Below are 240,622 nucleotides of genomic sequence, written 5' to 3'. Positions count from 1 at the left end.
GATTTGATTTCACTGCCTTTAAAAAACAGATAGACGATGAAACATAATTTCAGAAGTTTATTTTTTTGAGAACATCTTATTCTTTAAAAAGTATACCATGTGACAAAAATCAGCACCAAATTTATGCCAAACATCCCTTTAAATTCAATCAGCTAGCATTTACATAAAATGAATTGTCAAGTTCGTCACAACGTTTAGATTACTGTCATGCAAGGCTGAAATGAATCAGGCTTTTGTTTCGGAAGTTATATTATTTGCCTTCACTCATGGTTGGCCGGATGTGCCTCCGTTCACCCTTTTTGTGTTAAATGTTCATCAGGAGTTAAAGGCAGTGGACACTATTGGTAATTACTCAAAATAATTATCAGCAAAAAAACCTCACTTGGTAACGAGTAATGGGGAGAGGTTGATAGTATAAAACATTGTGAGAAATGGCTCCCTCTGAAGTGACGTAGTTTTCGAGAAAGAAAGAATTTTCCACGAATTTGATTTCGAGACCTCAAGTTTAGAATTTGAGGTCTCGAAATCAAGCATCTGAAAGCACACAACATCGTGTGACGAGGGTATTTTTAATTTCATTCATATCTCGCAACTTCGACGACCAATTGAGCTCAAATTTTCACAGGTTTGTTATTTTATGCATATGTTGAGATACACCAAGTGAGAAGACTGTCTTTTGACCAATAGTGTCCACTGTCTTTAACAATTACCCATATATTGTCTTGCCTCACAGTGGGCCAGTTTCACAGAGCTATACTTTTATAGCTCAACAAACAGTTGAGCATAGGAGTATGCCTATACAAGAATAAAATTACAAGCCAAAACGCTATGTCACATGTTAAGCAGACAAAAATAATTAAGCAGTATTTTCAGTTTTAAGACACTGGACACCTTTTGCAAAGACCGTCTTCTCACTTGGTGTATCTCAACAGATGAGCTCAATCGGTCGTCGAAGTTGCAGGATAATAATGAAAGAAAAAACACCCGTGTCACATAAAGTTGTGAACTTTCAGATGCTTGATTTCGGGACCTCAAAATCTAATTCTGAGGTCTCGAAATCAAATTCAATTATTTTAATGGAGAATTACTTCTTTAAAGGGAGCCGTTTTTTTAAATTTTGTATACTATCATCAGCTCTCCATTGCTGGTTACAAAAGTAAGTTTTTATGATAACAATTATTTTGAGTAATTACCAATAGTGTCCACTGCCTCTATGAGCAGCCCTGTGAAACTGGGCCCTGAAATTACATGCCCTATGTTGACCTCGGTCTTTGCCTTTGTGCTCTTTGCAACATGAAACTTGTTTCGCCCTCAAGGATGAACAAACAAACAAAACAAGAACTCGAAACCGAGACGTATAACTTCTTCGGAAGAGATGTTTCCTGTTTTTATTTTAGGTTCAAGAACACAGTTATAAAACAATTATCGCGCGGCGCTCTCATAGATCAATTAAAAAAACAGAAGGGCTGTTTTTGTTGATGTAATTCAGAAAGTGAAAATGAAAGCGTAGAGAATGCAATACAATCAAAAGCTCGTGACAAAAGGTGCTCATATAACTGTAATACATTCATCAATTTAAATGTATTGTTGGCCTATAAGCATTGGCCTCGATGGATAACCCATATGCATAGAATAACAGACCTGCGACAATTTGGACTCAATAGTTGGTCATCGAAGAATATGAAAGAAAAAACATCCCTGATTGTCACAATGTATTACTGTAATTATTGCGTTCAGATGCCTGAATAACAGACTTCATGTCTGAAGTTCTCACTTTTGCAGCCCCCCCCCCCCACACACACACCCACACCCACACATCACTTGTTGTATATATTGACTAATGACTATATACTTTGGACAGGCCTCGGAGACATACGCCTTTTGGCGACAGTTATTTTTTTAACTTTTATGCTCTCCTGGGCACCCCACTGTTGTTTTTCTTTGTTTTCTTAAATATTTTTAATGTATGTATATGTGCTTGTAAATGTGATTGCCCGAATAAATATTATTAGGATTTTCGTTGAGTGAAACCTTTCCAGTGTCTTTGGGAGTTTTGGGTAACAAACTTGGGCCAAATTTCATAAAACACAAAAAGTAGCTAAGCCCAACAAAGATATGCATACCAGAGTAAGGTTACCAGCCAATTTACCATGAAACATATACAACTTGGGACTGGTATCATGCCCATTTCTGCTTCCCTGATGATTCACGTTGTCAGGGGCGGGGGGGGGTATACATCTGGGTCAAGTTCACTATGGTCCATTAATTGATTGAATATAAGAATAATTATAATAAATATCTGGTTAATGAAATCATAAAGCTTTGGTTATTATGCAACACAATGGACTATTGATTTTGTTTGTAACATTTTAATTTACACTTTAAATAACCAACACGGATTTTTTTAAAAAGTATTTAACAAGCTCGAAGTAAATGACTGGAAATCATCCCTGTTTTAGTATACAAAATAATGACTATATACTTTGGACATGGCAAGAGTATTGTCATTACAATAAAGGAACTTTCTATCAAATAATAATTATCCACTCTATATATAAGGAACTGTAAAACACTGTAAACAGTGGAAAGTTTTGGAAGCGCTATTACGAAAGCTTCCTTTGATAAACTATCGTGCGTACATAGCTTTCAATTTACGAACCCCAGCACCATAATACAATAGTAATTTTGTATGCCTTAAAGGCCATGTACACGTTTGGTAATATTGTCAAAGACCAGTGTTCTCACTTGGTGTATCCCATCATAACCATAAAATAACTTAACAAGCCAGTGAAAATTTGGGCTCGATTGGTCGTCGGAGTTGCGAGATAACTATGAAAGAAAAACAACACCCTTGTCACACGAAGTTGTGTGCTTTCAGATGCTTGATTTCGAGACCTCGAATTCTAAACTTGAGGTCTCGAAATCTCGTTGAAAATTACTTCTTTCTTCTCGCAAACTACTTCACTTCAGAGGGAGCCGTTTCAGTGTTTTATACTACCAATCTCTCCCCATTCCTCGTTACCAAGTACGATTTTATGCTGATAATTATTTTGAGTAATTACCAATAGTGTCCACTGCCTTTAAGAGGAGAGTGGTGTTCAAAACATTAGCGTTGTTTTCCGCATTAGACACCCCAAGCATTCTGTTTTTAAAATGATAAGTAAATGTTTTGTTTGAACTGATGAAGTTTGACCTCACCACACTGTGTGAACGTCGGGTATACACCCCAGAGGCACCTCAACATGTTTTAACCCGTCATGACAACTTGCTCAAAACCATGGAGAGAGATGCCCAAACTGGGGTTTCAGAACTTCACTGTGAACCTCACTATAAAGCTCGAAAGCATGCGGTGAGGCACCTCAACCTGATAGTATTTGTTTTAATAAAGTTAGATGACAAGTTATGTTTGTTGTATGAAGATGTCCATACTGAAGTTTGAGATCACCTTGTCTGGACCTCACTAAGTGACGGTACGGGGTTCAACTGCGAGGGTTTACCTCAAGGGGCACCTCGACCTAATTGTTCTAAGTGTACAGTTTTACCACAAACCATGGACTCAGGAAGATGCCCAAACTGAGGTTTCAAACAACCTCACGGTGAACCCCACTAGAAAGCAGTGTGAATGATTAGGTATCCCGCACATGTACCTCAGCAGTCAGCTTCAATCGGATTTTGTTTTTATATAAAGTTAACGTGTGCCTCAAGGTGAGGTTCGTTCACGTTCGCCTCACCGTAGACCTCACTGAGCGGAGGAAGTTTGACTGCTCGGGTATCTTACCACATTGGCACCCCAGCATGAGCCTGAAGACCTGCTTGAAGTACGGGTGTTTCGTGGCGTAGATGATGGGGTTGATACAGCTGTTAATCACAAGTAAAGCTCCCGTCCACGGAATGACCGGGTCGCTTGGAGGTATCAAGAGGGCCACTCCGTACGGCACGATGCAGATGGTGAACGCGCACACGACATAGAAAAGGTTCTTGGTTATCTCGACCTGACGTCTACTGAGGCGTTTCTTGATGACGCTCGCGTCTCGGGACCGCCTGGGAGACAGGTCTGTCTTTGAGGTACCACGGATGGCGCTGTCCCGTGTGTTCACTGACTCGTGGGTGGAGTCGCGGTTGTTTGAAGTCTCAACAGACATCTCAGACTGGTCCTTCATCACTTTGGTGTGCTGCTTCACGTGCTTGAAGATCTTCACGTAGCTGACGATGATGATGACGAAGGGGACTGGGAATAAGACCACAGATTGGAGAAGACTGTAGTACATCGCTAAAGGATGCGCGTTCTTATGCGTACAGGTGCTGTATTTCTCCGTGTAGCCCAGCGCACCCAGCCCAAACATAGGCGGGACGAAGGCTACCAAGAACGGCACCAGCCAGACGATGACGATCATTGCCGCGAGATAGACTGGAGTGTAACAAGTCCTGTATGTCCTAGAAGGCCGTGTTATTAACATCCACCTGTTGATGGCGATGGTGGCTAGGGTGTATAAACTACACCCTACGCAGGTGAAGCTAAGCAATGCCACAGCTACGCAGAGTTGATCCGGCAGTGGCCACCCGTCTCCCGGTTTGGTCAGTAGTCCCACGGCGTTCCAAGGCAGCACGAAGCACACCAGGAGATCAGCTGCTGCAAGGTTGACCACGAAGACATTGGTGACCGTCCGCAGTTTTCTGGACAGCAAGACGGCAAGGATGACCAATCCATTGCCGAAAGTCCCTACGATACAGACGACGATGAAAATGCCCGACACAATGCACCTTTGAGTGTAGTCGTCAAATTTAAACTCCCCTTCATAGTCGTCGTTCGTCCCCGGGGATGTGGACTCGTAGAAGGGGGTGCTTTCGTACCCCGTGTTCCCGGTGTCATTATAAGTGACGAGATACGATGAGCTTGAAGTCAGGTCTTGACCTGTTGCGGTCGCTGCCATTCTGTATCACAGTCAATCAAAAAGTCAGATTTGCAACCTCGTCAAATAGTGAGTTTGGAAACCACACGAAAAACTGCAGACACCAAGTCACCTAAAATCACTGTTTTTAATGTGACATACATGAGATCGTACACTAGTGACCCTTAGAGTTTGAACCGGCATGAATCATGTTCGTGTATAAAGTTCTCCCTCAATATATGTTCAAACCACGATAGTTCAAACATAGAGCATCACAAGCCCTTGCTTCCAGCTTCAACAGTCCAATGAAGTGCACGGAATGTTGACGACGATAGCACCAAAGCTGGGACTAAAATGTTGAATCAAGGAAGCATAACACCCAAAAGGCTCATGTCCGGGGTATAGAAGTTCAACCAGAGAGAAGGGACTGCAAACAATCCAACACTAACCCGTCTTGTCGAATGACGCCTTAACTGGAAAGGGTCCCCCGCCGGCTAACCGCGACGAGTGTATCTGTCAAACTGACTGACAACTTTTTCGCGATCATCATTTTAACGTAGCATGAAGATTATGCAGTGCTAACACGCAGCGGAAACGAGGCATGAGTTGGCAACTCGCTGTTCGTCACCACACCGTCACTGTACAGCACTGATGATCAGTTCAGTGCACAAAATGAAGAGGGTCCCTCCCACTCAGCTGGCGATTTGTTCATTCAGGGTCATTATTGACTGAATGTATTAACTTCATAACAAAATCTGTACAACTCTCCTACTGCTTAAAGCCACAGTCCAGTGATTTCACCAAACTCTTCCTAACTTATATATAGATTATTAAGTATTAATTATTAGTATTAGTATTGGAGTATCATATGATACTAAGTATAAGTATTAGTATTGGAGTATCATATGATACTCCAATACTAACACTAATACTTAATACTTAATAATCTACCTAATATTGTTACTAATACTTAAAGCCATTGGACCCTTTCGGTACAGAAAAAAAAAGTTCACAGATTTACAAATAACTTTCAGGGTTTACAAAAGGTAGTGGTGAAATACTTCTCTTGAAAGATTATTCCATGAAATGCTTTACTTTTTGAGGAAACAGTAAAACAATATCAATTCTCGTTAACGAGAACTACGGGTTTATTTTAAACACATGTCATGACACGGCAAAACGCGCGGATACAAGGGTGGGTTTTCCCGTTATTTTCTCCCGACTCCGATGACCGATTAAGCCCAAATTTGCACAGGTTTGTTATTTGATATAGAAGTTGTGATACACGAAGTGTGGGCCTTGGACAATATTGTTTACCGAAAGGGTCCAATGGATTTAAAGGCAGTGGACACCATTGGTAATTACTCAAAATAATTATTGGCATACAACCTTACTTGGCGACAAGTAATGGGGAGAGGTTGATGGTATAAAACATTGTGAGAAACGGCTCCCTCTGAAGTGCCATAGTTTTAGAGAAAGACGTAATTGTCCACGAATTTGGTTTCGAGACCTCAGATTTAGAACTTGGAGGTCTCGAAATCAACCATCTAAACGCACACAACTTCGTGTGACAAGGGTGTTTTCTTCTTTTATTATTATCTCGCAAGTTCGATGACCGATTGAGCTCAAATTTTCACAGGTTTGTTATTTTATGCATAAATATACACCAACTGTGAAGGCTGTGAAACAAAAAAACAAGCACTCTCACTATTAATTGATATGTGTTTACGTTGTGACAGCATGGATTAGGTGTCGTTTATAAACGAAATATTTAACTTGCATCTATTTGTGAAACTTAACTGCAATGAAAAAAAAAACATCAACGTGACATTGAACTTCTTCTGATGACTGTGCTCATTTTGGAAACACGCTTTATGACCGCAAACAATTAGTAATAGGCACGGGCAAGCGTATGACCGTGTTCGTAGTTTGTATTTCTTTCTATAAATTCTATTGCGCGTGAAAGTCATAACAATAGCAAAGAGCAATGGTAATACCATGGAGCTATTCAAAAAATATAACGACCTGTTTTATTGTGCATTCTGACGAAACGAGTTACATTATATGGAAAAGCCCCGTGTTTTTTGGAATGGAATACTTATATGGGGTTATAGTTTGAGGCTATACACATTATATTTGAACCAAACCCCTACCCGCATAAACAAATTCGCATTTCCAATAAACCTTATTTTCAGGAATGGCAATTTAATTTCCTTGAAATTGCCCTTTAAAGGGAAGGTACACTATTGGTAATTGTCAAAGACCAGTGTTCTCACTTGGTGTATCTCAACATATACAAAAAATAACAAACCTGTGAAAATTTGAGCTCAATTGGTCATCGGAGTTGAGAGAAAATGATGAAAGTAAAAACACCCTTGTGCTTTCAGATATCTTTTATTATAAAAGACTTCTAGCAGAAGACTTTTATTATTTTAGTGAGAAATCACCTCTATTTCAAAATTTATGCTACTTCAGAGGGAGCCGTTTCTCACAATGTTTTATACTATCAACAGCTCTCAAATGCTCGTTACCAAGTCAGTTTTTAAGTTATATTTGTTTTGAGTAAATACCAAACGTGTGCCTTCCCTTTAAATGGGGCTGCGAATTCAAATTCATTTTGTTATCTTGAAAAAAAGAATGATGTTAAAGTACAGTGACAATACACCGTTTAATGTGGGATTAGAGATATGCATTTGTGTCCATTTTCCACTCCACTAAAACTAGAATTGATTTTGAATTCGACCTTATAGAGAGAGACCCTTTTTAGTTAAGAGCGGAAAACCTCTTTACATTTATCTAATTTCACGGCCGGGTTCACGCTGTTAGAAGAGGCACTGAGCTGGCCTGAGCCGAATCTGAAGCCGAAGCCATGGTTTCGAGAAGGCAGTTGAAATTTGAAATTGCCCTTAAAATGGGGCTGCGAGTTCAAATTCATTTTGTTTTTTTCTTGAAAAAAAAAGAATGATGTTAAAGTACATTTTTTTCTAATGTCACGGCCGGGTTCACGCTGTTAGTACAATACACTGAGCTGAATCTGGAGCCGAAGCCGTGGTTTCGAAAAGGCAGTTGTATTTTGGGTTCTTCCGTGATGGCACGTAAACACTTGGTGTATGACGTTCTGCTTTGGAATTCAAAATTAATAATAATATTGTGAAAATTACTCATCACAGCATACCATCGAAGTCAGATTCAGCCAAGTGTGCAATGGTTTGCTCGAACCACCCGTGCGGAAAAAAAACTCTTGTCTGCTTCCATAACTGTTTATGATTCAGAAATACATTTTAGTGTATTGTGACGTTACGTATATAGGGTACAGCTGTGCAACAGCCTTGGTGTATTTTGTTACCAGCCATCGATTAAACTGCTTCTGTTTTGACAAAAACGCTTACTGATCATGGCGTCACGCATGAGACTATAGATTTGCATATTGAACAATTGAATAGCTAATGAGTAATCACTACACGCGTGGGTTATTGTTGTATTATTCATTTTTTGGACAAACTATCAATTGTTTTTTTGTTTTTGTTTTTTTGGGGGGGGACAAAGTCGTATCTTGATAGTAGCCTGGCACTTCGTTCTTGGAAGGGCGGGGTTGTTTGTTTTGGGGTTTTCTCGGTAAAGGGAAACTTTAACTGTAAAAAGGGAAAGTGTAATTTCCATTGAAATACCAACAGGCATAAACTCAGTGGCGAGCATGGATACGATGGCCTCTTAGCAGGAGTGTGTTCACAGCTCATTTCAATATCCATGAAACCATTTTGACTAAGTGAACCTTTACAATCTTGCAGTTTGGGTCACCCTGCCTTTCACCTCTGTGGACCAGAGGTTCGGATCCCACCCTAGACCGGAGTTTTGTCACGTGGATTGGGTTTTCAGTTCCCATTGCGATGGGTTTTCCCCTGGAGGAGTTTTACTCCCACTATAAAACTGAAACTTTCTGCTCGTTTCCGATCCATCCTGTTGTTGGCGCTACTGGTTTTTGATGTGCTACAAATAAATAAAATCATAAAGGTTGATCGAGAGCATTTTTTTTTTGACGTCCATTGTACAGTAAGTATGCAGTCTACAAGGTAAAATAATCAACCATGAAGCGAAGTCTAGGTTGTAAACAGAACATAATACTATCGGAGGCCAGCGCTGGCTCCAGATTATACACCTGGGTGGAGAGAAGCAATAATCGTTTTTTGATTGTGGGTCCCTACCAAATGCCTGTTTTCCAGTTCACTACTTATCTTGAATTATATATTTTAAAGGGCAATGCCGTTTTCATTTTACACTGGGGCACTTCCTTGTAAAACTATTAAGCTATGGAGATCTTTTGAAGAAGAATGAAGGGCAAGACAAGCAGCCGATTTCACAATACGCTAAGGGGATTAATCCTATTTCGAGTAAGGACAAGTAACCCGTCCTTAGTTAGGATGGGTTTAGTGCGTCCTCACATCAATGGATCCGGAACTTAACTCGTCCTAAAGTCCTAAGTTGGGAAGAGTTTGGTGTGAAATCGACGGCTGGACAACACGGCCACGACCTCCGTTGCCCTCCGTGTAATTCAAGACATGTCACTAAATTCACAATGTCATTGACTTCACTCTGCCGATTTATGGTTATTTTTTTTTATGAGCTCAGATATAACTGTTTTAAATTGTTGAATGACTAATCAAGTGGTTCACCTCAGGAAGTACAAACTATTGAGAGAGAATGTTCAGTTCCATTTATCAATGAATGACCGGTAGTTTGAAGGCTGGAAACGGAAGGTCATTGCTTGGTTTAAATGTTGACGTTGAGGGTGCATGAGGTCAAATTAGTGAACGTGTTTATTTTTATCTCAATTGCCTAAAACAATCGAAGGATGGGGCATGGAAGTTCGTGATAACGACAGGAAATATTAAATGACCACAAGAATCCTTTTCTTTCTTTCTCTTCGCTTGTAGTAGTTTATTTCCACATTGATTAAAACACAATTATTACAAAATACTGACAACAAAACTTTCGTTTCGTACAAAGTAATACATCAGCACATGTTCACGGTTTAAAGGGTCTACATACGTTTGGTAATGACTCTGCTTTAAAGACAGTGGACACTATTGGTAATTGTCAAAGACCTGTCTTCACAGTTGGTGTTTCTCAACATATGCATAAAATAACAAACCTGTGAAAATTTGAGCTCAATCGGTCGTCGATGTTGCGAGATAATAATGAAAGAAAAAACACCCTTGTCACACGGAGTTGTGTGCTTTCAGATGCTTGATTTCGAGACCTCAAATTCTAAGCTTGAGGTTTCGAAATCAAATTCGTTGAAAAATACTTCTTTCGCGAAAACTACTCCACTTCAGAGGGAGCCATTTCTCACAATGTTTTATACTACCAACCTCTCTCTATTACTCGATGCCAAGTAAGGTTTTATGCTAATAATTATTTTGAGTAATTACCAATAGTGTCCACTGCCTTTAATGGCAATACAAACTTACGTGGTAAGAAATATAGCAGCTTTGGGTAGAATGCATTTTGAGAAACTTTTCACTGAAACGAAGTACTACAGTTATGGGGAAAATATACCACTCTTGATTCCCAAAAATTTGAATCTGAGAATCATTTACTGACAGTAATGTTCCGCAAATTGTGTATTCCAATTGCAGACATTCTTTCTGTGTGGACATAACCGCTCAAGACGTTCGGCAATAGAGCATATCTCAAAAACGCTACCACCATTTTAAATGAAATGTCCACAAGTTAGTTTTATGGTAAATCTACCACTATAATATGCTATATGATTGAAACAAACAGGGGTTCCAACTACAAAACGTATACAACCCTTTAAATGTGAAAGAGAAAAACATTTATCTACATCCACTGGCAATTCATTTCAAAGTGAAATTTGTACAAGGTTTTAATACACAATGTATAGTTGTTATAATCAAGGAATTTATTTAGCTTACATTTCAAATAGAGCCCTGTCATTCCGCATAATGGTAACCCGACTATTATACTTTACTTGTTAGACTTTACTAGTAAGGATTAAAGACCTTTTTATAGTAATACTTTACTGGTAAGACGTTAACTGTTAGACAATATATCCGACTTCTTACTTCTGATAAAAGTCTGACATTTCCCATCTCTGGCAGTACCAACCCACCAGTATCCACATTAGACCAAATAAATCACAAGTGAAAAAAAAGGGGGTGGGGGGGGGGGGGGGTCAGTCATAACTTTAATACTTCAGTCTCTACACGAGGCACGTTTATAAAATAAAGTTCTTTTTGTTCTAACCGAACATAAATTAGCAACGATTGAACAGATGGACTTGAAGCCCTGGAAGGGTCATAAAGGGCAGACAGTGCAAGCTGAACAGCCGGTTATTTATGCTGCATCCTGCCCATGAACATCCTCTTTTGGATGGGACTCTAAACAAATTGGCACTTTGAAGATGAGTGACAGTCCAGCACAGAACAAAATCCTTGGGAGAAAAGTTCAGCCTGGATTAGTCTTGATTAACCTTGACGTTTAGGCTGAACTATCCAGTCTGGAAACGTCAAGGGCACCTATGCGTTTTCTCCATGGGTTAAGGGCACCTCTGTAACGCAAATTGTCCAAAATTTCATTGGCAAATTTCAAGGGGCACCAAGGCAATGACTAGGGGGTAATGGAGGCAACAGCCTATGTTTCTTCCGAGAGAAGCATCAAGCTTGACATCCAAATTACTCTGAAAGGGGACAGAACAAGGGGTCAATTTCGAATGCATACTAATTTGCTAAGCAGATTCTGGATAGGGCTTAATTAGCAGGGAACCAGTCTCAACCAGTATACACGCCTATGGCATGTTGGCTGGTGACCATTATCTGGTAAGCAGTACTTTGTGCGATGCCAACATCTTTGGTATGAAATTCGGACCCAGTGGTCTGGAGGTATCATGATAGTTGCCTTTGCTGTCCACAAAGCATCATAGTTGATATAATAAAATTGGTAACTCAATAATGCTCTGTAGTACAGTAAATTAAATGGCATCTCCTGACACCCTGAAACCGGTAACATCAAAGTAAAATAAAATAATAGGAAATTAAAACAAAACAAAATGATGAATAAACCAAATATTAAAATACCAATAAAAACTAAAACTAAAAAAAAAAATCTGTTAAACAAAATTAAATAATGTCTGACTTGAAAAATAAACGGCGGTGTTTCATCACATAATTATAATTTTCAACAATAAAAATCACACATTAATCAAAATCATGGACGAAATCAACAATGATCATCTATTCATGAACAGTTATGACAAATCAAAACAGAACAAAACAAAACCACAGTCACATTTCCGATCAACAGGAAGCATTACACGTTTTCCCTCAACGGTTTCACCAGACCTTATTTCCATTTTGGTTCCAACACACGTACACAAAAAAACTTTTAAAATATTGCACTTGTATTTTAACGAAAGGAAACTTCCAAAATATAAAACCTTTGGAAGTTCCTGTTAGAGGGATGTACAGTTTTCCTTTGAAAAATGTATGGTGCCAGCTCGTGGTTCATTTAAAGTTTCCGCTGTTAAGAAACCGAAACTGAGTTCGCTGGGCGTGACTTGAACAGAGAGTCTTCTGTGTAGAAAATTAACCCACTTTCATGTATGGATGATAACCCGTGAGCCAATGTGTACCATTCTGTACCATTTGAACTAAGACCCTGCTAAGGTCGAAATGTCAGGCCATTAAAGACACTGGACACCATTGGTTATTGTTAAGTCTTCTCCCTTGGTGTATCTCAACATGTGCATAAAATAACAAACCTGTAAAGATTTGAGATCAATCAGTAGTCAAAGTTACGAGATAATAATGAAAGAAAAAAACACCCTTGTCACACGAGGCTGTGTACTTTCAGATGCTTGATTTCGAGACCTCGGGTCTCGAAATCAAATTCGTGGAAAATTACTTTCTGAAAAATTACATCACTTCAGAGGGAGCTACTCACCATTACCTGTTACCAAGTAAGGTTTTATGTCAATAATTATTAATTTGAGAAATTACGAATAGTGTCCACTGTCTTTAATTATCTGTTGGCATTTATATCATAGGTCCTATTGGTTGGTAAGCAGTTTGCAAAAGCTAACTGTATTTTCAGATTTGAACTAACTAAACCATTTTAACTGATACGGATATGTGCTACTTGATATTCCCCCATTGGTAGATAGACTAGAAAAAATATAAGCCTGTCTAAAAAAAATTACCCATTTCAAGTTTGGATGACACCCTGGTATAAATCAATCCGGCAAAACAAAAATGGTATCCCCTCTATTAAAAATTACCAACTGCGGTGTCTTTTTGTGCACAATCTAGGCATTGAAGACACCGCATCAAATGGTGCGCGATGCTCAACACTTGCACACCCGGTGCGCGTCGGATTAGTCTATAAGCATGTCTTGAATTTCATCTTTGAGAGGGCATGGCCATTTTGATATCGCAAAGGGCACTTCCATTGGAAACTCTGAAAATCAATGGAAAACTTGGCATCAAGGCGGAGACCATGGTCTTTAACTCTTGAATTTACCCTCCACTCCAACTTGAGTTTTTTGAAGACACAAATCTTTCTCACATCAGAACAACTTAGTGCATGTTACCATCAGCCACAAATGTGCACTGACCTAGTGTTTGCATTCCTGAAGGGACCTAAAGAGCAATTCCGTTACTTTATCCCATTTTATCTGGTGTAGTTGAAACATTCTTTTCAAAAGTGCTTATCGTTTTGTACCCATCTGTTCCGTTGAAACCCTAAACTTCTGTTTTTGAAACCAAAAATAGTTTGGACTCTTTATCTAGAAATATTATAAGACAGTGAAATTTTGTTATAGGATAATATTTCACAAACTGAGATGTTGTGAAATTCCAACAGAAGTTTTTTTGTCAACAGTTTGTCTATTGTGTTAAAATAGTGAATTAGAAACAGACAACACCTATGGCTCTGCCGAATTTACAACTTTGGCCATACTAGTCCATGAATTTCATTGGTTAAACTCTGAAGGTAGCTGGTGCCCACTTAGAACAAATTATATGCATAAAATGGAAGGTTACCAATCAAGGTCGTAGGTGAAAAACCCTAAAACTAATGGCTGGTATTCAGTGTCTTGTTCAAAAGCAAGCTTACTAGTAGCACATGACAATGGTGCTACATATTTTAGAAAGGGACAAAAATAGATGAATATCTAAAAATGTTATAGTAAATGTTTACATCTTTACAACTTTACAAGTGTATACTGGAAAACATCACTTTTTACAGCTTTTCTACTGCATTTGGCAATGATAGTCAATAGCACACAAGTTAAACAAATTGCTGTCCAAGTCTTCATCTTGCAAACTTTAAGTCCAAACCTGTTGACTCCTGTGAAATTTGTACACATCGCTTAGAGCAAAGTTTGGTAGATATTTTAATTATTCAAACCTTACCCCTTGGTTGTGCTTAAAGAAAAAATTGTAACTCCATTGGAATTTAAGAGCCAGCCGTCGATTTCACAAATCTCTTCCTAACTTAAGACTAATCTTAGGACTTAGGACGAGTCCCAGCCCTACACTATAATAGCACTAAGACCTTAAGATTAATTCTAAGTTAGGAAGAGTTACTCGTCCTAACTCGAGATAAGACGAGTCCTAACTCTTTTTGAAATCGACGGCTGGATCAGATTTGACGTATGTGAAAATTATAGAAAAAAAAAAGGCTTCTGAGCCTAGGTTCCCCCTTATTCTAGACTCAGAACCTCCCAGATGTTACAATTCAGGTGGTTTATAGTCTCTGTGGTGCATCACCCGAAATACAAAACTACAACATCGACTATACTTTCTCCCTTCCGGTGGCTGCTTAACCCTTTTCAAGAAAATCTGAAGGTTCCAAGAAATTTTAAGAAAATCCTGAAATCAAGAAAAATTCTGAGAAAGCTTATAAATGCCTGCAACAGTGTTGGGTAACACAACTGGTACTATGTTTGCAGGACTAATACTCCATTCTTCACAGGGCAAGACAGTTTTGATGGAACTTCCATGAGTGAAAATTATATTTTGTACTGGAAAATTTCCATTGGGGCACCCAGGGAATGCCAAGTGGCATTGAAGCCTTTGTTGCCTCCATTAAGTACTCATCCTACATGTATGTTTGGGTCAATACCTGAAACAGTTACGCAGTAAAGCATCCAATAAAACCCGCGCTTAGATTTTAGAGGTGGTTATTAGGGTATAAACACTTTTCATAGTTTTTTTGTTTGTTTTTTACATTGCCTTTAGAGCTGGGTTGAGATCTCCAAAGTAGCTGTGTATGAGACCTTCCTCGGCCGACATGCGCAGGGAGGGGTTACAGATGAGCAGACGCTGTAGGAGGTCACGACCCTTGGCTGAGAGTCCGGGGACCACTGATGAGAGAGGGGTACTGACATGGTAGATCGGGTAAGGCTGCAATTCAAATAAAAGATCGATGTTACTAACCGAGAAACTCTTTCCTACTGTTCTACAGTTGTATTTTTAAAAGGCAGGGTATACTTTGTGTACATTTTAAAGACCAGTATCCTCACCTGTATGAAACAACAAATCTGTGACAAATTTTGCTCAGTTATTCATCAAAGTTGCATGGAAACAGGGGGGGGAACACCCTGTTACATAGATGTGTGTGCTCTCCGATGTACGAGAAAGGGCTTCAGGTCCAAAGTCTTACTTGGATTCAAATATTTTAGTGAGAAATTACCCCTTTCTAAAAAACTCTGTTACTTCAGAGCGTGTCGTTTCTCACAAAGTTTCATAGCACCTAGCCTCTGGAACTCACTTACGGAAAACCTCAGACAAATGCACAACATCACTCTCTTCCAGCAGAAACTCAAAACACATTTTTGTTCTTGCTTGCTTTCCAACATCTTGACAAAACTTGACCGACGCTTTTGATTGTTTTTTTTTTTAAGTAAAGTGTGCCTTATAAATGCTGTAGTTTATTATTATTATTATATTACTATTCAAAACAACCATAGAGGGATTGGCCTTTGTTGCCCCTGGTCATGGCATTGCTACCCCTTCAAAAGTTTCCCTTACATTGTAAGATTTTCCCATGGAATTGCCCTTCGCAAAATGAAAATGGCCTAGCCCTCTCCGAGATGAAATTTCAGGCCCGGTGTACACTTACCTTAAAGTCTGGTAGCTTTGAGATACCTGGCCAGGTATCCTCGGTGGGTGTGCCTAACAACTTAAAGATCCTCTTCAGCTGATCTTCAACATCATTCCCTGGGAACAGAGGGCGTCCTGCATTGGCCATCTCTAAAAAGATACACAAATTTCAACGACTATAAGAACCAAGACCAAACATAAACTGAGTTTGGAGTTGAAGCCAAAAGCCTTCTTGAGTTATCGCTCAGACAATAAAGGACAAGGCAAGAACTATATGCCCCTTCGGAGCGCAAAAAATAACAATGGAACTATCAAAATGATATTGACAAAGTAGGGACCTTCACCACTCCTATGAAGCTCAGTGCTCTATCAAGTTTGAAGTACCTGCAAGCCATTATGATGGCGTTCCAATAATTGTCAACATCTAAACTAGTTACCCACCTGCAAATATACATCCCGCTGACCACATGTCAATGGACGTTGTGTAAATTCTGGCCCCGAACAGCACATCAGGTGGTCTGTACCACAGGGTCACTACCTCCGCTGAAAAACACCTCACTGGAATGCCAAACGCCCTCGCCAGGCCAAAATCAGCCAGTTTCAATTCACCATTCTGAAATGTAAGAAGCAAAATACAACTTAATGTGACTACCCTTTTAAAGTATTCCTGACGTGTAAGGTTGGCATAGTGGTGCCTGCCTTCCGAACCCAGGTTCGAATGATGCAGGGGGGACTATGTGAATTGGATTTTCAGTCCCTACTGCACTGCGTGGGTTTTCCCAGGAATAACTCTCTGGGACTTTCCTCCCGCATCTAAAACTTAACCGCTTCATTTTCTTCTCACCTAGTCCAGAAGCTAAACAGTCTTTTCAGGAATTATCATAGATGTAGAATTAAAAAGAGAAAGATGATTTCATGTTCAGTGATTGTTTTCTTGGATCGTAACTACTTTGAACCAGTTTGTTTTATTTTTATATAGCGCTTAATACACCATGTCTCAAAGCGCTTCCAACATTATTACCCTGATCACTAGGCCATTTCATTCCTTAAACAATCTCAGCTCCCTGGGGAGTATATACTGCCTGTGCTGCCAAATATGTAGCGCACTAAGCTAAACCAACCACAATAACCATCGCTGCCCTCACAGGCACCCATTTAAACCTAGTTTGTATCTTGTGGCCATTTTGTTGCAATATCAGAATTCAGTATTTTATTACTTACCTTGTTGATGAGAAGGTTTTGTGGCTTAAGATCCCTGTGGAGTATATTCTGACTATGACAGAATGCAAGGCCTCGCAACAACTGAAACATGAAAGACTGAAGACACAAACAATAAATCAGAGATTGTAAAACAGTTATCTTCAACAGTGGATCTTTTCAAAGGCTAAGCTTGGTCTGTTCTTTAACCAGTTCCAGTGAACTACATGTATGTAACTGTGCCCATTGTGATGTTGTTAAGTCACTGTTAATAAGGCACAGGGAAAACTGGATTTGCAGATCTCTTGAATAGTTTATTGTCGGAATCTGTAAATTGGGTGAACAGAGATGTTGATGATGATAGTTCGGCCAACTTCAGAATTAGACATGAGTTAGAAATTGTAACACGGACCATTCTTAAGAAATTAATCTTCACAAAATAACACCCTGTTGACTGTAAACCAAGCCAATCCAGTTGTATTCACCTTTACAACATCAGGATCGATCTCCCCGTTGCAAGCATCAAAATACTTCTTGAGGTCCTGATCACAGCACTCAAATACCAACGTCAGCCGTCGGTTACAGTGCAATACATCATGAAGGTGGACAATATTCCTGTGTTTTAGTTCCTTCAGCAGGCAGATTTCTCTCAGAGCTGAGCTTGGGACACCCTGGAATTGAATATTAAAATAAAACAATGATTACTATCTGAAACTGTAAATAAGGGTTAGATTGGACCAGTGAGTCACGACAATACTCATTAGTTGATTGAGTTGGGTCATGCCATTCTTTAGTGGAGCTACAATGTACATAAAGTTGAAACTGGTTCAAAAGTTTGTGATCAGTGTGACAGTAGAGTCAAATGTAATGGAGCTATTAAGCAGAAGTAGGCCTGCTTAAACTTCACATAAGCATGGGAATGGGAACAAGTATCTTTCTTTTTTTGTACTGTATTTTTTTTAACTCTCTCCTATTTTAGCCGATAATCATTACTTTGTTAGAGATTAGTTGCGATAACTGTAACCCTCCATACTCTGCGACGGACAAATGGAAGGGTTACAAATATGATTATCACAACTTAATGTAGTTAGAGATCTATTTAGTTGGTGATTGTAAATGTAATTATTTTAGTATAAAATTACAAATAATGTAATTCTTTCAGTATAAATCGCTCAAATCTCTCATTAAATTTGTTAAAGATTTGGTGATACTGAATGTAAATGTAATTTTATTGTACATACCTCGTCGTCATCATCAAGCCTCACTCTCTTCAGAGCAACTATTTCTTGAGTTTCCTTATTTTTAGCTTTGAAAACAGTTCCGTAAGTACCTGAAATAACACACAAAAATAGGGCTTATTTGGGACTGCACAAAGTCAGGCCCTGAGGGTAAATGTTTGTCAACATATTTATATTATTAATTATCACTTAGGACTAGGTTGTAGTTACTTTTACAATTGTATTAAGTTGCAACTTGCAACATGAAAAACACAATTATTTTATAATTAAAAACATTGTCCACAATCACCAATCAAGGCTCCACACTAAACTGAATCAAATTTATATTATATATAGAAATATAGGCTATGTCATTATCAAGGCTCAACACTTAATTTTAGTGTTGAGCCTTGATATTTTAATTGGTGAAATGTTTTTTTAAATTTAATGTTATTACTTTAAATTATTAATTAAATATTGATTGACGAGATGACTTTTTTAATAACATTTTCTGTTTATGTTAAACATTTAAAGGTTTGACTTTTTGAGTGAAAATCAAAAAGTAGGCCCTACAATTTTTTACATTCATTTAATTTGAATTATAAATAATTATTCAAACATTCACGAAATCGCAAATGTCAGAACGAACATAAAGCCGGTCCACATATCCAGCCATACAGTGAGAAGTGCGTGTGTATGTGAATGTGTGTGTGTGACCATAGATTTGAGAAAGAACTTTCATTTCTCATTTCTCTACTCTACTCTAGTTTATATATGATGGTGTGACGCATCCATTCATCAATTTGTACAGCACTGCAGTGCAGCAGCCGGGAAGTGAAGTTGTCCGTAAACTGGACACCAAATTAAATCACGGCTGTTCACCGTTTTCTCGAGAAAATAATCAACCCAAAATGACCCATAGTAAATCTACACAATGTTCGTGTTTTAATTTTCCGATGATCAGTTTTTATGAGTGTTTAATTCCTACCTTCGCCGATTTTCTCCAGTCTCTCGAATTTCTGCATTTTTTTCTCGTTTTGACGGATTCGCCGCCACTACCGGTTTAGCAGTAGAAAGGATGCAGTCTTGGGTGTTTGGGCGGAGCTTACCTCTCTAAATAGTTTGTTTGTCCCAGCAATTAATCTTGGATTTTACATAAACCGTAATTGAGATTATTATTCGCAAATTATTAACTTTGAGGGGCTGTTAACTCAAAATCGTGGGTTAGTGGAGGTATACCTCCTTGTATCACCACCCCCACACCAATTTGTTATCTGTGACCTCACAATCCATGCACTAAAAGAATAATGCTAGGGTTGTAGTCTTGTGTTTATTTTACAACCAGTGAGGCTGAAATCGTACTGCGTTAACAGGCAGGCACCTTGTTCCTCGGTGATGTACAAATACGATTTTGAGAAGCTGTATGTTTACGCGTCACCCATTCGGTAAAGTATATAAGACGTTTACACGGGTACGGCTTGACAGTCTGACACTGACAGCGTGAGAAAAGTCACGGCACAAGCGATTACATAATCGTGCGCTATTTTTAGCACAACCCTGGAATGAATAATCAATACATATCAAATTAGTTCTATCTCGGTAACAATCAGAAAAGAATCTGACGTAAAACATAAGGGATTACTTTTGTGTTTTATTCACGTTTAATGTGTAAGATTCAGAGCCAAAATTATGCCTAATAGTACCTCATGATCGAACAACAATGAAATTCCTCGTGGCAAGTTCCTCCATAAATGATCCAATTATTGCTAGAACTTTGGAAGTAGTATGGGATTGCGATGACACATTATGGAAGGAATAAATTTAATATTGTTGTGACACCATAATCTGTCACAATGACAGATTCCGAATTTTGCACCCTTTACAAGCTATACTGGCCCAGCCCCTTTCAGTCGTCGTTTCGAATAATTGTCTGATGAACAGTGGGAGGGAGCTGTGTTATCCACATCATCACACATCACACAACATATAAATTTACCCAGTCAAATATATTCAAATTAGTTTTATTTCAATTAATCTTCATTTTGATCCCCAAAAGGGTAATTCCAATGCTTGCATACAATTTAAACTCATGGATGGTGGTTAATGTAGAATATAAATCACTTGTAATTTTGGCCCCGAAAGGATTGAGCCGTCTCGTGGAAGGCTTATTGGTTCTTAATTTTTTAGGCGTGACTTTGCAGAACATTTAGATTCAAAAGCCGAAATCGAAACAGTTAATTTGTTTAATTACGTTTATAATCCTAAAACACGTGGCTTAATTATAAACACGCTGAAATAATGACACGTTTCAAATGTCGATTTGTTTCGCTTGAATCGGCCTGAATTTGCCTGGACGTAGGTAACTTAGTAATCAAGTAACAGTTTAAAGGCACCAGACTTTACAGCCATAAAATAGTCCCGGCACTTCTGTAGCAGACGACAGTGGTCTTTAACAAGACATGGCAAAAGCTGATTGGCTGAGTGTACAACAAGTGTCATTAATCCGCCAGTAAGTAAATCAATTTTCCACCTGTTAATAACTTATTACATGTATTTTATTAGGTAGAGAATACCTTAAATTAGTGTTGTCAACATAACTGCTGTATAAATATCTTGATATAAAGTGCAATTTTCAACCAAAATACAGATTTATTTTCTTGCGCGTATATATTTTGGAAATAATAACTTGATGTTATGAGGACAGTAATCCATCTGCAAAAAGTACACACGAGAGTTCGGAAGTGTGGTGGTTTTGTCATTCTTTTTGACGATGGCGCCCCAAAATGTCTGGGTTTTGGCAGCCCTTCTTGGGCTGGTAGTTGTCTTTTCTCCGTCTGTTTTATCTGAAGGGGAGGACGTGAAGACAGAAGCAGGTAAATTTATACTTTTTGAATTGTTTGTGGTGACGTGTGTTTTGATTATGGTATTTGATGTTGCATCTATTTCGGGATAAAATGTGGGATGCTCCTTTCTTTATCTATCTATTTATATTTATAATTTATAATTAATGATACATGTAGATTAGAAGGTTCATATTTGATGAGAAATAAATAATCTAACTTCGCGTTTGTAGTTTTATCGCTCAGTGAGCGTTTTATTCATTTTTGTTTTGGCATCGATGCAAAGCAAAATTTGTACTGTAGAGTAGGCATGTAGCCTTTTTGTAGGCCCCTAGGCCTAAAAAACTAAGGCTAAATAATCGGTTTTTGCACTGTTTTATCGTGACCCAGCCAGATGTCAGTTTATTACACTGCCAGCAACTTTTTGCTAGCAAAACCAATTCTGTAATGTTCCTTTAAATATTAATTATTTAAAATTAATATTAATTTAATAATTAACATTTAACTAAATTGAAAAAGATTAAAAAACACTAATAAAATAAAATTAATTAACAAATATTAATATGGTATTAATAATAATAGGCTAAATAAACAATTAATTTTTCAGGGTTATTTATCTACACAACAATGCATGTAATGTTTTACTTGTAGTATTTGACTCTTTATTAATATGAGCACGTTTGTATTAAAAATGAAGTTGAATTTGTCAGTTTAATGACTCATGTCTGCTACATTTGCATTTTGGTATACTTTTGTAAATACAATTTTTCAGAGCACTTTATTGGAAACAAACAATTTTTGTGTCTGATGACAGTTATTCTAAATTTATCTGTTTTTCTTGTTATGTGTCTGAAGATGGTGATGATGAGATCTTCACAATAGGCGATGACCTTATACTGGACATGGCTGATGAGGAGGCCCCAAAGGTTGAGGAAGAAGATGGGGTCCTTGTTCTCACTATGGATAACTTTGATAGCGTGGTCATGGAGGCAGACATCATACTGGTGGAATTCTACGCACCATGGTAGGTTGTTTTTGTCTGTTGTTGTTTTTGTTTAGATGATCTTTTCGTCAAGGGAACTTGGCAAACTCCCATAAAGGGATATAAACACCAAGCTGGCAACCGCCAATCTCTCATACATGTACAAACATTGGTTTAACGTCTATGATAATGAATTGCACAAATCAAGCAAATTATGATTCAGTAACTACTTTGTGTAGAAGACATAACCTAATATAGTCATTGTAAAATCAGTGGTTGGCTTGGGGGATTCGAACCCCCAACCTTGTAATTGCAAGTCCTACAGTCTAACCACTGGACCACTATGGCTTTTTGTAGTGTCCATCTCTACATATCCCTTTTTTAAAGCGTTTCTGTGATCAGCTTCAGTGGAAGTAACTAACAAGTTTGGTGTATTTTAGATGTGATTATTGTAACCCTCAATTGTTAATATCCATCAGGAGGATTAAGGGTTGTGACTGTCGGGGGGGGAATCCATTATTACATTTAGCAATGCCTGTCCAGAGGATCAAGCTGTTCAGGGGCGGATTGCAATAAAATGGTCTTAGTCAGCAGTCTAAGACCAGTCAGTTATAGCCGGCTATCTGTCTTAGATGGTCTTAGCTTAGTCAGTCATTAAGCCTGTTGCAATAAGCCGGTCTTAGATAAGTCGGCGAAAAGTAATGCAATACGAACCATCGTCCCATAAGCACTTCTGCAGGCACTGGCGGTATGGCATTGTTCTTATTGCTTTGGTTTGAATCATCGGATATCCAATCTGCGAGTTGTATCATTTTTACTCTTGGGAACATAGTTTTTCAAGCCTGATACTTCACGGAGGCAACGAAGGCGATTGCCTCCGTTGCCCCTTGCCATTGCCTTGGTGCCCTTAAAATGCTACAGTAGAAATTTACAATTTCCTCATAGGGTGCCCTTTGCCTAAGAGAAAATGCCTTGGTGCCCTTGGCCTTTCAAAAACGAAGCATGCAGCCCTGGTTTTTACATTTACGATACAAAGTATTACCACCATTATGCCTCTAATGGGTGTTATCTATTCCTAAAATAAAATCTCAGCGCGTTTCAAGTTAGCCGGCTATTGCGCATAGACCGGCTTAAGACCGCTTGGTGCAATCCGACCTAGGTCCATTAAAAACAGGATCTCTTTTGCAAAGCACTCTTAGCCTTGCTAAGTTTACAAATGTCGGCGCTAAACAAATTCACATTAATGTTGTTATTACTGCTAAATTAGATAAGTATCTCTGTTCATGCTGGATTTAATGTTTGTGTTTACTATTAGGTGCGGCCACTGCAAGAGTCTAGCCCCAGAGTATGCCAAAGCGGCTAAGACTTTGAAAGAAGGCACGCCACCCGTTCCTCTAGCCAAAGTGGACGCTACTGCTCACCCTGACCTCGGTAGCAGGTATGAAGTACAGGGCTACCCAACGCTCAAAGTGTTCAGAAAAGGAGAAGCATTTGATTACGAAGGACCTAGAGAAGAGGGAGGTATGTAACAGGCATGGAATTTCATCCTTCAAAGGGCAAGGGCATTTTCATTTTGCCAAGGACACTTCCATTGGAAAATTTTAAAGTCTCTAGGGAACTTTTGAATGCCACCAAGGCCAAAACCAGGGGCAACAGAGGCCATGTCCTGCGCGGACTGTGTGTAGTACCAGGCCTGATGTAATGTTGATTGCTTGCTTGCCTCGAATCATCCAGTTTAATTTTAACCCTCCTACTCTTGGTGCCATTTTCCTGCAAGTGTGACCATTTATCTGAAGCTGTCAAACTGCCCAGGTTGTGTAAGGTGGCACAAACTATCCATTAAACCAACTGTGTGTACTGCATTCACCACAAGACGTCATATTGCAGGCTGGCATAGTTTATCTATCATTCAAAATAACAGTTGGATGATATTGAATGGTTAGACAGTAGGAGGGTTGACTATGTACTGTGTAGATGCATTTACACCATGATGTCATATTTACAAAGTACAAATTGAATGAAATGTTACATTTTTGTTATGACTTTAAGAATCAAAGATTTAGTGGTTTGGTTGAAATTGTAAACACATTAACTCATAAAACAGCTACATAATTGTTTGAATGTCCATTGAATTACATGTATCAGTCACATTGGTAGCCAACTGTTTCATGTTCGGTATCATTTCCCCAGGTATTGTTCGCTACATGAAAGCACAGTCTGATCCTGACTGGAAACCACCACCAGAGGCTGTCCTGACTCTGACCACAGAGAACTTTGATGAAACGGTGGACAATGCGGACATCATTCTGGTGGAATTCTACGCCCCTTGGTAAGTCAAAGATCCTGTAAAACGCCGTATTTTTGCCCGCGTGAGGGCGCTCTCAATATTATTTTTATAATTTCTGTGTTTTTTTATTGTTAGTTCGGTTTTTTAAGTTTTGACAATTCTGTGTGTCAATGAATGTGGGCTATTGAAAAAGCTGCGGGCAATCCCAAATTTTGGTTAACTTGCCTGGCCGGCGATTGGAATAAAAAGTTAAGGGAAACCCCTGGTTCAGTCACTTTTGTGGAGTCACAGTTTTAAGTTGCTTTAGAGGTGGGTTGTAATGGCCACTTTGATGGTCTTGTTGTCCAGAATGGATATGATGTCTGTGGTGGTCACGTGTTGCAGTCTTTGGTAACTTTTTTGAGTATGAATGAATTTACCCTCGGAAGTGATACAAATATGTTTGGGAGCGCCTTCATGCGGTAAAAAATATGGCCGGTCAGGAAATTTTTGCGAACAAATTAACAAAGCGGGTTTCTGAAATTCAACTGACATCATCATTAATCGTTGTTCTAACCCTACCTCTAGGTGTGGCCACTGCAAGAAGATGGCTCCAGAGCTTGAGGCAGCGGCTGGTGTCTTGAAAGACGACACACCACCAATTCAGATCGCCAAAGTAGACGCTACTGAGGAGAAAGACTTGGGATCACGATTTGGCGTGAGCGGTTACCCAACGCTCTTCATCTTCAGGAAGGGAGAAAAGTTTGAATATAATGGTCCACGAGAAAAGAGAGGTAGGATTACTTAATTCTTAATCTTAATCTCTTAATTCCCGATGGGGCATAATAGGAAATTTTTTTTTAGTAATCTCAATCCTAATCTTGTATTGCATTATGCCTGTCTCCCTCTAAGATTCGTCTTAGAAAGATCTACCAAAATCTTTGGTCTCGTAAACTTATTTTATTTTCGTCCCAGTTGGTTTCTAACGCAAGGCTACATTTTTTAATACTATCCTGACCAATCCTGAGCAGCGGCAATTTTCACAAAACATAACGCAATTGCAGAAGTCCACTCGTGTGCAAGATTACTGAAGCACAAATTGTGCAACAAGTGCTGCGCAAGATGACGTACCCAGTTGGGTAAAGTTTTGTGAAATCAGCGACTGGATTGGTAGTTGGTTCGTGTAGTGTTTGTACAAACTTCAAATGAATTTAATTACAAAATTAACAGACTTTCTTTTTCGTGTCAAAACCGGGAAAAAATGACACCAATTTCTGTTAATTTGTTTCTTAAATCACAGGAATTGTTGACTTCATGAGGAAGCAGGCAGGAGACAGCTCAAAGCTTCTCGGCTCTCCAAAAGATCTTAAAAATTTCCTGCAAGAGGGCCAAGATGATGTTCGTATCGTCGGCTTCTTTAAGACAGAAGAGGAAGGCATGTACAAGACGTACCTCAATGCAGGTGAGATGGGAGAAAAGTTTTTTGGGGCGGTACATTTGTCCCTTTGCCTAATGTTGCTGATAGGGGATTGGCAAGCCTAGAAACTTCTTTCTGGCAATTGCCTTGGTGCCCCTGGTTGATGCCCCAATGCCCCCTGAAATGATCTTGTAGAAATTTATATTTCTCCTCATTTTCAAGTGTACTGTGTCACTTTACTTTCAATTTGAATTGTTATTATTGCTGCTACATTTAAAATGTGTTGATGTATTTGTTTGTATAACTATTTTTAAGTGTGCTGACAGTTGAAATTTTGTGTTATTTAAATTGTCTTCAACTTGTTTGTTGTAATTTTGATTATTTTTTCTTTTTTTCTGTGCTTTTAATTGGTCAATTAATATTATTATTATTTTTTTTTTTTTTAATATGTTTTGTATTAACTAATGGTTGCACTTACACGTTTTAATTTTTTGTTGTACATTGAAACAGTTTTTTCCTTCTGATTAATTGTTTTAATTTGTCTTTTAATTAATTGTTAAACCAGAATAGTATTAATGAAAAAAAAAATTGAATTTTTATGCTTTTTCAAGTTGAATAAAAACCTGAAAATATGCACTAGTTTAAAAGCTGCCTTTCCAGTGGAATGACTGTTAACTTAACTGGTGATGCTGTCTTTTCCTCACACAACCTACATGTAGAATCTGGCTTAGTTTAAATTTAGTTTAACATAGTTATATCTAGATGATTTCTGTGAATCGATTTTGTTATGTGCCTACATTTCTCCATCTGTTCTTGTCGTCTTACAAGTTATAACAAGTATTTAAGATGAATTACACACCTGTTGCAATCCATTAACAATACATCATTTAATTATCTTTAAGGCAATGATCTAAGAGAGGACTACAGCTTCGGTCACACTTTTGACCACCAGTTGATGAACAAGTACAAGGTCAACCCTAACACCATCGTCCTTTTCATCCCGGAACGATTCCAGTCAAAGTTTGAACCCAAGAAACACGTCCTCACCAAGGTAACTGAAAGTTTCGATATGTAACTTAGCATCCTCCAAGGACTCCACTACGCGTCTTCAGCTATTTTTGTTTTGCTTCTAGCTGGTCCTGATTTTGTCATTATTTCTTGGGCATTATCTCTATAATTAGCTCATAACCGGTGCATTTGGCATGTTGTCTTTGCTTTCCACCACTAAAATACTTCACATTTTCCAAAGTTGTTGTGGGTGTTTACTACTCCTAGAACTATTTCGGTTTCGTCCGGCTATCGTCTCCCGTAACCTCATAGGTTTATATCTCTCACGCGTTAAACGACCCATGGTTCAATGAATTTTGGAATCAGAAATCTCTCTTTTTTTCTTTTTTAATCTCGCCAAAATTAGGCTCTATGTGTCCTTTGATATATCAATGTGTATGCTTGCGACCAGAGAATCCACTCCGCAATCTCAAAAATTGTTAAAAATGATAAATTCTTACCGTAATTTCAGATTCCCTATCTACTGTACGTGTTACTCCTCTGCCAACAATAATTGAAAATTACCCGACCTCGTTTTGCGAAAATGCGTCACGAGAGGGCGGGTACGATCCGTGATTTGTGTACAAAAACAACACGGAACCACGAAGCTCGCACAGGGTACCAGTATGTACAGTTTTTGCACACAGCCGTTTACATACTGGTACCCTGTGCGAGCTTCGTGGTTCCGTGTATGTTTTGTACACAAATCACGGATCGTACCCGCCCTCTCGTGACGCATTTTCGCAAAACGAGGTCGGGTAATTTTCAATTATTGTTGGCAGAGGAGTAACACGCACAGTAGATAGGGAATCTGAAATTACGGTAAGAATTTATCATTTTTAACAATTTTTGAGATTGCGGAGTGAATTCTCTGGTCGCAAGCATACACATTGATATATCAAAGGACACATAGAGCCTAATTTTGGCGAGATTAAAAAAAAAAAAAAGAGAGATTTCTGATTCCAAAATTCATTGAACCATGGGTCGTTTAACGCGTGAGAGATATAAACCTATGAGGTTACGGGAGACGATAGCCGAAAACGAAAAAGTTCTAGGAGTAGGTGTTTACATGTTGTTTCTTAATAATTATTTGATATTTCATCATATTTATGTGATATATTGCCGGTGCCGTTATTATATTTTTGCTGACTGTTTTTTGTGAGGCCACATAAAAAAAATGTTTTTGATCGTCCCCGCCCGACCGTTCAAAACCCCCTGACCCCATTTTTTTTTAAAACATAAAAAATGTGTACGGATATCTCTTTATAATACAATACAATTGGTTTTTATATAGCGCCATTTCATTTAGACCACAGCGCTTTAGACAAACAATAGCAATGCAGATAATACAACAAATGAACAATAAAGCAATATTGATACTTTTACTGCTCAGATTTTTCAGCTGAAAATTTTTGTCAAAATGTACAGGTTTGAAAAGATGTTTAAAGAAGGTTTTTATTCATGTTGGCAAAGCAAGAACAATTCTTCAAATATTTACTTGGGCTACACTGTGCTTAGTTTTGTCAAACAAATTTAACTAAATTTGTTTGACAAAACTATTGAAAACATCAACAACATAAAACACCTGTTTTATAGTGATTGTGATGATTTCTTTATTCTTTATTTCATATTTGGCATGTCAACAAAACTTTAAAAAAAACTCCCTCCCTCCCCCAACCGCAAAAAAAGGACGATCAACAACTTTGTTTTTTATGTGGCCTGAACTGTACATTTCGGCTTTTAGCTGCTGAATTGCAGTATTTTAATGAACCATTAATAATAATAATATCTTTGCCACCCTCTCCCATCCAGGAAGATGCAACTGCTGCTGATATCCAGAGCTTTTATTCTGCTCACAACATTCCCCTTGTGGGTCAGATGACTAAGGGCAATATGCAAAAACGCTACAAGGGTAGACCACTTCTGGTGGCTTACTACGATGTGGACTGGAGTTTTGATAATAGAATCGGTTAGTACAACTTTAAGGATTTCTTTTATAAACGGGTATTCCTTTGACCTGCTCTTTCAGTGCCTGCTTTTTGAGGGGTTTTCAGAAATCTATATATTAAGAAATAAGTCCTCACCAACATGACCAAACAAAGTGCATGTTAATGGTTTGTGTTGCTTAACCGAAGCCAATAATATTTCCAGAGTGATAATGCCCTCTCTTGATAACATGTAGATTATTGGTCCTACATGTATGATTTATCTTTTGAGAACATAATATATAGATTGGACATGTAGGACCTTGGCACCCAGAGGTTGAATGGTCCATAAAATTATTATAATTTTTATTTTTTTATTGTACTACTCATTTTCCAGGGAGTTAACCAACCATCTGAAACTATCCAACTACAGACGTGGACTTTTTTTAATCATTCACCACATGAAATCATATTGCAGACTTACACCACTTATCTAGCAGTCAAAACCACAGTGGACGATTTTAAAATCATAATTTACTTTCTGCATTACAGCCACTGAACGCTGGCGTCAGATAATCCTTGCCGTAGCCAAAGACAAGGAGTTCAAGGACGTTACTTTCGCCGTGGCTCAGGAAGAGGAGTTCACCGATCAGATGAAGGAGCTCGGGCTGGACGACAGCGGAGAAGAAATCAACATCGGATTGTTTGATTCCAACGGCAGGAAATATAGGATGGATCCTGAAGATGAGTTTGATGAAGATGTACTCAGGGATTTCTTGAAGGCGTGGAGGAAAGGTGAGTGGATGGTTGAGATGGGTAGGGTGATCGGAGAAGGGGACCATGGAGGGGATGTTTTTGGGTCTTGACATGTGGTATGTGGTAGAAAACCCTTTGAATATGTCTTCATGTGCTTTTGTTATCTCAGGAATTCTAACTTTAGGGGGACTTCAGTACAAGAAGAAAAGAGTACTTGTACGTTGTTGAAGATGATATTCCTGTCAAGGTTTTAGCCAGGATTGGTAAAAGGGTGTCCAAATTATTTCATGACAGATGAAACAGGGTGTCCAAATTAAAAACAGGGTGTCCAAAAGACACCCAGACACCCCTCTGGCTAACACTATGATTCCTGTCAAGGGAACTCGGCAAACTCCCACAAGGGGATATACACACCAAGCTGGCAACATCCAATCTCTCTCATAAAAACATCCATGATTATGATTTGCACAAATCAAGAAATGGTGATTTAGTAGCTGGGTGATAATGTGTGTTAAAGGCAGTGGACACTATTGGTAATTGTCAAAGACTAGCCTTCACAATTTGTGTATCTCACCATGCATAAAATAACAAACCAAAAGTCAATGGGAAACTACACAACCATACACAAGTCAATGGAAAACTACACAACCATACACATGTCAATGGGAAGCTACACAAACACACACCAGTCAATGGGAAACTACACAACCATACACAAGTCAATGGGAAACTACACAACCATACACAAGTCAATGGGAAACTACACAACCATACACAAGTCAATGGGAAACTACACAAACACACACCAGTCAATGGGAAACTACACAACCATACACAAGTCAATGGGAATTGACACAACCATACACCAGTCAATGGGAAACTATACAACCATACACAAGTCAATGGGAAACTACACAACCATACACAAGTCATTGGGAATATGAACAACCATAACCAATTCAAATGAGACACTACACAACCACGCACACGGACGTGGCATGATTGCTAGCAGTAATACATCATTCTCCATCGGGCCTGTGATTGGCCAATGTTTAGAATGACATGCCCAGTTCATGCCTGCCCTTTTATCGGAATTCCGATAAAGCTGTTACAGACCCATCAAGGCTGTTGTTTGAGCCACGTGTGAGAGGTTGAAAGTAGAAAGACACGACCGTACTCACGACTTCGCTATACTGTTCTCGCTGTACAATTTACTGTACATTGTACTGTATACATGTACGTTGTTCGTGTATGTACAGCGTGCAGACTGCCAAATTGTGCCGCGCCGGGCACACTACGCCAACAGCCTTGAGTCAAGGCTACATTTTCTAGGGTATCATTGTGGGTGTCATGTCCCGTGGCTGCCTCGCTCCGCACTTGCGTTGTGCCTTTGAAAATGTTCCTATTTTGTTTTCAACGGGCAGTTGCATGTCTGTTGTATACAGATTGAATTATTCTCAAGTAAGAGTTCTAAATAATTTTTTTGTTTAATTCCTTTTCTCAGATAAAATCAAGCCGGTCATTAAATCACAGCCTATCCCGAAAAAACAAGGGCCAGTCACTGTTGTTGTCGGCAAAACCTTCGATAAAATTGTCCTCGATAAGAAAAAGGACGTCATGATCGAGCTGTACGCCCCATGGTGCGGCCACTGCAAGAAACTCGAGCCTATCTACAAAAAACTTGCCAAGAAGTTCAAAAACAACAAAAATATTGTCATCGCCAAGATGGACGCCACAGCGAACGACACTCCAAGCAATTTCAGCAGTACGGGCTTCCCAACCATCTATTTTGCAAAAGCCGACGATAAAAAGAACCCTATGAAGTTTGAGGGTGGTGATCGATCACTGGAAACCTTGAGTAAATTTATTGAGGACAACGCTTCCACACTGAAATCAGCAAAAGCTAAGGAAGAACTTTAATGATCAGAGTAATACATAATTTGTATTTTCTTTATCTCCCCCATTCCTTTTTTTGTTGTTTATTAGACCGGTCTGGTGTCAATTTCTTTTGAAAGTACTAAAAATTTGTCAAAACCTTTCCTGTCCCATTTTCACCAAGTTTTCTTTAAAAGACTTAGTGATATTCTTGTGTCCAACAGTTTGTGGAACTGCCTGCTTATGTTGCATAAATGTATTGGGATGCTCCTTTTAAAACAAAGACCTGGGACAAGGCTGGCTAAAGATACTGGCACTATCCAAAATATTTGGATATGGGGGAAGGATGATTAAATTAATTTATCATTTTTAATGCTACACACTTTCCAAAATATTTGGATATGGGGGAAGGATGATTAAATTAATTTATCATTTTTAATGCTACACATTCTTCAGCACCATAAAAGTGACTGTATAATCTAAGTTATATAATATTTTTCTGTCCAAACCGTTTTTTACTATTTTCCACTCTAACTATTTTCCACTTTCATACCATTTTATTTTGTAACGGTTACAGAACTTGCATTGTGATGTAGGTTTCATGACCAAGTTTTCCAACTTAAAAAATTTCAGCTTTTGACTGAAAACATTAAATGCATGATTTATTATGGATACTCAAAGTTACTTGATTTAAAAATTCCTTCCAAACACATCTGGTGACTGGTGAAAAAAAAAGTTCTCACAGGTAGCAGGTTTACATCGTTCCTTTTTTTGTTAACTCGCCAGCCAAAGATTCAAAATTTGCTATTTTTTCCCCTTTTCTGTTTGTACATTTACTTTAGGGAAGGACAAACAATTTTGCACTTTTATGCAAGCCACTTACATTGATATTATATTGATTTTAATTTAGATCTTGATCAGCCTTATTAAATCAGTGTACTTAAAAAAAAATTCAAACTGTTATCAGACTTTGTGCTACAGCGTCGTCATTTGAATGTGAGTCAGTCTTTGTTACCTCAAAAGAAAAGGACAAATGCAACCAGCGATTTAAAAAAAATTACATTTATTCCACATATACGCAGAATACAGTATACAAATGAATGAATTGATACAATGCATTTTATATAGTTGTTTAAACACGGGAAGTTATAAGTGGTATACATGGTATGTATGATTTCAATTGGTTGCTCTCGGTAATCCAATTCTTGGATTAGGTAATCCAAGAATTGGAATAGGAGCCATAGTTTCTTCCATTTTTTTGCCCTTATAAGAAAAATCACAATCTTAAACAATCAGATTATCTGATACTGACCGAAAGTCTTCTCACTGGGAAAAAATTGCCGTGCCTCTTTTAATCTGAACGCTAAATGTACTTTAACATCAACTCAATTTTGTGCAAAGAGTGATATTTACAAGCCCAGTGCCCTCACTGAAGTTAATGAAGACTTATCATCAACTGAGAATTGTGAGTGCACGCAAATTATTTCCATTTTTTCACCTCGGTGATGGCGGTCGATTGAAGGGCTCTATTCAATCTGAAATTGAGGACCTTCCCAATGTGAGGGATAAACACTCCAATTTCATTGCACTAGTTGTGTAAGCGAAGAATGCCTAGTTACCTAGAGCGCGTTTTGGCAACCCTAACCAGAAACATGTTTGAGCTTTGGTCATTGGTCGAGCGTTTTCGCGTGTTTGGTTGAATCGCTGTTCTGACCAAACTGTAACCGACTTGTTGGCTCAGTTAGGCTTGGTTTTAAGATGGCGGACTCTAAAAACTAACGGAAAACGTACTGGAATTCTTTTAAAAAATGAAATACTTTGAAGCATATCAATTAAATAATGTTGATAAAATTAAAAAGACCAAGTTCAATTCCTTGCGTAGCTCTCTGAAATTGTTCCGGTTAGTGAATTTGACGTCAGAAACTTGTTTCTGGTCATGGTCGCAAAAACCTGCTCCTAGTGTACGCACTAGCCAAACCGTGAAATGCGCTTGATGTAAGCGTGGAATTCCCTGCTAAGCATAGATTCTTTGCTTACGGTAAGCAGAGCCATAAAATTGGGCCCTAGCACATGTAACATGATGTTGTGAATGGTATCTCAGTTGAGACTGCCAATACAAATGATGATGATGATTGGTTCATCCTTGTTAATAGTGAGGCAGTTCTGGAGGGAAATTTTAATTTTTATCAGACCATTTTGTAGGGCAACAAGGCGTTAACAAGAGGCATGGAGGCAGTTGTATCAGGCAGACTGCCTTTGGATGAAATAACCCGTGCTCACAACCGTTACAATGAAACTTGATAATCAAAAAAATTTACTTTTTACTGTACAAGGTACATTTTTATGCGTATTCTAGAAAAAATCGTATACACCTTGAGAAATTAAATAACCACAAAAATCATATCTTTTGCAAATCAATTATAAAATAAATTACACATTAAAGGCATCTAATCAAAATGATTGCTATAGAAAGGAAAGCTTTTTGGGCAAGTCTGAGGTGACACTAAACATCACATAGTTATTCACCATTTTTATTTGGAAGGGAACCGTAATACTTATTTAATCGATTAATAGTGTCAAAATGTGCACAAAAATGCATTGAAGACGTATTTCTCGTGCTAATAATTTAAGTAGTATGTCTGTGTATATGGTTTAGTGAAATCCAACACCTTAATATCATCAGCCTAACTAACATTTGCAAGGGTTTAATTTTTCAGTGACTTGCCAGCAGGGCAGCTTCAATTGTCATAAAGATTGTATAAAAAAAAAGGAGACACCCAACATAACGGCTACTAGACAAGTCGGTTGGTACGTGTACAGTTGAGCACTGACACCTTAGTCCAGAGGTCAAAGATTCAAATCCCACTCTAGTCAAAACATTATCCCACTTGGTTTCCCTTGTGGTTTATTACTTGATAAAAAAATGAATAAGTAGTGGATTATTCAATGTGTTGTAGCTTTAGGACTGGACTAGTGTGCTTGGTATCACTTGGAAGTAGACATTTAACAGGTGTTTTTAGCTAGCATTTTGGCTGGTGTACCCATGTTTAGGGAGAATGCTCTGTGTACATTATAGCTACATAATATCGGAAAAGCATGAAGTCTCATTTTATAAAGCCTGTTTAAAACCAGTCCTGCGTTTCAAGCTTTGAGTTTGACTTGGCATTGTTGTTAAACCCTCATCAAAGTTTAAAAGCAATATTATTGACATAATTGGAATTGCTTCATACAAAAATTAACAAGAAAAAAAGCAATAGCAGAATTATTAAGTAGCTTTATATTTATTATTATACATTGATCAACACATAGAAAAGGGCAGCACAGGATTTGAGTGAAATGGAAAAGTGATTGCCAGGCCTTCCTTTTGTAGATTGAGCAATAAGAGACTAGACAGACAGGCAAACAGACATTCTTAGAGAGACATACAGACAGACAGACAAAACTTATCCCACCAGGGGAGTGAGTTGCCATTATATAAAAACAACTTAACATTCTAAAAAGCGAACTCTCACAAGATACAGATAGAAATTGCTGTATAATATCCATACAGGGAGTGTAGACCGTTCGTTATATTGATCTTCATCGCTGAATAGCAGCAAGGGAGTTGTGTAAAAGGTCTGTAAGTCTTATGCGTAGATGTAAAAAGGACCCTTGTGGCTAACAGATGGGGTTTGCCCCCAGTGTTTCTGGCAGTGGCTGCTGAATGCACCACTACCGCAAAACTTTGTAAATACTTTAAAATCCCAGTACATAATATGCCATTGGTGGTATGTACTAACCAAGGAAGAAGAAGAAATAAGGTGCCACAAAAACGGGTCTCATAGTTCAAAAACCTGTCTCAAAAAAAATAATAATAACAGCTTTCAGATACTTGTAGAAAAACTGGTAATTATTAATTTTTTATGAGGGAGAAGAAAAAAGTCATGTTTTTTTCAGCCCTGCTTGTTTTTGCTACGCTTATAATTGATCCAGAAATCAAGTTTTTTTTAATGTATTCAAAGTTTCCCCTTAGCCTGACATGATGCTGTACTTTTTTTAAAGTGATGAACAATTACACTAGAGGAGTAAACCAGGTTATATTTTCACCTCTGATGGCATTGTGAATGTGTAACATATACATGTAGTGCTGCATTAAAGCGCATTGTGACTGTGCGTACTGCTCAGTCACGTACAAGAAAATACAACTTCCGACAACATGGTGCACCCAAAATTTATCAGTGATGGCGACATGTGAATTGGTTGAATGGATAAAATGTCTGTATTTATGTCCAAACTATTACAAGAAGTAAGATTATACTTTGGAGATAGAGCTAAAAGTTTGTAATTTACGATACTATGCTCATGATTTTGAGAAAACAAAAACCGATTGCAGCTTGCGTTTTTTTTCTTCATAGCAGGCACTCGTGAATACGATACGATAAAAAACACACTGATTTTGAGCTTTACTTTAGGGGAAAAACCTTGGTCTGCTCTTGTGTTGAACGGTTTCCGTAGTAACTTAGGACTGTTTTTGACTTTTCTTCTGATCACAAGATGGAACACTTTTGCTGTTTGCTCTTTCGTTTGCTCCGGCGCTTGGCTGCACGGTCAACTGGCTGTCGCCTGTGAAGATAAAATAACAAACCAAAAGTTACTTCTAATCAAGTCAAATTGTTTACTTGTAGTTGTTAATATGATGTACATGTGGCACAACTGTTTTTTGTTTTTGTTTTTTTGCTATTTATCAATTACCTGATGACCCTGACGACTTCATGGAATGCCCTGTCGATATTTTGAGGTGGGTCTTTAGCACTCGTTTCTATGTAGGAAATCTTCTGTAAAAAAGGTCGGAGTGAACGTTTAATAATCATGGTAACATTAGTTTGTCAAAGTAATTCCTCAAATAGTACCAGAAAAAAAGTTGAAAAGAAACAAGTCTCCCGTTGAAAAACACAAGACAGAAAAATTGACACAAGTTACAAATCTTGTTGAATAGGATACACGACTGTAGTGGATGATTCACCAATGCAAGTTTTACGTATATTTGTACTTCAGGAATAATATAGCGCATATCACCATGAGGTCCCTATACACAGTCAGTATTTTCCTAACAGTGGAGCAAGGTGTTGAAGTATGAGACATAATTATTCATTTACTTAGTACCATGTAATAGTTTACAAGCTGCTGTGGCACAATGTGCAGCCAATCAAACCAGTAACACCGGGCAAACCCCTTCTCTTTAAGATAAGTGTGCTGGGTTATTTTATGTGCATTACACAATACACGGGACCAACTGCTTTTACATCCCATCCGCAGGAGGAAGCAATAATGGTTAAAGTGTCTTCAGGCCTGATACTTCACGGAGGCAACAAAGGCGATTGCCTCCGTGTCCCCTGGTCACTGCCTTGGTGTCCTTGAAATGCTCCAGTACAAATTTGCAATTTCATCTTAGGGTGCCCTTTACCAAGAAGAAAATGCCTTGGTGCCCTTGCCCTTTCAAAAACGAAGCATACAGGTCTGCTGTCTTGCTTAAGGACACACACCAGAGCTTAAGTTCGATGCTCTTATCTGCTCGGCCACGACACGCCACAAGTAGTGGCAACCAATCATGTTTATATGAATGACCATTAAATTCAAAACGACATTATGACCTCAAATCAACCTGTGATCTTACCCCGAGCTCGGCAGCTAGAGCCTTGCCGTCCTCCTCGGTTACTTTCCGTTGATGGACCAAGTCTACTTTGTTGGCGACGAGAATCATTGGGTAGGCATCTCTGTAAGAAAGGGGTGGGGATAGAAATATCACTTGTCAATGGGAGTACATGTACAAGAACTAAATGAATTGGCTACAATTTGTCAATTTTACAAAAGATATTAGTTCAATATAAACTTGAACAGCATTAATTACTGTTGTTTTATCATAGAAAGGTAAACTAGTGTAATGATTACACACATCAATTATGACTAAAACTGAAGAGAAAAAAAAACGGAAAAAAACCTGACCCAGGCCGATCCACGTCGATTAATGTCATGCTGAGCAAAATCGCAGATTTCACAAAAAGGCCCCAAGTGCCAACATGTAGGGATCACAAAACAGCACTGTGACGCCCCACACCACAGACTGGACCCAAAAAGAAAAATACAGTCAAGAAGATAAACAACCTTCTATAATATTACCCCATTTTCTCATTTCAAAATACACTTTAAAAACAGAATTCCTACAAAAGCCCCAGTGGGCATCCCATTATAATCCATAAACTACTAGCAAAAGTAAACATCAACCACAAGGTCCACACTTCCCCAAAAACACAACAAGTACACTCAAGCAGCAACCTATGGAGTGATTGTGCATTAACACTCAAGCAGCGACCAATGGAGCGAGTGTGCATTAACATTACAGAGTCCTGAGATGTTTACTCAATCCAGAAGTGGACTGAGATGATTCTGGGACTAAACCAGCGAGTCATTTGAAACTCCCTGAGGAATGTTCCATTCCTTTCAACTAACGGTGAAGGGGTGGGGGATCCCTTGATACCACCCTGACCTTTTAAGCCAAAAATAAAAAAGAAGTTAAGCGTTCCCTCCCGCTTCCTTTATGGAGGCCGCCTTTTTTTTTACGAAAACAAAATTCCAAATTGTTTTTTTGGGTTTTTTTTCTAATGAAGAAACAAAAGTTTACATTTACGATCTCAGACGAAAATAATTTAACTTGAAAAAAAAAAAGCCAAGACGATTGTTTTGAAATATATGTCAGGCGATCATTTTGAAGAAAAAAAAGTCCTCCTTCCTATTTTCAAAAAAGAGAGGATGCTAAACATTTTTTAAATTTTATTTGGCCTTACAAAGTGTACAAGAGACAACTGACCTGGCATTTTGCCGATAATTGACAATTTGACTGCAGGACTTGATTTGTGGAATAGATACACTGAAAGCATTGGATGTAATGACCGGGAGAAAAGCTATTAGTAATTCTCCCCAATCCTAAAAACCAAAAACACAGCACAGACTCCGCAGCTCATTCTGAAATGTTATCAGTTGCAAGGAATGCAGTTCCAAGAAGTCAAACAGACACTTGCAGGCAGAGACAAATTTGTGGTTTTTTTTATTCAGAAATGACGTTTCACGCTCGACAACTATTTAGGGCTGAACCTCTCCAAAACTAAGGAAATTACTCTCCGGAGAGAAGTTGAATGTCCTACCAATAAGACACAACTATCTGACTTCCAAGCCATTGGAAACTTTTGGTAAACAGTATTGTCCAAGGCCCACACTTTGTGTATCACAACTTATATAAAATAACAAACCTGTGAAAATTTAGGCTCAATTGGTCATCGGAGTCGGGAGAAAACAACGAGAAAACCCCCCCTTGTTTCTGCACAATTCGTCGTGTCATGACATGTGTTTAAAATAAATCTCAAAAAGTAAAACATTTTATGGAATAATATTTCAAGATAAGTCTTTCACCATTACCTTCTGTAAACCCTGTAAGTTATTTGTAAATCTGTGAACTTTAAAAACAAAATTTGTTCTGAAAGTGTCCAATGGCTTTAAAGGGTTTTGATACCTTTTGTACATACATGTAATGTAGATCAAATTTGTTTGCCACGCAGACATGAATCCTTGCTCACTGTGAATGAAGATGTATGTAATATAATTTACTTGTAGAAGTTTCATCTTCATTAGTCATCAAGTTTTCAAGAAAAATTTTACATTTTACAGCAATTGTTTCAGGAGCCGCGTAAATCCACTGTGCATGCTAAAATAATTTTTGTAAAATTGTTTTTCTCATTCCTGAAAAAACTACAGCACCTCAGAGAGCAACATTTTAAGGGAAGCTTTCTAACCATCAATATCTACAAACCGTTTAAGTTTAATGTAAATCTGTGGACATTTGTTTTTTTGTGTCGTACAAAAAAAATACCCAAACCCTTTAATTTAGTAAAACATGGACACACATGTACGTGCAGATTACAAGTGAAATGTCTAAAAATGAGAAATGTCAAGAATATCGCTAGAAGATGAGACACCCTTAACATCTGCCAATCAATCGTCGTTGAATCTTGTATTTCCGATGCCACATTTACACTCCGCATTCAAATCTGCTCAGATGTTCCATTAAGAGGCATTTCAAATTACTACATGTAGCCCCCGTTGCCACTGTGTGCCCTCGCTTCGCAAATCCAAACCCTCGTTGTGTGAACATTATTAACAAGTGTGATGTTACAGCTTGAGCTATTACATGAACTTTCCATGTAATGACGAAAGGACACGGCAAGATCCTCGCAGTGTGTCTCAAATTTCAACAGATGAGGAGGATTCTCGGCCTAAAAATGTGGATACAGTCGGAAAGCTCTTGGCTTGCTGTAATCAAATATCATAATCTCTACTGCCCAGAAAAACTTCCAGGCATCGAATTAACCCACGGCACCCACAGCTATTGCCGTGGTGCCCTGCGCTTTTACTGTGGTGCCCTTCGCAAAAAATAAGTTTACATTTTCTTCATACAGATGCACCTTACCAGAGTAATTTTGCCGTGTCCCTTCATAAGCAAAGTACATGAGATTTGAGGCATTGCATGGTGAGGTATCAATATATATTTGGTTTGCGGTAACACCATGTGTGTACCTACTTGCCAGGTAGAGTTTGTTCTTTAAAGAGCTGTCTTGCTTTATTCTACTACCACGGAGTAGAGGTTCCGGGGTCCGAGAGACTTCTCAGTTCTGAAAAGAACTGTCCCGGGCGGATGGTATAGAAAATAGGATGGGACTACTAATTTAGCTTTTAGGAACGTGATTAATTGCACTACCGCGGAGTCAGTTCTTAAATTGGTCTCTGTAAAGGCCTGTGATTGTTGGTACATTGGTATCCAGCAAAACTACAGAATTGTTCCACAACCATCTGAAAACATATCTCATGAAGGAATCCAGCGATTAACTGTCATTTCCATACTTGTCTTCATTCCGCTAATTACTGTTTCTAGTAGTTTTTTTTCTTGTGCACCTTGGGTGCCATTTTAGGCAGATATGTGCGCTTTATAAATCTCTAATTATTATGATTATTATTATATCCAGATTTGAATGGGGATGGGAAGGGGTCATTGCGTGTGTTGTGTACCGGTAACGCTCCTTAAATAACCCCGTGCACCAGGTTAGATTGGCTGCAATGGGCCACAGCTCCTTGTAAACCAGGGAGTACATGTATGTCTCATAAATCAAAGCAGTCTCACACTATGTACATACCTTGCAGGAAAATACTGTATGTTTAAGCGCCTTGAGCGTCGCTGAGTGACGGATACGCGCTATATATATGTAAGAAGCCACTGTTATTATCATTATTATGCGACGTACCTATCTTTAACTCTGAGTATCTGTGTGTAAAAGGACCTAGTGTTTTCATAACTGGCTCTGTCGATGACGGAGTAGACAATCAGAAAGCCATCTCCTTTTCTCATATACTGCTCTCTCATGGCACTGAATTCCTCCTGCCCTGCGGTGTCCAGAACTGAAGAAGAAAAAAGAAAGAAAAAAAAAGAAAGATGATTCAAAAGATTAGAGGGAGTTGCTTTGTCGCAAATCTCAAAAGTCCAGCACCTGCAGATTCAGGGCTTGGCTAAAAGGAAGTAGGCGGGTGCATCTTCCCAAGGGAATGACAGAGAGTAAGATAGCCTATACGGGAGGTGAGGAAACAGACTTGGGTCTGTGTTTTGCTTCCCGCTTCCTGCCCTGGCAAAAGCATCCCCAAGTGAATTCTGTCAAGGGGTGAAGCACCTGCCAGAATTGCCAGTGGGGGTGTTTTATTGTAGTCAATACAGAGGCTGAGAGACAATGATCCATGACCTTTTGTTATATTTCAATAATTGTTACTCCCTAAGGAGATTCAAACTCATATCATCTCTGTACTTGTTACTCCCTAGGAGTATCAAACTCGTATCATCTCCATTGTTACTGCCTAAAACTTCAAACTCACAGTCACAGCATCTCCATAATATGGAGATTAATATTTATATACAAATATTATTTGTTTCGCCTGGGAAGTTCAAACTCATCTTTATAATCTTACTGTTCCTGCCTACATGAACATGTACAGTACATGTAGGAGGTAAAAAAAACTCATATAGGCCTAATTGTTACTGGCCTAGCTGAGGGGGGGGGGGGGGGGGGTCAAAACTCCCTCTATGGTTCTCGGTGGCGTAATCAACCATGTATATGAAATAAAAAAACTGTGAAAATTTGGGCTTAATCAGTTGTGTGGGTCAGGAGAAATGAACAAATTTGCAAATTTGTGCACAAATGTTTAGCACAAAAACACATTTTCCTTAGTGGACTCTGGGTGGGGGGGGGGTGACCATTCAACCTTCACATGGTGGTGTATGACCACCGGCATTTGGCCAGCAGACTACCACTAAGGTTGAACCCTGGCCAGGGTTCATCCCCAAATATGTGATCCGACCTGGGAAGGGGCAGTTACAGGGATCACCTTTAAAGCGGTTCCCAAGCAATATTACATTTTATACATGTTGGCCTATGCTGTGCTTGATCAGTGATCTCCATCAGAACACATTGTCTTTTTAAACCTGGTATCATGTAGTCCCTACATGTACTATAGGGGCCTTGTCTGTGACATTTTGTGACATTTGGAAAGATTTGTACAATGTAAGTTTACACCATTCGCAAACATGTACATTTAACACTATCAAAAACAACTGTGACATTAATATGAATTTGAAATCACCGTCTCCTCTTGCAAATGAGCAGGTGCTCGATTTGGAGATACATCTTTTTCTTAAAGAAAACTCTGGGTGGGGGGGTTTAAGGGGGAAGATCTGAGGCACTGTACACTCAGTAGGTGTCTCATAATAATTTCACTAATGTAACAGCACACATGTAAAGGTCAAATTGCCATCACCATTCGAGCTTGAAATTGGCTGCCTGCTGCAAACACACCATGGACTGTACATAGGTACTAGTACTTGATTGTACCAGAGAAATATTATGTAGGCCTACTGTGTGCACATCATACTTGAGAGAGAATGGGTTGCTCTGTGGTCAAACTGTGTCATCACAAAACCCAGATTTTTTTTTTTTTTTTTTTCAATTTTGAATTTCTGATCCTAACTCCAATTCATTAGATTCTAATTTTGGGTTGGATAAAGAAAGATTGCCTGGAGAATTAAAATGTTATTCCAGTCAGTTTCCTTCTGCCTTCATGTTTGTATGTAGTTTAGATAAAGCCTGCTTGTTTGTGGTTGGTTTTGAATGATTTGGCTATAACTTTACATGTACGAAGATGTCGGTAACCCTTCATAGGCTCTACCAACTGAGCTACTATGAGCCCTATGTTGGCAACTCCCCATTTTGTCGATATCTCTGTTCGTGTTTTATTTCTGATACAACATGTACATGTAGGCCTGTGTACAAATATCCCTACACGTATTGACTTCATTACTGAGTACATTATGGTAATTTTAACCTCTCAAACACACTTCTATACTCTAACAACCTCACCCCCCTTCCCCCCTGAGAGACCTCCTCTCCTGCAGCAGCCAACCCCCCAGATCAATGAAAACAGACCATGCATAACATGTACAACATTCAATTAAAAACCTAATTTAATCAGAATTTTAGACTTTCAAATGAGTTTCAAAACCCTGGTGGCACCTGTGCGGTTGATGATTGCCCCAGGGACGAAGTTTCTACATAAGGTCAAATAAAAAAAAACATGTTTAGTGTCCTTCCTTTAAAAAAAAAAAAGGGGGGGCGCCTTTTCACCGCCTGACACGTTTTTTAATACAAACAGTCGGGCTATTTTTCAAAAAAAATATTTTTTTGCTGAGATGATTAAATTATTTCCTTATTTTTAGTTTTCAGAAAAAAAGAAATATAAAACATGTATTAATTTTTTTTTTTTTTAAGGAGCAGGGACGCTAAACATGTTTTTTGGGGGGGCCTAACAACCACGGACACATACTCAAAAACAACCATCTTAGCCAGCCTGGTGGCCGGCCAGCCGCGCACCGGAAGTTTCACGGCCCAACGCCCCTGGGGGGCTAGCAGCCATGCATGAAACAAATGAGCTGAGAGTGATTTGATGCAGAAGGGGGGGGGGTATTACATGTAACGCTACTAATGACACGTGCAGACACAGCTGATTCATTACACCTACATAATAAACCATTGAGTAATAACAATATAATTTTCTCAGAATTATAAGATTGGTTTGTGATCCTGTATAGGCAAGGTCAGGAGGTGATTTTGTACATGAAAGAGGAAGTAGGCATATTGAGTACACGTTGACAATGTGTACAATAAAACCTAGACTAATTTTCCTCCAAGTATACAAACAGGAGATTACAGTACATGTAGTTCAGACACACAGCTTTATAGTCAATGAAAGCCAATTCACTACAGAGTGAATATTTTTTTTGTGGAATTCTCAGGAAGCCATTTACAGTGTAGTACCTTCCTCTCCATGGTCGATGTAATAGTAATACTTGAAGACACTGGCCACTATTGGTAATTGTCTAAGACCAGTCTTCTCACTTGGTGTATCTCAACATATATGCATACAATAACAAACCTGTGAAAATTTGAGCTCAATCGGTCGTCGAAGTTGCGAGATAATAATGAAAGAAAAAACACCCTTGTCACAAAAAGTTGTGTGCTTTCAGATGCTTGATTTCCAGACCACAAAATCTAAACTTGAGGTCTCAAAATCAAATTTGTGGAAAATTACTTATTTCTCAAAAACTACGCTACTTCAGAGGGAGCCGTTTCTCACAACGTTTTATACTACATGTATTAACAGCTCCCCATACTCGTTACCAAGTAAGGTTTTATGCTAATAATTATTTTGAATAATTACCAATTATGTCCACTGCCTTTAAGAAGGCATGTTAGAATGCTATTCTGACATCCTGATAAAGATCAATGAATTACTGAGGGCGTTCAAAGAATGCTCCTCAATGATAACAAAAGGTGAAAAGGAACAATTTTTCTGAAGTGGTTTCCATTACTACTGAGTACATGGTGACAATGTGTACAATAAAAACTAGATTAATTTCTCCCAATACTAATAACTAAAAGCAAATTATTTCATGCACAGAGCTCTATAGTGGATTACTTCCTGCACAGAGCTGTAACTACGTGAAAGGCAATTTATCATGGAGTGAATATTTCAATACATGTCAAATTCTTTGGAAGCCACTTGCTAGCTCTATGGTCAGTCTTAGGTTAGGATTCTCACATCCTGATAAAGATCAATTCTGTCCTTCAAGGTTTTCAAAGAATGCTGATGCAATGATATAAAAAAAGGAAGACTGGGAAAATAAACCCTCAAGGTTAGGCCAAATATAATATAAAATGTGCTTAGGATACTGCCTTTTTGAAAAAGAGGTTTTTTGGTGTGTTTTTTTGTAATGGCCGCGTGACAAATTTGTAAGATATTTTTCACTTTTTTTTTTTTTTTTTTACTGAGATTGTTAAGATGTATCTTTTTTTTTTCCATTACAAATAGATGATGAAGCTCTGTGTGTAAAATTGTTCATAAAAAAGGAGGCAACATCGAAACGGATGGGGACGCTAAACACGTTTTCTTTTTTTTGGCCTTACTTGATTGATCCTGTCCATCATTTACAGTGTAGGATGTTTTTCTTGTGGCTGTGTAAAAACAGAATTAAGCAACGACCCATTGAATTGAAACAAACCTGTATGGATTTTTAACCTATCATTGATTTATTTTATTAGGAAAGAATTCCAGAGAAAAAGGAAAGCTCTAATCTGAGCTGTTGGGCCATAAATATTGAGGTCTTTTGTTGACAAGCCGTCAAAAGCGAGTTGACTCTTTTGAAACAGGGGGAATGTAGAGTGAAAAGAGATTTTGAAAAAAATTCTAATTTGTTTTTAATGCAAATTTGCTCCAAACAACTCTAAAAGCCACTCTAGGTAAGGGGCTACAGGGAGAAAATGATTAAACACGAAAATAAAGCTGGAGACAGGAATTGATATTCCTCTTCAAACAGTCCAGATAGTAGGATGGGGGGGAACATCCACCAGGCAAGGAGTTCCAAAGAGATGCACAAAAGAAAGAATCCGAGTACATCGACTGCCTTCAGTTGTATCCATTGTATCAGTGAACATCACTTCTTTGACATTTTCAGTGATAATAAATAGATCCCATATGACGTAAATCGGCCATCTTTACGGGCAATTTGGAACACACAGCCATGCGTTTTGCGAGAGTACGGCATGCAGCTCGCGCACATTTCACAAAACCCGTTGCCTGATTGGTTAGTAATAAACTTGAGAGCCAAAAGCCAAAATGCAGTTTGCCCGCAAAGATGGCGTCTATTGTAACTTATCTATTGTTATTACTGTGTGACATTGTACATGTATGACATTCAATGTAGGCCTAGTGTGTGAACAATAAACCTTAGTGTGAACCAGATTTTTGTGATGCACAACAGGTCAAACGTTAATGGGTTAAATCCATTGTCGTTATTTGATTCGGCCATTGCTACAAAGAAAGAACATCTTGATGTTCATCTGCATGTGAAAAATTAGGTCAATTACATAAACATGTATACTTTTACGATGTGGGTCATTGCAAAACTGCAGTGCCTTTTTTTAAGCAATGTACTAGGTTTAGGCACATGTACGCACACGATTCTATGCAAGCAATTTTGCAACCCCCCCCCCCCCCACCCCCCACTAGCAAAATAGCTGAACTGAAATTGTTGTGTAAATGCCTATTACATGAATAGCATGATCTGCAAATAGATGCTAATTGCTATACAAGAAAAAAAATCCTCCTTCACAATGTAAGCCTACATACAGGCATCCCACAAGAGCAGAGATGTTTAGTTATAATCATGGCAGGAATTTAACACACTTTAATATTATAAACTATTTCAAGGTCAATACAAAATTCATGACATATTTCTCTTACAGCGTAATTTATACAGAACTATCGCTGCTCAAAGCGCATGTTGTGTGCATTTATTGTATTGAGTCAATACAAGGCTTTCCACTTGGGTGATTCTAGAGGGGAAGTTGTTCAATTTATTTGTTGAAGTTTCGAATTCGGTCCGAAATAAAACTACAGTGTTTTGATATGACTGACTGGTTTATTGCCTGTTGACAAAACTGTACTATACCTTAAGAAAATAACTTAAATTCTCGTATGTCAAAAGATCAAATGCAGACAATTGAAATGCTACGATTTTTTGGTGTTGTATTCACAATACATGTTATGATTGTGAACTAGTAAAAAGTAGACCCTAACAAGTGCAACAGGCAATTTCTGGTTTTTCCACCTGGAGGCCCCAAAACAAATATAATGGGCACACACATGTACGACCAGCCAAACTTTACCACACTGCGCTATCCTGAATCTAATCATCAGGACCTGGAAGTTGTACAAAGTTGAAAAGAAAAACAAAAATTGCAATGTTCCCCTTTGTCAATATGGAAACTTAGTACCTTAAGTGTCGTTTCAGATACCCATGCTTCCCTGCCTATTATCCTGCTTAGCAGAAATCAGCAGGAAACCAGCCATACATGTACATCGGGAATTCAGGCAGTCCTAAATGCTTATAAAAATTGTCAAGTTAAAAATGTTACAAATTTGTAACCATTTAACTGGTGTCTGCGCAGAATACAAGGACTCGGTTTCCTATCTAGAGCTACTTTCACAGAATGCTCAAGAAAAATGTTCTACCCAGGAAAACAACTAAGCAGGACGCCAACCACAGATGTAATGTAGGTCTGGAATTACACGCAGGCCATAGTGGATGAATGGCCTTTGTTGCCTCTGGTCTTGGCCTTGGTGCCAGTTCGAAAGTTCCCCAAAGACTTTAAGATTTTACAAATGGAAGTGCCCTTTGAAATATGGCCTGGGTATGTGTTACAAATTATACCTTGGGCTGGTAACATTAATCTGGTAAGCAAAATAGTTTGTGATTAGCTACTATTTTGCTTGTGGTTAGAGGCAAATTTCAACTGCATGTATTGTACATTGTAAATAAATTGTATGTTACATAGATGAACATTATACAATCTAGAGAAAGGGTTCAAGGGATGGGACGTAAAGCCGTTGGTCCCATGTGTTGTGTAACGCATGTAAAAGAACCCAGTTCACTTAATATCGAAAAGAGAAGGGGTTCGCCCATGTGTTCCTGGCTGTGGCTGCTAATGTGCTGTAGCACCTTGTACACCCTTATAAGGTGCTAAATAATTGGGTCTCAGAATTAATCACTGTAATAACCTATCTTGCTGAAGTTTGTATACTCAGCGCCTTGAGTACCTTGTTTGATGCGTGCGCTATATATAAGACTTTGATATTATATTATTATATTATAATCACCCCTAAGCCGGAACATGCATCTGGTAGGAAGTAAAACCTAGTTTCTGTTTTTTAAATTCATAGCATCAACAGCCAGAGGGGCGATAACCTCCATTGTGGAAGGTTCCACCATGTCTACTCACCATCCAGGATGCACCATTCCCCGTCGATTTCCGTGTGCTGTATGTAAGAGTCCTCTATGGTGGGGTCGTAATCGACTACAAACATCTTCTGGAAGAACTGAATCGTGATAGCGCTCTTTCCAACGCCGCCATCCCCCACGACGATCAGCTTATACGTCGTCAGATTGTCCCTAGAAATGTCTTGAAGGGGGTTTGACATCTTGGAAGGTTTCCCTGTGTGTCACAGTCAGCAACTTGCTTTAAAAAGAAGACAGAATGTAGCAGAGAGTCCAACGCTGGTGTCTTGTACAGTCGTGATGGAACTAATTAACATATGATGAATTATTCTGTCTTATTTCCCCCTCCTGGGTTGAATTAAGTCGTGTCCTGTGTTCGCAGACGGATATTTACCAGTGTTGATGATTTTGAGTTGTGTTGTGAGGGCCGCTTTAATACACTGAATGATGAAAAGGACATAATCTCCGCAGACGCCTTGTAGTCTAAGCAAACAGCCGACAAATGATGAAAAAAAAAATATATCCTCACGTTCCCAAAAGCATGGATTAGAATGATTGGATGGATTCAAAAAAAATTCAAAAATTGCCCCTGAGAAAAAAGTACAGACTGCGCTCAATAAAATGATTTTTTTATTTTTTTTTAAAAGGTGTAATCACCTTCAGCGAGGAGAAGAAACGGAGTATGAGTTGAAAATTGATCTGTCAGAGTGTTGAGATGTCTGTTTACTGGTCACACTAGGACTTGACGTTTGCATCGGACTCGACGTCGACAACAACAGCTCTCTACAAGTAGTCAGTTTTTGTTTACCTCAATGGAAATTGGGGTAAGAGTAGGGGAGAGCGCGGTGGGGGGCTCGAGCTAGGAAATCTGGATGATTATGCAAGCGTGCAGCAAGGTAGTCGCCGTCGTACAACTACAAGACTCTCCTGTGGATGTGGGATAATTAATTGCATTTTGACGGTGATCCGCCAAACGTCGGGACGGTTGTGCTGTTGCGCCTGGTACACTCCATTCCATTAGGTAAATGAAAAAAGAAACTCTGAAGAAAGTCCGGCTTAACCTTATGCGGCTCAATTCCAAATGAAATTTCCCGGTGTAAGCAGCTTGGTAGACCCTTAAGCCCCCGTCAATCTCTTCAAGTCAATATGGGATGATTTTCAGAAGAAGAGAAAAGCCTTTCTGTGTGTCTTCAAAGACATCCGGTGTTCACAGGTACTGCGCGTGCTCCTGTTACATTTGTCGATGGTCACCACAAGTGACTGTACACGTTCCTCCAAATCAACTGCATACAAAGAAAGGGAACAAAATAATATTCAATTGGCGGTGAACAGAGATGTTTTCATACTCCAACTGTATGAGCCAAGCTCCCACCTATCCGGAAATTAATTTTCTATATCAAAACTCAGTGACAAAGCTCTACGCTGACTACATACAGACATTGCAGTCACTGTGTGGACATTTTTTTGTTCGGTACACTTAAGGGAAATCCTACTTACACAACACCATGTGGATGTGTGTAAGTCCACAATAAGTGTTTCAGGTCCCTACATCATTATGTGGACCTCTTTTTTTCTCATGTCCACACTGTGTTTCCGTATATAGCATTAAAGGCAGTGGACACTATTGGTAATTACTAAAAATAGATATTAGCATCAAACCTTTCTTGGTGACGAGTAATGGGGAGAGGTTGATGGTATAAAATATTGTGAGAAACGGCTCCCTCTGAAGTGCCATTGTTTTCGAGAAATAAGTAATTTTCCACGAATTTGATTTTGAGGTCTAAGATTTAGAACTTGAGGTTTCGAAATCAACCATCTAAATGCACACAACTTTGTGTGACAAGGGTGTTTTTCCTTTCATTATTATCTCGCAACTTCGATGACCGATTGAGCTCAAATTTTCACAGGTTTGTTATTTTATGTTTATGTTGAGATACATCAACTGTGAAGGCTAGTCTTTGAAAATTACCAATAGCATCCACTGCCTTTAAAACACGCACTAGTTCCCTAGACTATTCAAATTAATGATGTGACACCGTTTTTTGTTCACCCACATGAGATTCTTTAAGTGGTACAACTTGGGGACCCACATTTTTTTTTTAACTGGGGTTGAAAAAGCGGAGGGCTTAAATTCCTCATCAATGGGCGAAAAAGAAAAGAATTGTTTTCATACTCCAAATCTACGAGCCAAGCTCCCTCGCATCCGGAAATTAATTTTCTATATCAAAACTCGGTGACAAAGCTTTTTGCCGACTTCATAAACACACATGCAGACACACTAAACCCATCTGCTGAATTACTGAAAGTCCCTTCTTGTGTATTGTACCCATGAGATATCCTTTAAGTGGTACAACTTGGGGACCTCCCTGTTCTTTAAGACTGGGATTGAAAAAGCGGAAGACTCTATTCCTTGATGGGCGACAAAACAGGAAGTCATGGTTGTTTACAAACGGAAAGTGGATCTCATCTGAAGTGGACGGACACGTATTGAAGAAAACAAATAGAAGAGCTTGTAAAGTACATGGTATGCAAATAAATTTAAATGAAATTAGCACAAGTTTGTAGTTGGATCCTTAAATCTGAGATGAATATTCACAATAATAGTTTAAAGTAAAATTTTTCACTTCTAAAAGGAGTTCATATGGAACAAGTACACGGCAGGTACAATTTAGGGTACTTGCTTTTGTTGATCGTTATTCCCTTTTCTTTAAAAAATCCCCTCGTGGGGACCCAGTTTAACCATAGAGCGAAAAAAAGTCCTTTCTCTATGAACACCTTGTTCATTGTGTTAAAGTCCCCAGAGCTGTCTGTCTGCCCACCCAAGCAATCATTTAAACAGGTTATATTTGAATAAATGTTAACAATACAAAAATGAAGTTTGCTGGGCGATACATCATTGTAATATGCAAGGGCAAGGAATTTTTTTCCCTACAATTTTATGTAAAGAACCCCCTTCTACCATCGTACCATGTCTTATATGAATGAAGGAAATGCACATTTCCACCGGAACATCTCAAAGGGCACCAAGGCAAAGACAAGGGTGTCAGGGGCAACTGCCTTCATCGCCTCCATGAAACATCAAGCCCGGGTTTGAGATAGTACATAGTACGTAGTGGCTTCATTTTTGTGCCTGTATTTCAGTTTATGAAATTGATGAATCACTTTGTACTAATAACATGAACATGAATATTGGCAGACCATTTTGATATTTCCATTCTGAATCACACTATACAAATAAAAAACAACCCGACCACAAAACAATACAAATTTGCACAAATGAATGAGCCACCAGACAAATCAACTTCAGTGGTTGATCACTCTGGCAACGTTGCCTAACACTCATTGATTGATGGATTTGTTTTTCTTTGACGGTGTGCTCAAGTCCACACGCACACGGCCAAAGTATAGAGTTCACTGCTCTCCACAATGACGACATTGTACAGGTCCTTCTCTTTCCTTGTCGTTCCTTTTCTGTATTCTTCTCTCTCCGCTACACAATAGAAACAGGAGCCGGATACTCAGGAAAGGTTTCATTGCGAGGAACTAATGTGGTACTTATTGATTACAGGAAACGGTTTCTCTCAGAGGAAGTGAACATTAGAAGGAGTCAATTTGCTCAGCCCTGATTGTATACACGTCGACGGGGTAAACACTTCTCATAACGTGTTGCCTTCACGACCAACTCTGCGCATTTCTTGGAATCCTACACTTGTTTTTCTTCTAATCAGTGATAAATCTTGTCTCATTTAGAAGGAAGTCGAGATCTGGGGAATTTCAAGTGGGATGCGCAAACAAAGTGTCCGATATATGCAACCCCAAGTTTACAAACAAGTAAGGAAACAACTTCCGGATGAAGGCAGGGTCAACAAATCATGATCAACCGTTAAAATGAACAAAAACAGTTGCGTGAGAGATATACCCTGTACTGAAAGAGATATCCATGAAAGTCACACTGAAAATAATGACCTGTTGAAATACATTATGTGTAGCATCAATTGAAACAAAGTAGATAGACTTGTAAGGTATTGGGTTTTGACTTGTTAATATGTACATGTATACTTGTCAACTATTCCTACTGTAAAATGACCTAAATTTGTAAACCTTTGTTAAATTCACCCATTTGATGGTTCATACAGGTACATGTGTGTAATACTCAAGTCGTACTGAAAATAGTGACCTGTTGAAATACATGTGTAGCATCAATTGAAACAAAGTCGATAGACTCGTAAGGTATGGGTTTCGCACATATTAAATATGTATAATGTATACTTGTCAACTACTCCTACTGTCCCCATTGTAAAATGACCTATTTGTAAACCTTTGTTAGATTCACCCATCTGTTGGTTCATACAGGTAATACTGAAAGAGCTCCATTTACCACAGGATCTTTAAAAAAAAATCCAAAAGCCCTTCAGAAAACGTGGGAGTGCTTTTTGTGCAGAGTGTGCACTCAGCTAAATGCGTTTAGTGGAAAACGCTAAGAATTTAGACTTAACTGCAAACAGTGCATTTAGCAATTCTTTCTGCAAGATTTTGGGGTAGGCTTTATTGTATGCACAGTAATTGAAAGCAATTTCATGCAATGGTGATATTCAAGGAGGCTTTTTTTTATACAATGTATGTTTTCTGTAAAAAGAATGGGGAGCACTTCTGCAGGTAAAAGGACTGGCTTTTTTGTATGTGACTTGGTTCTAGATGTCTCAAAATTTTGTATTCTTTTAACACTCCTATCAAATTTAATAGTAAGCATTAGTTTTAACAATTTTATAATATTAATTCACTTTTCTTGTTTGCAAAAACACTAGGCCTACGTGTGTAATGATGCACAAAATGTTTATGTGGCTGTAAATAATGGTGAAAATGTCATCAACAGTCAACAGTAGGCCTACACTATCACACAATCATTCAAAACTAGGAGTATTTTTAATTTGGCTAATTGGTTACGGCTGAGTAAAGATGAGAGCATTTACAAGGTAAAATAATAATGAGTTTAAAACGATCATTAGATTTATGAGCTTCAACTTCAATGCCAATTAACAGGCAATGAAATTACTTGTACAATGTCATTTGTACATGTCTGAAGTTCAATATAGGCTTTCAGTGTTAGTACTAGATTATTGATCACTCAACCATGATGCAAACGTGACAAAACCTAATCAGATTTATTAATTACTGAACTTGACGTTGTTCAGCATGACTGCATTTGATATGTTGAATATTTATTTTCAGGATGATTGGCAGCGACCTTGACCATTCCCCAGTAATGACATTTTCTGCAAAATGCACCTGCTAAGGGTAGCCTTGAGCCCTTATCAAATTTCTTTTGATAAAGTGAGCGTTGTGTGAGGACAGTATTTTCTTACTCTTTACATTCCTTGAGAAACTTTTCCATTATTGTGAAATTTCTAAGCAGGTAATGATGTACAAAATGTACTAATCTACGTGTACAACAAAAACTTACGCTAGCGGAACATTTTGCAACGAACCTTGTGCACTCCTTCATGTGACAACCATTCGCTGTGTTTGTCGGGCGTTCCTTGGGAAAGTAGTCTAACTGCGCATGCGCTCCAAGTAAAGCCCAATACAGTTTTCTATGAAGAGTGATATATGCTGACCCCAGGTTTATCTGACATTTAAAACCCTACTCCCACGGAAGATAACTATTTTCTGGGAAAAGCTTTTCCCCAGGTATTTGCCAGGGTTAGTGATTTGTGAAAAGGTCATACATTGTACAAATTTTCTTAGGAATTTCCTGTGAAACTCATCTAGAAATAGCTTTACATTAGAGTGCCTCCAGTGTTTAAAATTTACACCATTTGGCCAGTTGAAGTCACTGGACACTATTGGTAATTATTAAAGACCAGTCTTCCCACTGGCTGTAATCTCAACATATATGCATAACATATCAAACCTCTGAAAGTTTGAGCTCAATTAGTCATCGAAGTTGCAAGATAATAATGAAGGAAAAAACACCCTTGTCATACGGAGTTGTGTGCTTTCAGATGCTTGATTTCAAGACCTCAAATTCTAAATCTGAGGTATCGAAATCAAACTTGTGGAAAATTACTTCTTTCTCGAAAACTACTCCACTTCAGAGGGAGCCGTTTCTCACAATGTTTTATACTACCAAGCTCGTCCCGTTACTTGTCACCAAGTAAGGTTTTATGCTAATAATTATTTTGAGTAATTACCATTAGTGTCCACTGCCTTTAACTCCTGACTGTTGACCTTCTGTCAGTCTGACAAATATCTTTCAATTCTGTCTGTTGAGTGTTTAAACAATACTTTCCCATAATAAATCTCCCAAGGTTAAGTCTAATTTATGAGGGAGTAAAATGAGCAATCCTGTGCATATTACTGAACATTGTATTAACTTGGGAGAGGCATGTCACAAACCTGGAGCTCTACAGTGGGCTACCGAGAGTTAGCACCAAGATTAGGGCAAGAAGGCTGAGACTAGCAGGTCACTGTCTCAGACATGATGAGCTGGCAGCGAGCAAGCTTGTGCTTTGGGCCCCTACTCAAGGTCACTGTTCCCGAGGTAGACCACAAACCACCTATGTGGACACCTTGTGCCGGGACTCTGGACTGCGTAGGGAAGAGCTACATACAGCAACGGAGGACCAACATGTTTGGAGGGCCATCATCCGATGCTCCGCATCGACTGAATGAATGAATTAACTTCATTAAAGGCAGTGGACACTATTGGTAATTACTAAACATAATTACAACTTCTAAGCATAAAACCTTACTTTGTCATGAGTTATTGGGAGAGGTTGATGGTATAAAACATTGTTAGAAACGGCTCCCTCTAAAGTGCCATAGTTTTCGAAGAAGAAGTAATTTTCCACAAATTTGATTTTGAGACCTCAGATTTAGAATTTGAGGTCTCAAAATCAACCATCTTAACGCACACAGCTTCGTCGACAAGGGTGTTTTTTCTTTCATTATTTTCTCGCAAGTTCGACGACCAAATGAGCTCAAACTTTCACAGGTTTGTTAGTTTGTGCATATAATGTTGAGATACACCAAGTGAGAAGACTGGTCTTTGATAATTACCAATAGTGTCCACTGCCTTTAAAGCAGGCCTGGGAATATACAAGGAGGCAATGGTCCATGTTGCCCTCAAGGTATGCCTTGGTGCCCAGTCAAAAGTTACCCATCCCTGTAAAATTGTCCAATGGAAGTGCACTATGGCCTTGCTTTTCAAAGATGAAAATCTAGACCTGTAATAACCGTGCATCAAGACAGTGAAATTGTAGTTGAGTCTGCGTACATCATGTACATGGTCTATTAAAAAATACAAAGTGAAATTTCAGAATGGGTCCAACATATTCCAAGATTGGTAATAACAATAACAGCTTTGACCTTTCTACCAGTCTTTTACTAGACATTGACGGACCTTGAAACTAATGTTCATGATAACTCTGAGAGCCAACTTGATCTCATGATCCCATTATTTTATACAGGAAATTGTTTGAAGGAAACCGTCTTTATTTATAGCTGGCACCAACATAAGCTTTCATTGCATGACATTTCTCTAAGTTTGAAATAATGCCATCCATTTCTCAGAGCTTGAATATTATCCAATGGCAGGGACTTCACTGCAGCCCTGTATGCTTCGTTTATGAAAGGGCAAGTGCACCGAGGCAATTTTTCGTCTGGTAAAGGGTACCCTATGAGGAAGTTGTTAACTTCTACTGTCGAGCATTTCAAGGGCACCATGGTAAAGACATTGACCAGTCATGCCAGGGGGCATTGAGTCAATCACTTTCATATCAGGTCTGACACTGGTTAGAATCCAGTCATCATTTTAGTGGCCAGGAAGCTTAAAACCCAAACAAGTCTAGGGTGTTTTTAAACATACTTTAGATGGTATAACAAAATCAGCTTAACTATATAATAGATGTTAAATTTGCATCGGGGACAAAGAATATTAATTTTGATTTTTACCCATACACCGATGTGTGTAAGCACTGTATACTCAGTACTTTCCCGAGTCCTGTGAAAAAAATATCACAGGCATGTTACTCGGGTGGGATTGGAACCCACGACCCTTGCATTTCTAGAGCAGTGTCTTACCAACTAGACTACAAAACAGTCCAACAAAATACAGGACTTTATTCATAATTTCGTCATGATGTACTAACAACAAGTTTGTTGTTTGTGTGTCCATTGAATGACACCTGTGTTGTGTGCAAATGTGTGCTTCCAGCAGCCATGCATGACTGCAGTGTAAGTAGCTCGTTCAGGTTTATTCAGCTGTTGAAAGCTATTATGACTTAAAGAAAACCCATTCATTGATGACCAGACTTAGACTAAACTCTAAGTAAACTTCAATCAAATCTTTTTTAGAGTTGAGTACCCACAGGCATGCCAATCACTTCACTTTATTCAGTCTACAGCAAACTCAGTCTGTATCACTTTCTTTATATTCATACTTTAGCTCATTGGGTTTAACAAAGAATGGAATTTAGCGAACATGTGGTATGTGAAGTGAGCATTCAATGCAATGCAACCATAACCACAGAGCAAGAGATATTCAACACAAAAACACGTAACACAATCACCCTCTCGAATGCATCGACATGGATGCTTCATCTTTTCTGCCTTACTGCTGTATAATAATATTGACAGCTGGCGTGTTTATAATTATATGCATTGTTGCTGAAACGAGGAATGCATTATTTTTGTGCAGACCGAGGATTGGGCAACAAACAGCGTCACATTTGGACACTCTGTGGAAGGTGATGGGCGTGTGTGTGTGTTGCTCCCCTTCCCCGGAAACTTAGCGGTGTCACGACCAACATCACACCCGTCCTGCGCGCCATGCGGCCCCACGATTTCACACTCGCACAACTCGCTACTGCAGTGTCAACTGCATGTTCTCGGCAGTCTCATAAAATGACATTTTCCCAGTCTTGTACAAACACAGTAAAGAAGCAAATCTGGTAATTTTTACTCACCACTGAACCAAAGAGATGCCTCTTCCACAGCTCGACCAATTACACTGCGCGCATGTCATTACATGCTGAAATAAGAACTCTTTTTTTGCAAAATAATTTCACATGCAAGAATGAACCTTTTTTGACCAACCCATTAAATTCCTCTATTCATACTGGTACCCACAAAACCACAAAACAGTGTTTATTTCTATGGGTTTTGTACACCAACGAAATTTCAATGGAATTATTATCACAAGAGGGCGCAAGTGATAAAAGTCCTTTTGCTGCTGACAGAAAAAAAAATAATGACCCTAATTTTTTTTTTTATATTATAGCTTTTAATTTTTTGGGGATATAGACATTTTTATCGGACGGTTGATCGGGTAGCAATATGTTTTTTCCATCACATCAGAAGCGTGCTTTTCAATGGAGAATTTTAGTTTCTCTAAATCGATGAAAAAAAGGAATCCTTAAAAAAACATCATTAAAATGTTTGGCATGACATTCCAATGATTTTGTTTTTGCAGGGGAAAAATTAATGCGATCGGGTACTGGGTAACGTAAACCGCAGAGACGGTGCGCGTCATCATATCCAAGAGCAACAACAACAGACAGACAGGCAAGCCCAAAACGGATGACAACATTATGATAAAACTATTGGGAATTTAAGATAAACAGCCCCTTTTATCCCCGCTATGTCGTCAAGTTTAGGATATCCATGGCTGGGTTTCAAATTATCATTAGCTTGTCATGACCCTGATCATATGGCTAAGGAATTCTGAATCACCTTTATTATTGTTTGGGTTTTCACATTGTCGACTCAGCTGGCGCTCGTTTGGAAATAGTCAAATGGCTCACTCGGAGAAAACATGCAAAGCGTCGCATAGACAGATTTTTAAAAAGGGTTCAGCGTAAAATATAATTGTCCAATAATGTGACCTGCACTGACTATGGGGTTGTTGATTTCCAACTTGATGTTATTTGGATAACATAAAAATAGGCCCTTCAAAAAATTGTCCCGCTCACTGAGAGAGGTTTAGTTCAAGATTGATGCTCGCAGCGGGCGTTTGTTGGATGTACATCATAGATGATTAAAAGCTACATTTACTGCACTGACTTGTGTAGCACTACAGGTGTTTTAATTTTGAGGGGAGTAACTCAGGAACCAGGGACTAGTCTCCCCATATTGAGCAGGGGATTAAAGTTCAAGAGTCAATAAAATAATGTTCCCTTCTTATTCACTGCAAAAACACGTGTGACTTCTGAGTAATTTTCGTGTATTAATGAATGTTAGCATCAATTTGCACTGTGAGTACTAGATCCTCCATGGTACTAGTGTGGCGCATCCAGCCTTTACACCTCTTCCATCAGAACATGAAAGAGGGCGCTATTTGTTGGACCGTAAAAAGCCAGTCTACCGAAAAAGTTCGGGGAGAGTGGGAGGGGCGGGGCTAAATATTATCTTTAAGATTATTCAAAGTTTTGTTATTATTATTGGTATTTTATTTTTGAATTTTAATATTTATCAACTTTTTTATGTAAATCATTATTATGTTGGCTAACTTGAGATACTTATTGTGGTCCAGCCGATGTTCACCTTTCTGTCGTCAAATAAAAGCAACTCCCCCGAAATAATATTGTAAATTATTAAAATCAACGAATCGATCATCAAACCTAATGAAACTGAACCACAAAGAAATTTTGATCCGCAATTATCGATTAAAGGAACACGTTGCCTTGGATCGGTCGAGTTGGTCTTTGAAAAGCGTTTGTTATAATATGCATATGGGTAGAAAGATGCTGTAAAAGTAGAATACAATGATCCACACAAACATGCCTCGAAATTGCGTGGTTTTTCTTTTACCTCGTCGACTAACACGGTCGGCCATTAATTTTATGGGAGTCAAATTTTTGACTCCCATAAATGACCGACCGTGTTTGTTCGCACAGTAAAAGGAAAACCACGCAATTTTGAGGCAAACTTGTGTGGATCATTGTATTCTACTTTTAAATTATCTTTCTACCCATATGCATTTCATAACAAACGGTTACAAACGCTTTTGTATAGACCAACTCGTCCGATCCAAGGCAACGTGTTCCTTTAAATAATAGTAAAAGTTAAAGCACAAAGTACAAACACTTAAACTGATAACGATTTCTTATAAACCCGGCATATACAATCACAGAGAAGCAATGAAACTCACTGCAACATCTTAGGGTCGCGAGCTGATTATTATGTTTGCCCCAATAAATTCACAGTTAACCAAACCGTAAATCAATCAATATGGTTATAATGTTAAACATCATGCAACGATGTTAAAATAGCTTGGCCCAATTTCATTACGCCTGTTTAAGCACAAACACTTGCTAAGCACAGAATAGAATTGCTTAGCAGAAACGGAACATTACGTTATGAAGTTGGGCCAAGATGTCTAAGAAACGAAACCTTTTATTTTGCTATACATAAAAAATTACTGAATCGTAGTGCTTTTCAATGTTTTTTTTTCTTCTAATACGATTAAAAAGACATCAGGAATTTTTTTCAGGATGGCATTAATTTCTATAAACATCAGTAACAAAAATTGCGCCTGGGGCTTCTGCCTAGCTGACTCACTTTTGGCTGAGTCAATGACGGTTTTGGCCGTGGTGTAAAAGTAAATGAAATATTTCCGTTGGTATAACCATCATGGTATGACTTAATCGGCTGGCAATAGCCAATAGCATTAGGCATTATAATAGTTTGACAAACTTAAAATGATAGGTTACCCTTGACCGCTGACCCCCCCCCCCCCCCCAGTCGTCACACTTCCGACCGGTATAGTGTAGTAGTAGTCCAGTCAGCCACATAGGTACCGTTTACAAAAGATTACAAAAAGGAGGCAACAACGCGTGCGTGTGACTGACTTTAGCTGGCTATTGTGTGTAGAGTACATCCACCACAAATCTCGTCTGTTGACATAATCATCGAGGTCTCTCTCTCCATCATGGTGGTTGAAAGTCGTCACTTCACAAATTATTGCCATTTCATAGCAATGAGGAGGTAGAACTACTTCATATCTTTTTATAAACTGCGGAAGTTCCACTTACGATACAAAAACCAAGGCCTGTGCAGTTCATGTGTGCATTTTTACGAGTACAGTAACATTTTTAGCTGGAGCAGCAAGCAGCAATCACATTCACAGTACAATGGTGTTTAAATTGACACATGGACACTCCGAGAGAATTAGGCAGTGCGTGGCCTCGACTTGTCCCGGGGCAGAGGACCGCTTGGCCCCACGGAGTACTCGGACAGTCCACGCTGTGTCTCACCGGTGGAGGGTCGCCTTGTTTCTTGGAGTTTGGTGGTGTGTTTTGGGACTGACGAGAGCGTTTAACCTGGACATAGATAGCCCTGTTCAATATCAGGGACCACCGGGGAGCTATTTTGGATATTCTGTAGTGCTGCACGAAAATTTCCAGGGAAAATGGTGAGATTGTTTTCTTTTGAATTTTTAAAGTTTTCCTCCGCCTAGTAGTACGTAGGCCTATAATTTGAAATTTGTGCAAGTATATTACTTTTAAGTTTATTTTATCCCCTTCGTTTGTGCATGTGTGTGCCTTCATTCAGTTTGTATTAATGTTGAAATTGTTATTTATTTATATCATGTTTTTTTATAGAAAATTTGTGTTTCAAGTTTGCAATTGTTTTATTTGAGCTTTTAAATTCTTATGAGAAAATGAAAATTATTAAACAGCCAAAAGACCTATAGATGTATTCCTTTTTCGAAAATGTCAAAATTTCGAAAAAAGAAACACAGCGCCCCAGTTACTTGGTCTACTATAGATGCTTTTATGGTATAAATGCAAACAATACTTTTTGGCCTGATGTTTCGACTCTGTTATTAGAGTTATGTCATTTGTTGTGTTGCTTTCAATTTTTTCAAAGGATTATTTAAAAAGAAAGGAACCCGGCCTAGTTTAGCAAGATTAATAAATATTGAATTTTTTTTTCAATGTTGAGGCACCTTAATTTTTACTGGCTCAACAGTACACTGAAATCACTGACTTCTGGCTGGAGTGGTGGTCCAGTTTTTGAGCCCTGTAGCACTCGCGTATACATCCATACCATTTATTAGGTAGTGCATAAATAGTTGCGATAACATAACCCTCCTCTTCGCCATCAGGAGGAGGGTTACGTTATCGCAACTAGTGCATGTATTGAACCTCTAGTCAATTATGAATTTCAGGAGACCATGGTTGATTGGGTGTGGGGAGGGTTACAATTATATGAGTGAGTAAACTTAAAGAGTACATAATTGACTTAAAGACCCTGGACACTATTGGTAATTGTCAAAGACCAGTCTTCTCACTTGGTGTGTCTCAACATATGCATGAAATAACAAACCTGTGAAAATTTGAGCTCGATCGGTCGTCAGAGTTGTGAGATAACTATGAAAGAAAAAAAACACCCTTGTCACACGAAATTGTGTGCTTTCAGATGCTTGATTTCGAGACCTCAAATTCTAAACTTCAAATTAGCGGAAAATTCTTCTTGCTCGAAAACTAGGTCACTTCAGAGGGAGCCGTTTCTCACAATGTTTTATACTATCAACCTCTCGCCATTGCTCGTTACCAAGTAAGGTTTTATGCTAATTATTTTGAGTAATTACCAAGAGTGTCCACTGCCTTTAACAACGATGAACAAAAAGTTGCTAATACTGTGAGAGGACAGGATTGGGTTGGGGTTGGGGATGGGGTGGGTGGGTGACTTGTATGAAATAAGTAACACCCCTGCAATGACCTTAAACATGTTGAGAACTTTGGGCGACCCCTAGCTAATGCAACACCTCATAGGCATACTACTTGCACAGAGTAACACTTAATGCCTCATGCAGTTGAGTCATCCTATACACTACATCATGCGACTGTGCAGTAACTTCTTCCTCAATGGTCTTTTCAAGTGGCCTTGCCTCCGGGATTTTTGTGCAAGTGACAAAAAGCCTTACTTGGTTGATAAAACACGTACAAAAAAAGACGCAAGCTCACCAGAGGCGTTTAGGTGATTAGAGATAATGATCACTGCACTTTCATAAAAATGCAGTGGTTCTGTGTAAGTTTTGTAGTGGCCCTGTGCATGGAGCTATGCCCTGTGTAACTAAAAAATATTATCAATCAATTTGAAGCGATTAAATGCGAGGTGAGGAAACCTTCACCCCATTATTAGTTTCTTTTTCTGGAGGATCGTTATAAATGAGCAAAATAGTTTTGGTGGTATATCCCTATTTCAGACCTGGATTTGATTGAAAATTTCAAGGCCAACATGACAGCATTTTTTTCTGATGAGTGATGGTTGGTGTACACCAATGGCAAAAACATTTTTCTGTATTTAAAGGCAGTGGACACTATTGGTAATTTCTCAAAATAATTATTAGCATAAAACCTCACTTGGTGACAAGTAATGCGGAGAGGCTGATGGTATAAAACATTGTGAGAATTGGCTCCCTCTGAAGTGACATAAGTTTCGAGAAAGAAGTAATTTTCCACGAATTGGATTTTGAAACCTCAGATTTAGAACTTGAGGTCTCGAAATCAACCATCTAAACGCACACAGCTTCGTGTGACAAGGTTTTTTTTTCCTTCATTCTCGCAACTCCAACGACTAATTGAGCTCAAATTGTCACAGGTTTGTTATTTTATGCATATGTTGAGATACGCCAAGTGAGAGGACTGGTCTTTGACAATTACCAATAGTGTCTAGTGTCTTTAAAGGAACACGTTGCCTTGAATCGGTCGAGTTGGTCTTTGAAAAGCGTTTGTAACCGTTTTTTATAAAATGCATATGGGTAGAAAGATGTTGTAAAAGTAGAATACAATGATCCACACAAACATGCCTCGAAATTGCGTGGTTTTCCTTTTACCTCGTCGACTAACACGTCGGCCATTTATGGGGGTCAAAATTTTGACTCCCATAAATGGCCGACCGTGTTAGTTCTCACAGTAGAAGAAAAACCACGCAATTTCGAGGCAAACTTGTGTGGATCATTGTATTCTCTACTTTTAAAACATCTTTCCAACCATATGCATTATATACAAAACGGTTACAGACGCTTTTGTTTTGACCAACTCGTCCGATCCAAGGCAACGTGTTCCTTTAATCTTATTTCTCCCTTCATCATACTTGCAAAAGTCTACCATAGTCATTATCATCTTAAAAAAAAAGTATTGTACTTTGCAGTACTAAGGCACTGGACACCTTTGGCATTGCCAAAGACCAGTATTCTTACTTGGTGTATCCCAATTATGCGTAACAACCCTGGGGAAATTTGGGCTCAGTTGTGAGAGAATAATGAAAGAAAAAACACCCTTGTTGCCCAAATTTGTGTGCTTTCAGATGCCTAAAAAAGACTTTGAAGGAATGAAGTCTTTTGGGTGAGAAATTACCTCTTTCTTAAAAACTATGTTACTTCAGAGGGTAGGGAGCCGTTTCTCACAATGTTGTGTACTATCAACAGCTCTCCCATTGCTCGTTACCAAGTAAGTTGTTATGCTAACAATTAATTGAGTATTTAGGCCTACCAATATTGTCCAGTGCCTAACCTGAAAAGAAAAGCCACAGGTTGGTAATTCTCAGGTTGGGGGGGGGGGGGGCAGGGGTGAGATGGAAGAAGATGTATCAACAATCCAAAATATTACCACCAGTGAACTCTTATCTTGTTTGACAAATAACAATTTTGCTTCCAAAAGTGCTGTATGTCAAAATCGTTTCCTGTTCCCCCAAATTTTATAGCTTTGTACAAATTGTGCCTGCAGTAAGTCCAGGCTCTGTAGTTCTTTTCGACAAAATTACGGGTGATTCTAATGTCTGCACAATTCACTTTTTGGGGGTTTAAAATAAAAAGTCTCCAATAAATGCAAAATAATATCAGGTGTCCACATGTCAAAATATTGTTGGTTCTTCTTGAGTTGCAAAGGTGACCCTCCTGTTATTCCTTGTCCCTTTGTGGGGGAGTGTAACGAAGTTAAGTGCCAATTACTGGCCAGCAGCTGGCTTTTGACAGGTTATGAGTGACTTTGATCCCTTTTCACTTGGTTATTTTGTGTTTTGATAAAAATAACAAGCTCGGCAAGTTTACTGGGGAAAAAAAAGAAGAAAACAAAACCAAAACCCCAAAATAAAACCCAGAGGAAAATTCTCAGATATCGGTCAAATAAATTTTTGTGAATTTATTTACAGTGTACTTTACAAACAGGGCCTGAAGGCACTGGACACTTTTTGTAATTACTCAAAATAATTGTTAGCAAATAAAAATTTACTTTCGGTAACGAGCAATGGAGAGCTGGTGATATTATACAACATTGTGAGAAACGGTGACCAATTGAGTCCAAGACCAAGTGACTGATCTTTTGACAATTACAAAAGGTGTGGAGTGCCTTTTTAAAAACTTGGGGGCAAAAGTCCACAAGACTTGTATGTATGCTCTTGAAACAGTTGTTGGACGAGAGTTTTTTAAACGGGGGCAGAGGCGATATGAGAGAAAAGTCTTGTTGGTTTAACATTTGAACTGAGCACAAATTGAAGGTTTTTCTCATTATTGTAGAGTTAGGTATTCTTTACAATACCTCACAGAATTGAGATTTATCAGACTGTAATTCAAAATTTGAACAAAAACAGTTTGACTGCCCATGCTAAAATTACTGGCTGCAGTCTGGGGGTAAATTTTGAGCCCTGACACAGTGCATTGCACTTTTTTGTAGGTCTATCTTGTACCTTTTACTAGACTGTAATGTAAGAGTTATTGTTATTTTTTTTAAACACTAAAAAGTAAAAACTCTACAGAACAAAATAATTACTGCCCCTAGTCACTTGCCCTCATGAGGGGCTTGGTACCTGAAGGAGGCGAAAGGCATTGCCTTGGTGCCCCTTGAAATGTAAACCTACAGGCAAGGTGAAGTTTTTGTGTTTCCGCTTCTTCTTGATTCATTAGGAACTAAACGCACACTCAGCAAACATTCTGCCTTGGTCGGTTAAAAAAATGCTGAAAAGCAAAAAGCGGTTTTTGAAGGACAACTTTTGGAATTGTGCTCCTAGGAATTGATTGTGGTCAAGGCCTGAGTTCAGTTCATGTGGTGTGTAAAAGTATGTTGCAGGTTCTTAATGCTAGGCCTAATTGTCCTTGGTTGGTCCTTTTGCTGTTAAAAGCAGGTGTTCTGATCCACAGGTACCAACTAACTGTACACATTTTGTATGGTCCTCCATCAAGTTTTTGAATAAAGTCATGCATGCATTGTCATCATTTGTTTATTGCACATGACAAGCACTTTGGATACTTAAAGACACTGGACACTATTGGTAATTGTCAGAGACCAGTTTTTCTCACTTGGTGTATCTCAACAAATGCATAAAACAATGAACATGTGACAATTTTGACTCAATTGGTTGTTAACGTTGCGAGAGAATAATGGAAGAAAGAACACCATCATCGCACAAGATGCCTTGAATTCGAGACCTCAGCTGAGGTCTCTTACTAAATTCAAATATTTTAGTGAGAAATTTTCTCAAAAACTGTGTACATTGTAACTTCAGAGGGAGCCGTTTCTCACATTGTTTTACACAATCAACAGCCATCCATTGCTTGTTACCAAGTAAGTGTTTACGCTAACAACTATTTTGAGTAATTACCATTAGTGTCCAGTGCCTTTTAAGTGTGTACCCTATGAAGAATGTGTACATCGCTTGGCTGGAAATACAGGGTTTGCACCTTTGTCACTAGTCCGTACTTTAAGTGAAATAGGGATGCTTTTTACCTCCATGCTTTCTGCCACTGAACTAGCCAGCCTGACCACTTAGAGTGAATTTTGTTGTCAGGGCTTCCATTTTTGTGAAAAATGAACACTCAGGCACCGGAGCACCGAGCACCCTCTTCAACTTCCCTAGTTTGACCCGATTCCAATTTCCTTGACCTTTGTTAAACCTTCATGAGGTCCCTGCTGAGTATTGTAATATCTTCCTGCCCGTCCTCCGTTCTTCCGTTCCCTCTAAAACTGCCATGCAGATTTTGTTCATTGATCAAGTGGCTTGCCATTGGCCCTCTAATGTTTCTTGGTGTTGATTTAGATCAATGTTGATTTAACGTTGCAGATATTAGACTTCCGGAGTTCAGCGGGGAAGTTCCTTTCTATTGTTTTACAATTTGTTTTATCTTGTGTGGTTGATGATGTCATTTGGGGGGGGGGGGGGTGGTGCTTGAGGTCGGCGGATTAAGCATAGTCTTTCCTCCATTGTTTGAAATACCAATAGTATATTTAAAATAGTGGTTTGCAAGCCTGGAATTTCATCTTTGAAAGGGGAAGGCCATTTTCATTTGCAAAGGGCACTTCCATTTGAATATCTGAAAGTCTTCATGGGAAACTTTTGAAGGGGCACCAAGGCAAAGTCTAGGGTCAACAGAGGTCATGGGACCGTCGGTGGCCTGCGTGTAATTTCCGGGCCTCGGTTTGCAGTTGTTTTGTCGTAATACTCCAATGTATATAATGTTTTGTTTGCGTTTATGACCAGAAGCTTGTAGAAGACACATCTTTTGATGACAGCTATTTTTTAAAAACTTGTGTACTTCCCGGTACGATTCCTGGTCATGTATTGTCTGAAGATTTAAAAAAAGGGCCTAAAGAGTCAAATTAAATTTTTAAAAAGGAGTTTAAAAGGGTGCTTAATAACAAAAAAAAGGTTGGCATGCATACAAAATTTCAGACTGAAAAAAGATTGTACCATTGTTTAGCTCATCAAGCCCAATGGGTAAGGGAAAGGAAAAGTTGGGCAAGGATGATAGTGAAAAAGTGTCCATGACATGTGGGAGGTGTCATCCCCAGGCCTGATACTTCACGGAGGCAAGCAAGGCGATTGCCTCTGTGCCCCTGGTCATTGCCTTGGTGCCCTTGCAATGCTCTAGTAGAAATTTGAAATGTCCTCTTATGGCGCCCTTTACCAAGGAGAAAATGCCTTGGTGCCCCTTGGTGCCCTTTTAAATACAAAGCATATAGGCCTGCATCCCACTTACACATAATACAGACACATCCCCTTTTTTAAATGATCACCTTCTTTCCTTCTTTTTTTCTAATATTAAAGCAGGAGAGAGTGTTTTTGAAATAATTATAAACTTTGCTGAATTTTTGAGTGTCATTTATTTTTTTTATTTTTTTTTGAAAAAAATCACAAATTCGGATCAACCTCTTTTTGACTCGCCCTGTACACCTATCGTCCCCACTTAGGTAATTGTTCTGTTATTCAACTGTTTCACATGACCACCTGACTTGTCCGCTCCTTTGTCAAATCTTTTGTCACTTTTAAGACCGTCTTAAATTCATTTCCTGTCTTTCCTTCTCCTTTTAGGGTGTTGGCTGGTGCTCCAACGGACTCTTCCAGTTATCAGCCCACCTTAACGAGACCGGGGGCGTTGTACAGGTGCGGCGTATTCCCACAGCCCCAGACATGTCGACAAATCATGATAGATAATAAAGGTAGGTTTTGGGTTTGGGTTGGTCTTTTTTTATGCTGGTAATAAGGGTAGTGTGGCCTCGTGAGAGGAAAATAGTGCTAATGTTGTTTTTGTTGTTTTTGTTGTTTTTGTTGTTGTTGTTGTTGTTGTTTTTGTTGTTTCTATTGCTGTTGCTGTTGCTACTATTGCCTCACTATTTTCCTATTGAGTCGGAGTAAACTTTAACGACCATATTCCAATCTCATCTCAGGCAATGAAAGGAGTGTCACGGGTACGAGGCCACGATTTCTCGACGCTAAAGACAACCAGTGGCTCGGCGTATCTCTTGCGAGACAAAACACAGGGCGGTCCGGTCGAGTTGTCGTGAGTACTGACTTTGCATGCTCTGTTTATAGCTTGGTTTCTCCTGGGTAGTGTCTAACAGGTGCACGGTACCTCTCCCCGCCCACTCCCTAACCTACACCCACCCCCATACATGTAACAAAACTGAAGCATTATCTTCGCTATATCCTTTCCCAAAACATCCTCCAACTCTGATTTTCTCGAGTTAGGAATGCTAATGCGCCGTCCATTGTTGCTGCCTTTTGTTTTACGGTGATAAGAGTCACGGAACAACACAGAAATTACTCAATTTTTTGTTAAAGAAAGATTGTCACGTACATGTATTTGTTTGTATTATGGATTCTACATACGTATCAGTGTACAAAAAGTACCTGGATGGATTTGAGGGGTCAAAACAAAGCTTGATTGTAGGCAAAACAAATAGCAGATATGCGGCCACAGCAGTGCGCCCGTAGCAATCGTGCGCCCATAGCGCACAAAGGGTTATAGGACAATATTCTGGTGTTGGGAGAGGAAGAGTACTGGTAAAGTTATTATTATTTTTAATAGCATTATATTTGAACGTTTAAATACAAACTCCCTTTGTATCATGTACATGTAGCATGATCCTTGGAATTTAGAAAACATTGATGTCATGCCTAGTGCATTGCCAGGGAGGCAATTGCCTCCGTGCTCTTTCAGAAGTATATGGGGCCTTTCAGGTAGGGGAGACAATCGGAGAACACTTGCCCAATTGAAGAAACATGCATCCCATAGAGAACAAACCTAACTCCTCCCTCTACCCACCCCATACCCCTCCCCTACCCTCCCCATACCTCATCCATTCTACCTCTGGGGCTCATTTTAGGGGGCCCTCTGCATGCATTTTACTTTCTTCTTGTAACAATTTCTTCACTATTCTTAAGCCCTTTTCACACTAAGGAGTAAGTGGGAAACCAAACAAATTCCTGGCGGGAATTTTCACATAACACCAAAACATTAACACTGTGTATTTTTGCACACTAGTTGACATCTTTCTTGGGAAAAAATGCACACTTGAAACTCTTCTCCCTTGAGCAAGAAAGAAAATTTTTCTGGCAAGTTTCCCAAAGTTTTCCAAATTCCATAAAGCCTAGAAGCACTCAAACTGGCTAAGCACATAATAGTATTGTTTAGCAGAAATAGGTTACCAGCCCAAATTACATTAAATTTGCATTGTTGTGGCTGGTTCCTGACTCAACTTTTGCTGAGCAAAGAAATTATCAAGCAGTTTTTTCTGCTTTATAAAATTGGACCCTGGTCTTTGCGATTCAAGTGCAAAAAGCTGAATCTCCTGGGAACGTCTTAAATTGTGGAAGGGGCTATTAATTTTTTCACATTGTTAACCATCCCCCTTTTATACCTCCAACTGACGTGTCTCGCATGGGCCCTCCCTCACCCCCAGGTTTGTGCTCACCGATGGGCAAATAGCTATTACGCAGACGCTATCCTGCCAAACGGGGCCTGCTATACAATCAACGCAGAACTTGAGTTTGTGAGTGTCGTAAAAAAACGGCCATGCTTGAATGGTAAGTGAGGAAGCTCGATCATCACGGGCATGCTACCGGAAACTTTTTTATGCTAATGCTGCTAGGCTTTATTTTCACAATTTTTGATGAGGTGTAAAGAGGAGGTATGCTGGCTTTTGTTAGACTTGTCCGAAGACTCTCAGAGTAAGCACCTGCTTTGAATTCACTAGATACATGTACTAGCATGAATCACATGTTGGACGACGAACTGCACACTACTGCATGAATTACTATACAGTATACCCTGGGTTTTCAACCCCGCTTTTGCCTTCGTTGTACGGGGTTGAAAAACCATTCTTCGACCCCACGGTATCAAGTACTGCATTACCGTGCCAGTATCATGCTACCTGGTGAATTTAAAGCAGGACACTTGTGTAGAGAGCCTTGGGACAAGGCTAGGCTTTTGTGTGAATGGAGTGGCTCTGGCTCTGGCTTATGCTGTGGCTTATGGCTGTTGGCTGATGGCCTTAGTCTTCATCCCTGACACCCTTAAACATAGTCAACAGTTGCACTTAATATGCCTTTGCACTTACTGGCTGCCACTGCACGATTTTTATGTTTCTTTAATTTGTACTAATTTCCACAAACCATTTTTGTTTAAAATGAGAGAGGATTAACTGGCTAAGATTGGATTCCTTGGATTAATGACCGTTTCATGTAACAAAAGGTGTAATGACTTGAAGTTTCTATCGGAATGCCCTGATCATCGTCAGGAGAAACATTTTTGCTGTGGTGTTTTCGGAAACCTACATAATTGTTGGTGGGTTAACAACCAAACCTACATGTAGCCTGTAACCTAGCCACATTCATGGAGCTGCTTAAGTACAAAAAAAGGTTTCTAAACACAACAAAATTGTGCTTACCAGAATAAGGTAACCAGCAAAAATGCTATGTCACATGTACCATCTGTGACTGGTATCCTGCTCATTTCTGCTAAGCAGAAAACTCTGAAGCAGTTTTTGTTCTGCCTGGATTGTTCAAGTTCATTTTGCTTTTGCTTCTGGTTAGAAACATCAACAGCAGTATGATGGGACGCTTTTTTAGGAGACAAGGAAGTCCTGGTAAATCCATTGCTCTGGGAATATGTTATAGGTTGGCAAATTGCATTAATTTCGAAACAAACTTGGCATGGCAATGATTTTAAAAAGAGGGGCATCAAGGCCTATTTCTGTTTTCATGATGCACTCATTTTTTTCAATAATTAAACTAACAATTTTCTGGACAAATACATATACAGACCATTATATTTGAAGAGTGACGTCATCAAGCGTTTTTTCGGATTTTGAAAAAAAATTGCACGTGAAGGGTACTAGAAACAATGGCATTTTACACTCTTTCAAAGTGAAGTTAGAGACTTCAAATTGTCCCTAAAGTTTCGTTCCAGACTTTATCCATTGGAAAATAAGTAGATCACAAAACTTAATTTGACCTTGACGTTTAAAATGTCTAAGAATTTCCTGTGCTTAAACATTTCTCGGGAACTGAACCTCTGTGGTATGAGAAGGCCCCAGGGGTGGATTTCACAAAGGTAGTCCTAACTTAGGACTTGTCCGAGGCAATGCTAAGAGATAGGACCAGTCCTAAATTAGGACCAGTAACTCATCCTAATTTAGGACTGGTCCTATCTCTTAGCATTGCCTAGGACTAGTCCTAAGTTAGGACTACCTTTGTGAAATCCACCCCAAGTCTCTCAAAATTACGACTTTTAAATGTTTCTGTGAATGAAAGCATGCCTTTGACACTGAACACCACACAACCCTCTAAGCTTGCTGATTTTTCATTTGCCTTTTGTTGACCCCCCTTCCCCCCTCTGGTCAATCTTTGTGACCCCTGGACCACCGGACAGACATGCGCTCATCGCTGGGCCAATGCGTACTTTGCGGAAAGTCACCAAGTCATTATGCCCAATGGTGCGTGCTTTACTCTGGCAAACGACTTTGAGGTGTTAAACAAGAGCATTCCGTGCATCCACGGTAAGTTTAGTCCCCCAATCGGGAGAGTTGGTTTCTATTAGGCCAATAAAACTAAAAACATGTGAAATGTCTTCCCTTTTTAGAAAAAAAGTCACAGGACCTTTTTTTTATGGTTGTCCGAATAATTTATTAATACAAACGGTTAGGCAATTTTTCTAAATTTTGCTTAGATTGGCTCATAAAAAAAAAAAATAAAATAAATAAAAAAAATGTTATTAAGAAAAAAAACAAATTAAAAAGGGAAGTGGCCACTAAAAGGAAGCAGGCTGGGACGCTAAACATGTCTTTATATTTATTTGGCCTTATACCCTATTTGGGGTAACTGGTTATTATCGGCTGAGGTAAGTTTATCAACACTCTGCTCTCCTCTCCTTGCACTAAACATGCACTGCTGTACAACTTTTTTTTTTTGGGGGGGGGGGTTGATGTGTATAATGAGCATGAGTAGTATGTATGTATTGTAGCACAGCATGAGGTATTTTCACTAATAATGGTTTCCATCTAGGAATCTTCAGTAGTAAGGCCAAAAAAAAAAAAAAATACCAGTTGATCGTCCCCGCCCGCATCCTTTTTTTTTACTATTTACTATTTTTCGACTTTCGTAAAAAAAAACTAAAAAAAACTGAAGAATTGGTGGCCTGTTTGATTTGAAATACTTAGCGGCCAACTTGAAAAAAATAGTAAATAGTAAGGCCCTCATCCTACTCTTTTTTGAAAAATCCGGACGATCAACTGGTATTTTTTATTTGGCCTAATTTGTTCGATGATCTATTGGATTGTACATTGTGTACACAGCATGTCTCTTACATTACTAGACCCTGAAGCGCTTTCTAAATCCCTTAGGATTTTGCAACTCAAGCCTGATACTTCACAGAGGCAATAAAGGCGATTGCCTCCTTGCCCCCTGGTCATTGCCTTGGTGCCCTTGAAATGCTCCTATAGAAGTTTACAATTTATATGGTGCCCTTCACCAAGGAGAAAATGCCTCGATGCCCTTTCATAAACGAAGCATTTTTTGGGTAACCAACGCAATGCTGATGTAGGTGTAATGGAGTAGAACACACACCCATTGAGAATCCTAGTGGTACATGTACGTGCTTCTCCTATTGTGATAACAGAACTGGGTCACATTAATAAATTGTAGATGTCAAGGTTTATGACAGCGGGGACTTTGGAGACTTGCCACAATCTGTCAGACAATTTGACTCAAATTTAAGACATCATCCAACTAGCCAATAAAAAATTCATAAAATATGATGACGATGTTTTATTAAAGATACTAGTTCCAATATTTGACTGACTTGATCCAAACTTTAAACTAAACTTCAAGTAGTTTGGGTTTGAATGAAGCGAAATTAACTGGAGTACGGGCTAAGGTACCGGTATCTTAATCTGGTGGTTGTTGGTTCGAGTCCTGTTCCAGAAAATTTGTCCTTCAATTTAAAACTTACCCAGTCAGTTTCCCTTGTTTTTATTACTTGTTTTTAAAATTCCAAATAGCTATTTTTGTAGATTCAACCATATGATATATTGTTTAAAGTTATCTTGCTCGACTTTAATGTAAACCACTTGGAGAAACAATGCCAATTTGTGATGTGATAGCACCTTAAAATCTGTAATGTCTGCAAAATCGTGGTCTGATGTAAATCTCCCACCATGTTTATAACGAACATTGACTTGGTTCACAGCAGGTTCAGACCTCAGCAGACTAAAAATCACATGAGTATCTAAACTTTGGACTGGGACACGAACAGCCTTTTGTAGTCTTGTGGTGGAACCCCTATTTGGTGGTTTTTAGATTGTTTTCTTTCTTTTGTGGCATACAGTCTGCGTTGTACAACATCCAGGGACCATAACTCAGTTTCATAAAGCTTGTAATCTCAAAAACTTGCTAAGCTAAAATATCTTACCCAGCCATATTACTGTACATTTACCATTGTAGTGACTGGTACCCCCCACTCATATCTTGCTCAGCAACAGATTTTGCTTAGCAGAATTTTCTGATAAAAAGCTTTATATGATAAGGGCTAAGGATCCTAAAAACTTGCTAAGCACAGAGAGCTCTTGCTTAACAAAAATATCATGCCAGCCAAAAGCCCACACATTTACCTTTGCTGTGACTGGCACCCAACTCAAAAGAATTTGTCAAGCAGAACGTTTTGAGCTTACAAGCTTTATGAAACATCATCCAGGGACCATGGCCCAGTTTCATAAAGCTTGTAAGCACAAAAACTTGCTTAGTGCAGATAAATCTTGCTTAGCTAAAACAAGTTACCGGTACAAATTTAAATTTTCGTTTTGAAATGTGTCACCATTGAACATTTTTGGATGGTGACAAAAAAAATCAACTTTAGGTTCGACTAACAACATGAGGGTAGAGACTTGGACATTTTTCCCCATTTTTATAAGGTACTGGAAAATGAGGGCATCACAAAACTGAATTTGACCTTGGGAGCCCCTCTGTAAACTCAGAGCTGTGCGGGAAACACATCAATGTGAGAGAGCTTAAAGCAATAAATCATTACACCATTTATTTATTTGAAGGAAATACATTATTATAAACAAGTTACATGTAATGGTCATTGGAAAGTTAAACTGTGACAGTTTTCAGATAGTTTTCCCACAACTTCATGGGTTGGTATTTTTTCAGAAGGTTGTGTAACCGTGAAATTAAAGTAAAGAAAACTCAGTGAAAGAGCACAGTATTGGCTATAAAAAGTAAACCCCAAGCCAAAAAAAACTGTAGGAAGGAAAGTGTGTTATTGATACATGACATTCATATGCAATATCGGTTGGCGATTTGCCACAAAGTGCTAAATTTAACCGTGATTCAGAAAAAACTTGTTCTGCTCTAGCTTTGTATTTGGTTCCGGAGTGAGCCCCCGGGCAATGAAAATTCTTGTGTGTACAGGTATGAACGCCGACCATGTGTACACAGTGTACAAACTTGTCAGTCTTTCAGCGGACAGTTTTTGTAGTTCTTTGGTGTGCAGTGGAGCGTGATGGCACCCTGGCTTTTCGGTGTCACTCACACTCTCGCGACTGCCAGGGTTTGTTACATGCACCAACAATATACATGTCACTATAAGGTTGTTGTAGTTTCTTATTTCCACGATTCGTTCGTAATCCTACGTTAAAGTGCTTAGTGCTCAAGCGGAGTCGCTCTCATTTTTATTAAAACTATTGTTCGATGTTTTTAAAAGGTGGTTTCATCCCATTTCCAGTGGGAATATAAAATCTGACTTTTGAAATCTTAGATTTATCCGCCCATCTCCTGTAACTTAAAGTAGGACTCGAAACTTTGGACGGTATAATAACAAGTTCTTATAAAACACATTTTACAGTAACCGTACCATGCGCTTTAGTGCCCTAGTCATTGAGCCCAAAACAATCCTTTTTAAATCTTTCTCAGCTCCCTGGGGAGTATACAGGCCTCGGGGCAACCGTAGCGCTCCAAAGGCTTTTTCATTAAAAAAAAATCAATCTCTACCTTAGAAGGTACCCATTTATACTCCTTGGTGAAGAGGACCCAAGCGCTATGACAGGGATTGGAACCCACACTCCGATGACTTAACCACCAGAACTTGAGTTCAATGCTCTAAACTACTCGCCATGACACACCTACAATGATAGGTGCTTGCATGACCTTGTGAGGTGACGGTTACAAGTGACTTGTCGTGTCTGAGCGGTTATAAGAGCACGAGACCCAAACTCCGGTGATTCTGATCAGCAGAGATTGTCTATAAATGTAATACCTTCACAGCATGTGTCATTGCCACATTCATTCCCTGGAAGTTGCCAGGATGAAATGTAATTTAATTATCAATAATTGGGCCGCGATAACTGGATCACTGTCTACAAGCTCTACGCCTGTTTCATCTTTTTGTTTAAGGTCGTTATAAAGGCCTAACGATGTTTGAAGAACAAACAAATCCTCTTTGTTTCTATACAATGTTCAGGGCTCGCCCTTAAAGACACTGGACACTATTGGTAATTGTCAAAGACCAGTCTCATTGGTGTATCTCAACATATACATGCAATAACAAACCTGTTAAAATTTGACCTCAATCAGTCGTCGAAGTTGCGAGATAATAATAAAAGAAAAAACACCCTTGCCACACGAAGTTGCGTGCTTTCAGATGCTTGATTTCGAGACCTCAAATTCTAAATCTGAGGTTTTGAAATCAAATTCAGAGAAAATTACTTCTTTCTCGCAAACTGTATTACTTCAGAGGGAGCCACTTCTCACAGTGTTTTATACTATCAACAGCTCCCCATTACTCGTTACCAAACAAGGTTTTATGCTAATAATTATTTTGAGTAATTACCAATAGTGTCCACTGCCTTTAACATACATGTACATGTAGCCTGTCAAACAAAGAGTAAAACCTGCTGCGGGCTAGTAAACACAACCTTTCAACTTGCCCTGTGGGCTACTTAAAACTGTGCAAACTTTCTTGTTAAAAAATGCTCATATTTCTTCCATTCAGATGTTAATAATACATGTTTTTGAATGTGTTACTTTATTTTTGAGTGTTTGAGTGTTGCTTTTCAATTCAATTCAATTCAATTCAATTCAATACAAAAATGGTTTATTAAATCATGTATCGCAGTTAAAAACTAAATTGCACATGCCAACATCAAATAATTTTTTAAATTTTTTTAAATACATCAAATAGAAATTGACAAATTAAACAAGAAATTATTATTAAATATACATCGCATATTATTTGCATATACTTTTATCTGGTTGTGATTGCTACCATCAATGTATCAGACAGATACATTTATGACAACACATTGTTAAAAATCAGGGCTACTAAAACTTTCAGTGGCAAGTTAAACCCAGAGTTTATTATTAACCCGGTTGGCTAAGAGCGAGGCCTGATGTTCTTTGTAATTTCTGTCATTTTTGTTGTTGTCAAATTACAGTTCATTTTGGCTGTGTGTAACTCTTTTGTAATTACTCAAAATAATTATTAGCATAAAACCTTACTTGGTAACGAGTAATGGGGAGAGGTTTATAGTATAAAACATTGTGAGAAACGGCTCTCTCTGAAGTAACATAGATTTTGAGAAAGAAGCAATTGAGACCTGAAAATTGAGAATTTGAGACCTCAGATTTAGAATTTGAGGTATCAAAATCAAGCATCTGAAAGCACACAACTTTGTGTGACAAGGGTGTTTTTTCTTTAATTATTATCTCGCAACTTCGACGACCAATTGAGCTCAAATTTTCACAGGTTTGTTATTTTAATAGTGTCTAGTGTCTTTAAGTTATGCTGTTGGTTTTAAAAACAGTTTTGAACTGTTTCTTCACACCAACTGTAATCTATAGACGTCAAGAGTCAAAGTTTAGACTTGGAATTTAAACAATTTTAAGAGGATTGAATGACACTGGGAATCTTGTTGCATTGTCAAACAATTGGCTGAGAGCCACCCACAAAACATTCTCAGGTGCTGTGAGTGTGATCCAGCACAGTGATGTTTCTTAAAGGAACACGTTGCCTTGGATCGGACGAGTTGGTCAAAACAAAAGCGTTTGTAACCGTTTTTTATAAAATGCATATGGTTGGAAAGATGTTTTAAAAGTAGAATACAATGATCCACACAAGTTCGCCTCGAATTTGCATGGTTTTCCTTCTACTGTGCGAACTAACATGGTCGGCCATTTATGGGAGTCAAAATTTTGACCCCCATAAATGGCCGACGTGTTAGTCGACGAGGTAAAAGGAAAACCGTGCAATTTCGAGGCATGTTTGTGTGGATCATTGTATTCTACTTTTACAACATCTTTCTACCCATATGCATTTTATAAAAAACGGTTACAAACGCTTTTCAAAGACCAACTCGACCGATCCAAGGCAACGTGTTCCTTTAATAACTTTTTGGAGTGATTGACTCTTTTTTGGGGGGAACATTTTCCCATTTTGTTCTGCATCCATATCGTTGAGCCGTCCTGTGGCTACTTTGTGGTTCACCTCTGTCTGTACAAGTTACAATGTACTTCAAATAAAAGTGGCCGTCTGAGTGACTCTAGTTTATTGCTTTTTGTGCACCACTGCCCGCATATATTACTTTAGATAAAAATGGCCAAGCTGGGGGGTTCGAGTGGCAAGTTCATTGCCAATAGTTTCCCTTACTTTTTTTCAGTGAGTGATCAGCAAGACTAGCTGAATACCAATTTCCTCCAGTTTGGTTACCTGTACGACAAAAAAATCGGAGCACATAACACCCATCATTCACTCTCTTCACTGGCTTCCAATTCACCAACGCATTTACTTAAGAATTCTTCTTCTTTTGTACACAAATGTTCATGACTTGGCCCAAGTATATCTCAAAGACGTCATTCATCTTCACTTTAATCAGCTCTTCTTCCACCGCTCATTTTCAGCTTTCCCCGGGACCCTGCTGTGGCGATTGTGCTATTTAAGATCCTAGCCCCAGCATTTTGGAAAAATTTATGAACCATTGAAAAGGCTTGGGGTGGCACACCGAAAATTAAAATTTGTCTCATCTTTTAGAATTGTTTCCCATGGGTGGTCTACAAAAAATCTTTGAATTATTGAGGGTGTCAAGATTATACCCAGGGGGGTTTCACTGGGGTCTTTATCCCAATCTTTCCCAGTGCCAGGGTGAGACCCATGGAAAAATGGCAGCAAAATATTTTAGTTCCTCCTTGTACGAAGTTTTGTCAAACAACATTTTTGGAAATTTGGTCTACAGCAGCACAGTAAAGCCCGGGGTGTACCCAGTTAGACCTCACAGTGTCCTCTGTAAGTGGCTTCCTGTAGATAGCCAGACACTGTGTGTACATTGTGACCTGACCCAGGTCGTGACCTCGGCAAGGGAAAGTCAAGGGAAATGAGTGGCTGAGTCAGAGGGATGCTGTGATGATAGTGAATCTGGTGTTTAGAGTGAAGGATGCATGAATAACTTCTGATAACAACAACATCAACATTAAACTAATACATGTTAAATTTGCTTTGGGGATAAAGAATACTCATTTTGGTTTTTACCCATTTAGGTTTTAACATCTATTAAATCGTTTGCAGTACCCGCTGCTAAAAACATAGGATTCGAACTGCCTCTAGCCACCGGGCAATCTCGGTGGTCTAGTCGGTATGACACTGCTCTTGAATTGCAAAGGCCGTGGGTTCGAATCCCACCCGAGCAAAATGCCGGTGATTTTGTTTTCACAGAATTTGGGTAAGTACTGAGTACACAGTGCTAACACACATCAGTGTATATGGGTAAAAAAACCAAAGTGAATAAACATAAAATAAAAAATAAAATCTAAATAGAACTCAACAAAGACATCTCAGTATATCTTCCTCTTGCTCCCTTTTTGTTGTGCCAAGAACTCGCCGTTCAACTTTTTCGGAGAGATCATTCTCCTTGTATGGTCCCAAAATGTTGAATATTATAAGCTTCCTACACTCCTGATCAGAAATGCCAACTCACACACCTCATTCAGGACACCCCTAAAGCTCACCTGTTCCAGCAGGCCTACTAACCATTCAACTTTAGCGCCTTTAGAACAAACTTTTGATTTTGGCGCTCTACGAATGACCTTTTGATTGATTGATTGATTGAAATAATGCTCAACAAAGAACAAGAGTACTTGAAATTGTTTAAAGCTTGCTTTCTTTTCAGGAACATAAAAAAATGTTGCATAAAAAAAAAGTTGCAGACATTTGAAAAACTGATGGTAGCAGCAGTAGTCTCATGAGAGCGTCTTCACCAGTGTCTTGAAAATCATGGAGAGAGGTCACTGCGACAAACATTTGAAGACTGCTCAACAAGTCTAGAGACAGTTTGGTCCACTTAGAATATCTCAGATCTCAATCTGTTCTATTACTAGAACTTCCAATTAATACAGCACCTTGTATAGCACTAAGGATATTGTGACTCATTGTTGTACATTCTTCTAAATATAGTAATCTGGCTTTAAACAAGTGCATTATGCCGGAAACAAGTGTGGAAGGAAAAGGTTCGGGGGGGGGGGGGGGGGGGTGCAGGGCTTTGGAAAGTTATGTACCCTCCCCCCCCCCCCCCCCCCCTTATGTAAACCGGGTGTTTTCATTGATAATGGTTGACCATGCAGGAAGGCAATCCTGACCCTTTTTTTGTCTTAGTCTTAGGACTACATACATGTACTGTGTACATATATGTACGTATGTTCAGATTGAACACATTTTTGTTTTCTCTTTTGGCGGGACTTTGTGAGGGCCGGCGTTGGTTTGTTATTTCAAAGACATGATATTCTTCCTATCTTAAGTCTGATTTCGTTTTTTTTTTGCTCTTGGAATAGATCTGAAATTTTTCGATTTATAAATAGCTTGAAGAGTTATTATTTCTTTATGCTTGAAGGATATGGTCGTAACTCACTGGAACTTGAGCAGCAATTGTGAGAGAAGTGATAGGATTATTGGTCATGTTGGTAGGCCTCCACACAGCTCGGTGTGTGGGGTCTTCATGTGTCTGAGTACAAACCCTCTTTAGGGGCCTTCTGTACCATAAATCAAAAGTTGACCCCACTACTACTCGCAGTGCTACCCCATTTTAACTTTTGATCCTCAAAAACTGTTTTACAGTATTGTACTATTAATTGTACAAAATGTGCTAGTTGTGACTCTGTAGTAGCAAGGTAGAAGAGGTGGAACAACTACTTTAGTGTAGTGGATCGTCTTGTAAAGTGTACTCCCCAATTGCTGTGGGTGCAGTTTATTTATTTTTTATTTGTTTTAATTCTTCCGACAAAACAATTAAACAAGCACAGGCTGTCCAGGGAAGGGCAAAAGTAAAAAAAAACTGTCATCAAAAAAGATGTGCCCTCCCAGTTGGTTATTTGGAGGACTGTGCACTTGGAATTAATCCTTCTGACTTTATAAATGGTTTATTTATTTTTAAAAATGTCATCGCAGCATACCGCTAAATTGCGACATAGTTCAAAATCGTTAAAAATATTACTATAATTATTTAAAGCTTTAGGCCTACAATAAAAATTACATAATGAAAATATGATAGAAACAACCTATGCTATCAATGAGCATTTAGAATTGCAACCAGATTTAAAGCCATTGGACACTTTCTGAACAGAACAGAAATTAAAAGTTCACAGATTTACGAAAAACCTACAGGGTTTACAGAAGGTAATGGTGAAAGACTTCCCTTAAAATATTATTCCATGAAATGCTTTATTTTTTGAGAAAACATAAAAACAATTATCAATTCTTGATATCGAGAATAACGGATTTATTTTAAACACATGTCATGACACGCGCGAAACGTGCAGAAACAAGGGTGGGTTTCCCGTTATTTTCCCCCTACTCCGATGACCGATTGAGCCTAAATTTTAACAGGTTTGTTATTTTATATATAAGTTGTGATACACTAAGTGTGGGCCTTTGGACACCTGTTGGACAATAGTGTTTATCGATGTTGTGCGATTGCTTTAAACAAACATGACCACTCTTGTCCTGTTTTGGAGTCTACAAAATTTGTTTTCTTTCTTTTAATTCCTATTGTAAATCGTAACTTTATACAGTTAGTGTTGAGTGGCAAAAAGAACCCAAAAATGAACAGCTTCCATGTGTGTTCTACATCTGTCAAGTAGGATTTTTTTAATCCAACAGTCCGCTTTATTTGGAGGTTGAGCGATTACAATTCACACATTTTACTCAATCCATCTGTTTGTACTTCATAATGTTTTGTGACACGTCAGGTCAGGGGTGAATTGTTTCCAAGACTTGAAGGATTCTGTATACAGGCTTGCTGTCAATTGGAAAGATTATGTTTCTTTTATTTCAATCATTAAAGTATGCTGACAAATGGTACACAATAAAACTGTCAAAGAACAGTATCTTACATGAACCAATATATGTAATAACAAACCTGTGAATGGTTGAGCGAAATTGGTCACCAGAGTCACATGAAAAAAGCACCCCCCCATAAAAAAATAAAATAAAAAATAAAATGTTTGTTTCAGACTTCTGGGATCAAAATCAAGTGTTTTACTAATTTCTCAAAAAGTATAGCATTTTTATGAGAAGTAAGAGAAGTATTCTAGGATGATCATAGTAAAGGCTTGGTCACACGGACCTCGATAACAAAATGAAAACGAGAATGATAACAATGCTTGCCTCGATTGGTTGAATGAGTGTGGGCGTATTCTGCATGGAGCATTTCAACCAATAGACTGCGTTCTCTTTGCGTCATGATCATTATCGTTTTCGTTATCGCTGCAGTGTGACTCTGCCTTTACTCCCCCCTCCTCCCTCCCATTATGTCAACCTGGTTTAGTACTGCTGAAAACTTTATATAACAATTCAGCTTTCAGACTGACGTGTATTTTTTCTTCAAATCACATACATTGTTTTCTCAGTTGCATCCCACTGAATAAACTCCCATAGCATCCACAACAAAATCTATTCACAAAGTCTATGGGATGGACATAAAATGAAGACAATAAAAACCAGAGCAAAAACGAAGGCTTTTGTGTACCAAACGGTGTAGGTGGGGTGGGGGTTGTGGGTGGGAAGAGCAGCTCTAAAAGGTGTTATAGGGTACAATCCTTTAGGGTTTGGAAAACGCATCAACACTTCCAGGTGACATCGAAATCGTGAGTGTGTACTTTGTTATGTGACTTTAACATCCCTATGTATCTGGTTGAATTATTTGGCATGCCAACAGCTGGAGCAGGTGATCAGTGGGGTTAGTGTCAGGAACTTTCTGTTTTTTTTCCAGCTAACTGCAATGATTGATGTCACAGGTTTGTTTAATGTATAATTACACCTGGAGAGTGTGCTAAAATAACAAAAGTTGGGAAAGAAATATTTAAAGGCGTAAAGCCAGGCTCCTATTGGAACAAAAGGTGATTGCCTCCCATGCCCCTGGATTTTTACCTTGGTGCCCTTGAAATGATCCAGTAGAATTTGATAATTTCCTCATAGGGTGCCCTTTACCAAGGAGAAAATGCCTCGGTGCCCTTGCCCTTTTAAAAACAAAGCATATAGGCCTGTCACGCTTTCATCATTGCAGACTGTGAAGTGGGTACCCCTGTGTTGAGCCCCAGGAGTAGGTGGCAACCTGCCCCTGTCGGCAGTTGATTAGCCCAAATCAGTTAATTGTTGCCCTCACCTTACAGTGGCCGTCCCATTCATCCCCATCTGTTAATATTCATTCGTAAATACCTCGGACAGTTTCGCTATTCCTATTGGTGGAGAGCGCGTCACGTGGGTGTGTATAAACCTTTGTTTATGACCAGTAAAAAGTGTTAAAACATGGGCGTGACACGCGAGCTTGCACCTGTTCTTATAAGACAGTTTCTTCATTCCTATTGGTCGAGAGCAACGGCTGATACAGTTGTGCAACATCACGCGATACGCGCGACGCGCACAGCATTCCATTATAAAGAGTTGTTTACCCGAGGGCGGCAGAGGGCTTTACCATTTCAAAGCTTGAGGGGTGTTGTGTTGAAAGAAATCATTGAACAATTATAATTTTTGCATTTTTTTTTACTTTTCGACCAAAATGTGTTGATGTTTTTGACCGAAAAGGTATTTATGAATGGGAATCAAAGTGTGCTGAATCGGTTTTCAACTAGTGGTTTAAACCCGCCGAGGCCTGGTTCTTTATAATTTACCTCGACTTTGTCTCGGTAAAATTATCAAGAACCAGGCCTCGTTGGGATTAAACCACTAGTTGAAAACCGATTCAGCACACTTTGATTTCCTTAGTAAACTGTTAGGCCTAATCTGTGAATTTCTTTTCTTTAGATGGATGATTCCATTTGAGTGAATTAATGACAAAAAATTTATTGTTTCATCAACAAAAAAATTGTCTCTGTTTCTGCCACTTAAACACGACCAGCAAATTTGATGCCATTACAGTCTACATCTGTATAGATTAGTTATTGGAATGTACAGGCTGGGATCCTATCCTCAGCCCCCCCCCCCCCCTCCCACCAACTCGAGGGGAAAAAAGACAAGTTTGCACTTTACCATAAGGTTCGCGAAGCCACCCCACCCCCTCCCTGACATGAATGTCAAGTTAGTTTATCGTCTAGACTGACATGACTCAAACATTTATAAATTTTTTGGAAAGGAGGGGGGGGGGGGGTGGATGTCGGACTCTTCACAGGAACTCTATGACTAATCAACCATTGCCAGATGTTAACATGATGAAAAGTAGGCTAATTTCGTTGACATAAACAGGTTTTCTTTTTGCTCAGTTTGAAACATTGATTTAATTTTTACTGCTCTGCGTCCTTAACAAGTAAACTTTATCAGCACAATAAATCGCTAACCAGAAAAAGCTTCCCAGCCAAAACATGTTGTACTGTATAACATTCATGTATATGACTGATTGTTAACCCTGCTTATTTGTGCTTAGCAGAAAAAAGTTGCTAACCATCACTCTCTAAGTGTAAAAGCTTTATGAAAAACAGCCATTATCAGGCAATGCAACCTGATCAGCTGATTTCCTCTTGTTATTCTTACATGTAGTTTCACCATTAAAAATTGAAAAATACTACATGCGTGCAAAATCACAAAAAATTTGTTAATTGCCTCTTTTTTGTGAAGTTACAGAACTTTTTGCATGTCTGCATACACGTATGAGAAAAAAAAATTGGCGTACATCACAGCGCTGAAAGGAATGTATTGCACTTTGTGCTTAGCAGAAAAAATTAATCATCGCTTTCTGTGTTTTTATGCTTTATGAAAAAAAAAAAAAATTTTCATGAGGACAACAAATCATAGCGCAAGAGGGAATGTGTTGCTTTATGAAGCAGAAATTGGGGAGCAGACTTTGCTGCCGCTGAATTAAACTAAAATAAGCCAGACAAGGAAGCTAGAAGCAATCATGTGTGAAGAGACAATGCTTTTTGAAAATTTATTACGAGATCATAGATGGATGGTAGTCATCCGAAAATTATGATTTCCCGCAGCCTGTCATTTGCCGACTCACTGTCCCTGAAAAATTGTTTGAAATGTAACAAACCTGGAGGGCTTTGTCCTCTAGAACCAGGGGAGACAAGTTAGACTTCCCATATTGTAGGTCTTTTATTTTGGGGTGCTTTCATTCACGGAGAAAGACTGTTAGAACCTCTCAATTGTAACACCCCGTGACCCAGGAGGCAAGGTAGACTTCCCGTAGGTCTATTATTTTTGGGTGCTTTATTCACAGAGAGAGACTGTTACAACCTCTGAATTGTTACACCCAGGAGGCAAGGTAGACTTCCCATAGGTCTTTACTTTGGGGGTACTTTCATTCACGGAGAGAGACTGTTAAAACCTCTGAATTGTAACACCCATGAGGCAAGGTAGACTTCCCATAGGTCTTTTATTTTTGGGTGCTTTATTCACGGAGAGAGACTGTTAAAACCTCTGAATTGTAACACGCAGGAGGCAAGGTAGACGTCCCATACACTGCCATAGGTCTTTTATTTTTGGGTGCTTTATTCACGGAGAGAGACTGTTAAAACCTCCGAATTGTAACACCCAGGAGGCAAGGTAGACTTCCCATAGGTCTTTTATTTTTGGGTGCTTTATTCACGGAGAGAGACTGTTAAAACCTCTGAATTGTAACACGCAGGAGTCAAGGTAGACGTCCCATAGGTCTTTTATTTTTGGGTGCTTTATTCACGGAGAGAGACTGTTAAAACCTCCAAATTGTAACATCCAGGAGGCAAGGTAGACTTCCCATAGGTCTTTTATTTTTGGGTGCTTTATTCACGGAGAGAGACTGTTAAAACCTCTGAATTGTAACACCCAGGAGGCAAGGTAGACTTCCCATAGGTCTTTTATTTTTGGGTGCTTTATTCACGGAGAGAGACTGTTAAAACCTCTGAATTGTAACACCCAGGAGGCAAGGTAGACTTCCCATAGGTCTTTTATTTTTGGGTGCTTTATTCACGGAGAGAGACTGTTAAAACCTCTGAATTGTAACACCCAGGAGGCAAGGTAGACTTCCCATAGGTCTTTTATTTTTGGGTGCTTTATTCACGGAGAGAGACTGTTAAAACCTCTGAATTGTAACACCCAGGAGGCAAGGTAGACTTCCCATAGGTCTTTTATTTTTGGGTGCTTTATTCACGGAGAGAGACTGTTAAAACCTCTGAATTGTAACACCCAGGAGGCAAGGTAGACTTCCCATAGGTCTTTTATTTTTGGGTGCTTTATTCACGGAGAGAGACTGTTAAAACCTCTGAATTGTAACACCCAGGAGGCAAGGTAGACTTCCCATAGGTCTTTACTTTTGGGGTGCTTTCATTCTTGGGGAGAGACTGCTAAAACCTCTGAATTGTAACACCAAGGAGGTTCAGGGGCTCCATTGTGGAAGAGACCCAGACCCACTGCCTTACTGCAGGCATGATACTCTTCGTACTTTAGTCTGTTTTCCGATTTATTTGCCCCTGGAAAAATCTGACAAATTGTGATCAAATAGCCTGAAATGTCTTTTATTGTGGAGCCCACACCATGTGTACATATATGCAGGTCAGCTTTTGTACTCGATAAAATGTTCCTACTTTTTTCCAAGGACTAAAATATCATGCCTGTTACTAGTAGTTTTTTTTTTGTGGTGCTGATGTACATGTAGAGAGAGTTTGTAAAGCTGTTGAAATGTTACAATGTACGTGTGTGACGCCCAGGAGCATCCGGGGGCTTTATACTTTAGACATACACTGTACTTCTTCATTTGTGGTGATGTAGAGAGGCTGGTATTTATAAACCTCTGAATTGTAACACCCAGGAGGTTCATAGGGGGCTACACTGTGGAAGAGCTGCACCCTACCTGATTATGCACAAGTTCCCTGTTCCTATAAACAAATTTGAGAATCTCTCTGATGGAAGCCATTTCTCTATTCTGTTGGATGTTATTCTAAATATCTCCCTATCTTGTTGCAAGATACTAATGTTGGCAGCTCTCTTGTGAAAGAGACCCAGACCTACTGCCTTTACTCGTACTTGAGTAATTTTGTTGTGCTGATTTAGAGAGAGTTTGTTAAAAGCTGGTGAAATGTTACATGTGTGACGGCCAGGAGGTTCCGGGGAGCTTTATCCTTCAGACCAAGGGGAGACCATACCGTAGTTCTTCATTTGTGGTGATGAGAGAGGCTTTTATAAAACCTCTGAATTGTAACACCCAGGAGGTTCAGGGGCTCCATTGTGGAAGAGACCCAGACCCACTGCCTTACTAACAGGCATGATATTCTTCCTACTTTAGTCTGTTTTCCAATTTATTTGCCCTTGGAAAAATCTGAAAAATGTTGATCAAAATAATAGCCTGAAATGTCTTTTATTGTAAAGCCCACACCATGTGTATATGCAGGTCACCCTTTGTACTTGATAAAATATTTCTATTTTATTTTCCAAGGGCTAAATAATAATGCCAGTAACTACATGTACATGTAGTAGTTATTTTTGTGCTGATTGAGAGAGTTTGTAAAGCTGTTGAAATGTTAGAATGTACGTGTGTGACGCCCAGGGGGTTTAGGGGGCTTTATCCTTCAGACATACTTCTTCATTTGTGGTGATGTAGAGAGGCTGGTAAAACCTCTGAATTGTAACACCCAGGAGCTTCAGGGGGCTTCATCCTCTAGAACAACATGGGTAGACCCAGACCCAGAACACTAGTTTGTTTTTCTTCTTTTTGGAGGGGATGGATGATGCATTGACGGGGGTAATCTAGGAAATATAGCCTAGTTGTTTTTTCAACCCTTTTTAGAAAAAAAAAGTCAAAAAAAAGAAGAAAAAAAGTGAGTAAAACATAATTAGTTTGTAGAAGTGTTGATTCTAATGCAACATGAGGGTTGTGAACATTGTTGAATCTGGACACGACTATTACATTTTGGAAGTGGATCAAGTCTTGTGGCCTATTGCGGCCACTTTGGGCCTTTTGTACAAGTTGCCCTAAAACATGTCTTCACATTCAACATCACTTTAGTTGCTTGGATTTGCGTGCATGGCATGTGCCAGAACATACATGGGCGCTAAGCCATACGTCCATATTTTAAAAATGATTTTTTCTTATATAATCCTGGCAATTTTTTGTTTATAATTAAGCAGTTTATCTCTTTTTTTTTCAGAGGTTCAAATTAAGTCCGACGCCAACGGGAGGGGAGTGGCCTGGCATGGGTGGTGCCAGGCGGGCTTCAGTGTGGACTACACTGAAGATGGTCAGACGTTGCTCGTTGGTGCAGTTGGCTCCCTCGCTTGGAGAGGTGAGTACACCCTTCGTCACATCGCAAATTATCAAGCCTGATGTTTCGGTTGTATTTTTTTTACGTGTAACTAAGTATCATTTCATTACTGCCGAGAAATGTCTGATCTTAATATTAATAATAAAGTTTTGTAAAGAGCCTAATGCAAAAGCCTCGGCACATAAAAAGACCAATAAATTATACAATGAGTGGAAGATACAATACAAGTAAGTAGATTGCAAATAATTAAGCAGCTTCAGACAAATGAGTTTTTAACAGAGACTTAGAACAGTGTAAAGAACTAGCCTGGTGAATATGCACAGGAAGACTATTCCAAAGAAATGGTGAAGCGTGAAGAAAATTATCTTTAACCATAAAAAATGGAAGAAGCTCTTGTAGTTGAGGGAAGCAAAGACTGTTGAGATGATCGTAATGTCGGAGTAGGGGAATGTTGGATTTTGGCCTTGTAGTCCTATTTGTACTGTTTATATGCCGCTTGAAAATTACTCAATAAACACAAATAACTTCCCGATTCTGTATTTTTTTAAAAGGGAGTGTTGTGTCAATAGACAGCCTAAACACAATGAAAATGTCTGACGTTACTACATGGTATCCTACTGGTGAAGAGGATGAGAGCTATATAGGTAAGATATGACTAATCTGGGGTGTAGAGTAGAGTCCTGAATTGGGGTAAAAAGGCGTTTCAATCAGTTTCGGTGTTGTCACCCAGTGGTTTCGGATTGGGTACCCATCATGTGTTAAAGTCACTGGACACTATAGACGATGTGACCTCTGTTTACATTCAAACCGCCCTCTGTTGACAAAACACTGTCCAAGTGCAAAAAGACGCGTAGTCATAGTAAGATTGCATGTACTTTCTAGCTGACTGCCAGAACACAAAGGTTTTCGCCCGGCGGCATGCCTTCAAATCATGTTATGGTTTTCAAGTGACGTCAGAGGACACATCGTCTATAATTGGTAATTACTCAAAATGATTGTTAGCATAAAAACTTACTGGGTAACAAGCAATAGAGAGCTGTTGATACGTATAGTATAAAACCAAACCATTGAAAATGAAAAGTATGTCAAAGTTGACTGGTTGAAGTCATTAAACACTGACAGGAAACGGTTGTTCTGAAAGCCTTGAACATTAAACAAACTGACAGGATGCGACATCGTAATCGTAAAAATACATGCCATACTACATTGTCACTAAAAAAATACACAATTATAGTTAAAGCATGATATTTTATGAAAACAGATTAATGGATGTGCTATATAATTTCTTTCCTAAATGAGGAACGGGTACTGTAATAAGCCATTTGCGAGTTAGATTTCAATCACGTCTGGTTCAATGACTCGCTTACATAATACCCCTTACATTTTAATTCCTCAGACTATACACATCGACTGGTTCGGGCAAGCTTTTGTATAGCAACCTCCAGGATGAGCAAATCTTGGAACCATTGTGCCCTAGACACTCATTCAGAAAAATTAATTAAAAAAAATAAAGGAATGATGAAAAAAGTTAGTTGCAAAATCCCCCCCCCCTGAAAAAAAGAAAAGAAAAGTTGTGCAGTTTACTGAAACGTTAACATAAGTTATGCAATGACAAGGACTAGCCTTCAAAGCAAAGATCATCAGCACCCATCACTGTCTAATATTTTTTAACAATGGTTTGTTTCCTTTAACCCCGTAAAGGTTATTCAGTCTCCTCGGGTCATTTCATCTCAAGGATCACGACGCAGGGCGTGACGGGGGCACCCCGGGCATACCAGCGGGGTAGAGTCTACATTTACGACCTGACAGACTTCACCCTGCTCACCCAACTCAATGGAGAATCGGTAAATCATTCTACTCGTTACACAAAATTTGAAGCCTTGCTTTTTTGGTTGAAGAAGAGAGAGAGTTGGTACTGCAGAGACTGCACTTTCCGACGTTTTGTCTTGGTTGCAACCGCTTAAGGCATGGTCCCACTGCAACGATAACGAGAATGATAACCATAACGACGCAAAGAGAACGCATTCTATTGGTTGAATGAGCGGTGCTTATGCTGCGTGGAGCAATTCAACCAATAGAATGTGTTCTCTTTGCGTCATGATCGTTATCGATTTCGTTATCGCTGCAGTGTGACTCGGCATTGAATGATGATAAGAGCTTTTTTTTTTTCGATGTGCAGAGCACACTGATCTGAATGGACAGATTATTTTTCATGAATCCTGTGTGCATGAGACTCAAACTTACAACATTTGTTAGCGGCTGAAATCAGTATTAGAATTGAGTAACTCTCTACTTATTTCTTACAAGTTGTTGTCCAGAAAACGTACAGAGAACCCCATCCAGAATTTGCAAATCTGCAGGCATCCCAACTGGGACTCGAACCCAGAACTCCTTTTTTTGCGGCGGAACACAAAATTAGAATATGGGAATTCAGGAATACACTTGCGTCTATGGTTGGATTCGAACCTCCAATATTCTCTGCATTCCATGTTTCTCAACTTCAAGACCCTGAGATCGCCCTGGATTAACTCTCATTATTAAAGGAACATTACAGAATTGGTTTTTGCTAACAAAACAGTTGCTGACAGTGTTAGCACTTTATGAAATCCATCATATACAAAAACTGACAAACCTGTAGAAGTTTTAGATCAAACGGCCATCGTGGTCATGAGAAAATAGTGAAAAACCGATTATAAATTTGCATTGCGGCATCGATGCCAAAATAAAAATGAATAAAATGCTCACTGAGCGATAAACTCCAAACGCGAAGTCAGATTATTTATTTCTCATCAAATTTGACATTTTAAACAGAAATATTTATATCATCATCATTAGACCGTGTAAGTTTCACGAAACATGTGATCTTCATGATTTATGTTTCTTACCAATTCTGTAACGTTCCTTTAACAGAGGTGCCACAGTTTATCCCCGATGGAATAATTTGATCATTTAAACAAAGTCTGAATGTTATTCATTACTTTTTAGATGGGAACTTACTTTGGTGCGGCAGTCAAAGGTGTTGATCTCAATCACGATGGACTCACAGATTTACTAGTAGGAGCACCTCTCTTTTCTGATGTGGAAGACGAAGGAAGAGTGTACATTTATATAAATGGTGGCAATGTAAGTAGCTACGGCCCAAGACTATCTGGCTACAGATTCATGACTATCTGGCTAAGGCTAGATCACTATCTGGCTACAGCTTCATGACTATCTGGCTACAGCTTCTGACTATCTGGCTACAGCTAGATCACTATCTGGCTACAGCTAGATCACTATCTGGCTACGGCTAGATCACTATCTGGCTACAGCTTCATGACTATCTGGCTACAGCTAGATCACTATCTGGCTAAGGCTAGATCACTATCTGGCTACAGCTTCATGACTATCTGGCTACAGCTTCATGACTATCTGGCTACGGCTAGATCACTATCTGGCTACAGCTAGATCACTATCTGGCTATAGCTAGATCACTATCTGGCTACAGCTTCATGACTATCTGGCTAAGGCTAGATCACTATCTGGCTACAGCTTCATGACTATCTGGCTATCAGCTATGTAGACCACTATCTGGCTACGGTTAGATCACTTTCTGGCTATGTCTAAATCGCTATATTGCTATAGGCTAGAGAATTATGTTATAGTTTGTATGTGATGTCCATTTTAAATGTAATATTTATATAGAATATTTACCCCTCCTACTGTGTGACCATTCAATATCATCCACTGTGATTTTAAGTTTTTTGCTGTGAAAAGTTACATCTTAAGTATGCATCCCCTTAAGAGGATCCCCTGGCTGCCGCTTCCCAGGTTGTATCATAAACTTGGGTGTGATCCCTGGCTATATGGCAGTTACAGTTTGAATGGCTTCTGACTGGCACCCCCGAACAAACATACTGACAAAATAGGGAGACTGTCAACGTAAGGACTAGATAGCTTAGTTGTAATGGTGGAGCATCAGCAGGTTATCCGGAAGGCATTGGTTCAAATCCCACTTTAGTAAATTTGTCTTCGTTCAACCCCAAAGCAAAGTTATATCTCTCTCCTGAAGGCGAGCAGAGTATACTGTTCGAAACGTCGAGACCCAACCTGCTCTTTTCAGAGCCAACACTCACCCTAAGAGATTTACACAAGGTTGTACTCGCAAGTTTACTATTTATTTATAGTTTCTTCTTAAGTTATATCTTGTTTGCTTTTCTCTGCTAGGGCATAATGCGGAAGTTACCAGAAATGCTGATGGGGTCGAACTCTGTGAATGCAAGATTCGGATCGGTCATCGTAGACGCCGGCGATCTCAACATGGACCGATACAATGGTGAGTTGACGTCAATGAAAAACAAAAATACATAGGAACTGACAACTGCATGTTTATGGTTGATATAAAAATTTTTTCTGAAAATTTACTAAATTTTAAGCCCAGGTGGTCGAGTTGACGTGTTCGTATCTTTCCTCGCCTTCCACCTCTTGGACCCCGGTTAGAATCACGCCAGGGCGCTATACATGTATGTGCATTGGGTTTTAAGCCCCTACTTGACGGCATGGGTTTTCCATGGAATGGGGCTTTCCTCCAACATCTTACATGTGTCTAACACTGAAACTTCCTTCCTTGTCTTCTCTCCTTGGGGTTCTTGGCTAGTACAGTGATTAAGTTCGCTTTCTCTAAGAGTCCTTGGCTTCAAAACCAGAATAAATGAAATGAAATGAAATATAAAAGCTTGCGTCTCTTTGGTGACAGATATTGCTGTCGGTGCACCTTATGAAGATGGACTGGCTGGTGCTGTGTACATCTACCATGGATCAATGACAGGACTTAAGACAACACCTGCTCAGGTGAGGTTTTAGCTCTTTTATCCCCCGGTTCACAACCCTCCCCCCCCCCATGTGGATAGCTTGCTCTGTATTCACAGTCTTCCTTTCCCCCGGTACATGTTCCTTCGGACCCTGTATTTCTCCTGTCTAGTCCAGGAAGTCTTCGGCATTCCTCTAAAGTTTCCTTCACTTGACCTTTGATTGACTCTTTTCCCTCTGAGAGCATTTCCAGGGAAGTCCTTTCTCTAAGTTTCCTTTTTTTAACCTTTTTGATTGACCCTTTTTCATGTGAGAGGATTTTCTTTAGCTTCCCTTAAGTTTCCTTCATTGATTATTATTATTATTTATATTTATTTGGCAATTCACATAAAAACACAATATTTTGTTTGTTTGAAATATGATTGATCATTCCTTTTCATTTGAGAGGATTTCCAGGGAAGTCCTTCAGAATTTCTCTAAAGTTTCCTTCATTTGACCTTTGATTGACCCCCTCATTTTCCCACAGAGGATCTCCGGGAAGTCCTTCAGCGTTCCTCTAGCTTCCTTCGGCAGTTCCATATCAGGGGGAATGGACATGGACGGTAACGGCTACCCGGATTTGGTAGTAGGAGCTCATCAGAGTAACAAGGCGTTACTCTTCCTGTGAGTACTAAGTGACATTTTCATTACATTTTTCCCGGTTCATACTTCCTGCAAATGCAACTAATAATGCGAAAGAGTTGAGCTGTGTTCAACTCCTTTGAAATATTTGCAGCGAAAACGGAGCTGTGACCTCAATTTCGTATCGCATACGCATTCGCAGGAATGGAAAACAGCCCAAATCAGCCAGGTATAGCCCTCACCTTGAAGTGGCTGTCCAGCCTTGTGACCGATATAAGTGGTATTTCAAAAATAGAAAAAAAGAGATTTTGTCAAATTGGCAGCTATGACTACGTCCGTTGCTTAGGGACTCTTAGTCTTCAATGCTTGTTGGCTTGATGACCAAGCCATAGCCACTAATTTTGAAATATCCTAAGGCTGGAACAGAAAAATAATCTGGTTCCTTTTCGTGAAATTGATAATCAGCATTCATGATTGAACAATTCAAAGATGGTGGCAGCATGAGAAATGTTTATCGAAAAGGTCATTATTAATGTTTTGCCCGCTTTTTTGTTTTCTATTGTAAACAGGAGTAAGCCTGTAATCCGTATGCTGGCATCGATCGTCGTGCACAGCACACCGATTGACCTGAACCGCACAGAGTGCCTGCACCAAGGTAAACTGGTACCCTGCGTCAGAGTGGAAGCCTGCTTCATATACAATGGGGAGGCGCTCCCACAGAGTATAGGTAAGCCAGTCACGGTTGTAACATTTTGTTTTAAAAGTCTGTCAGATGCAATTAAAAGTCACTTGTGGAAAGCTTCTGCCGAACAGTGTGTCTACCTGCTCAGAATAAAAAAACATGTTAGGTGTTTTCACAAGATTGTCGAAGCCATCCATGTTTAGCGAGACAAAAGCAGGTACCAACCCTATGTATCTCTTGCCACCCGCAGCATAATTAACTCGGAAACCAACCGTCAGAAATCTGGGCGTATGAACCGGGCTTAAGGATTCGTCTGTGTTAAACAAATTTGGCTATTTTTGTTAGCCGCTGAGAGACTGTACTAAAGAAAACACCTTTGCATTGAAGCAGCCATAGCCATAGCTAATGACTTCCATAGCAAGATTCTATAAGCTATCTGGGCCTAATTTTATAAAGCCTGTAAACACAGAATAGTATTGCTTAGCAGAAACAGGTCACCAGCCACAATTACACTTAGTTTGCATTATTATGGCTGGTGCCCCACTCAATTTTTGCCTAGTAAAGATATTTGCCAAGCAGCATTTTCTGCTAAACAGCTTTATTAAATGGGGCCCTTGTCTGGTATCTTGTCTCCTCCAGCCATCAACTACACACTTGAGGTTGATTACTTCAAGACGCAGACTGGACTACCTGGACGTCTCACGTTGGTCGAAAATGGAATCCGTAGAGGTGGAAGAATTGAAAGAATGGCTTCTCTGAAGGTCGGAATACTTTCCTGCAAAGAATACGAGGCACACATCTATGTAAGTGGGAACAAGTAGTTTTTTTAAAGGCCCTGGACACTATTTGTAATTACTCAAAATAATTCTTAGCATAAAAACTTACTTGGTAAACTGCAATGCAGAGCTGTTGATAGTATCAAATCGTGTGAGAAACGACTTCCTTTGAAGTAATTTCTCACTCAAATATCTAAAGGCTTGAGGCCTGAAGCCTGTGATTAGGCCTCTGAAAACATAAAAATTTGTGCACCAAGGATGTTTGTTCTTTCTTTCATTTTCACAGATTTGTTATTTTATGCATATGTTGGGGTACACCAAGCGAGAGTACTCAGTCTTTTACAATTACCAAAGGTGTCCTGTGCCTTTAAACTTTTGGTGATTGTGTATCTCAAACTTGTGAAAATTTGAACTCAATTGGTCGTCGAAGTTGCGAGATAATAATGAAAGAAAAAACACCCGTGGCACACGAAGTTGTGTGCTTTCATATGCTTGATTTCGAGACCTCAAATTCTAAATCTGAGGTCGCAAAATCAAATTCGGGGAAAATAACTTCTTTATCGAAAAACTATGTCACTGCAGAGGGAGTCGTTTCTCACAATGTTTTATACCATCAACAGCTCCCCATTACTTGTTACCCAAAAAAGGTTTTATGCTAATAATTATTTTGAGTAATTGCCAATAGTGTCCAGTGCCTTTACAACATTCGCTTTCATAAACTCAGGTATGATCCTTGTCATTGGTACCATTTGTACATCTCAAAAAATTTGAGTTTTTGGTCCAGGAATTTCATTTATATTATATTTGATTTGATTTTTTTTTTTTCCAATCGTCTAGTCCAACATGAAAGACTTCCTAAGCCCTCTCCCGTTCAGAATGAACTTTGACATCAGAACGACGGAGAACTCTGTCGGTCCGCCGCTCACGTCGTGCACCGGGTTCTGTCCCGTACTGGATATGTATTCACCTAATACTATTGTAGAACAGGTAAAGTTTGAAACACTGTTTGTTTATTTCACATCCAATAGCACAATGAGCCTTATTTTTGACCGCTTGAGGGCGCTCTTAATAGTATTTTTATCACTTCTGGGGTACAATAGGCGTTACTGTCACTTTTGTTGCGCCGTTTTTTTTTAAAGTTGCTTTAATGGCTCCTTTAAAGGTGTTATTTTCTGTGGTGAATATGATGTCCGTGGTGGTGATGTGTTCCATTCTTTAATAACTGTTTTGGGTATGAATGAGTGTACACCCGGAAGTTTTGTAATTTCCTAAATAATGTTCTGTTAATTTTCCTTTTTGTTATCAACTCTCAATATGTATTTATGGCTGCATAGCAAACAAATTTTTTCAAAACAGTTTAATTACAAACAATCATTGTGTTATTTTTGCTGTTTGCACTATACCTTTCACCGTACCTTAATTTCAATAATCAATATTGTTATTGTTATAAACTAAAACCTATTAATTTACATTATAAAGGGTCCAGGCTCTGTACAAGCCTAGGCTTTTTCCTGGTGCCCTCCTCTTATCACTTGTTGTTCTTATTTCTTGTATGTTTCATGATTATTTATTGTGATATTTGGAAATAAAAAAACAAACAAACAAACAAACAAGTGATACAAATACATTTGAGAGCTCCCTCACGCGGTAAAAAATACGGCGCATTAGCGCCAGGAACTGGATGAATAGAAAACGAGAAGAAATTTCAAGTTTTAGATGTGGGATGAAAACTCCAATCAGGTGGGGACTGAAAATCAAATCCAATGTTAGTTTCACTAGCGTTTAATTTTTAAAGGGACAAGAGAAGAAATCTAATCGAGTATACAAATAATACAATTTTTTTGGTGATATTTGAGCTATTAGGGTGTAATAATCCTTTCTGAGGTATGGCAGGTGGATAGGAGTGTACTGTTTGGTTTGAGTGTATACTCATCAATTTACCCAAACCTTATAGTATTGTAGCATTGTGTCCGCCATATCTCAAAGAGGCGTATTGTGCAGGGTTAAGGACAAGGTTAAAGGACAAAATGTTCCCTAACGTTTCAGTTTTGTGTTTCTTTATAAGGTTGGATTTATCTACAACTGTGGTGATGACTCGATCTGTGAGACGGACCTGCAGTTAAAAGGAAGGATAGATCTGGCAAGGTTAGAAACAAAATTGTTTTCTGTAATGCTCCTCGGAAATAATACGATAAGTATAAAGATTCTTCCAGGGTCCTTTGCCAGCACTAAGTGTTCAAATTAATTTGAAAACCTAAAATGACGTTGCCCTACATTACATCAGTAAATTTTCATTTAGACGCACGCCATCAACGGCAGAAGTGGAGCTAGTATTTTTTAAAGCCTAGAGGTTGGAGCCTTATTTTTTGATTGATAAATATGAACAAAATCAAAAGTGTGAAAATATCAATGTTACAACTGAATGATAAACAATTTCATTTGAAACAATACACGTACATAGATGAGACTTCAGGCTATGAATGGTGGAACATGTGAGCAGGGATGAGATTGTTGAGACTTTTGGCTGAATTCAGACTTTTTATGTCGGCCTGGTGAAGAAATTCAGACTATATTTGTTTCCACAAACAAAGAAACCCTGCTCATTGGTCTACTTCTCTGGTGCTTTGGATACTGTTTCCAAAAGCTCCTTGGAATCTATAACCCCAGGGGTTACCAAACGGTAAAAATGGCATCATTTCAACATACCTTTGAATTTGTATCCCAGTTTCAGACTTGTTCAATAGTAATGACTCTCTCTCCCCTGTGTGAGTAAGGTTTGTAGTGACATGTCAAAATCTTGTTGTGAGTAACGGTGGCTCTGATGGATGAGCCGGTTTGTGTTGCTTGATGTTTCGATCTGTGCTTTCTCCAGAAGACGGTCAAAGCACACAGACTGAAATGTTGAGTAGTACATACAGGCTCTTCTCAGAGCCACAACTACTCACACAAAGAGATTTTACATGGTGTCACAGCGAACTTTACTTACTTTAGTGTACATAGTTTCAAGTAGCATGTTAAACCTTAAAGATGCTATGTCAGATTTTTGGCCGATTTGACCCAAAAGTTCTAATTTAAAATTCAATAGGTATTTTGATTGGGGTCGAGAAAGTTACAAGCTTTCATTTGAGCCCTTGCTCGAAAAAGTCCGCCAATTATTACATAGTAGCAGTAAAATAAAGTGCTCAAAATTAGTTTTTGTCGGGATCCCGACAATATATCACGTGACCAATTCTTATGTGTTTTATAAGAAACGTTTTAAATTTTTGACATGGTTCCTGACCATTAAAAGCAAAAAATTAAACTTTTTTTCGTTAGAGCGGGTGCTACTCTTTGAAATACATTTTTTTTTTTTTTTTTTTTTTCCAGGGGGAAATTTATTCAAGTTTCTTCAATGTACAAAGCTACACAAACTACTGGTAAAACCAACTACTCTTTGAAATATACCATTCACTCAAAAAATGTTTGGGCCAAAAAATCTGACATAGCATCTTTAACAAAAAGTAGAAAATTAATTGGATAAATGTTTGTGTATTCTCCTTATATCTTTCCTTGACTTTTACCATTGGTCGATATTCTTGTCTTGTTAGAGGGACTCCGTACATTCCCTACGGTAACGAAGAGAACGTATACATTCACATCGATCTGACCAATCACGGAGAGGAAGCCCATTTGACCCAGGTCATCGTTACGCATCCCATGGACATCACATTCGTCAGAGTTGAAAGTGACCAGGTGGGTTCATTGACCTGTGGGTTCGTTGACCTTATAGTCAGATCCCCCCGCTGATCATAACTGTTTCAGTGCTGTCCCAAAGAAGGACTCCAGACTACTGAGTGTGTCACCTTAAGGAAAATGCAAAATCACTGTTTTTTGGGAAGAGTAAATTGGTTCTTAGTCGATAGTTTTTTGGGGGATTGGTACTGTACTTAAGATTCGGTGAGCTTTCAAACAGAAATATTTCTCCATCTGGATTGGTACTGGTATGAACTTTACAATCATTTAGCTTTTCAGATTCAAACTTACAATCCTAAATAATAATTTAAGAGACTAAGAAGCTAAATGGTGAAGGATGCAGCTTCAACGTGGTCGAGCTACAGGGTTGTTAATTGTAGGCCTGTGAAATCTCCACTTTTAAGCAGATATCCGCTTTTTTATTGATCAGGCCGATTTTTTATTTCCTTTTTTTTTTTTCCCATTATTTATTATTTTTTGTGTCCCTGATACGTATGCTTGGCAATAATAATGTACAACTACAATAATGTGAGATAAGCCTAAGCTACTGGATTAATGGAGTGCCCCAATTCGACCAGGGTTAATGCGTGACAAGTGTTACACGCTCTTTCTTTACATCATGTATTGTTTCAGCTATATTTGTTAAGAGTCCACTCACAGGTCTATTATTGAGGCACCGTTTGGGAGCCAGCCACATCTAAGCCATGTCATGGAGCACAGCCAGAGATTACTTTTTGCGAAGTGTTTCCTTTTTATTCAAGCATTTTTTTATAATCTGCAATCCTGTTCATGTTTTTCCTCACAGAGGAGCGGTGGTGTGGTAGTGTGTCGACCAGAAAAGGGTCTAAACAGAACGTCGACAGTGCTTTGCGACGTTGACAACCCCATGAAGGCATACAGAAAGGTGAGACATGCTATAACGCCCCTCGATTTGTCGGTTCTGTTTTGGTTTTTAGGTTTTTGTCCACTAAAAATCCTTGAAGGATGTGAGATTTTTATTCTAGTTTTTTTTTGGTTTTTTTTTCCCCTCAGAGACATGCAATTAAACCACTCGATATTTCAGTTTTGTTTTGGTTTCGCGATTTTTGTCTTCTAAACATTCTTGGAAGGAGCTTTTTTCTTTTGCTCAGTTTTGTTATGGTGTCGGGATTTTTGTCGTGAGAGTTTTAATCTTGGAGGATTTCTTCATTGTTGTTTGTTTCCGCAGAGATCTTTTATGGTCAAGCTCTTCATTCCCTCCTTGACCCTTGAGATCCAGAATGTGGAGATCGAGGTCATGGCCAAGACGTCTAGTAGTGAGGCAAACAGTACATTAGCGGATAACACTCTTGTGATGAACCTACCGGTGAAGATCGAGGCGGACGTTACAATATCAGGGTGAGTTAAGAACCAATGTTTGAAGTGATGTGCCAGGGCTGAGCGGAAGAGCAAACTGCATTTCGAAGCTGTGGGTCCATTTTCATAAAAAAAAAAAAGCTCACTGATTTTAAAGTTCATACCAGTACCAATCTTCCAGAGAAACATCTCCCATCTGAAAGCTCACTGATTTTAAACTTCATACCAGTTCCAATCCTCCAGAGAAATAATTCTCTCACAAAGCTCACTGATTTTAAAGTTGACACCAGTACCAATCCTCCAGAGAAATATTTTTCCCTCTGGTTGCTCACTGATGTTAAAGTTCATACCAGTATCAATCATCAAGAGAAATATTTCCATATGAAAGCTCACTGATTCTAAAGTTATACCAGTACCAATCCTCCAGAGAAATATTCCCCTCTGAAAGCTCAATGATTCTAAAGTCATACCAGTACCAATCTTTAAGAGAAATATTTCCCTCTGAAAGCTCACTGATTCTAAAGTTCATACCAGTACCAATCCTACAGAGAAATATTTCCATCTGAAAGCTCGCTGATTCTAAAGTCATACCAGTACCAATCCTACAGAGAAATATTTCCATCTGAAAGCTCACTGATTCTAAAGTTGTACCAGTACCAATCCTACAGAGAAATACTTCCATCTGATAGCTCACTGATTCTAAAGTTATACCAGTACCAATCCTCCAGAGAAATATTTCCATTGGAAAGCTCACTGATTCTAAAGTTCATACCAGTACCAATCCACCAGAGAAATATTTCCATCTGAAAGCTCACTGATTCTAAAGTTATACCAGTACCAATCCTCCAGAGAAATATTTCCATCTGAAAGCTCACTGATTCTAAAGTTCCTATCAGCACTAATCCTCCAGAGAAATATTTCCATCTGAAAGCTCACTGATTCAAAAGTTCATACCCAGTACCAATCCTCCAAAAATATATTTCCCTCTGAAAGCTCACTGATTCTAAAGTTCATACCATACAAATTTGTTTGTTTGAAATACTGTTAAAAGTTAGAAAAGTTATAGAAAATAGCGTTTAAATCACTATTGTTAGTTTAGATTGTCGCATTTGATACAAGTGTTTGAGTGATCTATAGCATGACCAAAATTTAACCTTTCTGATAAATTTAGTCATGCAACAATGACTCAAATCTGTGCCGTAGATACCACAAAATCCAATTATTGAAAGATGACCCTCGATTATCCCTGGAGGTCAAAGTCTTCAGATGACCTCACAGGAAGTACTTGATCTCTTCCTTCCCGCCACAAACTTCCGAATGTATTTATTTTTACAAAGAACTTCAACTTTATTGGACAATGGGTATTGCTTCATTGTGGTGGGTAAAGCCACAATGCCAAGATCATATTTCGGAGGTCCGTGTATTGTTGTTTGGTAGCATTCATCAAGTTGAACGGATGGATCAGTTTTATCTGTGACCGTGAGAGATCAACATAGGTAGCATCCTGTATGACCGCAGTTAGTTTTGGTGTGATCCAAGGTTCGTTAATAGAACTTTGTCAACGCGACTATCCATCCATTAAAGGGCGTACAGTGGGTGCGTTCAATTAGCTTCCCTGGGTCGACCCCGATACGTTGATGTCACCACTAGAGGGTGAGTGGTTGTTTGATTAGCTCTTGTCAGGGGGCTCACCCGATGAGCACCGCACGGTTGACACAGGGAAGCTAATCAAACGCACCCAGTGTGTATAACTTTGAAACTATACATGTGAAAACTCCCAAATTGGCACTATTTAAGGTGTTCAGATACAGTTTTCTAAAATACATGTATGACTTCATTTCATAGGGAAATATTTTCATAGAAAAAAAGTCAATAAGCATTCAGACTTAAGTTAAACCAGCATTTTTTGTTGTCCTTACCGATCTTGTTTGAATGCCTTTTCATGTGCTTTCGGCACAAGACAGCTGTTAAAGGGTCTATGTAACTTTTGTGGGACAAAAAACCCAATGTCCACAGATTTACATTAAACTTACACAGTTTGAAGATAATGATAGTAGAAAGCTTCCCTGAAAATATTACGTGCTGAGGTGCTGTAGTTTTTGGGAAATGAGTAGAACAATGTCATGAAAATAATTTTCGTCACATGAGACGAAAATTATTTTAATCCTTTACAAACGCATTTTCATGACATTGTTTTACTCATTTCTCAACAACTACAGCACCTCAGTAAGTAATATTTGAAGGGAAGCTTTCCACTATCATTATCTTCAAACCTTGTAAGTTTAATGTAAATATATGGACATTTTGAAAAGGTACCCAAATCCTTTAAGTAGCTCTATGAAGTCGGGCCCAGCAGCCAAGTTCACGAAAAGTTAGGATTAATCCTATCTAAAATTAGGATGTGTCTAACTTAGGATGGGTTCAATGCGTCCTAATGGATGGATACGGAACTTTACTCGTCCTAAGTCCTAAGATTAATGCTAAGTTAGGAAGAGTTAGTGAAATCGACGACAGGAAGAAAAATTTCACCTCGAACATGAACTTGAGCGTGAGGTTTGTTTGGATTGTTTTGTTCTAATAGGGTCACCCATCCAGAGCAAGTGGTCTTCGATTTCACAACTTAACTAACTTAGGACTAATCTTAGGACTTGGGACGAGTTAAGTTCCGTACCCATAGACGTTAGGACGTATTGATTCCACGCTAGGTTCACCTCAAACATGAACTTGAGCGTGAAATTTGTTTTGTTTGTTTTTTTTACGTAGGGTTACTCATCCAGAGCAAGTGGTCTTCGGTGAGACCAAAAGCAAAAAAAAGATTGACGGGGGGAGTACGTCGTATGAAGCCGGCACAGACGGTATCCCTTTAGTACCTGTAAGAGAGAATCTCACATCGGAGGCAGACAGACAAGAATCCATCGGCCCCAAGTTCAGGCATGTTTATGATGTAAGCTTGTTTTCCCTTTTTAATTTTTTTCTTAATTTTAATTTGTTAAGCAAAGAGTCCAGCCGTCGATTTCACCAAACTCTTCCTAACTTAGGATTAATCTTAGGACTTAGGACGGGTTCAGTTCCGCATCCAAATACGTAGGACGCGTTGAACCCATGCTAAGTTAGGACGTGTTACTCGTTCTAACTCGAGTTAGGATTAATCCTAGTGTTTCGTGAAATCGGCTGCAGCATCCTCCTGAAGACAAGCATACTGATCAAAACTTAGAGTATTCAACCACCAGTTCTTCTTATAACCACCGCTACTCAAAAGAGATCTACACATGGTGCTATCGCAAAACCTCACCATTTTTTTATCTTATTAAAAATGCTATTGTTTTGTCACATTGACGTGCATCTGCTGCACATGCTAGGTTTGTTCTACTTGCAGCTGGCAAAGGTCTGCGTACAATTAACCCTAATCACTCATTTCATCAGTCAAAGGCATTTTTTGTATGACAGAAACTGATAATAATTATGAGAAAAAAAGTTGCCTCCCCTTAAGATGGTTCCCTGGCTGCTGCTTCCCAGGTTGTATCATAAACTTGGGTGTGATCCCTGGCTATATGGCAGCTAACAGTTTTATGGCTTCTGCCTAGCACCCCCCCCCCCCCTAAAAAAAATGGGGCTAGATAGCTCAGTTGGCAGAGCACCGGCATTTTAATCAAGAGGTCATTGGTTCAAATCCCGCTCTCGAATATTTTTTTCGTTGTTCAACCCGTAATTATTTAAAATTTACCCACTTAGTTTTCCTTGTGCTGTATTATAAGCGCATAGGGACTTCTCTGTGATTGTGATATGCGCTCTACAAAAATGGTTCATTATTATTATTATTATTTGAGTCTTTGAAAACTGTAACTCGAATTGCTGACACATTTGTCATTTGTGCGGTCAAATATTTTATTAAAGTTCAAAAAGTTTATAAAATGAAAAGGCGTAAATATATACACTTCCCTAATAACCCTAATATAATTATGAAAATATTTTCTTGATAGGCACGTAATTTAGGACCAAGCACCATCCCCTTCCTGACAACGGTGAATATCAGTCTTCCGTGGAAGACGTTTGATGGAGATTGGTTGCTTTACTTTACGCATATAGAGGTGAGTCATCTTTACAAAAGCTGTTTTTCTTGTACAGTCAAGCATTTACACAAGATTGCAAATAGCTATTTATATGAAGGGATTAAAGAAAAAAACCTTGTCGCTAAATTTGTTGATGTATACCATAGATCCTTTTGCTTGGTAGGTTGTTTCCAACAGCTGTTTTCTATTATCAGATTCAATTTTGGAATTTTAAATTCTGAATTGCTCCTGACAATGTGACTGTTTCTTTTATAGCCATTGTTTTATGGTAATTTAGCTATCGTCAAAGACTCTTCTGGGTGGAAGCTTCAGGTCGTTAACTATTTTTGTTTCGTTTCTAGTTACAAGGCACAGGGAGATGCGAGTACAATCACATCATACAGCATCAACACAAGGAGCTCCCTGAGTACAGAGCCAATACTACCAGCCAGGAAAACATTGCCCCTGCTTTCTACACATCTGGAGAGGTAAGACTAAGTCGAATGTTACAGAATGTAAGTCAGCAGATTTTGTACTCATAGTGGCTGTTTTTCATCAAGCTTTTACACACTCAGTGACGATTAGCAATTGTTTCTGCTTTGTTGTGGAGCATTTTGATCGTTTTAATCCTGTATACATTTAAATGAACATATAATTATATGTACAATAGAACTAGCCTGCGAGTATTTCACGCTCACAGATTTACAGACACATGTAACTGACATGTTGCAAATATTGTGAAGTTGGCCAACATCCCTTGAAATATTGTTTGCTTGAATTTCGATTTTGGAATCCGATGTTTGAAAACACCATTGCCATCCCCCCACACCTGGTCGGAAATCTGGACCTGTGAAAATTGAAATGACACCAACATTTTGGTTGAAGCGTTAACAACAATGACATTTACAAGAAGTGCTCCACCCCCCCCCCCCCCCCAAAACAAAATAAAAATGGTTTACCTACTTGTGCCCTCCTAAAAAGCTACTTTATTTCTCCCCCTAACAACCTCTGCAGGTACTTGATACTTACTTCAGGATGTAGGGACTACTTTTATTACTACTTTTATAACCAAATCGAGACAGTTGATGAAATTTCATGATCTGTATTTTCATCTTTATTTTCAGTCAGCCACGTACAATTGCAACAATGCCCTGTGTGCGACCATCTACTGCGTCATTGACAATCTACGGATGGGCGAGGGCGCTGTGGTGCAGATCCAGGCACGCTTTTTTGAAAAGACACTGGCTGATGTAAGAATTTTTATTATATTATAATTTTTTTAATTAAATACTGATTTTAGGTTTAAAATTAAAATGAAAGAGTTGGTTTGTTTTGGCAGAGTTCATGATAATGTCTTTTAATAGAGTAAAAAAAACAGGCTTCGTGGCCATGCAGTTTAGTGCATTGGAATCAAGTTCAGGGGTCAATTCCACAAAGAGTTAGGACTGGTCCTAACTTGGGACTAGCTCTAGGAGATATTAAAACTTAGGGCTACTTGTAAGTTAGGATGAGTAACTATCCTAACTCGAAAAAAAGACTAGTCTTAACTCTTTGTGAAATCCACTCCTGGTGGCTTAAGTTTGTGTGGTGTTCTACTAGGGTAGGGAGAAGTGATTCAGTGTTGCAAAAAATAAACTTGTTTGTGTTTCATTTTATTTCACAGTTAGGATACAGCACTATAAGACTTCAAGGTCGCGCGATGGTGAAAGTGGAGAACCACGGTAATTTTCATGTTCAACCCAGAAATGGTCGCCCGGACTCCATTGTGGTAAGAACACGGCTTCAAAATTTGATGCATTAAACTCAGTGCTCGACCAATGGCCAACGATGCATTTTGGTACAATAAGATTCATGTGTACATGCAGGTGTTTTTGTTCCAGTGATACACATCTTTTGTTAGGCTATTTTTCAGTCAAGGTTTAAAGTTTATCATTTGTACAAATTTGTATTTCATGTCTATATTATTTTTATCATTTTCCCCCCAATTCATCTCGTCTGGTTGGTGTGTCTGCTTTCATTTGACAGATAGGAGCCTAAAGCCCGGTTCAAACTTCCTACGAATGCGAAGTGAATGTTGACGTCACAAATTCGCAGCGAATAATTCGCAGCAGCTCAACTCTACTCTACTCACTTGTGAATATCGCTGCGAAAAGGAGGGTTGTGACGTCAAATTCACGTAAAACTCGCTTTGCATTCGCATTCGCATGAAGTATGAACTGGGCCTCAGTTGTAATACGGTGGGGTTATATGTATTGTTTGTGTATTGCTTTTACTTTTGCCATCTTTTGTTTTAATGTTCACTACAATTTTAGATTTCTGTGTCATGTACTGTACTGTATAGTATAGAAGTTGGTACCCTTTTATGAGAGTGGTCTGTGAGGAGGGCACATTTTTTTGTATACTTTTGCCCTTCCCTGGACGGCCTCTGCTTGTTTTTTTTTTAAATTATTGTATTGTCCGAAGAATGAAAATAAATAAACTGACAGGGCATTATTATAATACTATTATTTATTGTTTGTATGTTGCAGGTTGAAACAGTGGCGTACACCGAATCTTCAATCACTTCAAAGACAGTCCCAACGTGGGTGATTGCAGTCAGCACGGTAGCGGGAATCTTCTTTTTAATAGTGGTGATCCTATTATTGTGGAAGGTGAGTTAAGATTTATTTTCAGTTCGAATTCACTTTTTTTTCTCTTTCTTAAAGTCCATTAGGGCGTCAGCCGTCCCATGGTGGTCCGAGACGATCTTGCCAATTGATATATGTGACCGGCTACGTGAAAATGAGTCAGATGTTGACATTTTCAAGAATCGAGTTATATGCATGGCTGGAAAGAACACACCAGCAGCAGTGATTTGGTATGTGTCTAAGCTTTGGGGAGTGTCGCGTTGCTGAGTTAGGCCCGTTTGAAAATAGCCAATACATCATTTTTTCTGAAAAACGAATTACAAGTAAAGTGATGTTTTAACCTACGATTGCGTGCGAAAGGATACAAAATAGACATAAAGTATGATAAGAAAATTGTGGTATTTATAGCTTTATAGCCTAAAGGTAAGTGTTCTCAAGGTTAACTATGCAAATAACGATCATTAAACTGCCAATAACTTAATAATGCATTGGGCGACATCCAACTCATTTTCACGTAGCGGGTCACATTTAGCATTCACCTCTAGTACCAAAGCTTTTTATTTTTGCTTACTCATCCTGCATTGTCTATGCCTCCGATCCAATGCGATGCTGAAGACAAGTGCAATCATAAGTCTGATCTTGGTTCGTTCGGCTATGTCATGCGATTTCCACATTTTTGACAGATCTATGAATATTTCTTTTGTGATTGCCAACCTCGTTTCACATTCTAAGAATTGACGAATGTGTTAGTAGGCATTCAATTTCTATATCAGTGGTTCAGTGTTACTGGTAAATTTAGCATGATGGTTGATCTATCTTCCCCGAAGTAATTGTTTGGCAAAGATGAACCTAGCTTTTGTTGCAAGTGATCTGTTGCTGGTGTTTGATATTTCCAATTTAAGAACAGTTTGGAGTTCAGACAATTTTGGTCAATTACAAATGTGAGATTGTAAAATGAGGACCTTGTTAGCGCTGAGCCGACAATTTATATTCAAGATCATTTCGGGCATAGCGTCAACTTCGTTAAAAAAAATTTTTGTCGCCCTCTACAGTGCGGTTTCTTCAGGAGGTCGATGCGAGAAGAAATGCAGAAACTGATCACCGATAACGACGAGACAGAATCGTTGAACCACGAGGTAGACGGAGGAAACTACAAAGAGCCATTCCAAGACGATGAGGACTGACCCAACCTTCCTAGAGGTCACAGATGGGTCATGTCCCCCATGACCTCCACAGGGGTGTCATGACCAATGAACTTTTATCAGCATATGACTGTGACGACAGAACTTTAACTAGTGCAGGTGCATTATCGTTTTTTGTTCTACGATGCAAGTGTTTTATACAAGGCTCACAACGGTTGCAGACCATATGTGGCCTACTTAAAGATTTTATTGCGACGACTCAACATCCGTGATGTCCGCATTGAGAACTTTGTTTTTATGTTGTGGCTGAGCTCGTTGGACTGATGGTGGTGCCGGAGTCATCCTGAAAGAAGAAAATTGGTGAGCGGAAACAAGGAATCCACACAACTGCCATACTTACAGAAACCGTCAGCAAGCTGCTTTTGCTTAGTGTAAGCATCAATGAAACTTCTGCTCAAGGAGACTCCCAAAGCAGAATTTAGGGCCCAATTTCAAAAGCATGTAAGCATAAAAACTTTCTAAGCACAGAAATAAATTGCTCAGAAGAAATAATTTAGCAGCCAAAATACCTTCGCTTGTCCCCAGCGCCTTGCTTTAACCAAAGGCGCTGGGATGGGCAAACGTATCACGCACTGTCATTGGTTTCATAATGCGCAGTCCCATCATGCATCACACTCACACTGCACCATATTTCTATGCACTGCATACCATGACGTACTTCCTGAACAAGAATCTGTTCAAGCGATTAGCCCATCCCAGCGGTCCTGGATAGTCTGGCCGCTGGGGCCGAGCGAACCTAAATACCATACAGTTCACATTGCTGTGACTAAATACCACACTAAAATCTTGCCTACCAAAGATAATTTCCAAGCAGAATTACCTGCTTTCCTAACACTGCTAAGTAGAATTATCTGCTTAACAGCTTTTTGAAATTGGGCCACAGGTGCTGTGAAACTTGTACAGTGTAAAGTGTTTTAATCCGATTGACACCACAAGAGGCTTAACAGATTTATATTTAATCCACTTCTAATCTTAGCCTTTAATTTTATTACAGTTATTAGTATTAACCCAGTTCGCCTGGGCCTCATTTCACGGCTCTGCTTACCATAAACAAACAGTCAGCACTTTTGGAAGCACAGAATGACAATAAGCACAATGGATGTTGCACTCACCCTCTCCAGGACAGCAGCAATGGCCAAGGCTCAGTTAACATTTTAAAGCGTTAACCATGTGGTCTTGTGTATTCCCCCCCCCCCCCCCCCCCCGTCCCCTAGCCCAACCCCTCAAGTTGAGCCATGGGAGTGATCCCTTTTTTTTATAATGTACAATGCTTTGTATTGCTAGAGAAAAACTATACATGTATATTATACAAGTGAAAGATTACCTAAAGTGATTTGGTAATACATGTAACGAGGTCCTTGACATCTACACCATACAAATGTGGGCTGCGTGCTTTAATAAAACAATACAAGCTTTTATTTCATTATATGGTTAATTTACAAACGCGAGGCCATTATGTGCCGCAAGATTTGTATTTAGCAGACTGGCCATACGTACTAGAAAATTTCTTATAAAAATCTCATGAGATACGATATACTTGAGAATAATTTACGTGTGCTAAATTTTAGTCTGCATAAATTTGAATAATTACAAAGTTTTTAAAATGGTGCTGATAAAAATGACCTCTTTGGTATTATAGAAATGTGAAGTTCCATGTCGCAGAAAAAAAGTGTGGCGTTGATACATTCAGGAAGTGGTAAACTTAATGGCTCTGGACACTATTGGTAGTTGCTCAAAATAATTGTTAGCATAAAAACTTACTTGGTAACGAGAAATGGAGAGCTGTTGATAGCATAAGACATTGTGAGAAACAGCCCCCTCTGAAGTAATGTAGTTTTTTAAAAAAGAAGTAATTTCTCACTAAAATATTTAAATTTAATAAGAGACCTCACCCACTTCCATTAATCTCTTGCAACTTCGTCGACCAAATTGAGTCCAAATTTTCACAGGTTTGTTACTTTTAAATTTATGCTAATGTTGAGATACACCCAAGTGAGAAGACTGGTCTTTGACAATTACCAAAGGTGTCCAGTGTCGTTAATGACAAAAAGTTTATTGATTGTATTTAAATGGATTGTACACGTTTGGTAATCGGAAACCCTACTGTTCTTTTCAATCCTATATCATGTATATAGTTGTAGATATATACCATACAACTAACCTGTACAAATATTTCATTTTAAAATGTGGTAAAGTTGTTGAGAAATTGGACAAAAATCTGCAGATTGGAATACAGAATCTGAGAGGCGTTACTTTCTCAAATTCAAAATGTCTCAAAATGCATTATACTTAAAGGAACATTACAGACTTGGTTTTGGCTAACAGAACAGTTGCTGGCAGTGCAAGCACTTTATGTAATCCACCATGTACAAAAACTGACAAACCTGTAGAAGTTTGAGATCGATCGGCCATCTGGGTCACGAGAGAGTAGTGAAAAACCGATTACAACTTTTGCATTGCATCGATGCCAAAATAAAAATAATAAAACGCTCACTGAGCGATAAACTCCAAACGCGAAATGAGATTATTTATTTCTCATCGAATGACATCGCGCGATGTTCTACTATCATCATCATTAGACCGTGTAATTTTTATGTAATTCTGTAATCTTCATGATTTTGTTTCTTACCAATTCTATAACGTTCCTTTAAGCTGCTATACTTCTTACAAAGTAAATTTGCATCGCCATTAATTTTCAGAGTCATAACCAAGCTGTACTGTAAACCAAGTGTACTGGAACTTTAAGAGGAGTTCTGTTGTATGATTACAGGTAAAATCATGTTCATACATTTCATATGAAGTCAACAAAAATATATTTTGCAACATTGAAATTGAATTTTTGTTTTGCGTTGTAACTTGTCAAATTTTGGCTAAAAATAATTACAAGGCTATAGCCTTGTGAACTTGTCAAATTTTGGCTGAAAATAATTACAAGGCTATAGCCTTGTAAACTTCTCAAATTTTGGTTAAAAATGTGTACAAGCCTTGTAAACTGGTCAAATTTTGGCTGAAAAAAGCCTTCTAAACTTGTCAAATTTTGGCTAAAAATAATTACAAGGCTATATATAGCCTTGTGAACTTGTCAAATTTTGGATGGAAAAAGTTTACAAGGCTATAGCCTTGTGAACTTGTCAAATTGTGGCTGAAAATAATTACCTTGTAAACTTGTCAAATTTTGGCTGAAAATAATTACCTTGTGAACTTGTCAAATTTTGGCTGAAAATAATTACCTTGTGAACTTGTCAAATTTTGGCTGAAAATAATTACAAGCCTATAGCCTTGTGAACTTGTCAAATTTTGGCTGAAAATAATTACCTTGTAAACTTGTCAAATTTTGGCAGAAAATAATTACAAGGCCTTGTGAACTTGTCAAATTTTGGCTGAAAATGTTCACAAGGCTATAGCCTTGTAAACTTGTAAAGTTTTGGCTGAAAATAATTACAAGGCTATAGCCTTGTGAACTTGTCAAATTTTGGCTGAAAATAATTACAAGGCTATAGCCTTGTGAACTTGTCAAATTTTGGCTGAAAATAATTACAAGGCTATAGCCTTGTAAACTTCTCAAATTTTGGCTGAAAATAATTACAAGGCTATAGCCTTGTGAACTTGTCAAATTTTGGCTGAAAATAATTACCTTGTAAACTTGTCAAATTTTGGCTGAAAATAAATGCAAGGCTATAGCCTTGTGAACTTGTCAAATTTTGGCTGAAAATAATTACAAGGCTATAGCCTTGTGAACTTGTCAAATTTTGGCTGAAAATAATTACAAGGCTATAGCCTTGTGAACTTGTCAAATTTTAGCTGAAAAAAGCCTTGTGAACTTGTCAAATTTAGGCTGAAAATAATTGCCTTGTAAACTTGTCAAGTTTTGGCTGAAAATAATTACAAGGCTATAGCCTTGTAAACTTCTCAAATTTTGGCTGAAAATAATTACAAGGCTATAGCCTTGTGAACTTGTCAAATTTTGGCTGAAAATAATTACCTTGTAAACTTGTCAAATTTTGGCTGAAAATAATTGCAAGGCTATAGCCTTGTGAACTTGTCAAATTTTGGCTGAAAAAAGTTTACAAGGCTATAGCCTTGTGAACTTGTCAAATTTTGGCTGAAAAAAGTTTACAAGGCTATAGCCTTGTGAACTTGTCAAATTTTGGCTGAAAATATTTACAAGGCTTGTTAACTTGTCAAATTTTGGCTGAAAATATTTACAAGGCTGTAGCCTTGTAAACTTGTCAAATTTTGGCTGAAAATAATTACAAGGCTATAGCCTTGTGAACTTGTCAAGTTTTGGCTGAAAATAATTACAAGGCTATAGCCTTGTGAACTTGTCAAGTTTTGGCTGAAAATAATTACAAGGCTATAGCCTTGTGAACTTGTCAAATTTTGGCTGAAAATAATTACAAGGCTATAGCCTTGTAAACTTCTCAAATTTTGGCTGAAAATAATTACCTTGTAAACTTGTCAAATTTTGGCTGAAAATAATTGCAAGGCTATAGCCTTGTGAACTTGTCAAATTTTGGCTGAAAATATTTACAAGGCTTGTTAACTTGTCAAATTTTGGCTGAAAATATTTACAAGGCTGTAGCCTTGTAAACTTGTCAAATTTTGGCTGAAAATAATTACAAGGCCTTGTGAACTTGTCAAATTTTGGCTGAAAAAAGTTTACAAGGCTATAGCCTTGTGAACTTGTCAAATTTTGGCTGAAAATAATCACAAACTTAAAAAACTTGTCAAGTTTTGGCTGAAAATGTGTACAAGGCTAAAGCCTTGTAAACTTGTCAAATTTTGCCTAAAAATGTTCACAAGGCTTGTAGTCAACTTGCAATCCCTCATAACCCAAATCACACAAAATGGATTCATATTTACCCAGTCAGTTTTCCTTGTGGTTTATTACTCGATAAGTATACTGTATAATTTTATCTCAACGAATCTAAGTTGGAGTAGAAGATCTTGCTAAACAAAGTCTAGAGAAAACAAAATAAAAATAAAGTTTTTAATCAGGCAGTCATAGACTGAAGCACACAATGAAATTATGATACACTCAACTGGTTGTGGTAACCCAGTTTCGCGTAGTAGGATCTTCCTCCCCTCAGCAGATTTGTTGAGCCGAAACAGCCTAATGAAATTTGACCCAGGGCCCAACTTCTGCAAGGTGAAAATGAACAGGAGTACCAGTCCCAGATGGTACTGCAACTGATTTCACGATGCGCTAGGGTTAATCCTTTCGTAAATTCAGACGAGTTACTAGTCCACACTATAGATTCATCTTAAGGTTTTACATGTTACAGTGCAAGGCTGGGACTCGTCCTAAGTCCTAAGAATAATCCTAAGTTAGGAAGAGTTTGGTGAAATCGACGGCAGGGCATTTTGGTCACCTTATTCTTGAAAACATTATTTTGTTAGTACATGTAGCTTTAGTAGCTCTAAGACATTACGCCCAGATGCTTTGTATTAGACTTTACTAAAGGTAAAGGCGAGCTAGCCTCAGGACAATCTTGCGTCAACAAAAAACATAATCGGCGACTGACTTTTTAGGATCACACTGCGCCTGAGCTAAGACCACCGGGAACTTTTCAGTCGCCAATTATTTACGACCTGAGCCTAACTGTGATGGTTTTAAGACAATCTGAAACAGTCGCCGCTCGAAAAAAGTAACAGTTGCAAGAGTAAAACAATTTCAACTTTGGGCACCAAACACAGGCGCACGATTTCTCAGTTGTTGTGACCTGAGCATGTTTTGTCTGCACGTTGCCGACAGTTTGCTGCGGGCGCAAGAAAATCATAGGTCGACCTGAGGCTAGCTTTAGAACCTGCAGAGTGCAAATGTACAGAATGCAAAGCTCTGTATTAAATTCTGTAGCACACTTGTATTGTTATAAGTTCACCATTGTATATTCTTTACACATATCATTAATAATATATTTTTGTGCTTCGACCATTATGCAATCATGTACAGGTAATATGATATTGAACGAAAACAAAATCTTTTTACACATAATCAGGTTCCATTATAAAAAATTAATGTAGAATTGTTATTGTTTTTTAACACGTGCCACAAATGATGGTACAAAAACGCCAAGTGCATGGTGTTCTGTAAATATATAACATGTAAAAAAACTACGCAGAAATATGCAAAAACCAACTCTAGATGAGGGGTTGAGGATGAGGTCCTACGGCCAATTTCATGAAGTTGCTAAGCAAGGAATATATACTTAACGCCTTTCTTGTTAGCAAATATGCAGGATACCTGTTACAACAATAATAACTTTATTACAGTTTGGCAATGTAAGCAAAGGGTTATCTGTGCTAAGCGCAGTATTGTGCTAACAAGCTTTATGGAATTGGGCCTCGTGGCCTTCTTTAGATTTGAAATACAGTTGTTGTTATTGTTGTTGTTGTTGTTTTCTTGGGGTCCTTCTCAAAAGTAATATTGTAAACAAAATAACTATTAAAAAAAAATTAAACAAAAACAAAGTGCTGTACATATTTAGTTTTCTCCTGGTAATATATGATGGAAATGGATTTGCAGCACATTTGCATAGCTCATGAATAAAGATTTGGCTGATTTGTAAATCGTGAATTTGCTGATTTTTGAATCTGTTAACCTATCAATCTACAGTACACAGCTTTGGAAAGAATAACTCACTATGAAAAACATTTTACTTACTGAAATTTGAATCTGAGATGTGTTACTGCACAAACACTTCCCAGATTACATGTATATAGTCCTACTAAAAGAGATAACGTTTTCTGCTTGGCGGTATTCTCTCCGGATTTGCAGCGATATCTCAAAAACACAATTGTTTCAACAAATGACTTATTAGTTACATGCCTTGGCAACAGTTTGCATCGTGAAATATTGAAAAAGTCTTTTCTTGCGCTACTATAAGGCATCTGTTTTAAGTTACAAAAAAATTTGTGCATACTTGGTTTTCAAAAAATGTGACCTTTGTTACAAGAATAGCTTTTTTACATAAACACAAATTTACGCTTTCTATAAGCTGCAAATCTTAGTAAATTTGAGCAACCACTCTAACACTAAGAAAAAACGAAATACAATAAAATGTTGACCGAAGAAAAGTGTGACTGTACATTTAATACTTTTTTAAAAATATCACAATATGCGAAGAGGAAAACAAAAACTCTCCCGTTTACTGTTACAACAAAGGCAAGTTTGAAAATGTTCTCAACGTGTATTTTTTTACCTCCACTGGAAATGGAGAAAGGTTGGATTGCACAAAGCATCATCGACGGCCGTATCTGATGATTAACAATGGGAAAGTGCATGCGTGTATGCGCGACTCTCAGCCAATGCACGCATGCAAGTTTCATCAACGGTTGTGGTCAATGACGTCATTGTGCAATCCATCATTAAGTTACCGGATGTTCAGACGTCTTCAAACAGTACTGACGGATCCTCCTGCCTGGTGCCCGACACCCGATGAGCCCGAATAGCAGTAAAACAGTGTAAGTTGTATTGAGCCGAGCAGAGCACCGATGATGTTTGGTACCTGTTGGGAAATAAAGTTCAGAGTTGAGGTCATGGGGCCAATTTCAATAGAGCTGCTTTTTACAAAAATATCGCTTGACACGTTTCCGCTTAGCAACAATAAGCAGGATAGCAGTTAGTCCAGTCACAGATGCTCTTTGTGAATTTCATGGTATTTTAAAAAGAAGTAACAATAGTACACGGTTCTTATACAGCACTTCATCATGGGCTAATCAAAGTGCTTCAGCAGAGCTCATTTGAAGATTGAGACTTTTTTTTACTTGGAGTGCACCGGGTAACGGTTTAGAAAGTGATGGGTGCAGTTACTGCCAAACTGGGTCTCAGAATTCATCACTGCAATAACCTATGTATCTTTCAACCTGAAAGTTTGTATATAAACTCAGCGCCTTGAGTACCTTGTTTGGTAGATACGTGCTCTATCATAAGACTTCGATATTATATTATTAATCAAACCAGGAAGACCTAGACGAACCCCTAATTTTTTTGTGCACTGTTGTTTTTTACGTGCAGCACACAACACCTGGGACAAATGCCCTTACATGTTCATCAGCAAGTGTCTTGCTTAAGGACACCAGAATTAGCTGTTCAGTTCAGAAACACCAGAGCTTGAGTTTAGTGTTCTTGTCCATGCGGCTACGACACGCCACCAAAGGCATGCAACTCGAGTGGGATTTGAACCCACCTTTCTAGAAGGAATGAGACCCACCTTGATGAAGCTATCCATGACAATGTAACCATAGAACGCCCACTCCAACGACACCAAGAAGTTAGCTAAGCAGAGCATGAAGGCCATGGAGGCTGTACTCTTGGTTCTTATTACCTCCGCCTGAAAAAAAAAAACACAGAACAAAAATCTGTCTTTGAGATGATCTTTAAAGGCAGTGGACACTATTGATAATTACTCAAAATAATTGTTGGCATAAAAACTTACTTGGTAATGGAGAGCTGTTGACGGTAAAAACATTGTGAGAAACAATGAAGTACATGTAAGGTAGTTTTTGAGAAAGAGGTAATTTCTCACTCAAATGTGGCAAGACTTCAGGCCTGATGCTTTTTATTAGGCATCTGAAAGCATGCATGTGCAACAAGGTTTTTTCCCATTCAATATTTTCTTTCAACTTTAATGACCAATTGAGTAAAAGTTTTCACAGGTTTGTAATTTTATGCATATATATGTTGGGACACATCAAGTGAGAATACTGGTCTTTGACAACTACCAAAGGTGTCCAATGCCTTGAAAGGATCAGGGAACTTTTTCAAAATGTCCACAGATTTACATCAAACTTACAGGGTTTGAAGATAATGATAGTGGAAAGCTTTCCTTCAAATATTACTAACTGAAGTTGTGTAGTTTTTGAGAAAAGAGTAAAACAAGTCACAAAATAATTTTTGTCTCAAAAGACCCAAATTATTTTTGCTTGTAAAATCCCCTTATGGTATAAAGCATTGTGAGAAACAGCTCCCTCTGAAGTGACGTAGTTTTTGAGAAAGAAGTAATTCTCCACGAATTCGATTTCGAGACGTCAAGTTTAGAATTTGAGGTCTCGAAATCAAGCATCAGAAAGCACACAACTTCGTGTGACAAGGTAGTTTTTTCTGTCATCATTATCTTGCAACTTCGACGACCGATTGAGCTAAAATTTTCACAGGTTTGTTGTTTTTTGCATATGTTGAGATACACAAACTGTGAAGACTAGTCTTTGACGATTACCAATAGTGTCCACTGTCTTTAAGGGCTAAACCAAAAATAAAGCAAAGACTCACCACTGTACTTAAAGGAGATCCGTACATGACGACGGAACAACATGAGCAGATGAGACCGAGCTGAAACAACGCCGTGTCCAACTCATCGACATAGAACTTGATGTAGGCAAGCACAGGGAAGACTAGTAAACTACTGTACAGCATCTTCCTATGGAGGCTGTCCTAAAAGGGGAGAGGAGGGGAAAAACAAAAACCAAGAATTTAAAACAAAAATCACTGAATGAATTTGTCATGAGTTTTTAGTATGTACTATGTAGTTTGTGATGGACACTAAATAATTGCAAAATAGTTTTTTTTTTTAAACTCAAAAACAACTCTTCTGGCGTTGACCACGGGTGTGTTCGTTTAAAGGAACATGTTGCCTTGGATCGGACGAGTTGGTCTTTGAAAAACATTTGTAACTGTTTGTTATAAAATGCATATGGGTAGGGAGATGTTTTAAAAGTAGAATACAATGATCTACACACACACGCCTCGAAATTGCGTGGTTTTCCTTTTACCTCGTCGACTAACACGGTCGGCCATTTATGAAAGTCAAATTTTTGACTCCCATAAATGGCCGACCATGGAAAACCATGCAATTTCGAGGCAAATTTGTGTGGATCATTGTATTCTACTTTTAAAACATCTTCCCAACCATATGCATTTTTTTTAAAACGGTTACAAACGCTTTTTATAGACCAACTTGTTCGATCCAAGGCAACGTGTTCCTTTAAAAAAGAAAAATCCTAACAGTCAGTCAAAGTATACCTCTGTGACCGCCCTTTGGTGGAGGCTTTCCCCAGCCTATATCATGTCTACACGCCAGTCCATGCTTAGAAATCGCAAATGTCGCCCGGCCTCCCATTTAATAGACAAATTACGCTACCAACATTTACATGTGATCACCTGACCTATAGTCGGTATAGAAAAACACCGCTAGACTGCTACGCAGCGAGCTTACTCCACGCGCCGTGGATTTTGCGTTGTGCACGGCGTGGAGACGGGCTATGCCAAGGGGGACCCTAAGTTGTTCGACTCTAGCTGACAGCTACCCCCTCTAATTAAATAATTTGAGGGTGAAAATAAAGGAATTTGCAGCTTCTTCAGGAGATTTTTATTGAAAATATTGGCAGCAAAATCATCAGGATGAGGGCAATATACACATGACATCGTGTGAACATTCTCGTGGATTTTCCTACATGTAGTTGATGGACCTGTGTTTTCCCATTACTGGCATTGTTCAGCCACCGTTAAGGTCTCATGTTACAAACTACGCAATATTCTTCCATGATTTTGAGAATTTAGTCTATACGGGTAACTATATTGAACACAAAATTGCAACATTCATCTTTCTTTTTTTTCACACAAAATTGCAACATTAATCTTATTTTTTATGCATGTTGATATGCAGTCACCATGATTGTTTCCATTTAATACCCACTATAGGTCACGTGACGCACGACGCGCAATCTGTTTATTGTTGCTTGGGTCAACATGCAGGTTCTAGTTTGACGATTTGCTCAATAGACAAGTCACATGTTGAAAAGTGGAACCCAGCTTACCTTTTCGTATGAGTTGAGGTAGAATATAAGAATGTAAATTGATTGTAGTATCACTCCGACTGTGTTGACGACAATCAACGTCCCATCCTGTCGTAGAATCCCATATTTCAACCACAGAATACAACTGCAAAAATAAAAAGGTCAATTATAGTCATTAAAGACACTGGACACTATTGGTAATTGTCAAAGACCAGTCTTCTCACTTGGTGTATCTCAACATACATGTATGCATAAAATAACAAACCTGTGGAAAATTTGAACTCAATTGGTCGTCGAAGATGCGAGATAAACATGAAAGAAAACACACCCTTGTGTGCTTTCAGATGCTTGATTTCGAGATCTCAAATTCTAATTCTGAGGTCTCGAAATCAAATTCGTGGAAATTTACTTCTTTCTCAAAAACTTCATTACTTCAGAGGGAGCCGTTTCTCACAATGTTTTATACTATCAACAGCTCCCCCATTCCTCGGTACCATGTAAGGTTTTATGCTAATAACTATTTTGAGTAATTACCAATAGTGCCACTGCCTTTAAATAATCAGGGCCAAATTTCATGGCTCTGCTTACCGCCAAATTCCGCACTTACGATCACCATTCTTGGCTTACAGGGCAAGCGCCAAATTTCTGCGCTAGCTGTGTAAGCGTAGAATGCATAGTAACAAGGAGTTCCATTGCAGATTTGTTCGCTGTAAAACATTTATAGGTAGAATAATAAAAGCAACGGCAGTGGTTTGGAAAAATTTGCCTGCTCCACGTTTTTTCTTCTTCAAAATAGGTAGACCAGATTGCTCAGTTGGTAGAGCGCAAGTACATGTACGTTCATCCGGAGGTCACAGGTTCAAGCCTCTCTTTTGTAAATTTGACAGCCTTACCTGACATCACTGGCTACGAATGGGAAGACAGAGACGTTGTTGGTGTTACCCTGTCGTCGAATCTTCATACAAATTTGTCTGAAATTCAAATTGGGATACAATGTCAGACTATAAGCACTGATAACATTTTGGTTACTGGCTACCGAGGTAAATGATACAGGATTGGTTGGCTACAAATTGGAACAGATTATTGCTTTTTAAGTATGAAAGCTTACTATTTTATGAAGTTCAAACTTCAAAATAGAAACTAAAACGTTATTAAAAATCAAATTTAGGAAAACTTGATATGAAAGCCTAAGAAATAAAAAGAAAAAAATTAAAAAAATCAAATGTTCAGTTGATTTCATTTTTCATCCATCTGTTTGTCCATTCAATATCAATGTGCTTCTGAATGATAAAATAATGCACTTTATGAACGCCTTCAGTATGATATCACCAGGCCTGATACTTCCAGGAGGCAACAAAGGTGATTGCCTCCGTTGCCCCTGGTCATTGCCTTGGTGCCCTTGAAATGCTACAGTAGAAATGTACAATCCCCTCATAGGGTTCCCTTTACCTAGGAGAAAATGCCTTGGTGCCCTTGCCCTTTCATAAATGAAGCATACAGGCCTGTATCATGTTGTGAATGCATCCAAACAGTGCACAGTCAACACTCTACTGTCCGACCGATTAATATCATCCACTGTGGCTTGGAACATTGCATTATGTCAGCCTGCAGTATAATATAGTGGAGTGAATACAGCTCCAAAAAGCACAGTCAACCCTCCTACTGTCTCGACCATTCAATATCAACCAGTGTAGTGTTGAATGATAAATGTATTTCAATATGATGCAGTACCGGCTAGTACACAACCAGTGCAATTTAATTGTTTCAAACCCACTGGAAAATGGAAACAATAGTAGGAGGGTTGAGCTAATCAAATACTTACATTCCTGTCAAGAACAGAGCTAGAGTTGAAATGGTCGCCACCATAGACACCACATCCCTGGATTCCAGTGGCATAGTGAACAATATTGACTGCTACAGCTGGGTATAATATGGACTGCTATACTAAAAGACCTCCTGATAGACTTGCAGCACTAACAACCACTGCTAACAACCCTAGAGCCTCATGACTGCCAGTTGACGTCAGACTGCTCACTTGACAAGCAATAGTGGTTAGGGCACTTCGCTCCTTCTTTGGAGTCTCAATCACAGTCAAGTTTTAATAAACAACCTGTGAGAAAGAGAAAGAGAAATTGATGTTAGGCCAAAAAAAAAACGAACACCAGTTGATCGTCCCCGCCCGCGTCCTTTTTTGTCATTTTTCTTCAAAAATATTTTCTCAATGGTGTTTTGAGTGTTCATTAGACATTGAGGATTAAGTTCGTGCCCTTAGAATTTGTCATTTTGTGTCATGATTTTTGAAAGTGGTACATATATGGGGTAAATCTGGTGACTAGCTGTCGAAATTATATACGTGTTGGACCAGATGGTCATTAATTGACGATCAAAAGAATCTCGTAACCCTCCGGCCTGGCAGCCGTCGGGAGGAGGGTTACGTTATCGCAATTACCATCCAGCTACTCCCGTAGAACTATTTTGGTTTGTCCGGCTATCGTCTCCCGTAATAAATAAGGAGACAATAGCCGGACGAAACCGAAATAGTTCTAGCACTCAGGAGCACCATCCAGCTAGCTGTTTCTTATTGATATTATTGTCACCATCCTCCATGCGTGCAGTGCAGCGCATGCTTCTGACCATGTTCTTCTGACACACTGTACTGACAGCACCATGGTCTGTACTGCAGTACAAGCCATACCCATATGGTTAGGTAGGTAGTGACTGCTCTGGCTCTGCTGAGTCTGCTGCAGCTGTGGTGAGCTGTGCACTGCCCGACTTGATGACCGATCACTTCACTGCACTTGCAGGCAGCAGTTTAGTTCTGGAAATTCGAGGTGGAAAATGTATATCAAAGCCACAATATCACTGGAAATTTAATGGAAACATACTCACCTCTTTGATAAAGAATTTACCTTGCTGATTTTTTTAACACGTAAGCAATATTGTTGTGCGACATGTCATCTCAAACAAAAAACTAATGTGCAACATGCGCCCTCAATAATCAAACTTAAGCCAATTTTTGTTATTAGGTTGAAGAGCGCCCTCTCGTGTGACTACGCGTAATGTTATTCGGAGCAAAAACATACAATACAAGCAACACCGACCTTTCTCTAAGACATACACACATTATTAACGGATAATGTAGATAAACAAATAAATAACGGGTATAAAAAATGAATAAATAGGTTACAATTCATCTGTAAGAGGGCAAGGCCATTTTTCATTTTGCAAAGGGCACTTCCATAATCTCAAAGTGGGACCCTTTTTGAAGGGGTGTCGCATGCAATTATGTCCTCTATGCAATACTATCCGGAGGACATTATTGCATATGCAATAATGTCTGCCCGGACGCTGCTCATAATGCAATTGTGTCCGCCCGGACACATTTGCATATGCAGTTGTGTCCGCCCTCGTGCAAAACCGTCCTTGTAGTAAATTAAACGCCCCTGGTCGACGGAACACGTTTTTGTGTGCATGTCATGAATAGCATGGGAAATGTTCGGCCGTTGGGTATTCGCTGCAATCATGATACGTGAATAGTCATGCTGCATTGTACATAGGTTCAGTGCATGCACGCTCGCTTACGCGCGCACATACAGTCATGTACATGTCCACCGGACGGTTTCTGCATAGTATAGCCCCACACGCGATTTTTTTCCCCCTGAACCTTCCTTTCGGGCAGTTTACGTGGAGTTTAGTCAATCAGAGCGCAAGGCTGTGTTGATGACGTCACTGAACCACTCGGTAAAGATGATTGGCTAAACTACACGTAGGCCTACATTTCCCGAAAGGCTCAGGAAAAAAGATTCGCGCCCCGGACACGATTGCATGCAAAATATACGGAGCGGACAGTATTGCATGGCGGACACAATTGCATCTGACAGGGGCACTAAGAAGGCCAAGACCAGTGACAACGGTAGATGGCCTTCGTATTATTCCAGACCTGATGAAACATAATGCTGCCATTTTTTTCTTCTCCCATTCCTATCCGGATTGCAAACAGTGGTTGCAAATATTCTTCTGCATACGGCTCATCTGACTAATACATTTTAATAAACTAATGTTTTTATGGCAGTACTTTTTCCATAACTTTTCAAATTTCGCGGTTTGTGGTTTTAATTATTGGCTGGTCCATTTTTTTAGTTTATATTTTTATAATTTGTTTGCGCTCTTCGGTTATTTCTGCCTCTTGTTTGCAGCTATTTTTAATGTGTAAAGCGCCTCGTGGTCCAGTCATGGATGTAAGTCGCTTTATAAGCGTTGTTGATTATTATTATTATTATTAAACTGCCTTCCTCCATCCTCGCATTTTCATCATCGTAAAAAATAATCTCGAAAAGGAAACAGTTAAATATCTGTACTATAAGCTCCTTGATATTATTTGAAAAGAAAGTAAGATCTACACTTGACATACTACACTCACTCACGGCAAACGACTTGGAAGCATTATTAACGGGGATAAAGAGACGGCCTTGGCCTCGCATCAGGACGCTTGTACGACTGATACAAAAAACAAATCTACAAATCAACTCTTTTTTACGAGAGGCGGATTGTGTCAGGTAGTAGCAGATCAGAGGTTTGTGATGCAGTAATAACCCTCTGAGTAGTGTAAGGTATAGGAGGGGTTGGTTGTTTTAAGTGTCATTCACACGACAGCATTTTAACTGGGGTCCCATGCTAAATTTGAGCATGGTTGTAAAATCATAGAGTAAACTGTCCTTACTCTATGGTAAAATGTTGCAATGTTTGACAAAATTTTGCAAAAGAGCTTGGACAGTAGAAACAAATGTTGTCCTTTCATAAATTTCGCATCTATGCTACACTTTTAGCAAGGGACCCTTGCTAATAGCTCTCATGTGAGAGGGCCTAATTACTCGACGTTTCGACATGTGCGTGTTCAGATTGTCTTGACGGAGAAGACTAAAAGGATAAGCATCCTCGGCTCAAGCTTGATTAATGTTTCATTAAAAACGATTTTCTTATTATTTCAATTAAGCTTTTCAAAACACAGGTATACAAAGAATAAACGAAGAAAGAAAGAGTTGACTTCGCAGATAAACAATAGTCTTCGCTCAAGCTGTTTTCTCTTTTTCTGAATACGGTGCGAGACGAGGCCTGGCAACGAGAGCCGAGCTCCAACCGGGCCGAAACCAAATTGTCTCCAGGCAACATGTAATGAGGCTATGCACGTTTACTAAAGTCGATAATTAACCTAGTATCCTCTGAATAAACTCAGACGGTAAACAAAAACAGATCATTAATAGCGGTCTTATTAGCTTACCGAATCAATCTTTTAAAGGCACTGGACAATATTTGTAAATTACTCAAAATAATTGTTAGCGTAATTCTTACTTGGTAAACGAGCATTGATGGAGAGCTGTTGATAGAATACAGCATTGTGAGTAATGACTGTCTCTGAATTAACGTAGCTTTTGAGAAAGAGGTAATTTCAATCAATATTAAAGGACTTCAGGCCTGAAGCCTTGTATTATTCATAATGAAAGCACACACATTTGGGCAACAAAGTTTTCGTTCAGGTCTCTTGCTGCTTGCAACTTCGATGACCAAATTGAGTCAAAAATTTTTACAGAATTATTACTTTATGCATGTGTTGGGATACACTAAGTGAGAATACTGGTCTTTGACTTTAGCAAAGATGTCCAGTGCCTTTGATACACAGAATGCAATCTCTCTATAGAGCAATTCAAGCTGCCATAAGTGCCGAGAACAAATAATTATTACTTTATTAAAGAGGCGAGTAGAACACTATTCTTGGAACAAGATACAATACTTCAGCATCATGATGGACAAGACAAACGGCTGCGAGTTATTAACTCGCCCAAAGTCCATATCAATACAAAATTACAAAGGGATTTTTCCCGCATCTGAAATTGTGTCAATAAGTCTAGAGGCAACTACAGCATTTTGCAAACTAAGCAAACCACTCTTGATAAAACATATAATAGTCTAGGACTATTAAACAACAACGACACCAGCGACGAAATCATCACAAGATCAACAGCAAGAACAACAACAGCGACAAGAGCAAGAACAAGAAAAAGCAACAAGAACAAAACAGCATGAACGACAACAATAAGAACACCAACAGCAACAACAACGGCAAGAAGAAAAACAACAACCACAACCACAACAACAACAACAACAACAACAACAACAACAACAACAACAACAACAACAACAACAACAACAACAACAACAACAACAACAACAACAACAACAACAACAACAACAACAACAACAACAACAACAACAACAACAACAACAACAACAGCATGAACGACAACAATAAGAACACCAACAGCAACAACAACGGCAAGAAGAAAAACAACAACCACAACCACAACAACAACAACAACAACAACAACAACAACAACAACAACAACAACAACAACAACAACAACAACAACAACAACAACAACAACAACAACAACAACAACAACAACAACAACAACAACAACAACAACAACAACAACAACAACAACAACAACAACAACAACAACAACAACAACAACAACAACAACAACAACAACAACAACAACAACAACAACAACAACAACAACAACAACAACAACAACAACAACAACAACAACAACAACAACAACAACAACAACAACAACAACAACAACAACAACAACAACAACAACAACAACAACAACAACAACAACAACAACAACAACAACAACAACAACAACAACAACAACAACAACAACAACAACAACAACAACAACAACAACAACAACAACAACAACAACAACAACAACAACAACAACAACAACAACAACAACAGCAACAATACACATGTACAACCACACACAAACCGTTACGTCCTCCGCCCCCCCCCACTCATTTAGTCACCCTCCACTTCTTTTTTCTTCCACCTTTAAACTTTTAAATTGTCACTATAAGGAGGACAGAGACCTCTTCATTTTTGTGCTAACAAGTCAATAGCTTATTATTGCCCTTTTTCGAATCCACGGCCTCTCGGCTTTGGATTCGGCTTCAGGCACCGTCATCTCGTCTGAAGCCCTGAGCACGTACGCAAAGCACGTGCAAACTCACACTCAGTCAATAAAAACCGGGGCCAAGTTAGACTGGAACGAATCTGGAGCCGAAGCCGTGGTTTCGAAAAGGGGCCAATATTGGCCACATTAACTCCAGCCGTTTCAAGCCCTACCTTTAAATTATAATCAACAAATACTCTAAATTCCATGATTTATTACAAAGTTTAACAAGCGTCCTCCAATGAGTTCAGCACGATGGTGCATTATAGGCCCTGCTCTTATTGTAAATATTTTGTTCCAGTCCGAAAGCTAAGAGTGAATAAATAGACCTAGGAAATCTAGAATATTTGCTGCAATCTGCAAGAGCTTTGGTGTTTGCACTGCACTTATTATTTCAAGGAGTACAAAGAGTGGCACTGGCTACTGAGTTCAGAAAATATAACGAGCCTTTAGTTTGTGTAGGCGTTTCATTTTATTTTAGCGGCATGCCTTTTGTTATAACCCGTTATGGATCATACAAAACCACTCAAAAGAAAATAATATATTTAGGATGTACTTGGTTAAAAATTAAACCACAAGTTGTTAATCTTCTACAAAGCCAGATCGTTAATGAAATGACCCCCTCTATATACTGATCGCAATGGGTTTTTTCTGCAATACGAATTTGCCATGTCGTAGTGCTTTTCAATTGGGATTTTTGTTCTTCTTCTAAATCGATTCAAAACAGAGGATGACTTGTAGGTACACATGCTGCCACCGTTTTGGTCATGTTCCCTGACGGCAACTAAAGATACGACTATACTGATTCACATTATGGCAAAAGTGGGGATCAGACTATTTTGAACATAAAAATATGACTCGGTTTGGTCCGACGGAATTGAGAGCATGGAATGAATTTCTACAAATCAATACATTCCTCTCAAAATAAAACAGGTCAAATAAATTTGCAGGGAAACAAAATTACATCAGAGTTGCATAGAAAGTCCAGGCGGTTCTTGATTTGTCTGCCTCTGATTAATGAAAAAAAAAGCTTACAAAGCTGCTGAATTACAGATGGAAAAATATTCCTCAACCTTCCAGATATTTTCTTTTCAACTTGCGGGAAGGGGGGCGGGGGGCGGAGGCAGTTCCATGACATTTCTGAGAGCAATCCGAAGGGTTTTGGCGTCTCAGTTGCTGACGACAGAAGTCATCGCCATTTTTCTCATTTTATTCACCCCGTCAGAAATGTGTGATGAATTTCTTTAACGGGGGGAAAAGATAAAAAAGGAAAAAATAGGACCCCCTATGGGCTGCGGTTGTGAATAACTTGACTTTTCCTCCGCATCTCCTCAACGTTTTACCGTTTTCTACCCACCACAAAGCAATCTGTCAAACCTCTTTCATGCTCTGTAGAGGAGCACGTGCACGAACCCCTCAGAATGAGCAACATACCCCTGGGCGGCCAAGAACGCGTGTAATCTCAAAAGCTTCATTTTGAGCGAGAGGTAGAACTTGACTTGACTCAAGTCCTTTTACTTTCAGTCCATCGCCTAAACGTCAGAAAACTTTTGCACAGCCGATGTCCCAGGGACTTCTGCCCACCGGAGAGTTCGGTGCCCAGACGTGGGCTAACCTGACGCTGAATCCGAAGTTAGAACCCCGGTTTAGTGTTTAATTATTTTAAACCAACGCAACTCAATAAATGTATTTAATATTCATGCACGTAGGCCTATATAGAAATAGGCCTAGGAATGAGGTCGGAATCAACAAACAATGAACAGCGCTAAATTTAAGGTTATGCCTATAACCAGGGCCCAATTTCATAGAGCTGCTTAAGCACAAAATTTTGCTTAAGCAACAAATTAATTGCTTAGCAAAATCAGATTACCGGCCAAGACTCCAGTGGTTATGCTAAGTAAACAACAGCTAAATACTAGTCATAAGCAATGTATATGGCATGAAATTTTGGCCAGTAACATGTGTAAAATAAGCGAGCTATTTTCGTGCTTAAGCAAATTTTTTGCTTAAGCAGCTCTATGAAATTGGCCCCTGTTTAATGACCGAAATTATGGTACTTCAATTTTGGTTTGATTTAACAAGCCATTGTTTGGCTTAATAATTCCAAGCTCTTCAGCTGTCACACACACGCATTCTATATAACCCTACGGACACATCTTTTGTTCTTGCCTTTGTCCCTGTAGTTAAAGGCAGTGGACACTATTGGTAATTGTCAAAGACTAGCCTTCACATTTGGTGTATCTCAACATATGCATAAAATAACAAACCTGTGAAAATTTGAGCTCAATCGGTCATCGAAGTTGCGAGATAATAATGAAAGAAAAACAACCCTTGCAACACGAAGTTGTGTGCGTTTAGATGGTTGATTTCGAGACCTCAAGTTCTAAACTTGAGGTCTCGAAATCAAATTCGTAGAAAATTACTTCTTTCTCGAAAACTATGGCACTTCAAAGGGAGCCGTTTATCACAACGTTGTATACCATCAACCTCCCCCCATTACTCGTCATCAAGCAAGGTTATATGCCAATAATTATTTTGAGTAATTACCAATAGTGTCCACTGCCTTTAACAGCCTCCCCTAATATAGACTTTGTACACATAATTCTTGTGGAGCATCCAGTCTTTAGAAGTCCCCTATGGGGAGACCTTTTGTTTTTCATTTTCTGTTTTGTCCTCGGTCTCCATAAAGGTAGTGAATGTCAAACCACACGCACACGTAGCTCTGTGATGCAGTCACTGTGTGGACATTCAGTCACTGTGTGGACATTCCTTTTTTTATTATTATAAACTTACGGAAAATCGTATTCTTCAACATTGGCGAAAACGCTGTGTGGACGCGTGTTAAAGTCCGTAAAGTAGGGATGTTTAGTTGCACGTTACCTGATCAAAAACGTGAACGTGAACGCCAGATAATTTTGTTGCAAAAATCTCACGATTTAAGCATACGTGAAGTTTACATTCCTCACGCCAGGCACGTACGTGCAGACGTCATATTATACGCAAAGCCCAAAGTGGTGACGTCATGGCGCGTCATCTTGAATCGACACAATTTTCTGACGTTCACGCTCACGTTTTTGCTCGCGTAACATGCAGCTAAACCTCGCTCTTGTTTCAAAACCCTGCTTCATGTGAACCTCGTTTGTTGTTGTTGTTCTTCTTCTTCTTTTCAAGTGCTGCTTCAATGGGTGTGTTCGTTAAGCTTCCCTGGGTCGACCCCGCAGTGCTCACTGGGGTGAGCCCCTGACAAGAGCTAATCGAACGATCACACTCGCCCTCTCGTGGTGACGGCGTGCACCTCAGGTCACCCCCAAGTGACCCACTCCACAAGCAGGGCACTGGGGGCTGACCCGGGTGAGCCCCGTCAGAGCTATTCGAACGTACTGGGGCAGACCGTGGTCGACCCAGGGAAGCTAAACGAACGCACCAAATAATTGAAGATAACCGCACTGCGGCTGGGCGCACGCGTGAAACCATGAGACCGTAAGTCAAAGCAGGTGCACAATATACATGGTGCAAGTAAAAACTGGCCAGCAAGATTACTGACTATAGGTGAGCCCCTCAATGCGTTCTCAGGTCCACACTTTGCAAGTGGTGTTAACACTCTCGCGTCAGCGTATAATTATTATTTGTCACAGAATCAAACGCTCGCCCGATTTGACCGTCAGTGCTCGCCTGATCGCCTAAATGCTTTTCAAGTAGCTTTAAATGCCATCAATCGATTTGTATCCCTTCAACAAATTGATAATCTGGTGCACTTCATTTGTTTCTTTTGTCTTAAGGGTCTTATAAGAGGGAATTTAGTTTGTCTCAATGATTTTCTTCCCTGCATTTTTAACTCTGTGGCGGTTCGGACTTTTTCCGTACCGGCATCCTGCATGTTAACTTTTGAGTCCCTTGCGTTGGTCTTCGTAGGTGTTTTCCCTCCTGTGTCTAAAAAAGAAAGAAATCGCAAACAATTTCCTCGCATAGGTATATTCAGGCCTTTGGGTCACAGTGCTACATATTTGGTTTCATATTCACAACCTTATGGAAACCGAGAACAAAACAGAAAAGGGAAAACAAAAGGTATCCATAATGGGAATTCTCAAGACTGAGGTGCCAACAAGGAATTCTGTGTACAAAGTCTAACGGGACAAGGGATAAAACAAAATATATCTCAACAGGGATGCAAAACAAACAAAGAATGTGTGTTTCCTAACTCTTTGTTAACATTTTATAATGACTTGTTTGTAAATTTAAGATGACATTGGACTGAAAAGAAAAACTGTTATTAATTTACAATGCTGATGCAAACTTGTCACGCATACTATAGTGTGAACCTACGATCCTGCGATAAGGGCCGTCCATCAGACGTCGTCAGCTCGTGACTGATTTAAAGCCCTCCTCCACGCGAGCATCAATAATGTCGTTTCGCGCCGTAAAATGTCCTGTAACAGTGCGTTACCATGGAAACGCTACTGTTCAACGCAGAGTTTAAGTGATTGTGCCATCCCCACTAGTCGCAATGATGTGCTTATTGTGTTCATTTCCCCCCTCTTTGACGTTTCATATTGCAGAAACGATTACAGTACTGAGTATTAATAGTACAGGGGGGGGAAACCAAGAAAACAAAAAAATATCATTCTGATAAAAGTAGTACTCTTCGGGTCGATTCTAATCGAGTCATTCGTTTCAAACCGTTTTTTAACAAAAATGTTGTTATTTAAAAAAACAACGCTGAGGTAAAACCTGCTTTTCATCTCAACCATTTGCTAGACACGTATAACTTCAGCTATATTTTGCCTACATAATATACTTTGTGTAAATCTGCTATAAGTTAGATATCTACTAAGGTCATCTAAAATATCTGAAAAAAATATAGCAAAATAAAAATCTGCTTTTCATCTCTACGTACAAAGTCTGTTATATTTTGCCTACACCTGTGTATATTATTATTTTTTAAATATCTGCTATAGGGCTGATATCTGCTATATTCATCTAAAACATATTACATGTTAGTACTATTATAAACTATATATTATTAGTACTATTATAAAAATATAAAGTAGTTTTACATTACATAATACCTCGTAATAAAAACCAAATATCTCACCATATCGCCCACTATATAATCTCTTACTACCAAACTATACTTTATGTATATCATCATAATATTAACATCCGCTATATGCATCCGATTTTTTTAATTTATGAAATCAATTACAGCGTGTAAGTGCTCTTAGAATACCGACGATCGTATAAACTAATAATATCCTATACATGTTCGCCCTGAACATTAATAATATGAATGTTCAGGACGGAATAATATTATATAATAATTATTATATACTATTAATCACATTATACAACCCTTAGATATCTCACCTATAGAATTGTCCAATTTCTTGGTTTCCCTTTAGCACTAATTAAAGTATATCATGTAAATCATCTGAATATAAAATTTAGTTTGCACCAGATATCTCAATTTTGTCAACTATTTACTATTTCGTCTTTGGCATCACGTCTATAAGAGCCCAGATATATCAACTTTATGGTACTATTTCCGTTTCCCCTTTATAACACCAAAGTATATTTTATGTAAATCATCCGAATATTAAAAAGCTTTGCACCCGATATCTCAAGTTCAAATTCAAAACTCAAATGACTATTCCGCGTATAAGTGCTCTCTTTGTCTTCGCGAACAATCGCGGCCAACGCTAAGCTTATAAAAATAACCCATAACTATAAACACCTCAAGGCCTTCCATTTTTATATACACAATTCAAAACTCAGAAGGTTGAAAGGACAAAACGAAGCTGATAACCAACTTACTCCATAGCGACCCTGGAAACAAAGTGGGTATTAATGCAAACGCTCTTAAAGGCAGTGGACACTATTGGTAATTACTCAAAATAATTATTAGTATAAAACCTGACTTGATTACAAGAAATGGGGAGAGGTTGATATCAAAAACATTGTGAGAAACGGCTCCCTCTGAAGTGACGATAGTTTTAGAGAAAGAAGTAATTTTCTACGAATTTGATTTCGAGACCTCAGGTTTAGAATTTGAGTTTGAGTTAGAATTTGAATTTGAATTTTTATGTGGGGTACAGTCCACCGGTGTGTGAGCTGACAGGGAAAACTTTATCATCTCTTATAACCCACGGGCCTGCACCCATTGGCGCCCCACCCCTCAAAACACCCTGGGTCCCCAAACTTAAAGGCAGTGGACACTATTAACAATTACTCAAAATAATTATTAGCATAAAACCTCACTTTGAAACGAGTAATGGGGAGCTGTTGAAAGTATAAGCATTGTGAGAAACGGCTCCCTCTGATAATTTTCGAGAAAGAAGTTATTTTCCACGAATTTGACTTCGAGACCTCAGATTTAGAATTTGAGGTCCCGAAATCAAGCATCTGTATGCACACAACTTCGTGTGACAAGTGTGTTTCCTCCCCCCATTATATTATCTCGCATCTTCGACAACCAATATTGGGCTCAAATGTTCACAGCAGGGTTGTTATTTTATGTATATGTTGAGATACACCAAGTAAGAAGACTGGTCTTTGACAATTACCAACAACAGTGTCCAGTGTCTTTAAACGAAATCCATGACCAGCAATTACAGCGGCCGTGGGTTCTGAATCCCACCTGTGTAATTATGCCCGATAGAATATTTTCCACAGATCAGGGGAAGTACTGAGTAATACAACACTTTGCTAAAACCAAATCTAATAAACCCTTGTTCATATAGGCCAGCCTGGCGAGTGACAAACTGTGAGGGGGGGGGGGGGGGTTGGGGTGGTCTTACGTCAGCATTTACATAAGTTATATTTCATCAGATCTAGGTGAGTGTTCATGTTCGCATTACTTCACTCCCTCAGCTTCTCGAGTGATAGCAAGGATGATCGTACGTTTGGCGCCAAAAATCCCTGGCCTCAAAAAAACACACTTAAAGGATTTTATTGCGTTGAGTCTTAAAGTCCTTCAAAATTTGCTGCAGTCGAGCGTGATTTCTGTCTTGGAATATTGAAGACGTGCCGAGAGGCTCGCAATAAATTATGCAGTCGTGTGTAAGAAATGAACCAAAATTAAACAGGGACAATATTTATACATTTATGGCATTGAGAGTATATCTATCTGATTCACGATACAAAGTTTCTAATGGGATCTTAAATTAGGGTTTGCAAAATATGCCGAAGGTTTACAAATTACAACTTAAACAATCCCAAGATAAAACCAACATAGAATAAACTACACCCAACCAACACCCTCGAACCACACCCCAAAACAATAAACAAATACCCCCATCCGCATAACAAAAAAACGAAAAAATAAAAAAATTAAATGTGCAAGCGAACAGACACCCCCACCCCCCCCCAAAAAAAACAACCCCAGAAAAAACCCACAATAAAGGAATAAAAACACACAAACACGCTGATTATAAACAACGAACACCCGTAACTTCCCAACACACCACCAAACAAACAAAACAAAACAAAACAAAAACCCACAAAGTAAAAAAACAAACAACAACTTGTCTTGAAATCAATTCCCGCAAATCATTAATATTAGTGAAAGGACGATTACACAGCGACAACGCAAGCGAGTGTAGATTTAAATTGATATAAATGGCCTTGCTGAGATATGTAAATGCTAATGGCGATGTAGCTAAACTAATAGGCGAGTCTTAGACTTGATTCCAAGTCTGAGACTGCGGTTAATTCTCTGCATCAGCCACACAGAATTCCCCCAATAATGTATCGGCTATCAGGACGACTAAAAACCACGATCACATGACTTGGAACCAAGTCTATGCGACGCTAATACTCAATGCAAAATTGATACCTTCTTAAATTCCCGGGCTCGAGGTTGACAACGTACACACTCGTCGTGCAAACTGAGGCCGTATCCGCATTGGAGGCTACAGCTAAGGCTGTTGCCAAGGGGTTGCTTTGAAAGTGTCCTAACATGGTGACGATGTGATCCAGCAAGCCGAAGCGGTAGCCGGCCGTAGCTGCGAATTTGGACACGGGCTTTAATACTCTGATTCTTTTTTTTAACGACCCTACGTCACTTTCCAATAATGAAGGAACACGTTGCCTTGGATCGGTCGAGTTGGTCTTTGAAAAGCGTTTGTAACCGTTTGTTGTAAAATGCTATGAACAATTGATTAAAAGTAAAATACAATGATCCACACAAGTATCACTCGAAATTGCGTGGTTTTCCTTTCATTTTGCGAACTAACACGGTCGGCCACTTATGGGAGTCAAACATTTGACTCCCATAAATGGCCGACCGTGTTTGTCTACGAGGTAAAAGGAAAACCACGCAATTTTGAGTGATACTTGTGTGGATCATTGTATTCTACTTTTAAAATATCTTTCCAATCATATGCATTTTATAACAAACGGTTACAAACGCTTTTCAAAGACCAACTCGACCGATCCAAGGCAACGTGTTCCCTTATTAAACAGCTACGACTTCGACCGTTGTTAAGGGGGTTGCTATGAGGGCGTCATTTACCTCACGCACAATGACGCGGCGTCACAGTCCTAGACATAGTTTCATTTTTTACACTCTAGTTTTTCCTTTGTAATGATCCTACGTCACTTACTAATGATGCAAGTGACCTTACGTACTGCATGGTTTATAAAAATAAAGAGCGACAATACAGTAATTCAACTTCAGAATAACTACATCAACCTTGAATTGAAATGTTCCCGCCATGCTATTATCAGCAGGCGGTCACAGTGGATTTCCCGCCCTCGTGTATGGAGGTAACCTTTTCCCGCGTTCATGTTTGTGATACGTGACATTTTCCCGCGTTCATGTTCGTGGTCCCCGGAGGCCAGACACGCGAGTCGTTACATTTCCCACGGAGAGGCAAGATTGCGTTTGTGTCTCACGTGTCTGCGAGCAGTTTCGTGCCATTCATTAAAAAGAAAAACAAGCGCGGTAATAAACGAAGTCACCATCTTCGTGACATACACGGAGTTAAGGATCGCAGTGACTCAGTTAATTTGAGCGTGTCTAGAGAGGAAGGTTGATGCAGACAACTGGCTGGTGTAATTACAGTCGGATGGGGAACAACCTATGACTGTATTCTACACATCAACATGAGATGCTTTCGTCATGTGTATTCATTTTGTTTTCCGTGGTTGATCGAGACCTGCCTTCAGGGGGGAAATGTGACTCTAACTCCGATGATGAAATGATGTTTATGGATGTGTTTCTGCAGGGCGAATCTAACTGCTGTGTTAAGAATAATATTAACGTCACTGCAATGATTGAGTTCTCGATAAGGAGCCAACCTTCACCTTTTAGAGAAACTAGCCATATTTTTATTTAAAGTGAAAGCTGTTTTAAAAATTGATCGAGATAAGAAAACGGGATCTGCTGTGGAGCTAGAGGCGCTGATTTTGAAGAGGAGTGACGAAGGAAGTGGAGTCGAGAAAGTTGAGTCGGCTGGCAAAGAAAGGTGTCAACGACAGTCAAGGGAGGTGCAGGGGGTGTGGAGTGTTGTGAGTAACAACATAGAAAGGGCGTCAAAGAGAGACAATTTTATAGGACCGGGGCCGACAGTAACGAGTTTTGATCATCTCAAACGCCGAAACCGATCGCCAAATACACAATCCATCGCAATTATCGATGGATTTTGGATAACAGTTAAAACTATGTGACGAATTTACTCTTTGAAAAAATAAGAAATGAAAGACGACGAAAAGCCAAAATAAGGAGAGACGAAAGTGCAGTATTTCAAAAGAGAAAGCCTTGAGTTCCCGGAAAGTGTCGGCCAATATTGTGTCGAACAAGGCTTCGGAAAGTTTGAAACGTAGTCTACAGAAAGAAGAAGAGAGAGAGGGAGGGAAACACAAAAGCTGTCGACATAAAGGCATCGTAAAGAAGATCGTCACTTTAAAGGCTAAATAGTGTTTAACCATCTTGTGTCGAAGAAGAGCTTCGTCAAATAGAGTGTCGAGGATACTTAAGAAACTAACAGTGAGCAGTCGACAAAAATGCATCGTGTAGTTTAAAAGAGCGCCACTATAGAAGGAACCACAATTTTTTCCAAAACTATCATCATCTTGTGTCGAAGGAGGAGGGGTTCGTCAAACCAAGCGTCGAATATACTCTTTAAAAAACATAGAGAGAGCTGTCGACGGAAAAGCATCGTGAATGCAGGATTTGAGTAAAGAAAGTCATTAAAGGAACCGCAAATTGTTTTTTCCAAGTAGTTACCTCGTCATTTTGTGTCGAAGGAGTAGGGTTTCGTCAAACTGAGTGTCGAAGATATTCTTTAAAAACAAATATTTATTAACGGAAACATAATGTTTGTCCAAGATTAATATATACCTCATCATCTTGTGTCGAAGGAGGGCTTCGTCTATAACCGAGTGTCGAAGAAACAAGCAAAGAGCTCTCGACAGAAAGGTGTTGTTAGGGACGTAAGTGAATCACTGCCATTCACGGCACCCAGGGACATCCTGAAGGCTTCGGGATTCACAACTTCATGGCCAAAGCAGCCTGGACATCTAACCGCGCTGTCCCTACCATGGCTCTGAAAGACTTCCCCTCCTCGCAGAAGAGGAAAGTTGCCTTCAGACTCGACCACCAGGAGGAGGAACAACTGGGTCCGACCACGCCCCTCAAGCTACCATTGAGGGGGATATTCGACATTGGGAGTAAACATTATGACGTCACGCTGGAGAAGGATAGGATCAGTTGGAGTCTTATACAGCCGGCGAGACACGATGGTGAGTCCTCTGGGTTGCATGGCATAATAGTGGGAGGGTTTATTTCTGTCATTACAAAGAAGATATTTAAAAGAAGGTAAGTGGTCTTCAATCTTTCATGCGGCACTCGCTTAGGCCTATACCATTACAGGTACGTGCTTTTGACATTATCCTGTCCCAAACCACGCATGCATCCTACATGTATATGGGCCTGGTGGGGCCTGGTGTTGAAATAAAGGTTTTATACGGTGTAGCAATTTGGCAGAATTACAAATCTTATCATGAAAACCTAGGTTAAGTCACACAAATCAACGCTGCATCTTTGTCTATCTCAACGTCGAAAACTTGACGTCGGGTTTCTAGACTGTGGCATCACGGTGCTTACAGGGAAAGTCAATACATTTGGTAATCATTAATTTATCCCCAAAAAATTAAACCTGAGAAGTGTTACTACAGTAACGCTTCTCAGATTGTGTGTTCCTGTTCAGGGAGTACCCTTCCTGCGTGGACACTTTTTGCTCCGGATTTACATATTTAAAGCTCTGAACGATCTGTCGCCTGTCTAACTGAAAGACTGCATTGCCACTCATGTACCATCTAGGGAAGGCCTGCGATCGAGCCGGGACGTTACTAGTCTTTCCATTCCAAAGAGTAGCAGGCCGATAGGCGATGGATCGTTCAGTGTTTTCGGGCCAACTCTCTGGAACACATTACCACGTGCTCTAAGGTCCTCTCCAACAGTTTCTGCTTTCAAACGCAACCTCAAAACTTATTTATTCTAGTGTATTATAATTATTTGCTTTTTGTTTGTGTGTAAAGCGCAATGATCATTTTTTTGGATTTGCGCTATATAAGAGCTGGTTTTATGGCGATATCTCAAAACGCGAACAATCGAACGGTTAGCCTTGCTCAAGGCAGTCGAATTATTCACTCCGAAAAAAGACCGCCGCTGAATAAACACCCACCCGTATTCACTGTGCGTAAAACCCACCCGTATTCACTGTGCATAACATCGCACGACACGATGCCCCCGTACACTATCCGCATGCGGAGGCCGTCAGGCCGACAGCCTTGTAGGATCTGTGTTGAAGCCACTGACCTCATTACTATAATAAGCGAAGAGTTCCCACGGTCAGCTCATTACTATAATGCCCGCGAAAGACGAGACATGTTTACCTCACACACCACCACCACGGACGCATAATAGGGTCCAAAGGTCGTGATAAGGGAAGTGCGTGACGTCAAAATGAATAATTCATTTGCCTCACATCCTGTGTTGTCTGATAGGTCTGACGAACGATATACATATTCATGAGCTGCATACTAGCATATCCTCGAGCCCCCCCAATTTCGTCCACTATTGGAATTTTTTCAATACAACACATTAAAACGGGAAGATACAGATCCGACAAGGCTGTCGGCCTGACGGCCTCCGCATGCGGTTAATGGTGTACGAGTGCGATGACTTGTGTGAACAGTATTCGTGCGATGTGACAGTGTGTATACGGGTTGGTCATTCGGTGTGATCGCACAGGGTATACGGCGGGTGGGTTTACAGCTGCGTCTTTTCGGAGCGAATAATGCGACTGCCTTGAGCAAGGCTATCGAACGGTTAAAAAAAAACTAAGGGTCAACCTCGTTTTTAAGGAAGCGAAAGGTAAGGCTAAGCTAAATTTAAATTTATCACGAGGTTACAAAATTGGGGACACTTTCTTTTGAAATCTTCATGGTCGTCCGGAAGTGTGATTAATTTAATAACTGATATTATTTGTGTCCCTAAGAATAGACTTCAAATACACCAAGGTTTTCTTAAGACATTTCTCTGCGATTGGAACAGTTTGCTACATAGAAACTAACACGTATCTATTTTAGATTTTTCTAAAACCGGAAAACGAACAAAACAAATATTGAAGGTCTTTATGTTTACGACTTTTCATTTGAGACGTGCATGCTTGTCGTGCTTTGTGTTTGTAGTTCATCAGGATGAACTCGTTCGAAATAAAACAAACTTCATTGTTGCCAAAAATAATACAGAATGCTCCCCAGAACAAGGTTACACTAGTTATGTTGTTGGTGTTGTCGTCACAGAAAGTGTTGAAGAGTCACCAAAATAGCTGCTCGCGTTCCATGTTTTGGTTTGCGTCGTTGTCGTTTGCTTGTCGTCGTTGGTAGTGTTGTTGTTGTTGATGTTGTAATTGTTTGCTAAAAAAGATATTCAAAAGACCAGTCTTCTCACTTGGTGTGTCTCAATATATTTTATGCATTAAATAACAAACATGTGAAATTGGTCGTCGAAGTTGCGACATAATAATGAAAGAAAAAACACCTTGTCACAAGAAGTGTGCTTTCAGATGCTTTATTTCGAGACCTCAAATTCTAATTCTGAGGTCTCTAAATCAAATTCGTGGAAAATTACTTCTTTCTCGAAAACTACGTTACTTCAGTGGGAGCCTTTTCTCACAATGTTTTATACTACCAACAGCTACCCATTACTCTTTACCAAGTAAGGTTGTATGCTAATAATAATTTTGAGTAAATACCAACAGTGTCCACTGCCTTTAAGAAGTTGATTATTGCAATTCATATTTAAATACAAAATACAGGGCAAATTGGAAGCAGAGGCGCCTCGGTCTCCATGCACGACGTGTACGCCGTCAAGATCAAAAGGGTGCAAAAACCGGGCAAGAACCGGGGATACCCGAAGGGCGTGACCCTGTCCGTAGCCACGCCCTGCAAGAAGGATCCGAACATACTGACAGAGGACTGCGTCACACTGCGGTCGACCAATGAGGAGAACTGTCAGACATGGTGCAGCGCTATCGACTCCGTATTGAAAGGTAAACCCCACCCCTTTATATGTAAATTATGTAGATTTTACAGTATGCAAATAGCATTTTCAAAGCTAAGTTTAGTTATGGTTTGAGTGCCGTCTAGTCTTATGCCGTTTCCGATTTAGCGGCTGTGGCTGTTGCTATGGGTGTTACTACATTGGCATCATTTACTTCAATGCATGACAACCTCAGAGACACAGCCAGAGCCGTATATTCGGAAATGACTTTGTCCCTGTGCAGCAGCGTGAATAACGTTTTCATCAGATCAATTCTTTTTTTTTTTACTTTGGTGATTTTCCCCGATGTCTGATACCTTTCTGGGTCAGCTGAACCCATTCCTGGATCAGACTGACCCCGAAAGTCGTTAAAAATGGGCTTTTAACTCGGATTTGCATCAAGTCTGAAATGTGCTTTGTATTAGTGCATGTTTATTATCATTTCGAACATCAAAACAAGGTTTCCGCGCTCGTATTTTGTAGAGGTATCGCTTTTTCTAGACAACACGAATAGACTAACGGCAAATCCTGATTTATGCCCCGCAATGTTAAAGGAACAGTTTGCCTTGGATCGGACGGGTTGGTCTATAAAAAGCTTTTGCAACCGTTTGTTATGAAATGCATACGGTTGGAAAGATGTTTTAAAAGTATAATACAATGATCCACACAAAAATATGCCTCGAAATTGCGTGGTTTTCCTTTCATTTTGCGAACTAACACGGTCGGCCTTATGGGAGTCAGAAATTTGACTCCCATAAATGACCGACCGTGTTAGGCGACGAGTTAAAAGGAAAAACATTCTATTTCGAGGCATGTTTGTGTGAATTATTGTATTCTACTTTTATAACATCTTTCTACCCATACGCATTCTATAACAAACGGTTACAAATGCTTTTTAAAGACCAACTCGACCGATCCAAGGCAACGTGTTCCTTTAAACTTACTCGAGCATTCGTAAAGTACACATTCCTTCAAGGCCACCCTCATTTAAAATGCTTTAATATCTTAGTGACCCAAATACCCAGATATTAACAAGATCCAGGGTTAGGTGGATATTGATTTTCGTTCCTTAAGATGGTGTGAACATCACTCTTATTGAGTCCCAGTCCCAACCTCCTTGGCCTCTTGAAATATTAATCAGCCCCCCCCCCCCCCAAAAAAAAAAAAAGGAAAAAGGAGCAAGATGGAAACCCTAGATTAAGAATGTCAAGCACATCATGCCAGGAGCAGGGTGACCTTTGAATAATCGGTTACACTTTACTTATATAGAAAAAACAGGTTTATATAGGTTGCGTACAGTAACTGAATCATACGAGTGAATTGCCAGTGAATTCTTTTCTTCACAGAACTCGAGAAAGTACTGAGTAAACAATGCTTTAATACATACAGCTGAAAGACATTATCATCCGAGTGACTTGCCTTTGGACCTTTTCCATAGTTCTAGTGAAAGTACCTAGTTGACATTGCTGGACACTGGACGCTATTGGTAATTGTCAAAGACCAGTCTTCTTACTTGGTGTATCTCAACATATACATACAAGAAGGGACACCCTTGTCACACAAAGTTGTGTGCTTTCAGATGCTTGATTTCGAGACCTCAAATTCTAAATCTGAGGTCTCGAAATCAAATTCGTGGAAAATTACTTCTTTCTCGAAAACTACCGCCACTTCAGAGGGAGCCGTTTCTCACAATGTTTTATACTATCAACCTCTCCCCCATTACTCGTTACCAAGTAAGGTTTTATGCTAATAATTATGTTGAGTAATTACCAATAGTGTCCAGTGTCTTTGATATACATCGGTGTGAGAATACATACAAACTACACCTGAAAAAAACGTTATAAACTCTTTTACTGACATATTTATCAACACACAATTGGCATTCTATACTGTTTTTTTTTACTCGACACGCTGAAAGCTTTTGGGCACATCTGGACATTGGAAAGCATGAGCACTTGAACACTCCCCAGACATCTCTTGGTAACCAATCCACTTGTCGATTCTGTACAAATGTACCAGTCAAAAAATGTGACTGATTGTACTAGACCAACTGACGTCATCACACGGGTCTTTTTTTCTGATAGCTAATGTCTATAACGTGTTATACAGCATAGCGCCAATTTTCGGCGATTCGGCGTGTTAAAAGGGAAAACATACCCTGTGTTTTACGTTGCTCGATAAACCGAGTAAGTTTTCATGCTGATCATTATTTTGAGGAACTACAAATGGTGTCCACTGCCTTTAAATGACTCCCATGGCGAACATAACAGTAGATCTGCGTACGGTGTGACGTCACGGAGGTGCACGGGTCTAATCGGTATGACATGACCAATGGGGTCTTGTCTCAAACCATTTGAGACAAGGCAGAACAGCTGATGATGATTTTGATCTGAAAGATCACCAATTCTAATTTACTCTGCGGTTAGTAGAATACAACAGCAAGACAGTTCTCTAAAGAACAATATCCACCAGGCGAGTAGATACACACACCGCAAACAGATATCTCACATCACATACAATGATAATATTCCTGCAAGTATTAATCGTGCAGGAAATTAATGACTGTTTGGAAGGCTGCTGCCAAGGTCGAAAAATAGAGTTTCAAGAAACCTCAAAATTGGTTAATTTCGGTTGCCGGAGTCGGATCCGGCCGATGACGCACGAATACATAAACCCTCCACATGCTTGCTCTCTTAAAACGTGACCAACGAAATTAATGGTTGATTATGTAAACTGCTGGGGGTGCCGTGGCAAGGCGGTCTAGGGCAACATACTCTGCTATCATTGTCCTCGGGCCCAGTGGGTTGGCATGAATCTGTGAGGGTGCACTCTGTGCCAATTTTATTTATTTTTTTTTTTTTCTGAGGTTTTTTTGAGTCCATTCTCTGTTTTTTTAATTTTCAATTGTTGTCCCTTCCTCTTATCGCTGCGGTGTTTTGTTGTGGGTGTAGTTTTTTGTTTCCAATAGTCTGATTTTGCTTGTGTTTTAATGATTTCTATTGTGTGATTCTAAAATGTTTCAGTGCAATCACCTTTCTATATTGTATAATTATATTTTTATCGTTGGCAGGGGTCTGGTTTTACACATCTTTTGATGTCAGTTTTATACTTTTGTTTTAACCTTGACAGCCCCTATACAACTTGTAACTATTGTGTTTGTCTAAAGATTTAAAATAAATAAATAAATAAATCCTTTGTAACCGAGAACGGTACTTTGTCCTCAAATTGCTTCTCTCCACCCAGGAGTACAATTGAGTACCAGTGAGAGCTGCTGGTACATAACATTTGCCTAATTTCATTGAGCTTCCAAATCACTAGAAAAGCTAAACAAAACGAATAAATGATTACCAGCCAAAATACCATGTCACATTAAAATTTTGTGACTGGTATCCTGCCAATTATTGCTAAGCAGGGATATTTCCTTTATGTAAAAATGAAATTGGGCCATGCGATGGACTGGCATTCTGTCCAGGGACAAGGAAACCGGATATAAACACCGGCCTGGTGAACACCTTTAAAGAAAAACGGTAGAAACATTTTACGCATTCATTTGAGGAGCGGTTATCAAACGCTAACCTTCCCTTTAAAGAAAGAAGAGACACATTTACGCGATGTCCCGTTAAGTGCATTATAAATGATACACCCCCGTAGCCTAGTTTCAAGTCGTCACATAGTCCCTCTAGGCGCGTGGCGTGTTTCAACACCAATATATCATGGATCTGTTTGATTAGAACAGACGATCCTGCTGCCAGTGTCTGCAATCATTCATAAAGGAGAATGTGAACGGGGGGGGGGGGGTGGCTGGAAAGCTGTTGATTGATCGATTGTTACATTTCCATATTTTAACCTAGCTGTGTGTGTCTCTATTCATAGTGGAGTCGCATTTGAGCTGAGCACAATCGTTTTTTATTGCTGTGTTGTAACGAATCGGGCGCACCGGCTGTTACAAGGCCATTCAGGACGTTTGGGTTAAAGTTGAACCGTCGCGACGTTTGGTACCAGACTGTTTAGTTTGGGGGTTCAACTCTGACCCGGACGTTAATGGCACTAAGCATATACCGGTTTGGCGTACGACTTGGCTTTTATCCCATGCAATTACATCAAGATGTTAAAGGCACTGGACGCTTAAATATACAATTGAGTGAAATATACAATTACAAGTATATGCAGATTACAAATAAGCAGCTTCAAACAAATGAGGTTTTTAACAGAGACTTAGAACAGTGTAAAGCACTGGCGAGTATGCACAGGAAGACTATTCCAAAGAAATGGAGCAGCGTGAAGAAAATTATCTTTGACCGTAAAAATGGAAGAAGCGCTTGTAGTTGAAAGCAATGACTGTTTAGATGAACATTGCATTTGAAAAGGATCCCGTGCTACCGAATTCACTGTTATTCGATAACCGTTTTATCTACCTCGTTGTTTCTACCGGAGCATGCAAGCACCTGACAATATCATGAACAAAAAGACCTAGATATTTTTTAAACACCCACGAACAAGAAGTAATTTCATGAAATTTGTAGACAAAGTGGACAGTCTGCAACATTGTCACCCCTCACTAAAAGGATTCCTCTTTATTCTAGAATACTGGGCCACCAAATTGGAATCGTGCCCGTAGGTGAAACGGAGCGACAAATGGGTTTGTCGCACGTGAGGAACCTTCAGTTAACAATTTAAAGTCACGTATAGTTTTATGGCGTACCAGTCGTTTTTGGTCTTCCAGACATGAAGATAGTTAAGCATTCGACATGATTCAAGTAACTATGTCGTGTTCCCTATTTGCGATCAGTAATAATGAATACTTGTTCAAACAAATCAACTAGTGGCTCCAACTATTTGGACCCCCATCTGAGGTTTGTACAGTCAATACTCGAAAGTTTTACGTTTGGTTTGTTGAAGCTTTACGTTTGAGCATAACGTTGGCCACACGGATATTACAATTCAAATCAATTCAATTCATCTCACTAATTCCATAATATTTCAAAGTGTACATGTAAACAACCAATATTATAAAGAATGTACTATGACCAAAGTTCGTCCGGTAAATCGTTTTGTCGAACACATTACGTCCGACACACGTAATGTGTTTACGTATTACCTTAGGTAAGACCCTATCGTTCAAAAACCCGTTTCGTCAAACACTACGTTGTCATATTCCGTCGTCAGCCATATTACGTCCGACAAACTGTTAAAGACCAATTACTGCCGACAGACCGTCACTTCCGACAAACCGGTGTTTAAAACCAATAACATCTGACACGTGGTTATAAGTTCAAAGTAATTACGTCTGAAACGGTTACGTCAAATGTGAATTAATGCTCACAAGGTCAAGATGTTGCATCATGCCCTTGAAGTAAAACCTGCAGAACCGGCCGTCAGTTATAAGCTGACGACAGTGAATAATGTTGCTGAGCATTTCAAAATGCTAGCTATTTACATTTTCCCCATAAAGGAATGAAGTGAAATAAATTATCACATTAATGCATTGAGAATAGATTCACTGCAAGACGTTTCAATCCGATACTTCAATAACAAATGAAATCCTGTATATCGTTGGGAAAGTCTTCTTAAAATGGTTTGTACCAAGTCAAAACATTGTGACAGTGAGCTAAGCCAAGGTTATCTGTAAATTCATCTCATTCCTTCTTTCAACTCACAAAAAAAGCTCTCTATACATACTTTTCAACCTTGCATCGTTGTTGACTTGTTATTGTTTCTCCGTTGTCAATGGAAACGAACTACACACGCAAAAACAACCTTCATTAAAATTTGATTCCTCTAAACCGATGGAATTAAGACAGGTAATCGGATTACTTTTGTTTACAAACCTGGGCAAATAATATATCCTTTAGTTTTTTTTACCGTTTGATTTTATTGTTAATCTAGCCTGTATCAATGTAGGTGTACACAATTAAACTACTGTGAATTTTTTTATACAAAAGATGGTCGCCGACAGTCCGTAAAGATTGTCCTTGAAGGAAGAATAATCCCTACACAGGAATACACAATCTGAAAAGCGTTTTAGGAAGTTCTGATTCAATTTTTGGGGCACAAAAACGTTTACCTTTTTATAGAACCACATTACTCCGAAGTCATACCATCCCTTTAAAGCCATTGGACACTTTCGATAAACAGTATTGTCCAAAGCCCACACTTCGTGTATCACAACTTATATATAAAATAAACAAACTGTGAAAATTTAGGCTCAATCAGTCATCGGAGTCGGGAGAAAATAACGGGAAAACCCACCCATGTTTCCGCACGTTTCGCCGTGTCATGACATGCGTTTAAAATAAACCTGTAAATCTCGATATCGAGAATTGATATTGTTTTAATGTTTTCTCAAAAAGTAAAGCATTTCATGGAATAATATTTCAAGAGAAGTCTTTCATCATTACCTTCTGTAAATCCTGTAGGTTATTTGTAAATCTGTGAACCTTTATTTTGTTTTTTTTTGTTCCGAAAGTGTCCATTGGCTTTAAAGCCTATGCGCCACACAATTTTAAAATGAAACTATTGTCAAAAGAAATAAAGAGAGAGAGCAGTCGTATCATATTCTTCGTTACCATGAGAACCTATAGCGTCTTCAAGGAGCCTTGGGAATATATCCACTGAGTTATTTGAAAGACTTATACAATGATAAAACCTCTCTTAATTCTAGAGACGAACACAAATCAGGTCATCTACTTAAAGGCACTTGACCAGTTTGTAATTGGACTCAAAATATTTGATAGCATAAAAAAACTTACTTGGTAACGAGCAATGGAGAGCTGTTGATAGCATAAAACTTTGTGAAAAACGGCTCCCTCTGAATTAGTTTCTGAGAAAGAGGTAATTTCTCACTCAATAAATAAAAAAAAACATTCAGCTGAAACCTTTTACATGCATCTGTAAGCACACAAAGTAATGCAATACGTGTGTTTTTCTTTTATTATTCTCTTGCAACTTCAAAGAGTCAAAATTTTCACAGTTTTGTTATTTTATGCATAATGTTGAGATTTCTACCTCCATGGATATACCAAGTGAGAAGACTGGTCTGTGACTGTTACAAAACGTATACAGTGCCTTTAATTCGAGCAACGAACCAAAATCAGGTCATGAGCTCACTTGTATTTTCCAAAAGCCACGCTGGCTAACTGTCACTCGGTCATGGAATTAGAGCAAAAATAAAAGATCTATTTTTTTTCTTAGTCGTTCTGCATTGCATGCGGCGACGACACAAATGAACAATGACTATATTCTTGTTATAGAGGCGATTATGCTTATTTATTTTCAAAAAAACATATATATATTTAATATTGTATTGAAAATGTGATTATTAAAGTGATATAGTTACAAGATCTGAAGCTTGTTTTGAATAACTGTGACTTCTACCAATCCCAATATCTATTTCGCAGTGGAATTATGTTGTTTTGCTGGGGGGGGGGGGGGGCAATGTTGCTACTTTGTGTCTAATTGTGTTTATTTATTTATTTATTATTATTATGTATTTATTTTTTATTTATTGTTTTATTACTTCGTACGGTCAAATTAAAATGCATAGTATTTGAATTAAACATTAATTATTAAACAGTTAAACATTAAAACAGATATTATGAGGTATGACAAATAACCATGTATGCATATTTTTTGAAGCGGGGTCTCAAGAGATGCTGGCCTTAAGTCAAGGCGCACGCGGCACCACAGATGTCCAGCACGACCCAAGATGAAATCACGCACGAAAAAGGACCACTGGAGCGGCTGGTCTTTTTTCGTGCGTGACATCTGGGCCCAATTTCATAGCGCTGCTTGAACGGTACGCAAATTTGCGTGCTTACTGTAGCAGAAAAAATTGCTTAAGCCTTAACGTATGGCCGTATTTCACAGGTTAGCAGAAAAACTGGGCGGCCATACTGCGTGTTTACCGTGGATTTGCATTGTGACGTCATTTATTTTCGTGCGGTAAGCACCGGAGAGAGTTAGCATGCTTTTTCGTGTGCTTACGGTTAGCAGCGCTATGAAATAGAAATTGCACAGAAAGCACAAAATCGGCCGCTAAGTAGCACTATGATATTGGGGCCCGGGGGTGCCGCCGCCGCGTGCGCCTTGATCAAAGGCTAAAAAGTGCATGATCGACGGACAAACACGAAACGGGAACAAACATGAGAACACACCAACCTTAATCGATTCCGAACCATTCACAAAAACCGACATACGGATATTGTTTATACATGTATACGGGATAACCTTTTTTTTACAATTTTAAAAATAGATTTCTACGTTGTAAAATGGTTGAATGTGCGTATAATTTCCATCTTCAAAATCATTGTTTGGAACACAATTTCATCAACTGATTTGCATCAACTCAACCCTTCATGTAAAGCATAAATTTAATCAAAGAAAAATTCCATTAATTTCATTCCAATTGTACTCGTTCATAATTAAGCTCGGCCGAGCACAATTTCGTCCATGCACATTAAAATTGCCACTGCCGTATAGTGCTTTTCAATGAGGAATGTTTGTCTCTAAATCGATTCAAAAAAGGTTATCCTTTAAACAGATTGGGACATTCTTTGAGGACGGCAATTCTCTACTACAGGAGAAAGCAAATTGCCACTCGAGCCTGATCTTAAAGTTGATTTGCAATCCGAAGCAAACCAAAACCCCACCATTAAAACATGATTAAACTGTGAGTGCGGTCGTTTAGCTCCCCTGGGTCGACCCCGGTATGTGGCGTTTTTTTTACCAGGACGAACGTGGGTAGATATCTGCACACACCTTGTCCTGGGAAAAAAACCGCCACACACCGGGGTCGACCCAGGGAAGCAAAACGAACGCACCCAGTTGTCGAAACGTTGAGACCAATTTTAAGAACTCGCTCCGCGGTATAGTGCAGTTAATAACGTTCCTATACTCTAAAGTAGTATTCCCATCCGATTTTCTAAACCACCCGACCGCCCTTTTCAGAACTGAGAAGTCTCCCGAACAATCCGATAAATCTACTCAGCGGTAGTAGAATATAATTATAAGCAAGACATTTCTTTAAAGGAACACGTTGCCTTGGATCGGTCGAGTTGGTCTTTGAAAATCGTTCTGTAACCGTTTGTTGTAAAATGTATATGGTTAGAAAGATATTGTAATAGTGGAATACAATGATCTCCATCAATATGCCTCGAAATTGCGTGGTTTTCTTTTTACCCTGTCGACTAACACGGTCGGCCATTTATGGGAGTCAAAATTTTGACTCCCATAAATGGCCGACCGGGATAGTTCGCGACGTAAAAGGAAAACCGTGCAGTTTCGAGTGATACGTGTGTGGATCATTGTATTCTATTTTTAAAACATCTTTCTAACCATATGCATTTCATATAACGATTTCAAACGCTTTTAATAGACCAACTCGTCCGATCCAAGGCAACGTGTTTCTTTAAGAACAAACTCTACCTGGCAAGTAGATACACACAACTATGGAGTTCCGCAAACCAAATAATTATATTTTTTTTTTTATTGATACCTCACCATGCAGTGCATCAAATCATATAAAAATATGATTAAACTATCCTCCGAAATTCCCAGAGGACCTTACCACCTTTCACTAAAAAAATTCCTCAGTCAATAATTCCTTTTTGATAGAAAGGATGTCATTGTTGTTACCCAATTTCTCATAGGGCAGAATGACTTATGCGAAATTGAACACGTCATACCTTTTTACTGGCTCTACATGTACATCGCGCGCTTTCCTCCAATGCAATAGATTATACACGTGGGGTGTCTTGCAAACTGAGATTTATTAAAAACCCAAGAATTTCAGACACTTGACGGGGAAAAAACAGGAAATGAATGTTTCATGTTACGGTCTTTAATTTAGGAAGCACGGCTGTCGGCTATTTTGACCTTTAATCACCTCCATTTACTCGGCGATGTGTTTTTCTTCTGTCAAAATAAAAGAGGCCCGTTTCAACATTTTGCCTTGCACAACAAAATGATAATATTATGCTTACAAGATTGATTGTATTGACTAAGCAAAAAAAGAGGAAACAAGAATTAGAATAAAATGTCATTTTGTATATAATTTAAAATATCATGTTGATGCTGCTTTTGTTTGTTTGTTTAAAAATGTTTTACTTTTACTGAATGCGACTAAACTTAAAGATTGTTGGTGCTTAACACGGCCTAATTTCGGCTTCAGCAGACGTAGGTGCTTAACGATTTTACGCTTAGCAAAAATAAACAGGAAACCAGTCTCAATCAGAGGAATTACTTTTCCCCAGCCTGACATTTTGCTTAAAAAGGAAAGAAGAAGAAGAGGAAGAATAAAATGTAAGCCTGGCATTTACTTGTGCAATTAAACGTGACATTTTGGCTGGTAACCATATTCTGGTCAGAACAATATTTTAAGCTGCTTACATTTTTTGCTTAAGAAGCTCTAAAACTTAATTTGGTACAGTTTATACGGAAATTGGAAATTGCGTAATCGAAATAACTGTTTCCAATTTTTGATACAATTACATTAAAACCACGAGCCGACAACTTGTCACAAATCTCCCCAAAATCAAAATCCCAGGTTAGCTTTTACTCAACATTCTCAAAAATGGTGACTTTAAATGTGGGTAAATTTGCCCTGGTCGCCAGAGGCATCAAACCGGGGCGATAAAGCGTAAATTAACGGCATACGGTGCCACGTGCGTCACCACCGAGAACTCAGAGGAATTACTTTTCCCCAGCCTGACATTTTGCTTAAAAAGGAAAGAAGAAGCAGAGGAAGAATAAAATGTAAGCCTGGCATTTACTTGTGTAATTACACGTCAAGCCTGATCTGTGTTGAATGAAATAATACCCACTTTACTTTACTCCGGAAATGAAAATAGTGAAAGCTAAACCCTTGTAGAAAGACTAGTCACCTATAGCCGAAGAATCTGTGTTTATGTTTTTTTTGTACACTGTATTAAACGCGCCCAACCCACGCCTAATCATAATCCCATACCCTATCGCATTGAATTGAAAGGAAGATTAGGTTTGGGAAAGAGCGTCTTAAAGGCAAGGTACACTTCTGCTTTTCGGAACCATTCGATTGTATTAATCCTAGATAAAATTGTAGAATAGATGTAAACAATAAAACTAATACCTGAAAATTTCAATTCTAAAGATAGGCTAGATACGGCCAAACGCCCACACCGTTTGTCGTGATTTTGATAAACAGGTAGCCTATGGCTAATTACACTCCCAAATTTGAATCTCAGATTCAAATTTGGGAGCATAAAAGCTGCTAAAAAGGCGCTAAAATGATAATCGGCGTACGATCTAATTCTACGGAGCCCCTTAAGGGAAAGGTAAAAACATTTGTTTTCGTTCCCTCGAAATCATTTCTTCCCCCCTAAATATTGTTTCGTTTCCTCGAAATAGTACTTCGTTCCCCTTGAAATTGAACATAATAATATTTCGAACGAATTGAATTATTATTTCGAGGAACGAAATAATAGTTCACGGGAATGAAACGACATTTCGAAAGAACGAAATATTTTCAGTATATTTTGTACCTTTTCCCATATATTTCAGATACAATCGGCTTCGCTGTAGTGTTTTGTTATAATTTATTATTCAATGCAAAATTAATGAACAGTGATAATTTATCGGCTTCATTTTCCACTCCATGTGCACGCGTAATCAATCAATGTAGAAGACATGGCAGGTACCCGCAACCATCTTTTTGTAACAATGAATTCACAATTCCTGATTTCATGTAGTATAAAAGAAGCAATTTCTTAAAAGCCTTCTCAAGGGAGTCACGTCACAGAGTTCCTTTGTTTATCTTTGTACGTTTCTTTCTTGTTTGTTTGATGTTAATACGTTTGATAGATGCTAATTTTTGTATATTATGAAAGCATGCAGGGGAATGTAGCAGAGAGGGATGGGTAGAGTAGATGGGATCGCCGGCCGTACACATGACGATAGTTGGCGCACCTAATATTATCTTTGGGGAGCTGAGAAAAGTCTGGGAGAGTGGAGTAGTGGGGCTGATTGGTTGCTGGGGGACTGTGGAGTCTTGGTGGTTGGGTGACTGGGGTTGGGTGACTGGGTACTTGGGAACTGCGTGGCTGAGTGACTGGGAACTGCGGGACTGGGGTTTGGGGGACCGTGGAGCCTGGGTGGCTGGTGTGTGTGTGTGTGTGTGTGGGGGGGGGGGGGGGCAGACTGGGGACTGGATAGGTGACTTTGGGACTGGGTGACTGTGTTATTTTTGTATATTATGTGTGGCTTGGTGACTTGGAACTGTGGGGCTGGGGTTTAGCAGGCTGTGGAGTCCAGGTGGCTGGGTGACTGGGGTTGGGTGACTGTGGGACTGGGGGACTGGGGACTGGATAGGTGACTGTGGGACTAGGTGACAAGGGGAACAATGGACAACTATTTTGCTTATCGGTAAAACTTGTAGGTACGTCACACTTGCTTTCAAAACGTCACAGTATTAAACTCAAAAATCCTCTCAAATCATAATAAAAACAAATAAAAAAAAGTACGTGCAGTAATGTAGTGTACATATAAAATCATTCACGAGCGGTCGATCCCATTATACTAGTTTTTCTGCCCTCTTTCATGAGAGAGAATGGTGTTTTCTTGTTTTAACGAGAAAACACAAACGAGCACCATCGAGCTTAAGACAAACAATCAAGCGAAAAGAGAGAAACTATCCACGGTCATAGTAAACGTTTTTTTTTCTTTTTTTCCCTTTTTTTCACCGGGTTCAGACCGTGTGTCTATAAATTGTTTTGCTTTGGATTTGTTTTTTTACATGATCTGCCCCTCGGCTCGTAATAGCACGATTGCAGCCGTTGTTCAAATCACGACCGCGTCGGTGCGTGATGACATGAAGGGGAGAAACAAAATGCCGTGGCAGTGGGTGAAACTCATTAGACATAATTTCTGTGGATTTTTGCCTCTTTTGCGACAGAGAGCGAGTGTTCATGTCTTGGGATGTTGATGATCTGTGTAGAAGAAATCTTGACAGTTTTGTTATTTTACTCGACGGAGGAGTCAGGCTTGGTTAGACCCGTAACCAGGAATCAATATAATGTTTCATTTGTTTACTTAATATGTATTTGTTCGGGGGGAACGATCTTTTGCCCGCGGTGTGTTATAACGACGCATGAATATGTTTTGAAAATTAATGTAAACATACAAGCAATTTTTGCATTTTTGTTTTGGTTTAGTGCCTACCATTTTTTTATTTTATTTTTTACATTTTTATTTGGGGGTCGACTTTTATGTGTTTTCGTTTTTTATTTTATTTTCGGGACTTTGGTATTTTTGCGGGAGAGGAGGGGGACTTCACTCGGCGTGGTTCGAACCCACGACACTTTCATTGCTAAAGCAGATAGACATATATTGCCGCGAGACCACCGAGCTAGCCCGGTAGCTATAGAGGCAGTTCGAATCTTGTTAGCAGCAGGTGCCGTAACGATTGATGTTATTTAGGTTAATTTTGAAGCTTGGGTCAATTCCAAGCCCAGGTAATCAAGAGCCGAAATACAAAAACCAAAGTCTCGACGATCTCTTCAAAAATGAATTTTGTTTTCAACTTGAAATTGCATATTTGTTGTCTGTATACCTTACCAACAATCCCTCCCCTGCCTCTTCCAAAACTAGAAAAAAACAATTTAATATTGAACTGATTAAACGGAGCAGGAAATTTGTTGGGCACTAATAACAACAATTCTTTCATTTTTGAGTTTCCTTTTGTAAACTGACGCACAATGAAACAAAACAATGACATGAGATTAAACTGTCAAATTTGGAGATATTAAAAGACGAAAACTTTGATTGAGGTTTGACGTTGACAAAATGAGGAGATGTACGGCGTAGCAATATAAATCCATTCTGTCCAATTTTGTTTTGAGTCTTTGGCATTTCCCCCTCTCTATTTGTCATTTAACCACATGGACACAATTAAATGCTTTATAAGTAATGCAGAAAAGCCACCAAAAGCACATATCATTTTATTCTTGTTTTGCTGAGGAAATTTGATACAAAATAAGATACAATTTCCACCGTGTAACTGAATATCTATAAGTGCTGTATCTCGACTTATATAATTCCATTTGGTGAGGTATTGTATGCATAAGACACAAACGTCCACAGATATATATTAAACTTAAACCGTTTACAGATAGCGATAGAAAGCTGCCCTTAAAATTACTTTAGCATGATATGTACAAAGGATAATACGCGACTCTCCTGAAAACATTGCTCTGTTGTTATCCTTTTTTTTACTCTAAAAAACTTGACGACTATTGAAGGAGAAACTCTCACTTGTAAAGTGTACTACATACATCTTCATTCACAGTGAGTTAAGATTCATGTCATGGCCAAAAAATTGATCTACAAAAAGTATCAAAACCCTTTAAGATGTTATCATCCTGCAGCAGTTTATCTCTGGATCTCAAAAAGTTAGAAATAGCAATTCCTGAGCTCCGTATAAGAAGTAGAATTTTTGTTTTTATATTTAAAGGCAGTGGACAACTATTGGTAACTACTCAAAATAATTATGAGCATAAAACATTGCTTGGTAACGAGTAATGGGGAGAGGTTGATAGTATAAAACATTGTGAGAAACGGCTTCCTCTGAAGTTATGTGGTTTTCAAGAGAGGTAATTTTCCACGAATTTGATTTCGATACCTCAGAATTAGATTTTGAGGTCTCAAAATCAAGCATTTGAAAGCTCTCAACTTCGATGACCAACTGGTTTCACAGAAATATTATTTTATGCATATGTTGAGATACACCAAGTGAGAAGACTGGTCTTTGACAATTGCCAATAGTGTCCAGTGTCTTCAATAGATGGACATTTGCATCGGGGATAAAGAATTTTACTTGGTTTTACCCATTTTACCGGTGTCTGTACTGTTAGCACTGTATGCTCAGTACTTTCCCGAGTCATGTGAAAACAAATCACAGGCATATTACTCGGTTGGGATTCGGAGCCAAAACCTTATGTTTTTTTCTTGTAAAGTTTCTTATAATATTATTTTTTCCATAAGCCGATCTCCTTCAGAGATCAATACGTCTGATTTCCAAATGAATTCTTACAGTGCGTCAGAGGGTTACCTTTGAGTTTAACTACAGTACTGCTTTTCAATACTAACAAACGCTATCACAGCGCAAGGTCGACTAAAGACATTTCACATAAAATAAAACAAAATACACAAAGTTGACATTTACAAGAAACTGCCAATACTATTTCCGCACGGTTAGAGTAAAGTTCGTGTGTATATTTAGAGGAAAGCATTGATTAGTTCTCCCCCAGCACAACGCCGTAATTACGTTTATATAATCGGCGGTTCGGTTTATTTGCTCAGTGTGGTCGTGGGGAGAAATTGCCACGATAGACGGCGGGAAAATGTGTCCAGCGCTCGGTGCTCGATCTTCCTTAAGTGTCAGAGAATATCGACTCAACTTCACCTGCGTGCTTCGACTAGGTGACTTTGACCACGTCAAGAGTGCTATTTGATTAAAAAAATGTAATAATAATAATAATTTGATAGACAGTTTCATCCAATGCGTACACGGTCGTGTAAGTGGTATTTCAACCTGTCAGTGTTTGTGGAGTATACAGGGCGATTTCTTACACAGGGGCGATTTCATATTTTGTGGACTTTACTCAATGGGTCCACTTTTATGAAGAGTACATTCTTTGGGAGGGCAGATCATGAAGCAAATTTTTTTCTCAAATTTAAATTTGGTTCTCAAATTTGAGACCCGAAAAGCCTAAACACTTAAAGGCTGGCACTTGAACCTGTTGAAACTAAAGGGGAACGCCAGAGGCTCGAATCCGTTCTAAACTACCGATTAAGGTCCATTCAAAACTTGTTTTGAGTACTAATAACGGGCTACTTTTTAACGGCTCTGAGCATGCGTACACAAATGCTCAGTTTTGCGCGCGTAGGTCTATAAAAATAAGCACGCGCACAACTCTTTGAAAAAGCACCGTGCAAAAGTCTCCCTTTGAGTACTGATAAGTAAAGGGGTGACACATCTCATTCAATTGAACATTGACTAAATTTTATAATTTGGTTCAATCTCTTAAATGAACGATCTCACGATTGATCCGCCGACCAATCGATCAATCGATCGGTACAAAGATTGGCAAACTGTTCGATCAAATCAAAACTAGGGAAAACACTATTCGCGTTAAAGGTGTACTCGAAGGCGACTTTGACACGAGAGCAATTTAGCAAGGGCCTCTTGCTAAATTGTAGCATGGTTGTAAAATGTAACAAAATGTACCTCGTGTGAAAGGAAAACAATTTCTTCTAATGTCCAAGTTCTCTTGCAAAATCTTCTTACACATCGCTGCATTTTACATCCATGCTAAAATAAGCAAGGCACCCTAGTTAATTTGCTGTCGTGTGAATAGCACTTTTATCCACACAACCAATCTATAATATAGCCCCATATCGCACCACCAAAGTAAACGCAAACATGCCATTATCGCCATTACTACAAGAAGCTAGTTGTCATGGAGATAAAGAAAAAGGGGGTTGAATCAAGCGAAGGAGCAATAACATTTCACGAGCACGACGTTTAATCAATTGTATAACCACTATTTAAAAGTGGATTGGGTGACGCAAATTGACGCCATTTGTCACTAATGCACCCGCGTTAATGGGTGAGCGTGACAACGGGTTAGTGCACACTCTTACTTAACTTATTGCCAGCCAAACTTGATTATATCCCCCTTAAAATGTGAGTCTAACGAAATTAAACTGTAATTGCTGGGTCCGTCCAGGTGGGATATTGTTTATGGCTCTTAGAGCATCTCTCATATAATTAAGTGTGGGGAGAGACAGGAGGGGTGGGGGATGGGGGGGGGGGTGGCTGTAGAAAAGAAAAGTATTTTTTTAGTGCGTATTTTTGGCTGTTTGCAGAGATTTTATTGTGCAATGCGTTTTCCTTGTGTACTTGCTTTGTGATGCCAGACAATCGCGTTTTCATTCACACAGAACCCAATAGTGAGTGAGAGCCACACAACAACAACGTAGTATTTGAACTTGTACCTAAAGCACTGGACACTATTGGTAATTACTCAAAACAAATGTTAGCATAAAAACTGGTAACTAGCAAAGGAGAGCTGTTGATAGTGTAAAACATTGTGAGAAACTGCTCCCTCTGAAGTAATGTATTTTACTTTGAGAAAGAGGTAATTTGATTTGGTAGGAAGTCTACAACAGCTTTCGAGGCTTCTTGAGGAACATTTCACTTCGAAGTAATGTGGTTATGTACTAAGGTACAAGTTTGTATGCCTCAATAGTTGAATCTGATAGAGTTTACTGCTAACGGTGGGGCTTTTCAGATTGCGTAGATAGGTATTATAATTCTTCCTGCTTTATAGAAGTACATAATTTATTCGCTCCTGATTTTCAGCGATATATCAAACCCGTGACCTTCTGAAATGAATTTGTTTACATGTTAGTTTACTGTATATCTACATAAAAAATATTGAACATTTCAAAAAAACGAAGGTGTTCTTTCCCTTAAAGGCAGTGGACACTTTTGGTAATTACTCAAAATACTTAATAGCATAAAACCTTTCTTGGTAACGAGTAATGGGGAGAGGTTGATGGTATAAAACATTGTAAGAAATGGCTCCTTCTGGAAGTAACGTAGTTTTCGAGAAAGATGTAATTTTCCACGAATTTGATTTCGAGACCTCAGGTTTAAATTTTTACAGGTTTGTTATTTGATGCATATGTTGAGATACACCAAGTGAGAAGACTGGTCTTTGTCAATTACCAATAGTGTCCAGAGTCTTTAAAGGCAGGAATGAAATCGTCAGTGAAAAGTGCGTAAAAATTAACAGCTTTGCACTTGTCTGACAGTCAAAAGCAATTATATAGAAAACACTTGCTCGCTATAGATTTTTTCTCAAACTTGATTAGTAAATAATTATTGAGCCTTCATGATTCTTAAAAGGGTCTTCAACTCTTCAACTAGAAGACTCGTGCGTCGCGGGGCGGAGTGGGGGTCGATGTAACACGGGTAATGACCTCGGCTATCAGAGTTCAGATGAACTTGTTTAGAAGAAGGAACAAAATGCTTTAAAAAGCTGTCTTACAAAGATGCTTGCTCCCTGGAAGCATTTTTTTGTTGCACTTTATCCTCAAGAATGTTCCTGATTTTTGTTTAGGATTCCCTTTTTTGAATCGATTTAGAGAAATATTTATAAATTATAAGTTATAAATTGTGAGACCCAATTATGTAACACCTTATAATGGTTTACAAGGTGCTGCAGCGCATTAAGCAACCACTGCCAGGAACACAGGGCGATAAGTGTTAATGGGAGTTTTTACGTGCATTACACAACGCACGGGACCAACGGCTTTACGTCCCATCCGAAGGACGACAAATCGCAAAGTAAAAGTAAATGAAAGCACTTTGATATTGTCTGTTGTATTTTCTCACCAGGGATCCCAGAACGACCAAGGCGCCTACGTGTGTTTGTTAATGGTTGGCTAAACGATGGTGCCGCAACACGCGTCTTCTACTCTAAGGTGGTACCGGTCTTCCAGGCGGCAGGAACCAGACTTGACGTCATAGGTGATTAAAATTAATATGAAATGACGGCCATTGCTACAGCTATAGACCTTTCTTTGCAACATCACAGGCCGAGTCTGTGCCAACTTAGAATGGAAAACTACGGAAAGCAATAATGTACGGCAGAAACAGTTTTACGGCTTTGGCAATGACCATACTATATGGTTATGACAAAGGCCTGCTGGCTGTATGTTACAGCAAAACACATAAAACAAAAAGCCGGTTGCAGTCCTAGACACACTTATTTTAGTGTTCAAAATGATTGTCTTCACTTAGTGTACATTAATTTCGCCAATCTACCTATTACCCGCAAGTACACTTCAACTTTAATTACCGGTTTAACAGACGAACAGCGTATAACAAAAAACGCGTATGACGCCACAACGAAGCAGAACCGTATATAAAGCCTTTGAAATGTTGTTTGTCTTCTTACCATTAAAATAAATTGGTTCCTAAATGAAGATAATGTCTTTTTGCAACAAATTTTTAACCACTGCTTTCCCAGACAGCTCCGTGTACTTTCAAGGCAGACTCTGCTGACATTCTAATAAAAATGTAAATTTTACCCTTTTGCATGGTGCCTAGAATGTATACACTGCAAATTAAACCCAATTATATCCTTTGGATTATTGAAATGAGCAGACCATGGGGAGGGCTGTTTCATAATTCCTGGTTGGCTTTGTTTGGTTCAATGTCCTGGCTACGTAACTCTATGTATGCACTAACAATTTATTCAGTTACTGATGCTATTGGTAAGGTGCAGTAATATTAAAGATGCTATGTCAGATTTTTGGCCGATTTGACCCCCAAATTTTGATTTAAAATTCAATAGGTATTTTGATGGGGGTCGAGAAAGTTACAAGCTTTCATTTGAGCCATTGCTCGAAAAAGCCCGCCAATTATTATTAGTAGCAGTGAAATAAAGTGCTCACAATTAGTTTTTGTCGGGATCCCGACAATATATCACGTGACCAATTCCTATGTGTTTTATAAGAAACGTTTTAAATTTTTTGTCATGGTTCCTGACCATTAAAAGTAAAAGTTGCGGGTGATACTCTTTGAAATACCATTCACTCAAAAAAACATTTTTTTTTTATGTCTGTGACCCAAAAACTAACATAGCATCTTCAAAGACAGGCTGTACTTTTAGTATTATTGTCAAAGATCAGTCTTCAAATTATCTCAACATATTTTGTTTATATTTTATAATTTTATTTTGTTATGCACAAAAAACAATATACCTTTGAAGGTTTGGGCTTACTTGGCCTTTGTAGTTGCATGAGAACAATGAAGCAAAAACACACTCCTTTTTGCATACAGCATTGCGCTATCAGGATTTATATTTTTGTTTTGAAATGTCAAAGACGAGTATTCCCATTTTGGTGTATCCCAAAACATGCAAACAAAACAAAACTGTGGAAGTTTGGCCTTAAAGGGTCTTTGTACTTTTTGTAGGACAAAAAGCACAATGTCCACATACTTACACAGTTTGAAGATAACGATAGTAGAAAGCTTCCCTGAAAATATTACGTGCTGAGGTGCTGTAGTTTTTGAGAAATGAGTAAAACAATGTGATGAAAATACGTTTTTACATGACGAAAAAAATTATTTGCATGACATTGTTTTACACATTTCTCAAAAACTACAGCACCTCAGCAAGTAATATTTTCAGGGAAGCTTGCTACTATCATTATCTTCAAACTGTGTAAGTTTAATGTTAATCTGTGGACATTGTGTTTTATGTTACAAAAAGTACCAAAATCCTTTAATTAGTAAAGAAATAATAAACGACAAATTACCCTGTTGCATATAGAATTGTGTGATTTCAGATGCCTGAGAAAGAATTCATGCCTAAAGTTTTTCTCAGATTGAAATGTTGGGTGAAAACAAATATTTATTTAAAACAACTACTTAAAGGAACGTTACAGAATTGGTAAGAAACAAAGATCACACTCTACATAAAACTTACACGGTCTCATGATGATGATAGTTGAAAACATCCCTTGAAATATTTCTGTCTGAAATATCATATTTGATGAGAAATAAATAATCTAACTTCGCGTTTGGAGTTTATCGCTGAGTGAGAGTTTTATGCATGTTTATTTTGGCATCGATGCAATGCAAAATTTGGAATCGGTTTTTCACTATTCTCTCGTGAACAAGATGGCCGATCGATCTCAAACTTCTACAGGTTTATCGGTTTATGTATATGATGGATTGCATAAAATAGTGCTTACACTGTCAGCAACTGTTTGGTTAGCAAAAACCAATTCTGTAATGTTCCTTTAAAAAATGGGTCGGTTCGAACAAGCATCAACAGCTCTCCAGTGCTCTTTACAGAGTAAGTTTTTATGGTCATTCATTTATGGAGTAATTACCAAAGGTGTACCCACCCTTGACAATAAGAGAACAGTAAAGTACGTATGCAATTGTTTTTAGAAATATAAGTTAGACCGATCATGATGACAAATACAGAAAATTTAACATTATTTTTTTTCTACCAACATTTCCCCCCTAACTCTCATTTCTAAGTTACAACAAGAGAGGGCAGTGCCCACCAGATTCTTCAAACCGTTGATTTCGACAGTTACGATGGGTGAGTGTTAATGATGGCTGATTTGAATATTCATGATTGAAATTTAATATCTATTAAATATTCATGATCTTGTTGAATACCATATGAATGAGCTTTCCCTCAAGAAGATATATACACAACAATGAACTCACTCTACCGCAAAAACCCACTGACAGTAGAAAGGGTAAGGGGTAGGGTGACCCTCCCACACTCTCGCTCAAAACAGCGGCTCTCCTCTTGGCTCCTACCCCGCCCCAATTTATGTATTTGCACCATTTGACCCCGCCCCAATTTGTGGTTACGCAACTGAAAAATATAAGATCACAACAAAGCACACATTATAATATATATAGGAAGCTTTTCCTTACCCATCTTTAAGAGTGGATATGTTTAAATGTTGAGTTGAAACCTACAGTTCTTTTCAGAACCACCCCAACTAATTTAGAGATTATCATTACACCGCAAGCCTTAGTATATCGTATTTCAACCATGCAAAGTTTCGAATCCTACTTAAAGGCACTGGATACTATTGGTTATTACTCAAGATAATTGTTAACATAAAATCTGCCTTGAAAATGAGTAATGGAGAGCTGTTGGTAGTACAAAACATTGGGAGAAACGGCTCCCTCTGAAGTAACGCAGTGTTTGTGGAAGAAGTAATTTCTCACTAAAATAATTTTTTGAATTGAATTCGGGACCTAAGCTGAGGTCTCGAATTCAAGGCATCAGAAAGCACACAACTTGTGGGTGTTTTTTTTCTTTCATTATTCTCTCGCAACTTTGACGGCCAATTGAGCTCAAATTTTCAATTTTTTTTAATTTTGTGCTTATGTTGAGATACATCAACTGAGAAGACCGGTCTTTGACAATTACTAATAGTTTCCAGTGTCGTTAAGTCATGAACAATTAATAGCATCAATAGTTTCAAGCTGCCTCTAGCATAGAGCTATAAAAGCTCCATGGTAAGACACTCACTCTAGAATTGTAAAGGTCGATGGTCCCAATCCCACTTGAGTGATATGTCTGTCTGTTTTTTCCCACAAAACTCGGGAAAGTACTGAGTTTACCTTGCTAACACACATCGGTGTATAATATGGGTAAAACAAAAAAAAATAATATTCTTTATCCCCTATGCAAACTTAACATCTAGTAACACCTATAATATTTAAAATACTTAAACAATCCTTATATGTCCTGTATTTAGGGTTGTTTGTGTTGGCGGTGAGGACACAGTGAACGAGGTGGTACACGGCCTGTTGGAACGGACTCAGGTGGATTCGGACCTTGTGGACATTGATCCGGATACCAAGCTTATTAAGTGTGATATACCGCTTGGTATCGTCCCAGTTGGTGATTATCTAATTTTGATCAATTTTTAAATTCTTGTATCCAGCTTTATTTTCTTCAAAAATGTGTACTGTGACGTAAACTTTTTGTGTCAAGAAATCAAAATAACTGACTTTAAGTTCGTTTTTCAGGAATGTTTAACACCGTTGCTCATTCGTCGCAGGGTACCAGCGATGCCTTCACAGCAGCTCTCAACATCGTTCTTGGTAAATTTGAAATTTAAAATACGGATTTCCAAAACAGTAGGTGCATTTTGTGCTTTTCAACAACCAGCCCGAGCATTGTTTGATATTAATTTGAGTTGAAGCACCCATTAACTCATAGTTTGGTCGAATAAATGACTAACAGAAAAAATGTAACGTAGCATTACGTAACGATACGCTACGTTATGTTCGTAACGTTACGTACTAAACGTCTCGTTAAACATAACGTAAAATACTTAGAACGTTACAGTACGTTTCTTTACACAACGCTATGTTACATTTCGTTGCGTGCAAAGTGACGTTACGTTAAATGTATTTAACAGTTGTAACGTTTTATGTAACGCAACGTAAAACTTCAAATTCAATGTACAATGTGAGACAGTCGGGCACGCTTTGCCTGGTTTTAAGAACTATTGTTGTTCTTTTTTTCTTGACAGGTCACCGACACCCATTGGACGTAAGTGCAATCTTCCACAACCGAGCTTTTATTCGGTTTGGTTTTTCCCTGATGTACGGCTTCGGTGGCGACTGTCTCCGGAGGGCTGAGAGGAGAAGAACCAAGGGCGTGGTCGGGTCAAGAGCAGCAGAGTACGCAACAGTCCGAAGTGTCTTTAAATTGAGGTAATTCCGAAACAATGTTTTCTATTATCATCTTCATTAGACTGTGTAAGTTTTATGTAAATCTGTGATCTTCATGATTTTTGTTTTTACCAATTCTGAAACGTTCCTTTAAAGACACTGGTCACCTTTGGTAATTGTCAAAGACCAATCTTCTTACTTGGTGCATCTCAACATATGCACAAAATAACGAACCTGTAAAAACTTGAGCTCATTGGTCTTCGAAGTTGCGAGATATTAACGGAAGAAAAAACACACTTGTCACCCGCCGTTTTGTGCTTTTAGATGCTGAATTTCGACTGAGAAATTACTTCTTTCTCAAAAACTACGCTACTTTAGAGGGAATTATTTTTTACTATCAACAGCTCTCCATTGCTCGTTACCAAGTAAGTTTTTATGCCAACAATTATTTTGCGTAATTACCAATAGTGTCCAGTTCCTTTAACCTTACACTGACATCGTTTACAACATACGTCATTTGTTTTCGCGTGAACATTATTTTCATTGATGCTTGTTTTCTTTTTATAGACCGTATCGTTGTTCTGTTGAGTATCTACCGTCCGAGTCAAGCCTGGTGATAACCGACAGATTGCCTTGTAGAACGGGGTAAGTGAAATGGCCCACACGGTAAACGTTTTCGTGGGTGAAATTCTATGACATAAAAATGGTGTGTCGTGGTCTAGCGGCTATTAAGAGCACCGGACTCAAACTCTGGTGTTTCTGATCAGCAGAGTGTGGGCAAGCAAGATACTTAACCATGATGCGTTGTCCTTCGGATGGGACATAAAGCCTTTGGTTCCGTGTGTTGTGTAACGCACGTAAATATTACATTGCACTTATCGAAAAAGATAAGGGTTTGCCCCAGTGTTCTTGTTGTAATTGGCAGCATATAGCGCCACAGCACCTTGTTTTGGCAGCATATTGCGCCACAACACCTTGTTTTGACAGCATATTGCGCCACAGCATGCCCTTGTTTAAACAATAACATTGTGTCGAGGAATATGTCTCGTAACTAAAAAACGTTGCTCCACATGAAAAAGACAGTGAGCACTTTGACACGCCCCTTAGGGTGTGATAAAGCGATATAAGAACCTAGTAGGCCTATTATTTGACTACAATTTCACTTTAAATGGTCTATTGGGTACTTTTTGCAGGACAAAAATCACAAAAACACAATTTCCACATATTAACATTAAACTTACACAGTCTGAAGATAGTTATGGTAGAAAGCTTTACTGAGGTGCGTTAGTTTTTGAGACAATGAGTAAAACAAGTCACTTCGTCTCAGGAGACGAAAACTATAAGCATGTAAAACGTATTTTCGTGCACTGTTTTACACATTTCTCAAAAACCTCATCGAGTATTATTTTAAGGGGAAGCTTTTTATTATAATCATCTTCAAACTATTAAACGTAAATCTGTTGACATTGGAAAACGATGCTAAATTGTAGAATAAAGAAGATAGAACCTGTCACGGTAAATATTATGTGTGCACAGTTTTAAAACAGTAGACATGAGGCAGGCTCTAATGTTCTAATTGAGAAATAATGGCAATAATTAGCCTAAATAAATTGGCAATGTGATGCAGTAAAACTGGAGATAGCCTGTGATATATAGAGCTTCGCTCATGAAAACCCGTTGACCTCAAATTGTAATACAATCCACTAGAAACTCCAGCTAATTATATCTTAATTTGCTCTAAATGTAATCAGCACATCGCTCAATCTATCGATCGACAGGTGTGCGACATGCAAGACCGAGCACCCGAAGGATGGGACACAGGGTGTAGACACTCCCGGGGAACCAGGAGCGAAAGACGGCACTAGCGAAGTGCCCGAAGTCGGTGGTGATGGAGGGACCGGACACGGCAGAAATGGGAGAGCTAATGGGAAGTGTGTTCGTGTTGTAGAGGGCAGTAATGAAGAGCAGCCGGATAGGGGAACGACAGGTTTGTCTATGATGATCGGTGTGTGCTCATTTTGGTACCATGGTTCCGAAAGGTTTCGGGTTCGAATCCTACCAATGAGTATATACGTTATTTGGTTTGTTCTAATCATAGTTATAAACGTACAACCAATGTTTGTATGAGAGGGATTGGCTGTTGCCAGCCCGGTATGTTTTTATCCCCTTTTTGGAGTTTGCCGAGCTCCATTGACGGGAACATCATCTAAGAAAAAAAGAAGGAAACAAAATGAACAAACAAAACAACAGCTCTGGTCTCAACCGACCGAGTTCCACGTTGTCGTCAAAGCAATCCCAAAGCAGGTCATACCGTCAAAGTAACTAACTTGAGGTCAAACTGCTAAAAATATTTTAAAATAAGCCACTCACTACACCAGCCCTGTCAGCGCTAACTCAAGGCCAAAGACTCCCAAATTTGTTGAAGATTCTTAATACTTTCCCCTTGTCCAATTATCAGACTCTCACCTACCCGACGGTGAATGGATCAGCCTGACGGGTAACTTTCTTAGCATCAGTGCGATGACCCTTCCTAACCTCTGCAGCTGGTGCCCCCGTGGCCTTTCACCTTTGACCCACCTAGCGGATGGTCGGCTTGACCTGGTGCTGGTACGGGACACGGCCAGGGGGGAGTTTGTGCAGCATCTAAGGCGGCACGCAACCACCAAAGACCAGGCAAGATTCCATAACTTTTTCATAATCTATACTATTAAAAGCGTAACCTGCGCCATCTTGGATCGAAAATTAGAAGGTCCAGTGGTATGGCATCCTTGTGGAATCCAACACGGTTGTTTGTGTGGAATTCAATACGTTTGTGTGGTCTTAGACGTCGGGTTGCAAGTCTGCAAAACCCGGATCCAAACTCGCACTTACAAGTCATGTGATTGGAGGAAGTTTGGGCGGCGACCGTGCGTCAACCACTGGTCGATGTTGTTACCAGACTTCCTAGAAATCTTTCTGACAGGTGACTCATTGGACAGTGTTTCGCAGATGGTGCTCCGGATTGGTTCATTCATTGCCCCTTGCCCGCCCACCCACCATTCGATCCGCCCTTTTTGGTCAGGTTACTTTCGTGTTGTACTAAGCATGGTTCTCCGGATTGGTTCATTCATTGTCGCGCAGGGTCGAAAGGGTCGAAGAGGCTGGGTGCCAGGACAAACCCGAAACAATCTCACGAATTTGACCGAATTTGCATTGAATGGATGAAGTACCGTAGATTGATGTTTCGCAGGCGACCATGTGTCAACCACTGGTCGACGTTGTTATCAGACTTCCTAGAAATCCTTCTGCGGGTGACTCATTTGTTGAAAAGATTAAATGGATAATATTTATAAAAAAGCATTCACTTCCAAACGGCGTGAGAATTATCATGATGAACAAGGTTGGGATCAAACGGAAGCTTAATAATTTGGAAACATTGGGTAGGGCCGGCTATAGGTTGGAAGGTGTCTAAGGGAACTTTACAATTAATAACATTTTGGGGTTGGAGGGGGGGGGGGCCTTACACAAAGAGCCATTCTGGTCAGTGTATTGTGAGTGGTGTGTTGTCTGGTTTGAGACAGGCCACCTGTTGCTTGGTGAAGAAGGTCGCCGTGGGACCACTTTAGGTTGACAGTGGGTGGCGACCTTGGACCTTTTGCCAGTAAACTCAAATGGGTACATGAATTACGTTTTAGAATACGGTCTGTTCATGGAGGTATAATGTTGCAGTTTCAGAGTTTAACCATGGAGGTAGAATTGTGAAACCATTCCTTACTCTATGGTGAAACTTATACACGTACGTCAAAGGCATGTTTTGAAGCTGTAAAAAAAGAACTTTGCTTTGCATTTGGTCAAAGTTGTTAAGCAAAACGACATTAAGTTTCCTTTTGAATAAGTCCATTCACAAAATTGGTTAGAGCAGTGTGTCGGTCAGGTCTCAGAATGTACATTTTGCCAAATCCATTTTGAAGCCTAATTTAGCCATCGGCCCGTCGGGTTGGTTACTCATGGAGATAATATTAACAAAAGAGACCTCGTGCGGCTGAATGGGGTACATTTTTAGGAGTTTGTCTATTGACCCAAACTGGACGTAACAAACCTTAAACATGACTTGACATGCTTTCTGAAAGTGAAATAAGTTAGAGAAAATGGAGTGGGGACGAGTTTATCGTTTTTATTTAGTTTGTACGATATAGGGTTCCAGAGATATGGGATGTATGGAGGTTTGTTCCTAGAGCAGCGTGAACATGAACGCGGTCAGAAATTGTGTCGTTTGTCTTTCAAATTTCGCGAGATGCAATAAGCCCAAAGTGACAATAAAAAAATAAAAAAAAAACCAGACCTCCCAAGTCTCACGCATTAGGAGTGAGACTCACGCATTTGGGCTCTGTCTCACGCTCACACGCACATCAACCATTATTGGGGCGAGATCGGGGAAAAAAAATTAACGACATTTTTTGTACAAAATTTGTACAAACAGAGCGCAAATATGCAGATTGCGCACGCTTTTGCTCATCCAGTAGGTTCAGCTCAAATTCGGCAGAGCGCAAAACGCTTATTGCGCACAAGTTTGTTCCGATTCTTTTAGCAAATTCGTTGAAATGCGCTCCACTAGCGAAGACACAACAGGCAGAAGAAGTGAGCGATTGATTTTGGACATCATTTTTAGTCTATTTTTTTCAAGTTTGGAAGGATATAATCTGACACAATCGAACCTCCACATTAACCATTAACATCTCCTGTGTACCTCAAGTGAGTTTTAATTATTCTGAGGAGGTTTTTGATGCATTTTGAAACACCTTTTGTCCACATTCACATTGTTTTATTTATTGATAAAAAAAAAAAGTTGGGCGGCGATTTAAAAAGGCCTTCTTAAACTGGCAATTTTTTTTCCGGGGGGATGGGGGTTGAGCTTTGAAAAATCTCACACATAGCTGGCCTCTGGACTTGGCATCTCTGCCTGCAAAACACTTTTTTGACGTTCACGTTAAGTGCTCCCGTTATACATGCAGCCTATTGACCAGAAAGTTTACAAGACCAATTCAGATGAGAATAAACTAAAAAGAGGCCTACGCTCTTACCGCCCCCGCCCCCCCCCCCGAAAAAAAAGAAAAAAAAAACAGTAGATAAATTAGATTTGTGGCACACAGCATGTTCCAAAAACTCGCTTTACTTATAGTGCTGTAGCAACGCTATGTATCGTGGGACGTAAAAATGTCATTTTTGACGAAATTTTTAAAAAGGAAATCAAGCATTATGAATGTATATTGAGTGTGTGGAGAAAGTTTTGGTAGTGTAGTACAAAAGAAACTTTAGTTATTGCTGGCTAACGGTCAGTTTCACCTATCAACGCTGATTTGAAAAACGTGTAACGTTAGGGAGGCCCAACTTATTAGACCCCTATAAGGCTCACGGGGGAGCCTTATAGTTTCTAGATGCATAAGGTACGTGACACGAGGTGGGTACAGCCACTGCAAGTAGTGGTGGACGTGCGAAATAGCTTCATTTTGGGTTAGAATTATGACGCCATGCATAAATATTGAGAGAGGCGTATAACACCCTCACCCACATTTCGAAATATTTGTGTAAAGGATTTTTATATCCTAGCGGGGTGCCGCGCGAAGCGCGGCATCCCGCTAGTCAATATTAATGGGAAAGGTTTAAATATTGGGATGGGTGAAATGCCAACTTTGTAAAAAGTACCATCGCCTTTTTCTCTTACTGAACGCACTTGGACAGTAGAGTTGTTACCAAGCGTAAATCATACACACACTTTTTGCATTAAGTCAGTGGACAAGGCAACAATTTTGATTTTGCACATGGTTGATGACGATGGACGAATATTTCATTATCTATAACTTATTATATAGTGGTTTATTTCGCTTACGTGCACTCTAAGCTGCTAACCTTCCTGAACCCGTCAACCACCGGTTCTTTTCACAACCAACACTACCCAAAAGAGAATGTCACTCTCTTCTTGCATAATTATGGTGCTACCGCACACCTCACCTGACTTCAGTTAATTGTTGTGTCAAAACAGCCAGAAATAGGACCTACTTATAATCGGAAGCAGCCTGCCACACTATAATTAGGCCAAACTTCTCTTTTTGTTTATGCATATAATTATCGTCTGTTGTTTATTTCAGTTCGACTTCCCATTCATATCCGTCCACTGCGCAAGAGCCGTGCGCATCCTACCCCTTGGCTGGGATGACAAACCATGTACGTCACTCACCGAAGACAGTCAGAGTGACGTAGGAGATTTCAACAGCGAAGAAGCCTCTCTCAAAACAGACATTGGGGGCGCTGTAACGGCGACCACGAAGAAGGAGTTCTCCATGTGGAACGTCGACATGGAACTCATGGCACCCGTTGCCATGGAGATGAGGTAAAGACCTGGGACGCGATGGGTCCAGCTAGGACTGAGACACTTTATAAGGTGCAAGTGATGACACGTTAGTTGTCACTCAGTGTCACAAAATAATCACAAGTAAGTGATGACACGTTAGGTGTCACTCGGTGTCACAAAAAAATCACAAGGAAGTGATGACACGTTAGGTGTCACTCAGTGTCACAAAATAATCACAAGGAAGTGATGACACGTTAGGTGTCACTCAGTGTCACAAAATAATCACAAGGAAGTGATGACACGTTAGGTGTCACTCAGTGTCACAAAATAATCACAAGGAAGTAATGACACGTTAGGTGTCACTCGGTGTCACAAAACAATCACAAGGAAGTGATGACACGGTAGGTGTCACTCAGTGTCACAAAATAATCACAAGGAAGTAATGACACGTAAGGTGTCACTCGGTGTCACAAAAAATCACAAGGAAGTACTGATACGTTAGGTGTCACTCAGTGTCACAAAATAATCACAATGAAGTGATGACACGTTAGCTGTCACTCAGTGTCACAAAACCAAAATCACACTGAGTAAGTGATTGCATTATCATTATTACTGTGGTCACATAAAGAAATGCTACTGATTGTAAACGCCATTTTCATTCACTAAGTAATTTTCATTAGTATTATAGTCTTATGATCAATACTGAAGAAAAAGTTTTTTACAATTCTTGACAAGGGAAATTCTGAAACCCGTGTTTGATTTATTTCTGTTTTTTCCCCAAAGGGTACACAAACAACTGATGACCCTATTCGCATCAGGCATTCAAGAAGCGGAACCCGCGCATGTCAGCTGCGGATGCCTCTGACGTCACAAGGCTCTGCGTCCGTGGACCGCCATTAACAAAAAAAACAAAGCCACGATCAACAGACCTTGGGTCACTACCGGATTACAAATATTACTTCCTGTACATATTGCAGTCGTTACTGGAACCAGTACCAAGGAACCAACTCGTCCGAAACCAACTCGTCCAGAACCAACTCGACTCTCGTTGGATGACTTCCCTGATGGGTTGAACAAGCCACATCAACCCCTTGCCATTGTTTAATAAAGTCCGTCTTCCTATTTTTCTATGACACGTTATAATGAAATGAAACCACTAACTTGATTCATCAACACCTTGACTTGTGGACAAGTCGTTAAAATGTCTGTCGTGGTGATACCGAGACGGCTCTCTCGCAATTATCTCACAAGAGGGCTGCTCTCTGCACGAGAGGGCTGCTCCCTGCGTGAGCGACTACTGCTGAGAGCTAGAGTAGTATAGTGTCTCACTCAGATATCGGCCCTCTCGTGAGATAGTTTTTCGAAAGCCGTTTCGCCAACACCGCGGCAGACATTTAACGACTTGTCCACAAGTCTAATCAGCAGCCAAAGGTGAATGCCACATGGCAACAGAGAGATTGGCCCTGAAACATGAGAAGTTCTTCCGAAATACAAGTGTTACTGGCTATTCATGAGCTACTTCTATGTACAGTGACTATAGAGCTGTTCGGGCTTCAAGTATTAAGAGTATTATTTTAGTGGACGCTATAGGTAGCAGCAGACATGCGTTTAGACATGTCAATGTCCCCATGCACGAGTAAGAGCACCACGTAGAGTGTGATAGAGTGTTGAGGGTGCACTTAACACAATAAACCACTAGAGGGCTCCCTTTGTAATAAATGCGACTGTTACTAAAACAACATCATTGGTGTGAATACCATCTTTCAAATTGACTTCGATAAAGGAGACCTGGTGCAGTTCCACCAGTAGAGGGCTGTCACCACAGGAGCAACACAATCTTCACGCGACAACTCGTCTTGCAGACACGTAGCATTAGACTATGTGCGCAACTGCACTTCCATTTTATAGTTTTAGTTAAAGGCAGTGTACACTATTGGTACCACCTCTGAAGTGACGTAGTTTTCGAGAAAGGAGTAATTTTCCACGAATTTGATTTCGAGACCTCAAGTTTAGAATTTGAGGTCTTGAAATCAAGCATCAGAAAGCACACAACTTCGTGTGACAAGGTTTTTGCTTTCATTATTACCTCGCAACTTCGACGACCGATTGAGCTCAAATTTTCACAGGTTTGTTATTTTATGCATATTATGTTGAGATACACCAACTGTGAAGTCTAATCTTTGACAATTACCAATAGTGTCCACTGTCTTTAAACATTTTGATACAAATACTTTGAACAAAATGTTATTACTTTATCTTATAATTTAGTGTAAAATACGAAAAAACGCTACGGTGAAGTTATCTTGAGTGAACACAAACTCAAAACTACGGGAACAATGAACTATTATCTAGCCAACGTCCCTAAATTCCCGATTGTGGAACCACAAAAAACACAAATCATTCCATTAATACAACGTGATAATAAACAATAACTGATCTAACCATGTAGCTATAGACAGAGTGATCACATGGTGTTTATTTAAATTCAATTAAATTCAATTTTTATTGGTCCTACCATGGAGGAAATTCATTTTGAATACATGCAATACAGACAAAATTAATAAAGCACAAATAAACAAACTACTGGAAATACATTATACTAATTAACCAGGAAACTACATAATAAACCACAATGGAATCATACTGAAAACAACATCTAAGCAGAAAGTAAACAAAGTAGTTAAACACTGAGGTTGAGTAGACGGACAGAGTATGGTATGGAGGAGTTGAGGTACCTGTTTGTTTTGCATCGAAGTGACTGCCATCTCCTACCACTTCTTAGTTCTATGAAGAATTTGTTCAATGCATGGTTAGTGTTACATTCGATTGCCTCTGCTTTAGATCGAACCTTATCTTTGCAAGTTTCATCAAGATCGATGTCTATCCCTAGGATTTTGGATGCTTGTTTCACAACCCGTGCTTTCACTTCGTGTCTGAGAACAATGAACTTTCGATGCTGCAGGCTAAGTCTAAAGTGAGCTTTCATAGCAGGCCTACATCTAAAAACGGGTTTATATTGTAATGATTTCCCAAACAAAATCACCTGCCAATCTCTCCTAATTCTAAACGAAGTAGGATAATATTTCTCTGATTCCCAACCAAATCGCTATTTGAGACGATACGGAAGGGACGGACGTCCTTTCGTGTGAAATAACACTCACCCAATGACATTATAGCAACACGCAAGCCCGAGTCATTGTTCCGATCGAAACGAACATCACCAGACAACATGGATTGAATGTTAATAGGTTTTGTATCAAGTTCCATTTTGCTTTTGGGTTTATACAGACATTGTCATCGAGATCAGTTTCAATATTGCATTTTTAGCCTGAAGCGATGCAAAATTTAAAGGCACTGGACAATATACTGGTAATTATACTCAAAATAATTGTTAGCATAAAAACGTTAATACTTGATAACAAGCAATGGAGAGCTGTTGATAGTAAATTTAAAGGCACTGGACACTATTGGTAATTACTCAAAATAATTATTAGCATAAAAACTTACTTGGTAACAAGCTATGGAGAGCTGTTGGTAGTATTAAACATTGTGAGAAATGTAGTTTTGAGGTAATTTCCCACTCAATTATCAGAAGACTTCAGGCCTGAAGCCTTTTATTATGCATCTGAAAGCACACAAATTGTGCAACAAGGGTGATTTTTAATGGGTGGTCATTCTCTTGTAAATTCGACGACCAATTTGCGTCAAAAATTTGACAGAATTGTTGTTTTACAAAAACTATGGGATACACTAGTGAGAATACTGGTCTTGACAATTACCAAAGGTATCCAGTGCCTGTAGGTTGACCAAAACATCGTGTTTTTGTTTATTATTCTCTTGCAACTTTGATGACCAATTGAGTTCGAATTTTCACAGGTTTGTTATTTCATGTATATGTTGAGATACACCAATTGAGAAGACTGGTCTTAGAGATTGTACCAAGGTGCGCCTTTAGAAAATCAAGACGTTGCACATTCAAATGTTGTTGCTGCAAGTTTGCGGTATGTCTGATATGAACAAAGTCCCTCCAGGGGCCAATTTCATAGAGCTGCTTAAGCAAAAAATCTGCTTAAGCACGAAAATAGCTGTTTTTTTTTACACATGTTACTGGCCAAAATTTCATGCCATGTACATTGATTGAGACTGGTATTTAGCTGTTGTTTACTTAGCATAACAATTGAGTGGGGTCTTGGCCGATAATCTGATTTTACTAAGCAAGGAATTTTTTGCTTATAAGCAAAGATTTTTGCTTAAGCAGCTCTATGAAATTGGGCCCAAGAAATACGATTTGGAACTGGGTGTGTGCCAATATATTGTTGGCTGTACTGTTCCCATAATCACAAGTTTGTCTGTTCTGCCAAGCCAGCAACACCACAATATTTGGATGCCTATTTTGGACACGGAAACACTTAAAATATCATCCCAACAAACAAGCAAACAAACAAAAACACCCCAACCAACAACACCCCTAACAAAAACAACAAAACAAACAACAAAACAAAAATAACCAATTTACATACAATACACTGATCTCACACATGATCGATTGACCGAAATGCATGATATTGATCAATAGCTTGGCCGTGAAACTCAAGGGCGAACAAAACATCCTTGGTCACCTAGAATCGATTTATTGATTAGTTTGATCGCCTTCGTGATCTAATAAAAGAATTGTATTAGACAAAGCAAGCTTTACAATGATGACATTCCACACACGATCATTCTATAGAGAAAGTGCTTTGCGATTGTCCCGCTCAAGGGCATGTCGTAATGTTGAAATGGAAGGGACATGTCACACAAGGCAATTTACAGGCAACCAGTTCCAGGCAATCTCCAAGTAGAAAATCCATTCACATTTCAATGTTTAGGTATTTTTCTTGTTGATCATAAGATATTGTTTGAAAATCAACTCATGAGCCACCGAAGTGGTCCTGTAGCATGCACTGAATTTGGTTGCCTCCAAGCTGGCTGTAAAAGTTGCCTCGTGTAACAAGGCCCTTATGTTGTGGCAATAATATTAAAGGAACACGTTGCCTTGGATCGGACGAGTTGGTCTATAAAAAGCGTTTGTAACCATTTTTTTTTAAATGCATATAGTTAGAAAGCTGTTTTAAAAGTAGAATACTATGATCCACACAAGTTTGCCTCGAAATTGCGAGGTTTGCTCTTTACTGTGCGAACTAACACGGTCGGCCATTTATGGGAGTCAAAAATTTGACTCCCATAATTGGCCGACCGTGTTAGTCGACGAGGTAAAAGGAAAACCGTGCAATTTTGAGGCATGTTTGTGTGGATCATTGTGTTCTACTTTTACAACATCTTTTTACCCATGTGCATTTCATAACAAACGGTTACACACGCTTTTCAAAGACCAACTCGACTGATCCAAGGCAACGTGTTCCTTTAATGGCTTTACACATCAAACGGCATAGTTGGTTTATATTTCAACTCAATTAAGGTACACATTATTTTGTTTTCATACTTTTAACGACAGTTACATGTAATTATGGAGTAAAACTAACATTAAAGGGAAGGTACACGTTTGGTAATTACTCAAAACAAAATATTAACTTAAAAACTGACTTGGTAACGAGCATTGGAGAGCTGTTGATAGTATAAAACATTGTGGGAAACGACTCTGAAGTCATGTAGTTTTTGGGAAAGAGGTGATTTCTCACTAGAATATTAAAAGACTTCTAGCTAGAAGTTTTTTATTCCTATCTGAAAGCACACAAATTCGTCCAACAAGGGTGTTTTTTCTTTCATCATTTTATAATAGATGTTAAATTTTATCATCATTTTCTCGCAACTTTGATGACCAATTGAGCCCAAATTTTCACAGGCTTGCTATTTTATGCTTTAAGTTTGAATACACCAAGTGAGAGCACTGGTCTTTGACAATTACCAAACGTGTACAGTGCCTCTTAAGTAGCAGGATAAGTTTTTTGATGAGCAGAAGCTTGTAAAAAACAGGCCAGGCCTACAGAAAAACGAACTTAAGAAATATACAGACAAGCAAACAAAAGGACAGACCAACAGAAGACATGACGGCTACTCTGATACAAGTAATGTGTAGATCAGAGCGTACGACAGCGAATTCAAAAATGCGAAAAGAAAGATTGCAGAACAGTGACACAAGACATTGGCAACCCTGCAGTGTCCATTTTGCAATAATAATAAGTTTTGGATTCTTTTCAAGTCTGAGCATGACTGACGCCCGCTAGAGAAAAATGTGCGGGAAGTGATTAACACAATTCGAATGTAAGGACAATGCAATAAATCCCAAGTCACTGTCAATACTGGCTCTGCTTGGTGGCAAGGGAGGAAGTTAAACAAAATTGTTGCTACAACACAGGGAAAAATTTCATAAAGCCTACATGTTAGCACAACAACTTGCTAAGCACGGAATACTTGCTGAGCAGAAACAGGTCACCAGCCAAAAAATATCATAAAGTTTGTTGCTCATGGCTTGTGTCCCATCCAATTTTTTCTTGGCAAAGAAATTTGTCAAGCAGTGTTTTCTGCTTATAACACTAACAGCTTTATGAAACTGGGCCCACGGCCCAAGATTCATAAAGCCTGTAAACACACAAAAAAGCAAAAACTGCTAAGCCAAGGGAAATCTTGCTTATCAAAAACAGGTTACCAGCCAACATTCCATAAAGTTTACATTGTCTCGACTGATGCTCAACAAATGTTTTGCTTAGCAAATAATTTCGCTGAATAGTATTTCCTGCTTAACAGCTTTATGAAAAATTTGACACTGGTAGTTTGCCAAGGTTCTTGAACCGATTTGTATTGTGGTTTCTATCAGGAACAACATCCTGAGCCAATTACATGTCACTTTTTCCTGTTTTCAAAGTTTATGAAACTGCCAACCGCCACAAGGGTTGCACCACTCTAAATAGATTTCCTTGGCAAACAATGCTAACTTTTAAGTTTTCAAAAATTCTAAATTTTGTGAAAAAGTTTCCCAGCCCCTTGAAAACCAATCGAATAATTATGTTATTTTCAGACCACTTTTGAATTTTTGCTCCTCTCCCATGAAAAAAAAAAAACCACCCCCGAAAATGCTTGGTTTTTTTTCAAAACCGAACTGCCACAAGTTTTCATGAGCAATGCTCAAAATCTAATTTTGTGCAACGGTGTTTTTGCTTTCATGATTCTCTTGTGACTTCGATGACGAACTGAGTTAAAAATTTCACAAGTTTGTTACTTTTTGCATAATATTATGTTAGGATACTTCAAGTATGAGTGCTGGTCTTGTAGAGGTTTATCAATTTTTTTTTCTTCTTGAGGAATCGCTATCGGTTTTGGGTTTGCGGTTAATTAAGTGTCATTGTAAGCAGGACAAATCCGCCAACTATCACTTTAAAGTGTGATGTACGGAAAGAAAAGAAATGTTTTCCTCACCACCAGTGCTGGTTTTGGCTTTCCAACACTATATCCACACACCACGGAAACAACAACAAAAACCATTGGTTGGAGGAATTTAACTGTGTGTTATAAGGGGGAATTCCCATCAATACCCTTATGCGAATTGGTTCACGATTTATTTGTTCAAGTCAGAAATAATTTCTGTAGTGATTACCCTACGTGCAATAGCATAAAACAACTTTGTTAAAGGAACGCGTTGCCTTGGATCGGTCGAGTTGGTCTATAAAAAGCAATTGTAACCATTTGTTATAAAATGCGTATGATTAGAAAGATATTTTAAAAGTAGAATAAAATTATCCACTCAAAGTATCACTCAAAGTTGCGTGGTTTTCCTTTTACCTCGTCGACAAACACGGTCGGCCATTAAATGGGAGTCAAATTTTTGACTCCCATAAATGGCCGACCGTGTTAGTTTGCAAAGTAAAAGGAAAACCACGCAATTTCGAGGCAAATTTGTGTGGATCATTGTATTCTACTTTTAAAACATCTTTCTAACCAAATGCATTTTATAAAAAACCCGGTTACAAAATGCTTTTTATAGACCAACTCGTCCGATCCGAGGCAACGTGTTCCTTTAAAGGTGAACAGCACCTAGAACGACTTCAATGCAATGTCATGTCTGAAGGTTAAAGGTACACTTCAATTCAATTCAATTCAATTGTTTATTGTCACACATATAACATATACAGTGAAATTCACTTCGGCTTGCGAGTCTAAAAATGATCCATGATTGATGTTTTAGATGAGTATTGGTTTCATCTGGTTTTCAGGAAACGAATTTCCTCAAAGAAATGCGGTTATCAACAAATCAAGCTATCAATGCCTCGTCTTGGATTTTGTCTACCCCTGAAACCGGAACATAGACCTGTAAAGGGGTATTACAGAACTAGGGAAAAAAAATCATCTAAGATCACAGATATACAAAAAACTTATTCGGTCAAATGGTGATAATAGAAAACACCCTTGAAATATTTCTGTCTAAAATGTCCTTAAAATGTTTTTTTTTTTTTTTTTTCGATTTCGTGCAAAATGCCTAATCGGTTTTTACTATTTTCTCGTTACCCGGATGGCTCATCGATACAAGTTTCTCTTTTTGTGTTGTTCTGAAAAGATATATAATATAATGTTGGCTATTATTTGGTTTTGATCAAACGGCCTACTTGATTGAGTGTGAGACAAAATCCTAACTATTTACTTTTGGTTAAAGTTTACTTTTGGTTTTGTTTGTACATAAAAAGTATCGACATTTCAATACGTATATGCTACTGAATGCTACTTGGGCGTTGTCAAACGTCATTTGTCTGAGTGGGCATGCTCTACTAATTTTTAGTTGAGTCACATTTGGTTAAAACGGAAACAAAATGTCTTGCGAGTTACATCATTTCGGATTCCGCGAAATTCAAGTCATCGTTTTTGAGAAACCCTCAAGATAACTATGACTCGACCATTTTGAAACGGGGGATCCCATGCATTTAACCCGACAACAATTAGAATCGGCCAACGACCGGCCTATTCCTTTGCTTTAATAAATCTGATGAAACAAAACAATTAATGGTACTGTAGCTTTTGTTATTGACAGTCATTAGGGTGAAACTGTTTTTCATGCGAATGAGCGCAGCGAAGAAGCATGAAAGTATGAATCATTGTAATGCGTGGTTTTGATGAAAGTGAAACTTTAGGACATACAAACGAGGAAGTTTCCTGAATTATAAAGTTCAGTCAATTAAACATCCCAATTTATAGTTGTTATATTATAAACTTCATCTATAATCTAATACTCTCTTTTCGTTGACACTAATGACCGACCAAGCACCACCACACGCCCCCACATCAACTAAAACCCACTTCATCCATACTTCAACTAGCATCTAAAAAAGTTCACATGACGTCATGACAAGCTATGGTGGTTTTTCTGGCGGCCGTGTGACGTCAAGGACGCCAAGCCAGAAGTTGATCTCCCCATTTTGAGGTCAAATAGTTGACATGCCTGGCTGGATAGGCCGGCTGTGCATGGCCCTATATGACAATCAATGTAAATTTGCTGGTAGGTACATGTACATGTGTACTGTTTGCACAGACACCACACAGGTTTGTGTGTAGCCCTAAACACTTCAACAGCTGCAGTAGCTAGTTGAGTTAGGTGTCTATAACGAGTGTTGATTTCAGTAGAGTAGTCATCAACAGTTGACTATCTAAAAAGTGATCGTCCCTTCCATGGTTCATTGAATCTGATCCAAAGTTATAACCAGCCAACAAGAGTACTAGTTTTCACAATGTTCATCCAAGGACACCGTTGATTCTTCACTACAGTGACAAACCATCGAGGCGTGGCACACAGCTGCACAGCAGCGGTACCCCGTTTCTTCCTGACTGAATTGAAGAAGAAGAAAAAAAAACGCCACTAAACCAAACCCGGAAGAGGATGTTATGACCACCACGTAGTACAATAGTCGTCTGAAAGGAGGAATGCCAACACTACTCTGGGTCACCACCATTAGGAATACATAGATAACCACCTACTAACCGGAGGCTGAAGAAGTGGTCGCTATTTGGTTTGGTGATGTACTTTATTGATTTTGGATCAGACGGTGACACTATTTATTTTGTGTAGAGGTAGGATATCTGCGATTAAAACATCCGTTTGAAAAAACCACTGTGACAGTTTGTGTTCTACACTAAATAGCATAGAGCATATTGATTTTGGTTTCGGTGTATATTATCCATGCATGGTTTGTATTCATCTGCCACATCATATTAGAGCTAAACTGTATGACACCAGGTTTTAAAAAAAAGCTTGCATTATCTTGATCAGCCCATGATCAGCCACATTCCTGTTGGGATCAACGTACTTCTAATCTTCACCGGCGAAGTGGTAGTGCAGCGTGTAGCAACGCATTCACTCGGGGGCTAAACCGCCCATACACCCCCACCGGGACCTTAACAACACACGTCACCCAACTTTAGTGTCGTCGGACTTTTACCATCATGAGAACTCGGCTAAGAAATTCGATGGGATCGCATGGTGGATCACTGTTCCGGCTACTAGCCATTGTAGTGGCTGTCTTCTTGTGTTGTTGTGTGTGTCTTGTAGCTGCTTGTAATATAGACGATAAGACGGACAAGCTGATTACTTTCACAAGAGATCCAGGTAGCTACTTCGGTTACACCACGGTGCAACATCAAAACACACGGGACAGCACGCCATGGTGAGTGTTTTCTTTTGGTAGCCTATCATAATAGTATGTTATAATTTGGTATGTGTAGCATGGAGTGAAATAGCCTAAACTAATAATGCATATTTCCTGCACGGTTGTGTTAAGGTATCCCACACTTTCTCAATCTAGGTCCTAGTTTTCATTACAATTTACGTCAATTACGTTACTAACTATTATATTATTTCTGGTAATTAAACCGATGACGCTTCAGACGTGACTTTTATCACTGTAAATCACTTGCCTGAAAAAAAATGTAAACAAGGCTGCTTGCTTTTTGTACCCCCAAAACACAGCGGTTAATCCCTATTCTTCCTCAACAAGTGATCAGGGGTCGATTTCACAAAAAATTAGGACTTGTCCTTACTTAGAACTAGTCATAGGAGAAATTAAAAATTGTGTGGCTAGTCCTAAGTTTGGACAAGTAACTCGTCCTAACTCAAGATAAGACTAGTCTTAACTCTTTGTGAAATACACCCTGGTTTCCTTTACCCGCACTGGCAATCCCAGTACACGGGACCTTTGGCCCCATGTCCCACCCGAAGGTCAAAGCAACTTTTTTAAAGTATCTTGCTCAAGGACACAACCAAGACGGGGACTCGAACCCACACTCTGCTGTCAGAAACCAGAGTTTGAGTAAATATCATGTATAACTCCATAAAAGAAAGCATGACCCAACCCCACTGACAAAAACTAGTTCACCCTCACCGAAAAGTCTTTGTACCCTCATGCCCCTCCCCTCACCTCCAACTGGAAATTCCTTCCATGCCCCCCCCCCTCCTCTCTCAATGAAAATAATCATGTCTAAACGCGGCTGTTTTCTTTCAACAAATAAAAACTAAGTGGTCTGAAGATGTTTCATTGACGAATCACTCCCACTCTGTTCATGTTTGGTTTATAACCAAGGGCAAAGTGATAACAATAGAGGCCTTCGACCACTCTCGAGCTGACCACGTCCGGAGTGAGGTACTCCAACTTCCCTTCATCTGTGACCATCTTCCGGCGGAATGTTAAGCTTGAAAATGTCCCCAAATATAAAACTCATTCGAATACAGAACTATAGTTAGAGTGGTGGTTATTTAAATGTACAGACAACCCGCAAAAAACACACACAAAGAAACAACAAACTAACAGATTGGTTTTGTTCCGGAGCTTTTAGCTTGAAAATATCTCAAATCAAACACTAATTCGAAAACAGAACCAGTCAGACTCTCCTTACTCAAAGGTAAGATGTGCAGAAAACCCGCACAAAAACACACAACGAAACAACAAACTAACTGATTGAGTTTGTCCCGGAGTTTTGTTTGGTCATTTCTCCATGGTTAGATGTGCCATGGAGGTCTATTTTCTTCCTCCATGGATGTGCGAACACCAAACACACACACACACGAAAACAACAAACTGACTCCGGAGTTTTTCGCTTGAAATTGTCCCCGAATCGCATTCGAAATACAGAAGCAGTAAGATGATACAGACAAACCGCAAACACACAAACAAAAACTAAGCGCACGGAATGAGTTGGTACCAGTTCCCAGTTTTTAGATAGCTCGCAAAACACACCCATAAATAATAAAGTACACATTACATGAGTTTGTTCCAGCCCTCCGTTTTTGTAGCAAATAATCTCCAATTACAAAAACCACAACCTAATTTGTTTGATCTTCAATTATCAACTTAAATTACACCCGCCAGAGTTTATATGGTCAGGTTGCCATAAAAAAACCCGATTAAATACAAGTGAAATTACAGCTTTAAAGGTTTTGGTTCCGGAGCTTTTAGCTTGAAAATATCTCAAACCAAAAAGTATCCTTTAGTTTCTGGAACCATTCGATTGTGTTAATCATAATTATTTCTATAATTAAAGGGACACGTTGCCTTGGATCGGGCGAGTTGGTCTATGAAAAGCGTTTGAAACCGTTTGTTATGAAATGCATATGGTTAGAAAGATGTTTTAAAAGTAAAATATTAACGGTCGTTTTGTGAAGTAAAAAATTTGACTCTACAAACTGGCGTGCCGGGTTAGTTCACGACGTATAGGGAAAACCGTGCAATTTCGAGGCATTTTTGTGTGGACCATTATATTATACTTTTACAAAATCTTTCCAACCATATGCATTTCATAGCAAACGGTTTCAAACATTTTTCATAGACCAACTCGCCCGATCCAAGACAACGTGTACCTTTAATATAATATAGAGAATAACACTTTCAGACGATTTATTTTAAGGTCTGGGTAGCGTTTATGAGTTAACGCTGACAATCCGGAGCAGTTTTGTCCATGAACATTATGCATGAAACAGTATAACGTCTGACAGTAACAATTCTCAAAGCCAAATTGTTGAGGATACAAACTGATTTTTTTTTTCATAATCACATTAATACTTCAAAGTGAAATCATTTCCGAACTGTTTATACTTTCGAAAGCTGCTGTACTTCTTACCAAGTACGTTTTCATTGTCATTCGTTTTAAAGACAGTGGACACTATTGGTTATATCAAAGAAAAGTCTTCTCACTTGGTGTATCTCAACATATGCATAAAATAACAAACCGGTGAAAAATTGAGCTCAATCGGTCATCGAACTTGCGAGATAATAATGAAAGAAAAAACACCCCTTGTCACACGAAGTTGTGTGCGTTTAGATGATTTATTTCGTGACCTCAAGTTCTAAATCTGAGGTCTCGAAATCAAATTCGTGGAAATTTAATTCTTTCTCGAAAAGTATGTAACTTCAGAGGGAGCCGTTTCTCACAATGTTTTATACTATCAACCTCTCCCCATTACTCGTTACCAAGTGAGGTTTCATGCTGATAATTATTTTAAGTAACTACCAATAGTGCCCACTGCCTTCAAGAGTTACCAAACATATAAATATAAATTCCCTTTATGTTCATTCTCGCTGTTATTTCCCCATGCGAGGCCAATGCTCAATCTCAGCACAGCATGACACCAATTTGCATTCACATAACATAATTTAAGTGTTGTGTAAACATAGGCTTGTCCCAATGTGGGACTTTGAACCCCAGACGTCCTCCATTATTAATAGATATGATTATTATTTTCGCTGCATATTGGTAGAGAAATTTCATGGGTCAGTGCATATTATACGCGAACTCTTTCATTGCAGTAGTTGGCAGTGCGTTTTATATGGAAGTTTGCACAGGATTGGAAAAGAATAAAAAACACCCCAGTTTTATGTTTGTCTGAAAGCTAACTTATATTATGAGGAACTAGAAATTTGTTTCCCTCTGAAATGACTGTATTTTTTTTTTTAGAAAACTCTCTCTGAAAAACGCAATTGCTGATTTTGGTTTAGCGCCAAAATTAAGAGCTATTGTGTTCACATGATACAAATGGTATGGAGGGCCAACGTGATTTGTCACCAGTTTCTCCTGACTCACAGACTCATACAATAGATTCAATCCACATTTCCACATGCTTTATATTTTACATGTATGTTATGGTTGAACACACAATACATGACGCTGTCTGCGATTTGTCAGCAATACTGCATAATAAAATACAATATACTTAAAGCCAGTATACACTTTCGGAACAGAAAAGTAAATAAAAGTTCACGGATTTACAAATAACTTACAGGGTTTACAGAAGGTAATGGTAAAAGACTTCTCTTGACATATTATTCCATGAAATGCTGTACTTTTTGAGAAAACATTAAAACAACTATCAATTCTCGACAACGAGAATTACGGATTTATAGTAAACACATGTCATGACACGGCGAAACGTGCGGAAACAGGGTGGGTTTTCCCGTTATTTTCTCCCGACTCCGATGACCGATTGAGCCTAAATTTTCACAGGTTTGTTATTTTATATATAAGTTGTGATACACGAAGTGTGGGCCATTGGAAAATACTGTTTACCGAAAGGGTCCAATGGCTTTAATAATAATAGTAATGTTTGCGGTAACACCATGAAATGACAATCTTCGGGGTGGTTTTGATCAAACCAAGGCCAAGGTGATAACAATGAGTTAGATAAATACGTATAAAAAAACTTTTTTAATAATACTAATAATAATACGGACATTTGTATTGCGCAGTGACCTATACAAATATACTACACTGCGCATTACAAGAAATACAAAACATGCAGAGAAAAAAAAAAAAAAAAAGCAAAACAAATACACTTACAGAGTAAGAATGAATTAAATGGATAAAGTACACAAATTGAATTTATACATTTAAAGTCACTGGACACTATTTGGAATTCCTAAAAACAATTTTTAGCATACAAACTTTAATTGGCAACGAGCAATGGAGAGCTGTTGATAAAACTTTGTTAGAAACGGCGTGGTCTGAGGTAACGTAGTTTTTGAGAAAGAAGTAATTTCTCGCTCAAATATTTAAAGACCTCAAGCACGAAGCCCCTTTTGAAAGCAGACAAGATTGCGAAAAGGGGTGTTTTTCTTGTATTATTCTCTTGCAACTTAGATGGCCGATTGAGTCCAAACTTTCACAGACATTGTTATTGCATGAATTATGTTTTGATACACCTGTGCCTGCTACTTCAGGGAGGCATCGAATGCGATTGCAAAATTGCATCCGTGCCCCCCCCCCCCCCCCCCCCACACACACACGATCATTGCCTTGGTGCCCTCGAAATACTCCAGTAGACATTTACAATTTCTTTTATGGGAACGATGCAAGCAGACCTTAATGAGTTTTTATCAAAACGTGTCCAGAGCCTTTAAAAATAATTACAGACCTTTAACCAATCCACTGTTTAATTTCTCATTGACCAGGATTTTAATCGGAGCCCCCAGAGGCAAAAGTGAAAATCAGCCTTCGTTGGAACGACCAGGTGCCCTCTACAAATGCCAACCTCAACCCTCTTACAATTGTTTCGAGATACCCCTGGACTCTGTGGGTAAATACCTGATGTAACTGACCTTATATCTGTTTACCGCTTGAGGGCGCTTTTAAGGGTGATAATCGTTGCATCACCATACATTTTAATAGAAGGAAATTTGCATAAAGATTACAGATTTTGTTTTTACCTATATACACCGATATGTATAACCGAGAAACACTTTGTGAATATATCTACTGAAACACATGAAATACAAAGTGATTGTATAAAATGATGACTTTCGTAAACATCATGTAAGTCAAATTAATCCATGTTGAATCTATTTAATGTCCTTTTTATATCTAGGAAATGAGAATTTGCCTGGCGAGAAAATCGTTGATGTTAAAGACAACCAATGGCTTGGTGTGACCCTGACAAGACAAACCAATAGGAAAAAAAATGGTGACTTTACGGTAAGCAGGTTTTCACTGTTATTGTATTGTCCGGACTAGTTCATATTGGACATTGGACATTCATATTGGACATTGGACATTATACATAACATAACAAAACAATTGAAATTTGTAAGGCGCTATTTCCATCAAGATCATAGCGCACTTGAAAGCAATTAAAATGGAAAAAGGTGAGTCTTAAGAACTTTACGAAATGTATATAGAGTAAGAGATTCCCTAATGGAAGTAGGGAGATTGTTCCAAATCATTGGACCAGCTAAACTGGAAGCTTGTTGGCCTGGGAACTGGGTTTGTTCGGGGCGGCAACATTAGAGCGAGTGATGTCGCGTAGGTTGGTGTAGTGAACATTTACTTTTCAATGTGGAGATTGGACATTGCTGTACAAACCTATTTGAATGTCCATTCTCCAATAGCAACATACAAAGCAGACCTTTCGCTGTATCTCTGTATGAATAATATGTTATGGTCAATGTCAAAATAACATTAAACTATAACTTTACTGTCATGGAAAATACAAGTGTCAAAAAAACAATTCGACTGGAATTCACACCTTGAGCCATCATCGCATCATCGTCCCTAAATAAGCCAACCTCAGTACCTCACAGCATTCTGTTCATACGAAACCGAAAAAGAAAAAACCACAAGGAACAAAAACACATCTATTTTAAAGAGTGTTTTTTATGATCAATTTCAGTTCTTCAGGAAACCAAGTCTCTGACCTCATGTTTTAAAATGGTTTCCAAGGTTTGCACTTAACTTTTCTAGGGACTGGCCAGCATGCAGTACCAGTTTAGTTGCCATTTCACTAGTCCATCACCCTTTTCAGGTTTTGCCGAGCATAGACAATATGTTGCAGGAGTAAACTACCAGACAAAAGGCCACATTACAGCTTACAAAGGAATTAGTGAGCGCGGTGCATGAAAATCGTACTTTTAAGACATTATCCCCTCCCCGCACTTTTTTTTCAGGTGTGTGGTCATCTGTGGTCCAATGATTACTATATCAACGAGGATCCCACGTCAGAGAACGAGGGAGTTGACCGATTCCCGAATGGGATATGCTACGTGGCTAACGCCAACTTCGAACAAGTCAAGAAACTACGACCCTGCGTTGATGGTGAGTTTATACAGAACGACTCATCACCGGCCTTCAAAAAATTGTTCAACTTCAATGACTTGTGTCACATTGGTAATTTTCAAAGACCAGTATCCACATTTGTGACCCAACATAACATGAAATAACAAAACTGGGACATTTTTTTAACTTAATCGGTCATTACAGTCACAAGAAACAAAAATGAAAAAACCTTAAATGTTTTCACTGTTTTCAAACATTTTGTCTTGGACTTGCAAGCTCAAATATATATATATATATATTTTGTCATTTCTCAAAAACTATTGCATTTCAAGCAACGGTATTTCTGAGAGAGTTTCCCACCATCACCATCTTTTCAACGCTTTTTGTTTGTGTATAAATCTCTAAATAATTTGTATTACTCTTAACAAAGATATGCACACCCTAATTGGCGAGTGGACAACTAAAGAATAAAGAAAACAACTTGATATCTCGTCTAACACTTAAAAACATTCTCACACCACATGCACAATCATGAGTTAATTTCTTGAAATCTGGCTTTCATCTACCACCAGTTTAGATCTAAAACATTGCGTCACCATTAACTTCCAATAACACGGGCACGTGATTTATAATATGTAAATTAGGTCTCAAACCTATAAGTAACTCCAACATCATGTTTTATCATCTACCATTTTCTTTCTCTCCGCAGAGATACAAACTTTAGAGAATGGGACGTACAGATACCAAGGAAGTTGTCAGGCGGGTATCAGCGCCGCCTACACCCAGGGTGGAGACCTTATGCTAGGGGCTGTTGGCTCCTATGAATGGAATGGTAATGTCAAATAAATTTACTTTTTGTTTACCCTATACAACGAACTGTTCAAAGGTAATGGAAACTATTTGTAATGACTCAAAACAAATTGCTATCATAACTCTGCTGGCATCGGTAATGTTTTGACCTTTTCAGGAGACAGACACCTCTAACCCCAACTATGCTAAAGTTCTAAACTAACTGGCAAGGTGACCATAGAAGAAGACATAAAAAGCTAAAAAGCGGTATTAAAAAGACAGGTTTTTATATTACATTTAAAAGAGATGAGTTTCTGTTCGCTACGTATGTGAAGCGGTAGCGCATTCCAGAGCTTAGGGGCTGCCACAGAAAAAGCCCTATCACCAAATGCAGTCAACAAACTAGACCAAAGAGATAGCCCAGCATAATAAATTATATCTAAATGATTATGTCCGTAGTAGAACTTGTCAGTTTTTAAAGTAAATATTTACTCATCTTTGACCCCAACAGGTACCACGATAAATGCCGACAAGGACGGGAACACATATCGGTACAACTTCGGGAATCTCACGGACTGGAACATGATGGGTGAAAAACACCAAACAGAATACATCGGTAAGTAGACCATTATAATGATTGAAAAATGATGGTGCTGTCCAATTCAGTAAGACTTCAACACTGTTGACTTGCGCTAAACATAAAACCGTAAAAGTGTTTTACATGTTGTATGGGTCGGTGCATGGGAATTATATTCGTATTTTGTCAGGTTGGCTGGGGTGTCTGGTGATCATAGTAACCAGAAGAACCGGTTGACAAATGTGTCAGGAGAATTATTTGTTTATTAAGTTCAACTTGGATGTTAAAAAACAGACACATTTTGCACACAAAAACAGCTGGCGAAATTGGTAGTTCCTGGCCGATTTCCTACCTCAAAGGTCATAGTTAATGACCAAGACAACTTTTCAGAACTAAAGAAGTCTCCTGAATTCAGAATTCTACTCCGCAGCAGTGGAAAGAATAGCCAGACAAATTCTCAAGAACAAAACCACTCAGGAAAGTAGATGATATTATACGAGGTGTTACTGCAAAATCAATACATGTATATACATTGATACCACAGCTACAGTGGCTCAAAATCGTTATACCAACAGAATACGAAACAAGAACGCAAAACTGTTAGTTGTGAATGAAGTAACCCTTTAAAAAGGGTTTGTGTACGGTGTACAACACAAACAAAAACAATCTCCACAGATTTGCGTTAAGCGTTCAAGGTTTAAAGCTTCCCTTAAATTACCACTGGCTGGAGGCGCTGTTGTTTTTGAGAAGTTAGTGAAACAATTCCACAACAATAATTTTCATCTCAGTGAGACTAATGAAATAGAACTTCTACATGTGAATTATGCTACGTTCATCTTCATAGTGAGTAGGGATTCATGTAATGGAATTTTTAAAGAGGAATATCAATTCCTTCTTTTAGCTCCAGTGAGTTTCTGCATGTCTATGTTTTCTTCCTTGTAGCCATTTACCTAGAATGGCTTTTAGCCTTGTTTTGGGGCGACTTGCATAATATTTTGTTTTAAATGGCAAACAAATTCATCTACAAAAGGTAAACCTGATTTTCTATACATCATGAACTCCACAAGCAACTATTCTTCTCCATTCCTGGAAGACCTTTAGAATCTTGTTTAGTGTATTTTGTAGCCTAAATAGCCCAACGACCCGGTGTGTCCCTTTAAGTGAGAATGCCGTTTGATACTCGCTACCTAGGTGTTTGAAGCCGATTACAAAGGATCTCCACGGGGAATTTTTGTTAAGGAAAGAATGTTCCATGATGATTTTGTTTGCACAGAAATTCAACAATGGGAAATGGTTTGGTGAAGTTTTGTTTGTTTTGCTGAAGAGACAAATTTAGCATACTCGAGTACTTATTTCCCTGTACTTTGACGAGGGTTTGTCTCCCCAAAAACTTATTAATGCATTAAAAAACGATCAAGTCTCAAATGTTATAAAACTATAGGAACTGAAGGGTGTTATCATGACCGCTCACTCTATATTCGTAGGTTACTCTGTGTCATCTGGAAACTTCAGATCGGTCAACACGGAGCAGGGCGTCACGGGGGCGCCAAGGTCAGATTCAGTTGGGAAGGTTTTTATATATAATCTGGAAACGTTTGAGATGTATACTCAGCTAAGGGGAGAGCAGGTAAAGTCTTTGCAATTTTTGTTTTACCCCTGTACGATTTTTCCCGAATAAATAAATAATGGCTTTTAGATTTAATACAGCTCTGTTGGAGCTAGATGGAGCCGGGTGTTGCATGACACCGAACTATGCGGCGAACTATGTACACATTTCTTTATTGAATTGACCTTATTCGGCCCTTGATATTTTTTTCCATGGGGATAGCATGCACGTCTGACGACACGCTTCGAGGCCCGCGAATAACCCCAGATACTGGCCTGACCGGAAAGACACCTTTGACCTCGCGCTCATTTCACACGGAGATTCGCAGTCAATCCACACATACGTGTACAGATATATAGTGAATAAAACAACATTCTGTGATGTGCAAACAAAATGTACACACGTTGCCTGCCAGACATTATGTACAAACATTGTTAACACACGTTACATGCAAACGATCAAAAGTCCAAGCTGACAAGTTACATCATCTCGGACCAATCATAATGCATGGAAAGCTTACGTCACTACACGTTTATCCAATGAAATCATATGGTAACCAGTCTATGATGGTGGGGACAGACTCTCCGGGAACACATTTCCCTACACCTGCAGGTATACAAAACACAAGCATTTGACTCGAGGGTTCACTATGATATTTTTTACTTCTAAATACAACACCGTATCGGAACACACGACACACAATAAACTACTTTGCACTTACCTCGTTTATTCTCACATGAACTTTATCCACAGATGGGCTCCTACTACGGTGGTGCCGTTTTAGGTGTAGACTTCAACAGTGATGGATTGTCGGATCTTCTTGTGGGGGCGCCCTTGTATACCTTCAAACAAGACGAGGGGCTTGTCTACGTCTACATAAACAAAGGAGCGGTAAAGACAAACTTTAATATATATTTTGTATTTATTAAATTTTTGTTATGCAAGTTCGCCCCAAACATGCATAAAAACCACTCTTGGTATGGGGCTACAGGAAGAACAAATATTTAAAGTGGAAAGAACTCAGGGGATCTGAAGGTAGGAATTGATATTCCTCTTAAAACAGTCCAAATTGTAGGATGAAGGGAAACATGCACCAGGCAAGAAGTTCCACAGAGATGCATGATGTGGAATAAAACTGTTGGAATGGCTTATTAGTTCTACATCTCAGCAGATCGAGTGTGTATAGATGAGACACGTTTGATTCGTTCGATGCCCTAATCAAAGAGCAATTTGTTGAATCAATATTCAGTAACATTTATTACAATGCTGCCACTCATTACAACAATGCAAAATTATGTATAATTATTATACACAAGCAATGCATCAGAATGATATTAAGTACACAATCATCCAATAACAAGCCGCACATTAAAGACAACATTTTAGGTATAAGGTTATGCAATACCTATATAGATACAGACAATAATGTACAACCATGGTACAACCAATGTACAGTAATATGGACAGACAACAGAGAGGGCGATGAGGGGTGTAGTTCCAGTCTGGATCCTAGACGTATTATTTTATGTTATTATTAATCCACTGTGAAACAGGGAAGGATGGAACTCCAGGATTTTAAACTGGATGGCACCAGGGCCATCGGGGGTCGCTTCGGCTCAGCAATAGCATTCATTGGAGACATTAATCTGGATGGTTTTAATGGTAAGTCAGTCTCGCGTAACAAATAAATAGCCTCCCCCCCCCCTCCCCCCCCAAAAAAAAAAAAAAAAAAAAAACCCAGCGGTATCAGTTGCGATGGGAAACAAAGAACACCAATAAGAGGAAAGACTTCCATATTTCATGGGAAGTTGAACAAGATTTTGTAAGCCCATAGATTGAGTGTAATATCCGTCCAGTAAAATGTCAAAATTGTATAGCAGGATGTCTGTCTAGCAAAGATAAAATCATAAGGTGTTGTGGTAGACCCAAACAAAAATAAATTATGTATATAAGTCACTTTTTAAAGGCACTGCATTGCACTGGACACTTTTTCGCAAAATAATTGTAACCATGAAAACTTACTTGGTAACGAGCAGTGGAGAGCTGTTGATATTTTGAAACATTGTAAGAAACGGCTTCCTCTGAAGTAATGTATAGTTTTGAGAAAGAGGTAATTTCTCACTCAAATATTAAAACACTTCAAGGCTTAGGCCTTTTTTACGCATCTGAAAGCACACGAATTTGTGCAACAAGGGTGTTTTGTTTTCTTTTATTATTCTCTTGCATCATCGATGACCAATCAAGTCAAAGTTTGCACAGATTTGTTATGTTATGTTATGCATAATGTATTGTATATTAGGCTAGTCATTTATAGATTTATACCATAGATAAAAATAACCGAACGATTAAAAAAACTAACGGTGATACCTTGCCTTTACACCTACTCTAGCCCAGCAGCTGATGCAGTCCATTCGAAACTGATTATTCAAAGTATATTATGACGTCATTTCATGCATATTCATTACGCAAGTTTAAGTATATTACTATCATTAAATTCAGATGTCGCTATCGGGGCACCGTACGAAGACGAAAATACCGGCGCAGTGTACATCTACAGAGGCTATATTGGAGGGATCCGAAGAACATATTCACAGGTGGGTCAAATATATAATTTTTTCTTAATTTGTTTTTAAAAAAATGCTGTAAATATTTTTATATGAATCTGAGACGACTTTAGGCCCAATAACCTTTGTCAGGCATCAGAATTTGTGCAACAAGGGTGTTTGTTTATAGGATTTGAGGCATCGCATGGTGAGGTATCAAATGTATATTTGGTTTGCGGTAACACCATGTGTGTATCTACTTGCCAGGTAGAGTTGTTCTTAGAGAACTGTCTTGCTTTATTCTACTACCGCGGAGTAGATAATCGGAGGTTCGGGAGACTTCTTAGTTCTGAAACGAACTGTCCTGCTTTTGAACTATTACCAGGGCGGATGGTATAGAAAATAGACTGGACTACTACTTTAGCTTCATAGGATTGTAATTTGCTGTACTGCCGCGGAGTCAGTTCTGAATTGGTCTCAACGTTTCGACTAGCTTGTTAGGATTCACCAAGTGAAAACACTGGTCTTTGACAATATTACCAGACATGATAGGTGCCTTACAAACATTATTGTTAGAAAAGATTTTAAACTTCAACAACGTCATTCTTTACCCAAAAGAGAATCGCCGCAAGAGGGATCCTACCTGGCCTTCAGAGTTTCGGCAGTTCCATTTCCGGAGGGATGGATATCGACTTTAATTTCTATCCAGATCTTGTTGTGGGTGCCTATGAAAATGACACAGTCGTATTGTTCAAGTAAGTAATATTTCATCCAGTTATGGTATCTCCCTATTTCTTTAAAGGCAAAATGTCCCTTTGGGTTTTGGAACCGTTGGATTGTTTCGATCCTGTTTAAAGACACTATTGGTAAGTGTCAAAGACCAGTCTTCTTACTTGGTGTATCTCAACATATACATACAATAACAAACCTGTGAAAATTTGAGCTCAATCGGTCGTCGAAATTGCGAGATAATAATGAAAGAAAAAAACACCCTAGTCACACGAATTTGTCTACTTTCAGATGCTTGATTTCGAGACCTCAAATTCTAAACATGAGGTCTAGAAATCAATTTCGTGGAAAATTACTTCTTTCTTGAAACTACGTCACTTCAGAGGGAGCCGTTTCTCACAATGTTTTATACTATCAACCTCTCCCCATTACTCGTTACCAAGTAAGGTTTTATGCTTATAATTTTTTGTAGTAGGCCTAACTACCAATAGTGTCCACTGCCTTTAGTTCTAGATGCCAGTAAACAAATTAAAATATGTGAAAATTTCATTTGAAACTATGGCCGCGTTTTTGAGATATCGCCAGAAATCCGGAGCGATTATGTCCATTACGCAGGAAGAATAACCAGTATTGGAATTCAAAATCCGAGATTAAAATTTGGGGATAACAACTGAATATGTTTACATTTACCATTTTACTTCGAAGTGAAATAGTTCTTAAAAAGTCTTTATACTCTCGAAAGATGTTGTACTTCCTACCGAGTAAGTATTCATTTCATTGGAATTTGTTTAAAGGCAGTGGACACTATTAAATTACTCAAAATATTTATTTTCATAAAACCTTTCTTGATTACGAGTAATAGGGAGCTGTTGAACGTATAAAACATTGTGAGTAAACAGCTCGCTCTGAAGTGACGTAGTTTTTGAGAAAGAAGTAATTTTCCACGAATTTGATTTCGAGACCTCAGATTTAGAATTTGAGGTCTCGAAATCAAGCATCTGGAAGCACACAACTTCGTGTGACAAGGGTGTTTTTTCTTTCATCATATTTTTTCTCACAACTTCGACGACCAATTGAGTTCAAATTTTCACAGGTTTGTTATTTTATGCATATGTTGAGATACACGGACTGTGAAGACTAGTCTTTGACAATTACCAATAGTGTCCACTGTCTTAAAGTAACGAGAAGAGCATGCTCGATGCTAGATACAAGTGCAATAACCCCGATGCAACTATGATATGTATGTCATCGGGTATATGGTAGCACCATTGACATGCAAATCCTTATGAGCTGAGGTGGTAATACTTATTTTTAAGTGCAGCTACCCGACGTTTTTACAGTATCTGTTGATTGTCTTCGAGGGAAATTTATGGTGAGTCAGAAGGCGCAGTACCCCTCAAGTTACCAATCTTTTGTCTGTTTCAGGACCCTGCCGGTCATCAGGCTTAGAGTTTGGATTGTAGTTGACCCATCGACCCTTGACCCTGAGTTCCTCAACTGCAGAATAGGGGGTCGCGCGATCACGTGTCTAGATGTTGAAGTCTGTTTTGACTACACCGATGAACATGGTTTGCCGGATGACGTCAGTAAGTTGAAACAATATTTAAATCAGTGTTTGAATAAACTCCATTGATCTCGATCTGTGTGTAAGGTGTTTATTTTTTTACAATGTCGGTAGCTATTATTAAGTTTGTGAAGTGTTCGGCGATTTTTTTTCCTCAAACCTTTGTTAGTATCATTGGTTGATTTACAAATGTAGCCGTGATTGATAAACGCTGATTTAATAGTTGATATTTATATAATTGAATACTTGATTAATGGTATAATATATGATAATTTGCAACGGGTATAAAGAATATAAACTTTGATTATGTGTGTGTTAGCTCTTCAAACTCAGTACTTTTTCGAGATCTTTGAAAAAAATCATTGGCATATTACTCGGCTGGGATTCGAACGAACGACCTTTGAAATTGTAGAACAGTAGCAACTATATTGAATGATTAATGATGTCACTAATATTTACATATTGGTGATCGTGATTGATTGAGGTTTTGGTGGATGAATAATCGATGATCGACCAACAAAGATTGATTGACTGACTGATCGATATTCGATCAATGATTGTTTTTTCAGAATTTGATTATAATCTTGAGGTGGATACCCTGAAGTCTGATATTGGAGCCACGTCCAGGTTCTACTTTTTGACGGACGAAGGGAGCGAATCAACGGCCAAAGCAGACACAGTTGAGCTCATCAAAGACGTGTCTTCATGTTACCCAACAAAAGCCTACTTAAGGGTATGTGTAAATAACAGACTAATATTTCAAAAATAATGATTTCAAAACCCAATAAACATGGTCTTACCTTAATCTGTCCTCTTCTTCTCAGGGCGAAGCTGGTGATTTCCTGACCCCGCTCAAGTTTCTTCTGAACTATAACATCTTCGACTACCCAGATGATCCTCCAAGGCGCGGCGATGAAGTGACCTACAAGTTCAACGGTGGTCTAGCACCGGTAATTGACGATAGCGCCTGCTCCAACGGAACTGTTGAAAAAATGGTAAAGACAGAAACAGTTTGCTAAATGTTGTGAATTTACAGAACTTGTTCGTTCATTCAAATCCCCATGGCCCAATTTCATGAACTGCTTAGGACAACAATTTTGCTTAACATTTTCCTGCAGAAATGAGCAGGACACCAGTTACAAATTGTACAAGTGACATTGTATTTTGGCTGGTGACCTTAATCTTTTAAGCACACCTTTGCTTTTCTTTAGCAATTTTTTTTTTCTTTAACAATTTTGCTCAGCATTTTCCTGCATAGATGAGCAGGACACCATTTACAAATTGTACAAATGACATTGTATTTTGGCTGGTGACCTTAATCTTTTAAGCACACCTTTGCTTTTCTTTTGCTACTTCTTGTGCTTAAGCAGCTCCATGAAATTTGCCCGGACCAGAATGAAACTATTTTGATAATACAAACAGTATAAAGAACCAATTAATATCAAAGGAGTATTTATAATATTGATTTTCACTGACCAAAACTGACAGGTTACTTTGGTGTGCCAATGTGACGTCACACGACGGCTGTTTTTTTTTTACAAAATGCAGCTTTTTAACTGTTCTTGTATTAAACATTAGTTCCTTACAATATTAATTTTGTTTGTCTTCTTCTTTCTTTTAGGTGTTGTTCGTACGTGATTGCGGTAGTGACTCCATTTGCCAAACTAACATTAAGGTCGTGGCCGACCTCGAGGCAAAAAGGTATGCACAAAATTTGGTGTGGGAATAATTGATGGTCAGATTTAAATAAAACTTTTTAGCCTCACGTGAGGCAACTTTTGCAGGCAGCTTGGAGGCAACCAACTGCAGTGTATGCTACCGGACCACTTTGGTAGCACACAAGTAACTTTTCAACACTTTCTTACGATCCCAAGGAAAAATAATATCTGAAAATTCAAATGTGAACGAATTCTCTTCTTGGAAATTGCTTGGAACCTGATGCCTGTAAATTGCCCGTGGGTACAGGGGCCAATTTCATAGAGCTGCTTAAGCACAAGAAGTAGCTAAGCACAAAAAATTATGCTTACAGGAATAAGGTTACCAGTCGAGCTACAATGTCACATTTACAATTTGTGACTATTTCCTCCTGTTCATTTCTGCTTAGCAGAATTTTTTTAAGCAATACTGCTGCTTTAATAAGCAGCTCTATGAAATTAAGCCCTGGTGTGACATGGCCCTAATAAACTAAACCTTATTTCCCAAACCACAGCGGTAACCAGTACATCACTCTAGGTGGTGACAGCGTGGTGTACCTGTTGGTGGAAGTCCACAACCAAGGGGAGGAAGCACACAACTCGGAACTGCTCATCACCCATCCGAGAGAAGTGGTTTACGAGTCATTGGAAATTACAACAGTAAGTGGAAATATCATTGAGGAATTATTAAGAAATTGCTTGGGAAGTACAAATAGATTTTTGGCAGTTAATGACTTACAAACTATTTTTAACCACGCGGTATTTCAGTTTTTGCCACTTGTGTTTTAAGATTTTGCCGCTTGTTGTTTTGATACTAATGACATCTTTTAAGAGCAATATCAGTTCCTACCTTCAGCTCCACTTAATTATTACTACATTTCTATGTTTTCTTTCTTGTAGCACTTAACCTATAGAGTGGCTTTAAGCCTTGTTTTGGGCGAACTTGCATACCAAAAATATAAAAAAAAAAATCAATTTTTGCCTTATGTGGCATTATTTTGTTGCCACTTGCGACTTCAGATTTTGCCAATAGACCTTATGCACATGACGTCATTTCAGTAGGGCGCCATCACCTAGAGGTCAAAAGGAGGTTGTTCATTGGCCAATCCTGTGCGGCGCGCGTACAAATCTGTGCGTTTCGATTGTTTCGTCGCCGTTTTTCCACTAAGATGGCCGCTGGATGACGTCAATGCATAAGGTCTTTTGCAGTTTTTGGTGAAGTTTTTTTACTCATGTTTTAGTTTTTGCCACTCATAGTTTAAGTCTGCAAGAAATGTTTAACTTAAAAACGTTGATATTTTGTCCTTTGAAGGTCGAGTGTCTCCAGTCTAGTACCTGTACTCCTGACAATATGATAACATGTGCACCAAGAGAGGCATACAACGAGACAGCGGAAGTGCTTTGCTCTGTGGGTAATCCTATGAGATCTAACACAGTGGTGAGTACCGGATGTTATGTGGTTTCTGGGTATTATTATAATGTATTAATTTATATTGCGCCCATTCCATAACATGCAAACAAGCGCATAACAAAATAAGAAAAAAAAAACAGGAAAAAGTGAGGAAATACAACAATGATTACATAATAGGAACTAAGAATGCAGTTATAAAAATGTGGTTTACAGATTTAATTTTTGCCCCCCGCAGTTCGTTTTCAAGCAGAATTTTAAAAGTATGAAATTATTATGAAATATTATCACCACTGTACCTTGAAAGTTACGTTCGATCTGATGCTGTAAAGTTTAAGAACAAAATCAGTATTACAATTTTTTGCCATTGAATCGCGGACCATTGGTCATTTAATTTTGCCAGTTTCATTCTTAAAATGTGCCTGGAAATCTGTCGTTATTTCAATTCAATTCAGTTTGGGTGTTGCTCGTCGAACATGCTCATAACAGTAAAATATTTTATGAATTACATACTTTGTGCTGGAGTACAACAATAGTTACGCTATGAAACTCTCTGTGTTTACACAAGGGCATATCCCAAAAATTACTGTTTTCATTATACTTGTTGAAATAAGCATTGGATTTAGTTGTACCAACCAGTAATTAAAGGCAGTGGACACTATTGGTAATTACTCAAAATAATTATTAGCTTAAAACATTAAATGGGGAGATGTTGATAGTATAAAACATTGTGAGAAACGGCTCCCTCTGAAGTGACATAGTTTTCGAGAAAGAAGTAATTTTCCACGAATTTGATTTCGAGACCTCATATTTGGACTTTGAGGTCTCGAAATCAACCATCTAAATGCACACAACTTCGTGTGACAAGGGTTATTTTTCTTTAATTATTATCTCACAACTTCGATGAGCAATTGAGCTTAAATTTTTACAGGTTTGTTATTTTATGCATATGTTGAGATACACCAATTGAGAAGAATGGATTTTGACAATAACCAATAGTGTCCAGTGTCTTTAAACGTTGATCCTTTGTTTCCAAAACAGAGTATTCTGCGCATGCGGTTTGACGTCGGTGGAATAGACTTGGGGCGAAAAGTGGTGGATTTCTCTATGACAGCCTCGACCATCAGCGTCGAAGAGGGCACTGACAGTCTACGTGACAACACCGTGACGGTTGAACTGCCTGTCCTAATCGTCGCTGATATAGCAGTCAGAGGGTAGGACAAGAACTATGACATTTCTTTTTTTGAAAATGAGTAAAGTTAAAGTTGTGTTCTTTACAGAATTAGGGACACTCTTAAAATGTATGAGTCAAAACAGAGTTAAGATCAGGGAACGAAGGATGAGGCTTGCTGGTCACTGTGTCCGCCATCCAGAGCTAGCTGTGAGCCCTCTTCTTCTCTGGGAACCCATTGATGGAATCAGGAGCAAGGGCAGGAGGAGAATATCATTCGTAGATCAACTGAAGAAGGACGCAACACAACAAGAAACATCCCAGCTTAGGACGCTGATGCTGGACCGGGATGCGTGGAAGACGACCATCAGAGTTTCCCGAGAAGGCGTCGGTTAAAGACATCCTCTCGCTCAACTGATTGACTGACTGAAAACAAGACTTGTTAGTCATATGAGACATGATTTTGATGTAAGTTAGTCAAAATAATGTCTCATATGACTAATTAGTGTTGTTTTGACTAATATAGTTTAAGAGTATACTGAGTATACGCTGACGGGTAAAACCAAATAATAATCTGTGTATCCCTCATACAAATTTTAACATCTATAAAAACGTTACCTTACCTACTATCTTTAAAATTTAGGATTCAAACTGCATCTAACTATACCTGGCTATTTCGATACAAGGAAACCCAATAATATTCATGTTAAACCCCTAATAGTTCACTGACATGTATATCATTGAAAATCCTTGGTAAAAAAACACCAAAAATAATGACAGTAGGGATAATTGCTTTTCCAAAGTTATACACAAAACAATTCGAACTACTACTATGGAACAGGGCAACCTTGGTGGCCTCGTGGTCTGCACTGAAAAGACAAAGGTCGCGGGTTCGAATCCCGTCGACCCTAGTAATGGTGGATAAACATCCATAGGACTTGAACAAGTACCGATAACACAGTCCTTAACATTAATCGCTTTAGCGGGCCTACAGCTGAAACAATAGGAAGAAACTATAAACAAATAGTAAACTTGTTGGTGCAACTATGTATAAACCTCTTTTGTGTGAGTGTCCACACCATGCAGAGCTCCAAACAAAACTTACAAATAATACTTACTATAACGTGTCAGTAGTAAACATTTATTTTCAAGTTGCATCATTTTGACATTTGTGTTACAGAGTGGTGCAACCAGAGCAAATCTTTTATTCCCCGGACAACGAGACAATGGACGGCAAGGCACCAGACAAGGAGGCCCTCTTGCGGCAAGCCCTCGTAGGAGCGGGTTTCTTAGACGGCGACGGCAAGTCCAACATGAAAGGGATTGGACCAACTTTTACACACATATACGAGGTACAACAGGTTTTGTGTATAGAGTATTGTTCATATATGTGCAATATTCACTGGGTTGCTTAGCACAGATGCTTAGCAGAAACGGGTTACCAGCCACGGGTAATTAAAACCCAGAGTTATTGGTTCCCTGCTAATTTTGTGCTTGAGTCTCATATTGTTAAACAACATTGTATACATGAGCCATACAGGACTCACTTTCATAAAGTATGGTTACTTGTACTTAGCACAGGGCTTGTTACAAAAAGGAGAAATGTTGCTGAAATGAAACAGAATACCAGCCAAACTTTCGTAGATTCTAAATTGTTTTCACTGGTTCCTATGTCCGTGTTTCATAAAATTGGCCTTTGCCCTGTGCACTGACGTCATCAGAGGCTATTATAGTGGAAAGAATAAAGTTCTTGCGGTGCCGTTAATGTTAGATTTTGTCCCTTGTTAATTTTATTTTGCTGAGCAAGATGTTCTTGAGCTTTTTTAAATGTTAAAACATACTAGTGTGGTGTCAGTTTCGAGTAATTGGCTTTATAAATTGTAAGCTTTCACAATATTATAGTCATTACAATAAACAAATTTGTTATTAAAATTTACAAACTGCCACGGGTGAAAGACTTACACAACTCTACTTTTTTTTATATTAAAGGTTGGTAACCAAGGGCCTGGTCGTCTACCGTTTGATGGGAAGGTTACCATTCAGTTACCATGGAGAGCAAACAACGGTGATTGGTTGATTTACATCAAGAGCATTCGGGTAATAAAGCCATTTTGTATAATGTCGTGGAGAAAATTTCTCCAGCGAAACAGGTGATAGCATAGCACTTTACCACAATCAATACGGAGTAGCACTTTACTCGTAACGTAGTACAGTTGGTGGCGCAACTAAAGTTATTGGTATCAAATAATATCGATCTCTAGCTCATTATTAAGATCACAACCTTAAAACTTAAAAAGGAACTTTTGGCCTTTAACCTGACAAACACCTTTAAGTAACACTTACGCTATTTTATTTTTTTTTTTTCACGGAGGAAATTATTTATTCACACTTAATTTGTTAAGACCATTCCTTCAGACCACCCCTCATATAACAACACGCTGAAAATCCATAACATTAACAGCAAAAAAAAATAAAAAATACAAAATACAATGTTAACCTTGTGGAAACCAAAATGTGACTTCACTGCATTTGTCATCAAAAATGCTGCTAGAGAATCATACATGCAACTGTATCTATCCATGCGGTGGTGACAATAAAAAGCTTAAGAAGAAAAAAGTACCATGTATAGTTCATTTTCTCTGCAGATGAACGGTGGAGGCAAGTGTGATGATGCGTCAGTACTAGAACAGCAGAGATTTGAAATAATGGACCATTATTTAGATTCAGCCGGTATGCTGGCTTATTCAAACGATGGACTAGCTTCAGATGATTCTTCAAATCGAGATATTGTAAGTATTTTGCAAAACAAAAAGTTAATGGCCTTAAGTTTCGACCCCAGCAGAGTTTTGTCAAAGGCTAAATGACAACACAACTCACATGAACAGGTTTACTGGGTGTGACATAATCATTGAAATGGAAATACATGTATACATTGGTAGAGAGATAGAAAGCATACAGAAAACATGTTACCACTTTCAAATTGTTACCTGATTTGATATCCGATAATCTACTCCGCGGTAGTAGAATTAAGCAAGACAGTTCTCTAAGAACAAACTCTACCTGGCAAGTAGATACACACATGGTGTTAACGCAAACCAAATACTGATTACTATGTTTGAGAACAAAAACAAACTTCAAGAGTTACTTCGTATGTTATCATTATTGTATATTTCTGGTAAAGAAATAGGTTGCCTCATAAGTGACGTTGGTCACTGTGGCTTGCAAACAACAGGAAACATTAAAAACAAGTGTGCTTGCTATGTGAACCAGAAACACTTGCACCCATTCTATTCCACGTGTGTAAGTGTTTTGTTCAAACCAACACTACTCACAAAAGATTTACACATGGTGCTACCGCAAACATTACCTTATCATACTCCCACCATGCAGGGTTTCTTTTTCTACTACATGTATACCTATTTGTTAGTCTGCATAAACTACATTTATAATAACTCCATGAACATTTAACTGTATTATTTTTTTGTCAATATGAAACCAATCATTTTGAATTTTCGGATATTCTCCCCCCCCCGCAGGGTTGTGACAGAGCTCAGTGCGTCACTGTTAGGTGTACAGTCGATGGCCCTTTGAACAGCGGGACCGGGGTTGTTGTCACCGTGGATGCGTTGCTGTGGCAACGTACACTAATTGATGTAAGGATGCTCTTAACTTTCACTCAAAAATAATAACACTGAAAAACCTTGGGACACAAGCTTGTGGTGGTTAAAGTTGAGTTTATTATTCAGTGCTTGGCTTGACAACAGGAATAAAGAGGTCTTTTTACTGAGAGTTTTTGCGGGAAAACACCTGAGGTCAGGAAGACGATAGCTTAGTGTTTCTTATGATTGGGTGAAAACACAGTCAAAATCCACAAAATCATGATCTTTATGTCAAACCAAAATGGTGACGTAGTCAACATGTTTCAAGTTTCACTAAAACCGAGTGCAAAGCGTAATAAAGGTTGGAATATTACTTTGTTAATTTTGCTTCGGGATAAAGATTTGTTTTACCCATACACCTTGTGTGTAAGCACTGTATACTCGGTACTTTTTCGAGTTCTGTACAAAATCTGAGGCATATTACGCGGATGGGATTCGAACTGAAGACGCAATTTGTTTTCTTTTTTTTGCAGGAAAGTTATGTTTTTCTGATGAACTATGTCTTTCTTTCTTTCTAGAATGAGATGGGAATCGTGGATCTGATTTCGACGGCAACGTTTGGACTACAGGATACCAGCCGACCCCACACGCAACCTGATGATGGTGTGCCGGACTCCATTGAGGTAATATCGCAGAAAAAAGCTGTCTCACAGTTTTAGACAATGAGCTTTTAAGCTTTTTGGATTGTTTTCTTATTGTTTTTTTTTTCCAGTATTTTTTCCGTTGTGGATAAACATTTTTTGTAGGGGTTAGTTTGTTTATTAGTGCACGATTGAAATTTTGTATCATAAAATAAAACGTGACAAAAATTACAGCAAAGTAGCATTCCGAATGTACAAGTTTGTTATAATTGTTTTAATTTTTTTTTTATTGTATGTCCTAAGTATTCCTGTGGTGGATTGTGCGCATTAAAAGTAATCATTGTTATCATCATTATTAATATAACCGATCTTCAAAATCAATTTTTACTTTTCTGTATTCTTTAGTTGAAGACAACGATTTTTACCGAGGAATTACCAAATAAGCCGGTGGAGCCATGGGTCATTGCCGTCAGTACCATCGGAGGCGTACTGGGGTTGGTGATCCTAGTTGCAGCTCTATGGAAGGTACGCCATAAAACAATCAAACTAAAATTAAAAAAACATTACAGTGGACTTTTATCATTACAAGGTTGATGGACTGGCCAGATTACTTCGTTATAACAAGATTTTATTTTATAAGAGGACATGCAGCAAAACAAAGAAACACAAAGCAAAAATGAAATTCCGGACTTTTTTAGTGAGATTGTTCAGACTTTTGGCTGAATTCAGACTTTTTATGTTGGCGTGGTGAAGAAAATCAGACAAGAAATCCTGCTCTTTGGTCTACTTCTCTAGTGCTTTGGATACTGTTTCCAAAAGCTCGATGGAATCTATAACCCCAGGGGTTACTAGAAGGTAGAAATGCCATCATTTCAACAAACCTTTTAATTTGTATCAAAGTTTCAGACTTGTTCGTTAGTAACGACTCTCACCCGTGTTTTTAAGCAGTACCTCTTTGTGATAATGAACTTCATAACGAGGGTCGACTGTATAATATAGGGACTGTGGAAGAACAAATTGAACAAAATAGTAATCAATAAATCCATCGAAAGCAAAATATAAGACTTTAATCATTATACTAGCCAAGAACCTATTGGAGAGAGCACAATAAAGAAAGTTTCAATTCTAGAAAGGGGAGGTAAAGCATATAAGAACTATTCCAAATGCTACAGAGTGAGAACACTGTGAAAACTGTGAAGTCACTGTGATTTGCCAACAATCAGGTAGGGACTGCAAACGCATTTCATGTACTGGGATTTTAACTGCCAAGGGTTCCAGACGTGGAAGGCAAGGAAATTTACCACTATGCCAATCAGAAACCCACTTGTAAAAACCACGAACCGACAACTAATTATTTAAGATGTTTGTATCTTTCTCCCACAGCTTGGTTTCTTCAAGAGAAAGACGTTGGATGATATCAGCCCACCGACTGCCCTTTGAGATGGTAGGTTCAGTTTGGACACAAGAAATCTTCGAACTCTTTTGAAAACATCGCATCGAGGTTTAGCGTTCGAAACTCCAATCCACTGCACTACGTGCAACAAGCTCCAACTCGCAGTTACAACGTGCAATGTGTCAACCGGGTGCGTCCAGCTGTAGAGAATAGTTTCGTCTTGCTCATAGTACCCTCTTTCTTATGATCCCATTGTGCAATCATGGACTTCTCGTGTACATACGAAAAAGGGGCCAGTCTAATTTTCCTTACAGCCTCGGTTCGGTTATTAGAGACAGTTGATCAATAAGAACAAACACCAAGCTGTTAAATTATTACTCTTCTTCCTTTTGTTCACTTTTGTTTATGTTTTCCAGCTTAGTCCCTAGACCCCTGCATCGACCGCCAAATATGAAGTTCATTAAGAGAACTGTCCGTCATGCATGTACATAACTCAGCCAGTAGAAGCCTTCCTTTTATAGACCCAACTGAGGGCGCTGTTTCTGCTTTTGACGTCATAGCAATGATGTGTAATATTGTAAATTGTGATTGGTTGATTATACGAATGACGACACAATTATGTAAATACTTGCCAAATTATATATTTTGCTGCATTTAATCGGTTAGATAGAAGCTACTGGTTCCCAAGTATGGACATGACAGTAGAGTTATACCAGGACTAACATATTAATTGGCTGTATAAATACGCTATTGTCTTTGTATACAGCTAGTTATTGTTGTATATGCGTATATAATGCATTAAATGCTGTGTAAGTTGCGTGAGATTTGAAAAATAGAAGTACGGGGGTGGGGGAGGGGGTAAACATTAATATTGCCAGTTATTTTCTGACAGGGAACTGTTACAACTTTCCTTGGAAACATGATAAAGTGACACAATGTTATGCTCAGAAAATCACAGTGGAGTTATACCCGAAACCATGGGTTTTGTCACATAAAGATACCAAAACGAATCAATCTTACACCACAATGAGTGTTAAAATAACACTTATTTTTCCCAAACCATTGAATTGGTGTTATTTTGAATCTCTATTCGGTATATAATCTGAAAACATCAATGCCATTTAGGAATCTGAAAGCACACACATTTGTGCAACAAGGGTAGGTTTTCCTTCATTGTTCTTTGCAACTTCAAAGACCAATTGAGTCATCATTTTTTACAGATTTGTTATTTTACGTTTTATGTGGGTTACACCAAGTGAGAATACTGGTCTTTGAACACTTTACCAAAAGTGTCCAGTGTCTTTAACAAAGGTGTCCAGTGTGTTTATCCTTTTGGGTTCAAATGCCGAAAGGACCGAGTTTCACCGTGCAGCCGCATTTGGACCTTTAACTTATTTTGTGTCATATATCAGTACATTTATTTCATTAAGTAATTTTATCTATGCAAGTGTTTTAAAACTTTAATTAAAAGGTGCAACTATTTCCAACTAGCTTATTAATTACAAATAAATTAGAAATTAAATTATAACATTTGTAACAATTATTTTTGTGTACGTTTATCTTAAAGATTATCACCAACTAATCTATTTTTCTATAAATTTGCTGTAATTTTGATATGATTGTTTTTTTTTCCCGTTTTGTTGTTGTTAAATGGGTCTTATGAGTTATGTCGTGTGAGTGAAGTGTTGATTAAAACAAAAAGCACAGAAATACTTCATCCAAAGAAATCGTAAATCATGTGATTTATTTATTTTAATCTGCAAATCAATTACATTGGCTAAAAGGGAAGGTACACCTTTGGGGTAATTACTCAAAACAAATATTAACTTAAAAACTGACTTGGTAACTAGCATTGGAGAGCTGTTGATAGTAAAAAAAAAAACATTGTGGGAAACGACTCCTTTTGAAGTAAGTAAGTTTTTGCAAAAGAGGTAATTTCTCACTAAAATATTAAAAGACTTCTAGCTAGAAGTATTTTTATTCCTGTCTGAAAGCACACAAATTCGTCCAACAAGAGTGTTTTTTCTTTCATCATTTTCTCCCAACTCCGATGACCAATTGAGCTCATTTTTCCACAGGTTTGTTATTTTATGCAATGTTGAAATACACCAAGTGAGAACACTGGGCTTTGACAATTACCAATAGTGTACCTTCCCTTTAAGTGTCCGGTATTCCCTAAATCTAACCTATCTGGATTTTACAAAGTACTCTACATAAATATAATGAAGTGTGACTGTACTTCAAACATTAATATAGACCTTTTATATTGTCAAACTGCCCCCATCTTGATCATGTTCCCTGTATTGAAAAGCAATAATGGATGCTAATAATCATTTTGCAAATAAAAAGCAGACTATTTTGTTCTTCCAGCCTCGGTTTGATTACATTAATATCAATGGGAAAAATTCAAGATGGCTGCACCATGATCATGGTCTATTGCTTGATATTATAAGTACTGCATGGACTGTAGAGGGGGTAACCCCGTGGCAACGGCCTCTCGAAAAACAGTTGACTTGTAGCCCACACCTTAAAGTGGCCTTGAAGTCTTGTGTGTCTGGCGACTTGCATAAAACAAAACATATACTAAAACTTCATGGGGATTTTCCATGATACGTGTAGTTTACGTTACAGACTAGGAAGACGCACACTGAAGCAACCTGAACCACCCAAGAGCTTCAAAAAGATGCCATTACTCTTTCTTTAAATGTAGTCCAAGCAATTTGTAATGGTTATCCCTCTGAAACATGCCCATTTGTACAACCGAGTGCGCCCCATCGCCAGGTCACAACTAGACGCAATGCAAGCTAAAGGCCGGTTTATAGTCAGTCGCGCGATGGTCGCTCGATGGAAATCTTGACGCGCGATCATAAAAGACACAGTTTTTAGGCCGCAGTCTTCGGATCGCGCGCAAGATTTAAACATGGTATGGATACATCGGAACCATTGGTAACCAGTTATAAGCTACCCACGGTGTCAAGAACAAAGTTAGTGACTGCTCAGCGGGATGACCTCAATAGCGGTAAGGTCATACAATACCTCGAGAAAGGCCGAAAACCAAACCATGCAGAGAGAGTGGATCCACCTGGATGTACATGTACACAATTACTTCGTCAATGGAACAAATTCTGCATCAAGGATGACATCCTCTACCGCTCTCGAAACACATCAGTCTGTGACACCACCTCTTACCAATTCGTCCTATACCGCCTCAATATCATAGGAAAATGATGACGTCCCTTCATAATGATCTCGGCCACCTTGGCTATGACCGAACACTGTACATGGTTCGAACGAGGTTCTACTGTCCGAAGATTGCTGACACAGTGAAGATGTGTGGTGTGAGCATCGCAGACGATGCTGTCTCCGTAAAACCCCACAGTCTAGACTCGAGTGCCACTATAGTGAGCATCAGTGCAAGTGAGCCATTGGAATTGGTGTGTATCGACTTCATGTGAAGGTAGAGAAATCCCAAGGTGGCTATGAAAATATGCTGGTGATCACCGACCACTTCACAAAGTACACCCAAGCTTTCCCAACATAAGACCAAAAAGCAGCAAACGGTGGCAAAGATACTTTGGGAACACACCATTCAACACTATAGTTTCCCGGTCCGCCTTAATGCTGATCAATGCCGTAACTTTGAAGGACAATTTATAATAGAGCTAAATGTAAAATGTTTGGGTTCAAGAAAAGTAGCACCACTCCTTACCATCCTCAAGGAAAACAGGCTCACTGAACGATTCAATCACACATTACTGAACATGCTTGGTATAAATCTAGAAGCTGAACAGAAAGCAGATTGGAAACAACTATATATGTCAGTGCTCTTGCTCATGCTTACAGCTCGACTCCCCATGATTCCACGGGATATGCACCCTTTTTCTTGATGTTCGGCAGGCACCCCAACCTACCCATAGACATTATGTTCGATCTGAAGCCTAACGCCACAGAAACGTCATCCTACCAGGAGTACGTAGGTTTCAGAGAAAGGCTGCGACGTGCATACCAAACAGCGAGTGACTCCGTCAATCCCCCAGCTCAAACCAAACAGAAGCAACACTACCACAGAAGAACACGAGATGCACCCTTGCAGATAGACCGTGGGATGATCATCAAAAAGGGCTCTAGTTTTCGTGTTTTGTGGTCTACCCTCTGAATTTTCCTGAATGTTTTCCCCAGGTGTACGTATGGTAGTCCTGAATAACATGTGAAAGTCGTCAAGGGCAAAACTTGCACAGTAATGAGTTATTTTAATTAGTAAATAATTACAGGAACATAGCGCCCTCTATTGATCGAAACTGGAGAACTGTGTACAAACCCTTTTAGAGTGGTGATTCAGTTCTGGTGCAGAACAAACATCTAACAGGTACGTATAAATTGGCCGATAGATGGGAACCACACTCTTACACCATTGTGGACAAACACTCCGATCTGCCAGTGTATACTGCTCGCTCCATGTACGATGGGAATGAATGACACTGACTCCACAGGAACCTAATCACCGCTTGCATGTTCCCCCCTCTGGAAGAAACCAGCACCGCAGCTTCAGAAGAGAGTGAACAGACAGAGAAACCAGTAACACCAAGAGAACCACAACTTCATGAAGAAGACAGTCAAGATGAAGAAGGAGAAATCTACTTCATTCCTGTGGGCATAGACAAACCCATGCACCCACAAGAAGAGTCTCAAGTGAGTACACCACCTCCAGTATCCATCCTCCAGTGATACACCAATGTCATCGTCAGTGACATTTGACACAGATCCACTCCTCTCGTCTCCTTCACCTGTCGACTCCTTCATGAATGTATAATAGACTGAAAGTGTCATCACTGAGTATGTCAACAATTCTTGCCAACTTAAGGGAAAACCATTTGAGCTTTGTACATGTTTATTATGTTAACGAACTTAAGCTGAATGACGAAGACGACATTTTTGACTGAGGGGAACAATGTGACGGTTACAAAGATACCCCACAGAGTTTACTTATTTTCCCTCTAAATGTACCATTTTCTTTCATTTGTAAACGTATTACTTTAACTTATTGTTCCCCATCCGCCGATTCAGTTCGTTTTAGAAACGTTTATTTATGCAAATTAACCTCTTTACACTTACGCCCTCATAAGCTTCACGTTCACATTTTACACCCACTTTCAAAATATATACGAGAGAGTTAACATCTACACAGACTCTGTTCTCTTCTCTACATTTTTAGATCGAGAATAACTAACTGTGTAAAAATAACGGCAAAATCTCCTCTCTTCAAGACTCCAATAACATCCTGATATCACACATGCATGGTTTGTTTTCATCTGACACATCATAGAGCAAAACTTGCACAAGATTTCTTTAAAAAGCTCGCGTTATCTTAGTCAGCTTCATATACCAACCGGGATTACTGTTCTGCTCCGGTGAAGTGGTGTCGCAGCGTGCCAACTCGGCGGCTAAAACCGCACATACACCCCACCGTGACCCTTATAATACGTCACCCAACTTTGTGTCGTCGGACTTTTAGCTATCATCATGAGAACTCGGCTAAGGATTTCGATGGGATCGCATGGTGGATCACTGTTCCGGCTACTGGCCCTAGTGACTGTCTTCTTGTCTTCTTGTGTGTGTCTTGTAGCTGCTTGTAATATAGACGATAAGACGGACAACCTGATTACTTTCACAAGAGATCCAGGTAGCTACTTTGGTTACACCACGGTGCAACATAAAAACACACAGGACAGCACGGCATGGTGAGTGTGTTTTTTTGGTAGCCTATCATAATAGTATGTTATAATTTGGTATGTGTAGCAAGGAGTGAAATAGCCTAAACTTATAATACATATTTCCTGCACGGTTGTGTTAAGGTATCCCACACTTTCTCAATCTAGGTCCTAGTTTATCATTCCAATTTACGTCAGTTCCGTTACTAACTATTAATATTATATTATTTCTGGTAATTAAACCGAAGACGCTTCACACGTAAACGTTATCACTGTAACTCACTTGCCCGAAAAAAACAAAACCTGTAAACAAGGCTGCTTGCTTATTTGTAACCCCAAAACACAGTGGTTAACCCCTATTCTTCCACAATAAGTGATCAGGGGTCGATTTCACAAAAAAAGTTAGGACTGTCCTAACTTAGGACTGTCCTAACTTAGGACTGTCCTAACTTAGGACTGTCCTAACTTAGGACTACATGTAGTCCCAGGAGAAATTAAACATTGTGTGGCTAGTCCTAATTTAGGACAAGTAACTCGTCCTAACTCAAGATAAGACTAGTCTTAACTCTTTGTGAAATACACCCTGGTTTCCATTACCCGCACTATCAATCCCAGTACACGGGACCTTTGGCTTAATGTCCCACCCGAAGGTCAAAGCAAGTTTTTTAAAGTATCTTGCTCAAGCACACAACCAAGACGGGGACTCGAACTCACACTCTGCTGTCAGAAACCAGAGTTTGAGTAAATATCATGTATTAACTCCATAAAAGAAAGCATGACCCAACCCCACTGACAAAAACTAGCCCACCCTCACCGAAAAGTCTTTGTACCCTCATGCCCCTCCCCTCACCTCCAACTGAAAAGTCCTTCCATGCCCCCCCCTCCTCTCTCAATGAAAATAATAATGTCTAAACGCGGCTGTTTTCTTTCAACAAATAAAAACTAAGTGGTCTGAAGATGTTTCATTGACGAATCACTCCCACTCTGTTCATGTTTGGTTTATAACCAAGGGCAAAGTGATAACAATAGAGGCCTTCGACCACTCTCGAGCTGACCACGTCCGGAGTGAGGTACTCCAACTTCCCTTCATCTGTGACCATCTTCCGGAATGTTAAGCTTTAAAATGTCCCCAAATATAAAACTCATTCGAATACAGAACTATAGTTAGAGTGGTGGTTATTTAAATGTACAGACAACCCGCAAAACACACACACAAAGAAACAATAAACTAACAGATTGGTTTTGTTCCGGAGCTTTTAGCTTGAAAATATCTCAAACCAAAAACTAATTCGAAAACAGAACCAGTCAGAGTCTCCTTACTCAAAGGTAAGATGTGCAGAAAACCCGCAAAAAAAACACACAACGAAACAACAAACTAACTGATTGAGTTTGTTCCGGAGTTTTGTTTGGCCATTTCTCTATGGTTAGATGTGCAAACCCCAAACACGCACACAAAAACAACAAACTGACTCCGGAGTTTTTCGCTTGAAATTGTCCCCGAATCGCATTCGAAATACAGAAGCAGTAAGATGATACAGACAAACCGCAAACACACAAATAAAAACTAAGTGCACGGAATGTGTTGGTTCCAGTTCCCAGTTTTCAGATAGCTCGCAAAACACACCAATACATAATAAGTACACAACTGAGTTTGTTCCAGCCCTCCGTTTTTGTAGAAAATAATATCCAATTACAAAAACCACAACCTAATTTGTTTGATCTTCAATTATCATCTTGAATTACACCCCGCCAGAGTTTATATTGTCGAGTGCCATACAAAAAAAAAGACTAGATACAAGTGAAGTTACAGCTTTAAAGGAAAGTATCCTTTAGTTTCTGGAACCATTCGATTGTTTTTATCATATTTCTATTAAGGGACACGTTGCCTTGGATCGGACGAGTTGGTCCATGAAAAGCGTTTGAAACCGTTTTATGAAATGCATGTGGTAAGAAAGATGTTTTAAAAGTAGAATATTTACGGTCGGCCATTTTTTGTGAAGTAACAAATTTGACTCCACAATCTGGCGTGCCGTGTTAGTTCACGACGTATTAGGAAAACCGTGCAATTTCGAGGCATGTTTGTGTGGACCATTATATTCTACATTTAAAACATATTTTTGACCATATACATTTCATAGCAAAGGGTTTCAAACATTTTTCATAGACCAACTCGCCCGATCCAAGACAACATATACCTTTAATGTAAAGAGAGAGAGAGACGGGAAGGTGAGAGACGGTCCTCTACTTAATAAAGGACGAGCATTCGTCAAAATACATTTCAATCATAATACAGTCAATAAGCCAATGACGTTTATATGACAATCTCTTCTATACAGGTTTTAATACTTCCAACCCATAGAAAACATACAAAAAGTTATAACACTACAGTATACACTACATGTAGTCTACACAATACAGTGCACGAAGTTCACAAAAAGGTCAGCACACACAGAGGCTAACGGACGCACGTGTGTGACAGTGCTGCCTGGCATACACACATGGTTTTACAAATAAAACGATCCAAATAGAGAGCTACAAAATCACAATAATTTGGGCATTAATGAGGGTAAAAACACAAAATAATACTCACGAATATCTCTACAACTCTATTGAGCCCATATAATTAGGTTTTTGGAGCATGGCCAGAGCCATGTTCCCTATAAAAATAGAGAGAATCACAGACCAAATAAACTAGTTACTCTTCCAAGTCGAAGCTATAGAAAAAGAGGGTGAATGTCATGTGACATCCCCAAAAGTAAACTTTATACAAGTCAAACAATGAGGGCGCACTTGGCGGATCACTACATTAATATATAGAAAATAACACTTTCAGACGATTATTTTAAGGTCTGGGTAGCGTGAGTTAACGCTGACAATCTGGAGCAGTTTTGTCCATGAATAATGCATGCATGAAACAGTATAACGTCTGACAGTAACAATTCTCAAAGCCAATTTTTTGAGCATACAAACTGCAATTTTTTTTCATAACCACAATAATACTTATAAGTGAAATCATTTCCGAACTGTTTATACTTTCGAAAGCTGCTGTACTTCTTACCAAGTACGTTTTCATTGTCATTCATTTTAAAGACAGTGGACACTATTATATTGGTAATTGTCAAAGACCAGTTTTCTCACTGCATATCAACATATGCATAAAATAACGTTAACAACCCTGTGAAAGTTTGAGCTCGATTGGTCGTCGGAGTTGCGAGATAACTGAGAAAGAAAAAAAACACCCTTGTCACACGAAGTTGTGTGCATTTTATGCTTGATTTCGAGACCTCAAATTCTAAACTTGAGGTCTCGAAATCAAATTCATGGAAATTTACTTCTTTCTCGAAAAGTATGTAACTTCAGAGGGAGCCGTTTCTCACAATGTTTTATACTATCAACCTCTCCCCATTACTCGTCACCAAGTGAGGTTTTATGCTGAAATTGTTTTAAGTAACTACCAATAGTGCCCACTGCCTTCAAGAGTAACCAAACATATAAATATAAATTCCCTATGTTCATTCTCGCTGTTATTTCACCATGCGAGGCCAATGCTCAATCTCAGCACAGCATGACACCAATTTGCATTTACATAACATAATTTACGTTTTGTGTAAACATAGGCTTGTTCCAATGTGGGACTATGAACCCCAGACGTCCTCCATTATTAATAGATATGATTATTATTTTCGCTGCATATTGGTAGAGAAATTTCATGGGTCAGTGCATATTATACGCGAACTCTTTCATTGCAGAAGTAGTTGGCAGTGGTTTTATATGGAAGTTTGCACAGGATTGGAAAAGGATAAAAAACATCCTTGTTTTATGTTTGTCTGAAAGCTTACATATATTATGAGGAACTAGAAATTTGTTTTTTGTGAAGTATTTCCATCTGAAATGACTGTATTTTATTTTTAGAAAACTCTCTCTGAAAAACGCAATTGCTGATTTTGGTTTAGTGCCAAAATTAAGGACTTTTGTGTTCACATGTTACAAATGGTATGGAGGGCCTACGTGATTTGTCACCAGTTTCTCCTGACCCACAGACTCATATCAATAGATTCAATCCACATTTCCACATGCTTTGTATTTTACATTTTGTTAGAAACGGCGTCGTCTGAGGTAACGTAGTTTTTGAGAAAGAAGTAATTTCTCGCTCAAATATTTAAAGACCTCAAGCACGAAGTCCCCTTTGAAAGCAGACAAGATTGCGAAAAGGGGTGTTTTTCTTGTATTATTCTCTTGCAACTTAGATGGCCGATTGAGTCCAAACTTTCACAGACATTGTTATTGTACGAGTTATGTTTTGATACACCTGTGCCTGCTACTTCAAGGAGGCATCGAATGCGATTGCAAAATTGCATCCGTGCCCCCCCCCCCCCCACACACACACACGATCATTGCATTGGTGCCCTCGAAATACTCCAGTAGACATTTACAATTTCTTTCATGGGAACGATGCAAGGCTTGTTCCAATGTGGGACTTTGAACCCCAGACGTCCTCCATTATTAATAGATATGATTATTATTTTCGCTGCATATTGGTAGAGAAATTTCATGGGTCAGTGCATATTATACGCGAACTCTTTCATTGCAGAAGTAGTTGGCAGTGCGTTTTATATGGAAGTTTGCACAGGATTTGAAAAGGATAAAAAACATCCTTGTTTTATGTTTGTCTGAAAGCTTACTTATAATATGAGGAACTAGAAATTTGTTTTCTCTGAAGTATTTCCCTCTGAAATGACTGTATTTTATTTTTTTGAAAACTCTCTCTGAAAAACGCAATTGCTGATTTTGGTTTAGTGCCAAAATTAAGGTCTTTTGTGTTCACATGCTACAAATGGTATGGAGGGCCTACGTGATTTGTCACCAGTTTCTCCAGACTCACAGACTCATACAATAGATTCAATCCACATTTCCACATGCTTTGTATTTTACATGTATGTTATGGTTGAACACACAATACATGAACACTGTCTGCGATTTGTCAGCAATACTGCATAATAAAATACAATATACTTAATAATAATAGTAAGGTTTGCGGTAACACCATGAAATGACAATCTTCGGGGTGGTTTTGATCAAACCAAGGCCAAGGTGATAACAATGAGTTAGATAAATACGTATAAATAACATTTTTAATAATACTAATAATAATACCGACATTTGTATTGCGCAGTGCCCTATAAAAATATAATACACTGCGCATTACAAGAAATACAAAACATGTAGAGAAAAAAAATGCAAAACAATTACACTTACAGACTAAGAATGAATTAAATGGATAAAGTACACAAATGGAATTTATACATTTAAAGTCACTTGACACTATTGGGAATTACTAAAAATAATTGTTAGCATAAAAACTTTAATTGACAACGAGCAATGGGGAGCTGTTGATAAAACTTTGTTAGAAACGGCGTCGTCTGAGGTAACGTAGTTTTTGAGAAAGAAGTAATTTCCCGCTCAAATATTTAAAGACTTCTTGCAACTTAGATGGCCGATTGAGTCAAAACTTTTACAGACATGTTATTGCATGACTTACGTTTTGATACACCTGTGCCTGATACTTCAGGGAGGCAACGAAGGCGATTGCCTCCGTGCCCCCCCCCCCCCCCCCACAATCATTGCCTTGGTGCCCTCGAAATACTCCAGCACACATTTACAATTTCTTTTCAGGGAACGATGCAAGCAGGCCTTAATGAGGTATTACTGGTCTTTAACATTACAAAATGTGTCCAGAGCCTTTAAAAATAATAACAGACCTAACCAATCCACTTTTTAATTTCTCATTGACCAGGATTTTAATCGGAGCCCCAAGAGGCAGAAGTGAAAATCAGCCTTCGCTGGAACGCCCAGGTGCCCTCTACAAATGCCAACCTCAACCCTCTTACAATTGTTTCGAGATACCCCTGGACTCTGTGGGTAAATACCTGTTGTAACTGACCTTATATCTTTTTACCGCTTGAGGGCGCTTTTAAGGGTGATATTCGTTGCATCACCATACATTTTAATAGAAGGAAATTTGCATAAAGATTATAGATTTTGTTTTTACCTATATACACCGATATGTATAACCGAGAAACATTTTGTGAATATATCTACTGAAACACATGAAATACAAAGTGATTGTATAAAATGATGACTTTCGTAAACATCCTGTAAGTCAAATTAATCCATGTTGAATCTATTTAATGTCCTTTTTGTATCTAGGAAATGAGGATTTGCCTGGCGAGAAAATCGTTGATGTTAAAGACAATCAATGGCTAGGCGTAACCCTGACTAGACAAACCAACAGGGGCAAGAATGGTGACTTCGCGGTAAGCAGGTTTTCACTATTTTCGAATTGTCATGACTAGTTCATATTGGACATTGGACATTCACATAGGTTTGTACAGCGAATGATACACTTTGCTTTGTCGATATTGGACATTAAAATAACATAATAAAGCAATCGAAATTTATAAGGCGCTAATCCCATCCAGATCATAGCGCACTTGAAAGCAATTAATATGGAAAAGGTGAGTCTTAAGAACTTTACGAAATGTATATAGAGTAAGAGATTCCCTAATGAAAATAGGGAGATTGTTCCAAATCATTGGCCCAGCTTCACTGGAAGCTTGTTGGCCTGGGAACTGGGTTTGTTCGGGGCGGCAACATTAGAGCGAGTGATGTCGCGTAGGTTGGTGTAGTGAACATTTACTTTTCAATGTGGAGATTGGACATTGCTGTTCAAACCTATTTGAATCTCCATTCTCCAATAGCAACATACAAAGCAGACCTTTCGCTGTATCTCTGTATGAATAATATGTTATGGTCAATGTCAAAATAACATTAAACTATAACTTTACTGTCATGGAAAATACAAGTGTCAAAAAAACAATTCGACTGGAATTAACACCTTGAGCCATCATCGCATCATCGTCCCTTATTAAGCCAACCTCAGTACTTCACAGCATTCTGTTCATACGAAACCGAAAAAGAAAAAACCACAAGGAACAAAAACACATCTATTTTAAAGAGTGTTTTTATGATCAATTTCAGTTCTTCACTGCCTTTGATTCTCAAGAGAGTCCTTGTAAAAGTGTAAAACAAAAAGGAAACCAAGTATCTAACCTCATGTTTTAAAATGGTTTCCAAGGTTGGCACTTAACCTTTCTAGGAGGGACTGGCCAGCATGCAGTACCAGTTTAGTTGCCATTTCACTGGTCCATCACCCTTTTCAGGTTTTGCCGAGCATAGACAATATGTTGCAGGAGTAAACTACCCAACAAAAGGCCACATTACAGCTTACGAAAGGGAATTGGTGAGCGCGGTGCATGAAAATCGTACTTTTAAGACATTATCCCCTCCCCGCACTTTTTTTTTCAGGTGTGCGGTCATCTGTGGTCCAATGATTACTACATCAACGAGGATCCCACGTCAAAAAACGAGGGAGTTGACCGATTCCCGAATGGGATATGCTACGTGGCTAACGCCAACTTCGAACAAGTCAAGAAACTACGACCCTGCGTTGATGGTGAGTTTATACAGAACGACCCAACACCGGCCTTCAAAAAATTGTTCAACTTCAATGACTTGTGTCACATTGGTAATTTTCAAAGACCAGTATCCACATTTGTGACCCAACATTACATGAAATAACAAAACTGGGATTTTTTTTTAGCTTAATCGGCCATTGGAGTCACGAGAAACAAAAATGAAAAACCTTAAACGTTTTCACTGTTTTCAAACATTTTGTCTTGGGCTTGCAAGCTCAAAAATATACAAATATATATTTTGTCATTTCTCAAAAACTATTGCATTTCAAGCAACGGTATTTCTGAGAGAGTTTCCCACCATCACCATCTTTTTTTTTAACGCTTTTTGTTTGTGTATACATCTCTAAATAATTTGTATTGCTCTTAACAAAGATATGCACACCCTAATTGGCGAGTGGACAACTAAAGAATAAAGAAAACAACTTGATATCTCGTCTAACACTTCAAAACATTCTCACACCACATGCACAATCATGTGTTAATTTCTTGAAATCTGGCTTTCATCTACCACCAGTTTAGATCTAAAACATTGCGTCACCATTAACTTCCAATAACACGGGCACGTGATTTATAATATTTAAATTAGGTCTCAAACCTATAAGTAACTCCAACATCATGTTTTATCATCTACCATTTTCTTTCTCTCCGCAGAGATACAAACTTTAGAGAATGGGACGTACAGATACCAAGGAAGTTGTCAGGCGGGTATCAGCGCCGCCTACACCCAGGGTGGAGACCTTATGCTAGGGGCTGTTGGCTCCTATGAATGGAATGGTAATGTCAAATAAATTTACTTTTTGTTTACCCTATACAACGAACTGTTCAAAGGTAATGGAAACTATTTGTAATGACTCAAAACAAATTGCTATCATAACTCTGCTGGCATCGGTAATGTTTTGACCTTTTCAGGAGACAGACACCTCTAACCCCAACTATGCTAAAGTTCTAAACTAACTGGCAAGGTGACCATAGAAGAAGACATAAAAAGCTAAAAAGCGGTATTAAAAAGACAGGTTTTTATATTACATTTAAAAGAGATGAGTTTCTGTTCGCTACGTATGTGAAGCGGTAGCGCATTCCAGAGCTTAGGGGCTGCCACAGAAAAAGCCCTATCACCAAATGCAGTCAACAAACTAGACCAAAGAGATAGCCCAGCATAATAAATTATATCTAAATGATTATGTCCGTAGTAGAACTTGTCAGTTTTTAAAGTAAATATTTACTCATCTTTGACCCCAACAGGTACCACGATAAATGCCGACAAGGACGGGAACACATATCGGTACAACTTCGGGAATCTCACGGACTGGAACATGATGGGTGAAAAACACCAAACAGAATACATAGGTAAGTAGACCATTATAATGTTTGAAAAATGATGGTGCTGTCCAATTCAGTAAGACTCCAACACTGTTGACTTGAGCTAAACATCAAACCGTAAAAGTGTTTTTACATGTTGTATGGGTCGGTGTATGGGAATTATATTCGTATTTTGTCAGGTTGGCTGGGGTGTCTGGTGATCATGAGATGACCAGAAGAACCGGTTGACAAATGTGTCAGGAGAATTATTTGTTTATTAAGTTCAACTTTGATGTAAAAAACAGACAAACTTTGCACAGCAAAAACAGTTGGCGAAAGTGGTAGTTCCTGGCCGATTTCCTACCTCCAAGGTCATAGTTAATGACCAAGACAACTTTTCAGAACTAAAGAAGTCTCCTGAATTCCGAATTCTACTCCGCAGCAGTAGAAAGAATAGCAAGACAAATTATCAAGAACAAAACCACTCAGGAAAGTAGATGATATTATACGAGGTGTTACTGCAAAATCAATACATGTATATACATTGATACCACAGCTACAGTGGCTCAAAATCGTTATACCAACAGGTTACGAAACAAGAACGCAAAACTGTTAGTTGTGAATGAAGTAACCCTTTAAAAAGGGTTTGTGTACGGTGTACAACACAAACAAAAACAATCTCCACAGATTTGCGTTAAGCGTTCAAGGTTTAAAGCTTCCCTTAAATTACCACTGGCTGGAGGCGCTGTTGTTTTTGAGAAGTTAGTGAAACAATTCCACAACAATAATTTTCATCTCAGTGAGACTAATGAAATAGAACTTCTACATGTGAATTATGCTACGTTCATCTTCATAGTGAGTAGGGATTCATGTAACGGAATTTTTTAAGAGGAATATCAATTCCTTCCTTCAGCTCCACTGAGTTTCTGCATGTCTATGTTTTCTTCCTTGTAGCTCTTTACCTAGAATGGCTTTTAGCCTTGTTTTTGGGCGACTTGCATAATGTTTTGTTTTAAATGGCAAACAAATTCATCTACAAAAGGTATCTAAACCTGATTTTCTATACATCATGAACTCCACAAGCAACTATTCTTCTCCATTCCTGGAAGACCTTTAGAATCATGTTTTAGTGTATTTTGTAGCCTAAATAGCCCAACGACCCGGTGTGTCCCTTTAAGTGAAAATGCCGTTTGATATTCGCTACCTAGGTGGAGTGTTTGAAGCCGAATACAATAGGATCTCCACGGGGAATTTTTGTTAAGGGAAGAATGTTCCATGAGGAATTTGTTTGCACAGAAGTTCAACAATGGGAAAATGGTTTGGTGGAGGTTTTGTTTGTTTTGCTGTTGTTTTTTCTATTGGGATGCCGAAGGGACAAATGTAGTATACTCGAGTACATATTTCCCTGTACTTGGACGAGGATTTGTCTTCCCAAAAACTTATTAATGCAATAAAAATGATCAAGTCTCAAATGTGATAAAACTCCAGGAACTTAAGGGTGTTATCAATTCTCAAAATGTGATAAAAACTAGGAACTTAAGGGTGCTATCGTGACCTATCGCTCTATCTTTATAGGTTACTCGGTGTCATCTGGAAACTTCAGATCGTTCGACACAGAGCAGGGCGTCACGGGGGCGCCAAGGTCAGATTCAGTTGGGAAGGTTTTTATTTATGATCTGGAGACGTTTGAGCTGTATACTCAGCTCAGGGGAGAGCAGGTAAAGTCTTTGCAATTTTTTTACCCCTGTACGATTTTCCCCGAAGAAATAATGGCTTTTAGATTTAATATAGCTCTGTTGGAGCCGGGTGTTGCATGGGAACTGTGCGGCGAACTGTGTACACATTTCTTTATTGAATTGACCTTATTCGGCCCTTGATATTTTTTTCCATGGGGATAGCATGCACGTCTGACGACACACTTCGAGGCCCGCGAATAACCCCAGATACTGGCCTGACCGGCAAGACAACTTTGATCTCGCGCTCATTTCACACGGAGATTCGCAGTCAATCCACACATACGTGTACAGATATATAGTGAATAAAACAACATTCTGTGATGTGGAAACAAAATGTACACACATTGCCTGCCAGACATTATGTACAAACATTGTTAACACACGTTACATGCAAACGATCAAAAGTCCAAGCTGACAAGTTACATCATCTCGGACCAATCATAATGCATGGAAAGCTTACGTCACTACACGTTTATCCAATGAAATCATATGGTAACCAGTCTATGATGGTGGGGACAGACTCTCCGGGAACACATTTCCCTACACCTGCAGGTAAAACACAAGCATTTGACTCGAAGGTTCACTATGATATTTTTTACTTCTAAATACAACACCGTATCGGAACACACGACACACAATAATCTACTTTGCACTTACCTCGTTTATTCTCACATGAACTTTATCCACAGATGGGCTCCTACTACGGTGGTGCCGTTTTAGGTGTAGACTTCAACAGTGATGGATTGTCGGATCTTCTTGTGGGGGCGCCCTTGTATACCTTCAAACAAGACGAGGGACTTGTCTACGTCTACATAAACAAAGGAGCGGTAAAGACACACTTTAATATATATTTTGTATTTATTTAGTTCTTGTTTTGCAAGTTCGCCCCGAACAAGCATAAAACCACTCTTGGTATGGGGCTACAGGAAGAACAACTATTTAATAAAGTGGAAAGAACTCAGGGGATCTGAAGGTAGGAATTGATATTCCTCTTAAAACAGTCCAAATTGTAGGATGAAGGGAAACATGCACCAGGCATGAAGTTCCACAGAGATGCATGATGTGGAATAAAAATGTTGGAATGGCTTAGTTCTACATCTCAGCAGATCGAGTGTGTATAGATGAGACACGTTTGATTTGTTCGATGCCCTAATAAAAGAGCAATTTGTTAAATCAATATTCAGTACCATTTATTTCAATGCTGTTACTCATTACAACAATGCAAAATTATGTATAATTATTATACACAAGCAATGCATCAGAATGATATTAAGTACACAATCATCCAAAAAACAAGCCGCACATTAAAGACAACATTTTAGGTATAAGGTTATGCAATACCTATATAGATACAGACAATAATGTACAACCATGGTACAACCAATGTACAGTAATATGGACGTATGACAAATGAAACAGACAGTAGAGGTGCTAGACTAGGCCAACAAAACTTACAAATTACACGTAAGTTCATGAATACGATTAAGGAACTGAGCTCTTAATTTTTACAACGACAGAGAGGGCGATGAGGGGTGTAGTTCCAGTCTGGATCCTAGACGTATTATTTTATGTTATTATTAATCCACTGTGAAACAGGGAAGGATGGAACTCCAGGATTTTAAACTGGATGGCACCAGGGCCATCGGGGGTCGCTTCGGCTCAGCAATAGCATTCATTGGAGACATTAATCTGGATGGTTTTAATGGTAAGTCAGTCTCGCGTAACAAATAAATAGCCCCCCCCCCCTCCCCCCAAAAATAAATAAATAAATAAATAAAAAATCGCAAAACGACTACTGCTTTCTAAAGCCCATTCCTACTTAAGTTCGTAACAAACAGCGGTATCAGTTGCGATGGGAAACAAAGAAAACCAATAAGAGGAAAGACTTCCATATTTCATGGGAAGTTGAACAAGATTTTGTAAGCCCATAGATTGAGTGTAATATCCGTCCGGTAAAATGTCAAAATTGTATAGCAGGATGTCTGTCTAGCAAAGATAAAATCATAAGGTGTTGTGGCAGACCCAAACAAAAGGCACGGCAATGCACTGGAAACTTTACGCAAAATAATTGTGACCATTAAAAACTTACTTGGTAACGAGCAGTGGAGAGCTGTTGATATTTTGAAACATTGTAAGAAACGGCTCCCTCTGAAGTAATGTATAGTTTTGAGAAAGAGGTAATTTCTCACTCAAATATTAAAACACTTCAAGGCTGAGGCCTTTTTTAGGCATCTGAAAGCAAACGAATTTGTGCAATAAGGGTGTTTTGTTTTCTTTTATTATTCTCTTGCATCATCGATGACCAATCAAGTCAAAATTTGCACAGATTTGTTATGTTATGTTATGCATAATGTATTGTATATTAGGCTAGTCATTTATAGATTTATACCATAGATAAAAATAACCGAACGATTAAAAAAACTAAAGGTGATACCTTGCCTTTACACCTACTCTAGCCCAGCAGCTGATGCAGTCCATTCGAAACTGATTATTCAAAGTATATTATGACGTCATCTCATACATATTCATACCGCAAAAATAAGTATATTACTATCATTAAATTCAGATGTCGCTATTGGGGCACCGTACGAAGACGAAAATACCGGCGCAGTGTACATCTACAGAGGCTATATTGGAGGGATCCGAAGAACATATTCACAGGTTGGTAAAATATATAAATTTTTCTAAATTTGTAAAAAAAAAAATGCTGTTAATATAATCTGAATCTGAGACGACTTTAGGCCCAATAACCTTTATCAGGCATCTGAACACAAACCGGAATTTGTGCAACAAGGGTGTTTTGTTTATAGGATTTAAGGCATCGCATGGTGAGGTATCAAATGTATATTTGGTTTGCGGTAACACCATGTGTGTATCTACTTGCCAGGTAGAGTTGTTCTTAGAGAACTGTCTTGCTTTATTCTACTACCGCGGAGTAGATAATCGGAGGTTCGGGAGACTTCTCAGTTCTGAAAAGAACTGTCCTGCTTTTGAACTATTACCAGGGCGGATGGTATAGAAAATAGACTGGACTACTACTTTAGCTTTATAGGATTGTAATTAACTGTACTGCCGCGGAGTCAGTTCTGAATTGGTCTCAACGTTTCGACTAGCTTGTTAGGATTCACCAAGTGAAAACACTGGTCTTTGACAATATTACCAGACATGATAGGTGCCTTACAAACATTATTGTTATAAAAGATTTTAAACTTCAACAACGTCATTCTTTACCCAAAAGAGAATCGCCGCAAGAGGGATCCTACCTGGCCTTCAGAGTTTCGGCAGTTCCATTTCCGGAGGGATGGATATCGACTTTAATTTCTATCCAGATCTTGTTGTGGGTGCCTATGAAAATGACACAGTCGTATTGTTCAAGTAAGTAATATTTCATCCAGTTATGGTATCCCCTTATTTCTTTAAAGGCAAAATGTCCCTTTGGGTTTTGGAACCGTTGGATTGTTTCGATCCTGTTTAAAGACACTATTGGTAAGTGTCAAAGACCAGTCTTCTTACTTGGTGTATCTCAACATATACATACAATAACAAACCTGTGAAAATTTGAGCTCAATCGGTCGTCGAAATTGCGAGATAATAATGAAAGAAAAAAACACCCTAGTCACACGAATTTGTCTACTTTCAGATGCTTGATTTCGAGACCTCAAATTCTAAACATGAGGTCTAGAAATCAATTTCGTGGAAAATTACTTCTTTCTTGAAAACTACGTCACTTCAGAGGGAGCCGTTTCTCACAATGTTTTATACTATCAACCTCTCCCCATTACTCGTTACCAAGTAAGGTTTTATGCTTATAATTTTTTGTAGTAGGCCTAACTACCAATAGTGTCCACTGCCTTTAGTTCTAGATGCCAGTAAACAAATTAAAATATGTGAAAATTTCATTTGAAACTATGGTCGCGTTTTTGAGATATCGCCAGAAATCCGGAGCGATTATGTCCATTACGCAGGAAGAATAACCAGTATTGGAATACAAAATCCGAGATTAAAATTTGGGGATAACAACTGAATATGTTTACATTTACCATTTTACTTCGAAGTGAAATAGTTCTTAAAAAGTCTTTATACTCTCGAAAGATGTTGTACTTCCTACCGAGTAAGTATTAATTTCATTAGAATTTGCTTAAAGGCATTGGACACTATTAAATTACTCAAAATATTTATTTTCATAAAACCTTTCTTGATTACAAGTAATAGGGAGCTGTTGAACGTATAAAATATTGTGAGTAAACAGCTCGCTCTGAAGTGACGTAGTTTTTGAGAAAGAAGTAATTTTCCACGAATTTGATTTCGAGACCTCAGATTTAGAATTTGAATCTGGAAGCACACAACTTCGTGTGACAAGGGTGTTTTTTCTTTCATCATATTTTTTCTCGCAACTTCGACGACCAGTTGAGTTCACATTTTCACAGGTTTGTTATTTTATGCATTTGTTGAGATACACGGACTGTGAAGACTAGTCTTTGACAATTATCAAGTGTCCAGTGTCTTAAAGTAACGAGAAGAGCATGCTCGATGCTAGATACAAGTGCAATAACCCCGATGCAACTATGATCTGTATGTCATCAGGTATATGGTAGCACCATTTACATGCAAAACCTTATGAGCTGAGGTGGTAATATTTATTTGTAAGTGCAGCAATTCGACGTTTCTACAGTATCTTATGATTGTCTTCGAGGGAAAGTTATGGGTAGAGGGCGCAGTACCCCTCAAGTTACCAATCTTTTGTCTGTTTCAGGACCCTGCCGGTCATCAGGCTTAGAGTTTGGATTGAAGTTGACCCATCGACCCTTGACCCTGAGTTCCTCAACTGCAGAATAGGGGGTCGCGCGATCACGTGTCTAGATGTTGAAGTCTGTTTTGACTACACCGATATACATGGTTTGCCGGATGACGTCAGTAAGTTTAAACAATGTTTAAATCAATGTTTGAATAAACTCCATTGATCTCGATCTGTTTGTTAGGTGTTTATTTTGTTTACAATGTCGGTAGCTATTATTAAGTTTGTGAAGTGTTCGGCGATTTTTTTTTCCTCAAACCTTTGTTAGTATCATTGGTTGATTTACAAATGTAGCCGTGATTGATGAACGCTGATTAAATAGTTGATATTTATATAATTGAATAATTGATTAATGGTATAATATATGATAATTTGCAACGGGTATATATAAAGAATATAAACTTTGATAATGTGTGTTAGCTCTTTAAACTCGGTACTTTCTCGAGCTCTTTGAAAAAAATCATTGGCATATTACTCGGCTGGGATTCGAACTAACGACCTTTGCAATTGTAGAACAGTAGCAACTATATTGACTGATTATTGATGTCATTAATATTTACATATTGGTGATCGTGATTGATTGAGGGTTTGGTGGATGAGTAATCGATGATCGACCAACAAAGATTGATTGACTGACTGATCGATATTCGATCAATGATTGGTTTTCCAGAATTTGATTATAATCTTGAGGTGGACACCCTGAAGTCTGATATTGGAGCCGCGTCCAGGTTCTTCTTTTTGACTGAAGAAGGGAGCGAATCAACGGCCAAAGCAGACACAGTTGAGCTCATCAAAGACGTGCCTTCATGTTACCCAACAAAAGCCTACTTAAGGGTATGTGTAAATAACAGACTAAGATTTCAAAAATAATGATTTAAAAAACCCAATAAACATGGTCTTACCTTAATCTGTCCTCTTCTTCTCAGGGCGAAGCTGGTGATTTCTTGACTCCGCTCAAGTTTCTTCTGAACTATAACATCTTCGACTACCCAGAGGATCCTCCACGGCGCGGCAATGAAGTGACCTACAAGTTCAACGGTGGTCTAGCACCTGTAATTGACGATAGCGCCTGCTCCAACGGAACTGTTGAACAAATGGTAAAGAAAGAAACAGTTTGCTATATATGTTGTGAACTTCCAGAATGTTTTCGTTCATTCAAATCCCCATGGCCCAATTTCATGAACTGCTTAGGACAACAATTATGCTTAACATTTTCCTGCAGAAATGAGCAGGACACCAGTTACAAATTGTACAAGTGACATTGTATTTTGGCTGGTGACCTTAATCTTTTAAGCACACCTTTGCTTTTCTTTAGCAATTTTGTTTTCTTTAACAATTTTGCTCAGCATTTTCCTGCATAAATGAGCAGGACACCAGTTACAAATTGTACAAATGACATTGTATTTTGGCTGGTGACCTTAATCTTTTAAGCACACCTTTGCTTTTCTTTTGCTACTTCTTGTGCTTAAGAGTCAGTTCAGGTAAATAATTGACATAGTTGCTCACGGTCAAAAAATGAATTTTTTTTATACTTTGTGGGTGGAAGGGCCTTGGGGTGCAAGTAAACAAAATTGCATTTTCAATTCTATATATGGCCCGTTGCCAAGGTAACGGCTCATTTTGTTTTTTGGCCATTTTAGGCCGATTTTGGGGTCTGAAAAACTGGTTTTTAACTCATATTTACAACTCCACCCCACCAAAATGCAAAATTATTTCAAAAAACCTTTTATATCACTACAAAGTATCATCCTTGGCCTTCCTTGAGAAAAAATATTATTGCTTTAAATATCACCCTTGTGCTATTTTTGCATCATGCATTACAGTATGTTTTTAGAACTTGCAAAATCGACATTTTTACCCTATTTTTGGACCCCAAAATGTCAACTTGCCAGGGGTCTCAGAAGATTTTCCTTTCGGCTGTGATTAGGGCCAACATTGGTCTTTCCATATCTGGTGTCAAATACTTGGGCAATTGTATCCTGTTGTGACAGTACTGCCTCAAACTATACTTGTTTCCCAAAAACGTGAAAAATGCCTTTTTAAGGGTCTTTTCACATAATATCGACATACGTGTCCATGGTAAAAAAAAAGGAATATTTTTCTTATACTTTGTGGATGGTAGGGACTTGGGGTCCAAATAAACAGCATTTACATTTCAAATCATAATATAACACGTTGCCATGGTAACAGTTCATTTGTGTTTAGGCCACTTTAGGCCGATTTTGGGGTCTGAAAAACTGTTTTTTTAGTTAATATTTACAACTCCACCCCACAAAAAAACAAAAATATTTCATAAAACCTTTTACATCACTACAAAGTATCATCCTTGGTTTCACAAAAAAATATTGCTATAAGTTTTACCCTTGTGCCATTTTTAGAACGTGCATTAGAATATGTTTTTTTGAACTTGCAAAATCAACATTTTTACCATATTTTTTGCCCTCAAAATTTCATTTTTTTCAGGGGTCTCAGAATATTTTCCTTTCGGGTTTGATCAGGGCCAAAATTTGTCTTTTTATTTCTGGTAAGAAAAACTCGGGCAATTGTATCCTGATGTAACAGAACTGTCTCAAAAATAAACCCTTTTCCCCAAAAACATAGAGAAATGCATTTTGAAATATTTGCTTCATTTTGAATTTATAAAATTAAGAAGTTAGTAATAATTCCATCAATCTGGCAGCTTTTCATAAGCACTCTCTAGGCTTAGTGCATTACCAAACATTGATCTGGACTTGTTGATGACCTAAATCTTAGAATTTGCCCCGCCCCGGCCCCGGCCCCGGCCCAATCATATTTCTTGACATTGCATAAAAAAAAAAAAAGTTTTGTGAACAGCGCCTCTTTTTTGAAAGTCACATTTTTTAATTCCCCTTGCACATAAAGAAAGTTTGTATTGTCTTAATTGTTTATTGGTTCTCAGAATATTTCCCTTTTGGTTGTGATTGGGCTATCATTATGGTTTGCATGTCTGCGGGGGAGAAACACTTTCGTTTATTGTATCCTGTTGTGACACTTCTGCCTCAAACATGGTAATTTTTCCAAAAACAATAAAAATGCATTTTGAAGTTATCCCTTAGTTTGAATTGATAAAAAACAAAAACGAGCATGCCTGTTAAAAAAATATGGCACCGTTTCCATGCTCTTTAGGTAACATATAAAAAGTTTATAACCATGCTTTGTCACTGAGAGTTCTTGTTTTGTCATGACTACTTTACCTAGTTGTACAGGTATGATTCACATTGTAAGAAGAGAAGTAGTGCGATGAGCATTCTTTACTATTCTTGTCTATACATGGCCTTATAACAGTCTTCTTGGTTCCTTGCCCGCTACCAAACTAAACATTTTCATCCCTATCAGAACAAAGAGGCTCTAAAAGTGAGCAAGTACTGTGTCCAAAGTATCTAAATGGCCATTCACCTTCTTTGGCCTTCTGTAAGCAGTTCCCCCAGCCATGGTGGGGTTCCTTTCAATTGTACTGTTGCAAACAATATAAGAGTTGGTTTATTTAACGTGATAAACAATTCAGCAGGTAATGTTTGACAATGTTTTTTGTTGATCGTTCTCAGAGACATATATAATAATTATGAACTAGTAAGATAGTGAATGGAAAAAATAATCAAACTAGCCTGAATAAACTTTTGTCACTGCAAATGCATCTTACTTATTTATGTTGAGCAGGTGCAAGTATTTACAACTTCTTTCAATGTTGTTTCATTAAAGGAACACGTTGCCTTGGATCGGTCGAGTTGGTCTTTGAAAAGCGTTTGTAAACGTTTATTACAAAATGCATATGATTAGAAATATATTTTAAAAGTAGAATATAATGATCCACACAAGTATCACTCAAAAACATCTTTCTAACCATGCATTTTATAACAAGCGGTTACAAACGCATTTCAAAGACCAACTTGACCGATCCCAGGCAACGTGTTCCTTTTAAGTGATCTCTTACGCTCATCTTGCAAATCGTTAGTATCATTGTTTTTAATAAGATCTTGGCAAACTTTTCCAACACTTTTAAGCGGGCTTTTTAATTTCCCACATTTGTGTTGGACATGATTGGATGCTCCAAACCATCTGCCGCAAGCACAGAAACTACATTGTTTATGATCTCTATCTCTATGAAAAGTTTTACATTTGGTAGCAGGCAGGGACCAAGGTGAGTAGGCCCTGTATTAAAGACAACCTGTAAAGAATGCTCATCGCACTCTACTTGCAATGGGAATCATACCTGTACAATAGGTAAAGTAGCCAAATCAAGAACTCTCAGTGGCAAAGCATTGGTTATGGTTTGGTTGGATACCATTATGTTTAAATAAAAACTTTGTATTCATTACTCAAAGGGCATGGAAACAGTGCCAGATTTTTAACAAGCATGCATTGTTTTTGGAAAAATTACTATACTTAAGGCATGATCAGTCACAACAAGATACAATAAACACAGTGTTTCTACCCAGAAGACATGAAAACACCAATAACAACCGAAAGGGAACACTTCCAAAAAAAGAGGCGCTATTCACAAAACATTGTTTTATGCAATGTCAAGAAATATGATTGGGGCTGGGCCGGGCAAACTCTCAAATTAAGGTCATTAACAGTTCCTGATCAATGTTGGGTAATCCAATAAGCCTATAGAGTGCTTAGGAAAAGCTGCAAGATTGATATAATTATTACTTTTTAATGTTAGAAATTCAATATGAAGAAAAAACAATTCAAAATGCATTGTTCTGTTTGGGGAAAAAAGTCTATTTTTGAGACAGCACTGTTAACATCAGGATACACTTGCCCAAGTTGTTCTTACCAGAAATAAAAAGACAAATTTTGGCCCTGATCAGACCCGAAAGGAAAATATTCTGAGACCCCTGAAAAAATGAAATTTTGAGGGCAAAAAATATGGTAAAAATGTTGATTTTGCAAGTTCAAAAAAACATATTCTAATGCACGTTCTAAAAAAAGCACAAGGGTAAAATTTATATCAATATTTTTTTGTCTCAAGTAAAGCCAAGGATGATACTTTGTATAGTGATGTAAAAGGTTTTATGAAATATTTTTGTTTTTTGGTGGGGTGGAGTTGTAAATATTAACTAAAAAAAACAGTTTTTCGGACCCCAAAATCGGCCTAAAGTGGCCTAAACACAAATGAACTGTTACCATGGCAACGTGTTATATTATGATTTGAAGTGTAAATGCTGTTTATTTGGACCCCAAGTCCCTGCCATCCACAAAGTATAAGAAAAATATTCCTTTTTTTTTACCGTGGACACGTATGACGATATTATGTGAAAAGACCCTTAAAAAGGCATTTTTCACGTTTTTGGGAAAAAAGTATAGTTTTGAGGCGGTACTGTCACAACAGGATACAATTGCCCAAGTTTTTGACACCAGATATGGAAAGACCAATGTTGGCCCTAATCACAGCCGAAAGGAAAATTTTCTGAGACCCCTGGCAAGTTGACATTTTGGGGTCCAAAAATAGGGTTAAAATGTCGATTTTGCAAGTTCCAAAAACATACTGTAATGCATGATGCAAAAACAGCACAAGGGTGATATTTAAAGCAATAATTTTTTTTCTCAAGGAAGGCCAAGGATGATACTTTGTAGTGATATAAAAGGTTTTTTGAAATAATTTTGCATTTTGGTGGGGTGGAGTTGTAAATATGAGCTAAAAACCAGTTTTTCAGACCCCAAAATCGGCCTAAAATGGCCAAAAAACAAAATGAGCCGTAACCATGGCAACGGGCTATATATAGAATTGAAAATGCAATTTTGTTTACTTGCACCCCAAGGCCCTTCCACCCACAAAGTATAAAAAAAATCATTTTTTGACCGTGAGCAACTATGTCAATTATTTACCTGAACTGACTCTTAAGCAGCTCTATGAAATTTGCCCGGACCAGAACGAAAGTATTTTGATAATACAAACAGTATAAAGAACCAAATAATATCAAAGGAGTATTTCTAATGTAGATTTTCACTGACCAAAACTGACAGGTTACTTTGGTGTGCCAATGTGACGTCACACGACGGCTGTTTTTTGTTTACAAAATGCAGCTTTTTAATTGTTCTTGTGTTAAACATTAGTTCCTTACAATATTCATTCTTTGTTTTCTTTTTTTTTTCTTTTAGGTGTTGTTCGTACGTGATTGCGGGAGTGACTCCATTTGCCAAACTAACATTAAGGTCGTGGCCGACCTTGAGGCAAAAAGGTATGCACAAAATTTGGTGTGGAAATAATTGATGGTCAGATTTAAATAAAACTTTTTAGCCTCACGTGAGGCAACTTTTGCAGGCAGCTTGGAGGCAACCAACTGCAGTGTATGCTACCGGACCACTTTGGTAGCACACAAGTAACCTGTCAACACTTTCTTACGATCCCAAAGAAAAATAATATCTGAAAATTCAAATGTGAACGAATTCTCTTCTTGGAAATTGCTTGGAACCTGATGCCTGTAAGTTGCCCGTGGGTACAGGGGCCAATTTCATAGAGCTGCTTAAGCACAAGAAGTAGCTAAGCACAACAAATTATGCTTACAGGAATAAGGTTACCAGTCAAGCTACAATGTCACATTTACAATTTGTGACTGGTTCCTCCTGTTCATTTCTGCTGAGCAGAATTTTTTAAAGCAATATTGCTGCTTTAATAAGCAGCTCTATGAAATTAAGCCCTGGTGTGACATGGCCCTAATAAACTAAACCTTATTTCCCAAACCACAGCGGTAACCCGTACATCACTCTAGGTGGTGACAGCGTGGTGTACCTGTTGGTGGAAGTCCACAACCAGGGGGAGGAAGCACACAACTCGGAACTTCTCATCACCCATCCAAGAGAAGTGGTTTACAAGTCAATGGCAATTACAACAGTAAGTGGAAATATCATTGAGGCATTACTATTAAATTGCCTGGGAAGTACAAATAGATTTATGGCAGTTAATGACTTACAAACTATTTTTAACCACGCGGTATTTCAGTTTTTGCCACTTGTGTTTTAAGATTTTGCCGCTTGTTGTTTTAGTTTTGCCACACATGTAGTTTCAGTTTTGATACCAATGACATATTTTAGGAGCAGTATCAATTCCTACCTTCAGCTCCACTTAACTATTACTACATTTCTATGTTTTCGTTCTTGTAGCACTTAACATATAGAGTGGCTTTAAGCCTTGTTTTGGGCGAACTTGCATACCAAAAATATTTAAAAAAAAATCAATTTTTGCCTTGCGTGGCATTATTTTGTTGCCACTTGCGACTTCAGATTTTGCCAATAGACCTTATGCACATGACGTCATTTCAGTAGGGCGCCCTCACCTAGAGGTCAAAAGGAGGTTGTTCATTGGCCAATCCTGTGCGGCGCGCGTACAAATCTGTGCGTTTCGATTGTTTCGTCGCCGTTTTTCCACTAAGATGGCCGCTGGATGACGTCAATGCAAGTTTTTTTACTCATAGTTTTAGTTTTTGCCACTCATAGTTTAAGTCTGCAAGAAATGTTTAATTTAAAAAACGTTGATTTTTTTGTCCTTTGAAGGTCGAGTGTCTCCAGTCTAGTACCTGTACTCCCGACAATATGATAACCTGTGCACCAAGAGAGGCATACAACAAGACAGCGGAAGTGCTTTGCTCTGTGGGTAATCCTATGAGATCTAACACAGTGGTGAGTACCGGATGTTATGTGGTTTCTGGGTATCATTATAATGTATTAATTTATATTGCGCCCATTCCATAACATGTAAACAAACGCATAACAAAATAAGGAAAAACAGGAACAAGTGAGGAAATACAACAATCCATAAAAATGATGACATAATGGGAATTTAGAATGCAGTTATAAAAATGTGGTTTACAGATTTAATTTTTGCCCCCGCAGTTCGTTTTCAAGCAGAATTTTAAAAGTATGAAATTATTATGAAACATTATCACCACTGTATCTTGAAAGTTACCGTTCGATCTGATGCTGTAAAGTTTAAGAACAAAATCAGTATTACAATTTTTTGCCATTGAATCGCGGACCATTGGTCATTTAATTTTGCCAGTTTCATTCTTAAAATATGCCAGGAAATCTGTTGTTATTTCAATTCAATTCAGTTTGGGTGTTGCTCGTCGAACATGCTCATAACAGTATGAATTACATACTTTGTGCTGAAGTAAAACAATAGTTACGCTATGAAACTTTCTGTGTTTACACAAGGGCATATTTATCCCCAAAAATTACTGTTTTCATTATACTTGTTGAAATTAGCATTGGATTTTAGTTGTACCTACCAGTAATTAAAGGCAGTGGACACTATTGGTAATTACTCAAAATAATTATTAGCTTAAAACATTAAATGGGGAGATGTTGACAGTATAAAATATTGTGAGAAACGGCTCCCTCTGAAGTGACATAGTTTTCGAGAAAGAAGTAATTTTCCACGAATTTGATTTCGATACCTCATATTTGGACTTTGAGGTCTCGAAACCAACCATCTATAATGCACACAACTTCGTGTGACAAGGGTTATTTTTCTTTAATTATTATCTCGCAACTTCGATGACCAATTGAGCTCAAATTTTCACAGGTTTGTAATTTTATGCATGTGTTGAGAAACACCAATTGAGAAGAATGGATTTTGACAAATACCAAAAGTGTCCAGTGTCTTTAAACGTTGATTCTTTGTTTCCAAAACAGAGTATTCTGCGCATGCAGTTTGACGTCGGTGGAATAGACTTGGAGCGAAAAGTGGTGGATTTCTCTATGACAGCCTCGACCATCAGCGTCGAAGAGGGCGCTGACAGTCTACAAGACAACACCGCGACAGTGGAACTGCCTGTCCTAATCGTCGCTGATATAGCAGTCAGAGGGTAGGACATGAATTATGACATTTTGTTTTTTCAAATGAGTAAAGTTAAAGTTGTCTTCTTTACAGAATTAGGGACACTCTTAAAATGTATGAGCCAAAACAGAGTTAAGATCAGGGAATTAAGGATGAGGCTTGCTGGACACTGTGTCCGCCATCCACAGGTAGCTGTGAGCCCCCTAGTTCTCTAGGAACCCATTGATGGAAACAGGAGCAAGGGCAGGAGGAGACTATCATTCGTAGATCAGCTGGAGAAGGACGCAACACAACAAGAAACACCCCAGCTTAGGACGCTGATGCTGGAACGGGATGCGTGGAAGACGACCATCAGAGTTTCCCGAGAAGGCGTCGGTTAAAGACATCCTCTCGCTCAACTGATTGACTGACTGAAAACAAGACTTGTTAGTCATATGAAACATGATTTTGATGTAAGTTAGTCAAAATCATGTCTCATGTGTACGACTAATTAGTGTTGTTTTGACTAATATAGTTTAAGAGTATACTGAGAAAACGCTGACGGGTAAAACCAAATAATCATCTGTGTATCCCTCATACAAATTTTAACATCTATAAAAACGTTACCTTAAATACCTACTATCTTTAAAATTTAGGATTCAAACTGCATCTAACTATACCTGGCTATTTCGATACAAGGAAACCCAATAATATTCATGTTAAACCCCTAATAGTTCACTGACATGTGTACCATTGAAAATCCTTGGTAAAAAAACACCAAAAATAATGACAGTAGGGATAATTGCTTTTCCAAAGTTATACACAAAACAATTCGAACTACTAGAACAGGGCAACCTTGGTGGCCTCGTGGTATGCACTGAAAAGACAAAGGTCGCGGGTTCGAATCCCGTCGACCCTAGTAATGGTGGATAAACATCCATAGGACTTGAACAAGTACCGATAACACAGTCCTTAACATTAATCGCTTTAGCGGGCCTACAGCTGAAACAATAGGAAGAAACTATAAACAAATAGTAAACTTGTTGGTGCAACTATGTATAAACCTCTTTTGTGTGAGTGTCCACACCATGCAGAGCTCCAAACAAAACTTACAAATAATACTTACTATAACGTGTCAGTAAAAAACATTTATTTTCAAGTTGCATCATTTTGACATTTGTGTTACAGAGTGGTGCAACCACAGCAAATCTTTTATTCCCCGGACAACGAGAAACTGGACGGCAAGGCACCAGACAAAGAGGCCCTCTTGCGGCAAGCCCTCGTAGGAGCGGGTTTCTTAGACGGCGACGGCAAGTCCAACATGAAAGGGATTGGACCAACTTTTACACACATATACGAGGTACAACGGGTTTGTGTAAAGAGTATTGTTCATGGGTGCCATATTCACTGGGTTGCTTAGCACAGATGCTTAGCAGAAACATGTTACCAGCCACGGGTAATTAAAACCCAGAGTTATTGGTTCCCTGCTAATTTTGTGCTTGAGTCATATTGTTAAACAACATTGTATACAGCCATACAGGACTCACTTTCATAAAGTATGGTTACTTGTACTTAGCACAAAAACTTAGTTACAAAAAGGAGAAATGTTGCTGAAATGAAACAGAATACCAGCCAAACTTTCGTAGATTCTAAATTGTTTTCACTGGTTCCTATGTCCGTGTTTCATAAAATTGGCTTTTGCCCTTTGCACTGACGTCATCAGAGGCTATTATAGTGGAAAGAATAAGGTTCTTGCGGTGCCGTTAATGTTAGATTTTGTCCCTTGTTCATTTTATTTTGCTGAGCAAGATGTTCTTGAGCTTTTTTAAATGTTAAAACATACTAGTGTGGTGTCAGTTTCGAGTAATTTGCTTTATAAATTGTAAGCTTTCACAATATTATAGTCATTACAATAAACAAATTTGTTATTAAAATTTACAAACTGCCACGGGTGAAAGACTTACACAACTCTACTTTTTTTATATTAAAGGTTGGTAACCAAGGGCCTGGTCGTCTACCGTTTGATGGGAAGGTTACCATTCAGTTACCATGGAGAGCAAACAACGGTGATTGGTTGATTTACATCAAGAGCATTCGGGTATTATAAAGCCATTTTGTATAATGTCGTGAAAACAATTTCTCCAGCGAAACAGGTGATATCATAGCACTTTACCACAATCAATACGGAGTAGCACTTTACTCGTAACTTAGTCAGTTGGTGGCGCAACTAAAGTTATTGGTATCAAATAATATCGATCTCTAGCTCATTATTAAGATCACAACCTTAAAACTTAAAAAAGGAACTTAAGCTTGACCTTTAACCTGACAAACAACCTTTAAGTAACACTTACGCTATAGGCGAAGTTTTATAAAGTAGGGCCCTTCTCTTCTTAGGAAATGTTCTTTTTTTTTCTTTCTTTTTTTTTCACGGAGGAAATTATTTATTCACATTTAAGACCACTCCTCATATTTACAAACACCCTGAAAATCCATAACATTAACAGCAAAACAAAACATACAAAATACAATGTTAACCTTGTGGAAATGTAACTTCACTCCAAAGTCTGATGCATTGTTCACTGCATTTGTCATCGAGAATGCTAGAGAATCATACATGCAACTGTATCTATCCATGCGGTGGTGACAAAAAAAGCTTAAGAAGAAAAAAGTACCATGTATAGTTCATTTTCTCTGCAGATGAACGGTGGAGGCAAGTGTGATGGTGCGTCAGTACTAGAACAGCAGAGATTTGAAATAATGGACCATTATTTAGATTCAGCCGGTATGCTGGCTCATTCAAACGATGGACTAGCTTCAGATGATTCTTCAAATCGAGATATTGTAAGTATTTTGCAAAACAAAAAGTTAATGGCCTTAAGTTTCGACCCCAGCAGAGTTTTTTTCAAAGGCTAAATGATAACACAACTCACATGAACAGGTTTACTAGGTGTTACATAATCATTGAAATGGAAATACATGTATACATTGGTAGAGAGACAGAAAGCATACAGAAAACATGTTACCACTTTCAAATTGTTACCTGATTTGATATCCGATAATCTACTCCGCGGTAGTAGAATTAAGCAAGACAGTTCTCTAAGAACAAACTCTACCTGGCAAGTAGATACACACATGGTGTTAACGCAAACCAAATACTGATTACTATGTTTGAGAACAAAAACAAACTTCAAGAGTTACTTCGTATGTTATCATTATTGTATATTTCTGGTAAAGAAATAGGTTGCCTCATAAGTGATGTTGGTCACTGTGGCTTGCAAACAACAGGAAACATTATAAACAAGTGTGCTTGCTATGTGAACCAGAAACACTTGCACCCATTCTATTCCACGTTTGTAAGTGTTTTGTTCAAACCAACACTACTCACAGAAGATTTACACATGGTGCTACCGCAAACATTACCTTATCATACTCCCACCATGCAGGGTTTCTTTTTCTACTACATGTATACCTATTTGTTAGTCTGCATAAATTACATTTATAATAACTCCATGAACATTTAACTGTCTTATTTTTTTGTCAATATGAAACCAATCATTTTGAATTTTCGGATATTCCCCCCCCCCCGCAGGGTTGTGACAGAGCTCAGTGCGTCACCGTTAGGTGTACAGTCGATGGCCCTTTGAACAGCGGGACCGGGGTTGTTGTCACCGTGGATGCGTTGCTGTGGCAACGTACACTAATTGATGTAAGGATGCTCTTAACTTTCACTCAAAACAACTTGTACTGAAAAACCTTGGGACACAAGCTTGTGGTGGTTAAAGATGAGTTTATTATTCAGTGCTTGGCTTGACAACAGGAATAATGAGGTCTTTTTACTGAGAGTTTTTGCGGGAAAACACCTGAGGTCAGGAAGACGATAGCTTAGTGTCTCTTATGATTGGGTGAAAACACAGTCAAAATCCCCAAATTCATGATCTTTATGTCAAACCAAAATGGTGACGTAGTCAACATGTTTCAAGTTTCACTAAAACCGAGTGCAAAGCGTAATAAAGGTTGGAATATTACTTTGTTAATTTTGCTTCGGGATAAAGATTTGTTTTACCCATACACCTTGTGTGTAAGCACTGTATACTCGGTACTTTTTCGAGTTCTGTACAAAATCTGAGGCATATTACGCGGATGGGATTTGAACTGAAGACGCAATTTGTTATCTTTTTTTTGCAGGAAAGTTATGTTTTTCTGATGAACTATGTCTTTCTTTCTTTCTAGAATGAGATGGGAATCGTGGATCTGATTTCGACGGCAACGTTTGGACTACAGGATACCAGCCGACCCCACACGCAACCTGATGATGGTGTGCCGGACTCCATTGAGGTAATATCGCAGAAAAAAAAGCTGTCTCACAGTTTTAGACAACGAGCAAATTGCATTATTTTTTTCTGCAGAATTTCCGAGAATTTATGTTTATATAATGTTCTTGATCTGTGGCCGTTTTCTTCCGATTTCGAGACATTGCTTTGAATCTTTTTGGATTGTTTTCTGATTGTTTTTTTTCCAGTATTTTTTTCTGTTGTGGATAAACATTTTTTGTGAGGGTTAGTTTGTTTATTAGTGCACGATTGAAATTTTGTATCATAAAATAAAACGTGACAAAAATTACAGCAAAGTAGCATTCCGAATGTATAAGTTTGTTTATTTTTTTTTAATTGTATGTCCTTAGTATTCCTGTGGTGGATTGTGCGCATTAAAAGTCATCATTGTTATCATCATTATTAATATAACCGATCTTCAAATTCAATTTTTACTTTTCTGTATTTTTTAGTTGAAGACAACGATTTTTACTGAGGAATTACCAAATAAGCCGGTGGAGCCATGGGTCATTGCCGTCAGTACCATCGGAGGCGTACTGGGGTTGGTGATCCTAGTTGCAGCTCTATGGAAGGTACGCCATAAAACAATCAAACTAAAACTTAAAAAACATTACAGTGGACTGTTATCATTACAAGGTTGATGGACTGGCCAGATTACTTCTTTATAACAAGATTTTATTTTATAAGAGGACATGCAGCAAAACAAAGAAACACAAAGCAAAAATGAAATTCCGGACTTTTTTAGTGAGATTGTTCAGACTTTTGGCTGAATTCAGACTTTTTATGTCGGCGTGGTGAAGAAAACCAGACAAGAAATCCTGCTCATTGGTCTACTTCTCTAGTGCTTTGGATACTGTTTCCAAAAGCTCCATGGAATCTATAACCCCAGGGGAATACCAAACAGTAGAAATGCCATCATTTCAACAAACCTTTTAATTTGTATCAAAGTTTCAGACTTTTTCGTTAGTAACGACTCTCACCCGTGTTTTTAAGCAGTACCTTTTTGTGATAATGAACCTCATAACGAGAGTCGACTGTATAATATAGGGACTGTGGAAGAACAAATTGAACAAAATAGTAATCAATAAAACCATCGAAAGCAAAAGATAAGACTTTAATCACTATACTAGCCAAGAACCTATTGGAGAGAGCACAATAAAGAAAGTTTCAATTCTAGAAAGGGGAGGTAAAGCATATAAGAACTATTCCAAATGCTACAGAGTGAAAACACTGTGAAAACTGTGAAGTCACTGTGATTTGCCACCAATCAGGTAGGGACTGCAAACGCATTTCATGTACTGGGATTTTAACTGCCAAGGGTCCCAGACGTGGAAGGCAAGGAAATTTTCCACTATGCCAATCAGAAACCCACTTGTAAAAACCACAAACCGACAACTAATTATTTAAGATGTTTGTATCTTTCTCCCACAGCTTGGTTTCTTCAAGAGAAAGACGTTGGATGATATCAGCCCACCGACTGCCCTTTGAGATGGTAGGTTCAGTTTGGACACAAGAAATCTTCGAACTCTTTTATAACATCGCATCGAGGTTTAGCGTTCGAAACTCCAATCCACTGCACTACGTGCAAAAAGCTCCAACTCGCAGTTACAACGTGCAATGTGTCAACCGGGTGCGTCCAGCTGCAGAGAATAGTTTCGTCTTGCTCATAGTACCCTCTTTCTTATGATCCCATTGTGCAATCATGGACTTCTCGTGTACATACGAAAAAGGGGCCAGTCTAATTTTCCTTACAGCCTCGGTTCGGTTATTAGAGACAGTTGATCAATAAGAACAAACACCAAGCTGTTAAATTATTACTCTTCTTCCTTTTGTTCACTTTTGTTTATGTTTTCCAGCTTAGTCCCTAGACCCCTGCATCGACCGCCAAATATGAAGTTCATTAAGAGAACTGTCCGTCATGCATGTACATAACTCAGCCAGTAGAAGCCTTCCTTTTATAGACCCAACTGAGGGCGCTGTTTCTGCTTTTGACGTCATAGCAATGATGTGTAATATTGTAAATTGTGATTGGTTGATTATACGAATGACGACACAATTATGTAAATACTTGCCAAATTATATATTTTGCTGCATTTAATCGGTTAGATAGAAGCTACTGGTTCCCAAGTATGGACATGACAGTAGAGTTATACCAGGACTAACATATTAATTGGCTGTATAAATACGCTATTGTCTTTGTATACAGCTAGTTATTGTTGTATATGCGTATATAATGCATTAAATGCTGTGTAAGTTGCGTGAGATTTGAAAAATAGAAGTACGGGGGTGGGGGAGGGGGTAAACATTAATATTGCCAGTTATTTTCTGACAGGGAACTGTTACAACTTTCCTTGGAAACATGATAAAGTGACACAATGTTATGCTCAGAAAATCACAGTGGAGTTATACCCGAAACCATGGGTTTTGTCACATAAAGATACCAAAACGAATCAATCTTACACCACAATGAGTGTTAAAATAACACTTATTTTTCCCAAACCATTGAATTGGTGTTATTTTGAATCTCTATTCGGTATATAATCTGAAAACATCAATGCCATTTAGGAATCTGAAAGCACACACATTTGTGCAACAAGGGTAGGTTTTCCTTCATTGTTCTTTGCAACTTCAAAGACCAATTGAGTCATCATTTTTTACAGATTTGTTATTTTACGTTTTATGTGGGTTACACCAAGTGAGAATACTGGTCTTTGAACACTTTACCAAAAGTGTCCAGTGTCTTTAACAAAGGTGTCCAGTGTGTTTATCCTTTTGGGTTCAAATGCCGAAAGGACCGAGTTTCACCGTGCAGCCGCATTTGGACCTTTAACTTATTTTGTGTCATATATCAGTACATTTATTTCATTAAGTAATTTTATCTATGCAAGTGTTTTAAAACTTTAATTAAAAGGTGCAACTATTTCCAACTAGCTTATTAATTACAAATAAATTAGAAATTAAATTATAACATTTGTAACAATTATTTTTGTGTACGTTTATCTTAAAGATTATCACCAACTAATATATTTTTCTATAAATTTGCTGTAATTTTGATATGATTGTTTTTTTTTCCCGTTTTGTTGTTGTTAAATGGGTCTTATGAGTTATGTCGTGTGAGTGAAGTGTTGATTAAAACAAAAAGCACAGAAATACTTCATCCAAAGAAATCGTAAATCATGTGATTTATTTATTTTAATCTGCAAATCAATTACATTGGCTAAAAGGGAAGGTACACCTTTGGGGTAATTACTCAAAACAAATATTAACTTAAAAACTGACTTGGTAACTAGCATTGGAGAGCTGTTGATAGTAAAAAAAAAAACATTGTGGGAAACGACTCCTTTTGAAGTAAGTAAGTTTTTGCAAAAGAGGTAATTTCTCACTAAAATATTAAAAGACTTCTAGCTAGAAGTATTTTTATTCCTGTCTGAAAGCACACAAATTCGTCCAACAAGAGTGTTTTTTCTT

General features: G+C 38.7%; 9 protein-coding genes and 1 non-coding gene across 15 annotated transcripts; 6 read left to right on the top strand and 4 right to left on the bottom strand.

Moving 5' to 3' along the window:
• Positions 1-1,780: 1,780 nt before the first annotated feature.
• On the bottom strand, positions 1,781-5,628 carry LOC139949259 (alpha-1B adrenergic receptor-like). Its single transcript, XM_071947654.1, has one exon. The coding sequence runs from the start codon at positions 4,929-4,931 to the stop codon at positions 3,717-3,719; it is 1,215 nt and encodes a 404-aa protein (XP_071803755.1). The 5' UTR covers positions 4,932-5,628; the 3' UTR covers positions 1,781-3,716.
• Positions 5,629-9,808: 4,180 nt separating this feature from the next.
• Positions 9,809-19,504, bottom strand: LOC139949125 (cyclin-dependent kinase 5-like). The gene is made up of 7 exons (XM_071947529.1): positions 19,415-19,504; positions 18,451-18,539; positions 17,695-17,880; positions 17,234-17,329; positions 16,454-16,625; positions 16,032-16,162; positions 9,809-15,313 (listed from the first exon to the last, which is right to left on the bottom strand). Exons 1-7 carry the CDS (start codon positions 19,449-19,451, stop codon positions 15,134-15,136), a joined length of 891 nt encoding a protein of 296 aa, XP_071803630.1. The 5' UTR covers positions 19,452-19,504; the 3' UTR covers positions 9,809-15,133.
• A 1,641-nt stretch (positions 19,505-21,145) lies between these two features.
• LOC139949124 (protein disulfide-isomerase A4-like) lies at positions 21,146-32,497 on the top strand. The gene is made up of 10 exons (XM_071947528.1): positions 21,146-21,299; positions 22,122-22,290; positions 23,564-23,769; positions 24,439-24,577; positions 25,103-25,308; positions 25,815-25,976; positions 26,834-26,982; positions 28,791-28,947; positions 29,456-29,698; positions 31,164-32,497. Exons 1-10 carry the CDS (start codon positions 21,197-21,199, stop codon positions 31,577-31,579), a joined length of 1,950 nt encoding a protein of 649 aa, XP_071803629.1. The 5' UTR covers positions 21,146-21,196; the 3' UTR covers positions 31,580-32,497.
• An 83-nt stretch (positions 32,498-32,580) lies between these two features.
• Positions 32,581-57,090, bottom strand: LOC139949126 (ras-related protein M-Ras-like). Of its 2 annotated transcripts, none has more exons than XM_071947530.1 (6): positions 56,957-57,090; positions 47,995-49,273; positions 40,861-41,014; positions 37,188-37,287; positions 36,266-36,348; positions 32,581-36,136 (listed from the first exon to the last, which is right to left on the bottom strand). In XM_071947530.1, the coding sequence occupies exons 2-6, from the start codon at positions 48,191-48,193 to the stop codon at positions 36,061-36,063; spliced, it is 612 nt and encodes a 203-aa protein (XP_071803631.1). In that variant the 5' UTR covers positions 48,194-49,273; positions 56,957-57,090; the 3' UTR covers positions 32,581-36,060. The 2 variants fall into 2 exon arrangements, with proteins under 2 accessions (XP_071803631.1, XP_071803632.1); XM_071947531.1 differs by having other exon boundaries at positions 36,266-36,345.
• A 2,775-nt stretch (positions 57,091-59,865) lies between these two features.
• On the top strand, positions 59,866-109,966 carry LOC139948960 (integrin alpha-9-like). 3 transcript variants are annotated; one of them, XM_071947342.1, is made up of 25 exons: positions 59,866-60,402; positions 67,302-67,429; positions 67,658-67,770; positions 71,143-71,269; positions 87,363-87,497; positions 88,028-88,120; positions 89,178-89,320; positions 90,462-90,599; positions 91,683-91,791; positions 92,212-92,306; positions 92,791-92,927; positions 93,455-93,612; positions 94,207-94,370; positions 95,181-95,330; positions 96,409-96,488; positions 97,931-98,075; positions 98,881-98,979; positions 99,283-99,452; positions 102,174-102,354; positions 103,391-103,498; positions 103,822-103,947; positions 104,584-104,709; positions 105,123-105,227; positions 105,988-106,110; positions 107,139-109,966. In XM_071947342.1, the coding sequence occupies exons 1-25, from the start codon at positions 60,122-60,124 to the stop codon at positions 107,268-107,270; spliced, it is 3,366 nt and encodes a 1,121-aa protein (XP_071803443.1). In that variant the 5' UTR covers positions 59,866-60,121; the 3' UTR covers positions 107,271-109,966. The 3 variants fall into 3 exon arrangements, with proteins under 3 accessions (XP_071803443.1, XP_071803444.1, XP_071803445.1); XM_071947343.1 differs by lacking the exon at positions 71,143-71,269 and adding an exon at positions 69,173-69,296; XM_071947344.1 differs by lacking the exons at positions 59,866-60,402; positions 67,302-67,429; positions 67,658-67,770 and adding an exon at positions 69,201-69,296.
• Positions 78,375-78,448, top strand: Trnas-uga (transfer RNA serine (anticodon UGA)). The gene has a single exon. It is a non-coding gene; the product is annotated as a tRNA-Ser (tRNA).
• Positions 109,967-110,162: 196 nt separating the features above from the next.
• LOC139948964 (sugar transporter SWEET1-like) lies at positions 110,163-189,084 on the bottom strand. 3 transcript variants are annotated; one of them, XR_011787502.1, is made up of 8 exons: positions 120,972-121,065; positions 119,905-120,192; positions 118,976-119,053; positions 118,104-118,227; positions 116,560-116,721; positions 115,502-115,621; positions 110,482-114,796; positions 110,163-110,231 (listed from the first exon to the last, which is right to left on the bottom strand). XR_011787502.1 is itself a non-coding variant. In XM_071947349.1 (8 exons), exons 2-7 carry the CDS (start codon positions 119,976-119,978, stop codon positions 114,683-114,685), a joined length of 672 nt encoding a protein of 223 aa, XP_071803450.1. In that variant the 5' UTR covers positions 119,979-120,192; positions 120,972-121,065; the 3' UTR covers positions 111,989-112,249; positions 114,666-114,682. The 3 variants fall into 3 exon arrangements, 2 of the variants coding, with proteins under 2 accessions (XP_071803450.1, XP_071803448.1); XM_071947349.1 differs by lacking the exon at positions 110,163-110,231 and having other exon boundaries at positions 111,989-112,249; positions 114,666-114,796; XM_071947347.1 differs by lacking the exons at positions 110,163-110,231; positions 120,972-121,065 and adding exons at positions 120,778-120,900; positions 188,948-189,084 and having other exon boundaries at positions 111,992-114,796.
• LOC139948926 (ceramide kinase-like protein) lies at positions 135,060-170,167 on the top strand. Its single transcript, XM_071947298.1, has 12 exons — positions 135,060-135,841; positions 138,424-138,657; positions 157,084-157,215; positions 159,745-159,808; positions 160,992-161,137; positions 161,266-161,340; positions 161,775-161,958; positions 162,484-162,561; positions 163,695-163,903; positions 164,375-164,589; positions 168,042-168,283; positions 169,028-170,167. Exons 1-12 carry the CDS (start codon positions 135,598-135,600, stop codon positions 169,107-169,109), a joined length of 1,905 nt encoding a protein of 634 aa, XP_071803399.1. The 5' UTR covers positions 135,060-135,597; the 3' UTR covers positions 169,110-170,167.
• On the top strand, positions 177,684-204,838 carry LOC139948962 (integrin alpha-9-like). Its single transcript, XM_071947345.1, has 26 exons — positions 177,684-178,887; positions 183,658-183,782; positions 184,071-184,177; positions 185,146-185,293; positions 185,964-186,086; positions 186,555-186,659; positions 188,105-188,247; positions 188,980-189,117; positions 189,780-189,888; positions 190,726-190,820; positions 191,388-191,524; positions 192,924-193,084; positions 193,632-193,795; positions 193,887-194,057; positions 194,684-194,763; positions 195,272-195,416; positions 196,069-196,194; positions 197,206-197,378; positions 198,516-198,687; positions 199,325-199,432; positions 199,981-200,124; positions 200,872-200,988; positions 201,513-201,617; positions 201,981-202,100; positions 202,959-203,019; positions 203,385-204,838. The coding sequence occupies exons 1-25, from the start codon at positions 178,667-178,669 to the stop codon at positions 203,013-203,015; spliced, it is 3,294 nt and encodes a 1,097-aa protein (XP_071803446.1). The 5' UTR covers positions 177,684-178,666; the 3' UTR covers positions 203,016-203,019; positions 203,385-204,838.
• A 3,650-nt stretch (positions 204,839-208,488) lies between these two features.
• LOC139948963 (integrin alpha-9-like) lies at positions 208,489-240,193 on the top strand. The gene is made up of 25 exons (XM_071947346.1): positions 208,489-208,706; positions 214,471-214,595; positions 214,884-214,990; positions 216,042-216,189; positions 216,863-216,985; positions 217,454-217,558; positions 219,086-219,228; positions 219,936-220,073; positions 220,843-220,951; positions 221,813-221,907; positions 222,485-222,621; positions 224,000-224,160; positions 224,712-224,875; positions 224,968-225,138; positions 230,168-230,247; positions 230,756-230,900; positions 231,560-231,685; positions 232,700-232,872; positions 234,012-234,183; positions 234,814-234,921; positions 235,521-235,664; positions 236,413-236,529; positions 237,054-237,158; positions 237,607-237,726; positions 238,586-240,193. The coding sequence occupies exons 1-25, from the start codon at positions 208,489-208,491 to the stop codon at positions 238,640-238,642; spliced, it is 3,291 nt and encodes a 1,096-aa protein (XP_071803447.1). The 3' UTR covers positions 238,643-240,193.
• The last annotated feature ends 429 nt before the right edge of the window (positions 240,194-240,622 follow it).

The sequence above is a fragment of the Asterias amurensis genome, chromosome 16 (genome assembly GCF_032118995.1).
Source record: "Asterias amurensis chromosome 16, ASM3211899v1".
NCBI lineage: Eukaryota > Metazoa > Echinodermata > Asteroidea > Forcipulatida > Asteriidae > Asterias > Asterias amurensis.
This window is presented reverse-complemented; position numbering and strand designations above follow the sequence as displayed.

Excerpts from the sequence above, each read along its gene's own strand:
- LOC139949259 (XM_071947654.1), bottom strand. The coding sequence starts at position 4,931 with ATGGCAGCGACCGCAACAGGTCAAGACCTGACTTCAAGCTCATCGTAT.
- LOC139949125 (XM_071947529.1), bottom strand. The coding sequence starts at position 19,451 with ATGCAGAAATTCGAGAGACTGGAGAAAATCGGCGAAG. Across the intron at positions 18,540-19,414 it reads ACTGGAGAAAATCGGCGAAG|GTACTTACGGAACTGTTTTC; the intron begins GTAGGAATTAAA and ends GTGTTATTTCAG. Across the intron at positions 16,163-16,453 it reads AGCGGGATGTATATTTGCAG|AGATGGCCAATGCAGGACGC; the intron begins GTGGGTAACTAG and ends GTATCTTTTTAG.
- LOC139949124 (XM_071947528.1), top strand. The coding sequence starts at position 21,197 with ATGGCGCCCCAAAATGTCTGGGTTTTGGCAGCCCTTCTTGGGCTGGTA. Across the intron at positions 25,977-26,833 it reads CAAGACGTACCTCAATGCAG|GCAATGATCTAAGAGAGGAC; the intron begins GTGAGATGGGAG and ends ATTATCTTTAAG. Across the intron at positions 28,948-29,455 it reads GAGTTTTGATAATAGAATCG|CCACTGAACGCTGGCGTCAG; the intron begins GTTAGTACAACT and ends TCTGCATTACAG.
- LOC139949126 (XM_071947530.1), bottom strand. The coding sequence starts at position 48,193 with ATGTCAAACCCCCTTCAAGACATTTCTAGGGACAATCTGACGACGTAT. Across the intron at positions 41,015-47,994 it reads GGAATGGTGCATCCTGGATG|TTCTGGACACCGCAGGGCAG; the intron begins GTGAGTAGACAT and ends TTTCTTCTTCAG. Across the intron at positions 36,349-37,187 it reads CTCTAGCTGCCGAGCTCGGG|AAGATTTCCTACATAGAAAC; the intron begins GTAAGATCACAG and ends CCTTTTTTACAG.
- LOC139948960 (XM_071947342.1), top strand. The coding sequence starts at position 60,122 with ATGGTGTTTAAATTGACACATGGACACTCCGAGAGAATTAGGCAGTGC. Across the intron at positions 91,792-92,211 it reads CAACATGGACCGATACAATG|ATATTGCTGTCGGTGCACCT; the intron begins GTGAGTTGACGT and ends CTTTGGTGACAG. Across the intron at positions 98,980-99,282 it reads CCATGAAGGCATACAGAAAG|AGATCTTTTATGGTCAAGCT; the intron begins GTGAGACATGCT and ends TTGTTTCCGCAG.
- LOC139948964 (XM_071947347.1), bottom strand. The coding sequence starts at position 119,978 with ATGCCACTGGAATCCAGGGATGTGGTGTCTATGGTGGCGACCATTTCA. Across the intron at positions 118,228-118,975 it reads TTCGTAGCCAGTGATGTCAG|TTGTATTCTGTGGTTGAAAT; the intron begins GTAAGGCTGTCA and ends TTATTTTTGCAG. Across the intron at positions 115,622-116,559 it reads GATCTCCTTTAAGTACAGTG|GCGGAGGTAATAAGAACCAA; the intron begins GTGAGTCTTTGC and ends TTTTTTTTTCAG.
- LOC139948926 (XM_071947298.1), top strand. The coding sequence starts at position 135,598 with ATGGCCAAAGCAGCCTGGACATCTAACCGCGCTGTCCCTACCATGGCT. Across the intron at positions 162,562-163,694 it reads AGATTGCCTTGTAGAACGGG|GTGTGCGACATGCAAGACCG; the intron begins GTAAGTGAAATG and ends ATCGATCGACAG. Across the intron at positions 163,904-164,374 it reads GCCGGATAGGGGAACGACAG|ACTCTCACCTACCCGACGGT; the intron begins GTTTGTCTATGA and ends TCCAATTATCAG.
- LOC139948962 (XM_071947345.1), top strand. The coding sequence starts at position 178,667 with ATGAGAACTCGGCTAAGAAATTCGATGGGATCGCATGGTGGATCACTG. Across the intron at positions 183,783-184,070 it reads GATACCCCTGGACTCTGTGG|GAAATGAGAATTTGCCTGGC; the intron begins GTAAATACCTGA and ends TTTTATATCTAG. Across the intron at positions 186,087-186,554 it reads TGGCTCCTATGAATGGAATG|GTACCACGATAAATGCCGAC; the intron begins GTAATGTCAAAT and ends TGACCCCAACAG.
- LOC139948963 (XM_071947346.1), top strand. The coding sequence starts at position 208,489 with ATGAGAACTCGGCTAAGGATTTCGATGGGATCGCATGGTGGATCACTG. Across the intron at positions 220,952-221,812 it reads TAATCTGGATGGTTTTAATG|ATGTCGCTATTGGGGCACCG; the intron begins GTAAGTCAGTCT and ends CATTAAATTCAG. Across the intron at positions 230,901-231,559 it reads AGTCAATGGCAATTACAACA|GTCGAGTGTCTCCAGTCTAG; the intron begins GTAAGTGGAAAT and ends TGTCCTTTGAAG.